General features: G+C 39.9%; 38 protein-coding genes and 2 long non-coding RNA genes across 55 annotated transcripts; 16 read left to right on the plus strand and 24 right to left on the minus strand.

Moving 5' to 3' along the window:
- The first annotated feature begins 21,305 nt into the window (after window positions 1–21,305).
- Window positions 21,306–22,490, plus strand: LOC135617112 (protein PHOSPHATE-INDUCED 1 homolog). The gene has a single exon (XM_065117041.1). The coding sequence runs from the start codon at window positions 21,383–21,385 to the stop codon at window positions 22,319–22,321; it is 939 nt and encodes a 312-aa protein (XP_064973113.1). The 5' UTR covers window positions 21,306–21,382; the 3' UTR covers window positions 22,322–22,490.
- A 395-nt stretch (window positions 22,491–22,885) lies between these two features.
- Window positions 22,886–24,274, minus strand: LOC103991515 (protein PHOSPHATE-INDUCED 1 homolog). The gene has a single exon (XM_009411002.3). It carries the CDS (start codon window positions 23,961–23,963, stop codon window positions 23,013–23,015), a length of 951 nt encoding a protein of 316 aa, XP_009409277.2. The 5' UTR covers window positions 23,964–24,274; the 3' UTR covers window positions 22,886–23,012.
- Window positions 24,275–25,423: 1,149 nt separating this feature from the next.
- Window positions 25,424–26,616, plus strand: LOC135617111 (protein PHOSPHATE-INDUCED 1-like). Its single transcript, XM_065117040.1, has one exon. It carries the CDS (start codon window positions 25,476–25,478, stop codon window positions 26,418–26,420), a length of 945 nt encoding a protein of 314 aa, XP_064973112.1. The 5' UTR covers window positions 25,424–25,475; the 3' UTR covers window positions 26,421–26,616.
- A 513-nt stretch (window positions 26,617–27,129) lies between these two features.
- LOC135617114 (uncharacterized) lies at window positions 27,130–32,526 on the minus strand. 2 transcript variants are annotated; one of them, XM_065117042.1, is made up of 4 exons: window positions 31,985–32,521; window positions 31,481–31,902; window positions 30,030–30,140; window positions 27,130–27,709 (listed from the first exon to the last, which is right to left on the minus strand). In XM_065117042.1, the coding sequence occupies exons 1-4, from the start codon at window positions 32,190–32,192 to the stop codon at window positions 27,518–27,520; spliced, it is 933 nt and encodes a 310-aa protein (XP_064973114.1). In that variant the 5' UTR covers window positions 32,193–32,521; the 3' UTR covers window positions 27,130–27,517. The 2 variants fall into 2 exon arrangements, with proteins under 2 accessions (XP_064973114.1, XP_064973115.1); XM_065117043.1 differs by lacking the exon at window positions 27,130–27,709 and adding an exon at window positions 29,097–29,306 and having other exon boundaries at window positions 31,985–32,526.
- Window positions 32,527–42,649: 10,123 nt separating this feature from the next.
- On the plus strand, window positions 42,650–51,037 carry LOC135617115 (LRR receptor-like serine/threonine-protein kinase IOS1). 2 transcript variants are annotated; one of them, XM_065117044.1, is made up of 13 exons: window positions 42,650–43,016; window positions 43,237–43,789; window positions 44,816–45,339; window positions 45,719–45,854; window positions 45,987–46,058; window positions 46,394–46,465; window positions 46,544–46,624; window positions 46,715–46,878; window positions 47,315–47,595; window positions 47,730–47,856; window positions 48,955–49,023; window positions 49,094–49,286; window positions 50,433–51,037. In XM_065117044.1, the coding sequence occupies exons 1-13, from the start codon at window positions 42,953–42,955 to the stop codon at window positions 50,860–50,862; spliced, it is 2,766 nt and encodes a 921-aa protein (XP_064973116.1). In that variant the 5' UTR covers window positions 42,650–42,952; the 3' UTR covers window positions 50,863–51,037. The 2 variants fall into 2 exon arrangements, with proteins under 2 accessions (XP_064973116.1, XP_064973117.1); XM_065117045.1 differs by lacking the exon at window positions 46,394–46,465.
- A 2,104-nt stretch (window positions 51,038–53,141) lies between these two features.
- Window positions 53,142–57,031, plus strand: LOC135617116 (phospho-2-dehydro-3-deoxyheptonate aldolase 2, chloroplastic-like). The gene is made up of 5 exons (XM_065117047.1): window positions 53,142–53,756; window positions 53,874–54,151; window positions 54,782–55,058; window positions 55,415–55,660; window positions 56,542–57,031. Exons 1-5 carry the CDS (start codon window positions 53,238–53,240, stop codon window positions 56,821–56,823), a joined length of 1,602 nt encoding a protein of 533 aa, XP_064973119.1. The 5' UTR covers window positions 53,142–53,237; the 3' UTR covers window positions 56,824–57,031.
- A 9,506-nt stretch (window positions 57,032–66,537) lies between these two features.
- LOC103991519 (uncharacterized) lies at window positions 66,538–72,221 on the minus strand. Of its 3 annotated transcripts, XM_009411007.3 has the most exons (9): window positions 71,613–72,217; window positions 70,453–70,659; window positions 70,035–70,277; window positions 69,114–69,180; window positions 68,847–69,029; window positions 68,645–68,733; window positions 68,092–68,265; window positions 67,885–68,021; window positions 66,538–67,077 (listed from the first exon to the last, which is right to left on the minus strand). In XM_009411007.3, exons 1-9 carry the CDS (start codon window positions 72,135–72,137, stop codon window positions 66,867–66,869), a joined length of 1,836 nt encoding a protein of 611 aa, XP_009409282.2. In that variant the 5' UTR covers window positions 72,138–72,217; the 3' UTR covers window positions 66,538–66,866. The 3 variants fall into 3 exon arrangements, 2 of the variants coding, with proteins under 2 accessions (XP_009409282.2, XP_064973120.1); XM_065117048.1 differs by lacking the exon at window positions 66,538–67,077 and having other exon boundaries at window positions 68,092–68,133; window positions 68,641–68,733; window positions 71,613–72,221; XR_010488618.1 differs by lacking the exon at window positions 66,538–67,077 and having other exon boundaries at window positions 67,914–68,021; window positions 68,641–68,733; window positions 71,613–72,221.
- A 6,415-nt stretch (window positions 72,222–78,636) lies between these two features.
- LOC135583419 (homeobox-leucine zipper protein HOX4-like) lies at window positions 78,637–80,544 on the minus strand. Of its 2 annotated transcripts, none has more exons than XM_065117050.1 (3): window positions 79,832–80,544; window positions 79,353–79,711; window positions 78,637–79,265 (listed from the first exon to the last, which is right to left on the minus strand). In XM_065117050.1, the coding sequence occupies exons 1-3, from the start codon at window positions 79,875–79,877 to the stop codon at window positions 78,849–78,851; spliced, it is 822 nt and encodes a 273-aa protein (XP_064973122.1). In that variant the 5' UTR covers window positions 79,878–80,544; the 3' UTR covers window positions 78,637–78,848. The 2 variants fall into 2 exon arrangements, with proteins under 2 accessions (XP_064973122.1, XP_064973121.1); XM_065117049.1 differs by having other exon boundaries at window positions 79,353–79,717; window positions 79,832–80,537.
- Window positions 80,545–89,517: 8,973 nt separating this feature from the next.
- LOC135617117 (probable bifunctional riboflavin biosynthesis protein RIBA 1, chloroplastic) lies at window positions 89,518–95,096 on the plus strand. Its single transcript, XM_065117051.1, has 8 exons — window positions 89,518–89,611; window positions 89,757–89,865; window positions 90,430–90,796; window positions 90,906–91,127; window positions 91,741–92,063; window positions 93,187–93,316; window positions 93,542–93,838; window positions 94,637–95,096. Exons 2-8 carry the CDS (start codon window positions 89,816–89,818, stop codon window positions 94,883–94,885), a joined length of 1,638 nt encoding a protein of 545 aa, XP_064973123.1. The 5' UTR covers window positions 89,518–89,611; window positions 89,757–89,815; the 3' UTR covers window positions 94,886–95,096.
- Window positions 95,097–95,506: 410 nt separating this feature from the next.
- Window positions 95,507–112,012, minus strand: LOC135617118 (uncharacterized). Its single transcript, XM_065117052.1, has 16 exons — window positions 111,863–112,012; window positions 111,466–111,514; window positions 109,559–109,652; window positions 108,207–108,385; window positions 105,111–105,161; window positions 104,223–104,279; window positions 103,299–103,419; window positions 100,863–100,929; window positions 100,716–100,757; window positions 99,029–99,134; window positions 98,094–98,204; window positions 96,599–96,670; window positions 96,415–96,516; window positions 96,217–96,263; window positions 96,091–96,118; window positions 95,507–95,892 (listed from the first exon to the last, which is right to left on the minus strand). Exons 2-16 carry the CDS (start codon window positions 111,481–111,483, stop codon window positions 95,800–95,802), a joined length of 1,188 nt encoding a protein of 395 aa, XP_064973124.1. The 5' UTR covers window positions 111,484–111,514; window positions 111,863–112,012; the 3' UTR covers window positions 95,507–95,799.
- Window positions 112,013–114,291: 2,279 nt separating this feature from the next.
- On the minus strand, window positions 114,292–117,697 carry LOC103991524 (disease resistance protein RGA2-like). Its single transcript, XM_018828514.2, has one exon. It carries the CDS (start codon window positions 117,582–117,584, stop codon window positions 114,405–114,407), a length of 3,180 nt encoding a protein of 1,059 aa, XP_018684059.2. The 5' UTR covers window positions 117,585–117,697; the 3' UTR covers window positions 114,292–114,404.
- Window positions 117,698–119,175: 1,478 nt separating this feature from the next.
- LOC103991525 (uncharacterized) lies at window positions 119,176–120,605 on the minus strand. 2 transcript variants are annotated; one of them, XM_009411012.3, is made up of 5 exons: window positions 120,438–120,605; window positions 120,263–120,334; window positions 120,119–120,189; window positions 119,802–119,995; window positions 119,176–119,461 (listed from the first exon to the last, which is right to left on the minus strand). In XM_009411012.3, exons 1-5 carry the CDS (start codon window positions 120,485–120,487, stop codon window positions 119,327–119,329), a joined length of 522 nt encoding a protein of 173 aa, XP_009409287.2. In that variant the 5' UTR covers window positions 120,488–120,605; the 3' UTR covers window positions 119,176–119,326. The 2 variants fall into 2 exon arrangements, with proteins under 2 accessions (XP_009409287.2, XP_064973127.1); XM_065117055.1 differs by having other exon boundaries at window positions 119,176–119,458; window positions 120,438–120,598.
- Window positions 120,606–121,660: 1,055 nt separating this feature from the next.
- Window positions 121,661–123,815, minus strand: LOC103991526 (transcription factor bHLH94). Its single transcript, XM_009411015.3, has 3 exons — window positions 122,879–123,815; window positions 122,152–122,559; window positions 121,661–122,046 (listed from the first exon to the last, which is right to left on the minus strand). The coding sequence occupies exons 1-3, from the start codon at window positions 123,347–123,349 to the stop codon at window positions 121,942–121,944; spliced, it is 984 nt and encodes a 327-aa protein (XP_009409290.2). The 5' UTR covers window positions 123,350–123,815; the 3' UTR covers window positions 121,661–121,941.
- Window positions 123,816–125,564: 1,749 nt separating this feature from the next.
- On the plus strand, window positions 125,565–127,190 carry LOC135617120 (E3 ubiquitin-protein ligase ATL31-like). Its single transcript, XM_065117053.1, has one exon. The coding sequence runs from the start codon at window positions 125,858–125,860 to the stop codon at window positions 127,109–127,111; it is 1,254 nt and encodes a 417-aa protein (XP_064973125.1). The 5' UTR covers window positions 125,565–125,857; the 3' UTR covers window positions 127,112–127,190.
- A 1,151-nt stretch (window positions 127,191–128,341) lies between these two features.
- LOC135617122 (uncharacterized) lies at window positions 128,342–132,716 on the plus strand. Its single transcript, XR_010488619.1, has 3 exons — window positions 128,342–128,551; window positions 131,111–131,412; window positions 132,588–132,716. It is a non-coding gene; the product is annotated as an uncharacterized LOC135617122 (long non-coding RNA).
- Window positions 130,877–137,406, minus strand: LOC103991528 (protein DETOXIFICATION 27). Its single transcript, XM_009411017.3, has 8 exons — window positions 136,932–137,406; window positions 135,416–135,957; window positions 134,539–134,625; window positions 133,837–133,893; window positions 132,631–132,869; window positions 132,250–132,368; window positions 131,265–131,351; window positions 130,877–131,175 (listed from the first exon to the last, which is right to left on the minus strand). Exons 1-8 carry the CDS (start codon window positions 137,169–137,171, stop codon window positions 131,107–131,109), a joined length of 1,440 nt encoding a protein of 479 aa, XP_009409292.2. The 5' UTR covers window positions 137,172–137,406; the 3' UTR covers window positions 130,877–131,106.
- A 1,193-nt stretch (window positions 137,407–138,599) lies between these two features.
- Window positions 138,600–142,197, plus strand: LOC135617121 (pentatricopeptide repeat-containing protein At5g27460-like). The gene is made up of 2 exons (XM_065117056.1): window positions 138,600–138,955; window positions 140,049–142,197. The coding sequence occupies exons 1-2, from the start codon at window positions 138,620–138,622 to the stop codon at window positions 141,321–141,323; spliced, it is 1,611 nt and encodes a 536-aa protein (XP_064973128.1). The 5' UTR covers window positions 138,600–138,619; the 3' UTR covers window positions 141,324–142,197.
- Window positions 142,198–143,674: 1,477 nt separating this feature from the next.
- Window positions 143,675–147,261, minus strand: LOC103991529 (uncharacterized). The gene is made up of 6 exons (XM_009411019.3): window positions 146,929–147,261; window positions 146,726–146,824; window positions 146,565–146,606; window positions 146,272–146,401; window positions 144,537–144,638; window positions 143,675–144,029 (listed from the first exon to the last, which is right to left on the minus strand). Exons 1-6 carry the CDS (start codon window positions 147,163–147,165, stop codon window positions 143,923–143,925), a joined length of 717 nt encoding a protein of 238 aa, XP_009409294.2. The 5' UTR covers window positions 147,166–147,261; the 3' UTR covers window positions 143,675–143,922.
- Window positions 147,262–154,641: 7,380 nt separating this feature from the next.
- Window positions 154,642–157,414, minus strand: LOC135616110 (cyclin-D4-1-like). Its single transcript, XM_065115287.1, has 6 exons — window positions 156,933–157,414; window positions 156,346–156,432; window positions 156,123–156,221; window positions 155,838–156,039; window positions 155,641–155,762; window positions 154,642–155,545 (listed from the first exon to the last, which is right to left on the minus strand). The coding sequence occupies exons 1-6, from the start codon at window positions 157,242–157,244 to the stop codon at window positions 155,321–155,323; spliced, it is 1,047 nt and encodes a 348-aa protein (XP_064971359.1). The 5' UTR covers window positions 157,245–157,414; the 3' UTR covers window positions 154,642–155,320.
- Window positions 157,415–163,516: 6,102 nt separating this feature from the next.
- LOC135617123 (uncharacterized) lies at window positions 163,517–166,673 on the plus strand. The gene is made up of 5 exons (XM_065117057.1): window positions 163,517–163,752; window positions 163,890–164,485; window positions 165,981–166,085; window positions 166,172–166,243; window positions 166,328–166,673. The coding sequence occupies exons 1-5, from the start codon at window positions 163,608–163,610 to the stop codon at window positions 166,397–166,399; spliced, it is 990 nt and encodes a 329-aa protein (XP_064973129.1). The 5' UTR covers window positions 163,517–163,607; the 3' UTR covers window positions 166,400–166,673.
- A 121-nt stretch (window positions 166,674–166,794) lies between these two features.
- Window positions 166,795–172,267, minus strand: LOC135617126 (uncharacterized). 2 transcript variants are annotated; one of them, XR_010488620.1, is made up of 6 exons: window positions 172,027–172,267; window positions 169,737–169,814; window positions 169,315–169,387; window positions 168,046–168,119; window positions 167,122–167,294; window positions 166,795–167,025 (listed from the first exon to the last, which is right to left on the minus strand). XR_010488620.1 is itself a non-coding variant. In XM_065117060.1 (5 exons), exons 1-5 carry the CDS (start codon window positions 172,135–172,137, stop codon window positions 167,223–167,225), a joined length of 408 nt encoding a protein of 135 aa, XP_064973132.1. In that variant the 5' UTR covers window positions 172,138–172,267; the 3' UTR covers window positions 167,038–167,222. The 2 variants fall into 2 exon arrangements, 1 of the variants encoding a protein (XP_064973132.1); XM_065117060.1 differs by lacking the exon at window positions 166,795–167,025 and having other exon boundaries at window positions 167,038–167,294.
- A 235-nt stretch (window positions 172,268–172,502) lies between these two features.
- Window positions 172,503–174,300, minus strand: LOC135617124 (mitochondrial uncoupling protein 5-like). The gene has a single exon (XM_065117058.1). The coding sequence runs from the start codon at window positions 173,912–173,914 to the stop codon at window positions 172,943–172,945; it is 972 nt and encodes a 323-aa protein (XP_064973130.1). The 5' UTR covers window positions 173,915–174,300; the 3' UTR covers window positions 172,503–172,942.
- A 2,478-nt stretch (window positions 174,301–176,778) lies between these two features.
- On the plus strand, window positions 176,779–180,591 carry LOC135617127 (THO complex subunit 7A-like). 2 transcript variants are annotated; one of them, XM_065117062.1, is made up of 3 exons: window positions 176,779–177,018; window positions 179,050–179,671; window positions 180,273–180,591. In XM_065117062.1, the coding sequence occupies exons 2-3, from the start codon at window positions 179,078–179,080 to the stop codon at window positions 180,405–180,407; spliced, it is 729 nt and encodes a 242-aa protein (XP_064973134.1). In that variant the 5' UTR covers window positions 176,779–177,018; window positions 179,050–179,077; the 3' UTR covers window positions 180,408–180,591. The 2 variants fall into 2 exon arrangements, with proteins under 2 accessions (XP_064973134.1, XP_064973133.1); XM_065117061.1 differs by having other exon boundaries at window positions 179,057–179,671.
- Window positions 180,592–181,842: 1,251 nt separating this feature from the next.
- LOC103991535 (protein MIZU-KUSSEI 1) lies at window positions 181,843–182,774 on the minus strand. The gene has a single exon (XM_009411025.3). It carries the CDS (start codon window positions 182,650–182,652, stop codon window positions 181,987–181,989), a length of 666 nt encoding a protein of 221 aa, XP_009409300.1. The 5' UTR covers window positions 182,653–182,774; the 3' UTR covers window positions 181,843–181,986.
- Window positions 182,775–184,480: 1,706 nt separating this feature from the next.
- LOC135617128 (phosphoglycerate mutase-like protein 4) lies at window positions 184,481–188,179 on the minus strand. The gene is made up of 6 exons (XM_065117064.1): window positions 187,877–188,179; window positions 187,185–187,235; window positions 187,000–187,110; window positions 186,013–186,144; window positions 185,543–185,618; window positions 184,481–184,968 (listed from the first exon to the last, which is right to left on the minus strand). The coding sequence occupies exons 1-6, from the start codon at window positions 187,964–187,966 to the stop codon at window positions 184,745–184,747; spliced, it is 684 nt and encodes a 227-aa protein (XP_064973136.1). The 5' UTR covers window positions 187,967–188,179; the 3' UTR covers window positions 184,481–184,744.
- Window positions 188,180–190,473: 2,294 nt separating this feature from the next.
- LOC135617129 (uncharacterized) lies at window positions 190,474–194,958 on the minus strand. 3 transcript variants are annotated; one of them, XM_065117066.1, is made up of 11 exons: window positions 194,608–194,954; window positions 194,332–194,456; window positions 193,709–193,822; window positions 193,501–193,617; window positions 192,809–193,291; window positions 192,345–192,706; window positions 192,166–192,265; window positions 191,755–191,814; window positions 191,539–191,622; window positions 191,344–191,460; window positions 190,474–190,884 (listed from the first exon to the last, which is right to left on the minus strand). In XM_065117066.1, exons 2-11 carry the CDS (start codon window positions 194,392–194,394, stop codon window positions 190,558–190,560), a joined length of 1,827 nt encoding a protein of 608 aa, XP_064973138.1. In that variant the 5' UTR covers window positions 194,395–194,456; window positions 194,608–194,954; the 3' UTR covers window positions 190,474–190,557. The 3 variants fall into 3 exon arrangements, with proteins under 3 accessions (XP_064973138.1, XP_064973137.1, XP_064973139.1); XM_065117065.1 differs by having other exon boundaries at window positions 194,332–194,954; XM_065117067.1 differs by lacking the exons at window positions 191,344–191,460; window positions 191,539–191,622 and having other exon boundaries at window positions 194,332–194,958.
- A 1,664-nt stretch (window positions 194,959–196,622) lies between these two features.
- LOC135617132 (uncharacterized) lies at window positions 196,623–197,357 on the plus strand. The gene is made up of 3 exons (XR_010488622.1): window positions 196,623–196,769; window positions 196,856–196,927; window positions 197,012–197,357. It is a non-coding gene; the product is annotated as an uncharacterized LOC135617132 (long non-coding RNA).
- Window positions 197,358–197,478: 121 nt separating this feature from the next.
- Window positions 197,479–202,944, minus strand: LOC135617130 (uncharacterized). Of its 2 annotated transcripts, XR_010488621.1 has the most exons (6): window positions 202,711–202,944; window positions 200,421–200,498; window positions 199,999–200,071; window positions 198,730–198,803; window positions 197,806–197,978; window positions 197,479–197,709 (listed from the first exon to the last, which is right to left on the minus strand). XR_010488621.1 is itself a non-coding variant. In XM_065117069.1 (5 exons), exons 1-5 carry the CDS (start codon window positions 202,819–202,821, stop codon window positions 197,907–197,909), a joined length of 408 nt encoding a protein of 135 aa, XP_064973141.1. In that variant the 5' UTR covers window positions 202,822–202,944; the 3' UTR covers window positions 197,722–197,906. The 2 variants fall into 2 exon arrangements, 1 of the variants encoding a protein (XP_064973141.1); XM_065117069.1 differs by lacking the exon at window positions 197,479–197,709 and having other exon boundaries at window positions 197,722–197,978.
- Window positions 202,945–203,186: 242 nt separating this feature from the next.
- LOC103991853 (mitochondrial uncoupling protein 5) lies at window positions 203,187–204,984 on the minus strand. The gene has a single exon (XM_065117068.1). The coding sequence runs from the start codon at window positions 204,596–204,598 to the stop codon at window positions 203,627–203,629; it is 972 nt and encodes a 323-aa protein (XP_064973140.1). The 5' UTR covers window positions 204,599–204,984; the 3' UTR covers window positions 203,187–203,626.
- Window positions 204,985–207,466: 2,482 nt separating this feature from the next.
- LOC135617133 (THO complex subunit 7A-like) lies at window positions 207,467–211,275 on the plus strand. 2 transcript variants are annotated; one of them, XM_065117071.1, is made up of 3 exons: window positions 207,467–207,702; window positions 209,734–210,355; window positions 210,957–211,275. In XM_065117071.1, the coding sequence occupies exons 2-3, from the start codon at window positions 209,762–209,764 to the stop codon at window positions 211,089–211,091; spliced, it is 729 nt and encodes a 242-aa protein (XP_064973143.1). In that variant the 5' UTR covers window positions 207,467–207,702; window positions 209,734–209,761; the 3' UTR covers window positions 211,092–211,275. The 2 variants fall into 2 exon arrangements, with proteins under 2 accessions (XP_064973143.1, XP_064973142.1); XM_065117070.1 differs by having other exon boundaries at window positions 209,741–210,355.
- Window positions 211,276–212,526: 1,251 nt separating this feature from the next.
- On the minus strand, window positions 212,527–213,459 carry LOC135617135 (protein MIZU-KUSSEI 1-like). Its single transcript, XM_065117074.1, has one exon. It carries the CDS (start codon window positions 213,334–213,336, stop codon window positions 212,671–212,673), a length of 666 nt encoding a protein of 221 aa, XP_064973146.1. The 5' UTR covers window positions 213,337–213,459; the 3' UTR covers window positions 212,527–212,670.
- Window positions 213,460–215,164: 1,705 nt separating this feature from the next.
- LOC135617134 (phosphoglycerate mutase-like protein 4) lies at window positions 215,165–218,865 on the minus strand. Its single transcript, XM_065117072.1, has 6 exons — window positions 218,561–218,865; window positions 217,869–217,919; window positions 217,684–217,794; window positions 216,697–216,828; window positions 216,227–216,302; window positions 215,165–215,652 (listed from the first exon to the last, which is right to left on the minus strand). Exons 1-6 carry the CDS (start codon window positions 218,648–218,650, stop codon window positions 215,429–215,431), a joined length of 684 nt encoding a protein of 227 aa, XP_064973144.1. The 5' UTR covers window positions 218,651–218,865; the 3' UTR covers window positions 215,165–215,428.
- Window positions 218,866–221,157: 2,292 nt separating this feature from the next.
- On the minus strand, window positions 221,158–225,642 carry LOC135617136 (uncharacterized). Of its 3 annotated transcripts, XM_065117076.1 has the most exons (11): window positions 225,292–225,638; window positions 225,016–225,140; window positions 224,393–224,506; window positions 224,185–224,301; window positions 223,493–223,975; window positions 223,029–223,390; window positions 222,850–222,949; window positions 222,439–222,498; window positions 222,223–222,306; window positions 222,028–222,144; window positions 221,158–221,568 (listed from the first exon to the last, which is right to left on the minus strand). In XM_065117076.1, exons 2-11 carry the CDS (start codon window positions 225,076–225,078, stop codon window positions 221,242–221,244), a joined length of 1,827 nt encoding a protein of 608 aa, XP_064973148.1. In that variant the 5' UTR covers window positions 225,079–225,140; window positions 225,292–225,638; the 3' UTR covers window positions 221,158–221,241. The 3 variants fall into 3 exon arrangements, with proteins under 3 accessions (XP_064973148.1, XP_064973147.1, XP_064973149.1); XM_065117075.1 differs by having other exon boundaries at window positions 225,016–225,638; XM_065117077.1 differs by lacking the exons at window positions 222,028–222,144; window positions 222,223–222,306 and having other exon boundaries at window positions 225,016–225,642.
- Window positions 225,643–233,743: 8,101 nt separating this feature from the next.
- On the minus strand, window positions 233,744–235,959 carry LOC135616173 (patatin-like protein 2). Its single transcript, XM_065115358.1, has 7 exons — window positions 235,825–235,959; window positions 235,551–235,732; window positions 235,280–235,466; window positions 234,727–234,891; window positions 234,343–234,645; window positions 234,078–234,256; window positions 233,744–233,981 (listed from the first exon to the last, which is right to left on the minus strand). The coding sequence occupies exons 1-7, from the start codon at window positions 235,957–235,959 to the stop codon at window positions 233,831–233,833; spliced, it is 1,302 nt and encodes a 433-aa protein (XP_064971430.1). The 3' UTR covers window positions 233,744–233,830.
- A 2,931-nt stretch (window positions 235,960–238,890) lies between these two features.
- On the minus strand, window positions 238,891–240,272 carry LOC103991538 (probable carboxylesterase 13). The gene has a single exon (XM_009411027.3). It carries the CDS (start codon window positions 240,072–240,074, stop codon window positions 239,112–239,114), a length of 963 nt encoding a protein of 320 aa, XP_009409302.2. The 5' UTR covers window positions 240,075–240,272; the 3' UTR covers window positions 238,891–239,111.
- A 176-nt stretch (window positions 240,273–240,448) lies between these two features.
- On the minus strand, window positions 240,449–241,514 carry LOC108953339 (probable carboxylesterase 12). Its single transcript, XM_018828758.2, has one exon. It carries the CDS (start codon window positions 241,502–241,504, stop codon window positions 240,902–240,904), a length of 603 nt encoding a protein of 200 aa, XP_018684303.2. The 5' UTR covers window positions 241,505–241,514; the 3' UTR covers window positions 240,449–240,901.
- A 2,320-nt stretch (window positions 241,515–243,834) lies between these two features.
- LOC135616112 (cyclin-dependent kinase inhibitor 1-like) lies at window positions 243,835–246,160 on the plus strand. The gene is made up of 6 exons (XM_065115290.1): window positions 243,835–244,390; window positions 244,580–244,641; window positions 244,724–245,371; window positions 245,467–245,519; window positions 245,606–245,755; window positions 245,839–246,160. Exons 3-6 carry the CDS (start codon window positions 245,024–245,026, stop codon window positions 245,906–245,908), a joined length of 621 nt encoding a protein of 206 aa, XP_064971362.1. The 5' UTR covers window positions 243,835–244,390; window positions 244,580–244,641; window positions 244,724–245,023; the 3' UTR covers window positions 245,909–246,160.
- A 2,675-nt stretch (window positions 246,161–248,835) lies between these two features.
- On the plus strand, window positions 248,836–255,116 carry LOC135617137 (uncharacterized). 2 transcript variants are annotated; one of them, XM_065117078.1, is made up of 7 exons: window positions 248,837–249,228; window positions 250,871–250,928; window positions 251,168–251,248; window positions 251,388–251,423; window positions 252,431–252,667; window positions 252,777–252,915; window positions 254,392–255,116. In XM_065117078.1, the coding sequence occupies exons 1-7, from the start codon at window positions 249,044–249,046 to the stop codon at window positions 254,868–254,870; spliced, it is 1,215 nt and encodes a 404-aa protein (XP_064973150.1). In that variant the 5' UTR covers window positions 248,837–249,043; the 3' UTR covers window positions 254,871–255,116. The 2 variants fall into 2 exon arrangements, with proteins under 2 accessions (XP_064973151.1, XP_064973150.1); XM_065117079.1 differs by lacking the exon at window positions 252,431–252,667 and having other exon boundaries at window positions 248,836–249,228.
- Window positions 255,117–256,888: 1,772 nt separating this feature from the next.
- Window positions 256,889–267,528, plus strand: LOC103991541 (probable protein phosphatase 2C 12). Its single transcript, XM_009411032.3, has 10 exons — window positions 256,889–257,022; window positions 257,168–257,499; window positions 259,751–259,922; window positions 261,186–261,339; window positions 261,417–261,480; window positions 262,265–262,372; window positions 265,373–265,498; window positions 265,575–265,813; window positions 266,623–266,828; window positions 266,913–267,528. Exons 2-10 carry the CDS (start codon window positions 257,305–257,307, stop codon window positions 266,945–266,947), a joined length of 1,299 nt encoding a protein of 432 aa, XP_009409307.2. The 5' UTR covers window positions 256,889–257,022; window positions 257,168–257,304; the 3' UTR covers window positions 266,948–267,528.
- A 3,631-nt stretch (window positions 267,529–271,159) lies between these two features.
- On the plus strand, window positions 271,160–271,978 carry LOC103991855 (BRI1 kinase inhibitor 1-like). The gene has a single exon (XM_009411395.2). The coding sequence runs from the start codon at window positions 271,160–271,162 to the stop codon at window positions 271,976–271,978; it is 819 nt and encodes a 272-aa protein (XP_009409670.2).
- The last annotated feature ends 5,236 nt before the right edge of the window (window positions 271,979–277,214 follow it).

The following is a 277,214-nucleotide window of genomic DNA, read 5'->3' on the forward strand; positions in this document are numbered from 1 at the left end:
AGTCACTCTGCCTTAGAAGTTTATGATGACGTCCGAATCATTCATCAGTAATGTTATGGTAAATAATTTTTTTAGCCGTGGCCTCGGGGCTGACGCGGTTTGTTCGGGGGTCCGAATGGCGGGGATCTTGCACGGCGTGCCTCGGGTCCTTCTGGTGGCCGACCGCGGTGATCTGGATGTCCCGTCAGGGGGAGAGCTCTGCCGCAGCGTCGGGGAAGAGGCAACCTCGTCTCGCACCTGCACACTGGTCGGGTCGGAAGCTCGGCTCGACCCCTCCGACGATCAAGTTAGCGATGTGGAGAGGATGGTGGAAGAGGGTGTGCTTCGGTCTCCGTTCTTCCCAATTCGTTTAGAACTCTGGGATATTTGTAGTTGGGTTTGATGTTACCTGATGTGCCTGTTTGTAGGGGTAGGGCCGTACCTCTGATGGCGTCTGACATTACCGCTGGAGTAGCGTAGAGAATCGTACTGTCGCAGGGTATGGGCGAGCCTCGGTCGACGTCTTTCATTACCGCTGGAGTAGCGTAGAGAACCGTACTGCCGCAGGGTATGGGTGAGCCTCGGTCGACGTCTTTCTCTACGCGCAGGGTCAGACGGTGGAGTCGTTGACCGGGAGCGGGTGACATAGGCGCATGTCAAATCGGCGTTAATGCCCACTTCCTTGGGCAGTGAGTCGTCTAAGTATGGCTGATGTCGTGGCGTATTGCGTCAAATTTGTTTTTACCCCTATCATACTCCCCCCCCCGAAAGGAGCTATGCGTCGATTTTTGCGCGCGGGGGTTCGATGCATGGCTTCTTACTTCAGGTGGGCTGGTCACGCGGTCCTGAGGGGCACGACGCAGGCGGGCTGACTGCGTGGGCACGTCTCGAGCAACATGGGGCCGAGGTGCACAACTTAGTCGGGAAGCCGAGCAGAGATCGGGATTTCGGACAGCGCGCGACCGAGGAGCACGGCACAGGCGGGCAGACCACGCAGGTGTGGTCTCGGGCAACGTGTGACTGAGGAGCACGATGCAAGCAGGCAGGCCGCGCAGGTGTGGTCTCGGGTAACGCGCAGCCGAGGAGCATGGCGCAGGCAGACTGACGGCGCAGGCGTGGTTCTAGGTAGCATGTGGCTGAGGGGCTCGACTCAGTCAGGCAGGCCGAGCAGGGTTGGACTCGGGGGTCATGGAGTCGACGAGGGCCGAGGAGCACAACGCAAGCGGGCTGACCGTGCAGGTGTGGTCTCGGGTGGCGTGCAGTCGAGGGTCGAGGAGCACAACGCAGGCGGGCCGGCCGCACAGGTGTGGTCTCGGATGGCATGCAGCCGAGGACCGAGGAGCACAACGCAGGCGGGCTGGCTGCGCAGGTGTGGTCTCGGATGGCGTGCAGCCGAGGGCCGAGGAGCACAACGCAGGCGGGCTGGTCGCGCAGGTGTGGTCTCGGGTGGCGTGCAACCGAGGGTCGAGGAGCACAACACAAGCGGGCCGGTCGCGCAGGTGTGGTCTCGGATGGCGTGCAGCCGAGGGCCGAGGAGCACAATGCAGGCGGGCTGGCCACGCAGGTGTGGTCCTGCTTTGCTTTAAATTTGGCGACGACAGGGATCAAAAAAGCTACCGCATTTAATTTTATTTCCTGAAAGGGGGAGTTGGCCGCGCATCTTCGGGCGTCGGGATCGAGGCGTCCGGCTGCTGCCGCTTCAATTAGGTTGCCACGTTAGGCCTTCATTAAGGCGGAGCGCCTTTTGGTGTCTTCCGATGCGACGTGACGGTTATGCACGTGCGCGGGTAGGCTGTCGCCCGCTCTTGGGAGGCGAAGGGACGTTGGCGGGATATCCCCTTTAAATAGCGGACGCCAGACTTCACCTCTATCTTTCGCTGCTGTGTTTCCTCCTTCGAGTTCTGCTGTCGCTTCCCCAGTCCTCTTCCTGGCCTTTTGCGTGGTTTTTTTCCTCTTTCTAAGGTCAGTTGAGATGTCGCCCTCTTCTTCCCCTTCTTCCCCTCCATCTTCCTCTCCTTCTTCTCTTGTCCTCAGAGCTGGGGAGGGAAATCCCCTTGCGTCCCCCGTTGAGTCGTCTGACGGGGAAGCGGCAAGAGCCCTCGAGGCTTTGATGTGGCCGCATGATATCGACTCCACCGTGAGTGGGTCTTCGCTGGAGGGACTCCGGGAGCGCTACAACATCCCGGAGGACCATATCCTCAGTGCCCTTGAGCCGGGACAACGGGCATACGACCCAGTCCCAAAGGGTTTCGCCTTGACCCTAGATGCTCTGGAGGCGGGTTTGCGTTTTCCTTTTCATCCCCTCATTGTGTCTTGCCTTTCTCTCTGGCGGATTTCGCCATCTCAGGTGGCGCCAAACTCTTGGCGTTACCTAGTGGCATTCCTGGGGGAATGCCACTATGCCCATATCACCCCCACCCTTAACCTCTTTCTTTCCTGTTATCGCCTTTGCAAGGGTTCAGGGGGTTATTTCTTATCGGCTCGGACGGGTTTTCGTGTCGGGGGTGCCCCTTCCAGTAACAAAGGATGGAAGGGGAGGTTTTTTTATATTAGCCGCGCACAGGACTGGGGCTTCGAGGTTTGTTGGTCCGCGAGGGCGATCGACAACACCACCCCCTGTTTGGGCGAATCAGAGCGCCAAGCTCAGGGGAGGCTCAGAGAAATTCTCCCCAGGTCGCAGGCCATCCGGACCATGACTGAGCAATGGCTGGTCGAGGCGGGCCTTAGCCCGATGCATCTGGGTACGTTAGTGTCGTTCGGTTCGGGTGTTTGCGTGGTTGATTTCGGGTACTAACATTTTCCGTCTCTTGCAGAAATGGTGAACCTCCGGTCGCTTCGGGGGGATCAGGCGTCGCAACCCCCTCCCCCAGCTTCGCCGGCCGAACCGCAACCCCCCTCTCCCAGCTTCGTTGGTCGAACCGCAACCCCCTCTTCCAGCTCCGCCGGCCGTCCCGCAACCCGGCTCGGAGGACGCCCCGTTGGAGGTCGAGGATGGGCGCCCTTCGAAGAAGGCGAAGACAACCCCGTCGAGGGGGCCTGAGGCGGGCTCCTGTCGCGGCGGGGTTGGACCTAATCGGCGGACGGCTAGGAAGGGTCCACGCCCCGTCTCCATACGCGACCTATGCCGACTTCCAGCCGAAGACGGGGAGTCGTACCTGACGCGGCTGGCGAGCGAGATCCCGCTCGGTGAGTCCAGCAAGCCCCTGGTCGCCCGCTGGGAGGGCTTGTCCCGTGGGGATAGGGTGTGGGCCGGAGGGGATCCCTCCGCAGCGTTCCTCCGAGGCGCGCTCCATCCCGACATGGCTCGAGACTTGTATGTCCTGCCCTCGGAGGCGCTGCTCAACAAGTCCGCCCAGTCGCTGATCTGGGTAAGTATGTCTCTGCTTTTTGGGTTCGCTTCTCCGACGCCGACCTTCTTGACCCGTTTCTCCTTATGCAGGACCTCCACTATGTGACGGCCCTGATGGACAGGGTGCGTGACGCCGGCCGGGTTATTGGGGCCTCGTCAACCGTAATGCCGAGCTTCACCGCCAGGTCGCGGAGGTTCGAGCAGGGGCCGGTCCGGAGGCCGTGGTGGTCGCCGAAAAGCGCACAGCAGATTTTGAGGCGGAGGCGGCGCACCTCCAGTCGGAGCTTGAGGCCTCCAAGAGGGCGAACGAGGAGCTCCAAAAAATAATGAGGGTTGAGCAAACCGAACTCCGCCTGGTGAAGATGGAGGCGAGCGCCCTCAGCAAAAAACTGGAGGAGGCGAAGGCCGAAGCAAGGATGGCCTCGGAGGCCCTGGCGGAGGAGGCCCGCCTTCGACCCGCAAAAGACAAGGAGCTCCTCGAGGCATACAAGAGGTCAGAGGGGTTCGAACTCGGGCTAACGCGGACGGGGCGGGTGTCCTTCGAATATGGATACCGAATCGCCACGTCCCGTTTCCGCGCTCGTCACCCTAGTCTTAAGGTGGAGGAGGACCCCTTTACTCCTCACCCCGAGGACCAGGGGGTAGACATGCCCGACGAAGTCACCTTCGATGACCACCTGGAGGTCCCCTAACAATAGGGAAGGGTCTTGTATTTTGTTTTGCTAGTTGGTTTTTGTAAGTCTGAGTCTTGTAAGTTGGCTTGCTTTTCAAGTAAAAGAAGACCTTTTTCTTCTCTTGTCTATTGCCTTCTCCTTCTTTTCCTGGGCAAAAAGCTTCTTCCCCCTCGGACGAAAAAAACTTCTTTGGGCAAAGAACTTCTTCCTCTTCGGACAAAAAACTTCTTCTTCCGAAAAGGTTTCTTCGTTTCAGACAAAAAACTTCTTAAGGTTCCAGACATTCTAGGTTCTCGGTAAGGGAGAACTGTTCGTTGTCGTGAGCCGGTAAGTACCCGGTCGGACTACCTCGACGACCTGATAAGGTCCCTCCCACTTGGGGGCCAGCTTCGCCCTTGCTCGGGTCGGGTTGCTGACCTCGGCCCTTCGTAGGACCAGGTCGCCTAACTTAATCGGTCGGGGTCGTACCTTTCTATTGTAGACCCTTGCGACGGCTCTCTTGTAAGAGAGGGCTTTCAGGTGTGCGTCAGCGCGTCGCTCCTCGAGCACATCGAGGCTGGCATGAAGTCCCTCGTTCGAGATTTCCTCATCATAGCTCCTTGTCCGAAGGGTGGCAATAGCTACCTCGGATGGCAGGACGGCTTCGGTTCGGAACGTCAGGCTGTACGAGGACTCTCCAATCGCGGTCTTGGGAGTGGTGCGCAGTGACCAGAGGACGCTAGGGAGTTCGTCCGTCCAGGCTGATCGGGCTCCTGACACTCTTTTTTTGAGCCCATCCAAGATGGAACTATTGGTTACCTCCGCTAGCCCATTCGTTTGAGGGTGGGCCATCGAGCTGAACCTTAGCTGAATGTCATGGCTGGCACAGAACTCCCGGAACCTTCTACCGATGAACTGAGGTTCGTTATCCGTAATAATGGTTTTGGGCAAACCGAACTGAGTCACTAGGTTCCTCCACACGAACTTCTCCATTTGATGCTCCGTGATCGCCGCCAACGGCTCGGCCTCGACCCACTTTTGTGAAATAATCTACTCCCACAATGACATACTTCCGCTGTCCCGAAGCTGGTGGGAAAGGTCCAAGCAGGTCCAAACCCCACTGCGCGAACGGCCATGCAAAATCGATGGGGCTGAGCGGGACCGCGGGCTGCCGGGGTGTGCGGGCGTGTTCTTGGCACGAACCGCACCGTTGCACATAAGCCTTCGCGTCCCGGCACATGGTCGGCCAGTAGTAACCTTGGCGAAGTATTTTGTGTGCCAAGGTTCGCCCACCGATGTGTTCCCCGCAGACTCCCTCATGGATCTCGGCCAGAACCGTCTGGGCCTCGTCGGGCTCCAAGCACCGTAGGAGGGGGTATGTGAAGGACTGCTTATAGAGCCGCCCACTCACCTCGGTGTACCATGCGTGTGTACGACGCAGGCGCCGAGCCGCAACCTCGTCGGGAGGAAGGGTCCCGTCCCGCTTGAAACGTAGCAGCTCTTGTACCCATGTGATCGGCGCACTGCTTGGGGTCGTAGCTGCTACTTCGATGGCGCGGGCAGGGAGCTCCTCGACCTCCGGCCGTGCTTCGGGGGTTCGCTTTGACGCCAACTTAGCTAGCGCGTCGGCTCGCTCGTTCTCTTCCCTTGGAACATTAGATAACGTAAAACGAGGGAATTTGGCAGCCAGGTCCCTTACCCGTGCCAGGTACTTCGCCATGGTTGGGTCCTGAGCTTCGTATTTGCCGCTGAGCTGCTTGACAACAAGCTGCGAGTCGGTGAGGACGTGTATGGCAGCCACCTGCATCTTGAGGGCCAACTTGAGTCTTTCTAGGAGCGCCTCGTATTCCGCTTCGTTGTTAGTGCCTTTAAACCCGAAGCGGAGGGAGCGCTCAAACGAGCGTCCGTCGGGGGCGAGCAGAACCAGCCCCGCGCCGGCGCCCTTCGAGTTGGCCGAGCCGTCCACGTGCAGTGTCCAAGCCTCGGGAGGCTGCTCGAGATCCCTGTCTGCCATCTGAGTTAACTCTGCGATGAAGTCAGCCACAGCCTGGGCTTTGATGGCGGTCCTGGGCATGTATCTTATATCGTGTTCGCCGAGCTCCACCGCCCATTTAAGGAGTCGCCCTGCAACATCAAATTTAGATAAGACTTGCCGAAGAGGTTGGTCGGTGATGACCTCCACCGGGTGGGCCTAGAAATAGGGGCCAACTTCTGAGCTGACAGCACCAGGGCGAGTGCGAGTTTCTCTATCGGTGGGTAATGTTCCTCGGGCCTGCTCAGGACGTGGCTGACGTAGTAGATCGGAAGTTGTTCGCCGAAGCTTTCCTTGACCAGGACGGAAGTGACTGCGTGCGGGGAGGCCGCTAAGTAGAGGCCCAGCTTCTCCCCGGGAAAAACAGAGGCAAGTCGGGGGAGGCTGGCCAGGTGCTGCTTTATCTGTTTGAAAGCTTCTTTGCACTCTATTGTCCATTGGAAGCTTTTCGGGTTCTTGAGCGCCCTGAAGAAGGGGAGGCAACGATCGCCCAACCGGGCGAGGAAGCGAGACATGGCGACAAGCCTTCCATTAAGCCGTTGTAGGTCTTTAATCATCCGAGGCGATTGCATGTCGTTGATTGCCTGAACCTTCTCCGGGTTGGCGTCAATTCCTCTTTCATGTATGATGAACCCGAGGAATTTTCCAGAGGTGACGCCGAAAGCGCACTTTGTGGGGTTAAGTCGCATGTCGAACTTGCGTAGTGTGGCGAACGCCTCGGTTAGGTCGGCAATGTGTGTTCCGGCCTCTTGGCTTTTCACAATCATGTCGTCCGCGTAAACTTTCATGTGTCCTCCCGATCTGATGGGCGAACATCTTGTTCATCGTTCTCTGGTATGTAGCGCCAGCATTTTTCAACCTGAACGGCATGACCTTATAGAAGTATACCCCTTGATCGATGAGGAAGGTCGTATGCTCTCTGTCTTCGGGCGCCATCCTGATCTGGTTGTATCCTGAAAAGGCGTCCATAAAAGAGAGGTGTGCGTGTCCGACCGTTGCGTCGACCAGCTGGTCGACCTTCGGGAGGGGGTAGCAGTCTTTCGGGTATGCATTGTTGAGATTGGTATAATCAACGCACATCCTCCAACTTCCATTGTGTTTTTTCACGAGGACTACATTGGATAGCAATTGTGGATATCTGGCTTCTTCTATGAAGCCTGCTGCTAAAAGTCGGCCCACCTCTTCTTGTATGCCGCGTTGTCGGTCAGGGGCCTGCCTGCTAGTCATAGGTGCCCAGCAAGCCAATCACGTGAGTGATGGCACGTGTGACTTGATACAGAATATTTTTGCTTATTATATTTTGGCGTATATCACTTTATAACTATTGCATATGTGCATATATATATATTGTGATGTCCTTGGATTTGTGCAATGGGAATCAGATCGTGATGAGATCATGATAATGAGATCGATTCACCTTTAAACACATATCCTAAATAATCCCGGTCATAGGTTACTCGAGAGTGACATCGTGATAACCGGATAGACTGGTGTGTTGTATACCCGTCCATATGATGGATGCAGCTGGTCTCATAGCTGCTCGTGTAGGGACACTAGGGATACAGTACAGGTGCTCATTGGAGAATGAGTTCACTGATTGATCCGCTTACGGAATGCTGGATGGTTGATGATGCCTTATTGTCAGATAGCGATTCCGTAGTCCTAGTGGTGTATCTGGTCCTTAGACTTGAGACACCAAGGATGTCCTGTATGAGTGCTCCACTCTTTGATACCAGACTTATAGGTTTGGCTGTCCCAGATCTAGTACAGTTGGTCATTGGGAGTGGTAGTCGACCTTACGAGGGCTATTGAGTGTCGATAGAGGATCATCCACTCTCGGCGTCATGAGAGGAATATCCCATGTGTTCTTGCTCAGACAAATCCCTGGCCAGGGTCATTCGGGTTGAGAGAGAAAGAGTTCTCCGGGAGAATCCGATTAGAGCGAGACTCGAGTAAAAACCGTATGGGTCTAACAACACCATGCTCGATATACGGTCTCTGGGATATTAGATGGATGAGGGACTATAGGTACACGGTAACTGAGGACAGACAGGTCCAATGGATTGGATTCCCTTGTATCGTCTGGCGACTACGGCGTAGTGGCTTAGTACATCCGTAGTCGATGAGTCAAGTGAATTATTCGGCGTACGACCAGCTCGATATTGGGCCTAGAGGGTCACACACATATGGTAGGTATTGCAATGAGTAGAGGTTCTGATATGAGATATTCGACGGAGCCCTTGTCTTATTGGATGCAGATCCAATACCCACTAGGGGAGGACCCATTAGGGTTTGACAGGGGACCTCTATAAATAGGAGGGATTCAGAGCCTCATAGGCTAGAGCCTTTGCTTGCCTTTCCTATTCTCCTCTTCCTCTCCACCTCAGAGCAGGCCTGAAGTCTTGAGGAGCATCGTCGCAACCCTGCTGTGTGGATCACCGCTAGAGAGGAGGACGCTTGACCTCCTTCACCCTCTCCTAAGGATCTGCAAGGAAACAGGGATATACGATCTCCCTAGGTAACACAATCTACTATATACGCAGTTTTATGTTTCGCGGATTTTTCGCACCAATCTTCGCACGACGACGAACATCTTTTTGGGAATCGGGGATTTTGTTTTCTTGTTCTTCCGCTGCGCATGTGATGTCGCCCCCAAGATTTCCCAACAGTGGTATCAGAGCCAGGTTGTTCGTGCGAATGATTGGTTTTGAACTGCGTGTGTTGTGTTTAGGAAGAATATTGACGTCAAAATCGTTGACGCAAAAGCAAGAAAGGGCAGCAACAGTTGCTGCCCTCGATCTGCGTGCGTGAAGCGCAGCCGAAGGCGGGCAGCACAGGGGCTGCGTCTGCAGCAGCCGGCCGGCGACCTGCTTGCAGCAGGCTTGCTGCCGGCGGGGCTGGCATCCCACGGGCAGAGGCGCCGCAAGGAAGCGGCGCCTGTCGCCGCAGGGCAACGACGCCTGCCGCCGCTGCTCCCGCGGGCGAAACCCCCCCCCCCCACAGGGGCTGCCGCCCGGCGGGACAGCACCGCCTGCGGAGGCAGCGGCGCCCGAAGGGGGCGCCCACCCGCAGCGGTGTCGCCGCCAACGAACGTGCCGCCTGCAGGCGAGGGCAGCGCCCTCGCCCCGCTGCACAGGCTGCCGCCGGCAGGGTGGCGGCGGCGGCAGTAGCGAAAGGGGGAAAGGACATTAGGGTTTTCTGGGCAAAAGACAGTTTTGCCCCTCGAAATTTGAGAAATTCCAGTTTCTGTCTTTTGTCCAAATTACGAAAATACCCCTATAAATTCAGAAATTCCCTACATGTCCCTGATTTCAGAAAATATTAATTAATTAAAAGGTTTAGTTGATTATTATTTTTATTATTATCTAGTAGTCCTACATGATGATGATTATTTATACATGTGATGTATGATGTGTGGACGAATGATCATGGACCGTGTGATGTGTGTACTTGTGATTATTATTATTGAGATCTGCGAGCCTCCATTATATTTCTCGTTTATTGTCGGGCCTGCGTGCCTATAATTAAGTTGTAATCACATGAGGAGGCGCAGCGGGAGCGTGGATACGATAGCGGGACCCACGAGAAGGACGATCGCGATGCATGAAGATGCATCAAGATGTCGACGGAACCGACGAGGATGAGATGGACGATCACAGGGCATGGAGATGCACCGTTGCACACATAGATCTTGATGTGAGTAATTAGGCCTACTGGCTCGGGCCTAATCACATTAGGTTGTGGTCCATGATCATCTGGTGTAATTGATTATACACATACTAGATAAGTATATATATTTGCATGCGATGTAGATATATATTAAATATGTATATGTGTGACATGTCATATTAGGAGACCAAATATTAGAAACATCTCTCGATAATATTAAGTCGGTAAACGTGAGGCAATTAGATTGACCCACGTGGCCTTCCATCGTTATGAGTAGGAACCGATTCCCGGTGTAGGTTGAGTTGGTCGAGTCCCTCGAGACTCACCTATATCGCGATTCACTATCTTGCTTACGACATAGAGATGTCACCGGTGACCTGAGGGCATGGTATACTTGGTCGAGTCTCTCGAGGGTATATCATCAAATCAGACTCATCTTGTAACGAAGGTGTTGACTTAACCGAGCATCATGGTTGGTCGAGTCCCTCGAGGCCATGGTGATTCAGAGGCCGAATAGGACGGGAATCACAAAAAGTTGTGATTGGTAAGAGTTGCCTACCTTTTAGGCTTAGTGTGATTGGTCGAGTCCCTCGAGGTTACACTAAGACACTGATTGGATCCTGATCCCCACTAAAAGTCTGCCGGAGACTTCCGTTTCACGTGCTGAAGGTGTCGCATGACTCATTAGTAAAATAGTGGGAGTATATTAAGATATAAGTCCATATCTTGATGGTTTATTTCTTGTAAAATATGCATGTTATTCATTTCTGCTGCATCTTTATTTTCAGAAAATGTCGCTTTTAAATCCCTTACGTGGCATACTTGATGTTAACCGCCTCACTGGTCCAAATTATACGGATTGGCTCCGTAACTTGAGAATTGTTCTCACAGCGGAGAAAATCGTGTACGTCCTTGATACAGTGATGCCTACGCCCGAAGAAGGGGCAAGCGAGGATGAGATCGCTCTCTACGTGAAGTACATTGATGACTCCACTCTTGCTCAGTGCTATATGTTGGGCTCTATGACTCCTGAGTTACAGAGACAACATGAAAAGATGGATGTCAGATCCATTCTCCTACATGTCCGTAAATTGTTTGAGGAACAGGGAAGGACTCAGCGATATGAGATATCCAAGAGTCTCTTCCGCGCTAGGATGACTGAGGGGACACCGGTTTAGAACCATGTTCTAAATATGGTTGAGTGGATAGAGAAACTCATAGGTCTAGGAATGGTCCTAGAGGATAACTTATGTGTGGACATTGTGCTTCAGTCCCTACCAGATTCCTTTTCACAGTTCATAATTAATTTTAATATGAACAAGCTTGAGTTGACTCTCCCAGAGCTCCTCAATATGTTGAGGGAGGCAGAGAGTACTATTAAGAAAGAGAAGCCAGTTCTCTACAATGGTGAGACCAAAAAGAAAAGGAAAGCAGAAAGGTCCCTTAAGAAGGGAAAGGGCAAGAGCAGACCAGGTAAAACAAAGGTTGCTAAGAAAGACCCAGTAAAGGACAAAGGCCAATGCTTCCACTGTGGTAAAGATGGGTACTGGAAGAGGAACTGCAAAGAGTACCTTGCAGAAAGGGCGAAATAGAAGCTTGGAGAAGCTTCAAGTACATTCATGATCAATCTCCAATTGTTAGATTTTTGTGATAGTGCATTGGTATTGGATACCAGTATTGCTTATCACATCTATAATTTATTGTAAATTCTAGCAAAGCCAAGGGGAGATTGACGAGAGGAATATTGCATAAAGGTTTGTTTATGCAAGACACTACTCCATATATCATGAATGTATGTGTCCAAGAGGAAATGAGATGAGGTGAACAGTGTATACCTATGGCATTGTAGGCTAGGTCATATCCATGAGGGAATGATTCAAAAGTTGCTAAATGATGGATATCTAGATTCATTTGACTATGTGTCATATACAACTTGCGAGCCTTGCATTTGTGGAAAATTGACCAACTCTCCATTTAGTGGAACTGGAGAGAGAGCCACTGAGTTGTTGGAACTCATACATAGTGATGTATGTGGACCCATGTCAACTCATGCCATTGGTGGTTGCTCCTACTTCATTACCTTTACTGATGATTTCTTAATATATGGATATGTGTACTTAATGAAGTACAAGTCCGAGGCCTTTGAGAAATTCAGAGAATATAAGAATGAGGTGGAGAGCCAGACTGGAAAGAGTATCAAAACTCTTCGATCAGATCGAGGAGGTGAGTACTTAAGTACAGAGTTTACTCAGTTCCTCAAGGACCATGGGATATTATCCCAATGGACACCTCCTTATACACCTCCGCTTAATGGTGTCTTTGGAAGGAGGAATCGTACGCTATTAGATATGGTACGGTCCATGATGAGTTTCGCTGACCTACCCATCTCATTCTGGGGATATGCCCTAGAAACCGCAGCTTACCTTCTGAACAGAGTTCCAACTAAGTCGGTAGTGTCTACACCATATGAGATATGGAAAGAGAAGAAGCCTGACCTTAAGGTTGTTAAGATTTGGGGCTGCCCTACCCACGTTAAAAGACATAACCCCGATAAGTTAGAATCAAGGACAGAGCGATGCAAATTTGTGGGATACCCCAAGGAAACTTGTGGGTATTATTTCTATCATCTCAAGGACCAAAAGGTCTTTGTAGCTAAGAGAGCAGTGTTCCTTGAGAAGGAACACATTCTTGGCGGAGATGGTGGGAGAATGATAGAGTTGAGTGAGGTTGGAGAACCAAGCTCAAGCACCACTCTACAGCCCGAGTCTGTTCAAGTACCTAATACACAAGTTTCAACTTTACGCAGGTCTGATAGAGTATCCCATCCTCCTGAGAGATATGTGGGACATATTAGAGGAGAGGATGTCGAGGATATTGATCCTCAAACCTACGAGGAGGCTATTATGAGTATAGACTCCGGGAAGTGGCAAGAAGCCATGAATTCTGAGATGGATTCTATGTACTCCAATAAGGTTTGGAACCTAGTTGATGCGCCCGAAGGTATTGTACCCATCGGTTGCAAGTGGATCTTTAAGAAAAAGATCGGAGTAGATGGAAAGGTAGAGACCTATAAAGCAAGGCTAGTGGCTAAGGGGTATCGTCAAAGGCAAGGTGTTGACTACGACGAAACCTTCTCACCCGTAGCAATGCTAAAATCTATCAGAATTCTATTGGCTATTGCAGCACACTATGATTATGAGATCTGACAGATGGATGTGAAAACTGCATTCCTCAATGGGAACCTCGAGGAGGAGGTGTATATGATGCAACCTGAGGGATTCGTGTCCAAGAACTGCCCAGATAAGGTGTGTAGGTTGCTTAGATCCATTTATGGACTAAAGCAAGCTTCCCGAAGTTGGAACATAAGATTTGATGAGGCAATCAGATCTTATGACTTCGTTAAGAACGAAGAAGAGCCTTGTGTGTACAGGAAGGTAAGTGGGAGCGCTATCACCTTTTTGGTGTTATATGTGGATGACATCCTCATCATTGGGAATGACGTAGGAATGCTATCCATAGTGAAGACTTGGTTATCTAGACACTTCTCCATGAAGGACTTAGGGGAAGCATCCTATATCTTGAGGATTAGAATCTATAAAAATAGATCCAAAAGGATGCTTGGCTTGTCCCAGTCCATGTACATAAAAACCATTGTCAAAAGGTTTGGCATGGAAAATTCCAAAAGAGGTCTCATACCGATGAGACATCGGATATCGCTTTCTACGAGTATGTCCCCAAAGACTCCAGAAGAAAGGGCAAACATGAATATGATACCTTATGCCTCAGCAATATGGTCTATCATGTATGTCATGCTATGTACTAGACCTGATATAGCGCATGCTCTGAGTGTCACGAGCAGGTATCAGGCAGATCCAGGCTTGGAGCACTGGAAAGCAGTAAAGTGTAGCCTTAAGTACTTGAGAAGGACTAAGGATCTTTTACTAGTATATGGAGGTAATAGCCTTAAGGTTGAAGGCTATACTGACTCAAGTTTTTAGTCTGATGTCGATGATAGCAAGTCGATTTCAGGGTATGTGTACACCTTGAATGGAGGAGCAGTGTGCTGGAAGAGTTCCAAGCAAGATATCACTGGTGACTCAACCATAAAGGCGGAGTACATTGCTACATTAGATATAGCAAAGGAGGGAGTCTGGGTGAAGAAGTTCATCATAGATTTGGGAGTCGTGCCGGGTAGCGAGGAGCCGATCTCCTTATATTGCGACAACAACGGGGCGATTACTCAAATAATGGAACCCGGGTCTCATCAGAAGTGTTCTGAGGAGGTTCCAACTTATCAGAGAGATCGTAACCCGAGGAGATGTAGCAGTGGAAAGAGTTACATCCGAAGATAATATTGCAGATCCACTGACAAAGCCGTTGTCTCATTTTGTCTTTGAGCGTCACAGGGGTCTGATGGGGATCAGACACATAGGTGATTGGCTTTAGGTCAAGTGGGAGATTGCTAGTCATGGACCACAACCTAATATGATTAGGCCCGAGCCAGTAGGCCTAATCACTCACATCAAGATCTATGTGTGCAACGGTGCATCTCCATGCCCTGTGATCATCCATCTCGTCCTCGTCGGTTCCGTTGACATCTTGATGCATCTCCATGCATCACGATCGTCCGTCTCGTGGGTCCCGCTATCGCATCCACGCTCCCGCTGCGCCTCCTCATGTGATTACAACTTAATCATAGGCACGCAGGCCCGACAATAATCGAGAAATATAATGGAGGTTCGCAGACCTCAATAATAATAATCACAAGTACACACATCACACGGTCCATGATCATCCGTCCACACATCATACATCACATGTATAAATAATCATCATCATGTAGGACTACTAGATAAAAAAAAATAATAATAATCAACTAAACCTTTTAATTAATTAATATTTTCTGAAATCAGGGATATGTAGGGAATTTCTCAATTCCTAAGGGTATTTTCATAATTTGGACAAAAGACAGAAACTAGAATTTCTCAAATTCCGAGGGGCAAAACTGTCTTTTTCCCAAAAACCCTAATTCCCTCTTTCTGCTGCCGCTGCCGCCGCCGCCACCCTGCTGGCGGCGGCCTGTGCGGCGGGGCGAGGGCGCTGCCCTCGCCTGCAGGCGGCACGCTCGCTGGCGGCGCTGCCGCTGCAGGTGGGCTCGCCTTTCGGGCGTCGCTACCTCCGCAGGCGGTGCTGTCCCGCCGGGCGGCCGCCCCTGTGGGGGGGTTTCGCCCGCGGGAGCAGCGGCGGCAGGCGTCGCGCGTCGCTGCCCTGCGGCGCCTCTGCCCGTGGGTTGCCAGCCCCGCCGGCAGCAAGCCTGCTGCAAGCAGACCGTCGGCCGGCTGCTGCAGGCACAGCGCTTGCGCATGCGCCGGCGCTGTTCTGCCTGGCTGCGACTGCGGCGCCGCTGCAGGTGGCTGCAGGCATGCAGATCGAGGGCAGCAACTGTTGCTGCCCTTCCTCGCTTTTGCGTCAACGATTTTGACGTCAAAATTCTTCCTAAACACAACACACGCAGTTCAAAACCAATCATTCGCACGAACAACCTGGCTCTGATACCACTGTTGGGAAATCATTGGGGAGCGACATCATATGCGCAGCAGAAGAACAAGAAAACAAAATCCCCGATTCCCAAAAAGATATTCGTCGTCGTGCGAAGATTGGTGCGCAAAAATCCGCAAAACATAAAACTGCGTATAGAGATTGTGTTACCTAGGGAGATCGTATATCCCTGTTTCCTTGCAGATCCTTAGGAGAGGGTGAAGGAGGTCAAGCGTCCTCCTCTCTAGCGGTGATCCACACAGCAGGGTTGCGACGACGCTCCTCAAGACTCCAGGCCTACTCTGAGGTGGAGAGGGAGAGGAGAATAGGAAAGGCAAGCAAAGACTCTAGCCTATGAGGCTGTGAATCCCTCCTATTTATAGAGATCCCGTGTCAAACCCTAATGGGTCCTTCCCTAGTGGGTATTGGATCTGCATCCAATAAGACAAGGGCTCCGTCGGATATCTCATATCCGAACCTCTACTCATCGCAATGCCTACCATATGTGTGTGACCCTCTAGGCCCAATATCGAGCTGGCCGTGAGTCATACCTGTCAGAACTCCTTCTAACTCAGTGAATTATTATCTCTGTAATAATTCACTCGACTCATCGACTACGGACGTACTAGGCCACTACGCCGTAGTCCCCAGACGATACAGGGGAATCCAATCCATTGGACATGTCTGTCCTCAGTTACCATGTACCTATAATCCCTCATCCATCTAATATCCCAGAGACCGTTTATCGAGCATGGTGTTGTCAGACCTATACGGTTTCTACTCGAGTCTCGCTCTAATCGGATTCTCCCGGAGAACTCTTTCTCTCTCAATCCGAATGACCCTGGCCAGGGATTTGTCTGAGCAAGAACACATGGGATATTCCTCTCATGACGCCGAGAGTGGATGATCCTCTATTGACACTCAATAGCCCTCGTAAGGTCGACTACCACTCCCAATGACCAACTGTACTAGATCTGGGAGCAGCCAAACCTATAAGTCTAGTATCAAAGAGTGGAGCACTCATACAGGACATCCTTGGTGTCTCAAGTCTAAGGACCAGATACACCACTAGGACTACGGAATCGCTGTCTGACAATAAGGCATCATCAACCATCCAGCATTCCGTAAGCGGATCAATCAATGAACTCATTCTCCAATGAACACCTGTACTGTATCCCTAGTGTCCCTACACGAGCAGCTATGAGACCAGCTGCATCCATCATATGGACGGGTATACAGCACACCAGTCTATCCGGTTATCACGATGTCCCTCTCGAGTAACCTATGACCGGGATTATTTAGGATATGTGTTTAAAGGTGAATCGATCTCATTATCGTGATCTCATCACGATCCGATTCCCATTGCACAAATCCAAGGACATCACAATATATATATATGCATTTATGCAATAGTTATAAAGTGATATACGCCAAAATATAATAAGCAAAAAGATTCTGTATCAAGTCACACGTGCCATCACTCACGTGATTGGCTTGCTGGGCACCTATGACTAGCACAATCTTCGCACGACGACGAACATCTTTTTGGGAATCGGGGATTTTGTTTTCTTGTTCTTCCGCTGCGCATGTGATGTCGCCCCCAAGATTTCCCAACACTGTCGCCTGGGTTTTTGCTTCACCGGGCGAGCGTTAGGTGGGATGTTGAGATGATGCTGTGCGACCCCTGGATCGACACCCGTCATGTCAGATGGGGACCAGGCGAAGACGTCGGTATTTTCCCGTAGGAGACCGACGAGTTGCTCTCGTTCCCGCTCGGGCAGTTCCGAGCCGACCTTGACGGTCTGGTCTGGCCGAGCTTCTTGCAGTGGTATGTCAACGGTGGATCCCCTCGGCTGGGGATGGGGGGCCAGTTTTTTTGTTTCCCGCGGATCCTCCGGCGGTGGTTCGATCCTGGCCCTCTTGTGTAATGAGACAGCGGTCAGGTAGCAGTGCCTGGACTCTCGGGGGCTTCCCGTAACTTCCCCAACCCCAGCGTGAGTCGGGAACTTGATGGTTTGGTAGTAGGTTGAGACGACGGCTCTGACTTTGTTGAGGGTCAGCCGGCCAAGTATGGCGTTGTAAGCAGTGGGAAGGTCAACCACCAGAAAAGTGGTTATCACCGTCTTCGACCTTGGCGGGGCCCCTAGGGTTAAGGGCAGAGTGATAGCTCCCAGGGGCAATATTGAATCTCTTGTGAATCCGGTGAGCGCTGAGCACATCGGCTTCATATTCTCCCTAGCCAAGCCGAGCTTCTGGAAGGCGTCGAAGTAAAGTATGTCGGTCGAGCTCCCAGTGTCGACCATGATCCTTCTCACATGCGCATTGGCTACCCTGGCCGATATCACGAGAGCGTCGTCGTGCTCGGGTTGCTCGGATACTTCGGTCGGGAAAGTAATCTCGGGCTCGGGCCCGTGTCCGGGGGCTTCGTCAGAGGCGGCTCGGGCGTACGCCTTTCTTCCCGACATGGAGCCCCCCCCCCCCCCCCCCCCCCCCCGATGCGGGACCGCCAGCTATTACGTCGATGTATCGCTCGATGGGGCCTTCCGGGCGTGGTGACAACTCTCTGTCCGACCGGAGGTACTGGCCGAGATGCCCTCTGCGAATGAGCTCCTCAATTTGCCTTTTCAATTCACGGCATTGTTCAGTGTCGTGTCCATGCTGCCGATGGAAGCGGCAATATTTTGAACGGTCCGCGAGCTCTCACGGGTTCCTCATCGGGTGAGGATCCTTGAGTAGCCCCTTCCCCTTCTCATGGAGAAATATTTCTTTTCAGGACGAATTCAAGGCGGGGAGAGGAGGCCTTGGGTCGGATCTGTCCAACTTACGCCGGGACGCGGTGGGTTGCTGCTGTCGGGGCGGCTCCGACTTGACCTTTTTATGCTCCTCCCGCTTCCCAGCCATCCATGTCTCCGCGGCGATGAACTGGCTAGCGCGCTGAAGCATCTCGGGGACCGCGGCGGGGGGCCGCTCCACGAGAGACCAAAAGAACCTGGAAGGCCGCAGGCCTGTCATGAATGCCTGCATCAACAGAGAGGGGTGAGCGTCCGACAGTCCCCGAATTTGTGTCGTAAAACGGTTCACAAAATGGGAGAGGGGCTCGTCCTCCCTTTGGTTGAGTCCGAGGAGCAACGCCACGGACGACTTTGGTCGAGCGTAAGCCAGGAAGTTAAGCTCGAAATCCTTGGCAAGTTGATCGAAGGAGGCAACGGTCCTGGCCTTCAGACCGCTGTACCACGCGCGGGCTGGCCCCCTTAGGGTTGTTGGGAATGCCCTGCACATCAAGGCGTCAGAAGTCCCGTATAGTGCCATTTGGGCGCGAAAAGCGGCCACGTGGTCTGCTGGGTCAGCGGCGCCGTCATACGCATCTAGCGAGGGGAGGCGGAAGTGTGGCGGGATCGCTTGATCTTGTATCTCGGGGGTGAATGGAGATCCTTGCTGTCCGTCTGCCCCAAGCTCTCCCTTTGACTTACGAACTTCTTGTTGTACTTCGTCGAGTCGTTGACTGATGAGGCGCAACTGAGCTCGCAGGGCATTTGTTGAGTCGGCAGATGGAGCCTCGGGCTCGGGGCGGCTCGTCGTGTCTTCGGCCTCCCGGCTCCCGGGCTAGGCTATTGGGTTTCGAGGCGAGGTGGGGAGCTCGGGAAGTAGCACGTGAGTCCGGGCGGGGGCCTCCTGATGCCGCGAAGGCCGGGTCGCATGTGGGGGGGTCCGCTGGGAGACGATCGGGATGATAGCCTGCACCATGCCCGTAAGGGCTCGGACTTGATGAGCGAGGTCGTGAAAGGCCTCGGATGATACCGGCGACGGGCCGACGGGTGCGCCGTCGGGAGGTGATAAGCCCGGGTCGTTGAACAACCGCCAGTAACGTTCTGACGTTGCGGCGGGGTGTTCGTCATGGGATTCATCCTGCGGGGGATGTTTCGTCGGGGTGGTGATCGTGGGCAGCCCGACGACTGCGGGTTCGCCAAAGTGGATTCGCTGGTCGCTCGACATTCGGACGGGGGCCCTCCTTCTAGCGCCAATCTGTTATGGTAAATAACTTTTTTAGCCGTGGCCTCGGGGCCGACGCGGCTTGTTCGGGGGTTCGAATGGCGAGGATCTTGCGCGGCATGCCTCGGGTCCTTCTGGTGGCCGACCGCGGTGATATGGATGTCCCGTCAGGGGGAGAGCTCTGTCGCAGCGTCGGGGAAGAGGCAACCTCGTCTCGCACCTACACACTGGTCGGGTCGGAAGCTCGGCCCGACCCCTCCGACGATCAAGTTAGCGATGTGGAGAGGATGGTGGAAGAGGGTGTGCTTCTGTCTCCGTTCTTCCCCATTCGTTTAGAACTCTGGGTATTTGTAGTTGGGTTTGATGTTACCTGATGTGCCTGTTTGCAGGGGTAGGGCCGTACCTCTGATGGCGTCTGACATTACCGTTGGAGTAGCGTAGAGAACCGTACTGCCGCAGGGTATGGGCGAGCCTCGGTCGACGTCTTTCTCTGCGTGTGGGGTCAGACGGTGGAGTCGTTGACCGGGAGCGGGTGACGTAGGCGCATGTCAAATCGGCGTTAATGCCCACTTCCTTGGGCAGTGAGTCGTCTAAGTATGGCTGATGTCGTGGCGTATTGCGTCAAATTTGTTTTTACCCCTATCATGTGCTAAGTTTGATCTCGGTTCTTGCTATGATCTAAACATCACACAAAAGTGAACTCTGTTCTCGCTAAAGATCCAACACAGAGAAGTCCCATTTGAACAAGCTCAAGCCGATACCCAGACTGATAGCAACAGGATAACCAGATCTCTGTGTTCGACGATCTCGTTGAATTGCTACAGAAAAAAGGATTTAGTGACCGTGGATGATATCAAAATTGCACACGTACATCTCTCGACGACAACAATCATACATGTTTTAATGTTCAGGTCAATGCCTACTACTAAAAAGACCACCATTACAGCCAATTCTTAAGGATCAAGATGCTTGCATTGTCCCCATGCTCCCTACCGAGACAACCAATAGGCTCTCGAAGACACACGAGACACGGCGCAGCCTAACAAAGGCCAATAGGTCTTCGAGGGAGGCATCTTTGGTTCCTCACTTATCACTCGATTATCACATACGGACAACTCAGCTCAGCTAATCTTTCAGCGTTTCTGATGAGATCTTGTCGGCCTCTGTGGCCATAAACAAGTGAAGTTTAATGGTGGGAGTAGCAGACAAGCTCGATTAGTAGCCACCGGGAGTTGTTTTTGGGATCATAGCTATATAGCTAAGTTAATGCAAATCCGACACTGTAAAGAGACGCATCTGCGCAATATTACTCTTCTTCCTTGAAGTCATCGCCTACCGTTCGTGCACCTAATCGTCGAGGGTCCGAGATGCATTACCCTGTGGCGATGGCCTGTGACACGCTGTTGCCTCACAGAAGGCCACTCAGCTCCTCGGAGCCAACCTCATATCATCTGCTTAACCATCGCAAACAAACAAACGATCTGTGGACGACAGCAGTGGTAATCGACGATTCAATTGCTTGGTCATCGAGTTTTCCAGTGGGGAAAGAACAGTCCGTGGCCCATTAGCAGATGTTTGCTGTAGCTTAACCAATGTTCGGCGAGAAGCGGCGCCGAGGCTCGTGCCCGCCTCGCAGGCAACAGCTGGCTCGCGCCCGCTGCCTCTTCTTCCAACCCCAACGCGCTCATCGCCCAAGACCAATGCGAGCAACACCAGCCTGTCCTCGCCTTCCAACTCCACTCACGATCCCCACCTATGCTTTTTATTTCCCTCCCGCCTTTACACGCCTCGAGAGACGGGACACGCTTTCCCTTCCCTGCCCTTCCCCTCCGCTGGCTTTTAGCTTCCGCGGTTCAATTTCAAACGTTCTGGTGAGGGTATCTTGGGCATTTACTTATGCTCTGCGTTGCAACGTTACAGCTGGGAACAATGCATCTAGGCCAGCTGTCTCTCAAGAGACTGTACCCGTGCACGCCCCCATCACCACCCTCGTCATTGGTCCCAAGGCATCCGATGTGGGCCCACAGATCTTGTCTCTTACTTCCTGTCGCTTCTCTCTATATAAGCCACCCGTCGCTGCTCTCTCAACTCACACGGTCGCCTCTCTCTCTCCTTCTCAAAGAGGAAAGCAGTGCACCCACTGAAGCTTCTTGACCTTCACCTTCTCCATCGATGGCTGTCGCTACTGCTACAACCGCACTAGTGTTCGCATTACTAGCCTCGGTTGTGTTTCGAGGTTCCTACGGCGGCAGAACTCTCAGTGCTTTGGTGGAGGAACAGCCCCTCGCCATGACGTACCACAAGGGAGCTCTGCTCGCCGGCAACGTCTCCGTCAATCTCATCTTTTATGGCAAGTTCGCCGCCTCCCAAAGAGCCATCATCTCCGATTTCGTCACTTCTCTCTCGCCCCTCCCCCACCAGAAGGACTCCCTGGAGCCCTCCGTGGCCACCTGGTGGAAGACCCTCGCCAAATATTATGCTGCGTCGAGGACATCGTTCCCTAAGCTTGGCCTCGGCAAGCAGGTCGTCGACGAGAAGTACTCCCTCGGCAGGTCCCTCCGCGACACCGACCTCGCGAAACTGGCCGCCAGGGGGGCGCCGCGGGACGCCGTGAACGTGGTGCTCACGGCCGGGGACGTTTCTGTGGAGGGATTCTGCATGAGCCGGTGCGGCACCCACGGGGCGTCCCGACGGTCCCGCGCCGGCCGGTCCGCCTACGTCTGGGTGGGCAACTCGGCGACGCAGTGCCCCGGCCAGTGCGCCTGGCCCTTCCACCAGCCGATGTACGGGCCTCAGGCGCCGCCGCTGGTGGCTCCCAACGGAGACGTTGGTGTCGACGGAATGATCATCAACCTGGCAGGGCTTCTGGCCGGCACGGCGACCAACCCGTTCGGTAACGGGTACTTCCAGGGGCCGAAGGAAGCGCCGCTTGAGGCGGCGACGGCGTGCCCGGGGGTCTACGGGAAGGGGGCTTATCCGGGCTACGCGGGGTACCTGCTAGTGGACCCCGTGACGGGGGCCAGCTACAACGCTCACGGGGCACGCGGCAGGAAGTACCTTCTCCCCGCCCTCTTTGACCCGTCCACCTCATCCTGCTCCACCTTGGTGTAGTTGTGGGTGGCCTCAGAGAGAGGGAAGTGTTGGTGCTGGAACATTAATCTCGACGCATTCTCCATACAACAACGAGATTATGATGAAGAAAGGAGGACACATAGTGACTTAGCTTTATAGTTTGTAATAATTCTTTCATTTGTTCAATGAAATCTTTAGTAATTTATAATTTTTCAGTGTAAGATGATGATTCATGTCGCATTGACGTTGGAAATTAGACACTCAGACATCAACCATTTAGATCAACAGTTCGACCATTTTACATATCCTCCATCCACAAATAATACATTGTAATAATAGAGGAGGAAGAACGATAGCGAAAATATATATTTTCCATGATGGCAGGATGCATTGCATTATGCCATATTTATTAAGGGTCAAAACAGGAGTTTTCTACTTTATTAAAGGATTAACTTTTTCAAGTTATAGATAATAAATCTAATGTTAAAGCAACTTAATCACGATTTTGTTGATATTAAATCGAAGATGTTGAAGAAATCTGTGACAAAATCCTTGTCTGTCCAATTGAGTCACCACCCAAAATCCTATATTGGAAGTCCTAAGTAAATAGAACAAGGTATATATATATATATAATTATAATTACAACAACACAAGTGTTATGTCACAAAACTTCATTCGCGTTATATACATAGATTTATGCAGATGGATGTGGTTATCATCGTCCCATAGTTAAACCAGCGTAGAGCAGGTGGACGTTGACGGGTCAAACAGCGCTGGGACCAGAAACTTCCTCCCGAGGACCCCATGGGCGTTGTAACTGGCCCCCGTCGCGGGGTCCATCAGAAGGTCCCCAGCGTAGCCCGGATAGGCCCCCTTCGCGTACACGCCGGGGCACGCCGTCGCCGCCTCCAGCGCCGCCTCCCTCGGTCCCTGGAAGAAGCCGTCCCCGAACGGGTTGGTGGCGGCGCCGGCCAGCATGCTCGCCAGGTTGATCACCATGCCGTCGACCCCGACGTCGCCGTTGGGCGCCACCAGCGGTGGCGTCTGCGGCCCGTACAAGGGCTGGTGGAAGGGCCAGGCGCACTGGCCGGGGCACTGCGTCGCCGAGTTGCCCACCCAGATGTAGGCGAACCGGCCGCTGGCCCTGGACCGGGGCGACGCCCCGTGGGAGCCGCACCGGCTCATACAGAACTTCCCAACCGCCACGTCCTCCGCGGTGAGCACCACGTTGATGGCGTCTCGCGGCGCCCCCCTGGCGGCCAGCTTCGCAAGGTCGGAGTCGCGGAGGGACCTGCCGAGGGAGTACGTCTCGTCGAGGACCTGCTTGCCGAGGCGAAGCCTAGGCAACGGCGTCCTCGACGTGGCGTAGTACTTGGCGAGGGTCTTCCACCAGGTGGCCACCGACGGCTCGACGTACTGCTTCCGGCGGGGGAGGGGGGAGAGGGAGGCGACGAAGTCGGAGATGATGGCTCTTTGGTAAGCTGTGAATTTGCCGTAAAAGACGAGGTTAACGGAGACATTGCCAGTGAGTAGAGCACCCTTGTGGTAGGTCATGGCGAGTGGCTGTTCCTCCACCAAGGCACTGAGAGTTCTGCCACCAAAGGAGCGCTGGAACAGAGACGCAGCGAAGAGAAGTGTAAGAAGAACAAAACCATGAGTGCCGAGGGAAGAAGAACCCATTGCAGCTCTCAGTGTTTACAGAAGAAACCAGAAGAGAAGGAAAGGTGTGAGTGATGGGTATGTACTACGAACCCAATGATGGGGTTCTTATACCAAGTAGGCAGAGTCACGGTTCCTGAATGGTAGCATAAAAAATGAGCAGTTGTGGGAAGGTGACGCGAAGACTGGGAGTCAAGCGTAAAGGAGGCGCAACCAGGGGCTTGACGCGGACCATGCGTCGGGGTTTAGCTGGACTACGTGTGTCATCCATTTTGACGTACATACCACATAAAGTGCGCGCCGAGTGAGCTCGCCTTGGAGGGCATTTCCGTCACTCGGCAATTTGGAGAAACGGTGTGCCTCCGGTCCACGAGAAATAGAGAGGAAGAAAGGCGAGCACAAAGCTCGAAGGAGAGAACGAGAGAGTTCGAAACCAAACGAAAGAAGGAAAGGGGGAGAGCAGCACACAGGCAGGGAGAGCCTTATCTCTTCGTTGCACGGACTGGAATGGTATGTCCAGTCCCTGTCATGGCGATCTCGTGATGGGAATCTAGTGACAGCTGCACGGCCGCACGTGACACCTGTCGCCAGCTCTTCCCTTCCCCCTCCTCTCGTCCCCCCATTACAGAAAACCAAAGAACGAGAGAGAGAGAGAGAGAGAGAGAGAGAGAGGTTTCTAAGTGTCGCCTGGGCTCCTCCTAGCAGACAAAAGCAGACATTTGTCGAGTGCTGACCTTTTATTTCTTTGCACGCGTCGCTTCTGGACGACTGCAGCATCTTCTCGGACAGCTGCAACAAGGGATTAAAATGTTACTTAGCTCGGTTGAGTAAAGCTGTCACGTTGAATAATGCATGGGAATATCAATGGCGGGGCAGCGTGTCTAGTGGAGGCTGTAAACATGGTGTATTAACAACGCACAATGTTCTTTAGTGAGGCTACAATTATTGGTGCACATCATACTTAATGGCCATGGCATCAACTAGTGTGGGCTGACAGCTTTCTTATTTAATCCACCCTCTATATATGTAGCTACCCCCTATCTTAGTCCTAGGTACCTATGCCAAGTATGGCCATCTTTATATACTATTATTGCGTGTCATCGTTATCCATTCATCGTCCCCAAGAGAACAAGCATCATGTTGGACCACCGAGCCTTTTGAAGAGAGGATGCTATGGCTTGGTTCATTCATCTATCTCACTCGTACCTGATGGGAACCTTCCGCCATCACATGCAAATCTTAGCCACCCACCATAAATCGGCGGCGCAATCTACGTGACCGGCCTCCCCCTTTCAATTCCCTTTATAAGATTCCTCAGCTTTTAAAAACCTGTTTACTGCTGCAAGCAGGCTCTGTGGATAGCAACAGGAGAGTTATATGCATGTCTCCCAGGTGTCCCATTCAAAAAATATTGCAGGAAGCTGAGATGAAGCTTCCTTGTGAGCGTGGAGCTGGTCTCTTTAACCTATATAAATATGGTCCTTCTCTTGTGACCTCCACTCATCATCAACAAGTACTCTCATCTTCTTCGGTATGGCTTCTTTCCTAGTCTCTAAAACCACCGTTCTGCTACTGGTTCTGGTGAGCCTGGCACAAGTCAACATGGGCTCCAGAGTACTGTCGAGCTTGGTTGAACAGCCATCGGAACTCCTCACGTACCACAATGGTGCAGTGCTCCAAGGCGACATCGCCATCTCCATCATGTGGTACGGGGCATTCACCCCAACCCAGAAGTCCATCATCTCCGACTTTCTACTCTCCCTTACACCGAGCTCCCAAACTCGACTGCAGCCACTGACTCCTTCCGTCCCACAGTGGTGGGAGACCATCGACAAAGTTTACCTGGCCAAAGCCGGAAAGAAGACGAAGACGACCAACATTGTGTTGGCCGAACAAGTCTCGGACGAGGAGTGCTCCCTCGGGAAGTCCCTCAAGACGTCCCAGATCCCGGAGTTGGCCGCCAGGGCCGGTCCGAAGAAGGGTGGAATCGCGCTCGTGTTCACCGCCCAGGACGTGGCGGTCGAGGGCTTCTGCATGAGCCGCTGCGGCCTGCACGGTTCCGACCGGAACACCGGGTCCACCTACATCTGGGTGGGCAACTCGGCGGAGCAGTGCCCGGGCCGGTGCGCGTGGCCCTTCCACCAGCCCATGTACGGGCCACAGACGCCGCCGCTGGTGGCGCCCAACGGCGACGTCGGAGTCGACGGCATGGTGATCAACCTGGCGACCCTGGTGGCCGGCACCGTCACCAACCCGTTCGGCGACGGATTCTTTCAGGGGGCGAGGGAGGCGCCACTGGAGGTGGCGACGGCGTGCCCGGGGGTGTACGGGAAGGGAGCCTACCCGGGCTACGCCGGCGACCTGCTCGTGGACGCCACCACCGGGGCCAGCTACAACGCGAACGGCGTCCGCGGGAGAAAGTACCTGGTGCCGGCGCTGTTTGATCCGTCGACGTCAACCTGCTCCACGCTGGTTTAGGAGGCTGATGACTACGTGTACTTAGAATAATGTGATTCTTTGATTCATTTACTGTTCCTACTGCTTTCAGTGGCGCTGTCGTGCCGACCTCTTAAAACTCTCCTTCAATTCCGACACCGCCATTGTTTTCATCTCATGTATGCAGCTGCTTGCCGGTCTCCCACCCCGCAATGGAACCATATTAACTTAATCTTCATCAATCTTCTATAAGAATAGGAATAATTGTGAACCATAATAGATAATTAAAATCATTGAATTTGGGCAGAATGACATAATTAAAGGCCATGAAAACTTGTATCAGCATGTTATTGACACAAGTGACATCAAGAACAGCTGTTTAAATAATCAGGATGGAAAGAAGAGTGTTTTCTATTGTTATGCATATTTTTTCAAGAAACATAACAAAAGTAGTGCAAGCAAGGCCTAAATGTTATGCTTTATAAGCTAACAAACACAGATAATGGATTAAGACTCAAAAGAATCAGAATATTTTCTTCAGAAAGATTCAGACATCATTTAAAAATATCCTTACCATGTCATATCTTACCGAAATAGTAAATTTATATGAAGCTATTGAAGGAGCACATGAAAGAATGATGTAATGTCTTGGCAAATATCACAAGTAGGAAAAGATGGAATGCAGAATGTCACATAACTTGCGACATTTTATGTCTGTGCCAAACCTAAGGCTGAATGATACTTTTGTGCCTTGAAACAATCGACGTAATATTTTCACTACATTAATACAAAAAAAGAACACATTGCATTTTTCTTTTGAGTCACTTGTTCAAGCAGGTTTAATTCTGTACAATCTAACTTGGGACGTCCCGCCTCAGAAAAAGAGGATTCACAAATTTCACAACCGTAACATATGCATAATTGCTGATCTCAAGCAAAATGATAACCCTTTAACTTTACGCCTCGGATTTTAACACTGGAATTCGCATAAATGTGATATAGATCAAGATACTTCTGTTGATATTTGACCAAGTATTGGTTCAAATCTTTGCAAGAAATCATTTTAAACTTTTCCAATGTCATGTTAAAAAAAATGTCTACCTGAAGCCTTGACATAAGAAAATCTCAGTGACTGGTACTTAGGCCCTCATTTGTGTGTCCCCAACATGTTTTTCTGATTCCAACTCTAGCTCTTTTGCTTCTTTCCTTTCAGGAACTGAGCTATTAGTTCCAGCTCTATCTTGTTCAAGCACAAAATCTTTCTTGCTATCTAATAATCTCCCGGCCTTCCCAATCGCAAGGATCAACTCAAGCTGCTTTTGTTGTTGTTCCTACATATAAAAGAGCTTAACATGAAAACACGTTGGAGCAAGACCAAAGTTTCTCTTACATTAGATATCCAATCATAAAGAAGTCACCAACTTATCCAGCCAAAAATTTTAGAAATTTGATTTTACATGCAATTGTTACAGCACAGGACAAGTTCCCATCTGTTTATCCATTTATTCAGGGCTTACCCAGCTAAGCTTTAAAATGAGGATTATCTACCAGGAAGACCCAGTGATCTAGGATTGCGAGAGAAACAGACCTATCAAATGCAAATAGCTTCATGTAAATACGTGAAATAATGTGTATGAGACAATGACCTTGACCCAGTTCTGTTTTTGATGTTCTTAATATGATAAGATGTGACTTGGTCTGTTTTAGATGTCCTTAATGATGTAGGAAATGCAGCAACACAAGGTGAACTCTCTAAAATGAGAAAGAAAAGAAGACTAGAAAACCAAATTTGATGCTGGTCTAATACATGACATTTGGTGTTCATGAATGATGACCATCAAACCTTATGCAAACTATCAGAAGTCAGTCAAACCTATAATTATCTTCGTGCTACATTCTCTCACGAAATTCCTAGACTCATCCAACGCTATATAACTCTTCCCTCCTTCCTAGTGCTCCCATAAGTAGCGAGCCGCTGGTTAGCAGGGACAAATATATTTTTTGTCATACATTGCCATCTAATTCTATTTGGTTTCCTGTATGAATTCCTGAGGTAGCACTAGTCTTGAGCTTTCTATAGCTTGCTCATCCATCGAGATTTGATTTGTTCTTTGAGTACATAACTACCACAGCATCTCATCTTTGTCACAATTATTTCATGTCCGTAACTGTCTATATTTGAAAAATTATGTCTTAGGAGACAATTAGGCTCAGTGCAGCCACCTCAGTGAATTAAATGTTCATGTCACAAAGTATTCAAGAACACACATTGGATTCATCCACAGCTTTGAAATAGGATAAATGAAGGTGGTTTTAAGTTTTGACCCTCAAGAAGACCTCTTTCTCCATGCTAGCGACCAGGTACACGAGTTACAATTCATTGTCTACCATCATAGAACCAACTCACACGACCAACATAAGACGTTGCTGTGATTTTATTAGAACAAACACATTTCAGTGAACCTTATCATTGTAATCTAAAGACAGGAAGCATAAATAGTGTTTTCTCCACTACTTCAATTATAAAATATAAGAACTGCATTTTAACAACAATTCACCACCTTTACATATAAGCATTGACATCAATTCTCAACTTATTTTCTATTTTTTTTTTCTTTTTCTTTTGATGAACATTATTGAGGCTGATTCGCAGACTAAATCATAATAAAAGAGCATACTTCACAAAATTGGCATTGGGATCGACTAGGAATGCTATGATAGAGATTGACAAGATCAGCTGGATCAGATTAAGGGGACTGGGATCGAACAACCAAACAAAACTACTTGCATACAGAATTACAGGCCAAAAAAGCAACTCATCCTGCAATACTACTTCCAGCATTTACAATTGGACTGCAATTACATTTGCAGCATAAATTAGATGTGAGTGACTAAACAGCCCCTTCTAGTAAGAGATGCCAGTTCCATCTGAATCCACCAAAATGTTTGAAAAAGATTGTAAGTCACAAAGCAAAATATTTGATACCTTGTGATATGGTCAAATTGAATATCTGGACATACTGAAGACATCTCAAGGAGCAAAAATGGTGATAAATTGAAGATATCATAGAAGACCAAAAATGCCAAAAGATGACCGCTAGAAAGCATGCATTTGCAGTTTCACATTATGATATACTTGGATAAGCACAATAATACCATATTCAGTGCATATATGGCGACATTTGTGAATATCTGCGATTCTTACAAGTCATTGTTATTTCTTTCTTTCTTTTCTTCTTTATGATGGAACAAGTTATTACTCTTAATCTATAGCATAAAGTCAAAATGCATTAACTCACATCAAATATAATAACCATGAGACCGCGATGACACTTTTATGTTATATAATTACCAGAAAAAGGCACAATGGTTGGATGTCCTTGTTGGCTACAGGAAAGAGAAATTATGCAAATAGCACAATACCAAAACTGAAAGAAATTTATAATTGGGAGGATTTACCGGATTTTTTTTCTCGAAAAATGGAAAATTAACAGACATCTGGTTCATACTTCAAAATTTAACAAAAGTTGGCTTATTAAGTAATCAATGTTAAAGTAATGCTCAAGGTCATGAGTGCCATGTAAATGGCTGCTGTAAATCCAACAGCACAACATACTAGTAAATTATTAGTCTTGTAAAAAGAAGACTTACCTGCATTGCCAACAAGACTTTCTGAATTTCACCAAGCTCCTTCTCAAGAATATCCTCTTGCATTGCTAGTGCTCGAGTAGCCTCTGAGTTCTTTTGTGCCAAAGCTGCAGTCTGCAGCACACCACTTACACTTCAACACATATATAACAAAATGACAGGATTACTATAGAGAAAACAAGAATATGCTGAACTTCCAATAAATTCGGCTATTAGATGAAAATGATAGCTGATGAACTTATAATTAGAAAACTTTGAAGCTAATGATTTGAGATAGTGAAAAATATATAGATGAAGAAAACTTTTAATAACTTAAAAAAGGTTACGATATAGTTTATATAGATTTACTACGATGGGTTTTAGAAAAGAAAAGGCTGTTCAAAAATTATTTTGATGGAAAAAAATAAAATACTTGATAGAATAGTAGTATTAGGACCTTATAAAATGTAGCTAACGAATATCCTATAACCACAGGGTTACAGTAAGGATCAAATTTAAGTTCTTATATTTTCACATTCATAACAGACAAACTTACTAGTCATGTCTATGCTAGACTTTGTCGTATATATATTGTTTGTTAGTGATAGTCTAGTAGGAATTAATTTTAAGCTTGAGTCCTAAAGACAAAATGTTCAAAGCTGAAGGGTTTAGACTAGGGAAGACTAATATCTAAAACATGAGATACTATTTTAGTAATACTAGAAGATTTGAATGTAAAGTTAAGACCGTTGGATAAGAAATTGCTGAGTAAAATTTTTTGGTATCTTAACTCTATTATTCAAGAAAAGAAGAGATTGAACTGAAATCAAGTTGTCTAAAGTAAGAGGGATATCAAGAGTTCTATGCAACTGTTTTATGGCTCTTAGTTTGAAAAGAAGAGTTCATAAGACAATTTTAATGCCAACTGTCCTTTACGGATTGACATATAAGGCAATTATGAAACATGTAGAAAAATATACTATAGCTAAGATGAGGATGTTGATATTGGTATTGAGATTAGTAATCAAAGTATACACTAAGAAATATTTTTGTTTGTGAACAATTAGAAATACCTCAGCAGAACCTAAAGTAAGATACAGCTAGTCAAAATTGCATGGACATGTTTAAAGAAGACATTTATATGTCATAGTTAGACAAGATAAGCCTATAAGGATTAATTATACAAGGAGAGTTAGAGAGGCTTCAGAAAATTTTACCAGCAGCAATAAAATATATTTGACTGCTTTTAATTTAACTAGGACATTAGCTCAATGTAAAGATCAACGGTGAAAAAATATCCATAAAAACTGATCCAAATAGTTAGGACATTACAACTTGTTGCTGTTATTGTATGACAAACTAATAATGTCAGGAGTTCAACAAATAAGAAAAAAACTCCGGACCTCAGGAAAAAAAAAAAGAAAAGAATACAAGAAAAATGGGAAGTGCAGCTGAAATCCGAATACGATTATTACCTCAGCAATTGGCTCCTTCAAGGCCTTCCTAGTGACCCTAAACCTAATCCCTAACTTCTCAAGCTGTTTGGACAGCACCCTAATTATTGTGGCTGAGCTCCGTAGCTCCTCCTCCATCTTTTCAATCCTCCTAATCAAATCAGCACCAGTACCGATGTCATTCAACATACAGATCTGCCTCCAACGAATCAAGCTTCCAACTGCCACCGCCCCAACCAATAAGAAGTATTGATAGACAAAGACTTTGTTACTCAGGTATATCTGGAATTGCTTGGATGCACCTGGAAGGACGGAACCTACGAGACATCCGATCGAAAATATAACAGAAGGTGCAATGCAGAGAACTTCAGTAACCAAAAGAATCTGATCCAAGATCAGATGATTCCGAACATCTCTAGACGGACTCCGACTAAAATCTTCACCTGTAAAAGATCAAATCTTTAAGCTTTCTCCGTTTTTTTTTTGGGCAGGGAAACAGCTGGGACCAAAAAATTTCTGTAGTACCAGACAAGGACGCCCCAGTTCGCCACGGGGATGCCCCTGCTCCCGCAACAGTTGCCCCGTAGAGTGGCAACGAGTGCCTGGCCAGCAAGAAAGATGTCGGAGAAGTGGGATAAGAAGCGAACTTTACTCGATGGGCAAAATAAACTCGATGGTAACGAAGCGCGGGCGATGGGCTTGGACGGCAAGCGGCGGCGGCACCGATCGTCATCACTTGCGGCAGAGATTTCGATCGATTGCGCTGCCTTCAGATTTGGCGAGAGTCCCGACGGGCAGGCATCGAATCGGAGGAGGCAATGGAAGCTAAGCTAGGGTTTCGGTGAGGATGGGGTGATGGGGAGGAGCAAACCGGGGGTGGAAGCGAAGATAAATCCTCTTCCGTAAGATTCCAACCTGAGTTCTTGAGCGAGCTGACGGATGCCACAGCGTCCGTTCCACGATCCAACAGGTCGGTTGGCTTTAGCTCAAGATTGATCTCAGTGTTTGTTTAATCACCAGTGGATCAAATCATAGAGCAACACATTGTGGACACGAAGCCTGGAAATAACGTCTTCAATGCGACGCTAAATGACTCGTTGACTTGTTTGCTCGATAAGCTTTTTGTAAGTCGCGTACGGGTTTGGTAGCGGATTAAATCTTTTCCCAATACGTCTTAACTGGGTTTCGGATAGATTGCAGTGTAAAAGAAAATAAATCCGAATCCGATTTGGATTCGGATTCAGATACTAGTTAGTTAAAGGGCACAATACATTGAGGATTTCATACATCAACCAGCAGTACAAATATCAGGTTATTTTATAACATCAAAAATATTATAATATTTCAAAAGCATATTTTGATCTTTCTAATACTTTCTAGTCAATTCACATTTTTTTTTGATCTTTTATTATATCTATTTCTGACGACATGAATTGACCAGAAACCATTAATTGAAGTTATGGAAAGCTAAATCATGATGATTAAACACCAACTGAAAGCAAATTCTGGCAATACCACTTTGAAGCATCTGTCGATCACAGAAAGATTCACTTCACCTCTCTGGCTATTAAACATTAGAGAAACAACTCAGGTGGCCTCCTTGGAAGTAACTGGAAACAAGGTATTGAAAAACTCAATCCAACAGAGGTAATGAGAAATCTGAGTTCTGTAGAAGTCTCACAAGAAATCTCTCAGCCTATTTCTTGAAAAAAAGGCTAATCCTATGCCATTATCCTGCATGATTGGAAGAATGAGATTGACCAGCAATGCATACTGAGATTAACACCTTCAAATCTGACTCATCACTTCAGTCAGTTAAAGAAATGGCACTCTTGAACCATTTCCCTGACAGAAAACTGAAGAAAACATGAGAAGAGACAGAAGCTATTTCAGTCAAGCAACGTGAAAATGCAATACATCTTTATCAATCACCTATTGACCCGCAGCTTTGGAGAAAAAGGCAAATAGATGCTTCATGGTGTGTGGTTTGAATAAGCCAGGTGCCATCACCGGGGCAGATGAAGGGAACTCAGCTCACCACTCCTTGCTTCTTTCCTTCTGTATGTATTTAGTAAACTGTGTGTGTTTAGTTTTAGGCTTATCTTACCCAGGGCTGTTCCTCAAGGCAAAAAAGTGAATTTTTGCTGTTGATCTTGACCTTCTCTGACTCCAAGGAATTGATTGAACCAAGAGGCTAGCTTGCCTCGATTCATCTCTCTCCTATAATTAACTATAGGCACTCAGGACAACCAATCATACTCCTGAATGTGTGACGAGAGGTTCACATTAACGATGAGAGCCATAGTATACAGCTATTAGAGGCTTATATAGTGTAGAGAAATCCGTGACGATATCACGCGGAAGAATATAAAACAAAAATATCAAATTTGTCAATATGTGTTCGTCATCGTGCGTAGATTAATACGCAAAACTCATGACACAAAAAATCACGTGTGAGATAGTTGTGTTACCTAGGGAGATGGTATATCCCTAAATCCATGCAGATATGTAGAAGTGGATAAAGGAGGTCAAACGTCCTCCTCTCTAGCGATGATCCACACAACAAGACTGTAATGACGCTCCTCAAATCTCCAGACCTACTATCTAAGGAGGAGAAGAGGAGAGGAGAATAGGAGGTGGCAACTTCGAAGCCCTAGCTATGGGCCTTTAGTTCCCTCCTATTTATAGAGGCCCCCAGTTAACCCTAATGGATCCTACCCTATTGGGTATTGGATCTTCATTCAATTACCCAAGCCTCTTAGATTAGTGGGTCTCTACCCAATAATCTCTTATTGGATCTCATCCATTGGATCCAATAATTCAGGAGCTTATTGGATATCCAATAAGATATTGGCTCCAACGGATATCCCATATTCGAACCTATACTCGTCGCAACACCTACCATATGTGTGTGACTCTTTAGACCCAATATCGAGATGACTGTGAGTCATATCTATCAGAACTCTTTTTGGCTCAGTGAATTATTATCTCCATAATAATTCACTCGACTCATCGACTATGAATGTACTAGGCCACTACGCCGCATTCCCCATACGATACAAGGGAATCCAATCCTTTGGACCTATCTGTCCTCAGTTATCGTGTACCTATAGTCCCTCAACCATCTAATATCCCACAAACCATATATCGGGCATAATACTATCAGGCCCATACGGTCTCGCTCTAATCGAATTCTCCCGGAGAACTATTTCTCTCTCAATCCGAACGACCTTGGCTAAGGATTTGTCTAAACATGAACACACAAGATATTTCTCTCATGATACCGAGAGTGGATGATCTTTTACTGACACTCGATAGCTCTCGTAAGATTAACTACCACTCTCAATTACCGACTGTACTATATTTGGAACTTCCAAACCTAAAAGTTTGGTATCAAAAAGTGGAGTACTCAAGTTTGGTATCAAAAAGTGGAGTACTCATATAGGATATCCTTGGTGTCTCAAGTCTAAGAATCAGATACACTACTGGGACTATGAAATCGTTGTTTGACAATAAGGCATCATTAACCATCTAATATTTCGTGAGCGGATCAATTAGTAAACTCATTCTCCAATAAGCACCTACACTGTATCCTTAGTGTCCCCACACAAGCAATTATGAGACCAGTTGCCTCCATCATATGGACGAGTATACAACACACCAGTTTATTTGGTTATCTCTGTTAGGATCGAGTCAGCACTAAGAGGAGGAGGAGGAGGAGGGGTGGGGTGGGGTGGGGGGGGAGTTGAATTAGTGCAACGATAATATTACGTTGAGTCGGAAATCTTCGTACGATAAAATCATTTCGACAATGTTTAACTTGAAAGCGTACGTAAGTGTAGTGAATAAATAAGTAAAGCAGTTTGCAACGAAAGTAAAGAAGTTAACGTAAATGCAAATCGAGTTTTATAGTGGTTCGATCGTCGTGATCTACATCCACTCTCGAATCCTCTTCCGTCGAGGCCACCGGCATCTACTAATGATCTTCCTTCAATGGACAAAGATTAACTACACTTTTACACTCTTTCTCCATTTCACGGGTTTAGGAGACAACCCATACAAGCCTCTCTTTCTTAGACCTCACTTCTCCCTTTAGACGAACTTCTAAATACTAGGATGAAATGATCATGAATCCTAAGAGAGTTTCCTAATTTTTCTCAAGTATTCTTTCCCCCTTTTTCAACTCAATTTCGTGCTCAATTCTTGCTATCCCATGCAGGAATAGTTGGGATATTTATAAACCCAAATGACTTCAAAATTAGAGCAAAAAAAGGTCTCATCTCGGGTTTCCCGGGTCCTGGCGGTACCACCGCCCAGTCTAGCTGTACCACCACATAACATAGTTTGGAAGACTAAGTCCGTGCAGTATCACCGCCCAGATTGGTGGTACCACCACCTGACATTGGGCGGTACTACCGCTTGACACAGTCTTGGAGATTGTGCCTCGGTGACTAAGCCACTAGCGGTGCCACCGCTTGACCCAACTTTTGGGTCACTGAATGGGCCTTTCTCTTGGCCCAAAACATCCCCAATTCGAGCCTAATTGGCCCCTAATTGAGTTGCCATTGTTTCATCCCAATGTCGACTCAATTAGACCTAAACTAACTTGATCTAGACAATTATTACAAAGCATTAATCACATGTTGTCTGGCATGTCATTGGTTCATCGACGCTTCGTCTAATCCTTCGGCGCATCGTCCTCCTTTGCGGCCTCTTGCTTAATCGACATGTTGACCTCCGCAACTCTGATCTCCTTGGTGCAATATCTGCTCTTCTAGGCTCGATACCCGAACTTATGGCACGAAGCCTTCTATCGACACATTGACCGATCCTCTGGCTCGACGTCCAATCTTCTAACATGTTCAACTCTGGCCCAACATTGATTCTTCTTGCTTTAATTGTCTTTCCTGATCGAAGCTAGTCCTGCGTCACTCAAAACGTAGATTAGATCACAAACACATCAATTGATTTCATCATCAAAATCCAAGATTCAACAATCTCGATGTCCCTCTCGAGTAACCTATGACCAGGATTATTTAGGGTATACGTTTAATGGCGAATCGGTCTTATTATCATGATCTCATCACGATCCGATTCCCATTGCATAAATCCACGGACATCACAGTATATATGCATATATGTAACAAGCAATATAAAGTAATAAAAATGTCAAAAATATAATAAGCAAAAAGAATGTGTATCATGTCACACGTGCCATGACATGCATGCTAGGGCTCGTGCGCGGGCCCAACGACGGTAGGCGTCACCCTTGTGCGCTGGCGCAATGCTCGCGTGCAGGCAGTAACCATGCTTATGGCCCTGCTTGCGGGTGCCATTGCAGGTAGTCGTACCTGCGCGTATAGTGCCCGTACGCAGGTGGCTGTTGTTGCAGCAGCCCGTCGGTCGAGAGCCTGCACGTAGATGGCAGCATTGCCATCTGCGAGGGTAGCAATTGGCCTACACATAGATGGCAGCATTGCCATCTGCGAGGGCAGCAACAATTGCTGCCCTTTCTTGCTATTGTGTTAACGATTTTGACGTCAAAAGCTTATCCAAAACACAACACATGCAGTTCAAAACCAATCTATCATACGAACAACCTGACTCTGATACCAATGTTGGAAATCTAGGGCGTCATCACATGCGTAGCGGAAGAACATAAAATAAAAACCCCAAATTTCCCAATATGTGTTCGGTGTCGTGAGTAGATTGGTGCGCAAAACCCGCGACATAGAAAACCATGTGTGAGATAATTATGTTACATATGAAGATTGTATATCCCTAAATCCATGTAGATCTGTAAGAGTGGATGAAGGAGGTCAAGCGTCCTCCTTTCTAGCGGTGATCCACATAGTAGGGCTGCAATGACGCTCCTCAAATCTCTAGGCATGCTATTTGACGAGGAGAAGGGGAGAGGAGAATAGGAGGTAGTAACTTCGAAGCCACAGCCTATGGGCCTTTAGTTCCCCCATATTTATAGAGGCCCCCAGTTAACCCTAATGGATCCTGCCCTATTGGGTATTGGATCTCCATCTAATTACTCAAGCCTCTTAGATTAGTGGGTCTCTACCCAATAATCTCTTATTGGATCTCATCCATTGGATCCAATAATTCAGGAGCTTATTGGATATCCAATAAGATAAGGACTCCAGCGGATATCCCATATTCGAACCTCTACTCGTCGCAACACCTATCGTATGTGTGTGACCCTCTAGGCCTAATATCGAGCTGACCGTGAGTCATATATATCAGAACTCCTTCTAGCTTAGTGAATTATTATCTTCATAATAATTCACTCAACTCATCGACTACGAACGTACTAGGCTACTACGCCGTAGTCCCCAAACGATACAGGGGAATCTAATCCTTTGGACATATCTATCCTCAATTACTGTATATCTATAGTCCCTTAACCATAGACCATATATCAGACATGGTGCTGCTAGGCCCATACGGTTTCTCCTCGAGTCTCGCTCTAATAAGATTCTCCCGGAGAACTTTCTCTTTCAATCCGAATGGCCTTGGCCAAGGATTCGTATGAGCAAGAACACACGGGATGTTCCTCTCATGATACCGAGAGTGGATGATCCTCTATCGACACTCAATAGCCCTCGTAAGGTTGGTTACTACTCCCAATTACCGGCTGTACTAGATTTGGAACTTCAAAACCTATAAGTCCGGTATCAAAGAGTGGAGTACTAATACAGAACATTCTTGGTATCTCAAGTCTAAAGACCAGATACACTACTAGGACTACGCAATTGCTGTTTGACATTAAGGCATCATTAACCATCTAATATTTCGTGAGCGGATCAATCAGTAAACTCATTCTCCAATGAGCACCTGCACTGTATCCTTAGTGTTTCCACACGAGCAGCTATGAGACCAACTGCCTCCATCATATGGACGGGTATACAGTACACCAGTCTATTCGGTTATCTCGATGTCCCTATCAAGTAACATATGACTAGGATTATTTAGGGTTTGTGTTTAAAAGCGAATCGGTTTTATTATCATGATCTCATCACGATCCGATTCTCATTGCATAAATCCACGGACATCACAATATATATGCATATATTTAACAAGTAATATAAAGTGATAAAAATATCAAAATATAATAAGTAAAAACAATGGGTATCATGTCACACGTGCCATTACTCACGTGATTGACTTACAGGGCACCTATAACTAGCATGTAGAACTTTGCCTTCCACATAATGGATCATGTCATGGATGTAGTTACTATGGTATAAGACCCTCATCATCTTGTCATGCTTATCTCGATGTTCCTATCAAGTAACCTATGATCAGGATTATTTAGGGTCTGTGTTTAAAAGCGAATCGGTTTTATTATCATGATCACGGACATCACAATATATATGCATATATTTAACAAGTAATATAAAATGATAAAAATATCAAAATATAATAAGTAAAAAAAATACGTATCATATCACACGTGTCATCACTCACGTGATTACTTACAGGACACCTATAACTAGCATGTAGAACTTTGCCTTCCATATAATGGATCATGTCATAGATGTAGTTACTCTGGTATAAGACCCTCATCATCTTGCCATGCTTAGCTCCTAAAAAATAGCCAAGGCAAATTTTTTGCATGACCTGCCTACCTACACTTATTCTGACTCTTTGAACGCTAGAATCAGATTGACCAAGATGTTTAGTCATAGAATAGGTCAGAATTTTTTGATCCCCTATAATCCCTACATCAACTTACAGAGTTTTTGTCCTCTGGAAGCAACTTTAAAATCGTTGATCTGAACTGAATTATGGGTGAATAATACTGATAGGTTCCTTAGAATCTTCATATTCCTTGCTTAATAGTGAAACCATTTAAATTACCATGCATTTATATGTGCTCACCCATGCATAACTTGAAAATTCCATCAGTTGGGTTCTTACAAGAGTGATTGGGCATAATTTATTATTCTTTCACCACTTTTTCTTTAAGCAAAAATAAGTATGGAAAAATGGGAAGGAACGAGAAAGGTTCCTCATCAGAGTTGCATTATAGTCCTAAATTTATTATTTGCATTAGATTCATTTAGTAGAAAATTACCTATGCTTTAACATATTTGATGACTTCTGGTGTCAAAGTTATCAAAGGTCTCTTGAAGCCTAGGTGCGAGGCATGAGGCAGGATGTGTGCCTCATTGGAGGAAGACACCTTTAGAATGACAATACCCAATGGTACGTAATTCATTACAATGTAAATTTCAGCACATTCACTCAAACGGTAGTGTATTTTATTAGTTGCAAATAGCATGAACATGAAGATGAGATTCATATCCATGAAAAGAAAGGTTAGTGCAACAGTTAAATAGCAAAAACAAAACAAGCAGCAATACTACTAATGCAGTATAAGGAACAAAACTACCGATAAATCAGTTATGTTTCTGATAGCAACACTTGATATACTTGTAACAACAATTCAAAGCATGAAACATCTGATAACTAACGTACTATTGTTGTGAACATCTTTTACCACAGACCAGTCTCGATTGACAAGCTGGTGTTCAATTTAATGATAGTAGACAATAAAATTTGAGCTGAAAATGTACATAAAGATGAAGCTCACAAATGGTGTTCTGTTCCCCTTATTTTTAACTAACTTATTCCTCCTTTAGCAGTATCTTTATGTGTTCCATAACTTTTTTTTCTGGTGAATACATTAATAAAGGGGGGTTACTGTCCTTTTTCCAAACCTTAGCCAAGGATCCTCAAAATTCACCAGTATGATGATTCCACCTTCCTATTACTTGCAAGTATGACACTCAAAACCAAGGCAAACAAGACACTAACAAAACAAGAGTCAAAATTTTTGCAATAAATAATTGTGTATGCTATTAATTTGCGCATACTAAAAGTTAACAGGCTAGCATTGTTAAAGGAAAAAGATTCTACGAGTGACCTCAGTGAACATATCAAATCTCTCAGCTTAAACAACAAAAGAATTCTATACTCAATCCCCTGTTCTATCTGCAGGTTGGTCTAAAAGAAAGGAAAATGATAAAAAATAGAAACTTTTTAAAGGGCTTACACAAATAAAAAGAGGGAGAGCCATAACAATCGATCATTATCCAAAATCAGCAATCGTTAATAGACTGATAAAAGAACGAGGAAAAGGGCGTGAGGCTGCATAACCTTTCATGGTGTCCTATAAAGCCTGATGCTTCTTGGCCGAAGAGAGCGCCGGCAATCATCTCCAAGAGGCACCGGTGAGGCTCCATCAGCGATTCGGCCCTCGTCGTCTCCATCTCGAGAGCTTTCCTCCCGAAGTAATTAATGCTCGGGGTGTTGCTCATCTCGTCCTCCTCGTGGTGGTGTATCATCCTTCTCGTCGGTGGATGACACGGCAGGAGGCGTTGGCGAGGGCCGGACCGAGACGGAGAGGGCCCCCACTCCCTGCGGTCCATCCGGTTAAAGAGGGGTGCCGGTCTTGGAGGGCTCGATTTGGTTTTTTAATTAGACCGTCCCGGTTTGATTTGTCTGTATTGGACCGGTCCGATTTCAATTGTGTAACAGGTCAACCGCGTCAACGGTGGCTGTCGTCGAGGGACACTGCAGGCCGAAGCATGCTTTTCCACTGGTGCTACGACCCCATGCGATGATGACCGTCTTTATTCCACGTTGTTTTCTCTTTGAGACTGGACAAAATCAAAGCTAAACTTCATTCTTTTGGATTACCAAGCATTCCATAAATCCCGCGTAACCAATCTGAATCCACACTAAAAACGAGCCTATGAGGTTGGTAATAGTTCTCTCTCTCTCTCTCTCTCTCTCTCTCTCTCTCTCGGGACACTACAGGCCGAAGCATGCTTTTCCACTAGTGCTATGACCCCATGCGATGATGACTGTCTTTATTCCACGTTGTTTTCCTTGAGACGGACAAAATCTAAGCTAAACTTCATTCTTTCGGATTACCAAGCATTCCATAAATCCTTCGTAACCAATCTGAATCCACACTAAAGGCGAGCCTATGAGGTTGGTAATGACTCTCTCTCTCTCTCTCTCTCTCTCTCAAGGGACACTACAGGTCGAAGCATGCTTTTCCACTAGTGCTACGACCCCATACGATGATGACTGTCTTTATTCCACGTTGTTTTCCTTGAGACAGACAAAATCCATGCTAAACTTCATTCTTTCGGATTACCAGGCATTCCATAAATCCCTCGTAACCAATCTGAATCCACACTAAAGGCGAGCCTATGAGGTTGGTAATGGCTCTCTCTCTCTCTCTCTCTCTCTCAAGGGACACTACAGGCCGAAGCATGCTTTTCCACTAGTGCTACGACCCCATGCGATGATGACTGTCTTTATTCCACGTTGTTTTCCTTAAGACGGACAAAATCTAAGCTAAACTTCATTTTTTCGGATTACCAAGCATTCCATAAATCCCTCATAACCAATCTGAATCCACACTAAAGGCGAGCCTATGAGGTTGGTAATGGTTCTCTCTCTCTCTCTCTCTCTCAAGGGACACTACAGGCCGAAGCATGCTTTTCCACTAGTGCTACGACCCCATGCGATGATGACTGTCTTTATTCCACGTTGTTTTCCTTGAAACGAATAAAACCAAGCTAAACTTCATTCTTTCAGATTACCAAGCATTCCATAAATCCCTCGTAACCAATCTGAATCCACACTAAAGGCGAGCCTATGAGGTTGATAATGGCTCTTTCTCTCTCTCTCAAGGGACACTACAGGCCGAAGCATGCTTTTCCACTAGTGCTACGACCCCATGCGATGATGACTGTCTTTATTTCACGTTGTTTTCCTTGAGACGGACAAAATCCATGCTAAACTTCATTCTTTCGGATTACCAAGCATTCCATAAATCCCTCGTAATCAATCTGAATCCATACTAAAGGCGAGCCTATGAGGTTGGTAATCTCTCTCTCTCTCTCTCTCTCTATATATATATATATATATATATATATATATATATATAGGTCTGAAAGAAAAGTCAGTGGCCACTTGTGGCTCCACAAGATAGGGTTTGTCTTTCTTGTTGGCAGTAGCGATTCTGTTCAATGGCTGCCTGGTATTATTCTTGTTCTGTCCCTTTCTTTACTTTTGTTCTGTCCCTTTCTTTACATTCTTGTTCTGTCACTTGTTATGTATGTTTGGAACTGCAGAAAATGTGCTACTACACCATCAGTATGCAGTAAGTCAATCAATATTGGGATGGTTGAATTTTCAACGTTTGCTAAGCATTTTTTCCAAACAACCATACAGTATCCTTGCGAACAATTTGGGACATCCTAAAGGATACTGATGGTGTACTGCGGGATTGCTTGTTCTCTTCTTCTCTTTCTCTTCTTTATGATTCTTTCATCTCTTTTAACAGATCTTGATTAATCATCCCATGGCTTCTTAAAAAGATATTCGAAGTGGTTTTTGGTTACTTGTGAGCTATTTTATGATTCTTATCTTTTAAAGCGAGCTGGATCACCAAGAGAGACGATGAGATACTTCTTGTTACTGGTTTTATTGACATCATCAGCAATTCTAGTTGATTGTCGGCGTGGTATGCTTGCTGCCAATTTTCTTCTCTTCCTTATTTTTCGTATATATTATGAAATAACAGTTATTAGTGTGCAAGGATATTCTTTTGGATCAGTGGAGTTATATTGATATCACTGTACTACGACTGTCATATCTTTTGGTACTTGATGAAATGAACATGGTGTGTCCTCTGCCTTTCAAAAGCTTAATCCAATAATTTGCCATCATTTGGTTTGATGCAGAAGTGAGCATTGATTGTGGATTTTCTGGTGATGAAGCATACTATGACGACAGGACGCTCAAAATCTATGCTCCTGATGCAGAGTACATAGACACTGGTGCAAACCATGAAATTGATGGATCCTATGGCACAGTTCAGCCAGAGCAGGCTCAAAACCTTCGTAGTTTTCCTGATGGTGTTCGTAATTGTTATACCATAAATGATGTGACTCAAGGTGACAAGTACCTCATAAGAGCTTCCTTTCTGTATGGAGACTATGATGGTGGTCAACAGATGAGAGATGGCCGCAGTCTCACATTTGATCTCTATTTTGGTGTTAATTTTTGGCAAACAATGAACATTACTGTTGCATCTCAGCTTTACATTTCAGAGATAATAACCTTGGCATCCTCTGATTACTTTTCGATATGTCTGGTAAAAAGTGGTGATGGCATCCCGTTCATATCTGCTCTGGAGTTGAGGCAGCTCGACAGTGAACTTTACAAAGATGTGAATCAATCAGTCTCCTTACGATTATCGGAAAGGAAGAGCATGGGATTGGATCAAACTATCAGGTAAAAGTTAATTTCTTGTTGTTGTCTACTTGTAACTTCAAACCAGTTGTCACATTCATGCATGAGGAATATCATGGCCTAAGTTGTTGGGAACTTTTCTCAGGTGATCAAGCCGTAGGCAGTAATTATCCTGTAATAATTTGTTCATGCCTTTACTAACTATTTTACCCATGCCATTTCTGTTGGTTTTTAAAGAAGCCTAAGCTCAAATTCAAGCTCGATACTACATACATGCCGTAAATAGATAATTGCTTAAGTCACCACCTCCTTGAGGAATCACACCCAGAACCTCTTCAAGATGAACAGGCAAAACCAACCACTACACCAAGGCCTGATTGGTTATTAGATTCGACGATTGATATCTAGCTTATAGTGAACATGTTCAGTTGATGCCAGAAGTAGACAAATAATATGATTGGTTATTGGATTTTAGTGTTGTCGTATTCCTTGGTCAACATGTTTAGTTGATTCCAGAGATAGATGACTAATCTTGAGCATCATTTTAAATTATATCGTGCCTATTCTTGGTTTATATCATATACCATAGATGTCAAGGTGAAGTTATTGAAGAAAGCAGATTAGGTTATTGGGTTATTAGGATCAATTGTGACATCTATTTCTGTCTCGTTTGATGTTGATTCTGTTTTTTAGGAAGATTTTTACTTCCGAAATACACTCTCTTTTACACTTTAAAATAAAAAGTTTAAGATGTACTTCCAAATTTCTCCAACTGTGAAATTGGACTATGATAAAGTCTTGCCACATCTACTGTTTTAGATTATGCTGCAACATTCCTAGAGGAATCATATGTCTCTTACATTGCAAACTGGAAAAAAGATTCTTTTTTTTTTAATTCTATACTCATAAGGGTTTTGAAACATGTTAAGAAACTTATGCTTTTATCACTAAGGATTATGTTCTATTGTTGAAAGATAGATGCATATATGCTTCCTGAAAGTTCTAGAAAACTATCCAAAATAATCTGTGGGTTTTTGACTAGTTTATCTTTAAATGTTTGGATAATAGATTTCCAGACGATATCTATGATCGCATTTGGCAGCCAGGGTACACATCTTGTGTAGCAACATCCTACTGTCGTGATGTCAGGCAAAATCCGACTGTGTTAACCACTACTGCCATGGTTGAGCTTGGTTCTGATGATGCTTATAAGGTGCCGTCGGCAATCATGCAGTCGGCTGCTGTTTCATCAGATAACAACACTCTGATACTTAACCTAAGCAATGGAGATGATGTGGTCATGGCTCCCATGTTTTATGTCTACTTGCACTTTGCTGAACTACGAGCTCCCAAAGGCAATGAGAGCAGTATATTTCAATTGAGAGTGCCCGGCAGCCGACCCAGTTTGATCAACATCTCCCTAGAATACTTGGTGGCACGCCACATCCAATGCGTTTATCAGGCTAATTCAGATCCAAGCACTTTTTATTTGAATCTGACCAGGGTGCCAGGCTCCTTACCCCCATTGCTCAATGCCATGGAAGCTTATTACTATGTCAATCTCACAACAATTTCAACTGATCAGGGAGATGGTATGTACACCTCCTAATTTCTTATTTGACATGATAATCAGAATGGACATAAAACTAGCAAAAGACTTCTGGTTAGGATGGTCCAATTTTTCTCAAAATCAGCTGATCTGCTTGATTATGGCCAATTTCTGATATATATCCAAATTTCCAGGGAATGTTGGTTTACCATTTGCCGATCACAATTTGGATCTAAATTTTTAATTTTGGACACAATTATACAAACAAAAAGAAATGTGTGGCTTGTTGGAAACCTATTTCGTTTATATATAGGCACACTTCTGTATTATAGTGTTACACAGACGTTGGCTTTAACGTTTGATACAATATTTTTCTTGTTTAAAGTGACCATGATTATTTTTTCTGAACAACAAAACAATAGTTGATGCTATGATGACGATAAAGAGGTTGTTGTATCACACCGAGTGGCAAGGTGATCCATGCGTTCCTGTGCAATTTGCTTGGAATGAAATCAAATGCTCTTTCCCTATCTCCACACCCCCAAGGGTCACCTCCTTGTAAGTATCTCTTTCACATGGACAATAAAGAACCTAGAAGAGGAATTTAGTCAATGTTCTTTGAGCAACAGGCACTAGTGGTTCACAGAAATTGCTGGCCAAAAATAGTTACACTATCCAATAATTTTGCAGAGACCTTTTTAATTGGGGACTTAAAGGTGATATCCCAGCTGCTATTGGCAACCTATCAGCCATCACATATTTGTAAGTATCGAGAATTATGCAATCAATAGACCTATATATATACCTTTAATTTTCATATTTGTTTGAGCATGCAATCTATATCCATTATGCTTTGACATGAGTGTAATGATGTGATTAACATCATTAAGATTCACATTTGGTTCTATGAATGATGGGATGTTTGTCCCCAGATTCTGTACTAGGGAGGAGTTGAAACCATAAAGCAATACTAATTTTATTTACCTCTATTGGTCTCGGGGACTTTTTGAGCGATATTATTCCCTATTTTCTCACAAATTAAATATTTTTTATACATAAGAATTCTATTTCAGTATTTCTTACACTTTTTATCTCAGGAACTTATCAAGTAATATCTTCACTGGGCCTATTCCTCCATTTCTTGCAAATTTGAACTCACTTCAAACTCTGTAAGAGTTTCCACAAACTCAATTGCCTACTGCTTAACTAATGAATCAGTTGTTTGCTTGATGGTTCTTTTATTGCAGGGATTTATCAGGCAACCAGCTTCATGGTTCGGTGCCAATTGTTTTATGCAACAGACAAGCAAATGGCTCACTCCAGTTGAGGTATCTTTCTCAATTTTCAGTCCATCTTCCAATACCCTAAATCTTTCTCAGTTTATTTATGAAGAAATAATCTAACATTTGGTATGTCAGATTGGAGGACAACCCATGTTATTTTCAGGGTATATGTGTTTGCAAGAGAAAGCAAAAGCACAGTATTCATGTCCTTGCTATTTCCATCGTTGTAGCAGCAGTCACAGTGATAGTTCTGCTGTCAGTATTCTTCCTTAGAGGAAAAAGAGGAAAAAAGGAACCATGTAAGTATGCTCCTCTTGCTCTGCTAATCCACCAAATTGTCATTATCCTGCTTCCAAACTACAAAAATGCTTTGTTCACTTGCACTTGCAAACAGAGGGTCGATCACCCATCCTCTTTATCTGGTGAAAGATCCTTTTAACGACAATTAACCCATCCCCCTTTGATGTGCCATGGTTAATCCTTCCGAAATTCCTAATCTTCAAACCTCACTAGTGCACCATCTGCCTCTGTAGGAATATTACTTGAGCATTCGATGATTGAGAACCTAGAAAGATTTCTCCAAGGTTGGTGTCATTCATGCACTAGCATATCAGCATAGTGTTTCATTGTATCTTGTAAAATATTGGCAGCAATGGCAGCCTAGTTATGTCTTAAAGTTTTTCTTAACCTCTTTGCCTGTTTAGACTGTTCATCATGATCATGTGTTTTATTCAGCAAAGCGACAACCGAAATGGAGGGACACCATAGGCAGTTCCTTCCACACTGAGAGCCATCATTTCACATACCAAGATCTGAGGACCATCACCAACAACTTTGAGCGGGTCATTGGCAAAGGAGGCTTTGGGACTGTCTACTATGGTCGTTTGCATGATGGCACAGAGGTTGCGGTGAAGATGCAGAAACGATTTCTTGCAATCGAGGAAGGGATCACTGAGGACTTTATGACAGAAGAACTTGGTTCTGATTCCCATGGGATAAAGGAGTTCCAGGTTGAGGTAGGCTATTAACACTATACAGCGACTTAATGAGGATTTTTAACTAGTAAATTATCAATACTGAAAGGAGATCATTAGCAAGTAAATTATCTTTCTGTAACATCAGTATTATTTGTATCTTCTTTGATTTGTAGGCTCAACTCTTATCAAGGGTGCATCATAGAAACTTGGTGGCTCTGATTGGTTATTGTAAGGATGGTCATTCCCTCGGACTTGTTTTTGAATATGCAGCTCAAGGAAGTCTCAAAGACCATCTATCAGGTGCTAAAGATCTAATAACATTTTCTATTCTATTTCTATAAGACTTTGGACTATATCAAATATGCCATTCTTCATAGAGGCTCACCATGCAATCATTTCTCCTAATAGAGTGTAAATTTTTTAAATCCTGTTTACCATGGAAGCATTCATTTCTACTGGAGTATTGACTACTAAATTCTATCTCATTTATAAGCTTGAAGTTTTAAGTGAAATGATACCGATTAATATTTACCATGATATCATAATGTGAGATCCTAAGTTTTGAGTCTCCATTCTGTCTCATTTTTTTTGAGTCAAGTAGGACTAAATTATTTCATCAGCCCATGCATCAATGGAGTACTTGAATATATATAAATATATATATATATACACATACATATATATATATATATATATATATATATATATATACATATATATATATATATATATACATACATACATACATACATATATATAAATATATATATACATACATACATATACATATACATATACATATACATACATACATACATACATACATACATATATATATATATATACATACATATATATATACATATATATATATGTTTGTATGCAGACTAGTAGTCTCCTTGCATCATGAGTTTTACTCTAGGTATAAAACCTTATTTCATTTCACTTAACTTGGTACTATATCTTTATCCAACTCAACCTAAGAAAAAGATCCGAAGAACCTCATAAGTTTTTGTCTTCGAAAATTTTAGAAACTAACTCTGATTTAGGAATAAAACCATTGTTAAACATTTTGTTTAAGTTTTACGCAATGATTTTTTTAATGAGAAATTAGATATAAAATGTTTAAAATACACTAATGAGGGGACCTTCTTTGATTGGAAAAAACTCTGCATTAGGAAGAAAAAAATTGTTGTAAAGTTCTACCAAACCTTCTTTGCCTGAAATGGTACATTAGAGAGAAGAGTGATAGTATCTTCTTTGCCAGAAACAATATATACATAATTGAAAAGTGATGCGTAGTGTTGTACAAAGTTAGTGAAATATTGTATATTTGGACTTCCTTCATGTGTGCTTGAACTTCATAAACTCATCAAGTGTTTTGCATCACTCTTGCAGATAAAAATAATACTGGCAGAGTCTTGAGTTGGAGAGAACGACTTCGTATTGCTGTTGATGCTGCACAAGGTTACACACAAACAACAGCTTAAATTATTTGACGAAGTTCTTAGAATCTAATAAACAATATAATGAGCAGGGCTAGAGTATCTACACAAGGGATGTAAGCCACCAATAATTCATAGAGATGTGAAGACCAGCAACATCCTCTTATCTCACAACTTTGAGGCCAAGATTGCAGATTTTGGACTGTCAAAGGCTTTCTTGACTGACGCTCAAACTCATGTGTCCACCCAAGCTATCGTCGGAACACCTGGATATGTAGACCCTGAGTACGTATTTGTCTTCATCCCAAAGGCTTAAATCATCCAAAACACTTCCTCCCTAGGCAGCTACGTAACATCTCATTTTCCTTGCAGCTTATGTAGGTTGGGATTAAGGTAGAGTTATATTTTGGTCCCTATTATGTCAGCCACTTAGTGTACAACTTATGCATGATACATTGCACTCACATTGAGAGGAAGCAAGAAATTGTCAAAAAGAAGAGAAAGGTCATGTACCTAAGAAGAGAGAGAGAGAGAGAGAGAGAGTATTAACTAGAAGAAGAAATTTTAGCAGCATAATTTCATCTTGACCAAATTAAGGAGTAGAATTAACTACAATTTATCATGAGGGTTTAATTTAATGTACAGCTTCATAATTTTCCTTCTTTAAAACAGGAAGCGAAAAAATTTAATAAGAGATAGACATACTGCAATTCCCAAGACATACCAAATTATGACATTTTCTGATATATCTACAACTGAAAATTATTATATGATCTCATCTAGTAGATTTTCACATCATCTTACTGTTATTTATCTTCAGATATTGTAAACGAGAATTCCATTCGAGAATTCGATACTGGCACATGCATTTTATACTTGATTAGGCTTATGTTCTCATCGACAAGGTGTTCATATCATCTTAGAGCTACACTTATATAAAGATACAGTAAATGCGCATGTCATTTCTAAGATGAGAATATGTTGGACTTGAAAACTAAATCATTCATTTTCTGATATATATATCTATCTGCAATCGATAAGACCTATGATCTCATTCAGGAGGTGCTCACATCATCTTGGAGCAATAGTAAAGATGTTATAAATGAGCATGTCATTACATGATGTAAATTGCACTAAGATTAGGAACTATATATGTAACCGATGAGGGTTGCGATGTCATCCAGGAAATGCTCAAATAATTTATAGAAATACTTATTACAGATGTTGTAAATAAGCATAGCATACTAAGATGAAAACTATGCTGGAATTAACAACTAACATATGCATGTTCTGCTATATGTCTGCAATTGATAAGTATTGTGATGACATCTAGAAGGTACTTAAATTGCTTGAGAGTCATACATCTCTAAAGAGATTTAAAATAAGCATGCATTATGTAGCAATCAGAAATTAATACATTACTCCTCTCAGCTATCACAGCACATATCGGCTAACGGAAAAAAGCGATGTGTATAGCTTTGGGATTGTTCTTCTAGAGTTAGTCACAGGTCTCCCGGCTGTGCTAAAGTTTCTGGAAACCGGTCACATTCTTCAGTGGGTTCGTCAAGGCCTTGCTCAAGGGACCGTAGCTGATGTTGTTGATCCAAGACTACAACAACAATGTGGCATGTACTCTGTCAGAAGGGTCGTTGATTTAGCACTTCATTGCACTGCTCTAAACAGCAATGAGAGGCCCACCATGACTGAAGTGGTGATGCAATTGAAAGAGAGTCTGCAACTAGAAATTGTTGGTGAAAGCAGCACGAGGCCGTATGGTGGAGACGTCGATGTTAATCAAAGTGGCACAACTGCATCAACCAGCATCAACTTAACTGAGTTGAGTAACCCCAGCGCAAGATAGTAAGCATCAACGTCGATGTTAAAGTTCCTTTGGCTTTTTTCTTTTCCTCTCTCTCTCTCTCTCTCTCTCTATTGTGTCTAGATTAATCTTCTGAAAATGAAAATATTGTAATTATGACAACACTGATATCCAATGAATGCCAATGAAATACCATATCAAGTGTAATTATTAGATATCTTAGTGAGTTCCTATCCTGTGCAAAAGTTCATTGTATTGTGGTTCATGATGCAATTTTTGGTTGATTGACTTACGATGGATGAGGATGGATCAATGGGTCATTCTAATAAGTTCCATGATGTCCTTTTTTTGTGTTTTGGTGGATGGGAACGAACCAGTGACTCTCATCCATCTACGAGTATTGAAGAAATGCAAATGTGATTAAAGAAGATAGACTTAAGTTGAGTGGGTGAAACATTGTTCGTCTGGGTCGGTAGGACTTTGGAAATCTGATTGGCATCAGGTAACCTCACTGGTGCTTAGCATTGTCTATGCCTGGAGCTATTGGTTTGAATTATTTTTCTACCATGTTAGAGTGGAAGGAAGCAAAAAGAATCTTATATTTTATTATATTATATGATGTGTATATCAAATCAATTTCATAAATTGAAGGATAAGGGGTATCAAAATTTTCTTGTATGATAGAAATAAGGGGAAAATATGATTTTTTTTTATGATGTCATGACTATATCAGAAAATATAAGATCCCTTTTACATAATTTTATGAATCCTCACCTCACTTGTAAAACTTTCCAACCCTTGTATAGTCAAAAAGAAGATTATAATCTTCTGAACAAGTATTAATTATAATTAGCTTGCCCTACTACTAGTGCCTCTTGAAAAAGTAGAACAATTTCAAGAAATCCTGTTACTCTTAGTATGTTAAGTGAAATTAATTTTTGGACTCATGAATGCTATGCTTGCAGGTGTTGAGAAGGTACAAACTCTGCCGTATGGAATAATGCTTGGTAGGACATATATACTATGATTGGTTCATATTTATGTACGGGCAGATGCCACCTGCACTCCAATTGTGCAGCTACCATGTGCTGCCCATTTCCCACCGAGCATTCTCTCTCTGAAGAGTCACATTTCTAATGATTTGGGTAGTCGCATCACGAGAACGATTGCAGGGTTTTCTCTGTTTTTATGCCAAAAGAAACCAAGAGAGAGAGAGAGAGAGAGAGAGAGAGAGAATTCACATTCTATCATGCGAACTTCGTGCTTTTTAAGTGTTTGCCTTTTTGTTCATCGCCGACATGCTTTTCGCTTTCCATCAATTGTTGGAGATATTGGAACTAATTGGCCAATATGCTTTTGTTTGTGTGCCTCTCAAATATATTATATATTCCAATATGAGACATATTCGTGTAATAATAGTATAATAATCATTAGGATGTCTCTGGAGAAATTATAATTTACATCCGAGTCTCCTTATTAAATATTACTTGCATTGTGATTCGTGCGTCGGATCCCATCGTTCATCAACACCGGGCCCCATCACTACCATCACGACACCACCTGTTTCACGATGGAAACGTGGCCTAACTAGACGCCAAGATGGAAGGCCCCGCTGTCTACCACGACGGTGTTCGGTCAATCCGCACGTGGACTGCGCGTGTCCTCACCTACCGCAACTTCGCGAGGTCGGATCCGTTGGTTTACCTTCTACGAACGGACCTGTTCGCGACTTGCGTACGGTGCGTCATGATACGAACTCGTGGGGCCCTTCGCACCATTTCGAAGTCGTCTTTCATGAATCGAGTGCGTACATTAATGCCGTGTGAAACGTTAGGTTTCTTATTTATTTATTCATTTTGGTGGACGAGGGTTAGGTTTCTGAGAAGGGGGTAAATTCGTCATATCAAGTTGAACGCAACGCTTTTCTCACTCGCTGCTACGCTACCCGAATAAAATTTCTGCCCACGAAACCGCGGGTGACGTGGGACCCAATTATGTTTCCAATCATAATGTAGGTGTGAAAGATCGTCTCGCAAACAAAACTGTCAATTAAACAGCAACGTTTTCCGTACCCCTAATAATGTTTTAATTTGAGCTACCCTTATGGTTGTTGGAGCAGAAGAGTGGGGCCCCTATGCTACCTCTCAGTGCCTATGGGTTTAGCGGAAGGTAGGTAGAAAAAGTATTTATGTCTGCTTTTCTTTTTTAATTAAATAATAATAATTTCCGATGTGTTCTACCGCAATGCCCCTTCTGCATCTCATCTACCCCCTTACACCAACCCCGCACCTTGTGCGCTATAAATGAAACCCTCACCGTTCTCTCTTCTTAGGAAGAGTTTCTCTGGCTTAGAGCTCTTCTCTTTGAAAGCCCTTTAGGCATACTGTTCCCAGAAGCGACAGAGAAGAGTTCCAGAGATGGCCCTCGCCAGCGGCTCTTCCCTCCTCCCCCGCCATCATCCGCTCCCCTGTTCGTCCTCGGCCGGCGGCCAGGCTTACCTCCCATCCCTTGTTCGCGCCGGCCAGAGAAGGGCCCCTTCCCGCCCCATTTCCGCCGTACACGCTGCGGAACCCGCCAAGAACCCGGTCAAGACCAAGGAACCGGCGCCGGTGACGGAGACGAAGCCGGGGAAATGGTCGGTGGACAGTTGGAAGGCCAAGAAGGCTATCCAGCTGCCGGAGTATCCCGACAAGGCTGAGCTGGAGTCGGTTCTGCGGACGATCGAGAACTTCCCGCCGATCGTGTTCGCCGGAGAGGCCCGCCACCTAGAGGAGCGCCTCGCCGACGCTGCCCTCGGCAAGGCGTTCCTCCTCCAGGGGGGCGATTGCGCCGAGAGCTTCAAGGAGTTCAATGCCAACAACATCCGGGACACCTTCCGGATCCTCCTCCAGATGGGCGCCGTCCTCATGTTCGGTGGTCAGTTGCCTGTCGTCAAGGTACCGTTGATCGAAAAAAAAAAAAACCATGGGATCTAGATCGCTTGCGATCTCGCCAGATCTGGAGTCTGGATTGGTGATCTTAATTTGGAGTTTTGTTTTGATTGGTTTCTATAGGTGGGGAGAATGGCGGGACAATTCGCGAAGCCGAGGTCGGAGCCGTTCGAGGAGAAGGACGGGGTGAAGCTGCCCAGCTACAGAGGGGACAACATCAACGGCGACGCGTTCAACGAGAAGTCGAGGGTTCCCGACCCGCAGAGAATGATCCGGGCATACTGCCAGGCGGCGGCGACGCTCAATCTGCTCCGGGCGTTCGCCACCGGTGGCTACGCCGCCATGCAGCGCGTCACACAGTGGAACCTCGATTTCACTGAGCACAGCGAACAGGGAGACAGGTAGGCGAATATCAAACCCCTGCCGCCGTTACATCATTCTGTTGAAAAGATTCAATTTTTCAATGATGTATGATCATCTTTTTCCCCGAACAATTGCATCTTTCAGTTTATATCTGCTTTTTTCCTTGTCTCGTAGTTCTAATCTTTTTAAAGGACCAAAATTACCTAAACTTTTTTTAATTTGAACTTTTGGCAAATTGTAACAAAAGAACTCAGGATTTTTTTTGTCTATCATACAAAATTTCTTTTCATTTCTTCCACAAAAATTTGAATGACGAGACTGTCTATATGTAACTATTAATTTTTGCTATGTTTTTCTTTGTTATAAAGCATGATCTAATAATCATTTTAATGTAGCCTTGTACTTCCTGTTTCCCTAGTATACCTTGCAGATCTTTTTGGAAATTCTACAAAAGAGTTTCTCATGTCAAATTGTTCGACCGACATGGATTTACGAATGCCCTCATCTTTCTTTGTCAATCCTTATAACGACTTTTGGAAGAAGTTATTGGATCAGTCTACTGATTGGCCTATTATATAGCTTACATCGGCTCTGCTTGCTCTGAGCCTCACTATGTCGTCTGATTGGAGCTGATGTTGCCATGTTGTTCGTTGTTGTGCCACTAACAGGTATCAGGAACTGGCTCACCGGGTGGATGAGGCCCTTGGGTTCATGGCTGCAGCTGGGCTCACTATGGACCATCCTATCATGACAACCACTGAGTTTTGGACCTCCCATGAGTGCCTGCTTCTCCCCTATGAGCAGTCCCTCACCCGTGAGGACTCCACCTCTGGTCTCTACTATGACTGCTCTGCTCACTTCCTCTGGGTCGGTGAGCGTACACGCCAACTCGATGGTGCCCATGTCGAGTTTCTCCGTGGCATTGCCAACCCTCTTGGGATCAAGGTAGGAACAATAATCATTATAGATGGGGAATTCATACTCTCTGCTATCTAACATATGAATGATAACCGGACATAACATTCATATGTTATAAAGATAAATTCCATGATCTTGTGTGGTAACTTGGATGTTATGTTGTCAACAAAGTTCACAAAAATTTTCTGATAATGCTAAAAAATTAAAAGGCAAGGATAATGAGAACAGTTGTTGTTAGAACATTTGTTTTCGTTTCACTTGTGAATCATCAAGACTTTAATTCTTTTGTGAGATCTTTTCACCTTTCATATTTTCTAGGTTATGCAACATGCAGGATTTCTTTTACAGATTTAACTCAATGATCAATTGTTTAATTGTTGTAGGTAAGTGACAAGATGGACCCTAAGGAGCTTGTGAAGCTGGTTGAGATCTTGAACCCTCAGAACAAGCCGGGGAGGATCACTGTGATAGCAAGGATGGGGGCAGATAAAATGAGAGTGAAACTCCCTCATCTGATTCGGGCGGTCCGGGGGGCTGGACAGATTGTAACCTGGGTCAGTGACCCCATGCACGGGAACACCATCAAGGCCCCTTGTGGTCTCAAGACTCGACCTTTCGATTCAATTCTGGTATATTCACATGATCTACTTCTATGCCTTTTCCACTTATGATGCCAATTTCTTAACTAAGAATGTTCCTATGGTCCATTGACTACACATAAACATCGTATGAACCAAAATCTTTCAAGACAGATTGAACATAATAGATGAAAATCAGTAGTTTTACCATGTCCATCATCCCATATGTCCACCACTGTGAATCATGCTAGGAATCAGTTGACCAGATGGCATATAGCTTGTCGAGGGCTAACAAACGGTCATCAAATGCATTTGTTTGTTGTCTAAAATTAATTATTCTTTTTTAGCTTAGGAAACTGTTCTGTTTTTATAGGGTTTGATGAACAGGTTATATATGTGGTTGGATCGTGGCAAGGCAATAATTGGTGACTATCATTTCATGTTTTGTGTTGGATATTGATTGATTTGGTTATATGTGTGGCCGTGTTGATTGGTGAACCAACTTACTTAATATAAAAATGTCTAGTCTGGTCCACAAGTCATAATTTATTGTGATGTATACAGTGAGAGTCTGATATTATTTTCAACGGCTAGCTGCTATTTGTATGTATCAATATAATATAGCTTATAACTGTATGTATCAACAGCTAGCCACTAATTATGGTGACTATTGTTTCATGTTTTGTGTTGGATATTGACTGATTTGGCTATATTTGTCGCCGTGTTGGTTGGTTAACCAACTTAATTAATATAAAAATGTCTAGTCTGGTCCACAAGTCATAATTTATTGTGATGTCTACAGTGAGGGTCTGATATTATTTTCAACAGCTTGCCACTATTTGTATGTATCAATATATTATAGCTTATAACTGCATTCTTTTAGATACTAATTGCTTCCAATAGCATTAACTGAAGTTTTACCCATTTATCAGGCTGAGGTTCGGGCATTCTTTGATGTCCATGAGCAAGAAGGAAGCCACCCTGGAGGTGTGCACCTGGAGATGACCGGGCAGAACGTGACTGAATGCATTGGTGGATCACGGAATGTCACCTTCGACGACTTGTCTTCGCGCTACCACACTCATTGTGACCCTAGGCTGAATGCCTCTCAGTCTCTTGAACTTGCCTTCATCATCGCTGAGCGACTAAGAAAGAGAAGGATTGCGTCAAGGCCCCTTAACCAGGTCAGCTCCTTGCCCACCCTGGGTCTTTGAAGAAGAGTAGCGTGTACAAAAATGTTAAGAGGTCTAGCAATCCTTCTTTTGCCTGGATGTGTTGCTCTGGGTGGATGGATATGAGCTTCTAAATTATGTTATCTGGTGCTTTTTCTTTCTAATAATGGTGGAACTTATGTACCCCTAAGATAATTGTTTGTTTTTGGCGTGAGAGTTTAAGAATAAAATGCAAAGTTCTTTTTTGGCATTCGGAATGGAGATGGATAGTTGAGAGTATCGAGTGGTGGAAGAAAGTCCTCAATTCAGTTCTTACTAGTCATGCAACTATCACATGAGACATCGTTGGGAAATTATCCTGCATCCATCATCTTTTGGTTGATAGATGTTTTCTGCATCGTTCGTGAACCTAAAGTTAACAATCTTTTATGAGGATGGAACATAGTTTAGCATCAAAACAGGCTCTGATTACATGATCATCAAAACCCTGTTTAGGATCATCTTATTGGTGTTCAAGAACCATATAAAATCCATGATAACACTAAGGTAAAACTAATAAACACTTGTCTTCTGGTATATTACAGAGGTGGCACAAGGCGCAGATAATTAATTAGGTTTGGTCAACAACGTTTAGCATCATTGATTCGGGCTTGGCTGCTCCATGATTGGTGTGCTTGAACCTTCACAAGCTCAGCTTCACCATGGGCTTAATGCCCAAGAACAATAGTAAGATCACGAGATCAACCCATTATCAAATCCGAGCTCTCGGATAGTCATCTACGATAATAATATACTCATCAGATCTTTAAACGTCTGCATCTTTCAAACATGACACATAAGAACTCCCATGTAATAATAAAAAAAATGTAAGTTGAAAGTAGAGGCTCCAGAAAATAAAAGTTCGAAAAGTAAAGGAATCAGAGAAAGATCTCTCTATCGAAGAAGTCAAACTTAAGAATATGTTCTTGCGAGAGATCAACAGTAGGGACTTGGAGAAACGTTATGAGGAATGATCCTTTGCACGCAGAAGTGGAGACAAGAGTGCTTAGAAATGAGTTTGAGTTAGCCACGGAAGCATAAGAGAATAGCAAGATAACCATAGATGATTTAGCATTTGCCATCGAAGAACTGAGGGCGGAAACCAATGAGGTTAATGAAAGACTCACAGAAACCCAATATGAGCTTAAAAAAACAAAAAGCATAAGCTGAAAGCTTGCAGTCTTTATTAAAGATCAAGAGGAAAAGTTTCAAGCTGTAATACCCTACTAATTTAAGTTAGCCATGAAAGCAGAAGATAAGAGCAAGATAGTCATAGATGGTTTAGCATTTGCCCTCAAAAAACTGAGGGCGGAAACCAACCAGGTTAATGGAAGACTCACAATAACTCATTGGAAGCTTAAAAAAAGAAGCAGAAGTTGATAGCTTAAAGTCTTTACTAAAGATCACAGACGAAAATTTTCAAGCTGTAACACCCTACGCTTAGTTGAAGTTAGCCATTAAAGTAAAAGAGAAGAGCAAGATAGCCATGGATGATTTAGCATTTGCCCTCAAAAAATTAAGAGCAGAAACCAACCAGCTTAATAGAGGACTCACGGCAACCCAATCTGAGCTTAGGAAAAAAAAAGGAGCAGAAGCTGAAAGCTTCGAGTCTTTATTAAAGATCACAGAGGAAAAGTTTCAAGTTGTAACAACCTACTTCTAGTTTAAGTTAGCCATGGAAGCAGAAGAGAAGAGCAAGATAGCCATGGATGGTTTAGCATTTGCCCTCAAAGAACTGAAAGCAAAAACCAACCAGATTAATAGAAGACTCACTGCAACCCAATCTGAGCGTAAAAACACAATAGTAGAAGCTGGAAGTTTAAAGTCTAATAAAATCATAGAGAAAAAGTTTCAAGATGTAAAGCCCTATTCCTAGTTTCACATATATCCTATATGTTTGACTAAAATAGAATATCATCTTTCAGTTTAATTACTACTATTAATATGTAAAATATGTAATAGAGTTTTTTCTACCTAATAATTTTAACACTTATACAAAATTATAACATCAAATCTAAAATAAAAACAAACACATGTAACATGTCTAAAATTTATATATATATAAATACTTATAAGTCATCATTTATATTTATGTTAGCATAGGCTCGTACTTGCTCACTTCTCTGCCAATCACTTTGGGTAGAGTATTAGTAATCTTACATATAAAATAAGATTTATAATGAATAATCATTTAAAAATATAAGTCTATAGATTTATTTAAGTGAGTATATATGATGTCATGTATATAATATTTTAAAATTATATATATATGATATTTAATGATAAATGCTTCATCTTATAATTTTTTAACAAATATATGTAGTGCCCGAATCTTATGCACATTGAATTATAACTAGCATACCAATAAAAATAAAAATAATATATATATGTTACCTTCACTTATTTATATGATTTATAATATTTATGCTTCATAAATATGATAAATAATATGCTCATATTTTTAGCTTTTAAAGTTAAAATACTTATTTTTTAAAGTATATTATTCATAATATTCTATGGAATGTTATTGAGTATGTATATATATCATTATCTACTTTAAGCATATTTTGTAGCAAAAAGGTATAGTCCTTCGACATAACAAGCCAAAGTGTGCTAATAGACTTGAATATAAGATGTAATTAAAAGATTAGTGTTACTGGTTACTGGTTATGGACCCTTATTTGAATTGATTGAAGTTTGAGATTGAACTAGGGAAGAGAAAAAATTTTCAAGTTAATGAAGGGTAATCATATTTCGGAATAAATTATGTACACTAGAGAAGCCTATCATAAAACAAAATATTTTAATAGAGGCATAATCATATTTATACTCCATATACCCTAGAACAATCAAGATGTTTCGGATATGAAAGAGCACTATTAGTGATTAAGAACGAAGAGAGATGTCATCCAATTTATTGAAAAGTGTCGCACCTATCAATAAATCAAAATAAAATATCAGAGGTCACCAGATATCTTAAATTCATTATAAATACCCTAATGAAAATGGAAAGAAACCAGTTTTAATTTTGTCGTAGGTTTGCCTAAGACCAAGGAGGGACATGATGAAATTTGAGTCATTGTAGATAGATTAATTAAGACAGCTCATTTTTTACCAATTCATGCTAACTATTCTTATCATATGGAGACTCCATATTCATATTAGGATCTTGGAAGTCTTCATAAGAAACTAATGATAAAGATACCTTTTAACACTATTTTTCATCCTTAAACAAATGATTAATAAAAAAATTATTTAGATATTAGAAAATATACTAAGAGCTTATGTTATGGAATTTAAGATATTATAGAGCAAATATTTATCTTTAATAGTGTTTGTTTATAATAACAATTACTAAGTAACCATTAGGATAGCACCATTTAAAATACTATACAATAGAAAGTGCATATCACTTATTCATTGCGATTAGATGAGTGAAAAAAATATTTGGAGCCAAATTTAATGAGAAAAACATTAGAAGTAATAAAAAAAATTTACCAAAGGATGAAGGCAACACAAAACAAGCAAAAATATTATATTGATAATAGGATATTTTAAAGATATATGTGATATAATATTCTTAAAGGTGGCATCAATGAAAGAAATTATAAAATTTGGGAAGAAAGGCAAGTTAAGTCCTTGATATATAGAACCATATGAAATTATTGATAAGGTTAATGATGTGATATATAAACTAGTCTTATCTCCTACGTTAGCAAGGGTGCATAATGTATTCTATGTATAAATATTGGGAAAGTATATTTTAGTTCCTTCTCATATCCTAAATGAATAACTAATAGGATTGGATGAAAATTTTGATATATGAGGAATAGACTATACAAATTCTTGATATAAAGGAGAAAGAATTTAAAGACCAATTTAGTTAAAGTGCTATGGAAGAATCACATAATGGAGGAAGCAAGTTAAAATAGAGAATGAGAGAAATATTCGGAGCTATTCAAGTAAGAAAATTTAAAGACAATTTTTTTATTATGAGAGAAGGATTGTAATGCTCAAGTTTCATACACATTGAATTACAATTCGCATGTCAATAGAAATAAAAATAATATGTATATACCATCATTTAGTTATATGATTTGTGATATCTATACTTCATAAATATAATAAATGATGCATTCATATTTTCAGCTTTTAAAGTTAAAAGAACATACTTTTCAAAATATAGTATTTATAATTATCTATGAAATATTAGTTGAGCATACATAAGTATCATTATATACTTTAAGTATATTTTACAATAAGAATGTATGGTCCTTCGATTGAATAAGCTGAAGTATATTAGCAAACTTGAATATGAAGTTAAGATATGATCATATATATATATATATATATATATATATATATATATATATATATATATATATATATATATATATATATATATATATATTAGTGACTATGTTTGAATTTTAATCGGTCTTAAGTAAATCTCAAGGCTTAAATGAGTTTAACAATGATTAAAATATAAAAGTTTAAGTTTTAATCATTATGTATATGGAGGATTACGCATGGATAGAGTAATAAAAAATTAAATAAAAATATAAATTATAGAGGAGTGTCATACTAAAGATGTTGAGATACATAACTGAAATTAAATGATGAGTTTAGACAAAAATATCATTTTTGTCCAACCAAATTAGACTCAATTGAAGTTGCTATATCTTATAATTATATTATTAAAAAGGTATAAAATAAAGTCTAATGGTATTGAACCGTAGACCTAATGGTAACCTCTTAAACACATCTCCTTTATCTTGGCTTCATCCTTTTATCAACCTAATAACCCATGACCCTTTCTCTTTTTTTTAATCATTCTCTTATATTTTCTCATCAAAGTTAAGAAACTCTATGTATAAAGAAGGTTGAGGTACGAAAAACTTAATTCTTCTCACCTGTGATTTTGATTTTATAGATTATATACTAATATTTTTAGCTACTTTTGGGTAATCTAGACTTTAAATTATTATTTAATTTTTAGATATGTTTTGTATGAATCTCTTATGGTTCTAAAACCTTTGGTATGACTTTAATATGAGATTGATTTGAAAGTTATGAGTATCTTAATTTGAGGTAATTAAAGTCTCTTATTTTTTAGAAAGAGTACTATTCGACCCTCTTAGATATATGATTAGGCTTTATCCTTTTAATATATTTTAAAATATTTCATTAAAGATATGTAAGATTTGGAATTGAATTAATATCACCTCTATAACTAAGATATGAGATTTATAAATTTAGATTATCCTAACATAGTTTCAACAAAACATAATATATGTGGATAGTTGAATTTAGAGGATAATTTAGTCCCCAAATGATTCTATTTTAAGCTAAAAATTAGTATGTACTTAGTTTTTATGTGTCTTATATTTTTTTATTAAATTTTATGATAATTCAATATCATTTAATTAGCTAAAATAATGAAGTAAATTTCTTCGCAAATAGTTTGAACAATACTAACTAGTTTATTTGATTATAGAAAGAATTATTAAAAAATAGTCCATGGAATTTAAATAAATTTTTTTGTGTTGATTATAATATATTTTATTAGGGATTTTATCAAAAAAATTATGAATTATTATAAATCAATAATTCAAGGTGTAGGATTCTTAATAAGGCATCTCATATCCCTATACTCCTAATTTGATAGGTATACTACTCCATAACATACTCGATCATTAAAGAATATAATTTTTTACTAACACCTTTATTTTTTGAGTTAAATAAGATAAATACAGGTTTAATTCATTGTAAAAGAATGATAATATAAATTATTATATTCATAATGTATTTTCAAAAGTATGTTTTGAATGATATGATTGTTATAAACTAGGCATGAGCTAAATATGAATATACATATTTTGTAAGCATACAAATATATAAATTATGATAAAAATATTATATATATATATATGACATATAATAAATGTGAATATATATGTATATATATATATATTATAAGCATAAAAATATATAAATTTTAATAAAAATATATTATATGCATGCATACACTATGGGAGTAAACAGATATATTACGATGTGTAATACATGTGTTGTGATGTATGGTATGGAAGCGCATGTATGTATTATGAATTACGGTGTGAGAGTATACGTATATATATTATAACATATAGTATGAGACTGTACGTATATATTATGATGATGTGTAATATGAGAATGCACATATATGTTGTAATATGGGGTATAGAAGTTTATAAATTTGTTATGTTTCCTATATATACATATAAGCATTTTGAATTATTTTGACATAGAATTTTATTTTTTTCTTTTGCATATACTATGGTATAAGGTTATGCTTACTAGAAAAGTAATATGATGAGGTATTTATCATTAAAAGTCTTATGTCAATGATATTAAAATAAACCTAAATAAAATTATAAAGGCTTATACTTATCGAGTGATTACTCGTCATAGACCCTATTTTACAGGTACAAATATTAGTATCCCACCTAAGTGATTGGATCGGAAAGTAAACATGTGCGAGCTTATGCTATTGTGTAAGTTTGTCTATGTGTAACTTTTGAATATATTGTGTAAGTGTTTTTCCTTTTAGTTAGAGGTTATAATCATGTACATATATCAAAATCATTGTACACAAGGGCACAATAAATTGATAAAATTTTACATCAAAATAGCTCAAAATGCTTATATGCACATGTAAAAATTATAACACATTTATGGATTTCTACATCACATATAATAACATATATATACATTCTCATGTCGAATGTCATCATTATACATGTACTTTCACATGGTACATCATAGCATATATTCATGTACTCTCATACTACATGTCATAAAAAATATATACACTTCACATCTCACGTCATATGTATATAATATATTTTTTATCATAATTTATATATTTTTATGTTTATGTAATATATACATTAACATTGAGCTTATGCTTAGCTCATGACAATCAAACCATTCAAAATATGCTTTTCAAAATATATTATAAATATGATAATTTATATGACTATTATTGTATAGTGAATTAAACTTATACATATCCAATTTAACTTAAAAATGAATATACTAATAAAAGATCATATTTATAATGATTGTGTTAAGGAGTGATAAACCTATCAAATTGGGAGTATAACATCATATGCTTTAATTTAGAACCCTACCTCTTGAATTACTAATTTATAATAATTCATATAAATAATTTATAAAAAAATTAATGAAATCTCTTATAAAATAGACTATATTCAACCTAAAAATACATATAAATTTTACTATCAATTTTTTAATAATTCACTTTATAATCAAATATACTAGTTAGTATCAATTAAACCATAATATAATTCAATGAAATAATTTTTCTTTACTATTCTCGCTAACCAAATAATCTTGAATCGTTATGAAATTTTATAAAAAAAAAAATAAATACACACTAAATTTTAATTTAAAATAAAATCATTTTGAGGCTAAACTATAATCCCAAATTAACTATCAACACCTATTCTATTATACTAAAACTAGGTTAAGCCTATTTGAACTTATAAACCTTAAGTCTAAGTTTTATATAATTAAAAGGAAACCTTTTAAAACATATCAAAAGAACATAAGCTAATTTATATTCTTAAGAGAGTCAATTTAGTTTTAATAAAGCTATTTCTTAGAAAATAAGAGATTGAGATACTCATAATTCTATGTACCAATCTCAAATTAAAGTCATACCAAAAGTTTTAGAATCACAAGAGATTCATATAAAATAAATTTAAAAACTTAAAGATTAATTTGAAGTTTAAGTTACTTAAGAGTAACTGAAAACATTAGTCTATAATCTATAAAACTAAAATCCTAGATAAAGCAAGGAAAAAATTAAGTTTTTCTTACCTTAATTTTCCTTACAACTAAGATCCTTAGCCTTGAACGAAGAAAGGGTTGAGATATGAGAGAAAAAAAGATAAAAATTAAGGAATTTGTTTACTCATAAAAAAGATAAGGTTTAAAGTAAATAAGAGCTGATTTTGGTGAGTTGCTCAAGAGGTAGTTAAAAGGTAGGTTTAATCCCATTCGATCTCCTCTCAAGTTTTGCTTTTTCTTTCTTAACATTATTCTATTGTTATAATAACCCAATTTGAATCTAATTTGGCTTGATAAGAATGATATGTTTTAATAAATATTTTTAGTATAATACTCTTATTTAATTTTTTATTATTTTATCCATACTTGAGTAATTTATTATCCTCCATATATATGATGTTTAAAATTGAAACTTTTTTTTTATTTTTAATCATGGTAAAATTCATTTAAGCATTGTTTATTGATTACCATAACCTTATACTCGGATTCGCTAGAATACTTAAACTTTTTACACCGAAGAATCGTATTTCTTTACTGTAAAATATGTCTAAAGTAGAAATTAAAGTTTACATATGTTCAACCAATATTTGGTACAATAAATATTATTTTTGAAATCATATATATTAATCTTAAAAGTTGAAAACTTGTGATTCCATGAGACTCAGACACTACATAACCAACATCAAAAGAATTTGAAGTATGGAGTTTCAGCTCCAGGAATCTGGTTTCTGGATGGAATGAGAAAGAGAACCGCTTCGTGGATAGTATTAACATACCTGAAGAGGAGATTCCCAATACAAAAACAGAGAACGATAAGTTGTTGGAATCACAAAGAGCAGCCACGGAAGAGAATGCTAAAGGACATGCTAAAACAAGCCGTGAATGAAGTAAGCATTGTCGAAGAATCCTAGAGATTGCCAGGAAAGAGACCGCTCAGCTAAAGGATCTGTTTTCTGATTAGGAAAATTACTTGCAGAGATTAAAGCAAGACCATGAAGGCCTCAAAGTCAGTGAAGCTGCGGCCACTGGCAGTGTGAGGGTGTCGAAGAGATTTCTTGCCGCAACATCAACACTGGACTCGAGCAAAGTTGAGAATGAATCGATCTCTGATAGTATTGTCAGTGAAGCCGGTAAAGTGGTAACAAAGTTTTCTTTGGAACGTTGGAGTGGACGAAGGCATTCAATAGGAGAACCAGGAAAGTTAAAGGGACCCTCACCGGAGGGTCATCGCATATCTGCATCGCTTAGTAACATGTCTGAGATAAGGGCTGCTTCCTCCATTGTTGCAGGCGATGAGGAGACAGTTAAATTCTGGTGGTTCTGATCACATAGATGATGCAGCTTGTTTAGGTGACTTTGAACCTGACACATAGATGCTGTGAAAAGAAGAAGAAGCAAAAGAGAATTATTCGGAGATTTGGAGATATGCTGAGAGGAAAAAGCTTTCACAAGCAGAATTCATCATCTGCAGGTCTCCAATAATGTAAACTTATTATGTCCTTGTGGCATTGTCCCATAAAAGAAACAACAGCACTGCCAGTACTCGTGCTCTAGAAACTTACGTTTGTAATTGATACATCGAGCAGCAGAAATGAGCAGTTCTACAGTCGATGTGCAGCCCAAAACTATCTTCACCAAATTTTGATGCAGTTAGTGACACGGTCAAGAACAATTCACAACTATAATTATTTGGATGATATGAGAGGAGATCCATACCAGTTCTTGGGATAAGTGGCAATCCGGAAGAACAAGTTCAAAGAGCAAATTGATTTCGACAACAAATACCACAGTATCAGCCATTCAGGAACAATTGTCGAAGCATGTACAGATCATTATATTAGGTGATCACAAATGAATCACTTTAGTAGATGAAAAATCAACTCTTCATGGATCACTAGTTATACAATACAAAGAACTCTCGACCGTATGCAATGTTATAAGACAATAACAAGTGGGATGTTACACTGCCAAGAATGCTGACACATGCCAAACTATCTTACAACCTCTCTAAAGGTATCTAAAATGACCTGCAACCTCATACATTTCCAGAAATTTTCTGGTTGATCCACTCAAATATGTAGTCTACATAGGAGTTTGTGATCCCGCGTATCAACACAAAATAATCAACAAATGGTTGGGTGCTGTCTACTATGGTTTTATCTACAGAAAATTATACATTATTCTTCTAGTTATCTGCTCAGAAGAGAATCCCTGATGGAATCTCGAAATTGGAAAAGGTTCGAGACACCTAATCTTTCTGCGAGGTGATGGATATAGATCTGTGTTACAGCAGACTCTGGAGAGAGGGACTCAGGAAGGTTAGGAAGGCATTCAGGTAGATGGCCAGCACTGTCCCCAGAAGAACAAAAGAGAGAAATCACAGCTCGGCAGAATATAAACCTGATCAGAAAATGAAAAGAGACCAAGATAAAATCTCCGCTAATAATCAAATCCAGAGGAGCAATAGCAATACAAAAAATTATAATAAATATCACTATTTCTATGCACAATAGCAATAGTATTCTATAATGATGCATTTTAATAAATCTCCTTGTCCATTTCTTTCAAGCCAGGATCATTACAATTTTCTAAATTTTATGATGCAAGTGATCAACTGTGATATGGCTGAATCCTCACAAATTGTACTCTGTGCCATGCAACTACCAATCCCCTCCAGTTGTGCATGTTTCAAACTTTAAAGCCATTGGTCAAATGACAAAAAGAAGGTTGTCTTCTACAACTTTAGTGCTCCACATATTAAACGACCATATGAACAAAAGTATAGACAGAAGTTCTGCAACATACCCATCAAGAAAAATCATGCAGCAGCAAATTGATGATAGTGATATCTGATAGCGTTATGTTATCTAATAATGTTATGTCATTGTTAATTATAATTTCATGTCCTATCTTTCTTCGTTGCCATCACAGCTCAGGAGTAGCTGGTTAACAATTTAACAAGAAGGAAGATTACATTATATCACATATAACTCCACTATACCAGACGTTTATGTTTTACTCTAGTTAACAAGAATATTTTACATCACATTTAACAGCCCCACTAAATCAGAAAGACACATTTTGCTACCTCAATTATTGTTCTCTTTGGTGGCAAAAGATTGTTAATTATTCAAATGTTGCTAGTAAGAGGTTCTTTATATCATGAACAATGAAAAAGCTTGACAAAAATATATTAAAAACAATTACCTTAGAATCAGTCGTCGTAGAAATGGATCACTTAAGACTTGAGCCCAAACCTGATCAAGAGAATAAGATGTACAGAGTGCAACTTCCCATTCAGCTAAAGCAGAAGAAAGCAGGCTCTCAGCATTGCTGTATGCATCCTGAAAATACGTATAAATACATTAGACTTGCTTCAAATGATGTACATCAAAAAGTGTCAAGGCAACTTACGTCTTCCACATCAGAAGAAAGGCCTACTAACTGGTAAAAGGCCTGTAATGGGGCAGTTAGGAAATAAGTAAACTGGCTTCCACTAGATGTCAGACCAGTATCAGATACTGATAACAGTTTCTCATGTGAAAGAAGCAATGCAGATGTTTCTCCTCTTTCTGCACCATGTATAGTCTACAAATTTGATAACAAGCATAAACAAGAGATGAGCCAGGAATAACATGAATGAATGATGACCTACTAAAAAATATATTCTTTACCAAATTAGTAGGACTAGGCTTGTGTCTAAAAAGATGAGTGACCCTATACACGAGACTCCCGCTAATGCAGGATTTTGAAATGGTCAATGTACATAGCCCTAAACTTGCAAGCAAGGATGCTGTTTTCATGAATTGAACCTTGATACCCAGCAATCTGGATATTATGGCATTAAGGTTTGCTCTCACTTAAATTCCAAGGAATCACAAAGTAAAACAAAAAATCTTATTTCTGCTTGTGTTCATTATGATGCATTAATGATTAGAAAGTCCAGAACAAGTTATAACAAACCTGCCTTGAATGCTTGGCTATTTTCGCTGTCAATAATAAGGAAAAGTGGCTTTCTTGTAAATGGAACCAAATCTTCAGGATAGAGGTTTGAACCTGATATTAGAAAACACAGTTAAAAGCATACCCTGACACAAGAAAGAGGAACTTCTAATGCAAAGTTCCAATAATAGCGACTAAAATTTAATCTGATGTACAACAGAAAACACCTCCAGTTCCTTGAGAACCTAGGCATACATAACTCCTTAAATTTGTATTTGAATTTAGTGTATCAGCAGCAGCAGGTTGAGACAGTGAGCTGTTCTTTTTCCGAGAAGCATGATTTGCTTTTGAGGAATTTGACGACTTTCCATGAAAATCTTTTTGAGAAGCAACACTACAGTCTGTCTTTCCTGCATATATTTCACTTGAGATAAGATGGAATGGTCTAAGCACATGACATATAGTTAATATAATACCAGCAGCACAAACGAGACCTGAAGCTGATATATAGACTAGCAAAATGCTGTCTGAAGACAATTCTTCACATATTGTAGCAGTTACCTGCAAATAAATCATATAAGCCACCAAAAAATTGGTCAGAATATGGAAGTACAGCATGATGTACACATATACCTAGCAGATACACACCAAGGATGTTATTAACTTATTTTATTTTAAAACTCAACAAATTAGCGAGCCTGCGATAACAGCCAGACTACTAATTTAACCCCCTCCATTCTTCTCCCTATCTTCATATAGAATATCCATCCATGCATATAAATCATATTTGTGTTCTGATTTAATTGACACTCTAGTTGTTCAACTATTGTAAGACGTACAAGGATAATTGGCTTTCTTTAGAGAATTTAACTGGAAAGGTTCCTGTATCACTCATTGGGTACTAGAGGTACCAGTCCTTTGCAATTGTAAATGCACACAAAGTTTTAATAGAATGGTTGCACATGCAACAATATAAAATAGTTACTGATCTTTCCTAAATATCCTGCAAACAGAGCACCAGATCCAGACCTTAGTTTTAGAAATGAACTACATTGTTATTATTGAGTTCTAATCAGTAATGCCAGATCCAGCAATGCTTTTTAGCTCTGGTTTCACATCCACTAGTGATAGATTGAGTAGCAATCCCATTCATTGGCTTCTTTTAAGGTCTAGATTCAATCCAATATTATTGTAAGTTTGTAACATGAATACCCATAAAATGAAACACCAAGCAATCTGAAGCGATTGTTTTAGGTCATACAAACAGTAATAACCAGAGTTGATGACATTTGCAATAGCCTTAACCTGAAAATAGAACAACTGACTTCCCGAAGCAATTGTTCTGATATAAAAATGAATGCATTAAAGATGGAATGGAAAAAACAATTAAAACTGGTAGCACCCTTAATACTCACCGCAAGCAAATGTGAGACGGAAGGGTGATAAATAACTGCTTTCCGTGGGTTTGGAGGCAAATCTGGATCCATCAGATCAGCAGCAAGATTTATATCAATCAATCCAGATGTTCCACTCTGATCACTAAAAGCACCATTTTCACACGATTCTTTTTTAGGAAGTTGATAGGAGGATCCACTGGGTTCCCATTCCAAACATTGTAGCATTCTGAAAGTGTCCAGAGTAAGTTCTGCAAGCTTAATCTGAAAGCATGGACAAGGAATTTTAAACTTTGTAAGTATCAATGCTCTATAATTAGATCCAAAAATAGTTTGCACTTTCCTCTAATGTAAGATGTAAGTATCTAATGATCCAAGTAGGTAAGTTATTGACGAGCGAACACTTGTTCACTCTGCTGAATCATAAACACCAACAAACCTCATTTCGGCAATAGCTTGTGAGCAAAGCGTCTTGCAGTCTCAACACTCTATTTGCATGAAATCTTGCAATATGCGGCACCGAAGATGGATGGGCATCAAACATGACATTGTATCTCAAAGGCCTGGAAATTTTTGAAGATGCATCAGCTTTCAGAAACCTGGATATTTCTTGTGCCACTTGCTTCCATTCTTTAAAGTTTGTCGCCTGGGAAGTAAAAAGGACACAAATATGAGAAAAACACATAAAAGGAAAGTGAATTATATCACTTAATAAACAAAAAGAATGACTCAAATCTCATTGATATAGCTAATATTATGTATATAGCTTAAATATTCAACAGAAGGTACATTTTTGGTACATAAAAAAGTTTAAAATATTATAAATGCATAAATGACATATGTACAATTTCTCTTATTAAATAAACTTCAAAGAAAATAAAGCTGTCAAAAATCTACCATTTGGAAGAAAGAGAACTTTAAAGGAGTTTGGCACCAGGAACATGTGACTTCTTTAAGAAAATGAGTTTGTCAAATTCATTGGCATCAAGTTTGTCGCCAGACCATTTCTCTAGCATGTAAAGCTTAAGCATGCACTGTAAGAATCATGGATGATTTATGCATAAACATTCAGCCGAGTCGACAACCAAATGGCCATGTGCTCGTCAGGTTGACCTATATCAAGGCTTTTGGTTTCAAATTTCAGAACAGAGAGGTAATGAAGGGAATAGAATACTAGGCTGGAACTATTTCTCCCTGCCTCGAAATATGACGAACCACCTGACGAGAACGAAGATGCTTCAAGAATTAATTGAAAAATGCATGAAAAAGAACTTTTCCATCTCGAAAACAAAATCAAACACTATTTGGAAAAGCACCACGAAGAGGCAATTATCAGAGAGAGAGAGAGAGAGAGAGGAGACAGAGGCAACGAATTATGAGCTGATGTCTTGGATTAAATGAAAAATTCAGCGTAAGTAATTGGCTGTTTCTCTAGAAACAGTAAAGACTGTATAAATGCTAAACCATTTATTACTGGTCTATCAGAAAAAGGAAAGAAGGTTTTTGTATATCTATAAACTACAAAATTGGAAGCAAAATTCAAAAGAGATACTATATAGAAAACAGAAGGAACATCACAAGAACCAATCTTTTAAATACCGGGAAGGCGGCCTTTGACTCCTCCACCAGAGCCCTAAACCGGTCGGCGAGCTGCCTGACCTCATCAGTCCGATTCAACAGCAACGCCACGATAAGGAACCGCACGTAGAACCTCAGCTCCTTGTACCTTAGCTTGAGATCGGGCGCCGAAGCCGCCCTCGCCGCCTCGAAGTACCCTCTGCTCACGATCGCCTCGTAGAAGACGTAGGCCTCTAGGAGGAATCGGACCTCGCTGGTCCGCTGATACTGGCCGTAGTAGAGCTGCCCAATCCGGGAGGCGATGTCGCCGATCTCCCATCGACGGAGGCCACCGGCGAGCAACTCGTGACGGCGCTGCTGCTGGAACTGCCAGAGTCGGGTATAGGCCTTGAAGGCCTTGCGGCAGTGAAGGACGTGTAGGGGCCCGCGGGCCCAGGGAGGCAGGTCGCGGACGCGGGCGAACTTCCGGTCCGCGGCATGCACCAGCGACCGGAACTGGGCGAGGTCATCCGAGGCCACGGCGCCTCTGTCGTCCTCCTCAGCCATGGCGGTGGCTCGGGCGCGGCGAAGCAACAGTAGTAGAAGGAGAAGAAGGCGTTCTCGTGCAGTCTTTTTTAGAGGCGTTATAAAAGAGAGGTGTCATAAAAAGACGGGAGATGACGGAAAAGAAATCCGGTTACGGTGCCCCGCGGTTCACGTCAAGGAAGGATGAATACTTACTTTCATGTGGAACCTTGCTATTGGGGACCACTGCTTCCTCCACTTGCTTTTAGAGTAGCATTGCTTTCGTAAGCCTCTTTATATTGTGTTCGTTGAATAGAGTTGCGAGTCTTCCGCTGAACCCCCAAAAAACATTTCTCACCTGTTTATCTCGCCAGTCTCTTCTACCAACTTCGTTGGAGTGTGGATAAAACCGTGGGACCCTTCCAATTCCGAAGCCGGTAACCACAAGGGTACAAAGAGATTGGTGGGAAAAGTAATGTTCTTTATTCAATCGGAAGCTTTGCGTGCTTCCTTTACTTTAATGGCGGATTAGAGTACCTACTCCTCAGAAAGAGCAACTTCGTGTTAATATTTTAATGGATGCTTGCATCCAAGTAACGGATCCCAAAACTATTCCAAAATTGAAATCATAGAATTCAGCTCATGGAATAAGTGATAATTACCATGCAAGTGCAATCATTAGAGTTCCGCTCTTGATTAAGTGCATAATATTGTAACCTACTTTTAATGTTATTGAGGGGGAAATCATTTATGAATCGATATATTAATAAACAAAAATATAAAAGCATATACTTTGAAGATTCGATTAGAGCATACAATGTTATAAATCGATGACGTAAATTCTGATTAATGTCACAATTCGCGTTGATGATTGCCCGATAAAGTGTCACATCATCATTTATTATGATGAAGAGATTTATATAATCCACCTCATATAACTGACACTTCAATCGGACGAATGACACAAACAATTGTAACGAAGTTTACAATGGATTTGTCTGTTGACCTATAAACAATGATGGAAAAAAAAATTCAAATCAAAAGTTTTTATCTTTCCTCTTCCAATTTTAGTATGGTCAAGAAATCAGTATATTTAAATATTTAAAATTAGGGATTCTATAAATTAGAAAGGATATTATTTAATTTTTTTTTTTTTGAGAAATCGTCTAACATAAAATATTTAAAATATTGCTGATATTTTCTTTAGGTTAAGAAAAAAACAAAGAGTAGGTGGAGAATGGCGATGGGTTGTAAGGTGGCAAGGCACGTGGGCGGTGGGATGAAGCGCTTGCAGAGTTGATGACACCTCCGTTGGAGTCTGTGATGATTTGGATTCTCCCTTGTCTTTATTTTATCTATTATTTTATTTTATTTGGTTTTTCCTTTGACTTTGGTCGCTGTCTCATGCCTCCTCTCTTTTTGTTCCCCCCGTGGGGCCCGAGGAGTTCATGTGAGACATCGGCCTCGGCGGGTGCGAAACACCCGTACACCTTTCCACGTGGACTTGCCGTGCTTAGTTTCTTCTGATGTCGCCGAGGGAGCCACGTAGCGTGGGGCAGGGAGAGACGTGGCCGCGCAGTTATCGGGTCGGATCTGTCGGGACCCGTAACCGAGTCCGATGGCGCAACGTAGGACCCAATAATTGACATGTCATCCGTAACTACCACACACCATGTACCAAATACATTAGATTTGTGTGCCACATTTTCCAATAGTGAGTTAAAATCGGGACACACAGCAGAGATCACGTCCATTTAACCGTTCCTATCAACGATGCACTTGTCTCAATTTGGTCTATCCGTCTCATCAATGTGGATGTCAATCTCAAAGCAACGCCCCATCCTTATGAATCGTCGACGGAACCTTTTCCAGATCAAGCGTCTCAAGCAACCACCCGAACTTTGATATGAATCATCAATAAATCGGTGGTTGGAGAGTATCTGTTATATCTCGTTGGGTCAACCTCGACATCAAGGTCAATGTCGATGGACTCGTGTCGTTGACCACAACGCCCAACTACTCTCAACTTATTTCCTTCATGCTTCCGACACGGACCAAAGTAGGTCTTCTTGCTTAGTCAAGAAACGCTGTTATAAGTCAATCTCACATCACAAACCTTACGATGATTCAGCATGATCATTTTGGCCGGTCCAAAAGTAAAAGCCGCGTTGGCACGAGCTTGACTCGTGCCCCTTAATGCCACTGGTCAAAGTAGCTGCCGAAGGTCAACAGACACGGGGCAAATATTCAAACCGTAGGTCAGCTGACATCAGGATGGATATGTATTCCCAGGAAGTCAACTCGAATGTTAAAGCTTTTTAATGTAGATATACTTACTTTAACATTCATCCAAATACTCACATCGATCACTTATAACCGTGATTAATATGAGCTACTTTGAATTGTTTTTAAAAAATATAGAATAATATTTTTACATTATAATAAAATTCGAAGGATATAAATATTAATCATAATGTTTTCAGAGGGGTATACGTGTGTTTGTGTGAATTAATCCCTCAAAACCAAATAGATAAAGTGATGGAGGGTCTGCCATATGATGAGGATCCGACGGCAGTGATGAAGGGAATAGAACAACTGACAGCTTTCACACCTGCCCCTGTTCTCCGGTTGACTTGGCATTTCTGCTACGTGGCCGACGACGACGAAGACAGCCAAACACCATACGCCAAAAGCCACGTCTTCGTCGCATCCGTCGAACATCTTCTCGGGTGGCTTCTTAAGTGGTTCCAGCGGACCAACACAAACGCCATCATCACGGAGTCTCTCTCCAGGCTCGATCATGATCGAGTGGGTGTGTGATTGCTGTGCTTCTTATACAGCCCAGAATGACGCGACGCCATGGTTTGGCTTGGAAAAAGGATTGGTGGGTCAGTGGAGTTAGTGGAAGGCACTGGGGTTGGAGAAGGTCTCTCCCACAAACGAAGCCAAAAGCAGACATGGCCAACCTAAAGGAGATGGGGGAGATGGTGGCACTTTGAGACCTTCATGTCTCTTTAACCTTTTTGCAGGTCAAAGAGAAGTGATGAAAGATGTTACAGCAGTTCAACCATTCATACTATATTATCATTTATTTTTTCTCCTCCTCCACCTGAATTCAATGAAAAGAAGAACTTTCGTGGGTTCATAACTTCAATGATACTCAAGGGGACACAGAGATGTCAACGACGATGTCAGTGGTGTTGTGGTGGCCACGACGATGGTGGTGGCAACCAACAAGGTGTATGAGTGTGATGGAGAGTACCGATTGCTTCTTCATGTCATCTTTTCTTTCTTCCCTCCTTTGTCTCGGTAATTTTATAATCATATCCTGTTCTTTTGCTCGTTGGTCCTTCTTCTCCATCGACGGTCATTATGCCACCTGTTTTCCGCATGGGAGGTTGATCGCTGCTGCTGCTTAAGTTCATGATTGGCGTGACAACCTAATTCCCGGCACCATCTCTCTCTTCATTAATTCTCATCTCCAGTAATCGTGAGGTCAACTCTCCCTCACCTTGTTATTGTTGGGTAGAAGAGCCCAGGTGAAGAATTAGCCCAATGCATTGCCTCTTATAATCTATCTAACTCTGTTCGATCATCGCGACAGTAAACATCATGATGTGAGCAAACATCACCCGTACTAACATCGATCGATAAAAGTTTATTCACGTGATTGTCAATTGAATCTCAAAATGATAAATAAAGCCATTTTAATTCTTCTATTATTTGTTTGATTTTTTTCTTCCTCCGTCTGGATCAACAACATCCTTAATCGGACTCTTTTTTTATCGAAATAAAGAGAAAGATTCCCACTGAACGCAAGTCTGGAGAGGGTCTTAGTTCCTCTATATATTCAATATAAAATTAGTTCCTTAGTATGGTACTTTGAAAACTAATTTTTAGTCTATTATCAAGCAAGCTGTAGTTGTTTTATCTATAATAAATTTCAAACTCTCTACATTCACAGCTTCTTCTGATAACAAATTTGAATGGTTAGACCCCATTTCACCATTGCAATCTCATGATTACCAGTGCAGTTTTTGACCTGACTCCCTGCAGCAAGCAAATTGCAATTATGAAAACTATAGCAATCCAATTTGAAAATCTTTAGCAGACCCATCAAGTTTCTCATTTTATATAAGATGAATAATGGACACACTTCACATCACCTGTTTCATGACTTGCATCATTTCATTGATTATTTATAGGAAAACATTAGAAAAGAATTGTTAGAACTAAAATCTAAAGTATTTTTGGAACACTTCACTGTTGATTTACAAAAATCTGGCGCAAGTTCAGCTCCTTGAGATTAATAGAGTAGATTCTTCATAGTTTGCTAGCTACTTCATGGTCAGATGATGTTTTTTCTACAGAATTAAGTTCAGAAAGTTTTTGGTTTGGTAAATTCGTGGAGAAGGTGCATGTCTAATCACATCCATAGATCTTGTCTGTCTTAACGATCTAAGGGGATTGAAATCAGGTCAATTGTTGTTTGATTAAGATGAATGATTGACTCTGCTGGGACCCTGTCGGGGACTCCATTTTGACAAGAACGGGAAGCTCCTCATAGCTAATTGGGAATCACTATCATGTTTCGGCTGCAGGGAGTATCCATTTCTCCTGTCATTATATGTTTGTACCTTTTCTAAAGCAATTAGAAGACGAATTTGAAAGCTTTGAGGTACACTGGAATGATGCCAAAAGCCATGCATTATTACATAAGCTGCAATCTACATGCTCAATCTTGCTCTTGGATGCAATAGGCAAAACCACAGTGCGTTCCCTGAGACACCATGATTTCATCAAAGCAGGCATGCACAAGAAGAAGCAGAAGAAGGCAACTGAGACGTGGCCCGGGGAGGGAGGCGCTTGGCGGAGACGAGGAGCTGTGCTACGTACGATGGCTCTCCTGTCCCATCCTCGCCGTGCGTGTCCCGTTGCTTTCCGCCAGCTTTCCCCCGCTTGTTAATATGCCAAGGGGATCCCACCCTGCTTTGTTCTCTCCCCTTGGTACGACGGGTGACGGTCTCGTGTCCATCGGCGATGTTTGGAGTCGGACAAGGTAATCGGCGAAAGCCAACGACGCGTCCTTTGTGAGGGGAGGGCCCGGCCATGACCTGAGACAGTCCACCTACCGCGGACCAGAAAGCTCTTCTCTCTCATAAGAGCTGCTCGTAGGGGCGTCGGTGAGCCCGGCCGTCGTTGTCGTTGCTCTCTTGGCGTTGGTTGCGTGGCGCAAGACTAATAGATTGTAGCATATCGGGGTGGGGTGTTGGTGGTTCTCTTCCACGAAAGCCATCGCTTTCTCTCTCCCTATTCTCGCTGCCTGTTGCTGACTTTTCTTTTCTCTTAAAGGATCATGTTTCCATGGCACAGAACTTACTGAGGAATTATTGCAGGGCGGATTTCAATCAAGTTGGATTTGCATAAATCTTACGATTCTACAAAGATGTTGGTTCACTAGTAGAACGTCTGTTTGTGTCAAGTCCAGTGTTCCCAATATCTATGAATGGTGGACTTGTGGGGTTGGTTCTTTTAGCTAGAAGAGGAGATTTGAGACAAGGGATCCTTCTCTCTGTATCGTGCATCAGAAGACGGGTTGAATTGACAGCTGAAAGGAATCTTGATTTCAGCCGAAAAAGCAATCAGTGAGTAGTATTTAATATCTGCCAAACAAGTGGGATACAACTGCAGTTACCAAGGAAGGATCTGTGGCTATTTTACATCAAATAAGAATCTGATTGGTGCAATGGGTCCATAAGAGTGTCAGTCGAAACAAACATTACTTCGGATCATGAGATTACCAAAGTAAAATCATCAAAATTGGATCTTTAATGAGCCTTACTGTCACCCAGGACCTCGAAGATCGAGAGAAAAGCTCGTAAATTAGTGTGGTCCGAGTACTGTACACCAAAGCAATGTCTTGTTCTACGGCTGGCCACTCGAAATTGACTTCTGACACAGGACAAATTTTGAGAAATAAAAATGTTTTGTCACCGAAAAGTAAGACACGATTCTAAACTTGCATTCTGATGTTAAGAATGTGAAAACATACGGAAGAACTTGGGAGATTTGAAACAAGGGTTGTTTTGTCAGGCCAAGTTTTCTTCGAAGACTGACCCTCAGAAGAGGGAGCTGCTTGAAGCATGAAATCCTATTAATTTTGTTCCTTAAGAACATGTGTTTGATTGTTTTTGAGCTGTAGATGGATGAAGTGACTTGTTTTGAGCCTGATATGTAAGCATTTTCTATGCAGTTCATGTACACCAATTCAATTTGCAGCCCATGAGGATTTTCTCTTAGTATTGTATATTTTAGAAATCATTAAAGTATCTTTTTGTGGATTTTGTAATGGATACTCAGTGAGAGACCAAAGTAAATAAACTCATTTAGTTGCATAAATAAATGAGACTATCTATAGTATTTATCATACTGATCCAAGATGATTTAATCATGTAGCCCAAAGTAAAATGTGACATCTAACTTATTCTTCACGTAGTAGCAAATATGTCAATAGACTAACTCACAGATGGCTAAATTTCGATTAGAAAGTAAAAAGATTGCTCGCTTAATTTTTATTCAGATAGAAATAGATCAAACTCTTCTCTTCTTTTGGGTTCTAACAATCGCCTCCCTCTCTCTTTCTTCGGTAGAACATTAGGAAACCTTGCATAGATGTTCTATATACAAACATTTTTCCATTAAACTCCCACCATTTCAATCTTATTATCATCCCCGTCCACCGTCGTCGCCACCTCAGGTCCAGTAGTACCAACTGGGGGATGGAGTTTGGTCGTAAGAGAAGAAGCTACTGCCGCATGGCTCGTCCCCGCCAAGAAGCTCTTCCGTCTTCATGACATGGTTCTGATGATTAAGTCCTCCAACTGTTTTCATCGTCCTCGAGTCCAGGTTCAGCAGAGGTGGCGGAGAATCCGGGAAGGACGAGGAGCTTCCATGTCCGATGCCTGCCGCTGGCAGGATGTTGGAGACCGACGCCGACGACGACCGCCCTCGGGGGCTGTCCTGGTCGTTCAGCAGGACGGCGCTCGAGTCGCTGTCCGAAGACCCGTCCTTGGCCAGCGGCTCCTCCGGGGCCGCGGCCTTTTCCTCGGCCTTGGAGGTCATCGCTTCCTCCTTGTCGGAGGCGGTCAACTTGGTCTTCAGCTCCTTGATCTGCGCCACCATCAACATCATCAGAGAATTCAACCGATCGTTAGTTTGCTTGTAAGTGCTTAAAGATCCTCTGATCGGCCAGCTCACCTCTGCAATCAAGGACTCGTTGTCACGGCGGAGGGCGTCGTAGTCGAGGCGGAGCGCGTCGTAGCTGGCCTTGAGGGCGGCGTAGTCGTGCTCCAGCTGCTTGGTTTTCCACCGGGCGCGGCGGTTCTGGAACCAGACGGCGACCTGCCGGGGCTGGAGCACGAGCTCCTGCGCCAACCTCACCTTCCGCTCCGGCTCCAATTTGTTGTCCACCTCAAAGTTCTTCTCCAGCGCTCTCACCTGCTCTACGCTCAGCCGGCGCTTCTTTGCCCCCCGCGCCCCGCCGTTGCACATCTCCTCCTGCTCCACGCCGTCGTCGTCCTCCAGCCCGTCCATGAACGACTGGAACATGCCCCGCTCTTCTCCTAGATCAATTCCACATCAGAAACAAGAAAACCAAGATGAACTTACATCTACAAGCAAGCACGCTTCCAGGTCCCACAACAAAGAATTGCGATCAGAAGAAACATGTCAAGTACCAGCGGGCATCGACGGATGATCCGAGTAACTGAGCGACCTCTTCATACTCGCTCACCGGTTGACGGTTCACACGAAATTCTAGTCCTCAAGAAGCAAACACAATCACTTCACACTATTCACCTTGCGTTTGCGTTCTAAGGGAAGCGGGGAGGTAAGATTACACACAGCAGCAGCGGTGGGAGCAGCCGTGTGAAGAACCGACAAAGAGCAGAGGAGGGGGAGAAGGGTCTCTTCCATATCCCCTCTTCTTTCTCCTTCTGGTCCATCTCCTCTCCTTCAGAGCCCATCAGTGGAGATGCATCTCCCTGAGGTCTGAACTAATGGAAGTTGTCATAGATCAACCGGAGAGGAAGGAGTGGCAGGGAAGAGAGAGAGGAGATGAAGTTGACAGGGATAGCTGAGGAAGGTGGCAGAACAGAAAGCAATAGATTCCCTGCCACCATAAATAGAAGAGTAGCAACAAGGGGTCTGACGGATGACTTGCGCTAGAGCTGAAAACAAAAATGAAATGAGCCGCGAAACGAAACGAGGCTCAAATGCATATTCCCTTTCTTTTTCTCTTCCCCCATCTCTTGCCTGCTGCTGCATCCAAGAAACCATGGCATGGGTCAGCTAGCTTTTTCGCTTGACCTGCTTGTCATGAAAAAAAGCCTCTACTGTTAATCTTCGCAAAATGGTACTCTTTATGATCTTAAAACGTCATTTCCGCACGAACTTGCTGTGAATGATAATGGCATTCCAAGTCTCTTGCGTTTCTTCTTTGGGCGTGTCGATGAAGGCTTAAAGCCAGCCACTGCGGTAATCCCCTCATCACCGTCGTCGAAGCAGCAGCACGCGCAGAGCATCTCGCATTGAATTCGGTCTTTACGCCACTGGGTCCCGCCCCTCACCTAACATGGGCCATCGAGGTGGATTCGTGCCTCTTCCTGATTGGGAAACACGCCTATCATCACCCATGCCGCCTCTTATCTTCTTCGCTCGGCCCCCATGCCGTGCACAGAGATAAGGAGGCCGGGCGAGGTGCATGCATGGCTACCTCCAAAGACTCCAACTCAATCATTGTCCATCGACTTATTGTACCGTCCAGCGGTGCAGAAGAGGCTCCCAAGTCCTCACGGAGGTGAAATGGGAATGCATGCATGTGAATGTAATGTTGCATTAGAACTGAGAGACATGCAAACATCGAAGGTTTTTGAGTGTCATGGAGCAGACAAATGGTAATGGCCACATCGGCCCTATCTTTTGTTGGCCACTGATGTGGTGACACTTCCTTTCTGATCCTATCCGCCTGCGATGACTTTGGATCTTCAAAAGGAGAAGTGAAAACGAAAGGAATAAAACTGTCTAAGCTTTTACTCCTTTCTCCTTTCACAAAAGATGAGTCAAAACACACAAGTAGAATACATGTTTCAGTCAGCAATAAATATTCACCAAAACAGAGGCCAGCATAGTCATCATCTGGCAATGGTATAAGTCAATATCATCTGATGAGTTGTCGACATTGTCAACTATACATCGCTGAGAACTATATGAGCTATGAGTTAAAGAAACACTTGTAACACTACGAAGGTTGTCTATTTTGAGAACCGTAAGATTTCCTCTACTCAAATTAGAATAATCAAGCTGACTTAGAAATCTAGCCAATTCATTAATTCCCATGAAGATTGGGATGCCGTCAGCGTATCGAAGAAGCAGAAGCAGAAGCAGTCAGCAGTTTTGGTTGGACGGTGGAAATTGTGATTAATTAAGAAAATTGTTTTATTATTTATTTATAATGTTAATATTCTGAAGGATAACGACATTGTGATGTCAAAATGTGCGGGAACAGAAAGAAAGAATATTTCTAGTGACATATTATTGATCTAATATCAAATCAAATAGAAAAAAAAATTATATTCAACTTTTAAAAAAAATACTTACATGATCTTGAATTATTTTTTGACTTGAAATGAATACTTAGACTTAGATGTATTGTATATGTCATCTATTTGTAGATATAGAATAATAATTTAAATCAAGAGACTCTTTTCTCTAAAATTTTATCTAATCAACAGCCACCCATGGCTGATGAGGTAGATTCATCTGGTCGGAGACTAGCCAATTATGTAGAGATGGCCAAGTTCTTCAAACTGTAGTTTGTAGAACACAATAATACGCCAAAGTTCATCATTTTATTGCCCCACCAGCTTTATCTATACTTCTTTTTCATAGCCCTACAAACTCTATCTATAGTTCCTTTTTCGGGACGGACAATCAATCTGACATAAGTATCTCTAACTAGCCACAATCATCGAAGATCAAAATTTAAAATTTTCAAAAGATAATATTTTTAATCTTAATCTTAATAGTCCCTATTTACTATGAAGATCTTTAAACAATTATTTTGAAAAAGATTTGATAAAAATATATATGATATTATCTTTACTCTTGATCTCCATAATATATATGATAAATATATGTATTTGATAAAAATATAATATTTTTAATCTTTACTCTTGATCTTCATAATCTCAATGACTCCTTGAAACACTTGTTTTGGATAAGATGATGTTTAATTTCAATATGCTTAATTATTACATGACAAATTAGATTTGTGACCAATGTTAAGACACTTTGATTATCATATTATAAAATAATTAATTTATTAAGTTTATAATAAATATCATTGATTAAATGTATTAATCATATACATTCTTGAGCAGTAAGTGAGAAAATCTTATAATTTACTTTGGTTGTAAAAATAAAGGATCTCATGATGTTTTTTATTACATCATGAGATATAAATAATATCATATAAAAACAGATAGTTAAAATTGGATCCACAATTATTTAAATCACCTCCCACATCTTGATAAAATTCAAGATGTACATGTGATTTTCTTGGAGATTACATAAAATGACTTATAAGACTAATTGACAATGTAATATTTGATCATATAATTATTAAGTAGATAAAAATATCAATAAGAGCACAAAAGGATTAAGGGTTAGAAAGAACCTTGCCATTATTACAACGTAACTTTATATTGGCATCAAGTGGAGTAGAAACCTTTTTACTTTTGTTAATTTCAAACATTTCAATAATTTTTTTTACATAACTTGTTTGAGAGATAAATATATATTCTTTTGTATTCAAGACCAAGAAAAATATTAAGTTTCTCCAAGACTTTCATAAGATATTCATATCATCTATATATAGACAAATGATAATTTGTATGCTTGTTTACTTTTTAATAAACAAGTTAGAATTTGAATAATAAAAAAAATATAAGCATTGATTAATTTTTCCATACCAGCTTTGAGAGCTTGTTTTAACCCATAGAGAATCTTTTTGAGCTTATAAATATAATTTAGTTTGAAAATAGAAATGTACCCAAGTGGTTATTTCACGTAAATATTCTTGTTAATTTCACCATATAAGTTAGTTTTCTTCAAATTAAGTTATCAAAGCTTCTATTTAAGATTAGCTACTAAAATAATTACCATCATAGCAGATGTCACCTTGGTCATAGGATTAAAGGTTTTCTCAAAATCTTCTTCATAGTTTTTAGAAAACCCCTTGCAACAAGTCTTACGATCTATACTTTCATCTAACTTATGTTTCATCTTATTGACGTATTTGCAAGTAATTAGGTTTACATTTGTAGGCTTTGGCACAAGATCTTAAATTTTATTTTTATGAAAAGCTTTTATTTCTTCATTCATGGCATTCTCCCACTCCTTAACACCTTTGTCTTTAAGAAAGTAGGTTTAAGATTATCAATTTGTTCAGAAAAGAAATAGCAATACATGCTTACATTGTCTTCATCTCTATAACGTATTGGTTTGAGAATTATTTTTTCTTATTTTCTCAATATTGAAAATTTTTTTTATGAAGATTATTATTTGATAAAAAAATAATAGAAGTAGATACATATGAGAAAGAAGATGAGCTAAAATTCATAAAAGCACTGGATAATAAAAGAAACTCAACCATAGTTTTGATCATATATTACTTTCACTGTTATGATTGATATTTTTCAAAACAAAATTACTTACGAAAGATAAAAAAAAAACTTTATCAAGCACAACATCTCAAGTTACCACATACCTATATGTCTGTGGATCCATATTTTTTAGCATTTTTTTTCTTTTTATTGTAGCCAATAAAAATGTATTTCTTAACTTAACATCAAGCTTGCTTCTCTTTATATCTATGAAAGAGAACTAAATACTCTAAAATATTTAATATTTAATTTTTTTAATCAAAATAAACTCATATAGAGACTATATATTGATTGGATTAAAAGAAGTTCGATTAATAATATAAATGCACATATCATATCTTCTACCTTTAAGCTTTGGATAAATTCTTTACATAAAACCAATATTTATAAGTCTTCACGAGATATCAAATCTTTTATTTTTTTTCATATCATTTTGTTATGGCATATTTGTCTTTATGAGTTTCATTTTGATGTTATGCTCTTCGCAAAAGGAAAAGTACATATTAGAAGTGAACTTCCTACCATTATCAATACGTAATTTCTTTTTTTTTTTTTAAGAACACTTTCAACTGTTAACTGGAACCTTTGAAGTTTTAAATTTTTTTTTTATTTTTAATTTACAAAGTAGACCCAAGTAAATCTTGTAAATCATCAATAAAGAGATATATATAACAAGAATTTGAATAAGATAGAGTTTGAGCATAGCCCATTAGAGCACGATGAATAAGCTATGAGAAAAACTTACACCTTGAAAGTGATATATTAAAAGATTGTTTATATGCTTTGCCATATTGATAACCTTCACAACCTTTATTATTACCAAAAGTTAGTAAGATTGAAAAGTCTATTAATTAGACTTTTTCATATTATGATCTTTAATTTAAAAAAAATTATAGGATCAAATCTACTAGATTGATGTATAATCATTTATACTCATCCTATCAATATAAGGGTTAGATGCTAATTATATATATAAATCTTTAACAATTTTACTAGTATATACTATATCTGTATTTAATTCTTTAATATTGTAAAGAAACTTAACTTCATTAGGATTAAAAAGAACATAATCTCTAACATTAACTATAAAGATTTTTCTTCATATTTGGAATATAATATACACTCTTCAATGTAATAGGATTATTATTTTTAATATTATGATGATGTCTTTCTTCTCCACTTGGTGAATAGTGTGTATTAGTAGCATGATAATTATATTGTTACCTTCATATTATCAAAAATTGATAAAGTTTATATCATCACATCCTGAATCAACTAACTTATCATACTTAAAATTGATAGATGTCATAGCCTTGGTAGTTTTAGTTATAAAATATTTATCTCAATTTTTATATGTAACATTGAAATAATCTTCTTTATTTATAATATTTTCTTCTTTGATCTTAATATGATAATTTTTCTTGATGTGACCTAACTTGTCATGTCTATAACCTTTAATTTTTCTTTTGATTTATATCATTGTTCGAAGAAGACTCTAGCTTGCTGTTAATATATTTATTTTTTTATTATATTTATCATTATATTTTTTATTTATAAAAAAGGTTATCTCCATCTCTCATTTGAAACAAAAACTCCCTTGATGATCTAAGCATTTCTGAAAAGCAAAAAAATATTTCAACTTTATTAAGGGTGGTTATTGAACTCATCCTTGAATAATTGTAAGATATTTTTTTGAAGACCATAAATAATATAATATTTCATTAAGTATATCTAGATTTAAGAATGATATATCTAAATATAAATTTTTAATATTAAAAAATAACTAAAATTTTGATAGATCACCTTAGATTAAAAAATAACTAAAAAATATAAATTTTTAATATTAAAAAATAACTAAAAATTCAAACTAAACTATATTCTTTTTATTGATCAAGGCATCAAGAATGATTCAAATCTCTAAGCCTGATTTGCAACCAGTGTTTAAAGAGATTATGAGAAATATATCTCTTTAATATAAATTCAGTTTTTGTATTTAATATCCTCTATTTCTTTATGATGTCTCTATCTATAGCATCTATTGTATTGTCATCAACTACATCACATATATCTTCCCCTATGAGATAAGACTTTAAATAAGTCTTTCAAATATTGAAGTTAGACTTATTAAAAAGTTTCAGTACCAAATTTACCAACTCAACTATTGTAATCTCCAATAGAACAAGATTATCTTCTTTATCAAAGTGATCTTGAAATACAGATTATCACTTGTGTAATTTTGATATCAGAGAAAGATCACATGTAAATACAATCCTTTCTCAAATTATAATAACAAGGGATTACCATATGAAACTAAATAAGAAAGGAAGAAACTAAAACAAAAGTAAAAAAAAAAATTAGTTTAAACTTCTAAAAGAATGTTGTTGAACTACTATTTCACTTTGAGCCTTATAGTCTAAACACTTAGATTTAGATAAATTTATAAATATAGATATCATTAGGTGTAGAATAATAATTTAAACTAAAAGGTCTTTATCTTTAGAATTTTATCTAATTTATTTATTTAACAAAATAAAAAAATTTAAATTTAAATCTTTCAAAAAATAATACTTTAATATTTTTAAATATTAATAGCTAATTCCACGTTTAAGAAGTTATGTCTTCATATTAAAAAGAAAAAAAGACATGGATTGATCCATGCACATTTAATTAACATAAGAAACCTGCCCTGGTCACATCTAGAGAAGGATCAAGTAGATCAAATCTTTATGTTTCCTTACCTTAGTGATTTTTAATTAGGAACATTAATAATTAATGACAAGCACAGCTATCAGATCAGAACCATTGCAGCCATTTCAGAAGCTTGCTTCAACCCTCAGTACAAGTTCTAATTAAATGCTCATGTCTTCTCTTTTTTTCCAAGCCAAAGAAGTTTATCATAGCATGTGACTGAGATTTCCCGTGTCTCTTTCTGCAAATATTGTGTTGAAGAGAGTTGAATCACTAGAGCAAGCTTTCCTACATGTTCTATCTCATACTTATTTCACATGTTGCACTTCAGAAGAAGTAGAAGTGAGAGGAATTGGATGACAGGATCATCTTGTGAAGTGTCTGTATCAAGGGTGACCACTAAAAAATTCATGTTGACTTCCAAGATCAGATAGGTGGAGTCTAATTAAAGGCCACACTATGCATGAGTCATTGTGCTCAGTTTCCAGCATATTATATCATACGATGTTATATTATAATTCATGCATAGCATGCGCTTCATTTAATTATATAGTTATACCACTTATTTAAATATTTTATGGTGGTCATCAAACCCAAGAACTGCAACCACAGGTGCAGCATCTCAAGGTGTTTGCATCTGTGCCTCGACACTCGCATGCATCTCCATGATCTACTTCCAGTGGAGCAGACTCTGTCTCATACGGGGTACCTATTCTTCTAAAGCTTTCCATTGGCCAAGTGAGACGTGATTAGAATCTACTAGTTGATCTCCGACCCACCCACAGTGTTTGTCCCTCAAAATGTTCTTTCTCTACAGCATCTAAATCTGTTCATCACTGCTGCTACCATGCAGCAGTTCCTATATTGTAGCAGACCCACACCAGTTCACAATTTCCCCATGCCCTTAAAGTGAATTCATCAACACCAGATAATTTACCTATTATCTTGATAAATCTTAATTATCTTTCCAAAATATCCATTATAATCCTGTAAACAAACTTGATTGACCTCACACGTCTGATCTAGAACTAAATCTCGAGTGTCACAAGGCTAACCATATGGCTGAGTTCATGAAGATGAAGAGTGTTGCATAAGCACTTGTAGTCATGACAAAGGATCATCGATTGTTTTCTTGGTAGCTTTAAACTTAAATCTTATATACTCGGTTCTTACTATAATAGTATAAAACACTTAATGTTTATTTCCATTACTGAAGCTTGACATTGAACTCGACAAAATTCTCATCGATCAATGATCATTATGGAAGTTCATCTAAATACTACCGTGAATTCATTCATCGATTCAGGAGATCCTACAACTAATCTAAAAGAAATGTGTTCATGAAAGAGAAGAATCGAGAGGAAAGTAATGCACACTCCTTTCATGTCCATACGTTTCCAAGGTGGGCAACCAACGGGACCAAAGTTCACATGTACCGGCCACCCACAAGCGATCATTCACAGTCGAGCTTTGGAGCCACGTACAAAAGCTTTCTCCCAAGGTCCAAAGCCATGGCTCTTTTCTGCTCACCTATTGATGGACCCCATGGGACCACCCTACATAGCTAGTGGACTCCTGCACAATAGGAAGAGCCAGGCAAAGTAGAACGGAGAGGAAAGAAAGGAAAGGTGGGGATGTCAAATGGTGTTCCCAGTAATAGACTGGAAGATAAAAGAAGACGTCCACATTTGGTGTTTTCTTTCTTATCTCTCTTGGACTGGAAGATAAAAGTTCCATCTAGCTATGTCTTCTTACACGCACAATTTCCTTGGAAAAGAAGATATTACTTTCCTCGAACTATAAGGTTCTTCTGTAGCCTAGAAACTTTTGGCACTTAAGAACACAGTCCACACCAATTTATCACGACACACACACAAACTTCTTGCAGTAAGAACTCCACTTTCTTCACTATTACTTTGGTTTTCTTCATTAATTTGCAGCAGACAATTCACTGCACAGTGCATGAGAGAGTGTCCAGAGACATGCTAGGCAGGAATATGAAGTAAATTAAGCATCAGGAGTCAAAAACAGAAAAGAAAAAGACCAAGTTAAAATCGACAACATTGTGCATGCAGTGTGACCAACCAAGTGTGGTTGGACCAATATTTTCCCATATGCTCTCAAAATCACCAACTAGGGAAGACCATGTGACTCATTATCACCATGGCAATAACCAAATCAAGGGTCATTAGCATTCATTCTTGTCAAAGACATGATGAATAAGAGAGTTGTATGAATATAATATTGTTGTTTTCGTCAGGATCCTCGTTTCTGATGAGATGATTCAGGAACACTATGGTGTGGGCAGATTGTTCACCAGCCACTGCAATCTGCACTCATAAACTAAGCTTTATTTTTTTATTCTTTTATTTTAATTGCCCACAGAAGATTTCTATCTTTTGGTTATGTTTTTTATGAATTCAAAAAATAAAAAAAAAGATTTCTATGAATTCATTCTATCATTAGCAGATATTCTTGTAGTAGAAGACTTCTAGAATGCATTTCTGACTTAAAAATATTTTTTTTTTTTTGCCTTTCTCATATGTAATTTTATAATTATTTTTTACATATTCTTTATGGCTTGACAGTTATTATTATTATTATTTTGAAAACTTAATAATTTATTTAAGAAATTAAAAAAAAAACCTATCGCGTGGAAATGGAACCTTTTATTTTAGTGCAGATCATGATCCGGCGATACTGCAACAAGTGTTAAATCATCCGAAAGATCATGATCCGAATCACACTGTGGTGGATTGCTACCACATCGTACATATCAAATACGTTTCCGCAATATCGGTCTTATGTGTCGGGCCCACCATCAGATAAGGTGACCCCCACAAACGTGGTCGAACGCACCGTGTTGTTAAGCCAGGAAAGGTTCGCGGGGCCCACTGATGCAACCTCTATGAGCTGCGATAGGTAATAATATATTAGGTAGAGGTAACGCGTGGGCCGTATGGACGGACGCTATATATACGTTATGAACTCTGCCATTTTCGAACCCCGTGAAAGTTGCCGCCCTCTCTTACGAGCCGTGGGTTCTCGATCGCCACCGCTTCGCCTCCGGTTCTGCGATTGAGCCAGAGAGGCTAGGTGTACTTGGTAGGGATTCTTGTGATTGATGTATTTGGAAGCGTCCAAGATGGTTAGGTCTTTGATTTTTGGCGGTTTTGGTTCTGAGGTTTGATGGATGTTTGAAAGATATTGAACGGATTGTGGAGCTGAACGTTTAGATTTGGTTTTGCAGGAGGAGGAACGGGACAAACGCTTTAGGGAGCCGCTGGTCAAACGAGGTGACACTCGGGAATGGCTTCTGTCGCTTCTTCTTCTTCTGTCCTTGTCTTCTTTCGTCCACGGTAAGATCTGCTCCCGTCTCTCTCCGTCTCCCTCTCACATTTTCTCTTTTTATGTTTATTGTTGCATTTAATTCAAGAATCTTGTGAATTAGCAAGAAATCCCATGTTAATATCCTTTTTTGAACTTGTGGAGGGTTGTGTATGAAATTTGGTGACTATATTTAGTTATGCGTAATGATTTCTGTATTTTTGTGACCTATTAGAAGCTTAATTTATTATGTCATCCAAGATATTCTTGCATTGTGAAGTTTTAAGGCATACATCTTGCATTGTTGAGGCCAATTTCCGTTGATACAAACAAACAGCGGAACAAGCATGAGAAAATGGCAAAAATAAGGTAGCTTGTAGCTTGTAGCATATACAGTCTAAGTGCCAAATCAGTTAAACCCATTGGTACCGGAAAACAAAGGGTCATTTGAATTCTTATCTTGTTATTCTTTTTTTTTTTTTTGAAATGCATGCATGGACTCTCAACTTTTTTGATAGAACTCATGAAGCAAAACTGTGAGAAATTGTCCCCAGTGGTTCGCTGATTCATTATTTTCTTGTCCTCACCATAAACAGGGTGCATTGTATTTCAAGAGGATCCAGCTCTTTCAAAGAGTTTAGAGGGTTTTACTATAGTGAATTTGCAGTAAATCAAAGGACTTCAAATGGTTTCAGGAAAGCTGCATGCTTTGCTTTAAATGCAGCTGTACAAAGATCTAGTGAGGGCAACATGCTGCCAAGACAAAGTACCATTATTGAACAGGGTTGTTTAACTGCTAATGCCATGCTTCGAGGAGACGCAAGTGCCCATGGAACAATTGCTTCTGATATGACTCCAGCTGTTGATGAATTTTCAATTGGAAATGGTGAACTTGATTTAGATTGTCCTACTGAAGGGTTCTCCCCTATTTCAGAGGCCATCGAGGACATCCGTCAAGGCAAGGTTTGTCTTTATGATCATATTGTTGATCAAATATATTGTTTTCTTTCAATTTGGCTCCAGCTATTTGTTCTCCTTATGATTTATGGCTTATGTTTGTTTCTTTTTGCAGTTTGTGATTGTTGTCGATGATGAAAGCAGAGAAAATGAAGGAGATCTTATAATGGCTGCACCTTTGGTAACACCAGAGGCCATGGCTTTTATAGTCAAGCATGGGACTGGAATTGTATGTGTGAGCATGAAAACAGAAGACCTTGAGAGATTAGAGCTTCCTCTTATGGTTTCAAATAAAGAAAATGAGGAGAAGTTGTGCACTGCATTCACTGTCTCTGTGGTATGTTATTTTTTTCATTTGATGGTTGATGGTGCTTTTTATTAATAAGGATGAAATGCAGGTACTCATAGAAACTAATTATTCACTTAAGCCTGCTACAGTGACATCCTTTTGTATATCATTACCTTCAATGTTAGTATCCTTTTAGAACTGATGACAGGAATGATTATAGACTGCCTCTGACTTTTATATTCAATTTAAGGAGTCAGATCTTCCTCTCCTTTTACATCTTGGGAAACACATTTCATGGCTTTTGAAGTTTCAACTATTCTATTCTCTCTCTCTTTTTACTCTCAGGTTGCATAATCAATACATCTGTCTAGTTGTCTTCTAGTTTTATTTAATGATTCCGAGGTGTATTTTTCTACTCTGTCAAGTAATTGGTTGTACTATCTCCATTAACAAGGGTTGTGTAGGTAAAAGTGTCTGATTTAAGTTTCTTAATCTGGGGTTGGTGAGTAGGTTATATTCACCTTTAAAGATGCTAATGCCTGCAGACAACTACTTTTGATTTGCTTATAATAATTGATTCTTGAGTTATAAGTTCCAATTATTCATTATCATGCTTCGGTTTGTTACAATTTTACATTCTGGTGGAACTTGTTATTTTTAGGATGCTAAAGAAGGTACAACCACTGGTGTCTCTGCTAGAGATAGGGCAAAGACGGTTAAGATGCTTGCATCAGCTGATTCAAATCCTGAAGACTTTAATCGTCCTGGCCATATTTTTCCATTGAAATACAGGGAGGGTGGTGTCCTAAGAAGAGCTGGGCATACAGAAGCATCAGTTGATCTGGCTATGCTGGCTGAGTTACCCCCTGTTGGAGTTCTGTGTGAGATCGTTGATGAAGATGGTTCCATGGCTCGGTTACCAAAGCTACGTGAATTTGCAAAGAAAGAGAATTTAAAGATAATCTCAATTGCAGATTTGATTAGGTACGCTATCTTTTTGTCACTTGCAAGCTGTCATCATTATCACCATTGGCGTTGAACTTTGCTGGAACATAGCAACAATAAAGATTAATGCATTGCATATTAGGTCCATGTTGGTAATGAACGGACACCTTGCAGGCAAAATGTTACTGATCCATGCTGCCTATTATGAGCTATCATGGCCTAATGTGCATGGAAGCAAACCCTGGTTACCAAAGTAGTTGTCCATTGAGCAGCATAAACATGTATGATCTTTACATGTCTCTAGCTGATGTTTTCTTTAATCTAAAATTTCAAAGTATTTTTAGTTAGGAATACTTTCCATAAGAAGTATCAGAAAACAGCTTTGAGCATTTATTGGAAATTCTTCTGTTAAATAATATCTCTAGCATCAGCTGTTTTTTTTAATTGCATATTAATGGATTATATTGAAGACTAAAATGCTTCTTGCCCTGTCTTGCTGTTTATTCACTAAATAATATATATTCTGCAGTTCCATCTTAGTAAATGCTAGGTCATTTGCTGAGTAAACAGCTGCTTTTGATGTGTGTCATGTTCTAGTGCTGTTTGTCATGACACACATCAATGGAGTTGTGAGGCTGGGATCTCGGGGAGAAACAACTGATATTTTAGCAGGTAAATTAATGCCTCATATAGCAAAGGAATCGTCGTATGCTCCAGAGGATAGATTATTACGAGCCATACTTGGAATTCAGGTATCCACTGTAAAAGAAACTTATCTAAAAGTATCTATAGGTAGAAGAGGTTGCCTTAATATTGGAGGTGAAATGGATTAACATTAGAAGTTGGAATCTCATTCTTGATTACTCAAGAATGATCATAACTCCTACAGATATATTTCATTTGATGTTGGAACCCTCCATCTTTATAACTGAAAAATATTGTATACTTTAGTCAATAAAACTCTTTTTTGACTTATACCGAGTGGAGTATTAGGAACAATAATTGGACATACGTTGTCATGCTGGATTCATATTAACTGTTGATGATCTATGTGCCATGAATGTAGGTGCTTCAACAACCCTTTTTCAGTTTGTCATCTTTTCTTCTTTTAATTAAAACCTGTGATAAATTTTAGTATTCTGACCATGGGATAATATGACAGATATAGGAGGAAAAGAGACAAGTTGGTCGAACGTGCTTCTGTTGCACGTTTACCCTTGAAGTGGGGCTCTGTTCAGGCCTATTGCTATCGATCTCTGCTTGATGGAATGGAGCATATTGCTATGGTGAAAGTAAGCATCCTTAATAATATAATCTTAGCACCAGTTGTATTTGTTCTTATTGCTGCTTTGTGAAACATCAGAATGGAATACATTTGGAGCTGAACCTTTAAGTCCAAATAACACTGAACTGTCATCCTCTTATCATTATAGTGCTCATGTTTAGCTGCTTGTGCAAACTTACTAATATTTCCTATATTAATTGACATGTAAGCACTAGATTTTCAATTTAAACAGGGAGATATTGGAGATGGCCAAGATATCCTTGTAAGGGTGCATTCTGAGTGCCTTACTGGTGACATATTTGGATCAGCTAGATGTGACTGTGGCAATCAGCTTGAACTGGCCATGGCAATGATTGAAAAAGCTGGCAGAGGTGTGCTGGTATACCTTCGTGGGCATGAAGGAAGGGGCATTGGCCTTGGTCACAAGCTTCGTGCATACAACTTGCAGGATGATGGGCGTGACACTGTGGAAGCCAATGAGGAGTTACATTTGCCTGTAGATTCACGGGAATATGGCATTGGTGCACTGGTAAGACAGAAAATAGGCTAAGCTTTTTTATCGTGAAAACGTAGTAGTTTCATTTTATGCCCTCTAGATTACTAAGTTACCACATAAGGACTTGTTCTACACTTTTGAAATCTATTCAACCTCTTGATTGTTATAGTTTCATATCTCTATGTCGAGCAATTTCACTATCTCATCAGTATTGTTATAGTATTTTTCACTTTGCCACATATATGGTGGTGCAAATCAGCATGGGGGAGTTCTGCTGATTTGCATGGGCAATGTGCCAGCCGGCACATCTCCGTTGGATTCTCTCATACCATAATAGTGCTGTATCTGTCAAGTGACAGCATGGCCGGCATGTGGATTCCTTGCATTTATATTTTCTTACACTAAAAAAGATGTGTCTTTGTTGCTTGAATTTATGAGTCCCTTTAAACTTTTAGTGTCAACTATATGCCATGTCTTTTGCCTTTTTTTTTTTTTTCTTTTTTGAAGTATTGCATACACCTGATTTGCTTACTAATATCCAGTGCCCTCGGGCATTCCTTATCTTTTACCTATACAATGATGTTAGTTTTAGCTGTATGACTAAAACCTAATGTTTTGTGTTAATTCTTTCTAGTTGTTCTGTAAATCTCTATAGCAGTTTTGTGGTAGAACCATATACATTTGAAATGGATGTTTCCCTGAGACCTGATTATGTTGACGACGATATATTGTTGAGCTCTCACATTGATTTCCATGCGGACTTACTATCTATTGATCTCTTGTTCTATGGCTTTCGACTAGTGCTTTCCAAAAATTCATTCCTTTCTACAGATATTACGAGACCTAGGTGTTCGAACAATGATACTGATGACAAACAATCCTGCCAAGTATGGTGGGCTCAGTGGCTATGGATTCAGCATCTCTGGGAGGGTTCCCTTGCTAACTCCAATTACTAAAGAGAACAGAAGATATTTGGAGACCAAAAGAGAGAAGATGGGGCATATATATGGATATGAATTCAATGGTCAGCTCAGTAATTTCATCGAAAGTAAACGAACAAACGAGTTCCATATAACATAGTGTTTTGTGTTCCTTATTATTTTTTTGCCATATTATGTTTGGCAATATGTTAGAGCATTTTGTCATTGATTGTTATTCATAACATATGTTTTCTGGTATTAGTATGCAACGGATTCGTCGTTTGGGATGTAATCATCCTTTCTAGAACATTTTTGGTGTACCAAGTATCATAATATCTCATATGATAGCTCGAATCATGTATATGCCCATGCAAAACTTCAAAATCATATGGGTTCTTACACGAAAACTTTTGGTCGCGACGGACTGTCTAATCAATCAGTATTGTCTTATTTTGTAAATATAAATTAGTCCTTGTCAAAGCTAGCAATTGGTCTAAGAGTGCGTAAAAATGTAGTTTTTAATGATTGAGAGGTGTGCATATATGACATTTGTATTATTACTACGATAAAGTATGTCTTGTGACATTTGCAAAGGTGCAACAGAATTTTCTCCCTTGGATTATCTTTCTTTGCTGCTCTAAAAGAATTTATGTTCTTAGAGAAAGAAGCATGGTGAAGGTAATTTTAACTAACTGGTAAGGTTCTCTCTTTATCAATATGCAAAATACTGAAATCAAATATCACCTTCTCTTGGATCCAAAAGAAACACAAACTCAGAATCTGGGAACCAACAAAACCATAGATTAATTTCTCAAAAGGTGTTACAATATAAAGTTGATTTTGACTTAGCAACGATGCCAAGCGTTGGGCTATCGATGGCCCCTGGAACAATATGCACACAACTTCCTGGTTGTGCTTTTGTTTTCCTACTCGAGCAGCATACTTATACAAAACTGATACTGCAGCCTAAAGAATCTTGGTGTGAGAGAAATAATGGAGATTAATGAATGTCTAATCTGTGTAAGAAACTAATCTCATCAGTCGGGCCTTGTATTATACTTTTGGCTAATCATGTCATGAAGTTATGGGAGCACAGCAGGTAGAGATGTCAACACCTGCAACCTCCATTGCATTGCATACCCACTCTGGGACATTACCTTTCGGAAACTGTAAAAAACAAAAAAAGAAGCAAGTTAGTGCCAAACCGCCTAAAGCAAGATCGTAGATATTACGCATGATTCATAATTTTTTTGTCATTGCCTTTTGATTGAGAGAAGTTTAATGAGGAATTTAAACACCACAAGACAAGGAAAAAAGAGGGTTGATGGAGTATGTTTCATAGTGGAAGTAGGAAAAAGAACAGACCTGTGCACGTAAAAAACCTCGTACAAACCTGAAGAAGCGAGTATAAAAAAAAAAGGCAATTAAATCACAATGCTGTTTTATGTAAATATATATGACACTCCATTGGGAAAAAGAATTACAACATACTCTGGAAATTGGCCCTCCACTAATGATGTGTGAAGATCCTTACTAAGCTACAGGAGGAGCATATTACCAGATATTAGTTGCAGGAAACTGATGTCAAAGAAGTACATGGACATAAACATTGTAATCTTGTCACATGCAATGATATATTTATATATGATCAGAAACATATCTCAGCTTCGAGACAAGCAGTGTCTTTACCCTCATCATATATGACAAATTATGATAGGACACCAGCTGGGAGCCCATTGCATCTTTTGTGACAAGACAATGTAAGTAAGCTCGTGTATAATTTCTACAGACCTGCAAAGAACAGTATCTGGTCAATTCCACGGTGTAATAGTTTTTGACATTATTCATCAAGGAAGGTCAGATGGAGCCTTACCATGCATGTACATGTTGAATCAATAGGTCGTTCATCGTTGGCCATGGCTTGGTTTTTCAACCTCAAGACCCCCTACATAAGGAAGAAACAAAAGCACAATCAGCTCCTTCATAAGACAAAAAGTAAAAGATGATGGAATATTGCAATTTGCAAAATATCACACTGAGATACATAAAAAATAATTGCCAAAGTGATCTAGATGAACATGCTCCTGGTTAAAGATTTTTTGACAACATGGTAACTGGATCATCTGACCAGAGCTAATCCATATATTTTGGCTTCTGAGATAGCAAGGAAACACAAAACTACATTGACAGTGGCTTCTGAGATAGCAAGGAAACACAAAACTACATTGACAGTGGCAGAAAAGTATGATCGCAACAATTACAAATGGAACACACAATGAGCTTGGACTAAAGGATAGCTTCATTTGACTAGATGCCACAGCTCATCCACATACCTTTCCAATTCAGTTGATCAATGTACAATACATCACACTATAGTGTGTATTTATTTACCCATCCTACCCTCTAAATAAGAAAAGGCAGCACATTTTCAGGATGCTCCTGCCAATGTGGAAATTTAGAGAAGGCCAATGCAAGAAACCTTGTCACTACAAACAGAGAGATTGATTTCATGAGCAGAATCCTGGTCACCGAAGTTACAAAGCAACCTTTCCATGGCACCACGGCTTGCTCTTTAGGAATTCTTAGTCCAGATATTTAGATTTGTGTCAATGGAACTATGCATGCATTGTTGTTTCATTCAGATTCATGTGGTAGAATATACGACTTAAACAAATGAATATGGCAAATGGAGAACAACAGACAAAAAATCAGTACCCTGAACAAAGTGAGCAATGCCCGATGTCTTGAATGAAATTTCCTAATTCCTATATGTTTGGTCCTTTCTAAGGAAATCAATTTTGCATAGACCAGTCCATACCGACGGGTGTCTACTGGTCCATGCATGAACTAGTATGCAGACCGTCCTATTTCGGACGTTCCGGTCTAGTTTTTAGTTTAAGCATTGTTTTCTTTTCTTTTAAATGACCCCTCGCCTGATGCTCTAGGGTTCGTGGCTCCTCACGAGCATCTTCTCTCTATTGCCCGCGTGCTAGCTGCCTGCACATCCGACAGTTGCCGCCAGCCATCCACCTTGTTTCCGATACATCTCCTCTCCTCTTCTTTCTCTTCTTCTTTCTCTTCCTTCATCCTACCCCCAGTAGACTGAAACCATGGTATGTTCTGGCATATCATAGGTCGATACACTGAAATGGACCAGACTCATACCGGACTGGCCATGGAACAGCTCTGATTCGGTAACTAAAATTGAAAACCTTGTTCCCAGCTTCTACTCTATTTATCTGATCTTTGAATCTTAAAGCAATTTTAGAACATAATATTAAAAAAATTCTAGTGTATGAGATTTTTGGCATGCTTGTGAGATAATAACCAATATTTACATGAATTGTAAAAAAATTTAGCAGGCTAACCTCAGGAACAAGAGCTGTGCCAAAACGAGCAGTTCGTGTAGGATAAACACAGTCATACATGTCTGCACCTAAAGCACTGCAAACTACAATATCAAGTGGATAGCCAACACCCTGTGAATTATTTTCATGCCGAGGAGTAAAATATATAAGCATACAGATCTTAACTAATCGAAATGCATACAGACACATATCAAACATATGCAAATACAAAAAATAAATTACAGATCTTAATATATTTGAGCCTGCAGAGGTACTCTTATCAAGTATGTAGATAGAGATGTCCATACACGTAATCTATGTTTCATGTGTATGTGGGGGGATGGATCCAATTTAGATCATCAAATACGAGATCCAATAAATGGACATCTAAATTGGTGATTAACTGTACAAATTGAGCACGCAGAGGTATTCTTATCAAGTATGGAGAAAGAGATGTCCATACACGTAATCTATGTTTCATGTGTGTGGGGGGGGATGGATCCAACTTAGATCATCAAATATGAGATCCAATAAATGGGCATCTAAATTGGTGATTAACTGTACAAATTGATCTATATCCTCCAAAATTCCAGATTTCACCAACTGAAAACACCTTAGGCATCAAGTCACTGAAAAAAGTGTGGTGCTTTAAACTAATTATTTAAATATATGACAAAATACCCGGAATACTGATCATGATATAAGCATCTTAATCTTCAACATGTTTGGTATCATTATATAGCCTTCAAATTTATGATGATTTGGTGACTATAAAAGGAGCTTCCAGAATTTGCCAGTCTTGTTCGTTCTAGAAGCTAAAGATCACTCCAAACAGTTCATATCAACAATCTATATTTCAGTTTCATTGAACCTTGTGTTTAAGAATTCATCCACGAACCCATATGCACAAAGCTGATCTTTATTGAAAGTGAGAAAATTTGATTTAAAAGCTATACCATCACATATCGGGGTTTATCTTCTGGTAATGCAGCAGTGCACTGTGCAACAACACGCCAAAAAGAATCTTTATCTTCACCGCCTGCAAGACCACCAATAGCATAGCTGTCACAGTAGGAAGCAAGATTAGCTGTTTGTTGTCAAATGGCTAATCTTCTACATATAGAAATATAGGTTGTTGTATGATAAATAGAAGAATGAACCAATTTCAAGCCAGGTATGTACGACAAAAGGCCCAGATATCCAACACCAAAATCTTTACTAACATGGGATTGTTGTATTTTCTGAGACTGAACTTGGACATGCTTGGGTTTGTTTCTAGAAACTCGGAAAAACCTAAGTTTGAAAAACACAACCAAACTCAAACTCTTGACAAGTTCAAGTGTCAGGTCATATACCTAAAAGTCTAAAACTACCCCAATACACTATCCTTTCCCCTTTCATTACAATATTATTTCTTTCTTAGGAAACTTTGTCACACTGCACCTCTCACTCTCGAAAAGCTTGTTCTCTCCTCTCTTGCAAGCTTTGCAACAAAATTTGTGCTTCAACCAAACTACAAACCGATTTGAGAGCTAAACCGTGTCTCTTTCTAGTTAGTTCTATGGATTGACAATTATGATAAATTGGTCATACTGGGCAATAGGCAATATCTATGATAGCACATCCTAACTAGGGCACAGACCACATGTATTGATGCTATAGCATTCAAGAACCATAAAGTTTTCTTGCATGACACAAGTAAAATATTCAAATTGATTCAGTGGCTTAAAGTTAGTTTTAAGGCTTCTTGAAAGATATGTTATAAACCAAGGTTTATTATATATTGGCTAAATTGCTAAAGGTTTACCAAGTTAAATATTTGCTAAATCCAAAGGTTAGCTAAACCAAAATTTTAAATGCCAATTGCACTGATTTGTACCTGTGAGGTACTGATCAGTCCAGTTAAGTACCAGTTTCAAAATTTATAGCTTGATACCAGTACACATACTGCCCAGTTATAATTTTTTATTATTTGATCCTGGATGGTATGGGTCAGTGTATTGCCTGTCATACTGATCCAACAAGTCATGGAATTTGGTATCCGACCAGTACTAAACCTTGGGCTGAGCTCTCTATGTTAGTAGCTAGCATTAAAATGCTAAATTGTGATTAGGTTGGGAAATCTAGGGGCGAGATGTAAATTTTAATAAAGCAAGATACAAACTGAAATACCACAAAAAAAAGTGTTTGAAGTGAGAATTCCTCTTAAGTGAATGATTGCCTCAATTGAGACCCACATAAATTTAAGACTACACATTGAGAAGAATCCAAGGAGATGATCTGAAGATGGAGCATTCTAAGAATTTCAACTTCTCCAAATTTTCACAATGATTCAGAAACTTTCAATTAAAGAGTGAACAAGTATAGTAAATTAGTTATAAAGCAAAAAAATAGTCAAGTCATAACAACTTAAGAAGCAAGGCATGGAAAAAAATGAACTCTGTTGTTTCAAACTTTCAGAACTATGGTATATGTAAAGAGTTTCAAATTTCCACATCTCTAGCTAACAAGACTGTCCTGATTCAAATTAGTGAAACACAACAATTCATGTTGCAGCTATTTGGGGTTATCTTAAGTTAATTTAAAGATTAAACACAGTAATAACAATCAGCAAGAACTTAACATGGATGATGTTCAGCCTACCCTGGTAAATTGCGATCCACCAAACCTCTGACACATATATCTCTGGAAATACAAGCTTATTAGTATTGATTTAACTCTACAAGATACAAAAAGGACATACATTAAATTTGGTTGCATGCCATCTTTCAAATGCACTATACAGCTCACCTCAGAACTGGATCTAATCCTCCTTGAACAATTCCAAATAAGTTCTGTGCATCAGGTCTCTTATGAGCTGTTGTTAAATGTACCCAACATATCACAGTAAAAAAATAACAAATTTACTATTAAAAAAAGAATTATCACAAAAACTTGTGTTATGCTTTTAACCAAAAATAAGTTTACTTGGTCCAAATGCACGAATACATGAATACGTATAGCAAAATATACATGAGAAATACATAAGAGATCATCAATTTGTGTAACTTATTTATGATATACTGAGATCAACAATATGTATGATCATTAAAATCTTAAAGTCTCCTGCTCTTCACTATTTTGTTTAATAAAAAGACAAGCTTTGTGTCCCAGTCAAAGAATAAACACGAGGAATTCAGGAGAACCAGTACAGCAACCAAAGAATTAGTATCTTCAACAGATAATATTGCAAGTCAGCTACAGGTACATACAATGTGATGATAGTTACACAAATCCTATGATTTGCTGAATGTAGTATGACCATTGTCCAACCAAAGATACTATTTGATTGGGAAGTACCAACTGACCTATGATCGAACCGATGGTGTGCTCTAGTGAAAAAAGAAATGTTATAATGAAATTAATGATTACAAAATAATACAAAAGCATTATTTTGTTGCAGTGACTTCACATAATCTGTTTCATGCATGATAGTTTTATATTTCAAAAAAGCAACATTTTGTTTGCATATTAAAAGTGTTGTGAACAAAAATTTGTCGATAATAGATGGCTAAATTCTTCTACAAGTTATGAATGATGCAGTTTCTCCAACTTCTTTAAGCCTGCATTTGGTACTTCAAAAAAAGTTGAACAAGTAATGCGAAAGCAAATTTTTCTTGGTGCAGTGACTTCACATACTGTCTTTTGCATAACAGTGTGTTTAAAAAGTTTCTTGTTTCTAAAACAACTTGATGTGTCTTGTTTGAGTGCTAAAAGTGTGAAAGATTGACAATAATATATTATATGTATTGGTCCGAGCATGCACCAGGATGTGAAATGGGCTGGTTTTATCTGTTCTTTCTTTAATGGGTCTCTTATTCCTTTGAAGGCCATGATGCCTTTAGGGCTTGTGTTTTGCAAGCCATCTCCCTCTCCATGTCACCCTCTCATCATCTGCCGCCACCCATCCACCCGCCTCTTCTCTAGTAGTACTTCTCCTCCTCCTTTCTCCCTTCCTTCTTCCTTCTCCTTTCTTCTTCCCTTTTCCTTCCCACCCTCCCAAATCAAACAGTATTGTGGTACATGCCAGGATTCCATGTGTCGCAATGCCAGCATGGACTGTACCGACACTGGTGCAGTCAATGACCAGTATGGGTCCAGTACCCAAGATTGCATTCAATGGTTTTAGATGTTTATAATAAAGCAGAGATCTAAAGCTAGAACATTTCAACAATAAGAGCAAGTAAATTGCTTGCTCACTCTTCTCCTATAGTTTATTCTTTTTCTTTCTTTTTGTGAAAGTATGGTGAATTTTACCTTTAAACATCATACAAATTCTAGTACATACCTTGCACTAGTGATGTTCTGAACAGGGTTTATTCAATAATTGTTGTCCAATTAATCTCACTAAAAGGTTCATTTAAAAAACAACTATACTGCCTCCTGCATGTTTGCAATAAATGGAAATAGGCTTTTAAATGAAAAATGGATGGGAATTGCATGTTTGCTTATACCCTCATTCTATTTAGCTAAAGATTTCTGCATTTATGCTAACTTATCATGTTCATGTGATTTATGATCTTATGCTAACTTATACCCTCATTCTTTCAATAAATCCCTTCAAACAAATTATAATTTATGATCTTACTGCCTCTTATTACACTTGCTGTGGATGTAATCAAGTTTTTTATCTTTTGTTATTATATCACGATCATATAGACCAACTTCGTTTGACCATTAGCTGTCATCTTTCATGTGTTATATGAACAAAATCAAAGCAATTAATACATCAATTTTTGTATGTTAGGTTTCTGTTATTATTTAACAATAACAAATGTTTGTGAAGCTATCAAGCATGCACTATATCCTTACTGCAAAGCACTTTACTAATATTGAACTATATTATTTTCTATCTTTTTTCTTCCAATTTAATTTTCTGTTACTTTTCATATAATATAGACCTAATCAAGTGTATATTTACAAATTATACCAAGCTTATGTAATTAGCAACAAATTTACACATAATTTTGCGTAAACATAGTGATAGTAGATGCCAATCTTGATGTTCTCCATTCTTTCTGTGTTTGTTACCTATGATTTTGCAAGGGCTAGGTGTTAGTTAATACTTCTGTTAAATACCACTACATATTAGTTCAATACATTACAAACGGCGAACATTGCTTTGATCCGTCCCTTCAAACATAATAACATATTCAAAAAATAAATCATCTTGTAAGTTGAGCATACCAGCTATACATCTATCTATCCAACGAAGGGTACGGTACATAGCTTCTTCAATGCGCGGACCAGTAATGGTTGTCTTCACAACATCATCTAGTGCCATGATAATATCAGCTCCAATCTTATTCTGCAATTTTTTTTGCAAAGTATAACATATGATATATAGTCATATACACATATAAAGAAGTCATTAAATTAATAGGGTAGAAAGAATTAAGTATTCATGGACATGAACAGGCAAAGGTTATGAAGGGAACAATAACTGATTAATCACTCTTGCATTTTGTAAGATTGCCAAAGAGTTGAACGACCATTATTGGCAACCTTACATGCCGAGCAGCAACACTTGGTAATGATAACAGTAACCCTAACAATTTGTTGTTTAGTTACACATTCTCTCAAAAGAAACCTGTGAATCACCACCACCACTATCTCAAAAGAAACAAAGTATGGACACAAAAAATATATCTATCATCCTTTGCTAGACTCAAAACCTGCTTGCATCATAAAATCCAAATGAACCAACCCTTCAAACCAAGAAAAAGGAGCAAAAATTCAAGGAAAACTATAACCTAAAACTCAGGACTTGATCCAAGGTTGGGTTAACTATAAAATGTGCACAAATTGCTGGAACAATTGTTTACCACTCCAGCCCAACAATCCCAAAGTGACACCCATAAATGCCACCCAGTTGCTGAATTAAGTTATCAATCAAATGGAATTAATTAAATAAAACTTGGGTTACAAGTTACAACATTTATACTCAATCAAAAGGACAGTAGGGGGTATTCAATTTGTATAAGATCATTGATAAGCCTGTCAGTGCAAACAATCAAATAAGAAAAAATGGAATATAAATATTAAAAGTGATGCCACTTGTAGGACTAAAGCACAAAACAAAAGTTTAGCTACATGCTAAGGTTTACCTACTTGTATTTGTATCGACTCTTCAGGTGTTAGAAGCATAGGCTTTCCGTCAACAGGAGACTGACATAGAGAAGCAATGGAAAACCATGTGATTTCAAAGAGAAATATAAAGCAGTTGAAAAAAAAAAGATAAAAAAAATAACTATGTTAATATTTATAACAATGATTATATATTTACTAAAGCCCATCTGGTACAGGAATTTGAAATTATGAGATTTCTGTAAAAGTTCCAAGTAGGAGTTTTTTCAAGTTACAAACAAGGATTGAATTGTGTTCAATAGTGGAATTCTAAGCATGCATAGGCACCTTTAGGATTAAAATCCTGAGACTAAGAGGGTGAAATATTGAGTTTTTGGCTCAAATCAAATCCCCACACCAGACAGTTTCAGAATTCAAATTGATTTGGGGTTAAGATATTCTGGCGATGGAACTTCTTAGGCAGGAGTTAGACGTGTTCAGCTAAAAACTCTATCAAACCCTCACACCAACAGAGTTTCAGAATTTAAATCAATTTGAGGGTAAAATATTCTGAGGATGGAACTTCTTAGGCAGGAGTTAGAGGTGTTTGGCTAGAAACCTAGGGATTATAGGAAATACCTATGAGATAAACATACAAAACGGGCCCATATGTCTTAAAACTGTAGAAACAGAGCAACAAAAGAAGCCTGTCCAACTCTTTAATAAAGATTTGAGTGCACAATAAGTACCACTGCGTCACTTTTTTATGCATTTTTCATAATAACTTACAATTTTTATATGCTTAATAATTACAATTTCTGTGATGCATTAATCATTACAATATTCTTATGCTGGAACAGTAATCACTATCTGGATAAACAATGCATCACAAGAATCAATAATATGATTTATTAAATGAATTTCAATTCTTACCTGAAATGTCACGCCCTGCTCAGTAATGTCAGCCAAATGCAACAAGGAAACCTGCAAAAGCAGTACAAGTAATTTGGTCAAATTTCAAATCTAAAAAATAATTAGCAATCAAGACCATGTTATCTTGTAAAACTAAAACCAAACTGCTTTCTATCACAAAGATATTTATCTAATAAGCACTAATCAAGTCGAGTAAATTCTTCAATACAATATAATACCAATTCTACTGGAGAAAAATATACAATAATAGACAAGTATACACGATGATGAATCGAGCCAAAGACATGACATGTTGTGGCACATGCATAATACAGAGAGATAAACTGGATATAGAACAACTTTCAATAACCCTTCTGTTTAAATTAGGATTAGCCTAATTGTTGTCTAAAGAAAAAAGACTCAACCTTCATTAGTCACCATATTGAGCACTGTATCAATCAAGACTTCCATTAAGCTCTTGAATACTAAGGTACACAACTAAAGAGGCCACAGGTTATCAATTAAATTTAATCCATAAGATAAAAGTATCCTAAGCTTCCTATCCTTGGTCCATTGGGTCATGTGACACTTGCACAGGCACATGCAAATGCTATGTTAAACTACCAGACATTAATCCAGCAGGTGTCAGATTGGACAGACAAACATGTTAGGGATATATGCATAGAACACGTTATGTAAGGATACTCGGCACTAAGCCCAGTTTTGAATCGAACCAAGACATAATTCCCAGTTTGATCCTGATCAGACTGGTAAATTCCAATTGGCTTGGCCCAGTCAGACTGCTTTTTAATCATTGACTGCAACTTCAATATCTAGTAGATAGACAACTTTAACCAAACGTTTGATCTTTTTGTTTATATAGCAACTAAAGTGAATCAGTGTTAGGAACTACAAATCTCTTTAAGATAACAGATCAATCCTTTAGATTCGTTCTTTTGCTACTGAAATATCAGTGCTTATATACATAATGCTGGCCATCATTTACTATTATATTTATCGGCTTCTCAAAATTTACAATGGAGAAATTCAAATGAATTTCAAGAAACCTCATTCTAGAAAATATGCTATATTCTTGATTAATCAAGTGAAAAAGAAAAGGATTTTATAAGGAACAAAAAGTCTTCAAAATAACTCACAAGATACAACAAAAAAAGCATCTAATAGTGGAATTCAATGTACTTCTTCTGGTTCATTAGCACTAACTAACCGGTCTTATTAAAAGTTAAGTTCTTTAGTCTCTTTACAAAAACTCACAAAGAAGAATTGGTTTTTATTTAGCAAAAATTAACTATATTTAGGTTGTTCAGTAGTCATAATACAAAACAAAATTTTGGAAGAGGATATCCTCCAACAATAGTAGTATAGAGGATGCTAGTCATAGATGCCCTGCAAGCCAATCACGTGAGTGATGACACGTGTGACATGATACACATTCTTTTTATTTATTATATTATTTATCATTTTATCACTCTATATTGCTTGTTGCATATACGCATACATATATTGTGATGTCCATAGATCTGTGCAATAAGAATCGGATCATAATGAAATAACGATAATGAGACCGATTCACCTTTAAACACAAACTACTCAAAAAGGGCATTGAGATAACCAGATAGATTGGTGTGTTGTATACCCGTCCATATGATGGAGGCAATTGGTCTCATAGCTACTCGTGTGGGGATACTAGGGCTACAGTGCAGGTGCTCATTGGAAAATAAGTTCACTGATTGATCCGCTCATGGAATGCTAGATGGTTAATGATACCTCATTGTTAGACAGTGATTTTGTTGTCCCAGTGGTGTACCTGGTCCTTAGACTTAAGACACCAAGGATGTCCTGTATGGGGACTCCACTCTTTGATATCAGACTTATATGTTTGGAAGTTTCAGATCTAGCACGATCGGTCATCGGGAGTGACAATCAACCTTACGAGGGCTATTGAGTATCGATAGAGGATCATCCGCTCTTGGTGTCATGAGAAAAACATCTCATGTGTTCTTGCTCAAACAAATCCCTGGTCAGCGTCATTTGGATTGAAAGAGAATGAGTTATCCGGAAAAATCCGATTAGAGCGAAACTCGAATAGAAATCGTATGGGTCTGACAGCACCATGCTCGGTATACGGTCTCTGGGATATTAGATGGATGAGGGACTATAGATACATGGTAACTGAGAACAAACAGGTCCAAAGGATTGGATTCTCCTGTATCGTCTGAGGGCTACAACGCAGTGGCTTAATACGTCCGCAGTCGATGAGTCAAATGAATTATTATGAAGATAATAATTTACTGAGCCAGAAGGAGTTCTGACAAGAATGACTCACAGCCAGCTCGATATTAGGCCTAGAGAGTCACACACATATGGTAGGCATTGCGACGAGTAGAGGTTCAGATATGAGATATCCGCTGGAACTCCTATCTTATTAGATATCCAAGAAGCCCATGAATTATTGGATCTTATGGATGAGATCCAATAAAAGCCAATGAAATATTATTGGATAGAGATCCACTAATCTAAGAGGCTTTGGTAGTCGGATGAAGATCCAATACCCAATAGGGCAGGATCCATTATGGTTAAGTAGGCATTAGACCTCTATAAATAGGAGGGAACCAAAGACCCATAGGCTAGAGGCTTCTTGATTGTCACCTCCTATTCACCTCTTCCCTTCTTCTTAGATAGTAGATATGAAGATTTGAGCAGCGATTTGAGGAAAGTCGTTGCAGCCCTGCTGTGTGGATCACCGCTAGAGAGGACGCTTGACCTCATTCATCCTCTCCTACAGATCTATAGGGATTCAGGGATATACGATCTCCCTAGGTAAAACACATCTATCTCACACGTAGATTTAAGTTTCGCGGGTTTCACCAATCTTCACATAACGATGAACACCTTTTTAAGAAATTTATGTTTTTATTTTATGTTTTTCCGTTACGCATATGATATCACCCCTAGATTTCCCTACAGAGGAAACATATAAGTGTAACATTATACAAAAAAACATAAATAAATGAAATAAAAAGTGATGCAATAACTGATCCAAAGAACCAAATAGGGCATTTTAATATGTGAATATTGTTCCAGGAGATTGACAACCATTTGAAAACCACCCGAGTCAGTAAGAAGTGCTCTTTTCCAGTTCATGAATTTGTGAAGACCGCCCAAGTCATCGATCAACTCAGCACCAGGACGAAGAGCAAGGTGATAGGTATTTCCAAGTATGATTTGGCAGCCAATTTCCTCCAGCTGGTTATTAGTCAAACCCTTTATTGTACCTGCCAAACAAACAATAAAAGAGTTAGATGTATGATAGGAATCACAAAGAATTGCACATACCACACCACCATAACAGTGGCATGAGGCTCAATCTAATGATGCACCCTATGCAGTGCTCAGGGCTTGTCATAAAGTCAACATACACCCAATGGAATACAATTTCAGGTCATTAACAAGACACCACCCTGTGATGTTATACTACAGTAGGAATGCTGACTGTTATGCTTTAGTAGCACAAGATCAAACCACATTAATTTTAAGTGAATAAACTTGCAGAGTTAAGAGTCAATTTTATTTTTAAAAGCTATTTGGGTATCAAGCGTGATATATTTTTGCATTCATCGCACATTTAAGTCATAAATTTAAAACAATCTGTGTGACTTTTCTTAAATTCAGTCAACCATGATATACGAGACAGCCATGCTACATGAATTGACATAAGTGTATATAATTTATAGTTTTATACATTGTCATTCTTAAGTATACACATAAATGATAATTACCCCATCCTTTTCCTAAAAGAAAAAAGAGTAAATCATGCATTAAATATTTTTTTCATTTTAACTGTCTGATAGAATGTGCGACTACATTCTTATCTGTTAACTTGTATTTTTTTCTAGTATTTTCTGTTAAAGAGTAGCTGGAGGTTTCCACATTTCTAGGAAAGTTAAAGGATTCTACTACTGTGGAGTGGTTGCAAAATTCCTCATTATTAGGAGTGTTCCTAAGGTAAGAATAAAATGAGACAGAAACTTGTCCATCACCAGAAATATGCAGCAAGGTTCCATATGATAACTTCATTCACTCCGTTACCACACCAGCTTATGGAGCATGCACCCCAATAAACAGAATCTATTACAAATTTAGCAGAAATAAGATATCACAATGCAGTTGCATAAAAAGCACATAAAAGAGTATATGTCATTACAAGAACACTGTCATAAAATCAAAAAAATCATAACTGAACCTGGATGGTATTTCTTCATAATGTCATTACAACTTAAACAATTTGTACAATAAAACACTCTGAAGTAGAAAAAAAAAGTGAGCTACTTCATATAGAGCTGGAAAATGAGTATATGTTTAGAGCATCTACCATAAATTACAAATAGTGTTGCCGAAAAAGGATTTCCAATTTAAAATACAATGTCGCAGAATTGTGAAAATCATACCTTGAGTGCCAACAGGCATAAAAAGTGGTGTTTGACAAATAAAGTGAGGGAGTGTTAATCGTGCTGCACGAGCTCGGTTAAATTTTCCTAGCACCTGGAAATATAGAAGATTTGGTGAAGGAAAAATACAGATAGCGAGGTAAAACTTGTAGGCAGCCCTAAACTCATTCACTAAAAAACAATAGGAAGGTGATAGAAGAGAATGTGTAATAAGTGCTTTGAAGAAGTCTGTGTTGATACTATTTATCTAGTGATGGTTGGTTAAACCAAGTTCTATCAACTTCAAACTTTTCCTGTCCACAAATAGTTATAAACATAACTTCTTCCTAGTAAAATGTCACTAAGAAGAAAAAAACATTCCAGCACATAATTAATGTGGATTTATCCTGTTAAACCTACTACCACCAAGACGACAGTTAGAACTTCACCTGTCAGCTATAAAGACCACCAAAGGGTTGCAGAAATGAAAGAACAGGATGCCTGTAGTTCAGTTTTGTTTAAATTTGGCTTAGTGCTACTCTTAACATGCCCATCAGCCCTAGTTAAGCTACTCCTGACCCATAATCGATTGGTTAAATGGTCAACAAACAACCCAAAAAAGTCAGATCTGGTTCTATTCAACCTATTATTCTCAGATGAAAGGACAACATAACCTGACCTATTCCTTCCCTAGTTTAGGGTCACCTAGAACTACCTTTTTTAATCAATGAGTTAATTATTGCACAACTAAAAATTTTAGAATTTGAGTTTCACATTTGACCTTGAGGCCATCCCAATTAACAAGCCAGTTAGGTATGTGGATAAGCCAATAGCAAAGTTTTGTGAAAAATTAATTTAAAATTAGTTCTAAAGTTAACAAAATTGTAAAAAAAATTATACTAAAATTTTTTAAAAAATCCCTAATATTTTAAATTTTAGTTTCTAGGTTCTAAATATTTGTTTAGAATTATCTTTTACCAAAACGACATCAAATTTATAAAAAAAACTATTTTAAATTTTAAGAATATATGAAAATTTCCTTTATTTTAATAAAAAATTTAGTTGATTTTATCTCACTGATTTATAAAAAAAATTCAGTTAATTTTAAGAATATATAAAAATTTGGTTGATTTTATCTCACTGATTTAATTCAAATTATATGATAGGTCCTAATGTTATCACCCTTGGTTGATTTTGATCCTGTTCCAATTTTACAAACAAGTTAATTTTAAAGTCTACTATGTTTAGCAAGGAATAATAAAAAAAATTTATTATTAAGCATTAGATTTGACATAACATTATTTCCATGATGGATTAGTGTTTAACAAACCTGTTTAAGCACTTATAAGCATATTATGACACATAAAATTTTATATCCTTTCCAATAACTAACGTAAAATTTTAAAGTCTACATTTTATGGTGCTTCACAACATAGTTTCCCTGGTGGAAAAGCCGACCAATACCTACTCTTGTATAATATTTTTTTTATTTTTCATCAAACATTTTTTTTTAGTTTCAATCGTTTCCAGGAACTCAGTCCTACAATATAGGGTCTGCATCAATTCACATATTTCTTATCGTTAACCTGAGAAGGGTCCTTTCAGAAGAAGAAAATGTATTTATTTCAGAACTTTGCTGCTCCTGGGGATTTTTTGCTACACCTATGGACAATGAAGCAGCAGAAGTTGATCACGTTTAGTTCAGTATTCAAGGATCTTCATCAATAAAAGAATAAAATATGTAAATAACAATTATTTATAACCTATAATCATCAATAAGATTATTAAGAGGAGATTCGAACTCGCTCAATAAATTCATCTAGACCAATAGAGTAATATTACGCCCCAGTCACTTATCCATGTTAAAAAGAGGATAGCGGTAGAAGACCATAATGGAACAAAATGTAACACCGAAATCGACCGATTACCTCAAATTTAAGCGCCATCTTCAAGAAAATACACACAAATGGCTTCACTCTGCAAGCAGAAACCCACGTAGTTAGTTGTAAAGATGCATCCAGCGGAGAAGCTTGTAGTTTCGTATAAAACAAAACACAAACGGAAAATCGCATAAAGATATCTCTGCGCGTGTCCATGGAGAGGGACAAGAAAATAATACAAATAACCCCAACAACCCATAGTCAAAACAGAAGCAAATGAAACATGATATTAACATCATGAACGCCACAACAGTGACCAAAAAAGGCAAGAAACCTGAAGTCAAAAAGAAAAGAAGCATCTTTGCAACATTTTCTTGAAATTCTATCGAGGTGCCAAGCATCTGATGCAAGTTGAAGAGAGGATGGATGGAGAAGGGATCCAAACCTAGCGTGAAATCACAGCCCTTATTGTCGAAGAGGAAGTAGGAAGCGGGGACGCCCTGAACAACTCCCACTCTCTCGCTCTCCCCTTTCGCGGTGAGGCTTCGAAAGCTCTCGCGGCGGCTAAAGCCGAGGATGAACGATGGCGTTCGAGGTCGAGACAACGGCTCCATTATGTTTAGCGCGAGGAGGATGGACTGATCTTGGCCGTTCCAAGGGTACTCCCACTGACACCCTTGGTTTTGAGATGAACGGTTCTGATTGTTTAAACCGAAGACTCGTGGTGGGTCCCACCAAGTGGTGCCGACAGGTCGTCGACCAATGGGTTCGCGATGCATTGTTCATGCGTTTGCTTGGATTATCTTGTGAAAGGGTTTATATATCTATTTTTTGTAAGGTTTGAAAATAGTATATTTGTCCGTATAATTCTTATTAAAGAATGTACATCAATCTTTCAGATACACCCTTCCTTTTAATATTCATCCAAAGCTTTCATTATTAGTTAAGAAAAAATATTCTGAACATAAAATCTAAAAAAGATTTTTAAAATTGTTTATCATCATATCTGGCCTGTAAAGGGTATTAATGTCGCTTGAACAATCAACCAAGTATCTAGCGAAAAAAACAATGCAGCAAGATGCATTGCAAAGAGAGTATAAGTGAACATAAAGACTTGCATCTAACAACGACGACAACCGAGCAATCATTGACCAACATATGCTATGTGATAATCCCAGCTGCAAAGGGCAAAAAAGAGTAGGGAGGATAGAATTTTATGAGGTAATTGTTTTCATGACTTCTGAACTCCGTCAAGATCACCCTGACCATGGTTCTTTTCAATATCTCGAGAAATATGATTTTTCATGGTGCAATAGATTCCTTTTGCTGTTCATTCTATGAGCCTTTTGTTTCCTTCAATATAGTTCATGACTAGAAAGGGGAGCTATATCCACTTTTTTTTCTGCAAAGACACAAAGACAATGTGTAAATGAATATATACAGATCTAACAAATTTCGTAATGATGAGCATAGGGCAAGAAAATTGTTGTAATCCATGAGCAACGTTAATTTTAGACCTTAAAGAGAAGGCAGCTAATTTTGGAGAAGTTTCATGAATTAGGCCAAAGCTGAAAATTCTAAGCAGAAAAGACAGTAAATTCCTTAAGAACCATGAACAAGAACTCCAAAGATGACATACGCTATTAATAGCAAAAACAGAATGAACCAGATGAATGTTAAAAGAATGTCAATGATTAAGCAGCCACATGATTTCAAATCATTCTTTACAGAAAATAAGATAGAATCAAAGGCTCCTGAGACATGGTAACCTGGCTGATGAATGAAGTATGCCAATCTATGTACCTAAGAAGCTGTCGGATGAAGGTACTTAAATGATAAAACATGGAATAAGATCCTAACACAGCCTTTAACCTATAATTTCTAGTCATCCTAACATTTTACTGAATTAGATCAGCCAGTAGGTGCAGTTTGGGGGAAATTCCATTGTGCTTTGTTAGCTATGAGGGAAACTGAGACATGATAGGCAAGCAAAGTCAAATGGTGACACTCATTATTTGCTCCATATTTTCATGGTGATCCAAAACATATTCTTATTAGCATTGAAGTATTGTTTCAACAAACAAAATAACATATTATGACAAAAGCTCCACTAAGTTGTTAGATCACCACAGACAGGGAACAAAATCCTGTTAATGCTGGATATGTTAATTGTTAATTCAATGCTATGTCAATCAAAAGCATCTGCAGTGTCCTCAATGAGGAAATGATTTGTCTAGTTGTGGTTCCAATGTTAAACAAGGGATTTCAAATCACAGCAGTGAAGTGTTTGTGCTGTCTTATGATAAAAAATATATATAGTGGACAAAACAGCTACTTACAACACACAAGCAATCATGAAGATGTTGCTGATGATATGGATCAAACAGTCATATGATTCTTTCAAGCAGGTTAGATCTTTCTTTACCTAAGTTCAAACAGACCTTCTAGTTTTACTTTCCAATAACTTGCAGTATTAAATTGTCATATAGAGCCACTTTAGCTAAACAAAATAACCAAAATAAACATTATATTGCAATTCACTCGTGCTTTATGAACCAGATGACATTAAATAATTTAAGATAACATGATAAAACTTAATTTGTAGCAACCTGCTATCTACATTGGTTGCTTTCTATAAAGAAATAAATGATGCACTTGCTTTTCCTTGCAAAAGATTCAGGAGTTTTTTTTTTTTGTTGAAATTAATGAAGAGAGAAATTTTCTACCTGAGAGTGAGAGCAAAATTTATGTAGCATTTTGAAATGGATTTGTTTCTTGATGTGATACTGAAAAATAGGATCATGGAAACTAACAGAAGTGGAGATTATACATCAGAGAAGGGAAACAAAGGTGGTTTTTGCATGAGGCACTCACAGAAGCATACTAAAGCTAGCTGGACAGGATGCAGCTTTCCAGTAACAACTCTAAGCTTGGTGGTGGTGGTCATTGTAGATAACAGGTTGATCTCTGAACTATCTGCGTAGCATTCATGTTGATTCGATGGTAATGCAAGGAATATGTGCAATCTTATGCCAATCCTCGCCTGTCTCTCTCTGACAACGGCCCTCTAACTGGGAACATCCCCTGATTTTGAGATTCTGCAACGGCAGGTACTGAATCCACTCTGGCAAAGCAGTCAAACTATGGCTTGCCTCTATTTCCAGATGGCAGAGGGAGGTGAAGAGAGAAGGAGGCTGCTGATCCCTTCCTTCACCAAGAGATTTCAAGTTACTGTTATTTATCAGTTTAAGTGATTGAAAAGATGGGATGTGATGCTGCATCAAACTCTCTGGCATACAAGTCAGTCCATCACAACTCCCAATTCTTAACAGCTCTAGAACAGTAAGGTTTTGCAGTCCATCAAATGCAGATGGCGATGCTACGTAACCACCAAAGTCCAATGACCGTAGCTTGGACAATCCCTGTAGGCTCCTCGCTGATAATAGATTCTCGCAATCCTCAATAACTAATGACTCAACTGAAGGTGGAAAGCATGGTTCTACTTCCAACTTTGGGCAGCCCCTTGCAGTCAACATTTTAAGACAAGGAAATAGCATCCTCGCATCAGTTGTTTCATTTGTCGGACTTGTAGACCATTTCTCCATATCTGGCATATCAGATATCTCAAGTTGAACTAAGGAGGGGAATGTGCTGCCATTTCCGTACAACTCAATGCCAATTCTCTTCACACCAGTAAGCTTAATCAAGCTTAGTTCCTTTAGAGATGGCAATAATCCAAGCGGTGGAAGGCATTCACATTTTTCAAAATCTTCCAACTTGATTTTCACCAGATAAGGAAAAAAGGAGGACGATGGTTCTGTGTGATCCATCAACCAACCTGGGAACCTGATTCCTGGAAAAGTTTTCATAGTCAACACTCTTAGATTAGAACAAGGCTTAAGTTTCTCAAGTACATCATCTGCCGATAAGGATGCCGCTCTCCCATTAAATTTTACCATCCAACTCAACTTCAAAGATTGCAAGCTCGTCTTTGTGAATAAGTTTGCTTTCAGAGCTTCCATTGGATCATTCACATTATTGAGATTCTTGATCTTGAGCCGGCCTCTTATCAAGTTTAGTTGGTCAAGCTCATTGATCCTACGCCCATCCTCCATGCCAACAATGAACATTGGCAGAGTTTGCAGGTTGCTCAATTGTCCCATACCAAGCGGCATGTGAATCAAGCTGCTGCATCCTGAGATGTCAAGATGTCGGAGGTTAATCATGTGCCTCATGCTTGCAGGAAGCTTCTGAAGATGGTAGCAATCTTGCAGGTTCAATGTCTGCAAGTTGTAAAGCCTAACAATGTGATTAGGTAATATTTTAATTCTGGTACTTGACAGGTCAAGGTACCTCAGATGTTTTAATTTGCTTATTCTACCAGGCCATACTTGAATTTTACTCCCACCAAGACCTAGTGCCCGTAGATTAGGTTGAGTTGATATCATATATGAGACAAAGTCCATACAGTTCTTATCATCTACATAAGCAAACCACTGTTTTCTTAATAATATGAATGATCTTAATTTTTTCATTTGATATGTAAGCTCAGAAGCCATTGGTAGCTTCTTCCGATAATCATAGACTAATAATGAGTAGTGACTACTGTTGGGGACAATACTTTTCTTACCCACTTCAATGACTGAAGACTCAACTTTTGTAACACTACATGCAAGATCATGCACTAAATCATGCATCTTACACTTAACTATGTTGTCGTACTCATCCTTCTCTGTCACCTCAAAAAGGGATCTCCAAACCAAATCATTGAAGTATTGGTTACCAACTGCTTCAGCAAGCATTGAACAATCATTTTTTTCAATGAATCCTTCAGCATTCCATAATTGAATTAAATTCATTCTCTCAATTTCATAGTCTTTTGGAAATATTGAACAATAAGCGAAGCATGATTTCAAATAAGATGGTAAATGATTGTAACTCAACATTAGAGCAGGTAATACTCCATTTTCATCTTCGGGCAATCTCCACAATTCACTTTCACTGATAGCTAACCACTGGTCGACTTCCTTTTTCTTGCTTCCCATCAGACTTCCAATAGTCTTTGCTGCTAGAGGCAATCCCCCACACTTTTCAACGATCTGCTTTCCTATTTCCACGAATCTAGGTTTCTCTTCTTCCCTAACCAACCTAAATGCCCTCTGCTCGAACAAGAGCCAGCAATGTTCAAAAGATAATATTGGCATTTTGTGCAGCGTGACTGTCCCCATGATTCTGGCAACTGTTTCACTTCGTGTTGTGGTAATTATTTTGCTTCCTTGCTTACCACATCTAAGCAAAACCTTCAGATCTTCCCAAATCATTTCGTTCTCATTCCACACATCATCTAGCACAAGTAAGTACCTCTTCCAACTCAGTAATGCTTGAAGTTGAAGCTTTAAGGCTTGCAAATCACTGCAATTTCTTGGAGATCTGACAATAGACCTTATAATTTCAATGATACTAAAATTTTCAGATACATAAACCCAAAATCTACCATCAAATTGTGCCATTACCCTCTCATCATTGTACACTAACTGCGCAAGCGTCGTCTTTCCAATTCCCCCCAGTCCGACTATGGGAAGAATCGATAAATCCTTCTCATTGTCGACTTCAAGCAGAAAGTTTATTACCTTCTCTTTATCATTGTCTCTTCCGTATACCTCAGATTCGACAACAGCAGAACAAGTTTCCCTTTCATTAGCCCCGTGAGACACAGATCCCTCGTTCAAGTTGAATCTATTCCTCTCATCTGCGATTTCATCCAACCTCGCCCTTGCATCCTTTATCCTGTGAACCATCTTGTGTCGAAGCAGCATCGGATTTTTAGAAGAAAGGAAATCGCGTACCGTTCGACAGATGCGACTCCGGTCTTGCGCCCTTCGCCGGAGCGCTTCGGTCAGCAGGTCGTCCACCACATCGTCGGCATCGAGGGCGGCGTCCTTGAGCTTGGTCAACCAGCCTCGCAAGGCTTTGTTGGTGATGGGTTGCTGCTCGGCGTCGTCGAGCACGTTCAGGATCGTCTCCAGCACGCTCTGCAGCCTCCTCGCGTCGGCCTGGACGCTTCTGCACAGCCCCCATTCCTCGAAGAGCTCAGCGCCCAGCTTGTTAACCACTACGCCGATGAATGGAGAGGCGACGAGCGAGGCCACTGCGATCCCGGCTACCATCGTCGAACAAAGACTGGGAGGACACCGCAAAGCTCAAAGCTAAAACCTTGTTGTCTCCTGAGGCTACCGGACGCAAATAAATGTTCGACCAAATGACGGAGGAGACTTTTCGCTTGGACTTTAAGCAACGACGTCACCAGGAGGAGATACAAGTAGGGTAATTTATGACGAAGAAGCAAGAGACTGTCCGAGTCAACCCCAACGCCAAACCACTCCGTCCTTTTCTTTTCTTTCTGTATAAGGTAATGTTTTTACATCTTTCATGACAAATGACAAATATATAACATAGAAAAGGCACATTCTTTTTAAAAAAATCTTAAACTTTCTTCTTCTTTTTTTATAGGGTACCCCTTGAATTACTATTTTGTAATCTTCTTTTTATTATTTATAATATTTTTTAATATTTTTAAATTATATATTTGTAAATGAACTCAAATAACCTCTTTTCATTTTTTTTTTTTTTTCCTCTGAGCGCAACGTTGACAAGGAGCACGTGGAGGAGTGTTAGCGTCGGCGATGCGCGCAACATCGATAGGGAGCATAAGGTTATGGAGAAAAAAAAAAGATAAAAACAATAATATTATGGTTATAAATAGTAAAAAAATTATTATTTTATAAAAAAAATTATCAATAATATGAGAGTTATCAATAATAGAAAGGGACTCTAAATAATCAACTTTTTTTTGATATAATATAGCATTCCTTATTTTTTTAAAAATAATATTACTTCTGACCTTTCTCTTGTTACCCTACCACCTGTCACCTCTATCCTCACTACCCCACGATTGTCCTCATTTGCCTTTACCCTCGTGTGGTGCTCCCTTGTTTGCCCTCGCTATGATAGCCTCTACAATAATGACCTCCACAATGACATTCCTTCCCTAATTTTCTTTAATAAAAGCACAAAAGTTATCATAATAGGACAAAGGGAGGGAGGTCCCCATTACGCTATGAAATCCATGGGCATCCACTGTACGATATATGTGATAACCTTGCTACTCCCTCATTTTTCCTAATCCTATTGCATAATCTTCAATTATCGACGACAACATTTGTGACCTCGATAGTATTGTTATATAATTTTATAAGAAATAAAAGTATCATTGTGAAGGAGAGTCGAATGAGGACAAAAGTGACGAGGCATCGCGGTAGAGCGGAGATGATAAGGCCTCGCAATAGCTCGTCACAATAGGGTGGAAATTAAGGATAATTTCATCTTTTGAAAAATAAGAATATTTTGTGAAATAAATATAAAAGAGAGTACTTTATAGGAAAAAAAGTAAAATTTTAGAGTTTTCTTTTTTAGGAATTTGCTTGCATAGAAAACATATTCTATTGTATTCTTAACTATACATATTTAAATTTGCATTTATATTCATTCTCTCAATCAATTTTATACACCACCAGTCAATATATTTTAGACTAATTCAACTCATCATCAGCTTAATTCAGCCTGGCTATATCAGGCTTGGAAAAATCCCAAACCATTGGTGAATCATATGGCACAGGTGCAGCATACGCGATCTGGCATTTGGCTGGGGGAATTCTTCCACATTATTATTAGAATTGATGCAAAATTCCTGCCACAGACTTGAGAAAAATAGATAGCTTATTTATCAGCATGAGGAGTTTGTGAACAGAAACTTAATATTATGTACAGAAAGCATAGGAACTATGATGATTGCACAAAGGAGTACTTTGAACATTCAATGTTCATGAAGATTTTTCAAACAGATAGCTCTTCATGTGGCTTTTGGCTGATCCACACCTGAATTGATCGGGGTCTCCTGTTCTTGGATTTCTTTCTCTATCTCTTCTCCTTTCTCGATGATGGGCTCAACCATTGTGTCCACCTCTTCCTTTACATGATCAACCTGCTTTGGCCAGGGAAATAGAAGGCATAATTGCCATCAGCATCATTCATCAAAACATTAAGAACTCCACTCTTTTAACTCTGTAGTCTATGTAAAATATGATATATCATCTTCCTGAGTGATAGAAAACCGAAACCCATATGATTGAAGTCAATGGTAAAGAACATGATCATGCAGATCTACAACTTAGCATAAATCTTCAACATTATCCTGTTACTATTTTCTCTTTCACATTCATATTGTCAACTAAAATACATAGCAGTGACCTCATTAAATCTGAACAGATACAAACAAATAAGAGTGATGTTCATTTGGGAAAGAATGAATTATGATCGCATAGTACCTTATGAATGAAGGCTTCAGCTTCTTCTGCAGCCTTCTCAACTTCTTCACAGATCTGTTCGACCTGCACGGCCTTGTCCTTGAGACGTCCACCGTCTGGGAGTTCATCGACAACATCGGAAGCTATCTTCTCAGTCACCTCAGCGATCTTCTCCACAGCTTCTGCAGCACTCTCAGCAGCCTTCTCTACGGCATCTAGAACACAGAATCCCTAATCTCCGAATTAACGATGCTAGTACAAACAGTGAAGGAAGGAAACATGGCTAAGATGTACTCTTATGAATCTAACTACTTGGATTCATTGTATGGTTTGAGCACCTTCTCTCCTTAAAATTCTCCTGTACAGGGGCACAGCAATGCCTACAACTGAGCCCAACACCCATCTAGTCCTTTAAGAATAATCACAAGAACCTCATGAGATTGTTGCAAACAAGGGAGTGCAAGTCGAAACTTGTCGCTTACCACGCTGAGATGCTGGTTAAAGGAGTTCGAGAATCAGATGATCCAGCGACATCGACATCAGTGTTCGTGCCTCTACGTTAATCATATTGCAACCATAAATATCGACTGAAAGAAGAAAAGAAGAAGAAAACACAAAAGATGCCAAGTAGTTTCTACGGAACATCATCTGATATACTTAGTTTCCACTTCAATCCATTCTTCGGTTTCGGTGCTGGAAGTCTGCATTGCTGGTTTCTCTATGAACTGATCAAGATCGGTGGGAGGTTTTGGATCATGGGGCTTTGTAGGTTAAGCCTTGTTGTTTGCTCCTCCGCTCGGATTGACCTCATCGAATGAGCCTTCGATCAATCAACATAGACAAGGTTTCGAGTCTGTAGGGCCCATATCTGTCGGTGGGCTTACTTTTGGGTTCCGGCACTCGAGTACGTGTGACATTTCTCATCGGGAAACGCATGAGGTCAAGTGACTTATTGTCCATAGCGTAGGACGAGAAAATGGCTCAGCTGTTTCCTTCTGACAAGAGATCACTTGTACTAGAATATCATTGGATCAAAACATGGGACCCATAGAGGTGTATTTGATTTGAACCAATGGACCGGCGTGTTCGATGTACAACCTGCCTATACAGATACAGTGTACTGGAAACACACCCAGCCACTCTGAACGTGCGTTGCGTGAGCAAACTAGCTACCCAGTCATGAAGCTGCACACACTCGGACGGGATACAGGTCAAATGACACAACTAGCTCGTTGAAACAGTGGGTCCCGAAATCAGTTCGTGCACTTAGAAGTGATGACAGTGGTGGGAGTAGTATTGTGTCTTTGGATCAACGCACGAACTACGTCCAGTGTGAACGCTAGACAACATCGTCAAACACCCAATAATGCAAGAACAATGAAGATTGATGGGGAGCACCAAACACCAAATAGGCTTGCTTACCAGTGACCCACCAACACGTGGACTCTTTGTTTCTCTCTTTCTTTTTATTTCTTAGATTTGATCACGATATTAGTAATTTAACTACATCAATTAATACTAAATACATAATTTTAGGCTATTAAGCGTCGTGATACATCCTACTTTAAGAATATATTTTTCCGCATAGATTTACTTACTGAAACAGCATATACTTTTTTTGTGCGTAGATATTCTAATATGTACACATTTGTTTTAAAGGGTCGCGGATCAACATCCTCGAAGCCTATGTTTTCTTTTATTTTCTCGCGCATGCAATATGGTACAGATAAAAATGAATCAATGAACGCCATGAAGGATGACACCTTGTAGGACAGAAGAAGTGGGAATAAGCAGTCGCACAACTCTAAGAGCCCCCTATCGTTCTGCATTCCTCCTTTTAGGTTCCTTTTTTGGGCTCACAGGAACCCAACACTGTCCTCTGCCATCAACACGCCATGATAGCTTCCAATAAAATACAACTAGTTTCTTACAAGGTGACGTAAATTTCGTCCTCCTTGGGTGTGCACTCTTACCTTGAAGAAAGCTCTTAGAACAGGTACAGGAGGAGTCTTCTTCTTGGATTTAGCTCATAGAAAGCTCACAGCTTACAAGCCTTATAATGGTCCTCACCAAGTTTTTGAGGAAACAAAGCTGAGTTTGGACTAAGGGCATTTCAGCAACCAGAAAACAGGATATTAGACGAGATTATGAGAGGCCATCATCACACAGTACAATCAAAGGCAGCATCCTGCTGAATCTTCGCAACCATTTGGTGGACTGCTGTTGCAATCTCATCCGCCGATGTCAATAGGCATTCATCTTCCACCTATACCAATCAACAACAAAAATAGCACAGAGTTCATCATCAGTTGGCAACTCATGATTCCGAAGGAAATAGCAGGGAGTGAAAGGGACCTAGGCCTCGCTGTACCTTGAGGCTGAAAGAGTAGAGGACCATGTCAGCAATGGTGGTGACGTTGAGGTGGAGAGTTGTCAGGTGGAGGCTTTGCAACCCCACCACCATGTTCTGTAGCTGCTTGGGCCGCCGCGTCGAGAGGACCTTGAGGTTGGCATGGGTCTCCACCATGGTCACCTCTACCTCTGCTACTACAGGCGAGTGGTTCTCCACTGCAGGTTCACCGGCGCTGTCATCGGCGGCAGACTTTGCGCAACAAGGGGAGTTCGATGAGTATTGTGGGAAGGAGAAGAAATCAGCGAAGGGGGAGGGGGAGGAACTGGATCGCTGCTTGACCCTCTTGTGAGCTTCGAGAGAGTGGACGAACTTCTCGAGTTGCTTGACGAAATCTATCGCGCCTCCAACTATTGACGCTTGATCACCCTGTTCGTGTCGAAATCAACATGATTTCAGAGTTGATGAGCGTAGTTCTAAAAAATAATCATCAGAAATGGAATTGGCATTGAATCTGAAAGCATGTGGAACGAGACTGCTCGTCTTTTTGTTCACTGTTGCAAGACAGATTCTTTGCCATCAGACAAACCAAAGAACACAATTTACCACCGGTTGTCCTTGCCATAAGAACTATTGGATCGAACTGAAAACTAGCAGCAGAGGATTAAGTGCAACCTACGATGGAAGTAGTTCGTGATGCTTTAAGGTACAGAAGCCAGAAGAAGTAGAAGGGTTAAGGGAAACGGACCCTCTGAACATAAGAAGCTGGCATGAGTGACCGCAGCACAGCAAGGTACTCGTTTATCTGCTTCCTCCGGTTGCGCTCGACGGCGATGTGGGCCATCCTCTGATTCTCCACCTCCTCCTGGTTCTTGAAGCTCTTCAACCGCCGCTTCTTTCTCCGGCGTGCTGCCAATCCTGGGCTAACGTTGAAGGCGTCTTCGGTGCCCGTCTCCGGTGATGAGGAATTCACATGGCCATCAGCAGAAGCTTGCACGATGGAGGAGCTCGAGGTGTCCCACGTCCCACGCGTTTCATCCTCCACCTTCCTTTCTTGCTGCAGTCCCCTCCCACCTTGATCGCCAGCACTACCACATACCTTCCCGGCCTCTGCTACACCACCAAAGTCATAGCGCCAAACCTCCCCTCCCTTCTTGTGCAACTCCCTCACGTCGCAACCAAAGAGGTCTTGCGGGAACACCACGGCTTCTAGTGCCATCTTTCTGCTGCCACGGCACTATCTATCGGTACAGAATTGAACGAAACCTTAGACAGAAGCACGGCGAGGCCAAACTAAGGTCGGGGGAGGGGCGCTTTAAAGGCCTCGGTGGAAACAAGAACACAGCCCAAGGTTGCCAGTTGAGGTCAAGAAAGGAATGCACAGCATCGAGTAACGAGGGACACCGTCGTTAGCTGGGTTTAGCTAAAATTAAAATTCAAAAAGCTGCAACTCCAAAAGTGGATGAGATCAGTCGCTTCTATTTTAATTTGGGAAGAAATAATAGTTTGGTTCGTAGTGAGGGAAGAAGAGAGGACAACAGGCTTCAGAGGCTCTTTCGGGCAGTGAGGCCAGTCCAGGCTGCATCTGTTGGTGCGGAGTGCGATCAGGAGAAGAGTCATGTGGCCACCGTCTCAACTTGGAGATGACAGCGCAGGAGCCCCTTCTCTCAAATTCTTATGCAAGGTCCTTTTCCCCTGGACGATTCCTTCCTTTCTCGGGTCATAGATATCTGCAAAGCTGCATGACATGACCCGTTGGTCTTTCTTCCATGCTCAGTCAGTCAGACTACTACATCTTTGAAAAGGAACCACAACACGAAGGTAAGGTCTCGAAGGAACAATAAAATATGAAAGTTTCCTCTGTATGTATTTTAACATCATAAAGTTACTGATTCCAGCTTTTTGGTGTCAGCTTGTTGTTTTCAGCAACGTAGATAAAATCTAAGCTTATCGAGCCTGTTCTTGGTTACTCTGAGCTTTCAGTTCTCAGAATGAGTAGCTGCAATTTGCATATTTGTTTAGCTTTCATATTTCGTTTCTTTTGTTTCCAGCGTATCATCTTCTATGGAATGGCCTCTAAACTTGAGTTGCCAGTGACAGGAACAAACCGGCAGCTTGCCTTAGACGGAGTATACCTGTTCAGAGTTGCAAGTTGGAGTTGATGGCCTGTATCGATCCTCGTTTGCATGTTTATAGCGATAACTTTCTTTCTTTAAGCGATATGCAAGATCCAGGACCGGACTAAAGAAATGGGAGGGCTCGCAAGCGGGCTGCCTCCTCTGTCCTCACCTCTCTCTCCTGCAAAGAATTCACCATGGCGGAGAAGTGCAACATAGATGCTTATTCTGATCACAACCTTTACGCCAATCACGAGTGCGATCATTTCTTTAAGCAATTCCTTCCGACAAGATTCCCGTCACGCAGCTGCACCAGATGGCGTATTACGTGGTCTTTTCTTGGGTGAAGCCGGTAATCATTCAAAGTTTGGTCGTTCAGCTCCACTGCTTGCATTAACAATGGCAGAAAAGTTTAAGATCTTGGCTGTGACAGCAATTAACTATATACAAGGACATAATGTATACGACAATGAGGCTTAGTTATGTGGGTAGATCCTTGTATTCGTATAAACTTTCCTCTGGCCTACGCTTTGCTGAGAGAGAATTCATGGCAGCAGGTTCAGTGGCTACACTGTGATCTCAATCTTCTACCTTCCTCTCCGCTTTGCTTCTTCTCGTGCTCAAAAATTTGGTTGCCACTCTCTCCGGTCCAAGTGTCGATCTAAACTACGCGAAATTATGCGGAGAGAAATCACACGTTTCCAGCATCTATGTTATGAGGTCTGGTCAGCTGCCTTCTCATTTTCCCATCTCACGCCCAAACGTCTGATCTAATGGGGTCTTATCGATCATAATGTTCCACCAACCTCGATCGATCATGTCACCTCACGACATGAAGAGGTGGGACAGCAACCCAACAACTTTTAGATTGCTTGCGCTGCCGCCTCGACTTGCCCAGCCTTCAGCTCTTACTGCTTTGATCGACTTGCCCGATCCCAAACACGCATAGATACTATATTCTATTATTTAAATAATTAATTTAAAAATAAGACTTAAATTTACAAATATAGCCAATATAAAAATGACAGGAGATCGACTTTCTTTTTGAATTTTCGTATTTGTCCAACCAAGTTAAACTGATACATCCATCTTATCGGATTCGTATCCGTTTGGTCCCGTCGATGGCGGCTCGTTTCGGAACCGCCCATCTTCGCCGTCGTTCGTCGTCGTATCAATGAGATACGCTAGCCAAATTCATCACCCAGAGCATCCCTCGCTGATCAACCATGCGCACGATTTTTAATTCTCGACTCCCCCTCATCACATCCGTCCATTCCCAACACCAGCGGGTTCACGTGGAAGGTTTAGGCCGGAGAATCTAATTCCAGTCAATTCAAACATGTTGTCGCACGTGGGGCTTCTCCGATGCGCAGAGGTGCTGAGCCCCACATCATGATCAAATGATCACGCGAGTAAGTGTGGCGTTCGTTATCAGTGGGAGAGTGTCGCTGGACACAACTGAAACCCAAGGAGTCGTAGCGGAGAGGAAGTCTACACTGACCGCTGAGGCTTCCTTCCTCCTTCCCTCCCGCCTCCCCTTCATCGTCTCCTTATAATCGCCTCCTGCTTCACCGACACAACCGTATCTCGCTCCTCGTACTGCGTCCTCGATGGCCACGAATCGTTGTCGCCGTCCGATCGACGGGCCGTCCATCGCGGTCGTCCTTTCCGTGCTCCCGCTGCTCCTCGCACCCTGGTGCGTCCACGCCCAGCCGTCGCCGCCCTCCGGCCGCGGAAACAACAGCAGCAATAGCTTCTACAATTATGACGCCAAGTTTAACCCCGCGATGTCCATCGTTATCATCGGCATGATCAGTGTTTTCTTCTGCCTTGGGTTCTTGGCCATTTACATCCGATCCTGCACCGGCGACGGAGGGGACCTCGGCGCGTCCTCCCCCCATTGGGCAGGCGGCGGCTTGGCTCGGTCTCGCCGGCAGCAGGGGCTTAAACCCGAGGTGCTGCAGACGTTCCCGACGCTTATCTACGCGGAGGTGAAGGGGCTGAAGGCAGGGAAGGGCGCGCTGGAGTGTGCGGTATGCCTCAGCGAGTTCGAGGACGACGAGGAGCTCCGCCTCCTCCCCCGCTGCAGCCACGTCTTCCATACGGACTGCATCGACGCCTGGCTCGCTTCCCACGTCACCTGCCCGGTCTGTCGCGCCAACCTCGCCGAGCAAACCACCGACGGCGGTCTCGACCCGCCGTTTGTTGCCGTCCCAACGGCGGGCATTCATCCCGAGTCCGCTGCCCTGCCACAGAATCATGTTGCAATCCCTGTGGACCCTGCAGCTGCGGAGGAGGAGGAGCGGGAGGCGGCCAAGGAACTAGCGCGAATTGGAAGCCGGAAGCGGGAGGCTCGGTCGCGATCCGGGCGTCGGTCGCCGAAGTTCCCACGATCTCATTCGACCGGGCATTCCGTGGTCCGGTCGGTGGAGGACGTGGACCGGTACACCCTCCGGTTGCCGGAGCACATAAGGAAGGAGATCTTCGCCGCCCGGAAGTTCCACCGTTCAGCAAGCTGCGTCGCGTCCCCAATCGCCGGGGAGGGAAGCTCAAGGAGCGGGCACGGTGGCGGCGGCGGCGGCGGGGGCGGGGAGGGAAGTAGCCGCGGATGGTGGAGCTTCCGCCCTCGGAAGTCGGACCGGTGGCCACCGTTCTTCTTACGGACGCTGTCGGTGAAGGTCCCGGCGTGGGTGACGGGGACGAAAGGGGAGGGCGAGTGCTCAGTGCAGAAGGGGGAAGCGGAGGGCTCAGTCAAGAGAAGGGTCGCGGCCGTGAGGACGTCCTTGGAATGCCTCGGAGGCGGTGGCGGCGGAGGACGAGACGATGACGAATCCCCGACCAGCTCCCTGACTCGGCAAGTTTGACCGTGTCGAGCTGTTCATATTCTTGCTTGTTGACTTGGTTCCAGTTTTCACTTTATATAAATACATAAAATTGCATACATGAGATTAGCGTGGTTTACTAAGAGAAATTGTACATAAATCCTATCTTATTCTTATGCAGGTGACATACTATTGTGCAGGTTTGGACCTCCTTGTGTTCTACGAATGCACTATTAAAACTCATCTCTCAGACTATGTTAAACAAGTAGAGAAACATTGTATGACATCTTTCCGATTTATCAATATCGTAGCAACATACTTTGTTTCCTCACGGTGAATGAAACGGCGTTGATCTTCGCAAAGCATAAACCGGAGCGTGGTCAACGCGTTGAAATCTTAGTGCTTCTAAGTTAAACCAGCGACGTATATATGCTGAGTAATCCTACGTGTGATCTTACCTGCAGCACAAAGTCGATGAATGCTTTCGTCACAAACCCTATAATAAAAAAAAAATAAATAAATAAATAATTTGAACCATTAAAATAAAATAAAAAATAATGAACATACATGAATAAGTCAAAAGTTTGAACTCTTATGGGATTAAGAGTGTAGTCTTATATCATACAGAATTAAAAAAAGGGGATCAGATTTGATCCAAAATCTAAAGTCAACCTCTCCAATCTAATATTGCCCTGCAGACAAGTGGGTTTATATGGATAATATAATAAAATCCTAAGGCGTATTACTTGCTCGATAAATAAATAGCAATTTCGTGCACCGTGCGTTCTTGTTGATGCGTAGAAGCAACGTTAAATGGCTCTTTTGTTTACCCTGTCAACGTTTATTAACTATAAGAATAACATGAAAGAGGAAGTAATGATGGGGACGAAGATCATGATAACATCATCCTTTTAAGGGAAAAAAAAGATGCTATATGGAAATAAATAAAAATGGGATGCTAACTGAGAATTTGTAAAAAATAAAGAGCTTATTATTTTGGGAATTTACCCTTTTTTACTATTAATACTAAGTAATTATATCAAATCTTCTAATTAAACTTTGTCATCTCAACTGCAAAATTATTTATTTGGTGCATCGATCTCTAATTATGTTGATGAATACAATTCAAGATCAATACAGGTTCAGACCAGATTCGGAATTGGATTTCGCAATCAGGTGCGTGCATTGCGATTCTTTTCGGTCAAAAGCTCAGATTCATTTTCTATGTCAACCTCGCGATCCTACCCAAACACTTCAAGTAAAGGTATCGATCGTATCGCACGCTATACTTTGGCTTATTGTCATCTTCGAGGGCGGGCTACAGCTATCCGTCACCCAGCTTGTCGACGTAATCTGCTATAACAATGCAGCGAAGAATCCCGTAGCATGAAATGCCGGCTGTGCTCGGCATTCTCGTGTCGAACAATGGACTAAAGCACCGTGCAGCTCGTTCTCGTGAAACGGCTGCATTCCGCTGCCATCGTAAGTCTCTTGCCGCTGATCAAACGAACTGTCCTCTTTGTTGCAGATTTAGATTAATGAATGCTGTTTCATAAACGATTCCTAGAGATTGTTATCAAAATCGCATAGCAGATAGGGTTCGACTGCAGTTTATTGGTTTTGCCTTTTCGTAAACTCCGCTACATGCCGTTCTGTTGCCTTTTTATTTTGCGTTAAATATGTTTGTTATTATGCCTCTATAAGCATATAGCTTCCTTGTTTGTCCCATGCTCTAGAAATCAAAGCTTGCCAAACACAGGTTTGAAAGAGGACAAACCAAATCTTGGACGAGTTACTGGAACAATTTTTGGAACTGGTGAAATTGCTTGAGTGAGTGTAAAATGTTCAAGCCCATCTTAGCGGTTTAATTTCCCCTGGTGTACCCAAATGCAGGCTAGTACGAAAATTCTTGGTATTTGTTTCTTTGCGGCTGCACTCTGCATCCTATAGGATGGCAATTGGATCTTATGGAATTCTTACCCATTACGAGAATAACTAACCAAACAGGCTCGTATGAGTAAGAGTTCCCCAAGTGCCTCCTTGCATTGCTTATCCTATCCTGGGAGTCTCGTTATATCAGTACTTAGGACGGACCCATTGTCCAAATTCATGGGCAACCAAGTTGTCTAAAGTAAAAAAGGTCAATAGAATGCTTAATCCAACCTTGAATCATGGGAAAAAGGAACATTGTCATCATTTAAGAAGCGAGGAAAACTTCTGCATTGATCAGGTTTTACATATGCTCATGCAATTGTTATAAGTTCTCCAAGTTGGCTGTAATTTAGATGGTATCACCTAACTACGTGACTGTAATCATATGCTGTGTCATCTCTTCGGTCTTCACAAAAGTAGTTCATGGGTTATAGAGGCAGCAGTTAAATGACATCTGCATCTTAGGTCTCTGATCTTGTATATTGCTAGTTAGGTAAACCATGTCTCAATGGTCATAAACAATAAATATGGAGATATGATTTTCTAAGATTAACTTATTCTACATTAGGAAATACTTGTGTAGAAATCATGTATGGAGTTCCTTGAGATCTGACCTAGGTTGTCCATCTGAGGAAGATATTCCCTTTCACGAGATTGGTCATGGTCTCCATTCCTCTGGGGTGCAGTTACATATTTCTGTGCTAGTGATGCAAATAAAAAAAAAGAAGAAGTAAGAATTAAAAAAAAAAGGATAGAGAAGCACTACACAATGTTCATGCTTTACTTTATATTAGTTGTTCTGCTTGACTCTAGCCCAAACTATTACGTGATGCTTTTCTCAAAATTGTATTCCAAAGGACTTTCTGTTAGGTGCTTTGTTCAACCTTAGCCCAAACCACCACATGATGCTATTCTCAAATCTGTATAAAAAACAGCTCTATTCGACCCTCTGTAGCCCAGACCAACACATGATGCTTTCTCAAGTATGTATAGGAGCACTAGGAGGAGTTGGTATTTGGTATATAGGTTGAAAACTTTTGCACCATCTAAATATATAAGCTATATCAGTTTTTCTCAGAGGGTAATATTTATTCCGCAATGATATACACTCAAATTATTTAAATATACTAGTGCATGCATGTTCATCTGCCAAGGGATGGAAATTAAGATTTTCACTAAAACTGGAGGGTGGAACTTTGCTTCATTTATAAATAATAAAATATGGTTTTGTGCCAATTAGAGTTTTTCATTACAAAATCAAACAGGTGGCTGATTTATCAACATTCAATCCATTATTTTCTTCCATTACTTTCCAAAGTCATTATTTTATCATGGATCTTTGTAAGTACATCGAAAATTTTCTCTGAACAATACTTTTACAGTGACACTGTGTTGCTTTCTTTTGTCTTTGTAATGACAAGAAGCTAGAAAAATCACATCTTGAGGTTAAATAAATTAAAGTATATGAATGGGAATAGAGAGGGAAGAAATGGCTGATTTTATTTATAGCTCAGATTTAAAAGACAAGATTCCATCTTCTTCCTAGATAACTAGAAAGAAGGATGTCAATCAGGTAATTAATCATAAGAAATTTTTCGTAAGAAATATCACCAATTAACAGGGCAGGAGGTCTGCTACAATTATATAATCTCCAGTACTGTTGATACTATTACATCACATTCTTTTATTAAGAAGGTGAGAGACATCCTATAACAGCAAGTTTTATGTTGTTGGATCCATGTATTAGCGGTCTGACATAATTTCCATGACAGAAGAGTAAAGAAATTGCAATATTCCTTTTTTAGAAGAGGAATTACAATTGAGTAAGAATATATTAGAATGGAGATGTAAAGTTTGATAATTATGGAGCAATACTCAGAAATCAGAATAGTGGATTATTGCCAATAGCTGTCCATTGCAATACTTACAAATCCATGGAGTTTAATATGCAAGAATTCATTGGCTAATCATATAATGATCTCCTTATTTCTAGATGTTTCTTTTCTTACCACTTGTTGCATTTTTATAAAGTAAATATAATTTTCTCCAAGGATAACTGGCAATCATAGTTGACTTTAACGTTTGCCTGATCAATTTTGTGCTGTTCAGGAATTTGTACGTATATCGTCGGCTGCAACTGACCATTTCTTTACACGGTCCCTTGCTATCAGTGCCTGGAAAATAGATGGTCTACATGAAATGCCTCTGAAACAATAAAGACAACTCAAAATGTATGGCGGACGATTTAGATGGCTGGTCTTACCTCTTTATCCCAGTCACATCGAATGGTCAAAATGGCCAATATCAATGTCTGAATGCCTGTTCCACCAATCATTCCAGCCCAAATGCCCTGTTATAAGAAAGTTTAGTTGGATATGACTTAAGATAATATAAGGCCACAAGAGAAAATTGTGAGTATTTAACATGATTTCCTAATTTAATAGTTCTCACATTGGATAGGAATTGACTCTCTTTGTGTCAAAATTTTCTTTTGTGTAGTTGTTCCTATGGCATCTTAGTGACATCGATATCCACTATTACCACTATTTGTCAGACATGAAGTTTTTCTTGATTATATTGTCATTTTATCATAGACATCACTGACCATGATTTATGTTTGTTCATGTTAGCCTTCTCAGATTCGCTCAAAAGATTGCCTGAACTGGTCAGTTTGAAAGATTAACTGATCCATACATATAAGAATCCTAAAATAGTATAATAAGAAGACATGCATGAATCATTCAACAAAAGTTCCCATTATTAATCTAACCTAGTATAATATTAACCAAAATCTTTTAATCAGAAAACAAATAACCAACCCAAGCTAAAGGCCCTGAAGAAATTTGGAGCAAGATTTTTCCCTTAGTTCAAACATATAACTGCCATGCTTCTAAAAAAATGTACAGAAATCAATTAAGAACTGAATATTCTGCACTCATTTGTGCTCTGATTTTCTGTTTAAGATGCTTATATAAAGTGAAAAATAACACTTAATGGTGCATGTAATTTTTATTTTTATTTAGTGATTATGATATTTTGTTTTCTCTTGAGAAACATGATTTACTAATCTACTGCATGGAATGGATTATCCACCTATGCAGATCATATTTTACATCTCGCATTTTTTTAAGGAAATATATGTATGTTACTGATTGTTACTCTCTCTTTGTTGTCCATCATCTTACCCTCATGACAAAGCTAGTTGTCTTACATAGCAACCAATAAAAGTAAAGAATAGTGAAGCATACCAGAATGCCAAGTTCAAAAATCCACCCTAGAATCAATCCAAAAGGGATGCCAATGAAGTAGTATGTTCCAATATTCACAAATGCCACCAATGCTTGCCACCCTGACCCAACAGCAACACCTTAAGAAAGATTCTCATACAATTAGCAATCCATGAGCACGGCTGGAGGTAATGATTGGGTATTTTATTTACTAATCATGCGTTAAAGGTTCATTATTTTTTTTTAAAATGAGCTCAAAATTGAACCAGATCTCCTTACTTTATTTCTCTTTTTTGTTTTTGTAACTATTATCAAACAGTAAATTAGTATGCTAATTTCATTCCTTTTATTTTTTTCAGGTAATCTTAGATGCAAGAATTACATGGCAGAGGATCTGCTCACCAGAAAGAACTGGTTGGACACTGTTGAGAAGAATGCTGAATGCCAATAGGATACATAGCCTGTTAACAACCTCCTGAATGACTTGACTTGTTGAAAAGATAAGAGAAATTTTGTCATGAAAACCGATGATTAGAGACCAGAAGACAAGGCCAACAGTTGTAGATGTTGCCACAGAGACAATGGTAGCAAATCTTGCGCCTTTTCCATTGCCTGCTCCAAGCTCATTAGCAACCCGGACTCTTCGTTCTCACCCAAAAGTAAGCATCAGTGAATTACGTGAAATCAGTTTATATGTACTACTCTTGCTTCAAAATGACCAAATGCTACTTAGCAGGAGGGAGTAAATAAGAGTTCAGATCCAATATAAATTAATGAAGGGACAAAACTGATTCGTTAAAACACCTTGGATGCAACTTTCAAACCTAGAGTTGTCTAGTATGATATTAATGCTTGTAACTAGATATTCGGCACTTAATACTCGTGTGCTGTCATTTGAACTTATGACTCTTGACATTATACCCTGTAGAATCTGCAACAAGCAAATCTGAAGCATGTGATACTAGGAAAAGATTGTGCAATAATGTTATTGCTTTATCTAGGTTCTAGCGTATGTTGAGTTGAGGAATCTCATCTATGTTGATAGCAAGCATTTATTTGTAAAGATTGCAACTCTAGTGATCATTGACAAATACATTTACCTTAGCTGACAAGGCACAGAGGAAGAGAAAATCTGGCATAAGTGAAAAATGAACTATACCACTGCCACATGGCTAGTTAGAATCCATATTTACTTGTTTGACTGAATGTAATCTATCAACATTAGCAACTTTAAGTCCTATAATATAGTCCTTAGCTTCGAGTGGTGGAACTCCTACTATGCGGAATATATGATCCACCTGGAGGGCAACTGAAAGACATGCTCTGTGCTGTAGTGGGGGATGTGATCATGTGAGTACACTTGTCTAAAAGCCTCAAGTCTGCAGAAGATTGTTACTGTCATGTTGGATAGATTGTTAACCCAAATGCTGTAATTAATCTAGCAGTTCAATGCATATGTGAGAGAAGATGATCCAAAGCACACATGGATTCTGTAAATGAGGTTCATGACTTAGGTGATAGGAGACTATGGATTTAATCCCTTGAAACTTTAGAAGGATGATGACCTAAAGCTGGAGGAGGTAGACTAAGTGATAACAAACAACATACCCTGTGCCAGCAAAGAAGGCCAATGGAATCATCATCTCCCAGGAGTTTATATTCATGCTGTACAACCAGAAAAAGCTTGTTCAGATATATAGACTCAACTCATCTTGCCACCAGTATAATTATATTCATGTTGCCTCATACTTATATCTGAATCAGAAAACATATTGGTTGAAATCACAACATGGTGAAAAGACTAAAACTGGTTTTCAAAATAATATATATAAATAACCTTTCAGAGTTTGAAAATAACATATTTGTCCTAATAAATTTTGATGTGACACCCTTCTCATATGCATCTTCCAAATATTATGATCCTTTGCATAAATCCTTCCAATTAAAATTCATAAAAAATTAATCACTGCCAAGTATAACTAGTTTGAACTTAAAAATATATATAAATATGTAAAGTGCTCCTACTGTATCTGTAATCAAACTAAAGAGTATCAATGTCATGTAGAGTTTTAATTAAACTGATAAAGATTAACCACAATAATATGTATACAAGTTTTTATAATTTGTAGGGATGTACATGCTAAACTTATATTTAGTGGGACATATATTATTGTATGTTTGTCCATTTATTGGATGACAGGGCATTTTAATTTATTACTGTGGTGGCATTAAACTCATGTTGTGTGTTTTATATAGTATTCCATTGACCCACTCAAAAGGTGATTGTAATACAGAGTTCATGCTTCTCACCAGACAGAGAGAGCATCCACAGCTATTTCAGCATTCTTTAGATTACCTGCCAGTAGAACAAGTATCCTGTAATACCAGTTCTCCAAGCTGCTCAACAAGAAATAATATAAATGTTGAGATAATAGAATATAATAAGGTCATCAAAAGTTAACAATTACTGCTGTAGGCTTAACTGAAACAGTGTCATCTTTCTTCAGCTTGATTTGAAAATATGGCATTTGAAACATGTAGTTTTGGGCATGCTCTAATTAGTGTCAGTCGCATTAATTATGGATGACTAAGAAATAACATCAATACACAAATGCATAAATGAATGTACTGATGGGTAGAAGGTTCTTCTCGAGAAAAAAAAAAGTGAATATAAAGCTTTTGGAATCAATTTGAGAACAATTAAGAGCAAGTCAATAGTGATAGCAATAATATTATCTTGATGATGCCACTCTTTTCCTCTTCAAACGTTATTAAAAGCTTAAAGCAATGCTTCTCCAAATTTATTTCCTAGCTTGAAACCCATCTCTGTAATACTTCTCTCGTGTGGTACTTTGCTTTTAGTGAAAGTCATTGATTTGTCTTTTATTATTTGAATTTAATTTGTAGAATAAGACTTGTATGGTTTTTTGTTTTGTTTTGTTTTGGTTTAGGGCGTTGTAAATCCGAGCATAGAGGGACCAAAAACAAAGGCTATCAAGGAGAAGTAGATAACACAAGCTGAGAGATTATATATGTATGTCTCATTGATTCAACTATGATCCTCCAACCTAATGCAAATTCCATATATTTGTTTATGCAAGCAGGCACTGTGCACGGTGAGTTCGAGTCATGAATGGGAAAGGAAGAGAAAGAGCATACAAGAGATGGGTAAACAAAGTGGAAATACCAGAGCATGACACCGGATGAGACCGACAGCTTCAGAAACCCCCACAGCTCGGCGAATGCTTCAAAGGAGAAGCCCTTCCAAGTACGAGGACAACCCCCGCAAACAACGTACCCGAACTGACCCACCACCGCCACCCACCAAGAGAAGTCGAGCGTGAGCGTGGCGACGGTGAGCCCCAGCTTCAGCTTCTCCAGGAGCAACCAGCTGACGAGGACGTGGACAAGGAGGGCGAGGACGGTGAAGGCGGCGTTGATGGAGTTCTTCAGCTGGCACTGGAGGAACCTCTGCAGCGGGAACAGGAAGACGAAGGAGAAATGCATGGGCAGCAGCCACAGCGAGAGGTATCCGGCCTGCTCTGCTATCTCCCGCGGCTGCCCCAGCAACTCCAGCAACGGGGTGGCGTACAAGTACAAGGGGAGGAGGAGGATGGCGCAGACGAAGAGCACGACCCAGGATCGTTGCATGTACACACCCAGCATGTGGTACCGCTTGGCCCCGAAAGCTTGCCCGCACAGCGTCTCCATGGCACTCGCCATGCCAAGCTGCGCGGGGAGGGACCATGTTAAACATCCTCGATATGAAAGCAAGCATGCAGGTACGTGTCTACGTGTGTAAGTATGCACATATACCGCGGCACAACTTATCGACGGGTTTGATGTAAAATTGTGGAATAGGTTGGGAAAATGGATGAATTTTATATGATGAATAGGGAAATTTTTTTAAATTATATACTCAATTTATGCGATGAGATCAATTACTCAAATCCTAAATTGATTCAATTGATTGAGTTGCGGAGTCAACTGACCGAATATGCAATAAGTCGTAAGAGATGATGATGCGCCGAAGAATCGGACGAAGCATCGAGGAACCAATGATATGCCGAACAATTTGGTTAATTGTTTAGGATTAATTGCCTCGATCGAAATTTTATTTTACATGTGTAGGATTAACTATGATGGAAAACTAATGTAAGCTTAATCTTGGATCAGTATAATTGAAATATCTTCCGAGTGAAAGACTTTATGAGAGAGTCTACTAATCGATCGATCAGTAGTATGAATATGAGATCGATCCGTGAAGATCACGTAGCACAAGTGAAAAACAAAAGATAGATGATCATTGAAGAGAAGTAAGGGAAACGATCTCACCGGAGTGTTAATTTGATATCACATAAAATTTTGCTCGAGACGAGAGTTTCTCGGATATCATATAAAATTGAGGAATATGTAATGAAAAAAAAGCATAAATTTTATTTATCAAAATACGAGATAGATTTTTTTTAATCATGCACTCAAATCATATAATCAGATCAATTATTTAAATACTACATTAATCAGATTGATTGAATATTCCTACGTTGATCTTCTATCATTTGCTCCCATAAATTTTATGGCAATCAAAAGATTATTTTGTGGTTTTCATATGCATCGTTGTCGTCGATGGCCAACTCCGGCGAAACTACTAGTGTTTCTTTCCCTTCTTTTCCGAAGGACGTGAGAGAGATGAGGGTGCATACCATAAAGCCGAACGCAAACGACGCCACCACAGTGGTGGCGATGGAGAAGGACGCCAGCTCGAGATCACCGACGTGCCCTGCGTACGCCTGTGTGATCACGCACATTCCATACAAGGCGAGCCTTCCGATCATCGCCGGCCCCACCACCGCCCACAGCTTCTTCGACTCCTCCCACACTCTCCTCGCTAACCCCGTCCCACCATTTGTCAGCAGAGGGACGCTCTCCTCTTGGACCTCCATGTCTCATCTTCCTCCGCCGGTTCCACCGTCCTGTTTATAGACGAGCTTGGAGCCCCTTCAGCGAGAGCTTTGACTTCTTTCACCCACCCTGTACTATCAAACTTGGTTCTAACCTAACCGGAGGCCATGGTAGGTAACTATTGAGATTAGTACTTGCAGAGGCTTCATGAAGATTACCAATCTCGTTGCGTCCCAGAAGATATAGTCCGGGGAGAACCCAAATCAACGCAGTTGTCGTCTATCCGTGGCTCGTCTCGGGAGTCTTATCGGTGGCTGTTCACACACATGGTTCCATGTACCTTACCACATGCAAGTCCGCTTCAGACAACTTTCTTTTCAGTGATTGAGAGAAAAGGTTAATCTTGGCTTCGTTGTTGCAGAAACAAAGATACGGTGCCATCCAGCTTACCGTATCTGATAAAACATGAGCCAACCAGAAGTCAGAGATGGCATTACTCTGAGTTGGTTCAGCTTTCATTATCATATGATAAAAAGAGAGACTTGTCATATGTACTTGCATTACATCACCAAGGAGACAAAAGATACATATCCTTAACATCTTGATTGTATATGTTCCTCTAAACATATTGCTCTAATTAGATTAATTATCACCATTAGTGCATGCACTGCTTCTAATTGGACAATGTCAACATTTTCCATATGCCCAAAGCCTTTGTCATTAGGAAGGAACTTTTGGGACGCAACAATACTGTCATCAGCTGTCACTTTCCTGTGAAGGATCATCCAAACTGCTCATTGTGATCGACGTTTGACTTGTTGTGGGCGTGAACAACGTGACCTCAGTGAGAACGATAAAATATTATTACAAGTAAAATAAGCATTTCAAGGAAGCACTAATTGGCATAGTTTTTTAAATAAAAAATTGTAAATATGATGTTGAGAGCATCGAATTAATGCTAATTTTGTCTTCTTTCTAAAAAAAAAAATCATATTTTGTGTTACTCTAATAATGGGGTGGTTAGATGATTCAGCATCATTAATAACAATTTATAGAGATTAGTGTTTAGATAGACTAGTTATGGATTACCTTATGTAATTAGTTACTTTTAGTATTTCAAACCTTATATTTTCAAAAATTATATTAAGATCCCTATAATTATAATTATGAAAATAAAATATTTAATTTTATCTTTTATCATATTGTTGATTATACTAACGAAAATACCGCACCGGTAAATCTTATGATATTTTTATCAATAAAATCGATAACAAGAAAAGAAACCGGATTAAATATTTTATTTTTATAAATATAAAAATTATATTATATTTTTTGGATTAGAATGCTAAACATAACTAATAAGATAATATGTAATTTGTCTAGTTTAAACCGGCGAGGCACGGACCGGATGTCGACTGGACCGGACCTCGCAATAAAAACCGGCCCGCGGATCAGCCCGAGTTGGGGCGCCTCTCTCGATCAAGGGGACATGGCCGCCGCTTCCCTCTTCGCCGCCCTGCTCCGGCGATGTTGCTCGAGAAACCCTAGCGCTCCCAGCCTCCGGACCTCACCGTTTGCCTTACTCGAAAGCTCTCGGTCCTTCTCCTCGGGTCCTCCGACGAGCGAAGTCTTGGCCGTCGAAGAGGGGACTGCCGCCTCCGAGGACAATCTCCGGAGCCGAATCTTTCGGCTCCGATTGCCTAAGCGGAGCGCGACGGACGCCCTAGACAGATGGTCCGGAGAGGGGCGCACGGTGACGGCGTCGGGGCTCCGCCAGATCACCAAGGACCTCATGAGGTTGCAGCGCTACAAGCACGCCCTCGAGGTAGGACTCTGATCCAACTTTTCGTGTTTATCCAAACCTCGAATTTCTCTGTGGGTTGAATCATGGAGGTGGAAGATAAAAGAAAAGTTGGGATTTTTAGGACCCGAGAAGACGGCATTGCGAGGGATGCTGATGTAGCATCCATCAGTTGATGTAATTTTCTTCTCTACCATCTTTCCTGGACTTATGTTCGGATTTTTTTCTTGCTGAACCTAACTAAAAGATAAGCCAGTGAGAGTCGATAACTTATGATTTCCTCATCATTTTACATGCCGGTCTGGACAATAAGCAAATGTTAAATGAAATATTGAAATCTATAAGACTGATCTCACAGAAAATGACTAGCAGAAATTATATATGCATAAGTGCTTCCTATCTCATGCTTGAATGGTTGAAGGAAGCTGGGGAAGTTGTTGATGACTGGAGGCAAGCTACAGCCCAGGAGTTTGACATCCTCTGATTGCAATAGGCTATTTGAGGTATCAGAAAAAGGCTGGATTGGCCAATAAAGCAGATAAGTTCCATGAGCTGATGGTTCACAAGGGTTATGAACTTACAAGTTGCTTTTTGCTAAGTATATTCAGTAAACTGTAGAGAGTAAGATGGTGCTTGTCAGAATTCCATTTTGTCCAGAAACCTGGAAAAAGGACATACTCAACTTCACATTTCGCTTGTTGTTTTTGTGCCTTAGAGAATTATGATAGGTTAAATATTAAGTATATTAACTTTACGGAATAACCTTATTCAGCTTATGAGTTTTATCTTCCTTTTAAATATCATCTTATATTTTTCAGTGTAATTTTCTTCTCTGCCATCTCTACTGGATTTCTGTTCTAATCTTTATCTTAATAAGATTAAGATGCATTGCTTGTTTGCTTGTTTAGTCTGGAATATGATGATGCCACTTAGTGAATAACTACATTCGCCTGTTTTCAATTTCCTGCACTTACACTCAGGTTTTCATTGATATGCATTTTCCCTATCATACTTCTTTGTTGTTTAATGCATGTATTAGAATTATGCACAGTTTTCTCTAGTATTCTGGTTTCAGGCAGATCTTATTTAGTTTTCTTTGTGTCCCCTGAACATGCAGATTATAACATGGATGGATTCAAATGACCCTTTCCAATTATCATCCTCAGATCATGCACGCAGACTTGATTTGATAATTAAAGTCCACACTATAGCTGAAGCTGAAACTTATTTCAAGAAGCTAACTACCAGTGCTTCAAAGAAGGCTGCAGCTTTTCCTCTTCTACATTACTATGTGAAAGCAAGAGACTTGCAGAAAGCTGAGTCCCTAATGTCTATGCTGCAGAATTGTGGGTTGGCCGTGGATACTCACCCTTTTAATGAGATGATGAAGTTGTACATGGCCACTGATAAGTTCAAATCAGTTACTCATGTAATCCAGTACATGCTACGCTCCAAAATATCTCTTAATGTTCTTTCGTACACCCTTTGGATGAATGCATGTGGTAAGTTGTCTGGTATTGCTTCTGCGGAAATGGTTCTGATGAAAATGATAAATGACAAGAATGTTGAGGTTGGTTGGAGCACATACTCAACTTTGGCCAATATTTACACAAATTCTGGATACATTGACAAAGCATATGATGCACTCAGAGTTGCTGAGGAAAAGCTTTCTGTGACAAAGCGTCTTGCCTATTATTTTATCATGACTAACTATTCTGCTCTGAGTGACAGGGATGGGGTTTTGAGATTGTGGGAGTCCAGTAAAAAGGTACCTGGTAGAATAACTTGTGCAAACTACATGTGTGTGATATTATGTTTGGTGAAAGTTGGTGACATTCGAGAAGCTGAGAGAATCTTTAGGACATGGGAATCAGAATGCAGAAATTATGATGTCAGGGTTTCCAATGTTCTTCTAGGAGCTTATATGAGGAATGGATGGATGCATAAAGCTGAGTCATTGCATCTTCATACTTTGGAGAAAGGTGCCCGCCCAAATTACAAGACATGGGAGATTCTGATGGAGGGATGGGTGAATAACAGGCAGATGGATAGAGCTGTGGAAGCCATGAAGAAAGGTTTCTCTATGTTAAAAGATTGTCAATGGAGGCCTCCAGCTGCAATCTTGATGTCCATTGCAGAGTATTTCGAGGAGCACGGCAGTGTTGATGAGGCAAAAACATTTGTCAAGGTTCTTCGAGGTTTGGGCTTAATGGATTTACCCTTGTACAAGTTGTTTCTCAGAACACACATAAAAGCTGGGCGAGTTGTTCCAAATATTCTTAGGATGATGGGACAAGGTCAAATAGACCTGGATGAGGAAACTCTATCACTTATTCAACGGATGAGCAATATCAGCAGCACTGTGGATGATGATTTTCTTTGTCAGAATTGACAATTTATTGAAATTAGGCGTGCTATAATTTCAAGATGCATCCTAAGAAATAGGATCCTTGTTCGTGATGAAAGCATCATCTACTTTTTTAAGTGAAACAGGAAGTGAAATCTCAAAGTTATTTCTCAGACCAGTTGCTGTTTTGATGCCCTATTCAAAAGCATAGTTCTTTGCAGTGAACTCTAGCAGTTACACTAGAGATTATTGCAGTTTTGATGCACTATTCAAAAGCATAGTTCTTTCCATGTAACCTTCCTAATACTAGAATGCAGCGAAAGGGTGACAGATGCTTTTAAGCAGATTGAGCTGATAGCAAAAGGGTTCAGGAAGTCATTGATCCGAACACTGATTCTAAGGCAAGTATTGTTAATTAACTAAATTGTTGTCATACGTGGCAAACAATAGGATCCAGCCGAAGGCAATATCTGCAAGCTAATCATCTTTCATCCAAAAATTTCACCAAATTTTTTTTAAGGCCATCATGAAGCTCCTTTATTGCCTTGAATTGTTTCTGCTGTCCGAGAATACATTAACTCTTGCTTGCAAGCATATGGCGGTTGAGGTCCTGATGAAGTACATAATCATGGAATCTTCTCTTGTGGACGTTTTGCATTGGAAATAGGTGATGCCCTTCTGAGTATGGATTTCTTGGCAAGAGAAAGTGATTCTCCTAGTTGCCTTGTTGAAATACTACTATATGATACTGAATGTGGATTGTTGCCGCTACCATCTTGTGTATATAGCAGGATATTGCACTTCTGTCAGATTTTAGGAATCAATAGTGCATTTGTTGCTCGACTCCTCTCATGATGTTTTGATTCTCTCACTGTTGTTCCAAATTACATATGGTGATATATGATGCGTTTGGAAGTCACTTCTGCATCACTTTTGATTCTTTCAATGCACATTTCAAATGTGTTAGTAAGTCCTTTTTGAATCGCATTTGACCTGGATGTTACATTGTAAATGTTCAAATACTGATGCTATCTCAAGGTGACATGAACATTTTAACATTTATGGGATGCTAATATAATTTTTCAGATTCTCAAAGTACCATATGATATTTTCTAAAATCATAAAATTGTCGATATGAGTTAGTGAGAAATTAACATGACTTATGTCTTCTACAACATATAATTTTATTTATTTTTAAAATTATTTTTATTTATTTATATGATTATATTATTTATTTATGTCATATAATTTTTTAAAGATTACTTACATTTATCTATTATATTTTTTATTAAAAATAAAAATTATTTATTTATTTTTGAATAAATATTAAAAATATTAGAAGGATAAATTTGTTACATAATATTCAATGAAGTTTAGAAATACAATTTTGTCAAATACAACTTATCTCAATACATATTTAAGATGTAATTTTCATTTATTACTTATCAAATACAAAGTATTTTATAATTGTACTTTCTCTTAAGTACTCGTCAGTATAATTGTATTTTTTCTTAAGTACTCGTGTATAAAAGAGAACAGAGGATCTAGGATAAGTAATTAGGAGAGTCATTTACATCAAAATCATATTGTAAGAAATTTTATCATAGTTAGATTTTTTTTATTGATCGTTAATCATAATCTAATTATATCTATAATATATTTTATCTAATTAGATAAGATCATATACTTAAAAAAAAAAAAACCCGATGTTGTGTTGATAGTTCAAGTGGTTGAATGTTCTAATAGTTTGTAACAGACCCAATTTCATTCACAACAGGAAGCCAATGGATTGCCATAGTTAAATACAATGTTTTAAATCTCGATTTGATACCGTTTCAGTAATTGGTTGGATTTGATACTATGCTGCTATACTTTTTTAGTATGGTATAGATGGAACCGAGATGTATGGTCTGATACCGATCTTTGGTTCGATTGGTAAATAACTGATCCATACATCCATCTAACTGTGATTTCTACAAAACAACAGACAACATTCAGATCCTCAACAGATGCATTCAATTGAGTTGACAGATGGAAAGTTGCTAAAACTGAAGTCCTTCGTGCCATGCTCAAACAATGTAACTCAAACCCAAATGCCAGTGATACTTGGTTTCCATAGAAATGCTTAAAAGGCTATATTATCCGTGGTAGAATGCTAATATTTCCTGGTATTGCTCCATACAGATTCATTACCGTATAGAGACTTCAATAAATTCCCAAACTCATGGCAGACACTCCAGGATCAAGTTATCATGAATGTTCGAGCTTAAGATCTCTCTCTTTTGTTAGCTTGTAACCATAGGTGATTTTTTCTGTCACCTATAATAAGAGAGCTTAAATATTTCGGAGCTGCACATGGATACCTGTAACTCAAAACTATAATAGTCATGAGGAAATGGAGCCAAACAGTCATGTATATAGATAGGCCAAAGGAAGATGCTTCCGACTTGCATGATTCTTTAGACCATGAATTTGCAAAAGTAAAAACAAAATTCTTAGATCTCAACACACGTCTACAAAATGAAATCTGATAAGTACAAAGTATCAGATTATTGGACTTCAGTATGGTATTATCCTGTTTCAAATAATAACTTTGTCATCAGCTGTCACCATCTTCAGCAATTTGAACTTCAACAATAGTGAATTAACTCAAATGCACTTCCTCATGCTTATCAGTACATGGTGCATCACGGGGCAGATCATTTTCAATCTTCTGCAGAAAATCACGCATTGTCTCCAGACTTTTATCATCTGCAAAACCAAAAGCCAGACTTTTCAAGTTTAAAAGAAACTTTTTGTCTCTGATGGAAAGCTCAGAAAATCTGGATTAGAATTGATAAGCTCTTTGTGAAACATATCTACGATGTAAGTTACAATTCAACTAAATCACAGTTTCAGTTTCCCATTATTCACTGGATGAGGCTATATCAGTGGAGGACAGATAAAATTGTTCCCTGGATGAGACTATGTTAGTCAGGTGTCTCCCATCCAAAAGAACAGGTCAGGATCCGAGAGACATGCCCAACCAATAGGATAATGCAACATTAGACTATGCTATACTCAAGTTTGATATTGTTGCATTTCAGTTAAGTCAATTGAGTCACAGACTAAATCTGTGAAAAACTAATATAGAAGGCTGTAAATATATACCCCTTTGATGGAGCAAGAAATCAGAACGATCAAGGTGATCCATTAAAAAGTCAACTAAAACAGTAAAAAGTGGGCAGTGAAAGCAGAAATGAACATGAATAAACTCACCAAGCCTAGGGACAGTGTGGCCCTTGGGATGCCGGATGACATATGGATTTATAAAGGACTCTAATAGTGCTTCACCATGTTTTTTTAAGAAGTCCATGTCACCTGCAAACAAAAAGGAAAAAAGTTCCAGGTCAGCATTCTCTACACATAGAGGCCTTTCAAGTTCACTTCTGAAGGACATAGTAACTGAGATTCACTCCAATGTACATGAAATACATGCCATTGCTCTCATAAAAAGAAACATGCTTCATAATGCTACTAGAATTATGTATTTTTTAACTTTATTCTTAGATAACAGACACACAAAACAAGTTGTTTCTCATATATGGGACTAGAAAGAACAAGTTATCCATTCACATGATCCTAGGTTTTCGTTAGATGATCAAATGCAAAAAAGAATAACTTGTGTAATGAGTAGAGACTAGCTAACTGGAGCTGAACCTTTATATCTACTTAATTAAGTTATATGATTAATTGCAAATTAAAGTATATATATCTGGTAATAAATATCGCTTAGAAAAGTTAATCAAAGTCCTTTGTGCAGTTTCTCATCCTTTCATGTCCTTCCTCCATTCTGGTTTTATGCTAATGCGTTGTCTGATCAAATGACAACAAGAAGAATTAACATAAACTAAGCCAAGATACTGTTCTGAACATAGCACATGTGCATTATCTACCAATTCCACAAATGAATTAAAACCTGACGAGACAGTTACACATCATTTTTCATTGAATTTTGCTTGTGAATAACAAACATAACAATTTTTGTGCTTGAGCTACCACTAAGATCAATCACATAAAGCCATGTGAAAAAAAAAAAAAAATCTTATGCACTAGTCTATTTTCCTCTCTGTCCTAAAGTAAGAAAATGTACTATGGTACTAGCAAGCAGATCCAGTGGTTATTTAAACATCAGCTTGCAGATAGCACGTCGATCATCGGCATATTAGATTTCAATATAATAGGAGTTAATGCCACCAGCCAAACATGAAAGAGAAGGTAAGAAACCTTACAATGGTAAGGCAATATAGGCATCCTAAGATAAAGCTAATTGCCTCCAGATTCAGCACTCATACTGTTCCTAAAACTGCCTTTCTTATTTACAGCATCATATCATATCATAAGGTGACAATATTAAAGATAACATTCACTCTATCATAAATAGAAGAATCGAACTAAATTGTCTCTACTCAATTTCCTTCTATTGCGTGTGAGCTCAATAGCTAAGTGGATTAAGCAAAAGAAAGAAGAGCATCTTTCACCAGCAAAATTTGTTCACATCTGAGCTAGTTAAATACATATATTAAGCGCATCAATTAAAGTGAGACTTCAAAATATTATTTTTTAAAAAAATTAAAAATGATTTCTCTTTTCTTACTCGTTGACCTCTATGATAAATGGCCGGGGGTTTACCACGGATGTGAACAATTGACCTACAATGTCACACTGCGTGCATCACCCATGGTCGTACCCCCAAAGGGAACCATTGCCCACCATGAGTTGAACAGGACTGGACCCCTTTGGACCCCGTATGGAGTCAATGACAGCCGAAACAAGGATCCTTTTTCCTACCGTCAACGACTTACCCACTTGCCGACCACCGGCTCATTGTAGACAAACACGGAAACCACGTGGGACACACGTGGGTCCATTGCTGCTCACACTACTAATGCAGCTAGTTCACACGGGGAAGCTGCAAAGACCCCGGATAGTGTTGTTGAGGCCAGAGTTGTACCTAAAAAGTGGAGCGACGTGCAATCGACAGCAGACGCATACGCCTTCTCGGCCACCGCCGGCGATTGGAACTTCGCCCCTCCAATTATAATCAGATGCTTCACCTTCGGTACCCTCGTCAAGGCCGACCCCTATCAGTTAATCATTAAAATTCAATACATTAATTACACGAACCTGAGATTATATATATTGCTCCTAACAATTTTTCTTGGTAATTTAATCGACACAATTTGTATAACATTTTCATTAAGCAATCGACGAATAGGAAAAGCATTTCTCATATTGAAAACGTACCCTCGCTTGAAGACCCACGAGTGCCGCCGAGAGAATCGCACCCTAATCGTCACAAATCCACTATTCGATTAAAATACGTCCAATCCAACTCTCATTCTCTCTCTATATATTCGTGTATATACTCTAAGAATAAAGGATCGAATTGAATTAGGAGATTTTACTTGAGAGAAGCCCATGAGGCCATCGAACGGTCCGTGCTCGATCATGAGGTCTTCGATGTAGGCGAAGCATTTATCCAAGTTCCTGTACTCCAAAAAATCCTATTTTTTTTGTGCACAACGAATTTAAATAAATCAAAGACATTAATTAGGCGAAAGTTAAGGGAATGAAATTGAGAATTGGGGAAGGGGGAATGGAGTAGTACTTTATCGAATTGGAACCACTCGTAATAGGGAGGAGGGAATATGCCTTCGACGTCCGACTTGCCCTCGGCGGGAAAGGGCGCGTCGGGGAAGACGAGGTCCAATCGACCGATTACCTCCTCCGGCCACTTCCCCACCACCTGCGACCGCATGATCGCGCCGCTGGTGCGGAAGCCATGGAGGCACAGGAACCTCGGCCTCCGATGGTTGGAGTCGATCGCGGCCCCGAGGCTCCCCATCGCTGACTCTCGCTCGCTCGCTCCTTCGCGCGTCGCTTGCTTGCTCCGTTAAAACAGGAGGCGCGCACAAAAAGGCCTTGTGATGCTCCGGTTGGACCGAGGAAGGGGTGTTTAACGATGCGCTCCGGTTGTGATGCGCCGCGGAGTATTTATCATGTGCTAGTAGTCTAAAGAGCATCCGAAGTCTCTCCGGGCAAGGCGATGGGTACAGTTTAAGTTCTGGTAGTTCCGCGGGATACCGCTAAAATCACGCACGAGGACGATGGGCCGGCGAAAGCGGGTAAGAGGCGCGTCGTGACGTCACGGATGCAGTAGACTGGTCTAAGACAAATACTCTTGTTCTTCTACCTGTCAACTCACCCGCTCGACCACCTTCATTGGGACTGGTTGAACGCTCGGGCAGATGTGGGACCCACACTTAGGCAATCAAATACGCCGGTCGGCGGGTGCGAGGCGCGAAGTGCAATTTGTTGTCCGAGAATGCTTCATCTCACGACTTACATGACGAGCAGACAATGTGGCCAAGAACGAAGCGACCACCGACCACCCCAAGCAAAGTCGGGAAGGGATTCGTCCGTTGACCGTTTGCCGACTTAATCGCCTTATTGTTCGTCTGATTTGATTAAATTATAATTATAATTGTTATTTTTTTTATTCAATCAAGTAGACGGCTTATTTGCAGGATTTATATGTTTAGGATAATTTACTTGCGACTTCTTTAGTTTCTCAATAAAGAGTGTTTCTAATTTTATTTTTTATTGAAGAGTAATCATTTTTTTATTCCAATATTGTTCCTATAAAGTGAATGGTTCATTTTTGCCACCTTCTCAATTCAGTTCAATTCATTCTATTTTCTCTATAAATGGATCGATAATTTTTTGTAAGGACCAATTTAGTTTTTGAAGATTAAAATAAAGATTTCTGAAGAAGGCTAACGGTGGTAAAAGACGAAAAAAAGAAGAAATTTTCTAGATAAATCGTCATTTTTCTTATTTAATTTCTTGTTTTATATTATTACTCCTTTTGCTCCAAAATTATCCAGAAAAAGATGCTGAATTTTTTTCCCTCTCCCTATAAAGTTGATTCCAACGTAAAAATTCAAATCCTTTTATTCACGCATATATAGCATTCTACGATAACTATTGTTACTTGGAACCTACCACATTGTATTAGATGAAACAATCTCATAATATTTTCAATTTGTTCTAAAAAACACTACCACATTGTATTAGATGAGACAATCTCATAATATCTTCAATTTGTTTTAAAAAAACTCCATGCCACATGTTTCAAGATGAGAAGCACGATCACCTCCAAGTTAAGGAGGAAAGACCTTTATCAAGAGTAGTAAGTGGGGTTTGTGTAATAATAAGTAATCTTAGGGTTTGACTAGTATTTTTATTATTTTAAATAATAAAAAAATTAATTAATAATGTAAGGATAATATTGAAAAAAAAGGGGTTAGGGTTTTAGCCCATCTCTATTTTTCTTCTTTCATGTTAGATACGTAAAGCTGTCATCGTACCAACAATGGCTCACTCTAGTCGAGATAAAGAATCCTATATTTAAAGATGAAGTGGGCAACCAACGATGTGTCACAGACTTAGCTGGTTTTGTCTAAGTCGTGTGGCATCCTTGTGTGTCCGTCTGTAAATATCAGCCTCCCCGAAACCTCTCATGGTTCTTTAAAACCTATAAAAGAGAAAATGAGATAGAGAAAGCGCCTCACTCGGATCCACAAGCAAACATTTCAGGAAACACTTTATAAACAAATGCAAATTATACACAGACTTTACAAGCTCTGAACGGTTGCATAACAAATGGTCAAAATGATCCACTACAGACCGAGTATCTCTTACAAGTGTCCACATGGCATAATCTTTATTTACAAGTTTATAACGACCACCAAACCCAACTAAAATGGGGTTGTTAAGCCTTCGATCGTCCCTCTATATGTTGTACAAAGCATGAAGAAACCAAAAGATACGAACATATATAAGCATTACATCAAACATCCTGTTTAGAAGTTTATCTGTATGATAAGATTCATCATTTTTCTCATATTTAGATTTTATTATTGATATTATCAAAATATAGATTTGACATCTATAGTATTAACTTATAGCAGATAAGATTTTTTCAATTGCATAAAGAAATCTAGTTGCTTTGTTGAGAGAAATCATCTCTCCTATATAAATAACGAGAACATATCAATCAACTTTAAGTAAAAAATACGAAGGATATACCAAAGAGTTGTCTATGACTTTTGTTGTTAAGGCACTCATCGTTATAAAATTACTTGATTTAAAAATAAAAAAATGAGAAAGTAATTTCTATTAAATAAGCAACGAAGGATGATCAAACCAATGATATCATATATCAATTGGAGCTGTAATTGAAAAGTGAATAATGGGCTAGATTATTTGCAGAGTTAATGATCATTCATAAATGTTGTCTCTAAGATATCTGATCAAATTCTTGACCAGAAAATAATCAAGAAAAAATTTAATTGAAGTAGAAATTCATAATCCATCTTAGAAAAGAAAATTTTGGAGTCGCCAGCATCTTATTTTTTATAGAGGATTTTACACATAATCAAAGATCGCAGTAGCATTTGTGAAATACCTCAAGATAATTGAGACGTTTCTACAAGCCAACAAGAAGATGCATGGACACGTACACCATCGTTAGCGGTGAAAATTCTGTCGCTTGCTCTACCTAAGTATCTTGCAGGAGAGACAGCTTGGCAGCGATGCCACAAACTCCCTTTCCCTTCCCCTCCCCTCCGGTAAACAGTAGATATTTCTGCATCAGTTTGCCGCTGCCTTGGAGGGATGCTTGTGTAGTTGCTTCCCCTTTGACTTGCATGTGGTAGAAAAGAACTTGCTTCCCCTTTGACTTGAGTTCTCGGTAGTAAATATTGACAGATTTTTAGCGGTCTTTCGAATGCTTCGAGTACTCTAAACTGCTTTGACTTGTCCAATTCTATTAAATAAACCGATTCTTTTATGTAATATAGTTTAGAACAACCTGTGAGTTGCTTCCTTGATGCATGATCTTGAAGTTAATGCAGGTGGTCTGCAATACCACGCACAACAGCCGAACAAGATTCTTTCTTTTCCGCAAGCGAGCATGGTTCTCCAATAGTTCAGTTTAGGGAACTCTCGTTCTGTATTCAACAAGAATATTGCTTTTCACCGCTGTCTAATCTCTCTCTCTTCATCTTTTTCCCACATTATTTCTCTGGTTTATGTTTTATTAGTTGTAACATATGCTTAATTTTCACAGCCCGTAGCATAACAACAATCTCCTCATGCATCCAATTATTCTAGCTTGGAATTCCTTATACTGTGCGACCTTATCTTAATTAGTAATTAAGCAAACGATGATGTATATATATAATTAATTAATTAATTAATTAATTGGTTAGTTAAAGATCTAAGGGTGGTAAACCTTCAAATCAACGAAGGGATGATGTTTAAGTCCACTCAGACGGAGACAATGAGGTAGTATGAGCAATATTCATCAATAGCCTTATAGGGGGAATTATAGAGAAAAATTTTATTAGATGATTTTCTAGGATAATGTGGTCTCATCATATGATAGATTAATATTAGATAGTAAACCTGTGACGTGACATGTGAGATGGTATTTAAGTCAAGCAAAGATATTATCTACAGTGAGGTTTAATCTCCTTGGATTTAGTATGTATTTATTCTATCTTAAAAAAGTATGTGACATATGATATATCTATAAAAATAATAATAATATGTGAATATGAGGACATAATGTATATGATAAGTTAGAGTTTTTCTTTGTTCTTACAATTATTGATTTGATTGCATGAAATGCATATGCATTTTTTTTTATCCTTTTCACACATGTTATTATTATTATTATTATTATTATTATTATTATTATTATTATATTTATGGTATGAATAGTTATAATGAGTTTAAATCCTTGTTTATCCAGGGAGGCTTGTTTATTTACTGTATATTTTATTTAAATACTCACCTCACTCTCTTATTTCCATCAGTAATTCATTAGAAGATATATGATTGATCTAATAGGATAGGATATACATCTAGCACTTGATGTGTCAAGAATAATTATATGATAAAGTTCTATTGAAATTAATTATTTTTAAATAAAAATATGACTTTGGATATATGAAATAGTTAGGTGATACTCATGTAATGTAATAAGCATTTATCTTTTTATTAAGTTAATCTTTTAAATACAAAGTTTGTTGTTTTATGCATAGATACAGTGCTTATTAGTTTTCACTTGCTTGCCACTGATTTAGATTAATTATAAATAAATAAATTATAGTCAAACTTAACTAATCTAACTTGTCACCATCCGATGGATTATCACATCTCGGATTTCGAGACGTGACAGTTTGTGTGACCTCAGATTAAGCAAGGTTTAATCAATGGCATTTCTTTCGTGATTGACTCCGGAATTGACTTTTTGCAGTATCCTTCTGAACACTTTCTTGTATGCCTTCATCTACCTTCAACCATAAGAAAGCATGAACCGCTTCTGCTTACATGAAGTACACATGGACATCACGTAATGATTTGCCGTATTTTGCTCTGTCTACGTTAACACCTCTTCCAAAAGCTTAAACTTCCTAGCCCTGCATCTAAAGGCTTGGTTTTGTTTCCTCGAGCTCGGTAAGGGCAAGTCCAATCTCGATGTCTTAGTTAAAGCCGGCAGCGGCAACCTCTCGTGCGCACGCGTTTGCTGTTTCTTCACAGGCTTGTTGAGAACCTTCTTGAGGTGCTGTGAAGTTGCACCTCCATGCAGCTTTACTGTCAGACCTCGCCCGGTGCTATTAGTGGAGAAAGAGAGAGACCGGTCTTGATCCATGGTGGACTCTCGCGCAGAAGACTTGACTCCATCGTCACTCAAGCACCAGTTGCATGTGCTGTATCTCTCGAACTTTGGGTAGACACTGCTGCAGTATCTGAAAGGAAAAAGGATCAAGAAAACATCAAGCTTCTCCGTCGTCATGGGGAGACCAAAGTATAAGATGAATCCACATTTCGTGTGTATGGGTGCTTGTGGTGCATGATACTGAAATGAGCTATATCGATAATCAAAACACGACACTCTTCTTACCTGTGTTGAAGCCTAAAATTGCAGACTTTGCACCGAAAAAGCTCTTCGGAGATCCCGACATCACCACACATGCAGCACGCAAGTGACGCAGGCGGTGAAGAAGAAGCAGGACTTCCGTTCCTTCCCATTATACTTTTCTTCTCTTCTTACTGATCGGAATTAGAAGGCAAACACTAAAAGGATGAAGACAACAGTGTGTGGAAGAAACTCCGACAACTTTGGATGGAAGTTGGGGAAGATGACAGTCTTTATAGTGTGCACAGGCTTCCGTATGGAAAGGAATGAGAGAAGAGGGCGACATGAGAACGAAGACAAGGAATGTGGACTCGTTGAAGGAATGTGGTTGGAACTTTCTCTATTCCTTTAACGTGCAAGTCACTACAATGGATTGAACGCAAGACCGGGAGAAGTCGGTGTTCCGAGGAAGGAAACCAGGAAAGACCGCGTATGCCACGTCGGTTGTAGTATCGGTCAACGAAGATACGCTACGAAGTCAGTATCCTATCCCCGTGGGGTCTACTTAAGAGCGGAGTAGGACACACGGCGAATTAGGGGGATTGGCCTGTGACTCCGATGCTACAGCGAAGCATCAATCGAGACAGTCCACGCATCTCAAAGCGTGCACGTGGAGGCACGTCGTAATTTGAGATCCGTGCTTGGAGTAGCGGACGGCCGGATTTCCATTTTGCTCCATACGTATATTGACCATGTCTGATTCTAACAAACGTATTGTGTTTCTTCGCGAGTAAAATGTTTATATTAATACATAAAATATTGTTATTTTCTGTTGGGATCGGTTTGAATCAATCATAGTCATCATATCGAAATCTTAACAGTGCCTCTGTTCGATTTTTTGGGGGGCGGTTCTCATCGGTCAGTGGTCACAATAACTCCGCGTGGTCGACGTGGCTGACCTGCAAACATTAACTGTGGCATCATCACCTTCATGATAAAATCTGGACCGGTTGGAGCTGCACATTTATTCCGAATGCAATCACTGAGTGTTCATCGTAAATGCTGGGGCTTCATGGCCGAGGCATCCTACACTGCTCTGGTCCCTGCACCAGATCATAGATACTTGGGCGGCATCAACTGTTTGTCTTATTTCGACATGGGGAGATGGCCTGATGGGTGGTCATCGAAATCGATATTGTTTATAGCTATCTTCTTGTTATTGATGTCAAAGAAAACAGGCATTCAGAGAAAGGAGCTGCTCTTGTCCTTGCAGACTGGTCCTATAGGCTTGTGGTCTTCTTAATCCAGCTCAAGCTGTTTTGATATGATGTCTGTCCATGGAAGGTCTTCTAGCACTCGAGATATGCACTAGATCAGTAGATTACTTAGTTTTAGAACAGAATGACTATCCAGCATTTATGTATCAGTTTCCAGTAGCTTGCTGCACTGATAACACTTCAGTACAAGACAATTTCTTCTGATTAGTATAACTCCAACAAAGAACATATAGGAAATAAAAAAGAGAAAGAAGGGTAGATTGGAAGTGTTTAGTTCCTTCCCAGTTCGCACCATCATCATCTTGGTTAATTAGTGACAGTAAAAAGCTAGTTTTCTCAACTACATTCAGCACTCTTCTTGTGAATGTCATATACCAACTGGTTAACCAGAGTTTTGTTGTTCATGGCCCTGGCTATTTTCTAGAGATAACCTGCAGAACTTGTGTCCACGAGCAAGTCCTTCAATGGAGCTGCCATTGAGATGTCAGATTAAATCATCCTAGTGAGTTTCCCATAGCTGGATTCGCCTCTGAGGTTCCTCAGAGAAATTAGTCTGTAGGATTCTGAACATATTATTTGCTTCCACTTTCCCTACTTCAGTAGTGCACATGAAACTTATACTCAGCTAATTTACCTCTGGAGCATGAAAAGTTGCCAATGGTAAAGATCAATCATAGCATATGAAAGAGACTGGTAATCACTTCCTGATGGTACAGTACATCAGAAAAGCCACCCTCTCAAAAAATAAGCCATACAACCTCTGCAGCTTCTCACCAAAGGCTGAAACATAAATGGGAGTGGTGGCAGACCAGTCTACTTGATTTCTGTGAAATCATCGTCGAAGAGGACACCTAAATCATAACAGTGTCACAAGAGAATAGTGGCTCGAGATTTTAAGCTCGTCCATCTACTGTAGAGCATCATAATGCATTCAACAAGATGTGGCTTGTGTTGAAGATAAAGTACACGATGACCATAGTGCTCCTACATACCTACGTAAATATGTGCACAGATGATCTCATTCATCCTTTCCGATAAATATATATTTTTGCACTAGAAATGGAAATGTACACGAGTTTAACTTACAACACTCTCAGTAGATCTGAGTCTGCACTAATAGGAGCTGATTACAAATGACAGAGATGCTTTGACAGAGTGAGGCCCAAAGAAAACAGACCAGCAGGGAATAATTCTGTCATCCTTTGGAATTGTCCCAAGATCTTAAACAAGAAACTGAAACTTCCAAGATGCTTCCTCCACAACTATGTATTAAATATTAGATTCTCTTCTGATTGAAAGCTTTCTATGTTGTCTCCATAAGGCTCTTTTCCAGCACTGGGAAGCAACTTCCAGAGTCCAATTTGACAAATAGTCAAACAAAAAAGATGGCAGACACAAGAAATGCAATATAACATTCATCAGTTCAATGTCAGTGACCATAAACCTGTTGTTTAGGAAACCACTTCTCTCCTCAATTATTGGGTGGTCAGTTTGATCACAAAGACAACCATTTTCATAATGTTTCCCATGAAAGAAAATTGACAAATACCTTAAGGTAGGTAGCTGGATCATAGTCTCCTCTGAGTTCATATTGACATCTGAAGTCTGATGATTGGCATAAATAACTGGTAGCACTACCTTTCCTCTTATTTGTGTTTCTGGTGAGTCATGCATGGCATCTTTTTCCTTTTCAAGGTCATGACTATCTTAAAACTCCCACTTAAGATGCCAGATTGTTAGTGTGATGGTAGCAGAACCTGACAAGCAGATAAGGAGTGGACACCAAGCTTCCTTCATTGCCTGCTCGGTTTCCTCCTCTTAGTAGCTGAAGAATTATGATGACTTGTTGCATGTGACTCGACAGTCAAATCATCATCCTTAAAGCTCAAGCATACAGCACTTGACACACCAATTGAGCTTGGTGGCACAGAGGAAAATGATATGTTATCATTTCTTAGTGGTCTGGATCTCATCAATTCCATGTCCTTGATCACTTCACAGCATCTCAAGACTTTCTCCTGCAAGCCACAGTTCACCAAATTAAAAGCTCTCGTACATGAAAGCAGCTTCTCAGATGAAAGATACAAGGAAGTAATACTGGAAGCATGTAAACCTTGGCTACTTGGAGGCAACAAGACACCGCCTTCTCAACATCCACGGGTTGTCTCTCTCCTGAAACCAACAGCGTAATGGCTGCGGCAATTTCTGATGGTCTGAATGCTAAGAAATCAGCCCCTGCATCCCAAAAGCCTCAGCTTCAGCCATACAAATACCTTCTTTGGTAACAGATGCATCGATCAGGAATTCTACCTCTAACTGTGCTCAAAATGAGTTCCATCGATCGAGAGACCACCGTTTTAGTTGGCGCATTGCCACCGCTAAATTTATGGAGGAAGAAATCGATGAAAGAGAAAGGAGTCAGAGCTTGCATCCTCCATTTAAGGGTGCTCAGAACCAGGAGCTCCATTCTCTGGATAGTCTTGGCCTCAAACACATAGTTTGCCTCACCTACCTGTGGAAGAAAATACAGAGAAGTTCATAAAAGATTCAAAGAAATATGTTGAAGAACTCTTCTACTTTTTAAGTCTTATCTACCTGAAAATCCAAGGACAAAGGGACTTCGGTTTCCTCCATTTTAGCAGCCAATGATAAGCAGGTCACAGATAATAACTGTGTCATCCAAGCCTTGCCTTTCTATAATTAAAGCCAGAACAAGCGGAAGCAGATTCATTAGATGGCATCAAATGGCCTCACAATAAAAGCAGTCTGTACAATGCGTGCAGTCTTATCTAACCAAGGAAGATTAGATTGTTCTTACGGGTAGCTCATAGTTGGAGAGGAACCGATCCAAGTAATTTACAGCTAAATAGGCACTCAGTGGTCCAAAATTGTAGTGCGCATGAACCTGTTCAATGCATCGCAAATGCCATTAACCAGAATGGAGAGCACACAATTCAGATGGAAGAACAGGAACACAGAGCACAAGAAAGATCAACATCACCATCGCTAGAAAAAAAGGTCATGCAGAACCAAAAGAAAATCTATCACAGGACCAAACTATTGAAGTCATGCGCATAACCAAAATCGAAGGCAGACGAGGGAAAATGGAGATAACGAGCCAAAAGATCGCATTAGATATCAGAGCAAAAATAAAACATGAAAGATCTAAACACAATGCAAATCCAAAGCCCACTTGAATAATCATGGACCGACAGAAAAATGCACAGAACGTTATCATGGCAACGATGCAACAAAGCAAAACGAGTCCACAGCCAACAAAAAGCAAAAAAAGCAAATATTATGTTGATGTGAAACATCAAAAGGCAGCAGCATTTGGGTATACCATCTAAGGAGGTTATGATTCTGAAAAGAAGGAAACTTGAGACCACAGAAACAAGAAGCCACCTTCAAAATCCGATCAATGGTATCTGTCCTTATGGACGAGTCCAATGCCCCAGACCGCAACCTCTCAGCGTAGTCCTCCCTCGGCATATGCTCGGATTCCCTCTCGACCAAAGAGGCCAAGCACTCATCCGATTGCGGTGGTATATCCGTGAGGGGATCCCCATAAAAATTGCGCCTTTTATATTCGGAAAGCAAACTAATCCTGAGCTCCTCTTCACAGTCACCATCATCTTCATCATCAAAGCCTAGGACGCAACTGTTGTCCTCAGCGCAGAGGAGGGCAGAGGAGGCATGGTCACAGCTTGGAACCATTGAGATATCAAAAGCGAAAGACAAAGGCAGCGGTAAAGATCGAAGCTTTCCTATAGAGAGAAGGTCCTTGAACTCCCTCCTCCCTCCTCATTCAAATGTTGCTCCTTTTCACCGAGAAAACGAGTTCAAATTTAGTAACAGTATCGGGAGAAGAAGCGGAGGAGGCGAGGTGGGAGAATGTAGGCACTTCTGCATAGAGACGAGGCAAGGTTAAAGCTTTATAAGCCAGTGGGTGAGGAGAGAGAAATGTCATAAAAACAATAGATAGATAAGGTGGATCATGGAGGGAGATAGTGAAAATAAAAATGGTGTCTGGCTGTAGGTGTTCTTTTTGGTTGTAGGATTTTGGGTTCTGTGAGATATCTAACGTTTTAGGGAGAAGAATGATGTTGATTATTAGTGTATTACAGTGATGTAATAATATATTGAAGGGAGAATTTGGTTGTGCACGATATGTTTGGATACAATCCATCAGGTTACAGAACAAAAGCGGTCACAAACATCTGTTCCGAAATGAATTCCCAACAAAGCGAGAACAGTTCTGACTTCTAAGGTGCAGAACGATCAGATTACCTCAAAATACAATACATCCCCATGCTTGAAGACAGAGAGATAAAGCACTTGATAATGTTTCTGAAGTATATATACGTCTCTCTCATGAATACTAAAGTGAATATAGAGGTAGGTCGGTGGTAAATCTACCGGAATCTGGAAATGTTAGATTTGGCAGAACAGCTCTATCTACATGTCTTTAGATGTGCGCATTTTTAGCACATAAGCAAGGCATGAAGGCGGTCAAGATGCTTGCTTAGATGGATAAGAGTGAAAGGGACGTTCCCTTTTGTTTGGGGTCTTTCAAGGTGAGTTGAAGGGGTGTTCATGGAGAGAGACGTGGAGGGAATCGATCACTGATGGGAGCTGGGATCTGGTCTCTCTGTTCACTGGTCTTCCTCCCTTCCCTGGGAGTCGCGCCGCCTCCTCGCTTTGGCAGATGACCAGCTTCTACTGCCGTTTTACTCGGCGAGAACAAGTCTTGCTCAAGGTTGGGCTTTTCCCGTTCTCAATGCCGTTCCGGATGCATAACCCTCGGCCTTTTACTTGGACAAATCTGTAAGCAACACATTGTTCTTGTGTTGACCATGTTCTTCTCCTTGGAGGAGGACCACACTCTTTGACGTCGTAATGCAAGCTCCCGTCGCAAGGATTAGATCAGAATAGCTTTGTTGTCTTTAAGCAACATTAAACCCATGCGTAACAGCGAGAGACCGAATGCTGTGGTACCACTGCCACCATTTGTGTGCCGTGGTTGAAGGTTGCTTCCCCTTTCGAGTTCGCTGTCCAAGGTGGAAGTACTCCAGATGAGGAGAGATCAAGCTGGCACTGCCATAAGTGTTCATGTTTCCTCTCTTTGGCACTATGTTCTTGTAGCTGAGATGCCATTACTTCAACAGAAGCCGAGGCATTGTGCAGTTCATGTGCCGTCGTTCAAATCATTGCCTTCATTCTTCTCTGGGAATTGAGACTTCATTCTTCTGCAAAAATCAAGGCATTGGTTGTACAATCCATATCGAGCTGTTCAAACCTTGTATTGGCATTCTAAAATAGCTGGTACTGTTCTGTTATTTATGTCCAAGGAAAGCTTAAATGACTTGTGGAGATTGCATGTTTCAGCTACATGATTCATGGGAGTGAGCTTGTGTTTGATATTTGATATTATGTACATTATTTTTCTTAGAACATATATATGATATGATGCACAATGCCCAACTCTGGATTTGTTTTCTGACACCAAAAACACTGCTGCTCCAGCAGTTTATGCATTTATCATCTAAGCATCAGTGACATATAATAATGTGCTTAGAATGAAACAGATCATGCATTCTCAATGACACTAGATTGGTCATGATTATTCCCTTTGGTCTGACTGGGGACAAACTGATGAGAAGCACTTTGCTCAAATGAAGAGAATCCTTGGAGATCATTTTTGTTTTTCCAATATATTCATTTTTTGATGTGCACAAACTATCAGATGAAATGGACACTACAATGCCAGGGGGAAAACAAATAGCCACAGGGATGTGTCTACATTTTTTGTGTCTTCTTCCAAAGATACAAGTGGTCCATCGAACATGATGGTGAAGATCAACCGAGGATTTGCTAGATCATCAGCAATTCCAAGAGCCAAAAGCCAATATTAACATGAACCGATCTTTGATTCGTGGTCCATCTCTCTATATCAACCTTTAGCTTGTGGTCCATCTCTTTGCGCTGCGCCTCCCAGCTCTCTCTCATCACTCTCCATGTCAGTGCTCCCATCGAACAGGCTTCATCTGTAAGTTCCAGGAGGGGTGAGACTATTAATTAGGGTCGTTCGTGAAACCATATGTGAATCGCTGTCGTGGAACTCCGGCCAATCTTCTGCTGCTTTTTACCTTGTTTGACTCTGGAGAATCTGACATCACCATGTATGTATGCATGTAAACAGGTATTTAGCAGTGCACGACAGGTATTAAGCTTTGTTTCTTGCCTCTTTTTTTCTTTTGTCATTAATCGATTGATGTGCATAACATGCATCTATGAGCTTCCAACTCGTTGGAAATCAGGTCAGAGTGCAATCCATCCACTCTCAGGTAATCTTCTGATCGGAAAAAGGAAGTAATGATCAAAATGAAGATGAAACGGTGTAAGCTGAAAGAAGTGATCTGATGAGCAATGATCAAAACGAAGAGATGAGATGATCCGATGGAGCTCGGTAGCTGACCTCTCATTATCCTTTTCTCCTTATTGCAATATCTGTATGTTTTCTCCTTCAGAGCACCAAACCAAACTGCACCCACCGAGTAAGTCATTTTCAGCATCAGCTTTATATACTGGATGTTGATGCCACCGAGATGGGTGACTCCTCAAGAACACCAGCATCAACAGTTTTGTTCTTTTGTATCCATCTCGTTTCTTGGGGAAAGCAAAAGACAGTTTCCTACTGGAGTTCGAACAACGAGCTCTCATGCATGGCCCAAATTGAATCATGGGTCATTTTCTGTACCTCCTTTGTTTGATCTGGATCTGATCTCAATAATTTTTCACGAGCCAGATAGGTTCAAAACCGAGCTCAGTCCTGTTCCATTACATGACATGGTATCAATCAGTGGCCGCACACAGAGCAATCCAAAAAGGAGGTAAAAATGAGGCACACACATTTCTTTTCTTCTTCTTCTTCTTCTTCTTCTTCTTCTTCTACTTCTTCTTCTTTTTCCTTTTGATCCGAGTTCATGTAGGTGACTTCTGCGCAGTGCGACGTTTGATGAGCTAAAGGTCCCCAAATCTTCTGAGCTTTGATTCAGCTCACTGGAGATACTCCGAAATTATTATTTTCGGTCCCCTCTTCCATTATTATTCAGCCAAACACTTTCAGTTTGTCACAATTTCTTGAGAATGGACCACTTATCGGTATATCTTATACCTTCTCTAAATCATGCCATTTCACTTTGGACTGCAAGAACTAATCACCCACCAATTACCTCAGGTGTTCTCTTTATTAACTAGCTGGATTTAGGTGTTTCAGCTGGGATCGATGAGAAAGAAATGTGCTAACTACATCAAATAACATGATTGTTTCTTCAGCTGTCCTTTCGCAAACATAATACAACTTATTTGAAGAATCAACAAGTAAGCAGCAAATTTCAAAGTTATGGCCCTGAAATCATCACAAGTGATGCTGCCAATCTGTGACTCCTCACAAGTATGATGGAGGAGATAAACTATCACATGTACGAGATCTTTGACCTGCAAGTTTGCCACCTCTCCCCCTCTCATAGATTATTGTATTTATATCATCATGTTGGTGTCTTGCTCATTTAAGTTCAACAGGGAGATTGTGTCAAGTAAAAACTTGCTCATTATAGAGATGAACAAACAAGCAATCAATTCATACAAGTTCTAAGGCTTTTTAATGAACCAAAGGGTCCCCTTTTTTCAACTAGCAGTGAGTTGGGTCTCACTGGTATCATCCGTGAGAAAATTCATGTGAAAGATTCTTACAATTACAGCTAGGAGGCTTGCAGGCTTTCTTGATGGAGATGTGCCCCTCTATTTCCTGTAGAATCCATCTTTTTCTTCCTTGGCATTCTTTTTGGAGTCTCTTTTAATGACCCAAATTCCAATTTGGTCAGAGGCGGGGAAGGCTTTAACCATGCCTGTAGCATATGGCCAGACTTCCATAAGCACTCTCCTCTCTCTCTCTCTCTCTCTCTCTCTCTCTCTCTCTCTCTACTGTCTTCTGACCTTTGGTCCTGATTGCTGGTGGGCAGGAGTTACTCAATTTGCCCCCCTTCTTAAGGACTTTCTTTGGTCGGTCCAAGAACTGTGCTTTGTCCCATGCTAAGACTGCTTTAATCCGTGTGTGTGTGTGTGCAGTTAATGGAACATAGCTGCATTCTTTTCAGTATCAGTAAGGGTAGAAGACAACCATTTTATTGGCTGGACATCTCTCTCTACCCCATATCCAACTTGTCTACAGATTACTTCAACCAAGACATGAAGACGAGGTCAACATAACAATACAGCGTCGGTTGCTGTCCTCCTTCCCCTTGCTAGATTCTCCCTCTTTGTTCTCTTATCCTCTTGCATGATCAACCATGTCCTGGCATGTTTCCTTTTATCATTTTGCTGTCTCCTTTTTCATTCTACTACTCATCGATCAAAGGAATCCAAGTGCATCAATTTTAATGATTCGATCAAATTAAACTACAATACCTGTGCAACTCTTCGGGACCAACATGCGCATGAACAGGAGGAATCATTCAATCCAATCCAATCAGCAGGATGGCTTGTCTGTATTCTCTTGGAACATCCACACACATGCAAGCTATACGTAGATATCATCCAGGTTCCAAGGTCAACAGTGTCATATGGATACTTGATAGATCTCCATGTCCAGTCCAGGATTTGACATCGTACTTGTGTCATGAGCATCCGTGGCCGATACATATCCACACTGTTGAAGAGTCAACGAGTTCATCGATTTGCCTCGTCGCTGTAGACTTTCTTCTGGTTCGTCCAAGGCGAACTGTTTCTTTGTTTCAGTACAAGATTGATTTGATTTGATCCCTCCCTCGGTGTTGCTGCTGCTGAAGCGCAGCTGTGGCTTTCTTTTCTCCATCACTAGACATAAAAGACACCATTTTATTGGTTTCACCTCCTTCCTTTCTTATTTTTCTGCATGTAATTTTGTCGTAGCAATAGAAAGAAACCCCAAACTGCGCCATTCCGTGGGCTAATGTTAACCCAAGATTCGAAGTTGTGCGGCCTAATCCAAATAGAAACTGGGCTTCGACCGGCGCTACATTATCGTGCCGACCCCCACGTATAATGCAATCCTCCATACATAGGAAATATTAATATTAAGAAATTAACTTAGAATTGGTTCCTCAAAACAAATATGGAATCCAGAGTTTTTATTTTTAAATAAATATTATAAATCAAAATTTTATTTTTATGATGCTTTAATAATTATATTATTTTTCTAAGAATAAAGTAAAGAGCTTTTGTTTACAGATTTGAGATTTTTTTTTTCGACGAAAACGACATTCAAATATAGAATTCTATGATAAATTTTTAAGATCTTTACTAGTTAAATTAGCTGACACCTTTATATTTAAAAATATCGATCGTTCATATTTTTTTATTTTACTTTATATAATTTTATCCTTTTTAACCATAATTTAGGTTTAATACCATGATACTATTTGACCACATGTCTTTTAGTATTATTGATTGAATATATAACGATCGAAATATTATTTTTTTTTATCTTTTTTTTGTTTTTGAGTTATTTTTTTAAATATATCATGTTACACTTTATATTTTTGCCATTAAATTTTCACCTTTTTCATATTTATAATAATTTCAATATAAGATAAATAAAAATAAATTCTCATATATATCTTAAATTTGTTGAATGACTTACAAAATAAAACCCAGTATACAAATACATATTTCTTTGTACTGAGGGTATCCATATTTTTATTTTGTTCTTTATTGGAAAGATGTTTAAATCATTATTAAGGTTTGCACTATTTATCACAATTAACAATAACTTATTTACGATATTCTAATGATATTTTTATAAATAATTAAATATATTATTTACTTTTTACTTATGTATGTATGTGTGTATGTATGTATGTATGTATATACACACAAAACAGGCAGTAAGTGTTAGTAGAGCAAATAAGAATACACATCCCACATTAAATGCCAACGTTTTCGTCATGCTGATGTACGCCGCCCTTTTTGCCCTCAGATAACTGAACTGCAGCAAAATCGCCGCTCGCAGCGCCGCCCATACACACGCCTCTCTGCGAAATGGAGCTCTCCGCGCCTCCCCGCAGCCTCCCTTCCCTCCTCCGCCGCCCCTTCGTCCCCACCATCTCCCCTCTCCTTCTCCTTTCGTCTCGCCGGCTCCCCAACAAGTCTCTCCTCGCCTCCCTCTCCCCCAAATCGGTTCCTGGTACTTTGCACAGCTTTTGCTGCTTTTTGACTTGTTTTCCCACTTCTTTAGGGGTCATTTTCTTATCCGGTGATGATTTGATCTATTTGACGAGGAGTTGAAACGCGAGGGACTCGTTTTTCTGGTTCTTGATGCAGGGTTGAATCGCTCCATTGGTCGCCCGCTGCGGGCCACAACCTCGGGCGAGGAGGCCTCCACGACCGTCGTAGCCGATTATGACACACCGAAGCGGGTCGTAGGACCTTCCGTTTTGGTGAATTCGTCTTCTGCTGAGGAAGACGTCCCCGATGAAGGTGGCGAACACATTTCTGAGGCTTCGGATGATCTGTTACCTAAGCTCAATCTCAAGGTGCTATCTTCGCCCTCAGCCTCGGACGAGGAGACCTCCACGACCGTCGTCGCCGATGATGACACACCGAAGCCGGTCGTAGGACCTTCCTCTTTAATGAATTCGTCTTCTGCTGAGGAAGACGTCCCCGATGAAGGTGGCGAACAAATTTCTGAGGTTGCGGATGATCTGTTATCCAAGCTCAATCTCAAGGTGCTATCTTCACCCTCAGCCTCGGACGAAGAGACCTCCACGACCGTCGTAGCCGATGATGACACACCGAAGCTGGTCGTAGGACCTTCCTTTTTAATGAATTCGTCTTCTGCTGAGGAAGACGTCCCCGATGAAGGTGGCGAACAAATTTCTGAGGTTGCGGATGATCTGTTATCTAAGCTCAATCTCAAGGTGCTATCTTCACCCTCAGGTTCATGTGTACTTTAACTGTGTCACGATGTTTGATTGTGTATTAAGGAGTACTGCCTAGGCTATGTCAGTTTTGGGCGTATAATCTAGTATTTGAAATTAGTCTTATGTTATTGATTTTAGCTTGAATCTGATAACAATAAGGATTGCAAGATGTTTCTGAAGCATGATGAATTCCCATTTATCTGTTGTCGAGTTGTGGTAGAATAGCCATACTCTAAATCCTCTAGTCTTATATCAAGGTTGCAGCCCTGGTTGTGAAGAAGCTAAAATTTGCCCATTTGTCGGAATTTTCATGTCAGTAGAATCCTCAGGTCCACGTCACGAGTTTGCCACCTCACCAAAATGTAGATCAGGGTTGCAGCCCCATTCTTTTACTAAATTTGTATGTTTTGTTTCCAGTCCAGCAATGTGAGCCTTTCTGAACATGTTTTTTTTTTTCTTTTCATGTATGTATATGTGTGTGTGTGTGCGCGCACGTGAGCGCATATGTGCATATGTACATACAACAAACCACTTTTGTTCTTAAGTTGAATTGGCATTGTGCATTACATGATATGGAATCCTGATAGCTTTGAATTGTTTATAGCAATGAATGAGAATTTGATTTAGGCATCTTTCTGTTGCTTAAGAATCTGGAAAACATTTGAAGTACTCAGTGAAAGTGCCATTTCATCTTGTTACACTTGTAGGAAATTTTAGTCAACATTGTATCGTACTCCAACTAATGGGTGGTTTTATGCCAATCCTGTCATTCTAGCATGATCTACAACCAAAAAACTTATATTATGTGTACATTTGTACTATTGTAAAACCTCAATTTCATAAAGGGATATTTAAATTATGTACCATGGGGTGTATTAACCAAGTATTCGTTTTATTTTGCACGATTGTTTAGGCAATGAAAGAAGGTTTTGTGTGCTGTAGATATATTTCTTAGCTGTGCTGCAGTGGATTTAATATTATGACTTTTCAAAGTTTCTTTTCTTGTGTCAGAAGTGAAGTACCTTTGTAGTGTATACAATATGTTTTATTTTCATTCTCACTAAATTATCTTCTCTGTCTATGGCAAACAAGTTTGGTTTATGCTTGTGTTTTTGTGGTTAATTTAATGAATAGCAATTAGGTACACGATCGGTAGGACTAAAGAGCACTTTGAAGTCAAATTGCAGAGAAATGCCTATGAACTATTTGAATAAGAATGTCTACTTTACAATCATGTGACTGAAAGCAAGAAATACTTGGGATTCCTTCTCCTTTGTTATATTAATTTTAAATATCAGAAAAAGAGAATAATTAAGTGACTGAATTCACAACATCAATCTAATCTTTGATCTCAAATTCTCTTGCAAGATAATTTTTTTTAGTTTGGTCACCCTGGTGAAATATTTCTCAACATTGTGTCATTAATCCTCGACTGTCTCGGACTGTTTGTCGCTCACCACTTATCAGTCAGAGTATTGCTTATGATGTGCAGATGGACCTCGAAGACACTTATACGATCCTATTTTATGGAGCTGGTACTCTTGTCACATTGTTGATTCTATCAGCTATTATTTCCTCCATTGATTCCGTCCCTTTGGTATGCTTTCCTACCTGAATCGCTGAAACATGGTTTACGTAGTCTTAGTCGTCATTTATATTTATCCGCACCATTTCATGGAACAGTTTTCCAAAGTGATGGAAGTTTTTGGCCTTGGGTTCACAGTCTGGTTCAGCTTTCGGTATCTGATCTATAAGGTGATTTAGTTCCTTTTACCAAAGAGCTTTTCCGCAAGACTTGTGCTTTGTGTTATAAGCATCGTTTTTATGATCGATTTGCAGGAAAATAGGGATGAGTTAGTCTCAAAGCTTGATGATCTCAAGCAGAAGATAGTAGGGCCGAGTGATAACTGAGTACTTGGGGTAGTCGACGCCGAATGCAAGATCAGCATAGTGTGGAGTCAGGTATACCTAAATAGTTTAGTGACATGTTTTGCAGTGGTTTACCGAAGTGGATATATCCATATTTCTCTCTCTTCGTGATGAGCCTTTAAACTCTGAATGTGGCAATGGTGGCGTGAATCAGACGGTCTGTAATATCCAATTTGGAGATGTTTGACCGGAAACTATTTGGCAACCAGTTGACTAGAATTTGTTACTATAATATCTCATGCTGTGATTGAGTGTTTGTTCTCCCTGTGTATTGAAGATCGAGCAGCCTGTGTTTAATTTCTTAGGATGCACATGAATCACGGTTTTTCTTGTTTTCTGACAGTGAAAGAGAATTTGTGGCTTGTGGTCAGCAGCCGTGTTCATCGATTTTCCACTAAAATTAGATCCCAGAAGTTGGCATCTTATTCGACTCCTCCTACATAATCCATCACGAGATGTATATGTTTATGCCCCCTTTCTTATATACCTTTTAAACAAAGCATCGAATATGATTCGGACGTAGGAAGGGCAGCGGCTTGCGAGCACAGAGCTTTGTTGGTCGAATGCTTGGTTTCTTGATTGGTCCCAACCTGCCCAAACAATCAAGTCTGCATGCCAAGGACACAAAAGTCTGTTTGTCATCAGCCTTCAGCAACAACTGAGACGACACTGAAAATTTTACATGCATCTTATCGTATGCTTGCCGTTTTATATGATCCACTTGAGAAATGTACCGCACTTGGTCGAGAAATCACATGATAAGTCTCTTATCTTCTCCAGTATTGTTCCACCGCTTGCAGTTGATTCACCATATTGGATATCTAATGCCAAGGCCATTGCATGTTAATATCAGGCCCTTGTATCGGTTCAGGTATTCCTGAAATTTTACAACATATATTGTGATGCCGGAAATGAAGAGAACCAAAACATTGAAATTTGAGACTACACAAGCATATAAAAATTACACGACCGGAACGATGTGTTTCATGGAGATTTGACAATTATAGACTTGACCAAAATATGATTTTAACCTCTCACAAGGAATTAGCAAAGCCAATTTCCATCCTTCTCTATGATAGTTCTTTATGAAAAAGTTTTACTGACGCCCTCTCCCACTTTTTATTTATTTATTTATTGTTGGATTAGACTACTTGGAACATTTGGAGAGGAACTGGGAATTGAAATCAACATACCAGAAACTTACAGTAGTATGGTGAGATCAGGCTAACAATCTGCCAATATAAGTTTAATACACTAGTTCTATCCAACTACAAGTTTAGCTGCAAAAGATTTATATCTATAGGCCTCCAAAATGGAAGACCAGATTAAATGGAGACAATATATTGAAAATGGAGACATGCTCTAACTAGCTAAAAGCTATATGCTGAGTTCTGTCCTGCAATCTTTTGGGTCACTTCCAACTAATTTGCTAGCAAATGAGGTCAAGCCAGAAAAGTCAGCTTGAATTTAACGTATGTTGCAAAGGTAAGAAGCTACCCATTACACTATTTTAACTTGAAGTTCTTATCTATCTAATTGGGAAAAATTTTGGTGTAACCAAAAATGCCATGCAATATGCATCATCAACATCTAAAACAGGCAAATAAAAGGTGGGCAGATATGCTTACAATAGCATTATAGTCTTGGACTACACAGACTCCCTTCTCATCATACTCTCGCCTTTTGACAGGATCACTTAAAACTGTTAAAATAATGCATTTTGTTCAGAAACAGTGATCAGGCGTAATAATGATAAAAATAGTAATGAAGAGAGTGAGATCAATGCTTAGCAGGACGCATTCTGTCCTCAGAATTTTAAACGGGCCAGATAATTAGATAGCATCTCTTTGCTAGTTGATCATTCATCAACCTATACTCGATTATTAGCAATTAGTGCAAACGAGATGATTCTTGAGATAAATAACTCCAGTACAAAGAATCGATCTCATGCATGATAGGGAAACTCTGAAAATCATTCAACATGACAAATTGATTGACAAGGCACAATATGTGCGGAGTGTCTATAAGTTAATGCATAGTTCATTACTGCCAACAAAGAGAATTTTTTGCGTACTTCATGAGAGTCAACGAAGAGAATTTATTGACTACTTCATCACAGTCAACAAAAAGAAGCAATAGTTACTTATTATATAAAAAAGTAAGTTGATAGCTAAGATTAATTGTGAAACTTAGCTAATAAAATTACAACTACTTAATGCAAATAAATCTGAAAGATGCATAAGAGATGAAGGATGCCATCATTGAACCACAGAAACATTTATTTCCAGATTGAGAATGAATTAGCATTATTTAAATATGATAATAGATATCATTACTTGAAGGTGTTTAGCTAGTTTAGCTGGTAAAGACTTCGACAATTTATTGCAATGTCCTAGATTTATATCCCACCTTTGCCACTAATCCTTTGCCAAAAAAGAAAAAAAAATCATTATTTAAAAGATCTTTAAGATAATACATCGAGAAGAAGTATGTGCTTATAATCTTAGAAAAGTTTCTATTGGTCAGCCCTTACGTCACTAGATCGGGGCACATTTATCATGTTTATGAATTTTTATAATTTTTTAATCAACGAAGAGGACAAGCTGTGCATCTAACAAACAGGAAGTGTGAAAGAAAGCGAAATTTTTTAGAGTATTCTGATGGAAAATACTGCAAGAATTCATGGATGTTGCAGAAAAGTGCATCAAATTTAGGTACAGAATTTTGCAACATGCTATCAGCATCAAAGTAATTGAGGTCAACAAAAATCATCGTTAATCCACTTACAGGAAGATCTAAGTTATTGGTTACAGATTTAAGCTCCTGCAACCAGGAAATGACCTTCAAATTTTCCTAGACCAGATAAGATGTACTTTCATTGATGGTTGAACACATACCTTTGTATGCCTCGTTAATTTCTTGAAATCTTGAAGTAGCACTTTCCTCCTTTTTCTTATCAGGATGCCATTTCTAGCAAAGAAAAAAAAGTAAGAAACTTTCTGCTGTAATTAGACAATTCATATATGAATTCACTATTCTCCATGACATCTAAAACGTGTTTCCACAGTAAAAAATAGAGATGCACCAAATAACCTTTATGACATTGCTACCAAATAAGCTTCATAAAAGAATGCAAAGAAAAAAGATTGTTACCCAAAAGGTTTTACAATCCAGTTCTTTTTTATTTTTACTTTTAACCAAGGCCAAGAAATGACCACTGGGTCTTTATCTAACACAAGGTCATGCTTAAATAACAGAATGCTAAATTTACATGCTCAACGTCCATAGGAAGTCAAAAGATCTATTAGATATTACAAACCAATGCCAGATGAATATAGTTGGAACGGATTATTTCTTCAGTAGCATCATAATCAACTTCCAGTATCTTGTAGTAATCCTAGACATGAAGAAACAACATCAATGTTAGTACAAGAAATTAATAATGGGCATACTTATGTCAATTTATTGAAGACAAAAGCAAGTCTTGACAAATAATAGTAATAATACTAAAAGAAAAAAAATAAATAAAATAAACATTCAAGAACTTCTTAGCATATAAGACATCCTACAGTAGATACTCCTATTCAAGAATATCACTAATCACAAAAGATTATGATTCACAAGGAACAATGACACAGATAACAAAGTGACATCAAATTAGAGAAAATTCTTATGGTGCATAAATAAAAATAAACATTTGAGAACTTCTTCGTATATAAGATGTCCTATGGTTGATACACCTATTCTGGCACATCACTAGTCACTTAAAATATTATAATTGTTTTCTGTACCAAACAAAAAGGTCATAATACTATGGTCTTGCATAGATTCTGATGTGCTGAGCAATAAACAATTAAAAATGCTTGATGAGCAACGTGTACAGATATATACATATATTTAACAATTATGGACATTTTGCCCATGAAATTTACATAATTTATCAAAAATCAAAGATTTCGCCATAATGGAATGGGAACATTTGTACTTGGCTCGTCAGACCAATCCACTCCGACCTCAAAAAGGGGAGCAGGCATAAAAGATTTGTTCGAACTCCAGTCCAGAAAAACTCTTTTGTTTGGTTAAATAGCCAGCATAATTTACATATTGAAATTGGATGTACAAGGTCTAAGTATTACAAGTTTTGAAGCCTATTTAAAGTTTCATTTCAGTCGACTGGCGACGTATTGCTCCATATCCTGAAGGGGACATTCTTAAGTGTATGCATTTAACAACCTCTCTATTTTCTTTTTCTTCTTCAATCTACCAGGTTACGCTTTCCCCTCTATCTGTTCAGAAAATTTCCCATGATTCAGCATCAAACCAGATACCACATCCATTAGTTGAAAAACCAAGAATTTTCTGGTAAAGACCTACAGAAAGTGAAAGCATTCCATGAAAGACTGAAAAAGGGGTACTAGATGTGTCAAAGAAAGATAGATATACTCTAGAAGCTTCAGGAAACATCACAGGCTACCTGCGCTAAGGTATCAGTCATGCCAAACAGAATAGGAATTGTGGCCAAAAGTTTAGGGAAAAGAAAAAGGAAATGAAGAAAGAAATCCTCATGAACGATAACTAAAACAATCACTGGGCATTTTGCGATTCTGAGCACGACCAGAACCTGTTGCAACTTCTCAACTTGAGATATGGGTGAGTATTAAATAAAGTTGGGCATATCTTTATCTAAAAAAGGAGTTCAACCAGAACATTGATGAGTAAATATTGGCATAATTTACATTCTACAGCATCAAACAACAAAAATAATAGTAATATAAACACATTTTGCACTGCCACTGCAGCCTAAACTTGCTAGATTCAAAAGCTACATTTCAATAAGAGCTACCATTCACGGCAGTATATTTCAGATTTGGGGCAAACTACAACAATGGTAATAGAAACACATTTTTTTCCACCAATTTCATGTATTAAACAATCGCTGAATAAGCTACATTTTTTTCATGTATTAAACACATTCAAAAGCTACACTTCAATAAGCCTAAACCGCAATCGATTTCATGTATTAGCACGACTATTCAATAAGAGCTACCATTCACCTGCAGTATATTTCAGATTTGGGGCAAACTAAAATAATGGTAATAGAAACACATTTTTTTTCCTCCAATTTCATGTATTAAACAATCGCCTAATAAGCTACATTTTTTTCATGTATTAAACACATTCAAAAGCTACACTTCATTAAGCCTAAACAGCAATCGATTTCATGTATTAGGACGACTGTTCAATAAGAGCTACCATTCACCGGCATATATTCAGATTTGGGGCGAACTAAAATAATGGTAATAGAAACGCATTTTTTTCCTCCAATTTCACATCATAAACAATCGCTGAAGCAAATACTTACTACTTTTATGGAAAAAAATATATATATCTTTCCCCCAGTGAAGTAGGCAGATGAACCATTTACCTCTAAACAAAACCCTAGAAGATCCCAAATCTCCCAGAAAGTAGCCTAGAACAAACAATATACCAAAAAAAGGGTCCCAAATGTCTATCAACCAAAGAATCGACCGCGAGTTAACACGATGGCTTGATTTCTAACCAACAAATCCCATAAATGACAACGGAGGAGGAGGTAGATTTAGGGTCACCTTTGGCTTGGACAGGAGGGAGAAGAAATCGAAATCGACCGGAGATTCTCGCTGCTCCTCTTCCTCCGCTTCTTCTTCTTCTTCTTCTCGGAATTCTTCGTCCCACCACATTCTCTATGGTGGCGTGGCGGTTTCGGATTCCAGGAGGCGGAAGGCGAGGAACACGGCCGCGTCGGAGAGGGGAAATTTGGTGACTGCGTGAGCCCAGAGTTAGCCACGCACACCAACAACGGCTGCGTCGAGCTTGCCTGTCATGGATGGGTGAGGGAACACGCTTCCCTCTCACCAAACATGGGGCCTACACACCACTTAGCTTGTATGTCTTAGTCAAACCACCAAACACAGACTGGTCTTCTGCGATTGCAAACTCGTTCTGCATTATTAATGAACAAAAGAGGTTCTTTTTATAAGGGACATTCCTTACGTTAAAAAACAATGCTTATTTCTGTGGTTTATCGGCATAAATTATTGAGACGTAAGTAACATTTTTAATGCATTCACTGCTTTTAATGCCACATTTCGGATCCCAACGACGGTCCCACCACCACTTGCTGTTTAACCAATCGTTCCAGTCCACGAATGCTACGTCCACTACGAGTTTGGCTTTGCTACCTCCACGAAACCATCGGATATAGACACAACGCGTGCAGTCGCACCAATTCAAATGTGGTGCGACCAAAGTGTTGGGCTTCCGTTGGAAGCATCTCTTCTATGTACGTCATTTCTTTTCTTGTTTAACCATTTCTTTATGGGAACATCCTACGGATATTAAGGAACACACACAATTTTGTAGTATTCGTACGGAGCTGTAAATAAGACGTGGAATAATCTGTCTAATTGTCGTCGTCATCATCAGAGCCGTTCATGGAAGTAATTGTGGCGTATCGGTCGGGCGTTTGAGACCAGCGAGTGGCGGTCAGACGTCCTTGAGCAGCTTGCGCACCTGCTCGAGCGTGACGAAGAGGACGACGGTGAAGGGGCCCTGACGGGACACGGTGGGCACAAAACCCTTGTACAGCGCCATGGGTCCCTCCGCCCGCACCGTCTTGAGGGCGCAGTCCACCGCCCCGGCGTAGGGTACCGCCGCCCCTTTATCCACCTTCATGTTCATCACCCGTGTCTTCACGACGTCTACAGGGTTCGACGCCGCCGACGCCACCAGCCCCGCCGCGAAGCTTGCCGCCACGTGCGTCCCCAGCCCGTCGGCCCCTGCCCCGCGCCGCCGAAGGATCGCTTCCTTCGCCTGGTCGTACGTCGCCAGCTGCGACGCTGTCACGATCATCGCCCGGTTCACCGTCAGCGACGACCCCCGCCACAGGCTCCCCACTCCTTCCTGCCGGACCATCCGCCCGATGGCGTCGAGCACGCTCCGGTAGTTCCGGCGCTCCGCTGGTGGGAGCCGCCCATCGGCCTGCATCCGGACCATCGCCACGTCGGCGGGGTTGCCGACCGCGGCGCCGATGCCCCCGGCGATGAGGCCAGCGGCAACCTTGCGGTGGAGCGGGATGGACCCGCCGTCACCGGGCGCGGACCAGCGCTTCTTCAGCATGTCGTAGAGGCCCATGCGCGTGGTGGAGTAGAGGGTCTGTCGGAGGAGGGTGGCCGAGACCCCGGAGAAGAGCCCCGCGGGACCCTCAGCACGGAGGATCTGCGCGCCCACCGCGATCGGGCCGGGGCGCCGTGGCGGGGTCAGGGCAGGATGATGGTGGCGGAGGGTGGTCATGCCGGTGGCCCCGCGAAGAGCGACAGCGGGACGAAGGGCGGAGACCGAGGGGCTGATGGCCTCGCCTTGGAGCTGCATGCGGACCTTGATGAGGTCGAGAGGATGGGTGGAGCATCCGGCGACGATCGAGGCGATGCCTCCTTCAAGGAATCCTTTGAGGCCCATCTCTTGTTATGTGGGGAAAAATTACACCAACCAAAGAATAATTCTCAAGGTGGCTCCTTTAGGCGAAAAGGGTCGACAAAATCCCAACTTTAGGCAGAATCGAAGGGAAAGCAAGCTCCTTCCGCTCGATGTGGCAGGGAAAGGGAATTCTACGACTACAACAACAACTATTACCAGTTGGAGTTGGGGTTCATCTCACTGGAGACAAGGAGATGGGAGTGGAGGGCGAAAGCCACGGAAGAGGAGTGCGGGACGCTGGGCCGCTGAGACATATGCTGCGGTCAAGTGCGAGTTAGAGGCGAGGCGGTGGGAGGGTTATTTATAGCATTGGCAAAGCTCCCAATACCACACGAGAATAGGAGAGGACGCCGAAGGAAACAACGGTGGGGAAACGACCGGTGACCGAGAGTGGGAAGGGTTCTTAATTAAATTTGCTTTTGTGGCGAATTTTACTTTTGTTTCTAGAGAAGCCCGGCCTACGATTTGGGAATAATTGTCCCTGTTGGCATTCATGGAGGTCCGATCAAGGCCGTGTAGCGAGGATCGAGAACGGTCGTTCATGCGACGCCGTGGCCCTCCACCCACCATAGGTGGTGGCGCGACGGGTTCGTCGCCGTCCCCATCCACACGTATTTTCCATGGCGTAATTTGCTGTTCCTTTCCGACAACGTTGGGGATGCCGCTTTCGCAATGACCGTCCGCCCTTCACGCGAACGGCCGTTGCTTCGGCTATTTGGTGGGGCGCGGAAGTCCGATCGTCACCACCTCCGATGGCGGGCGGAACTTTTCTTTTAGCACAAGGCGTATGTCGACCATCTCACCTACACGATTTTTCATTGGAAATTCCCGTGGGCTCCACGAAAAGAGCGTCATTACATCCAACAAGACTGCTTCCGAGTCTTCAGTACGTGGTTTACGTGTGAGGAACGGATTACGAGGCATGTCAGTGACGGCGCGACCGTAGGAACACGGTAAGGCCGGGGAGCTCTCGGAGCACCGGAAGAGGTGGGAAGCCCGTATGGACTTCGAAACGTGGAACTCGACTGGTTGACTATGACCGTGGTAAACGATGTGATACTTGATTATTTAACCATTTAATCTTTATGTATTTATTATTATTGTACATCCAAAATCTGCTGCTGGTAATATATTAATGGATGTCTCAAGAACACCGACAAACCGTAAGCTAATATAGGTCTCTTGCAGCGTGTTTAGTTCTATATAAAATAATATTTGTTTTAATTTAATTTAATTTTTAAAATTATTAATAATTCTATAAGAGAGTTATACTTATTTTTTTATAAATTAAATTATTTATTATATATCTTTTCTAATAACTATACATATGAACTTATTTTATCATAATTATTATGATCGAATCGACACTAAAAAGGGATGAATTAGTGCGTACGTAAAAATTATATCGAATCGAAAATTTTCATACGATAAAATTATATCAATAAATGTTTAACTTTGAAAACATTCGTAAGAATATACAGCTTAAGTAACAAGAAAGTAAAGTTGTTTGTAATAAAAATAAATAACAAACAGAAATATAAACCGATTTATAATGATTACTATCGGTCTTTCTTCAATGGACGTAGACCAACTATCTTTTACAATACTTACTTTCTTCTTTTCACAGGTTTATAAGATAACATTTACATATCACTCTTTTACTATTAATCTCTCACACACCTCTCTTATAACTAATTCTAAGCACGGAAAGAACTTAAAGTTTTAGTAGAGTTTACTTAGTTTTTTCCTTATATAAATAAATATATATATATATATATATATATATATATATATATATATATATTCTTGTGAACCTATGCATTATAAACTCAAAAATCTTCTTAATTCATTCTATTTTTACATATTCTAAAATTATAAAAAAATTATCCGTTATTTTTTGATCATATATATATTCTTATTATCATAAAAACTCTTATATAAAAAAAATAAAATTATATATCGATAATTAAAGTTTTGGTAATTATGTATTTTTGAAAATAGTGTAAATATTTAAATCTTGAGTATTTTTTTCCCCAAATACAAATACACCCAAAGAACCTTATTATTACAAATGTTCACCTTGCAGAAGATGGCCAAATATATATATTATTTGTCGATTTTTTGTCAATTATAGTTTTTGTAACAGGATAATTGCTCCAATCTTGAATATTTTTTCAATCAAAACATGCCTAAAGAATCTCATATGTCAAAAGATCTTCCCTGCAAAAATACACAAAATTAGATATTATTTAGTAAAGTCTGATCAGTTAATTACAATATTTTTTAAAAAGTTAGTGTAACTATTCATTCTTAATTTTTTTTCGCAAAATATATCCAAAGAACCTTATCACATATCCCCAAATTATCAGATTCAGATATCTTTTAATAGATTTGGGTTAAATATAAGATTTCAAGAAATATGTTTCGACATATGGTTAATTTACCTGTTTTATTTTAATATTAAAAAAGTATATTATTCCTGGCATCCACCCCTTAGATTTTAATGTCAACAAGTATATTATTCCTAATGAGGCTCGCACGTAGTTATGGTCACGAGTGATGGGTGGCTTGTGTTGGCAACACATGCTTTTGCACTTCCATTCATGTGACCTCGCAAGTAGCCGCGTCAACTCGCGGGTCGATGGACCATAAGGTTCATTTTTCTGCAGTGTTTGTTATTAATGTCGCGATCTGTACCGTAGGATCGTAGGGACAAGCGATTCTACGGTCCAAATCAAGGCTACGAGCCGACCCCATTGTGGGGTCGGATGCATACCGAGGCACGAGTCGAGATCGAGTTTCCCGAGTCGACTCGAGTTTACTAGCTATAAATTACAGAGTCGTCGAAAACGATGATTTCCCGAAAGTCCGACCCGAACGGCGTGCCCTAGCGAAGCAAGCCAAGGCCCCCGCCGCCGACGAGATCCGTCAATCCGGTCATTGCCCACCGCCTTCCGGTGCTCTTGACTGGCCTTTAACGGCCAACGGCCTCCCTTGGTTATTCTTAAGTCTCTGCTGTCGTCTCTGCCTCCGTTGCCGTTGCCCCCGTCGAGATCCGGCCGTTGAAGCCCAGCCACCTCCCTCTGGTACGATCTTCTCATTCCTTCTCCCGTTCGACCACGACTCTCTCCTTTTTCTGGGATGGCCTCCCTCCGCCATCTTACTGCAGACTCCTTTCTCATCCTCACTTACCGCCCCTTCGTTTGAGGGGCGATGGTCGCTGTGAGCAATTGACCATCTGTCGCGTTAAATTGGAATTTATATTACGTTGATTATTCTTTTTCTGTATATTTGATGTTGTATGTGTTCAATTTTTGTGAATATTAAGGTTTGCCCTTTTGTTCAATTGTTCTGTGGAACGAGGGTCAAGACCCTGCTTTTGCGTTAGTTTATAGGCTTTGAGAGGGTATCATGATTATAGTTAGTGAAATAACCCCAAGAAACTGCCAAACAGCCTTCAAGAGACATTTCTTGAATGATGTTATTGGTAATGGAGTATAAGCAAAATCTTTTGGGGTGGCTTCTTATAAATGTTGGTGAGTTAAGTTGTTTCTGTCGTCTGTCTATCGTAGGGATTATATTTGATAAAGGCACGAGAGGACGGAGATTGGTAGTGCCCGACAATGAGTATGCTCGCACGAAGTTTTATGTATCAATTAATATACGTGTTTTAACGTGAAGATATTTAGTGGGTGATGAAGCACATCGTTAGGCAACCAGTGGGCCTTGTTTTATCCTTTCGGGTAATCCTAAAAGATTCTTTGAGGAGAGGAGGTTTGGGGACTTTTATTAGCTTTCCAACTCTTTAACTAATGTGGCCTCATCAATCCCCCCAGTTGAGAGACAAGGGTTTACTGGCCCTACACTTGGCTACATCTAATGTAGCACATCATTAGGATATGATGAGCCCTTGAGGTGTTGCCCATACACAAGGTGAAATTCAAAAGGCACCTCGAAGACAAGAAACTTAGAGGCTCCTGTAAGGCCTTGTCTCTTTAGCTCTCTAGATGTGGAACGTATATGACCTCCTCAGCAGATATATTGGAGTTGAATATGAATTATTATAAATTTCTGCTCAGGTATTTCAGAATGAATGTGACAAACAGTAACCTCTAGAAAAGAGTGTGGTGCTACTTAGTGGAAACAGCAAATTAGAGGACTTAGATGGACTTGATGACCTTTGGATGATACAGATAAAGCAAAATGCTTAATTATCCTCTTTCCTCTAGGATCAGTAGTTTCATGATGTTTTTGACCTTGTCGAAATCTTTGAGAATATTGACAGGTAACTCACATGACAACACTCCTTTTAATGCAATTTAAGATCACCAAGTTATTGTGTCCTTCAATGTATGGCAATTACTAGACCTAACGTCTCAAATGGAGAACAAGTTGTGTCAGGTCATAGACCAATCCACTCAAAACCATTTATCCATGGCCAAGAATGCTTTGCCACCTTAAATACATGACTTGTCATGGCCTTCTTTTTATGTGTGGTTCTCCTCTTGTTCTACATGTGTTCTCATTAGCGGATTAAACCATGCAGAGAAATGCAATTTATTTGTTTTACCACATCTCCGGTGATTAGCAAACTTGATTATGGTTCATTTTTGTGAACTGTGGTTAAAAGAGAGGGATTTTCTAAGTCTAGAAATACATTATTTTAGTTGCTTTCCATATGCATATATATAAGCAACAAAATTGAGACATGGATAATGCTATTGAACAACACCATCAATGCATTTTCCTTGCACCTTAGTCTTGTAAGAAGAACCTTTTTTTAAATCAATAATTTACCTCATGTTCTTGTAGTTGACTAAAGTTTTATAGTCTGTTTGATTTTAACGAGGCTTTGATGGTTTTTTTCCCTTTCTGTGACTACTTTTTTTAGTGCACAAGTATGGAATTGTGGACTTGTCTTAAAATACGAAGATACCATGATGCTTTGCCATTCCTATGCATATGCTTCTATTATCTTCTTTACTGATTCTTAAAATTGTTTCTCGTGTAAGGTTTTATCAGAGATTTAGGAATCATCAATGCAATTTTTTTCTCTCAAAAAATTGGTGGTTCATGTCAGCACCTTATTCTGTATATATCTAACATCTCTGTGCTAGAGTATAGGGTGGCCCTCCTTAAAAGCTGATGTTAGCAAAAGGAAGAAAGGTTGCTGGGAGAGGTGAACCGATGGCTGCTCATTATGCTTTCAATCCACATGAAGATGATGTCATAATTAAACATAGGCTTCTTACTCGCACTACAACCACCAGAGGCGAACCACCACTAAAGAAGCTGCAGAAGAAGTTCATGTCCTTTGCACATGAAATAGAGAAGGACACAGATAATCTTAATGAGTGCGAGAGACTGTACAAAGCATTCTTACAAGAAATATCTACTTTTGAGTTACCACTTCTGAAAAGCAAAGCAGTTGTCGATGCTAATCTCCGAGAGAAGGAGGGTTTCAATGAGCTGCAATTAGAAATCCAGCGGCAAATAATTCAGGCCCAAGTCGATATAGAGGATCTAAAGAAACAGCTTGAGCAGAGCAAGATCGAGAGACAACACAAGGAGGAGTGTGAGGCAATTAGAAAGTTAATTGCTTCACAGCCTCCAAGATCAGAAACACAGAAAACTATATCGGATCTTGAGAAAGAGATTGCTGCTTTGGAGGCAGAAAATACTTCCTGTGTGAGGACACTGGATCTTCGGAAGAAACAGTTCTCTCTTCTGCTGCATGTGGTGAGTGTTTGTTCCATTTTTTCCTTATTAAGTGCTGAGTTGGTTGAATCTAGTAGATGCTACAATGTCTGCTTGCTGATGGTATGTATTGTTGAGTTTCCTATAAAAGAGAAGTTAATAGTCCATAGCAACATCATGCTTGAAATTATTAATATCATCTTTAAAAAAATTCATACAGATGCTGCAAAATGACAATTAATTTTTTGAACTATTTGAAGTAATTGCATTTTTTTATGTTTGCAAAGGCAGATATCTTTAAGATCTACCTGTTCATAATATAACCTTTAGAGTCTTTGATTGTATAATCTTTGGATTGTTCTGGTACTAATTGCCTTCATAAAAAAGTGACATAGTGCATGAAACTTTCATCAATCTTTGGATTTGGGGAGGAGAGTCAAGGTATGCAGTCCTACAAATGGAAAGACTCTTTTCATGATCTTAATCCTGATCATCCAAATCGCAAAGGAGCAGCATTACTGTTGTTTTTTTTTTAAATCATGAATCAATTTAAAAAAAAAATTGAACTCTGAATATTTGAAAATTAGATTGTTTGGTGCTACTGAACTATGAAGCTCATCTTCTGAACAATGCTACTGTGCAGGTTGACGAATTGCAGAACACAATTGAGGATGAACAGAAGAACTCAGTAGAGGAGCTGCGGGCCGTCATTGAAGAGCAGAAGACTAGCATGGAGGATGGCAGTGGCATGGGTTCAGAAGCTATGGCCATTGACTAATTAGTGAGATGCTGAGTTCTTCCGTTGGTGGTCCGGTATGTATTGAGACGCTGAGTTCACAACTGATGGTGGTGTGATGCTGAGTTCTACCTTTGCACTTTGTGAAACTAAACTGCAATCTGAGAAAAGAGCTAAATGGATCAGGATGTATTCAAAACATAAGTTGAATTATCTTTTCCGAGAAGATACCAGTGAGCAATGTCAAGTATAATGTGTCACATGGAGCTCTTCAACAAAATGTGCATGAAGGCTTTGATCCCAACGGGTCTAGACTTGTTTGCACATATGTCATCGGAGAAGCATTCAGGATTTTGAAAGAGTCCGGAAGAAAATGTCAAATTTACTAAAAACTAATCTTTAGTTCATCTTAGACATTAATTTTTTTTTCCTTTAGTACAGTGTATAATTAATGAAATGTATTACCAAAACGTAGACACTTTTAGAATCAATCTTAGAGGTTAACTATTTCCTAGGACTAACTCGAGATCCAACGCAGATGGAAGCATGCGCCGCGAGCGAGCGCATGCGCGCTTCTGCCTCTGTGGTGCCGGCTCAACAATAGAAGCATCATGATGGGATCATATGATCGTGCTGTACACTGCTGTGTAATCCCTGAAAACATCATGATGGAATGTGATAATTATGCTTGCCGACAAGATGAAGTCTCTTATCCAAATCCACACCGATCGGTGTAGAAGAAGAAGAAGAGGCTGATGCCGGTATTTCCATGAACTGACGGGACCTGCCGCTTAATCTCTGAAAGCGCCAACGCCTGGGGAAGCACTTGGGCATGGTGGGTCACATCCACCGAGGAAGCAACGCACCACGATGTGAGTTGGGTCAATCATGCCTCTGCTAGTGGGCGATGGCGACTATGAAGACAGATATCTATCTATGCACATCTGCACAAACTCGAATGCCAATTATGTCGCTCTATAGTGGTGATTCTTCATACGAATTAGAGAATGACAAGTGAGAAGCGTCCCCAGGAAGAATTTTAATGCGTTTCAGCTTGATGTTGTTGAGGGGTGGGAGAGTCGAAAGATGCATTTTTTTGCTTAGTCGTCACTTTGTTGGTGGATTTCTTGCCACCAGTGGCACTGTAGCTGTGCAAAGGAGCGTGATTCCTGTTGCTACATATTATGCTGTTTATAGAAGAAATGAGAAGGTCATCCAAGCTTTTCATTCCCAATCTCAAATGGAAGTTTAACTGCGATCATAACACAATATTATTTCTCTATTTGAACACCAACATAGATAGCCCGATCAACCTGTAAGTAAGTAAATCTATTCTCCTGTCGCATCCCGGTCTGCTTCTTGCTACTCCTTTCCAATTTGGATTTCCTCTCTCTTTAAATATGGAAGAGATCGATCGTACCTGTTTCTGTTCCTCACACATTTGCAGCTATTTAAATGAGAGACGAAGAGTACAATGGAAGAGCAAAGAGTCTGGTCATGTCGGAACAGATTGCACCACAGTCCGTGATGGAGAATGAAAACCAAGTTGATTTCTACATGATACTAGTAGATCGATCTATCTACACAACATGACACGAAGCAGAGAGTTGTTGATTGGAATTCACTTCATCCTCACAAGGAAGATGCTCAACTCCGGGACGCCGGTGCCATCGGGGTTGATCATATACAACGCCTCGGAGTCCTTGGATCCGACCACCCTCTCGAACCGCGCTCTCATGTACGTCAACTCCCCGTCGGCTACGTCCTTCTCCGAGGCATAAGGCAAGACGCCGGCGCCCATGGAGACCCCCCTTAGCAGCTGCATGACGTGCCGCTCCTCGTCGGAGGCCTGCTTCTTCTTCATCGAGTAGCCCGACTTCCGCCCGTTGCAGTACACCGCCCACATGCACTCCTCGACCAGCCTCTTCTTGTGCGTCTTCGTCTCGCTCTCGAGCGCGATCTTGACGAGCCCGGAGGCCATCTCCTTGTGGAGATAGCTGGTGAGCATGGGCAGCTCGAGAAGGAAGATGGGAGCAGACGTGGGGTTTTCCTGAATGGCCAAGCTCACCCTCCCTCTCCGGTACCCGAACAGCGTGATGGTGGCCGAATTGCCGGAGAGCAATGATTTGTTAGGCCGGCCTGCGAGCGCCGCCATCTTGCAACCAGAGGTGAACGCTGTTCTCAACTTGAACATCCGAAAGATCCCCCCGCCGGCCATCTTGGCTCTGCGTTCTGTGGAGCGCCGGAGCAGTGACACAAGCCCTGGTGTCTCCAGCAATGATTGCATTTTTGCTTCAAGGAGAGGTGGTTGTAACGGAGGAAGGAAGGGATGAAGTTGTTTTCCTATAGGAAGGTGGAGACCTCAGTTAGGAGTTATATAGGGTAGAAAGAGAGAGAGGTTTGAGTGTCTTTTGGAATCCTTTTGCTTTGATCAAAGTGAGGGAAGAGGCACTTCCCAAGTAGGAGATGGTGGAAGGGACAAGGTGGAGGAGGTAGGACCGGTTGGGGTTTGTGGGAAGGAAAAGGGAAGAGAAAAAGTGATGGATGGTTGGGCATGAGCATCGTTCGATCATTATTACATGAGGTTTCCATCATGAGTAACATGCTTTTCCTTCTGATCTACATCCCAAAATAATTACTGAGGTAGTGCCTTTTTGTCTCAGCTCATGAGTCTCGAGAAAAGAACATCATGTTCTTCAAGTCTGCTCACAAGTATGGTGTGTGCAAGTTCAATGGCATTCAGTGGAAGGAAGAGGAGATCCATTTGGAGGTTTCTCCATCAAGTTTGTGGTGGTGCTCACATGAAGTTTTTGGAGAACTCTCTTTTCCATTTGCTAATGAATCAATGGCATAAAAATCCTGCATGCTATCATTCAAATGTTTTAGTGGACAGCAGCAACATGCAGGAACTGACCAATGGCCCTAAGAATTGGGAGACAAACAATCTCAAAAGTCACTTACTTCTCTAGTGCTTCAAATTGATGACCATATTAATCAGGAACAAAGACATGAGCCACAAGTGGGTGTCCCCCCAACTTGATGTCTCAGATCACTTCATCCCAGAGAAGAATTGCAGTCCCATCGGTGGGCAACTTTTCAGGACAAATGGAGGTGAAATGAACCAAATATAGTAAAGAGAACAAGGTAAGTCAGTGAGCAGAAACATTTGAAGATGCAGATCAACAATAGATTTATGAGCTTCAGCAGACATGATTCCACCTTTAAAGATTCCTTCGTCCTTTCCGTTCCTTGAACTCTGAACATGTTGCAGACAGTATCATCCGATCGATGTTTCTATAGACTGGAAAATGGTGATACTGCAGATTGTGTCGCAGCACTTGTGGCGGTCGATGTTAAGACTTTGATACTTAATCGGCCTGCCTAGAAAGCGCACATAAAATGTATTCTCAACTGTATACCCTTCAAGAATCATGTGTGTAGCCTCCTTAGATTGATCAGCCATGGCAGGGCTTTTATCTTTAAAGACACTTAAAAGCTTCCAGATTTCTGATGTGATCTGACACAAGGATTTCTAGCTGTGTATTCCATCAGCAGTGCATCTCCACTGAATCATGTCTTCCTCCACATTTAGATGCATTGAGTTGTTGAACAACCTGTAGCTCCAGATGATATCTGAAAGTGAAGGATGAACACATACTATCCTCATGGTTAACAAAGACCTGCAAGATGCATTCATACGGGCGACGGAATAGATCAAACAGATGCAGAAATGTAGATGCTAGTTTTCTGTTTTGTTGACTGGATATTTAAGTACAGAAAGTATCCCTGACATTAGCAATGCCTTTCCAAAGGCTAATCCAAGTGATTGACCTAACATCCAAGCATCACAACCTAAGGTGTTCGCACGATCTTTTGGGAACTCACAAAAAGAATCAAATTCTTTTAGAATATAATCGAAGCAATGAACCTTCCAAGAGAGCATCTAAATGACTCTTGCAGCACTGAGATACAGGAATATCAACTCAATTCTATCTTTGCTTTATCACCTTGTGCAATGAGGTTGATGTTGGGAAGAGTATGAGTTTATTTCAAGGTGCGAATTGATGACACATGGATGAGATGATACTATAAGTTAACAAAATAAAAACAGAGAATTAATGAGCATTCTCATCTATTACCATAATGGTCTCAAAAAGATGGACAGGTTGTAAGAGTAGTAAAGTGAAGAGACAACAGCACAGTGTGTTTATGCAAACAAGAACTTGCACCATACCACATGAGTTAGGTTTCTCACCACAATGACTGCTCATCTAAAAGACATCTAAAGTCAACCTTTCTACAAGGAATGGCTTAATTCATGATCTGTAACAATTTATTCAAAATGTATTTTTTTTATATATTTTTTTCAGAGAAAGATGTCATCCAGAAGTTCTATCACCTCCAAATGCATTGTTGAGCACCCCGATTTCATGAAGATGGCTTATGTCACCCCATGTTTTGATGGTCCAATTGCCACTCTCAGAAATCAGGAACACATTGACCGAGGTATTATGTATCCTCCCATCTGATGACCGTCCAGAAACTGCATGTTTGTGAAGTTCTCTCAAAACTCCACCATGGGTCAGCACAATCACTCTTTCTCCTGAGACGTCATTAACAGCGATAAGCAACTTTCCCAAAATCAAATAATCTCTAGAAAAGAAAATACTGTGGAATATATATCGTGATTTTAATATTTGAATTAAAACAATGGCCCCAACATCTGTTAGATGGTGCAACATGGTTATGCAAAAGCTGTTCTATTTGAACACATTCTGTGGAAGCATGTTTTTCCCGCTTCCACTGAATGTGCAAATTACTCATGCATCTCCCATGGAACATAAGGCTACAGAAACCATACATGGAAGCATGAATGATACACGTGACATGATGGTCGAAGTAAATAATATGTGATTGATGGTTTTTTCAGAATCTTCCAAACACAATGATGAAAATGATTTCTCAACAGCAGGTTGCTAGGCAGTCGAAAGAAATGGACCAAAAGTTACATATTTTAACATTGAAATGGCAGTTACAGATTTTAACAATGAAATGGGTTGGACTATGATCGTAAAATAGCATTTTGAAAATATTATAAAGAAATGCAAATTAGTGTCTCTAATAAGTCGTGCATTCAGAGATTAAAAGGTACAGCTTTCATGTTAAAGAAACTATACCTTGGTGCTTACTAGCTATTTTCTCCAAGCAAGAAACACATCGTTCATTAAGTTGATCGAGACTTTCTCCACCACCCTGAATATAACAAAATAACAGTAAAGAATGAGAAAATTAAAGTCATTTGTGATTTATAATAAAATAAAGAACTGAAAAGCCAAATATAATCATCAAAATCTCATTACCAGTATCATACTTCATTTTATTGATATATTATATCACTGTGATCAGTATTGCCAGACCAATTAATCAAATCTAATCTAATCCCAAACTTTTCAAATGGCCAATCCTAATTTCTATCTCAAGTTAAAACTTAAGATGATGGCATCCCTTCCAATTTTTTTTCGAATTCTATATAATGACTAATAAACAAGCAAGAACATGGCATGAAACCCTAGTAATTGAACAAGATGTAGATGACAATTATTTTAGAATGGGAGAATAATGCTTTTAGTGGCTGATGGAACCATACTGGAATTTCTCCATCTCTTTTGCCTGATAAGAAAATCTTGTAAGCTTCAGGCTTTAGCTTTGCAGCATCACGTAATGTTAAACCCTGAATGTCCCCCAGATGCCTTTCTCTCATTCCTGGATCCAGTATTACCTAAAGTACACAAGAAATCAATTGTTAAAAATAAGAATACTAAAATAATAAAGCCGAATATTGTGGTAATGATCAAAATGTTGCAGACAATCAGTAGATCTAAGTCCTCTGACTATATATAGGTTAAGAAATTTCATGCCATGTTCTACTAGTATCTATTCAACTATAATCATAAAGCCCAGCCAAGGCTCCCATGATACATTATATAATTTCCCGATAATGCATGTATTGTCAGTCCACTTCTTTGGTTCAATAAGCTTCAACTGTAAGATACTTGCTGAGTTCTAAATCTTCATAGTAGGCAGCATACTGGTTAAACTTGATACTGGCTGAAATTTAACATCATATTAACATGAGTTTGTGACAAGCCAAGAAGAGCCAACTGTCTTCAAATTTTGAGGGGTAATATATACGTTAACAGAGACAGCAGTCTTTTTCCATACACATCCCCTAGAGGAGGTATGAAAAAACTTTAGCAAGCCTATCAAAGGATAATCTACTATAAGATTTAGAAGATTAACTTTTTTGGAGAAAAATCTAACTTATGATTGCAAATGTAGCTAAAACCAGCTACAACTCTTTCCCTCAAAAAACACCAGCTAGGAAGTTACTAAAGATTTTTCTAAATTTGGAATAATCTAACATGAAGATATCTGAAGCTCTTATGTTCACCTCTCAGGTAGAAACGAAAAACCAGAGCCAGTAGTACTTTTTCTGTTTTTTTTTTTTTTTGTCTGAAAGGTTCCAAAAAAAATTCAAGTAAATTTTTAATGCATTTATGTGCGAAGTATATCGCAATACTCATTTGATAACAAGTCCAACTAGGTACAGTTGCAAGTTCAGTGTGAGACATACCTCTGGTAAGTTACAAACTTTTGCTATAATGTTTGCAGTTTCAGCAGCTCGCTTCAAGTCGGACGAGTAGATAGCTTGAAATTTAGGCTCTTTGGATAGCCGACCAGCCACCTTGCAGTAATGGATAGAGCATCCCAAAATCAAAAGCACAGGAAAAGAAATCTTCCAGTGAGAGTGTAGCTTACCACAACTGCCTGTTGTCTTCCAATTTCATTTAGTTCTGAGTCCAAATGCCCCTAATAGAAGAATTAATATCACATTTTTAGTAATCTCAATAAATTTTTCATAGGTACCACGAATAATCGGAAGGAATTTATTAAACGAAGATAAGGCAATGCATTAAATTGAACATGTACAGTCAAGGACAACTCTAGCGTGCCATCTTGTATTACTACAATGCTAGCGTGCCACAGCAAGCAATCATTGATGTAAACACTATCGCACGTTCCTAATGGATAACGAAAACATTGCCTTAACATTGTCCATTTTCCCTTTCTTTTCAAGTTCCACCAGGCTATTCAGGAATAATTTTTCACCCTAAATCAAAAGTAAGCTAGGGAGTATATAAAGTTGGAGGAAGAATTCTCAAGTATGAGTGGAAATAAATTCAGCTTTATGAACCAAAGCAAAGGAAATTACTTCCACATCCCTTTCAGAAGTCTTCCCTCAGTTTTCATAAATAAGGCCTACACATTTGAGTAATCAACTAAAAATTTACAATCCCGTATAATAACTAAACCATCTTTCCCTCGATTATCTCAAATTGACAAGAGACTAAAGGATCTATTACCGAAAGATTACAAACAGAGATATTCATATGGACCAAGCATCAAACACATGTCGATCGACGAGTTCCCGAAAGAGTGAGAAAGGATACCTGGACGATTCTCGAGGCATTCCAGCACGTCTCACCGTGGCGAATCACGACGATCTCCGCGAAGCGACCGCGGTCGGCGGTGGAGGCCATGATCGTGGAAGGACGAGAAGGACGAGAAGGGCAAGTGAATTTGCACCTCGAGGTGGTGGTGCCTCCGGAGTCGTCCACGACGCGGTGCGTCCACTCGACGCCAAACGCAACTACAATTCCTCGTTCGCCTGTGATTTGGGGGAGACTCGAGTCGACCGATCTCCGAGAAACGGGGGCGGAGGGCCGGATGGACGGCTAGAGATGGTTTCGATCACAAATCTGGAAGCAAAGCTTTTGGCGGATGCCAATTACCCCGTGGCGGACTTGACGAGAAGGTCAGGCTTAGCCACTTGCTTCCGACAACCGAGTCTTAATGAGCTCATCGATATTTGATGTCAAGTTGACAAGTTAATTCCTACCAATATAACCAGACCAATTTATGCAGGAAAATTAATGGTAAAAGTAATATTAATGATAAAAAATTAATTATTAAAAATAATAATAAAGGATAAGTGATAAAAGATAAAATTCAAGCTTAGAACCTTATAATAAACTATTAACTCAAATTATATTATGGTAGATTTTTATCTAAAACTGTTCATCTTAATTCATAATAATCTTAATAATGCAATTCATATTATTTTAGATTTGGAGGTATGTGTTTGATGTCTATTTTGGACATCATTGATTTATTCTCTAATCAGGTCCGATTCAAACTATATTATTGTGTCATCCCAATTTTAGACTCCGAACCGAATTCTATTTTTCTATTTTATTTTTGGCTATGCATAGTTGTTTCTTCCCGTTGTTGCAGAAATGTAATGTTCCTTCCCTAAGAATGGCATGAGCTAAGATGCTCACACTTTGGCTTTCTTCCACTGTTTCACCTGAATAGGGCTGGCTGTAAACCCATTCGATTGATCTGAATCTGATTTCACAATGTGACAAACAGGCTACAAAATGAACATAGAAGCATGGACAAAATGGTGATGATCCTCTTTCTCAATCCATTCCTTTTCTTCCAAACTTAAGGACAGTAATGATTCAGATCTTCTGTTTAAACCATTTTATAAAAGAAAGCAGAAAAGTGACAGAAAACTACAACTGAGCAAAGACAAACACATAAGAGCCTTCAAGCTGGGTGCTATTGCAGAACACACAAAAGCTTACAGTACTGGTCCATCCTGTTCATATAAATCCACACACACTTAACAAGCATGCAATTTCTGCCAACAACAACACAGCACAGCCATACACTTGATGTTTGCTTGGAATGTGTCTCAGTTGCATGTTTTGATCAGTGAAGTTTGGTGATCAAAGGTTCAGAACCCCATACAAGGCTTACCCAGCCTAATTTTTGAGATGCATAAGAAGATGGCTTGGTCCATTGTACTGCCCACAAGTAGCTAGAAATTGAAGCATTGTTTCAAGGCCATCTGATTTGAGGTCAAGGGAAGAGTTGTATATGCCATGTAAAACTAATCTCTTCCCCATTGGATTGTCCTATCTAACCAGGCTGTACTATTGCCATGCCCATTACACCCTGTCTCACACCTCAAATTCTTGAATCAGCTCAAAGTGGCACACTCGAGAACCCCACACTTGATTGCTCCACAATAAGGCCATAGAGATAGAAACAATTGAGTCCAAATACCAATGTTTCCCAGTTATACTCAATAAGTCAATTGATGCCTTTCTAACTGATAAAGACCTTGTATGATCTCTCAAGTGATAATGAAGTAGCAATCATATACCGGTTTGATTTTGCCAAGAGGTGAGAGAGGGAGGAGGCAAATCATGCCAGTTTTGTGTAAACTGATCACTTACCTATAATAATCAAGGCAGCTATAATTGGAAGGACCACATCTAAATAACTACATGATATATGTTTGCATTCACCAACCTAGTACTCATAACACTTTCCTCATCATCTGGTATTTAAGATGAAAAAGGAGAGCTGTTCTAACCGTTTTTGTGTTTCTAGTTTCAAATACAGGTAAGACCAGTACATGCCAATTGGTATTTCCAGATCCAGCCAAGCACATATGTTCTTCATTGTTATTTTGTTCTTAATTTATGTAATAATACCTGATCAGCACACCGGTGCCAGGTCCGATTGGCTATCATAACTAATATCAAACATGTACTAAAGGTCTTGCTTTTATTAGTTTCTCAATCTGCATGTCTAATCACCACCACAAGATTTAAATTGATTATAATGTTTAAAAAAAATGATTAATTACAAAATAACATAAAGCATTAATGTTTTTCCAAAAATGTATTTTATCACTTAAAGGTCAAATATGCCATCAAAACTTCAGTGTCATAAAATGCAATTTTAAGTACACGTTTTATGAATAAATTTGCATTATCTTAACATTTCATCTATAACTGCAATCAATAGAACATATTAGGAATGTGAACATCTTGTTAGTCGAAAGATAATTGATCTGAAACATTTCTGTCAACAAAAACTGAGCACACACATCTCAGTGTTATACTCTTTATGAGACAAATAAAGAAGCACAAATAGATTAAAACCAGTAGAAGATCAGAAAAACAACTGGTTATTTTAAAACTTTCTCTTTTATTTTTTCTTTTAAAGATGTGTACATACAATCAGACTTCAAAATTTCATGGACCACCATGTGCTATGAGGTAGGAGAGAGAGTCGTGTGCGGTGCCAAAAGGTACCTGAATTTGAATTCATATGTCAGAAATTGTATTGTCTGTGGAATGACACTTCTTCTGCCCAACTCAAGGCATTTAACTGCTTCGGTCCTCAATTCACTTGGTAGTTGTAGGCAGACCCAGGCCATTAGTGACTCCACATCCTTCGCAAAATCAAGTAGGTACCAATCGAGTAGCTTAGGAATTACCAACTTATTTGGTTTCAATATACCAATTGTCGCTTGCAAATAGTCCCTTTTGGCTGTTTCCAGTTCCTCCTCAACTTGTGCTGCTGTATATACTCTCACCTTAAGAAAGACAATCAAAAGTGTCAGTAACGTTATGGCAGCAATAGGAGGGAAATAAGTTGTTTCAGTACTAGTATAGACCTAAGGGTTAGACAGTTCTGTATCGAGGGATTTCAGTATTATTGATCTAGTGTAGATACTAGATATCTCCTCAAGGTTTTACCCTCTTTAATGTCTTTTATGATCTTAGATTAAACATGTTATGAGAAATTGTCCATATTCAGCATTGAATTACAAGTACATGGGGCCACAGAGGCCATCAAAGACAATATATACCATACAAAACTAACTAGAGTCCCTTGAGCTGTTATGCTTGTGCGAATATTGCATGGGAGATTTGACAACCACTTACCCATATTGTGAGTACGATGTCGATCTGATTTTGACTATGCTTTTGTTCATATAACACAGGTAAACATGTAAACCATACAACAACCAAGCATGAATAAGCAAACCTACAGCTGGGGAGGACCAACTTCCACATGAGAGAGCAAATGTGACAAGAGGTTCAGGCCACTCCATTCCAAAGATGCCTCGTATTATCATGGTATCGCTTTTTAGTCCTTTCGGGGAGAGCTTTATGTAAATGAAAAGGTCATTTCCTCAATTGAGTGAAAATCAAGTTTCCAAAACTTCAAAATGAGAAAGACTTACATTTTTCATGTGACAAGGCAATCTCAATATAAAATGTTCTATTGTCATAGCACTAAGTAAATGGCCACCCACATTTATAACTGCCTGAAATGAAAAGGTGAAATTTGTAGAGTTATTCACTGTGTGTAGGTAATCTACATTTTAGTTTCTTGCACATGTACTCCATCTCTAAATTTCAGAAGTAAAAGATGAAAAGGCAGTGAAGATCATACATACTTTTGGCATCATCGCAGCAATCATCTCAGGATTTTTAGGTATTCCTTGCTCCAGATATGCCTAGGATTGAATAATATTAAAAGAAAATTACAAACGAGATCTAAGTTGCAAAATTGTTGCTTGATTCAAAAATGTGTATTGGACTAAAAATATTTCCTTCAGATGCCCAAAAGGGCATTTTCTTTTGAAGGACGAACATAACAAGGAAGAAACTCTAACAAGAGAGAAAATTAATCATATTACTTGATTATGGAAAAACGTAACTCAAGCAATTTAGTGTAGTTTCAAACTATATATAGTTTGATTTGCAATTATCAGAAGCAACATTTACTGGCCTATAGTTCGATAACTTAAATATCAGAAACAGTAGATGCCCATTGGTAGACTAAAGGATTTCGGTTAGCAACTTACATTCATCATGCATGAATTATAGATGTTGATCCAGAAAGCAAGCTTCTGTTGATGTGTAAGCTCTGATATATCAACCGATTCAAGCTTTCTGAGTAAAACCCTGAAGTTCAGCAGAAAGAAATAGTAAGTACCTTAGGCAACATAAAGATCATAAACCGAAGTAAAATTATAAAGCTTACTTTAGTCTGCACTTTAGAGATGATGAAGCCATAAGAAAATTTTGACTCTTTGAGATCACTTCTACTGATCGAAAATGTTTATATGGGCCAATGTCCCTCTTGCCAAACTCAGCACAGATACCATAAGGATCTTGGGAGTCTCTCTCTCCAGAACTCTCACAAGAATCTGAACTCGAAGGAGATGTCTCCATGTCATTTTCTGTGTTCTTTGGGGAACTTATTCGTAAAAAAATGTTCATCAGGCACTTCAAGATATCCTCAGATAATTTGTTTGGAACAGTAGACTTGTCTAGCGAGGCTTCATCTGAAGCATCCCACAAGATCATTTCATCTGTATTTCTATCCTTCACCACACATTCTGCCTGGATAAATGACGATATAATGATTAACATGTACATGAGACTAACGAAATACTTTTGAAATACCTTAGTGCATGAAACTTAGAAATGGACAAAGCCATTTACCTCTGCATCAGCACGTTGGTCCTCCGATACAGTCACTTGTGTTTTCAAGACTTTCTTTACTGGAGATTGCTTTTGGTTCCTACTAAAGTTAGTGATCCATTGATTCTCTTTCCCTCGCCGATCTTCAGAAGAGTTCAAAGAAGCACTCTGCTTGTTAAGTTTCCTTTTGCCATTAGCAGACTGATTAGAGGAAGGCCCAGATAGTTCTGCATCCAAGGAGTATCTCACCGAGACTAAAGGTTTCATGGAGACTAAAGATTGACAAGTCGGCAAATCAGCAGGAAGCTTCAGTTGTTCAGTAGTTTTGGAACTTTGAGAACAGCCTCCATCCGAGTCTGTATCGGGCACAATTTCCTTGGTTTTCTTTGAGGATGAGATGAGTACAGCTTCCTGGTAAAGGCCTTGCCGAAAATTCACCAACTGTTCTTCGAGCCGAACCACCTCTTCTTCCAGCACAGCTACTTCAGCCAGAAGCTCTACCGTCTTAAGAGAAGTGAAAGAACAAAAAATAGTACTATTATTATTATTATTTGAAAAGAGGAGGCAGTACCTCATAGGTTTAGAAATAATATCAATTATAAATGACATTCTATTTTAAGGATACAAATTCGACTTTCTATAGAAGTTTAATAGACTGATTGGGCGTATGAAAACAAAACAGAAAGAAGAAAAAGAAGGAAAGAATAAATTACATGTGAAGGGAGATATGGAGGCAGCCGAGGAAGAGAACCCAAGGGTCTGGTGAAAGCCCTCTCCAAAGCTCTGTGGACATTCTCTTCGTGTCTAAGCTTCTTCCTTAGCTTATCAACCTTGGAATGAGATTGGAACAGAAGATTCAGCACAAAGGAGAGATCAAAAGTATTTGAATCAGATTACAGGTGTGAAAATAAGATTCGGTACGTCATGTTGTAAAGCTATCTTCTTTTCTCTTCTAGACTGGCATTTGTTGGATCCTTTCTTCGCACCACTAGATTTATTCCCCTGCATCTCGGCGGTCTCCTCAGTGTTCGTTTCCTTGACAAACAAAAGGTTTATAAGAAGAAGAGACAAAACCGGATTAAAGAAGAAAATGCCACTTCTTCGGATAGATTCTGCCGACTTGGATTCAAACGATATAAGAAAACAACCAGAAGAAATTGAAAGATACCCATCTCGAATCCATGTCCGAGACGATTGCATCCCATAAAGGAGTGGAATTCGCAGAGGAAAACGAAGAGCCCATTTCGAACTTGGATCTAAACCACCATTTTTGTTCCAAAAGAATCCAAAGTACAGTGGGTTTCCAAATAAAATTCTCGACAAAAACCAATCTTTTACAGAAATCTCAAAACCCCGCCTCGGAAACGCAATCAGGGACGCATCCGTAATGAATCAAACGCTTAAAAAAGACCCCATGATGGATTCAGAAAGAGCAACGAGGAACGCGGACGTCTGTCGATTCAAGCAAAGGAGCCAACAAACAAACGGCACGGGGAACCGAAAGAAAACGGAGACCCGTCTCGAAGTCAATCAAAGGAGCCTACTTTATTGTGCTTCCCGGGGGCTTTCATGGCCTGCAACGCAGTCCGGACTCTGGTATTAGTCATCGCCTCCTCAACTACCGTTCTCTTCTCCACCGCTTATATCAACCGAAACCCACCAAAGCACCCTGAATCAGAGACGCACCAGTAGAAAAGGCTGCAAACCGTAACGAGCCGACGCCACTCCCCAGAAGCAACAGAAGTATAAAAACAAACAGCCATGGCAGGGATCAGAGAGGAAGAGCGAGACAGCATACGGCATTAAAGAATGATTCAAACCTTGGGACGTGATCTTATTCCACAATGAGGGCGGGAAAATCGAGCGCTAGCAGGAAGAAGACAGGGCCAAAGGAGCCACCTTTGGACGCCACCATTAAATCGGAAAGAAGAAGAAGAAGAAGAAGAGCAGCTTCTTCTCTCGTCAAACACTTGTACTGCCAGTAACCTATGCGACGTTGAGCTGTAAACAACTGTGGAGGACGGGGAGGAGGATCGCGACACACACACTGTTGCTCTCCGGTTTCTTTAATCCAGTTCTGACGTCTTAGGCTCACGGAGATGCACCGGACCGCAAGGATCGTGCATTACAAGTGGCGGTGGAGGCGCACGGTAGCGTACCGGGGCGCAGCTAAAGCGTGGGGCCGCGCAGGTTAGGGTGGGCTTTGCCCACGCGGTCATCATTAGCTAACGTGCGGTCCCCGCAAGCTTTCTTTTTCTGTCTGTCACCAATCGAAAATGATCTTAATTTTTGCTAATCCAATTATACCTCAATTTCGTCACTAATTAACCTCCATGAATTTTGATACGTTTCCTACTACGCTTATGTTTCCTCCACAGAAAACTATTTTGCATCTTTGTTATGTTTGCGAACTTATTTTCCATTCAAAAAGGAATAATTACTAATGTGACTGAATGGAGAGGCAGAAGAACATATATCACCACCTAATAAATACATAGAAAACATAGTACACAAGAAAAGGTGCTAAAGCTACATCTTTGCCATCAAAAGGTGAACCATAAATATGGTCCAGCACAAATAAATGTTTTCTATACATGTCAATTTTGCATGAAAGATTAGCTTTTGGCAACCTTCCAACTGAGTGAATCTCGTTGTGGCCACATTTACTGCAAGGCCTAAAAGCTTGAACTCGTTATATCCTATATTTATTGCATGCCTTGCCTTACAACATTACAGTTATGCTTTTGGAGTGATATCATGTTTGTCTCTTCCAATATTCATATTACATTTTGTGTAAAACTAATCGAGAGCAATTTCTCATAATGGAGCAGAAACAGAGAGGGGAATGCCTAGGCATTTGATAGATGCTCTGTTTATGGAATTACAAGCTCTTAAACTGCTTGTTGTGATGATGAGGTGAGAGCATTGAGTGTTCCATTGACAAAGAGATGGGGATATGAACAAAGGAGACAAGCACATTAACTCTCCCTCGGTGGTAGAACTATATGTGGATGATGGACAAGAACAGTAGGCCCTGCATGGAGTTCTATTGATGGGAGGGCACGTGAAGAAGAGTTGCCTTTTGCCTGTAACCCCTGTTTCTTTGGAAAGAAGCAGAGCTGTTCTGGTCCTCGGAATGACAGGGAACGACGCATGCAACAAGAGATCTTTGCGAGGCTCAAAGTCATGAAGAGCCAAGCCATTGGAAAGGCATAAAAGAGGAAGGGAGAGAATACATAAAGAGAGAAAGATGTATGACAGGGCCACATTCCATGATATTTATGTAACTTGTGGGCATCCACACCCTAGCATTTTAATTGCATGATTTGAAGTGACTTCCTTTAACATAAACTATAATGAACGAGAGATTATTTTTAAGATCATCATCGCATTAGTCTAGTTTTGACTTATGACATGGGAATATCTCTATTGTGAAGTTGGTGTCGTAAAACTTGATCTTTATGTTATTGTTCAGGATGAAGTCAAGATGATTAATATAGAATCAAACTGTATATAAGACTCGAGATATTTGATATATTCTTAAATATTTTAATTTTTTTATTATTCATGTATATAGAGAAAAGAATAAGATCGCTAATAATTAGTCGATTATATTAGGTTAAATAGAAATATATATTTTTTAGAAATTCCTTCTCCTTTGTTATATTAATTTTAAATATCAGAAAAAGAGAATAATTAAGTGACTGAATTCACAACATCAATCTAATCTTTGATCTCAAATTCTCTTGCAAGATAATTTTTTTTAGTTTGGTCACCCTGGTGAAATATTTCTCAACATTGTGTCATTAATCCTCGACTGTCTCGGACTGTTTGTCGCTCACCACTTATCAGTCAGAGTATTGCTTATGATGTGCAGATGGACCTCGAAGACACTTATACGATCCTATTTTATGGAGCTGGTACTCTTGTCACATTGTTGATTCTATCAGCTATTATTTCCTCCATTGATTCCGTCCCTTTGGTATGCTTTCCTACCTGAATCGCTGAAACATGGTTTACGTAGTCTTAGTCGTCATTTATATTTATCCGCACCATTTCATGGAACAGTTTTCCAAAGTGATGGAAGTTTTTGGCCTTGGGTTCACAGTCTGGTTCAGCTTTCGGTATCTGATCTATAAGGTGATTTAGTTCCTTTTACCAAAGAGCTTTTCCGCAAGACTTGTGCTTTGTGTTATAAGCATCGTTTTTATGATCGATTTGCAGGAAAATAGGGATGAGTTAGTCTCAAAGCTTGATGATCTCAAGCAGAAGATAGTAGGGCCGAGTGATAACTGAGTACTTGGGGTAGTCGACGCCGAATGCAAGATCAGCATAGTGTGGAGTCAGGTATACCTAAATAGTTTAGTGACATGTTTTGCAGTGGTTTACCGAAGTGGATATATCCATATTTCTCTCTCTTCGTGATGAGCCTTTAAACTCTGAATGTGGCAATGGTGGCGTGAATCAGACGGTCTGTAATATCCAATTTGGAGATGTTTGACCGGAAACTATTTGGCAACCAGTTGACTAGAATTTGTTACTATAATATCTCATGCTGTGATTGAGTGTTTGTTCTCCCTGTGTATTGAAGATCGAGCAGCCTGTGTTTAATTTCTTAGGATGCACATGAATCACGGTTTTTCTTGTTTTCTGACAGTGAAAGAGAATTTGTGGCTTGTGGTCAGCAGCCGTGTTCATCGATTTTCCACTAAAATTAGATCCCAGAAGTTGGCATCTTATTCGACTCCTCCTACATAATCCATCACGAGATGTATATGTTTATGCCCCCTTTCTTATATACCTTTTAAACAAAGCATCGAATATGATTCGGACGTAGGAAGGGCAGCGGCTTGCGAGCACAGAGCTTTGTTGGTCGAATGCTTGGTTTCTTGATTGGTCCCAACCTGCCCAAACAATCAAGTCTGCATGCCAAGGACACAAAAGTCTGTTTGTCATCAGCCTTCAGCAACAACTGAGACGACACTGAAAATTTTACATGCATCTTATCGTATGCTTGCCGTTTTATATGATCCACTTGAGAAATGTACCGCACTTGGTCGAGAAATCACATGATAAGTCTCTTATCTTCTCCAGTATTGTTCCACCGCTTGCAGTTGATTCACCATATTGGATATCTAATGCCAAGGCCATTGCATGTTAATATCAGGCCCTTGTATCGGTTCAGGTATTCCTGAAATTTTACAACATATATTGTGATGCCGGAAATGAAGAGAACCAAAACATTGAAATTTGAGACTACACAAGCATATAAAAATTACACGACCGGAACGATGTGTTTCATGGAGATTTGACAATTATAGACTTGACCAAAATATGATTTTAACCTCTCACAAGGAATTAGCAAAGCCAATTTCCATCCTTCTCTATGATAGTTCTTTATGAAAAAGTTTTACTGACGCCCTCTCCCACTTTTTATTTATTTATTTATTGTTGGATTAGACTACTTGGAACATTTGGAGAGGAACTGGGAATTGAAATCAACATACCAGAAACTTACAGTAGTATGGTGAGATCAGGCTAACAATCTGCCAATATAAGTTTAATACACTAGTTCTATCCAACTACAAGTTTAGCTGCAAAAGATTTATATCTATAGGCCTCCAAAATGGAAGACCAGATTAAATGGAGACAATATATTGAAAATGGAGACATGCTCTAACTAGCTAAAAGCTATATGCTGAGTTCTGTCCTGCAATCTTTTGGGTCACTTCCAACTAATTTGCTAGCAAATGAGGTCAAGCCAGAAAAGTCAGCTTGAATTTAACGTATGTTGCAAAGGTAAGAAGCTACCCATTACACTATTTTAACTTGAAGTTCTTATCTATCTAATTGGGAAAAATTTTGGTGTAACCAAAAATGCCATGCAATATGCATCATCAACATCTAAAACAGGCAAATAAAAGGTGGGCAGATATGCTTACAATAGCATTATAGTCTTGGACTACACAGACTCCCTTCTCATCATACTCTCGCCTTTTGACAGGATCACTTAAAACTGTTAAAATAATGCATTTTGTTCAGAAACAGTGATCAGGCGTAATAATGATAAAAATAGTAATGAAGAGAGTGAGATCAATGCTTAGCAGGACGCATTCTGTCCTCAGAATTTTAAACGGGCCAGATAATTAGATAGCATCTCTTTGCTAGTTGATCATTCATCAACCTATACTCGATTATTAGCAATTAGTGCAAACGAGATGATTCTTGAGATAAATAACTCCAGTACAAAGAATCGATCTCATGCATGATAGGGAAACTCTGAAAATCATTCAACATGACAAATTGATTGACAAGGCACAATATGTGCGGAGTGTCTATAAGTTAATGCATAGTTCATTACTGCCAACAAAGAGAATTTTTTGCGTACTTCATGAGAGTCAACGAAGAGAATTTATTGACTACTTCATCACAGTCAACAAAAAGAAGCAATAGTTACTTATTATATAAAAAAGTAAGTTGATAGCTAAGATTAATTGTGAAACTTAGCTAATAAAATTACAACTACTTAATGCAAATAAATCTGAAAGATGCATAAGAGATGAAGGATGCCATCATTGAACCACAGAAACATTTATTTCCAGATTGAGAATGAATTAGCATTATTTAAATATGATAATAGATATCATTACTTGAAGGTGTTTAGCTAGTTTAGCTGGTAAAGACTTCGACAATTTATTGCAATGTCCTAGATTTATATCCCACCTTTGCCACTAATCCTTTGCCAAAAAAGAAAAAAAAATCATTATTTAAAAGATCTTTAAGATAATACATCGAGAAGAAGTATGTGCTTATAATCTTAGAAAAGTTTCTATTGGTCAGCCCTTACGTCACTAGATCGGGGCACATTTATCATGTTTATGAATTTTTATAATTTTTTAATCAACGAAGAGGACAAGCTGTGCATCTAACAAACAGGAAGTGTGAAAGAAAGCGAAATTTTTTAGAGTATTCTGATGGAAAATACTGCAAGAATTCATGGATGTTGCAGAAAAGTGCATCAAATTTAGGTACAGAATTTTGCAACATGCTATCAGCATCAAAGTAATTGAGGTCAACAAAAATCATCGTTAATCCACTTACAGGAAGATCTAAGTTATTGGTTACAGATTTAAGCTCCTGCAACCAGGAAATGACCTTCAAATTTTCCTAGACCAGATAAGATGTACTTTCATTGATGGTTGAACACATACCTTTGTATGCCTCGTTAATTTCTTGAAATCTTGAAGTAGCACTTTCCTCCTTTTTCTTATCAGGATGCCATTTCTAGCAAAGAAAAAAAAGTAAGAAACTTTCTGCTGTAATTAGACAATTCATATATGAATTCACTATTCTCCATGACATCTAAAACGTGTTTCCACAGTAAAAAATAGAGATGCACCAAATAACCTTTATGACATTGCTACCAAATAAGCTTCATAAAAGAATGCAAAGAAAAAAGATTGTTACCCAAAAGGTTTTACAATCCAGTTCTTTTTTATTTTTACTTTTAACCAAGGCCAAGAAATGACCACTGGGTCTTTATCTAACACAAGGTCATGCTTAAATAACAGAATGCTAAATTTACATGCTCAACGTCCATAGGAAGTCAAAAGATCTATTAGATATTACAAACCAATGCCAGATGAATATAGTTGGAACGGATTATTTCTTCAGTAGCATCATAATCAACTTCCAGTATCTTGTAGTAATCCTAGACATGAAGAAACAACATCAATGTTAGTACAAGAAATTAATAATGGGCATACTTATGTCAATTTATTGAAGACAAAAGCAAGTCTTGACAAATAATAGTAATAATACTAAAAGAAAAAAAATAAATAAAATAAACATTCAAGAACTTCTTAGCATATAAGACATCCTACAGTAGATACTCCTATTCAAGAATATCACTAATCACAAAAGATTATGATTCACAAGGAACAATGACACAGATAACAAAGTGACATCAAATTAGAGAAAATTCTTATGGTGCATAAATAAAAATAAACATTTGAGAACTTCTTCGTATATAAGATGTCCTATGGTTGATACACCTATTCTGGCACATCACTAGTCACTTAAAATATTATAATTGTTTTCTGTACCAAACAAAAAGGTCATAATACTATGGTCTTGCATAGATTCTGATGTGCTGAGCAATAAACAATTAAAAATGCTTGATGAGCAACGTGTACAGATATATACATATATTTAACAATTATGGACATTTTGCCCATGAAATTTACATAATTTATCAAAAATCAAAGATTTCGCCATAATGGAATGGGAACATTTGTACTTGGCTCGTCAGACCAATCCACTCCGACCTCAAAAAGGGGAGCAGGCATAAAAGATTTGTTCGAACTCCAGTCCAGAAAAACTCTTTTGTTTGGTTAAATAGCCAGCATAATTTACATATTGAAATTGGATGTACAAGGTCTAAGTATTACAAGTTTTGAAGCCTATTTAAAGTTTCATTTCAGTCGACTGGCGACGTATTGCTCCATATCCTGAAGGGGACATTCTTAAGTGTATGCATTTAACAACCTCTCTATTTTCTTTTTCTTCTTCAATCTACCAGGTTACGCTTTCCCCTCTATCTGTTCAGAAAATTTCCCATGATTCAGCATCAAACCAGATACCACATCCATTAGTTGAAAAACCAAGAATTTTCTGGTAAAGACCTACAGAAAGTGAAAGCATTCCATGAAAGACTGAAAAAGGGGTACTAGATGTGTCAAAGAAAGATAGATATACTCTAGAAGCTTCAGGAAACATCACAGGCTACCTGCGCTAAGGTATCAGTCATGCCAAACAGAATAGGAATTGTGGCCAAAAGTTTAGGGAAAAGAAAAAGGAAATGAAGAAAGAAATCCTCATGAACGATAACTAAAACAATCACTGGGCATTTTGCGATTCTGAGCACGACCAGAACCTGTTGCAACTTCTCAACTTGAGATATGGGTGAGTATTAAATAAAGTTGGGCATATCTTTATCTAAAAAAGGAGTTCAACCAGAACATTGATGAGTAAATATTGGCATAATTTACATTCTACAGCATCAAACAACAAAAATAATAGTAATATAAACACATTTTGCACTGCCACTGCAGCCTAAACTTGCTAGATTCAAAAGCTACATTTCAATAAGAGCTACCATTCACGGCAGTATATTTCAGATTTGGGGCAAACTACAACAATGGTAATAGAAACACATTTTTTTCCACCAATTTCATGTATTAAACAATCGCTGAATAAGCTACATTTTTTTCATGTATTAAACACATTCAAAAGCTACACTTCAATAAGCCTAAACCGCAATCGATTTCATGTATTAGCACGACTATTCAATAAGAGCTACCATTCACCTGCAGTATATTTCAGATTTGGGGCAAACTAAAATAATGGTAATAGAAACACATTTTTTTTCCTCCAATTTCATGTATTAAACAATCGCCTAATAAGCTACATTTTTTTCATGTATTAAACACATTCAAAAGCTACACTTCATTAAGCCTAAACAGCAATCGATTTCATGTATTAGGACGACTGTTCAATAAGAGCTACCATTCACCGGCATATATTCAGATTTGGGGCGAACTAAAATAATGGTAATAGAAACGCATTTTTTTCCTCCAATTTCACATCATAAACAATCGCTGAAGCAAATACTTACTACTTTTATGGAAAAAAATATATATATCTTTCCCCCAGTGAAGTAGGCAGATGAACCATTTACCTCTAAACAAAACCCTAGAAGATCCCAAATCTCCCAGAAAGTAGCCTAGAACAAACAATATACCAAAAAAAGGGTCCCAAATGTCTATCAACCAAAGAATCGACCGCGAGTTAACACGATGGCTTGATTTCTAACCAACAAATCCCATAAATGACAACGGAGGAGGAGGTAGATTTAGGGTCACCTTTGGCTTGGACAGGAGGGAGAAGAAATCGAAATCGACCGGAGATTCTCGCTGCTCCTCTTCCTCCGCTTCTTCTTCTTCTTCTTCTCGGAATTCTTCGTCCCACCACATTCTCTATGGTGGCGTGGCGGTTTCGGATTCCAGGAGGCGGAAGGCGAGGAACACGGCCGCGTCGGAGAGGGGAAATTTGGTGACTGCGTGAGCCCAGAGTTAGCCACGCACACCAACAACGGCTGCGTCGAGCTTGCCTGTCATGGATGGGTGAGGGAACACGCTTCCCTCTCACCAAACATGGGGCCTACACACCACTTAGCTTGTATGTCTTAGTCAAACCACCAAACACAGACTGGTCTTCTGCGATTGCAAACTCGTTCTGCATTATTAATGAACAAAAGAGGTTCTTTTTATAAGGGACATTCCTTACGTTAAAAAACAATGCTTATTTCTGTGGTTTATCGGCATAAATTATTGAGACGTAAGTAACATTTTTAATGCATTCACTGCTTTTAATGCCACATTTCGGATCCCAACGACGGTCCCACCACCACTTGCTGTTTAACCAATCGTTCCAGTCCACGAATGCTACGTCCACTACGAGTTTGGCTTTGCTACCTCCACGAAACCATCGGATATAGACACAACGCGTGCAGTCGCACCAATTCAAATGTGGTGCGACCAAAGTGTTGGGCTTCCGTTGGAAGCATCTCTTCTATGTACGTCATTTCTTTTCTTGTTTAACCATTTCTTTATGGGAACATCCTACGGATATTAAGGAACACACACAATTTTGTAGTATTCGTACGGAGCTGTAAATAAGACGTGGAATAATCTGTCTAATTGTCGTCGTCATCATCAGAGCCGTTCATGGAAGTAATTGTGGCGTATCGGTCGGGCGTTTGAGACCAGCGAGTGGCGGTCAGACGTCCTTGAGCAGCTTGCGCACCTGCTCGAGCGTGACGAAGAGGACGACGGTGAAGGGGCCCTGACGGGACACGGTGGGCACAAAACCCTTGTACAGCGCCATGGGTCCCTCCGCCCGCACCGTCTTGAGGGCGCAGTCCACCGCCCCGGCGTAGGGTACCGCCGCCCCTTTATCCACCTTCATGTTCATCACCCGTGTCTTCACGACGTCTACAGGGTTCGACGCCGCCGACGCCACCAGCCCCGCCGCGAAGCTTGCCGCCACGTGCGTCCCCAGCCCGTCGGCCCCTGCCCCGCGCCGCCGAAGGATCGCTTCCTTCGCCTGGTCGTACGTCGCCAGCTGCGACGCTGTCACGATCATCGCCCGGTTCACCGTCAGCGACGACCCCCGCCACAGGCTCCCCACTCCTTCCTGCCGGACCATCCGCCCGATGGCGTCGAGCACGCTCCGGTAGTTCCGGCGCTCCGCTGGTGGGAGCCGCCCATCGGCCTGCATCCGGACCATCGCCACGTCGGCGGGGTTGCCGACCGCGGCGCCGATGCCCCCGGCGATGAGGCCAGCGGCAACCTTGCGGTGGAGCGGGATGGACCCGCCGTCACCGGGCGCGGACCAGCGCTTCTTCAGCATGTCGTAGAGGCCCATGCGCGTGGTGGAGTAGAGGGTCTGTCGGAGGAGGGTGGCCGAGACCCCGGAGAAGAGCCCCGCGGGACCCTCAGCACGGAGGATCTGCGCGCCCACCGCGATCGGGCCGGGGCGCCGTGGCGGGGTCAGGGCAGGATGATGGTGGCGGAGGGTGGTCATGCCGGTGGCCCCGCGAAGAGCGACAGCGGGACGAAGGGCGGAGACCGAGGGGCTGATGGCCTCGCCTTGGAGCTGCATGCGGACCTTGATGAGGTCGAGAGGATGGGTGGAGCATCCGGCGACGATCGAGGCGATGCCTCCTTCAAGGAATCCTTTGAGGCCCATCTCTTGTTATGTGGGGAAAAATTACACCAACCAAAGAATAATTCTCAAGGTGGCTCCTTTAGGCGAAAAGGGTCGACAAAATCCCAACTTTAGGCAGAATCGAAGGGAAAGCAAGCTCCTTCCGCTCGATGTGGCAGGGAAAGGGAATTCTACGACTACAACAACAACTATTACCAGTTGGAGTTGGGGTTCATCTCACTGGAGACAAGGAGATGGGAGTGGAGGGCGAAAGCCACGGAAGAGGAGTGCGGGACGCTGGGCCGCTGAGACATATGCTGCGGTCAAGTGCGAGTTAGAGGCGAGGCGGTGGGAGGGTTATTTATAGCATTGGCAAAGCTCCCAATACCACACGAGAATAGGAGAGGACGCCGAAGGAAACAACGGTGGGGAAACGACCGGTGACCGAGAGTGGGAAGGGTTCTTAATTAAATTTGCTTTTGTGGCGAATTTTACTTTTGTTTCTAGAGAAGCCCGGCCTACGATTTGGGAATAATTGTCCCTGTTGGCATTCATGGAGGTCCGATCAAGGCCGTGTAGCGAGGATCGAGAACGGTCGTTCATGCGACGCCGTGGCCCTCCACCCACCATAGGTGGTGGCGCGACGGGTTCGTCGCCGTCCCCATCCACACGTATTTTCCATGGCGTAATTTGCTGTTCCTTTCCGACAACGTTGGGGATGCCGCTTTCGCAATGACCGTCCGCCCTTCACGCGAACGGCCGTTGCTTCGGCTATTTGGTGGGGCGCGGAAGTCCGATCGTCACCACCTCCGATGGCGGGCGGAACTTTTCTTTTAGCACAAGGCGTATGTCGACCATCTCACCTACACGATTTTTCATTGGAAATTCCCGTGGGCTCCACGAAAAGAGCGTCATTACATCCAACAAGACTGCTTCCGAGTCTTCAGTACGTGGTTTACGTGTGAGGAACGGATTACGAGGCATGTCAGTGACGGCGCGACCGTAGGAACACGGTAAGGCCGGGGAGCTCTCGGAGCACCGGAAGAGGTGGGAAGCCCGTATGGACTTCGAAACGTGGAACTCGACTGGTTGACTATGACCGTGGTAAACGATGTGATACTTGATTATTTAACCATTTAATCTTTATGTATTTATTATTATTGTACATCCAAAATCTGCTGCTGGTAATATATTAATGGATGTCTCAAGAACACCGACAAACCGTAAGCTAATATAGGTCTCTTGCAGCGTGTTTAGTTCTATATAAAATAATATTTGTTTTAATTTAATTTAATTTTTAAAATTATTAATAATTCTATAAGAGAGTTATACTTATTTTTTTATAAATTAAATTATTTATTATATATCTTTTCTAATAACTATACATATGAACTTATTTTATCATAATTATTATGATCGAATCGACACTAAAAAGGGATGAATTAGTGCGTACGTAAAAATTATATCGAATCGAAAATTTTCATACGATAAAATTATATCAATAAATGTTTAACTTTGAAAACATTCGTAAGAATATACAGCTTAAGTAACAAGAAAGTAAAGTTGTTTGTAATAAAAATAAATAACAAACAGAAATATAAACCGATTTATAATGATTACTATCGGTCTTTCTTCAATGGACGTAGACCAACTATCTTTTACAATACTTACTTTCTTCTTTTCACAGGTTTATAAGATAACATTTACATATCACTCTTTTACTATTAATCTCTCACACACCTCTCTTATAACTAATTCTAAGCACGGAAAGAACTTAAAGTTTTAGTAGAGTTTACTTAGTTTTTTCCTTATATAAATATATATATATATATATATATATATATATATATATATATATATATATTCTTGTGAACCTATGCATTATAAACTCAAAAATCTTCTTAATTCATTCTATTTTTACATATTCTAAAATTATAAAAAAATTATCCGTTATTTTTTGATCATATATATATTCTTATTATCATAAAAACTCTTATATAAAAAAAATAAAATTATATATCGATAATTAAAGTTTTGGTAATTATGTATTTTTGAAAATAGTGTAAATATTTAAATCTTGAGTATTTTTTTCCCCAAATACAAATACACCCAAAGAACCTTATTATTACAAATGTTCACCTTGCAGAAGATGGCCAAATATATATATTATTTGTCGATTTTTTGTCAATTATAGTTTTTGTAACAGGATAATTGCTCCAATCTTGAATATTTTTTCAATCAAAACATGCCTAAAGAATCTCATATGTCAAAAGATCTTCCCTGCAAAAATACACAAAATTAGATATTATTTAGTAAAGTCTGATCAGTTAATTACAATATTTTTTAAAAAGTTAGTGTAACTATTCATTCTTAATTTTTTTTCGCAAAATATATCCAAAGAACCTTATCACATATCCCCAAATTATCAGATTCAGATATCTTTTAATAGATTTGGGTTAAATATAAGATTTCAAGAAATATGTTTCGACATATGGTTAATTTACCTGTTTTATTTTAATATTAAAAAAGTATATTATTCCTGGCATCCACCCCTTAGATTTTAATGTCAACAAGTATATTATTCCTAATGAGGCTCGCACGTAGTTATGGTCACGAGTGATGGGTGGCTTGTGTTGGCAACACATGCTTTTGCACTTCCATTCATGTGACCTCGCAAGTAGCCGCGTCAACTCGCGGGTCGATGGACCATAAGGTTCATTTTTCTGCAGTGTTTGTTATTAATGTCGCGATCTGTACCGTAGGATCGTAGGGACAAGCGATTCTACGGTCCAAATCAAGGCTACGAGCCGACCCCATTGTGGGGTCGGATGCATACCGAGGCACGAGTCGAGATCGAGTTTCCCGAGTCGACTCGAGTTTACTAGCTATAAATTACAGAGTCGTCGAAAACGATGATTTCCCGAAAGTCCGACCCGAACGGCGTGCCCTAGCGAAGCAAGCCAAGGCCCCCGCCGCCGACGAGATCCGTCAATCCGGTCATTGCCCACCGCCTTCCGGTGCTCTTGACTGGCCTTTAACGGCCAACGGCCTCCCTTGGTTATTCTTAAGTCTCTGCTGTCGTCTCTGCCTCCGTTGCCGTTGCCCCCGTCGAGATCCGGCCGTTGAAGCCCAGCCACCTCCCTCTGGTACGATCTTCTCATTCCTTCTCCCGTTCGACCACGACTCTCTCCTTTTTCTGGGATGGCCTCCCTCCGCCATCTTACTGCAGACTCCTTTCTCATCCTCACTTACCGCCCCTTCGTTTGAGGGGCGATGGTCGCTGTGAGCAATTGACCATCTGTCGCGTTAAATTGGAATTTATATTACGTTGATTATTCTTTTTCTGTATATTTGATGTTGTATGTGTTCAATTTTTGTGAATATTAAGGTTTGCCCTTTTGTTCAATTGTTCTGTGGAACGAGGGTCAAGACCCTGCTTTTGCGTTAGTTTATAGGCTTTGAGAGGGTATCATGATTATAGTTAGTGAAATAACCCCAAGAAACTGCCAAACAGCCTTCAAGAGACATTTCTTGAATGATGTTATTGGTAATGGAGTATAAGCAAAATCTTTTGGGGTGGCTTCTTATAAATGTTGGTGAGTTAAGTTGTTTCTGTCGTCTGTCTATCGTAGGGATTATATTTGATAAAGGCACGAGAGGACGGAGATTGGTAGTGCCCGACAATGAGTATGCTCGCACGAAGTTTTATGTATCAATTAATATACGTGTTTTAACGTGAAGATATTTAGTGGGTGATGAAGCACATCGTTAGGCAACCAGTGGGCCTTGTTTTATCCTTTCGGGTAATCCTAAAAGATTCTTTGAGGAGAGGAGGTTTGGGGACTTTTATTAGCTTTCCAACTCTTTAACTAATGTGGCCTCATCAATCCCCCCAGTTGAGAGACAAGGGTTTACTGGCCCTACACTTGGCTACATCTAATGTAGCACATCATTAGGATATGATGAGCCCTTGAGGTGTTGCCCATACACAAGGTGAAATTCAAAAGGCACCTCGAAGACAAGAAACTTAGAGGCTCCTGTAAGGCCTTGTCTCTTTAGCTCTCTAGATGTGGAACGTATATGACCTCCTCAGCAGATATATTGGAGTTGAATATGAATTATTATAAATTTCTGCTCAGGTATTTCAGAATGAATGTGACAAACAGTAACCTCTAGAAAAGAGTGTGGTGCTACTTAGTGGAAACAGCAAATTAGAGGACTTAGATGGACTTGATGACCTTTGGATGATACAGATAAAGCAAAATGCTTAATTATCCTCTTTCCTCTAGGATCAGTAGTTTCATGATGTTTTTGACCTTGTCGAAATCTTTGAGAATATTGACAGGTAACTCACATGACAACACTCCTTTTAATGCAATTTAAGATCACCAAGTTATTGTGTCCTTCAATGTATGGCAATTACTAGACCTAACGTCTCAAATGGAGAACAAGTTGTGTCAGGTCATAGACCAATCCACTCAAAACCATTTATCCATGGCCAAGAATGCTTTGCCACCTTAAATACATGACTTGTCATGGCCTTCTTTTTATGTGTGGTTCTCCTCTTGTTCTACATGTGTTCTCATTAGCGGATTAAACCATGCAGAGAAATGCAATTTATTTGTTTTACCACATCTCCGGTGATTAGCAAACTTGATTATGGTTCATTTTTGTGAACTGTGGTTAAAAGAGAGGGATTTTCTAAGTCTAGAAATACATTATTTTAGTTGCTTTCCATATGCATATATATAAGCAACAAAATTGAGACATGGATAATGCTATTGAACAACACCATCAATGCATTTTCCTTGCACCTTAGTCTTGTAAGAAGAACCTTTTTTTAAATCAATAATTTACCTCATGTTCTTGTAGTTGACTAAAGTTTTATAGTCTGTTTGATTTTAACGAGGCTTTGATGGTTTTTTTCCCTTTCTGTGACTACTTTTTTTAGTGCACAAGTATGGAATTGTGGACTTGTCTTAAAATACGAAGATACCATGATGCTTTGCCATTCCTATGCATATGCTTCTATTATCTTCTTTACTGATTCTTAAAATTGTTTCTCGTGTAAGGTTTTATCAGAGATTTAGGAATCATCAATGCAATTTTTTTCTCTCAAAAAATTGGTGGTTCATGTCAGCACCTTATTCTGTATATATCTAACATCTCTGTGCTAGAGTATAGGGTGGCCCTCCTTAAAAGCTGATGTTAGCAAAAGGAAGAAAGGTTGCTGGGAGAGGTGAACCGATGGCTGCTCATTATGCTTTCAATCCACATGAAGATGATGTCATAATTAAACATAGGCTTCTTACTCGCACTACAACCACCAGAGGCGAACCACCACTAAAGAAGCTGCAGAAGAAGTTCATGTCCTTTGCACATGAAATAGAGAAGGACACAGATAATCTTAATGAGTGCGAGAGACTGTACAAAGCATTCTTACAAGAAATATCTACTTTTGAGTTACCACTTCTGAAAAGCAAAGCAGTTGTCGATGCTAATCTCCGAGAGAAGGAGGGTTTCAATGAGCTGCAATTAGAAATCCAGCGGCAAATAATTCAGGCCCAAGTCGATATAGAGGATCTAAAGAAACAGCTTGAGCAGAGCAAGATCGAGAGACAACACAAGGAGGAGTGTGAGGCAATTAGAAAGTTAATTGCTTCACAGCCTCCAAGATCAGAAACACAGAAAACTATATCGGATCTTGAGAAAGAGATTGCTGCTTTGGAGGCAGAAAATACTTCCTGTGTGAGGACACTGGATCTTCGGAAGAAACAGTTCTCTCTTCTGCTGCATGTGGTGAGTGTTTGTTCCATTTTTTCCTTATTAAGTGCTGAGTTGGTTGAATCTAGTAGATGCTACAATGTCTGCTTGCTGATGGTATGTATTGTTGAGTTTCCTATAAAAGAGAAGTTAATAGTCCATAGCAACATCATGCTTGAAATTATTAATATCATCTTTAAAAAAATTCATACAGATGCTGCAAAATGACAATTAATTTTTTGAACTATTTGAAGTAATTGCATTTTTTTATGTTTGCAAAGGCAGATATCTTTAAGATCTACCTGTTCATAATATAACCTTTAGAGTCTTTGATTGTATAATCTTTGGATTGTTCTGGTACTAATTGCCTTCATAAAAAAGTGACATAGTGCATGAAACTTTCATCAATCTTTGGATTTGGGGAGGAGAGTCAAGGTATGCAGTCCTACAAATGGAAAGACTCTTTTCATGATCTTAATCCTGATCATCCAAATCGCAAAGGAGCAGCATTACTGTTGTTTTTTTTTTAAATCATGAATCAATTTAAAAAAAAAATTGAACTCTGAATATTTGAAAATTAGATTGTTTGGTGCTACTGAACTATGAAGCTCATCTTCTGAACAATGCTACTGTGCAGGTTGACGAATTGCAGAACACAATTGAGGATGAACAGAAGAACTCAGTAGAGGAGCTGCGGGCCGTCATTGAAGAGCAGAAGACTAGCATGGAGGATGGCAGTGGCATGGGTTCAGAAGCTATGGCCATTGACTAATTAGTGAGATGCTGAGTTCTTCCGTTGGTGGTCCGGTATGTATTGAGACGCTGAGTTCACAACTGATGGTGGTGTGATGCTGAGTTCTACCTTTGCACTTTGTGAAACTAAACTGCAATCTGAGAAAAGAGCTAAATGGATCAGGATGTATTCAAAACATAAGTTGAATTATCTTTTCCGAGAAGATACCAGTGAGCAATGTCAAGTATAATGTGTCACATGGAGCTCTTCAACAAAATGTGCATGAAGGCTTTGATCCCAACGGGTCTAGACTTGTTTGCACATATGTCATCGGAGAAGCATTCAGGATTTTGAAAGAGTCCGGAAGAAAATGTCAAATTTACTAAAAACTAATCTTTAGTTCATCTTAGACATTAATTTTTTTTTCCTTTAGTACAGTGTATAATTAATGAAATGTATTACCAAAACGTAGACACTTTTAGAATCAATCTTAGAGGTTAACTATTTCCTAGGACTAACTCGAGATCCAACGCAGATGGAAGCATGCGCCGCGAGCGAGCGCATGCGCGCTTCTGCCTCTGTGGTGCCGGCTCAACAATAGAAGCATCATGATGGGATCATATGATCGTGCTGTACACTGCTGTGTAATCCCTGAAAACATCATGATGGAATGTGATAATTATGCTTGCCGACAAGATGAAGTCTCTTATCCAAATCCACACCGATCGGTGTAGAAGAAGAAGAAGAGGCTGATGCCGGTATTTCCATGAACTGACGGGACCTGCCGCTTAATCTCTGAAAGCGCCAACGCCTGGGGAAGCACTTGGGCATGGTGGGTCACATCCACCGAGGAAGCAACGCACCACGATGTGAGTTGGGTCAATCATGCCTCTGCTAGTGGGCGATGGCGACTATGAAGACAGATATCTATCTATGCACATCTGCACAAACTCGAATGCCAATTATGTCGCTCTATAGTGGTGATTCTTCATACGAATTAGAGAATGACAAGTGAGAAGCGTCCCCAGGAAGAATTTTAATGCGTTTCAGCTTGATGTTGTTGAGGGGTGGGAGAGTCGAAAGATGCATTTTTTTGCTTAGTCGTCACTTTGTTGGTGGATTTCTTGCCACCAGTGGCACTGTAGCTGTGCAAAGGAGCGTGATTCCTGTTGCTACATATTATGCTGTTTATAGAAGAAATGAGAAGGTCATCCAAGCTTTTCATTCCCAATCTCAAATGGAAGTTTAACTGCGATCATAACACAATATTATTTCTCTATTTGAACACCAACATAGATAGCCCGATCAACCTGTAAGTAAGTAAATCTATTCTCCTGTCGCATCCCGGTCTGCTTCTTGCTACTCCTTTCCAATTTGGATTTCCTCTCTCTTTAAATATGGAAGAGATCGATCGTACCTGTTTCTGTTCCTCACACATTTGCAGCTATTTAAATGAGAGACGAAGAGTACAATGGAAGAGCAAAGAGTCTGGTCATGTCGGAACAGATTGCACCACAGTCCGTGATGGAGAATGAAAACCAAGTTGATTTCTACATGATACTAGTAGATCGATCTATCTACACAACATGACACGAAGCAGAGAGTTGTTGATTGGAATTCACTTCATCCTCACAAGGAAGATGCTCAACTCCGGGACGCCGGTGCCATCGGGGTTGATCATATACAACGCCTCGGAGTCCTTGGATCCGACCACCCTCTCGAACCGCGCTCTCATGTACGTCAACTCCCCGTCGGCTACGTCCTTCTCCGAGGCATAAGGCAAGACGCCGGCGCCCATGGAGACCCCCCTTAGCAGCTGCATGACGTGCCGCTCCTCGTCGGAGGCCTGCTTCTTCTTCATCGAGTAGCCCGACTTCCGCCCGTTGCAGTACACCGCCCACATGCACTCCTCGACCAGCCTCTTCTTGTGCGTCTTCGTCTCGCTCTCGAGCGCGATCTTGACGAGCCCGGAGGCCATCTCCTTGTGGAGATAGCTGGTGAGCATGGGCAGCTCGAGAAGGAAGATGGGAGCAGACGTGGGGTTTTCCTGAATGGCCAAGCTCACCCTCCCTCTCCGGTACCCGAACAGCGTGATGGTGGCCGAATTGCCGGAGAGCAATGATTTGTTAGGCCGGCCTGCGAGCGCCGCCATCTTGCAACCAGAGGTGAACGCTGTTCTCAACTTGAACATCCGAAAGATCCCCCCGCCGGCCATCTTGGCTCTGCGTTCTGTGGAGCGCCGGAGCAGTGACACAAGCCCTGGTGTCTCCAGCAATGATTGCATTTTTGCTTCAAGGAGAGGTGGTTGTAACGGAGGAAGGAAGGGATGAAGTTGTTTTCCTATAGGAAGGTGGAGACCTCAGTTAGGAGTTATATAGGGTAGAAAGAGAGAGAGGTTTGAGTGTCTTTTGGAATCCTTTTGCTTTGATCAAAGTGAGGGAAGAGGCACTTCCCAAGTAGGAGATGGTGGAAGGGACAAGGTGGAGGAGGTAGGACCGGTTGGGGTTTGTGGGAAGGAAAAGGGAAGAGAAAAAGTGATGGATGGTTGGGCATGAGCATCGTTCGATCATTATTACATGAGGTTTCCATCATGAGTAACATGCTTTTCCTTCTGATCTACATCCCAAAATAATTACTGAGGTAGTGCCTTTTTGTCTCAGCTCATGAGTCTCGAGAAAAGAACATCATGTTCTTCAAGTCTGCTCACAAGTATGGTGTGTGCAAGTTCAATGGCATTCAGTGGAAGGAAGAGGAGATCCATTTGGAGGTTTCTCCATCAAGTTTGTGGTGGTGCTCACATGAAGTTTTTGGAGAACTCTCTTTTCCATTTGCTAATGAATCAATGGCATAAAAATCCTGCATGCTATCATTCAAATGTTTTAGTGGACAGCAGCAACATGCAGGAACTGACCAATGGCCCTAAGAATTGGGAGACAAACAATCTCAAAAGTCACTTACTTCTCTAGTGCTTCAAATTGATGACCATATTAATCAGGAACAAAGACATGAGCCACAAGTGGGTGTCCCCCCAACTTGATGTCTCAGATCACTTCATCCCAGAGAAGAATTGCAGTCCCATCGGTGGGCAACTTTTCAGGACAAATGGAGGTGAAATGAACCAAATATAGTAAAGAGAACAAGGTAAGTCAGTGAGCAGAAACATTTGAAGATGCAGATCAACAATAGATTTATGAGCTTCAGCAGACATGATTCCACCTTTAAAGATTCCTTCGTCCTTTCCGTTCCTTGAACTCTGAACATGTTGCAGACAGTATCATCCGATCGATGTTTCTATAGACTGGAAAATGGTGATACTGCAGATTGTGTCGCAGCACTTGTGGCGGTCGATGTTAAGACTTTGATACTTAATCGGCCTGCCTAGAAAGCGCACATAAAATGTATTCTCAACTGTATACCCTTCAAGAATCATGTGTGTAGCCTCCTTAGATTGATCAGCCATGGCAGGGCTTTTATCTTTAAAGACACTTAAAAGCTTCCAGATTTCTGATGTGATCTGACACAAGGATTTCTAGCTGTGTATTCCATCAGCAGTGCATCTCCACTGAATCATGTCTTCCTCCACATTTAGATGCATTGAGTTGTTGAACAACCTGTAGCTCCAGATGATATCTGAAAGTGAAGGATGAACACATACTATCCTCATGGTTAACAAAGACCTGCAAGATGCATTCATACGGGCGACGGAATAGATCAAACAGATGCAGAAATGTAGATGCTAGTTTTCTGTTTTGTTGACTGGATATTTAAGTACAGAAAGTATCCCTGACATTAGCAATGCCTTTCCAAAGGCTAATCCAAGTGATTGACCTAACATCCAAGCATCACAACCTAAGGTGTTCGCACGATCTTTTGGGAACTCACAAAAAGAATCAAATTCTTTTAGAATATAATCGAAGCAATGAACCTTCCAAGAGAGCATCTAAATGACTCTTGCAGCACTGAGATACAGGAATATCAACTCAATTCTATCTTTGCTTTATCACCTTGTGCAATGAGGTTGATGTTGGGAAGAGTATGAGTTTATTTCAAGGTGCGAATTGATGACACATGGATGAGATGATACTATAAGTTAACAAAATAAAAACAGAGAATTAATGAGCATTCTCATCTATTACCATAATGGTCTCAAAAAGATGGACAGGTTGTAAGAGTAGTAAAGTGAAGAGACAACAGCACAGTGTGTTTATGCAAACAAGAACTTGCACCATACCACATGAGTTAGGTTTCTCACCACAATGACTGCTCATCTAAAAGACATCTAAAGTCAACCTTTCTACAAGGAATGGCTTAATTCATGATCTGTAACAATTTATTCAAAATGTATTTTTTTTATATATTTTTTTCAGAGAAAGATGTCATCCAGAAGTTCTATCACCTCCAAATGCATTGTTGAGCACCCCGATTTCATGAAGATGGCTTATGTCACCCCATGTTTTGATGGTCCAATTGCCACTCTCAGAAATCAGGAACACATTGACCGAGGTATTATGTATCCTCCCATCTGATGACCGTCCAGAAACTGCATGTTTGTGAAGTTCTCTCAAAACTCCACCATGGGTCAGCACAATCACTCTTTCTCCTGAGACGTCATTAACAGCGATAAGCAACTTTCCCAAAATCAAATAATCTCTAGAAAAGAAAATACTGTGGAATATATATCGTGATTTTAATATTTGAATTAAAACAATGGCCCCAACATCTGTTAGATGGTGCAACATGGTTATGCAAAAGCTGTTCTATTTGAACACATTCTGTGGAAGCATGTTTTTCCCGCTTCCACTGAATGTGCAAATTACTCATGCATCTCCCATGGAACATAAGGCTACAGAAACCATACATGGAAGCATGAATGATACACGTGACATGATGGTCGAAGTAAATAATATGTGATTGATGGTTTTTTCAGAATCTTCCAAACACAATGATGAAAATGATTTCTCAACAGCAGGTTGCTAGGCAGTCGAAAGAAATGGACCAAAAGTTACATATTTTAACATTGAAATGGCAGTTACAGATTTTAACAATGAAATGGGTTGGACTATGATCGTAAAATAGCATTTTGAAAATATTATAAAGAAATGCAAATTAGTGTCTCTAATAAGTCGTGCATTCAGAGATTAAAAGGTACAGCTTTCATGTTAAAGAAACTATACCTTGGTGCTTACTAGCTATTTTCTCCAAGCAAGAAACACATCGTTCATTAAGTTGATCGAGACTTTCTCCACCACCCTGAATATAACAAAATAACAGTAAAGAATGAGAAAATTAAAGTCATTTGTGATTTATAATAAAATAAAGAACTGAAAAGCCAAATATAATCATCAAAATCTCATTACCAGTATCATACTTCATTTTATTGATATATTATATCACTGTGATCAGTATTGCCAGACCAATTAATCAAATCTAATCTAATCCCAAACTTTTCAAATGGCCAATCCTAATTTCTATCTCAAGTTAAAACTTAAGATGATGGCATCCCTTCCAATTTTTTTTCGAATTCTATATAATGACTAATAAACAAGCAAGAACATGGCATGAAACCCTAGTAATTGAACAAGATGTAGATGACAATTATTTTAGAATGGGAGAATAATGCTTTTAGTGGCTGATGGAACCATACTGGAATTTCTCCATCTCTTTTGCCTGATAAGAAAATCTTGTAAGCTTCAGGCTTTAGCTTTGCAGCATCACGTAATGTTAAACCCTGAATGTCCCCCAGATGCCTTTCTCTCATTCCTGGATCCAGTATTACCTAAAGTACACAAGAAATCAATTGTTAAAAATAAGAATACTAAAATAATAAAGCCGAATATTGTGGTAATGATCAAAATGTTGCAGACAATCAGTAGATCTAAGTCCTCTGACTATATATAGGTTAAGAAATTTCATGCCATGTTCTACTAGTATCTATTCAACTATAATCATAAAGCCCAGCCAAGGCTCCCATGATACATTATATAATTTCCCGATAATGCATGTATTGTCAGTCCACTTCTTTGGTTCAATAAGCTTCAACTGTAAGATACTTGCTGAGTTCTAAATCTTCATAGTAGGCAGCATACTGGTTAAACTTGATACTGGCTGAAATTTAACATCATATTAACATGAGTTTGTGACAAGCCAAGAAGAGCCAACTGTCTTCAAATTTTGAGGGGTAATATATACGTTAACAGAGACAGCAGTCTTTTTCCATACACATCCCCTAGAGGAGGTATGAAAAAACTTTAGCAAGCCTATCAAAGGATAATCTACTATAAGATTTAGAAGATTAACTTTTTTGGAGAAAAATCTAACTTATGATTGCAAATGTAGCTAAAACCAGCTACAACTCTTTCCCTCAAAAAACACCAGCTAGGAAGTTACTAAAGATTTTTCTAAATTTGGAATAATCTAACATGAAGATATCTGAAGCTCTTATGTTCACCTCTCAGGTAGAAACGAAAAACCAGAGCCAGTAGTACTTTTTCTGTTTTTTTTTTTTTTTGTCTGAAAGGTTCCAAAAAAAATTCAAGTAAATTTTTAATGCATTTATGTGCGAAGTATATCGCAATACTCATTTGATAACAAGTCCAACTAGGTACAGTTGCAAGTTCAGTGTGAGACATACCTCTGGTAAGTTACAAACTTTTGCTATAATGTTTGCAGTTTCAGCAGCTCGCTTCAAGTCGGACGAGTAGATAGCTTGAAATTTAGGCTCTTTGGATAGCCGACCAGCCACCTTGCAGTAATGGATAGAGCATCCCAAAATCAAAAGCACAGGAAAAGAAATCTTCCAGTGAGAGTGTAGCTTACCACAACTGCCTGTTGTCTTCCAATTTCATTTAGTTCTGAGTCCAAATGCCCCTAATAGAAGAATTAATATCACATTTTTAGTAATCTCAATAAATTTTTCATAGGTACCACGAATAATCGGAAGGAATTTATTAAACGAAGATAAGGCAATGCATTAAATTGAACATGTACAGTCAAGGACAACTCTAGCGTGCCATCTTGTATTACTACAATGCTAGCGTGCCACAGCAAGCAATCATTGATGTAAACACTATCGCACGTTCCTAATGGATAACGAAAACATTGCCTTAACATTGTCCATTTTCCCTTTCTTTTCAAGTTCCACCAGGCTATTCAGGAATAATTTTTCACCCTAAATCAAAAGTAAGCTAGGGAGTATATAAAGTTGGAGGAAGAATTCTCAAGTATGAGTGGAAATAAATTCAGCTTTATGAACCAAAGCAAAGGAAATTACTTCCACATCCCTTTCAGAAGTCTTCCCTCAGTTTTCATAAATAAGGCCTACACATTTGAGTAATCAACTAAAAATTTACAATCCCGTATAATAACTAAACCATCTTTCCCTCGATTATCTCAAATTGACAAGAGACTAAAGGATCTATTACCGAAAGATTACAAACAGAGATATTCATATGGACCAAGCATCAAACACATGTCGATCGACGAGTTCCCGAAAGAGTGAGAAAGGATACCTGGACGATTCTCGAGGCATTCCAGCACGTCTCACCGTGGCGAATCACGACGATCTCCGCGAAGCGACCGCGGTCGGCGGTGGAGGCCATGATCGTGGAAGGACGAGAAGGACGAGAAGGGCAAGTGAATTTGCACCTCGAGGTGGTGGTGCCTCCGGAGTCGTCCACGACGCGGTGCGTCCACTCGACGCCAAACGCAACTACAATTCCTCGTTCGCCTGTGATTTGGGGGAGACTCGAGTCGACCGATCTCCGAGAAACGGGGGCGGAGGGCCGGATGGACGGCTAGAGATGGTTTCGATCACAAATCTGGAAGCAAAGCTTTTGGCGGATGCCAATTACCCCGTGGCGGACTTGACGAGAAGGTCAGGCTTAGCCACTTGCTTCCGACAACCGAGTCTTAATGAGCTCATCGATATTTGATGTCAAGTTGACAAGTTAATTCCTACCAATATAACCAGACCAATTTATGCAGGAAAATTAATGGTAAAAGTAATATTAATGATAAAAAATTAATTATTAAAAATAATAATAAAGGATAAGTGATAAAAGATAAAATTCAAGCTTAGAACCTTATAATAAACTATTAACTCAAATTATATTATGGTAGATTTTTATCTAAAACTGTTCATCTTAATTCATAATAATCTTAATAATGCAATTCATATTATTTTAGATTTGGAGGTATGTGTTTGATGTCTATTTTGGACATCATTGATTTATTCTCTAATCAGGTCCGATTCAAACTATATTATTGTGTCATCCCAATTTTAGACTCCGAACCGAATTCTATTTTTCTATTTTATTTTTGGCTATGCATAGTTGTTTCTTCCCGTTGTTGCAGAAATGTAATGTTCCTTCCCTAAGAATGGCATGAGCTAAGATGCTCACACTTTGGCTTTCTTCCACTGTTTCACCTGAATAGGGCTGGCTGTAAACCCATTCGATTGATCTGAATCTGATTTCACAATGTGACAAACAGGCTACAAAATGAACATAGAAGCATGGACAAAATGGTGATGATCCTCTTTCTCAATCCATTCCTTTTCTTCCAAACTTAAGGACAGTAATGATTCAGATCTTCTGTTTAAACCATTTTATAAAAGAAAGCAGAAAAGTGACAGAAAACTACAACTGAGCAAAGACAAACACATAAGAGCCTTCAAGCTGGGTGCTATTGCAGAACACACAAAAGCTTACAGTACTGGTCCATCCTGTTCATATAAATCCACACACACTTAACAAGCATGCAATTTCTGCCAACAACAACACAGCACAGCCATACACTTGATGTTTGCTTGGAATGTGTCTCAGTTGCATGTTTTGATCAGTGAAGTTTGGTGATCAAAGGTTCAGAACCCCATACAAGGCTTACCCAGCCTAATTTTTGAGATGCATAAGAAGATGGCTTGGTCCATTGTACTGCCCACAAGTAGCTAGAAATTGAAGCATTGTTTCAAGGCCATCTGATTTGAGGTCAAGGGAAGAGTTGTATATGCCATGTAAAACTAATCTCTTCCCCATTGGATTGTCCTATCTAACCAGGCTGTACTATTGCCATGCCCATTACACCCTGTCTCACACCTCAAATTCTTGAATCAGCTCAAAGTGGCACACTCGAGAACCCCACACTTGATTGCTCCACAATAAGGCCATAGAGATAGAAACAATTGAGTCCAAATACCAATGTTTCCCAGTTATACTCAATAAGTCAATTGATGCCTTTCTAACTGATAAAGACCTTGTATGATCTCTCAAGTGATAATGAAGTAGCAATCATATACCGGTTTGATTTTGCCAAGAGGTGAGAGAGGGAGGAGGCAAATCATGCCAGTTTTGTGTAAACTGATCACTTACCTATAATAATCAAGGCAGCTATAATTGGAAGGACCACATCTAAATAACTACATGATATATGTTTGCATTCACCAACCTAGTACTCATAACACTTTCCTCATCATCTGGTATTTAAGATGAAAAAGGAGAGCTGTTCTAACCGTTTTTGTGTTTCTAGTTTCAAATACAGGTAAGACCAGTACATGCCAATTGGTATTTCCAGATCCAGCCAAGCACATATGTTCTTCATTGTTATTTTGTTCTTAATTTATGTAATAATACCTGATCAGCACACCGGTGCCAGGTCCGATTGGCTATCATAACTAATATCAAACATGTACTAAAGGTCTTGCTTTTATTAGTTTCTCAATCTGCATGTCTAATCACCACCACAAGATTTAAATTGATTATAATGTTTAAAAAAAATGATTAATTACAAAATAACATAAAGCATTAATGTTTTTCCAAAAATGTATTTTATCACTTAAAGGTCAAATATGCCATCAAAACTTCAGTGTCATAAAATGCAATTTTAAGTACACGTTTTATGAATAAATTTGCATTATCTTAACATTTCATCTATAACTGCAATCAATAGAACATATTAGGAATGTGAACATCTTGTTAGTCGAAAGATAATTGATCTGAAACATTTCTGTCAACAAAAACTGAGCACACACATCTCAGTGTTATACTCTTTATGAGACAAATAAAGAAGCACAAATAGATTAAAACCAGTAGAAGATCAGAAAAACAACTGGTTATTTTAAAACTTTCTCTTTTATTTTTTCTTTTAAAGATGTGTACATACAATCAGACTTCAAAATTTCATGGACCACCATGTGCTATGAGGTAGGAGAGAGAGTCGTGTGCGGTGCCAAAAGGTACCTGAATTTGAATTCATATGTCAGAAATTGTATTGTCTGTGGAATGACACTTCTTCTGCCCAACTCAAGGCATTTAACTGCTTCGGTCCTCAATTCACTTGGTAGTTGTAGGCAGACCCAGGCCATTAGTGACTCCACATCCTTCGCAAAATCAAGTAGGTACCAATCGAGTAGCTTAGGAATTACCAACTTATTTGGTTTCAATATACCAATTGTCGCTTGCAAATAGTCCCTTTTGGCTGTTTCCAGTTCCTCCTCAACTTGTGCTGCTGTATATACTCTCACCTTAAGAAAGACAATCAAAAGTGTCAGTAACGTTATGGCAGCAATAGGAGGGAAATAAGTTGTTTCAGTACTAGTATAGACCTAAGGGTTAGACAGTTCTGTATCGAGGGATTTCAGTATTATTGATCTAGTGTAGATACTAGATATCTCCTCAAGGTTTTACCCTCTTTAATGTCTTTTATGATCTTAGATTAAACATGTTATGAGAAATTGTCCATATTCAGCATTGAATTACAAGTACATGGGGCCACAGAGGCCATCAAAGACAATATATACCATACAAAACTAACTAGAGTCCCTTGAGCTGTTATGCTTGTGCGAATATTGCATGGGAGATTTGACAACCACTTACCCATATTGTGAGTACGATGTCGATCTGATTTTGACTATGCTTTTGTTCATATAACACAGGTAAACATGTAAACCATACAACAACCAAGCATGAATAAGCAAACCTACAGCTGGGGAGGACCAACTTCCACATGAGAGAGCAAATGTGACAAGAGGTTCAGGCCACTCCATTCCAAAGATGCCTCGTATTATCATGGTATCGCTTTTTAGTCCTTTCGGGGAGAGCTTTATGTAAATGAAAAGGTCATTTCCTCAATTGAGTGAAAATCAAGTTTCCAAAACTTCAAAATGAGAAAGACTTACATTTTTCATGTGACAAGGCAATCTCAATATAAAATGTTCTATTGTCATAGCACTAAGTAAATGGCCACCCACATTTATAACTGCCTGAAATGAAAAGGTGAAATTTGTAGAGTTATTCACTGTGTGTAGGTAATCTACATTTTAGTTTCTTGCACATGTACTCCATCTCTAAATTTCAGAAGTAAAAGATGAAAAGGCAGTGAAGATCATACATACTTTTGGCATCATCGCAGCAATCATCTCAGGATTTTTAGGTATTCCTTGCTCCAGATATGCCTAGGATTGAATAATATTAAAAGAAAATTACAAACGAGATCTAAGTTGCAAAATTGTTGCTTGATTCAAAAATGTGTATTGGACTAAAAATATTTCCTTCAGATGCCCAAAAGGGCATTTTCTTTTGAAGGACGAACATAACAAGGAAGAAACTCTAACAAGAGAGAAAATTAATCATATTACTTGATTATGGAAAAACGTAACTCAAGCAATTTAGTGTAGTTTCAAACTATATATAGTTTGATTTGCAATTATCAGAAGCAACATTTACTGGCCTATAGTTCGATAACTTAAATATCAGAAACAGTAGATGCCCATTGGTAGACTAAAGGATTTCGGTTAGCAACTTACATTCATCATGCATGAATTATAGATGTTGATCCAGAAAGCAAGCTTCTGTTGATGTGTAAGCTCTGATATATCAACCGATTCAAGCTTTCTGAGTAAAACCCTGAAGTTCAGCAGAAAGAAATAGTAAGTACCTTAGGCAACATAAAGATCATAAACCGAAGTAAAATTATAAAGCTTACTTTAGTCTGCACTTTAGAGATGATGAAGCCATAAGAAAATTTTGACTCTTTGAGATCACTTCTACTGATCGAAAATGTTTATATGGGCCAATGTCCCTCTTGCCAAACTCAGCACAGATACCATAAGGATCTTGGGAGTCTCTCTCTCCAGAACTCTCACAAGAATCTGAACTCGAAGGAGATGTCTCCATGTCATTTTCTGTGTTCTTTGGGGAACTTATTCGTAAAAAAATGTTCATCAGGCACTTCAAGATATCCTCAGATAATTTGTTTGGAACAGTAGACTTGTCTAGCGAGGCTTCATCTGAAGCATCCCACAAGATCATTTCATCTGTATTTCTATCCTTCACCACACATTCTGCCTGGATAAATGACGATATAATGATTAACATGTACATGAGACTAACGAAATACTTTTGAAATACCTTAGTGCATGAAACTTAGAAATGGACAAAGCCATTTACCTCTGCATCAGCACGTTGGTCCTCCGATACAGTCACTTGTGTTTTCAAGACTTTCTTTACTGGAGATTGCTTTTGGTTCCTACTAAAGTTAGTGATCCATTGATTCTCTTTCCCTCGCCGATCTTCAGAAGAGTTCAAAGAAGCACTCTGCTTGTTAAGTTTCCTTTTGCCATTAGCAGACTGATTAGAGGAAGGCCCAGATAGTTCTGCATCCAAGGAGTATCTCACCGAGACTAAAGGTTTCATGGAGACTAAAGATTGACAAGTCGGCAAATCAGCAGGAAGCTTCAGTTGTTCAGTAGTTTTGGAACTTTGAGAACAGCCTCCATCCGAGTCTGTATCGGGCACAATTTCCTTGGTTTTCTTTGAGGATGAGATGAGTACAGCTTCCTGGTAAAGGCCTTGCCGAAAATTCACCAACTGTTCTTCGAGCCGAACCACCTCTTCTTCCAGCACAGCTACTTCAGCCAGAAGCTCTACCGTCTTAAGAGAAGTGAAAGAACAAAAAATAGTACTATTATTATTATTATTTGAAAAGAGGAGGCAGTACCTCATAGGTTTAGAAATAATATCAATTATAAATGACATTCTATTTTAAGGATACAAATTCGACTTTCTATAGAAGTTTAATAGACTGATTGGGCGTATGAAAACAAAACAGAAAGAAGAAAAAGAAGGAAAGAATAAATTACATGTGAAGGGAGATATGGAGGCAGCCGAGGAAGAGAACCCAAGGGTCTGGTGAAAGCCCTCTCCAAAGCTCTGTGGACATTCTCTTCGTGTCTAAGCTTCTTCCTTAGCTTATCAACCTTGGAATGAGATTGGAACAGAAGATTCAGCACAAAGGAGAGATCAAAAGTATTTGAATCAGATTACAGGTGTGAAAATAAGATTCGGTACGTCATGTTGTAAAGCTATCTTCTTTTCTCTTCTAGACTGGCATTTGTTGGATCCTTTCTTCGCACCACTAGATTTATTCCCCTGCATCTCGGCGGTCTCCTCAGTGTTCGTTTCCTTGACAAACAAAAGGTTTATAAGAAGAAGAGACAAAACCGGATTAAAGAAGAAAATGCCACTTCTTCGGATAGATTCTGCCGACTTGGATTCAAACGATATAAGAAAACAACCAGAAGAAATTGAAAGATACCCATCTCGAATCCATGTCCGAGACGATTGCATCCCATAAAGGAGTGGAATTCGCAGAGGAAAACGAAGAGCCCATTTCGAACTTGGATCTAAACCACCATTTTTGTTCCAAAAGAATCCAAAGTACAGTGGGTTTCCAAATAAAATTCTCGACAAAAACCAATCTTTTACAGAAATCTCAAAACCCCGCCTCGGAAACGCAATCAGGGACGCATCCGTAATGAATCAAACGCTTAAAAAAGACCCCATGATGGATTCAGAAAGAGCAACGAGGAACGCGGACGTCTGTCGATTCAAGCAAAGGAGCCAACAAACAAACGGCACGGGGAACCGAAAGAAAACGGAGACCCGTCTCGAAGTCAATCAAAGGAGCCTACTTTATTGTGCTTCCCGGGGGCTTTCATGGCCTGCAACGCAGTCCGGACTCTGGTATTAGTCATCGCCTCCTCAACTACCGTTCTCTTCTCCACCGCTTATATCAACCGAAACCCACCAAAGCACCCTGAATCAGAGACGCACCAGTAGAAAAGGCTGCAAACCGTAACGAGCCGACGCCACTCCCCAGAAGCAACAGAAGTATAAAAACAAACAGCCATGGCAGGGATCAGAGAGGAAGAGCGAGACAGCATACGGCATTAAAGAATGATTCAAACCTTGGGACGTGATCTTATTCCACAATGAGGGCGGGAAAATCGAGCGCTAGCAGGAAGAAGACAGGGCCAAAGGAGCCACCTTTGGACGCCACCATTAAATCGGAAAGAAGAAGAAGAAGAAGAAGAGCAGCTTCTTCTCTCGTCAAACACTTGTACTGCCAGTAACCTATGCGACGTTGAGCTGTAAACAACTGTGGAGGACGGGGAGGAGGATCGCGACACACACACTGTTGCTCTCCGGTTTCTTTAATCCAGTTCTGACGTCTTAGGCTCACGGAGATGCACCGGACCGCAAGGATCGTGCATTACAAGTGGCGGTGGAGGCGCACGGTAGCGTACCGGGGCGCAGCTAAAGCGTGGGGCCGCGCAGGTTAGGGTGGGCTTTGCCCACGCGGTCATCATTAGCTAACGTGCGGTCCCCGCAAGCTTTCTTTTTCTGTCTGTCACCAATCGAAAATGATCTTAATTTTTGCTAATCCAATTATACCTCAATTTCGTCACTAATTAACCTCCATGAATTTTGATACGTTTCCTACTACGCTTATGTTTCCTCCACAGAAAACTATTTTGCATCTTTGTTATGTTTGCGAACTTATTTTCCATTCAAAAAGGAATAATTACTAATGTGACTGAATGGAGAGGCAGAAGAACATATATCACCACCTAATAAATACATAGAAAACATAGTACACAAGAAAAGGTGCTAAAGCTACATCTTTGCCATCAAAAGGTGAACCATAAATATGGTCCAGCACAAATAAATGTTTTCTATACATGTCAATTTTGCATGAAAGATTAGCTTTTGGCAACCTTCCAACTGAGTGAATCTCGTTGTGGCCACATTTACTGCAAGGCCTAAAAGCTTGAACTCGTTATATCCTATATTTATTGCATGCCTTGCCTTACAACATTACAGTTATGCTTTTGGAGTGATATCATGTTTGTCTCTTCCAATATTCATATTACATTTTGTGTAAAACTAATCGAGAGCAATTTCTCATAATGGAGCAGAAACAGAGAGGGGAATGCCTAGGCATTTGATAGATGCTCTGTTTATGGAATTACAAGCTCTTAAACTGCTTGTTGTGATGATGAGGTGAGAGCATTGAGTGTTCCATTGACAAAGAGATGGGGATATGAACAAAGGAGACAAGCACATTAACTCTCCCTCGGTGGTAGAACTATATGTGGATGATGGACAAGAACAGTAGGCCCTGCATGGAGTTCTATTGATGGGAGGGCACGTGAAGAAGAGTTGCCTTTTGCCTGTAACCCCTGTTTCTTTGGAAAGAAGCAGAGCTGTTCTGGTCCTCGGAATGACAGGGAACGACGCATGCAACAAGAGATCTTTGCGAGGCTCAAAGTCATGAAGAGCCAAGCCATTGGAAAGGCATAAAAGAGGAAGGGAGAGAATACATAAAGAGAGAAAGATGTATGACAGGGCCACATTCCATGATATTTATGTAACTTGTGGGCATCCACACCCTAGCATTTTAATTGCATGATTTGAAGTGACTTCCTTTAACATAAACTATAATGAACGAGAGATTATTTTTAAGATCATCATCGCATTAGTCTAGTTTTGACTTATGACATGGGAATATCTCTATTGTGAAGTTGGTGTCGTAAAACTTGATCTTTATGTTATTGTTCAGGATGAAGTCAAGATGATTAATATAGAATCAAACTGTATATAAGACTCGAGATATTTGATATATTCTTAAATATTTTAATTTTTTTATTATTCATGTATATAGAGAAAAGAATAAGATCGCTAATAATTAGTCGATTATATTAGGTTAAATAGAAATATATATTTTTTAGAAATGAGAGTGATCTTCTCAATTGATTATCTTTTTTTCCATCGAGATATCAATATCATTTATAAAATTAATCTATTTTAAGGATTTAGAACATAATTAGATATTCCTCGCATCTTGTCCTTCCACATAATTTATTTGTGTATTAGATATGTCCTTTATTAATTTATCAAATCAATTGAGGTATAGTTTCCTGCCATTTAAGGCCAATCATACATAATTGACTGTAACAATGACATATAAGGATGCCTGCCAAAGAAACAAAACATGATCGATTGATTGCTCTCATGACTGTGATTTATTGTCTGTGACCTAACATAGCAATTGATTCATTGACCATCTATTTATCACAAACTAATAAAAGAATATATGTAATTGATCATCTTGATGTGTCAAGCCTTGGAGTAATGGACTTTGCTGCAATAGTTTGGAATCTAATCTTATTTCATATCCAAAGTAACTCAACTATGGAAATTTAAGATATTTGCAATGAATTGGGTGATGTTATCATGTTGTTACTGTGTTTTAGAAACCTTGGCTGATACAAATATAGGAGAAAGCATAGTCTTACTTGAGCCAGAACTGAGCATTTGCTTGGACCAGTGATGCAGTGCACTCTACAGACATGAAGCTTAGAGCACTTCCTGCAGGCTGATGATGAGAGAGTTTGCACCAATCATTTGGTGTCAGCATGCAAAATGGGTGATGCATTTAATTAGGTCAACAGTCATGGAACTTGTTCAATCATCCTCCTCATTTCCTCCCACGATTTGACTTGGATTTGTGTCGATGCAGGTGTCTTGTCCTTGTCAAACTAAATGCAAGATATATTTATAATGAATCCTTATGAAGGATTAAATGGATGTCTTATATGAAATCTATAGGCTCGTGGGCCTCATGTATCATTATAAATATGAATTATAGGAATATATAATCGTTCCGAGCCATCATGATCTATATCATTCATTATTAGTAGGAGTGAGGCATACATAAACTGATAGCTGTCTCTCAAATATTCTAAGTAGTCTTATCCTATTAATTAGAGGAAATCAGATCAACAACAGTTCTCACAGCATAGTATTCATTACAATTCACAAATATAAGTAAAAAATTAAGAGAAATACCAATCAACCACAAGTCCTTCTATACATCAAACCAATTTGTAGAGCTTTTAAGGAATCGAAAATATATTTCTAAAACTAAAGATGATAAATGCTTCTTTGGCCCTCAAAAGAATAGTGACCAATAATTCACCTTAAATATATTGATCCAAAGTGTATTATCCTACCCCTTGCAGGTTACGTGCAGCCACTGCTCCCTCTTCAACAAAGCAAGCTCTGAAAGGGATCAGGGATGCAGATAGAGAGGAGATGACCAAATAATTATTGGCCCAATTCCGACACCCTGGCCGAATACCATGACTAAGAACTGAAAAGATTGGCTGGCAGGTACTTGTCCTGCAAGTGTTGTGACATGCCTTATCAAGACAGGAAGAGTAATTTAACTGGCAAAAGCATAAGGAGAGTTTAATACTAACTTGCTCAAGCTTTTTAGCTATAATTATAGCTTAATGTATGGACTTTGAACTGGTGAGTGGTTGAAAGTGCCAAGGAGTAGTATGTGAAAATGATTCTATTGTTTTGGCATCCTCTGGTTTCAGAAAGAAAGTGCCAAGGAGAAGATAATGACGCTAGCAAGTCGATCAGGACAGGTTTAGTTTACCATCAATGACTAAGTCATTTAATGGTTTTAACTGAGCTCATTCATTCGCGAGGGAGATTTCAGATTTGTCCATGAAGAAGAAAGGAAACCAAAAGAAATGCTATTGCTAAAAAGATAACACAGAGACGCTCTTAATGATGATAACTGAGGGCATATCTTGGAAGGGGGGCCGAGCTGCTATTGCTTAATATGTTACCTTATCTAGAAATAGTCCTTCAAGAACAAAAGGACCATCCCACACCAGCTAATGGATGTCGACTGGTCGAGGTTCTCCCAGAAATATGATGCGAAGTTTTGTTCATCTTTATCTGCAAGCCATTTTCTCTGCTCTTGTCGAATGATGTGGCCACAGTAGTCTGGTTTGATTCGAATCTCCAGTGCAGGCCAACAGTGGTATTGGAATAATGACGAAGACGATCGAGAATTGAGCTGCATTTTTCATCGACGATGGACGACGTGAGGGCGTGCAATGATGTCTCGGAATGGATAGAATTGTTTGCCTGCGGAGAAGCATGCGGCCATGAGTACGACCCTTACGGTAGGGCGGTGATCTCATAGATGTGTCGTCAAGCGGACGACACACCGTCCCACGCTCTCGGCCTTTTAACCCTTCACATTCTTATTCTCCCTGCGTGACAGAACTCGACCCTCGATAGGTATGATGATGATACATGGATCAGTCACCGGTGCCGCACTCCCCACGCATGGCGTTGCAGCTTGCGTCGCCTTTCCTCCTCTGTAAATTCTGAGCAAGCAAATGAAATGGCTTCAGGGCAAAGCAAGCAACAGCCGTGCATGCGTAGAAAAAGGACTCTTCATCGACGGTATCGAGTTCAGCTACAACGACAAGTCATCTCCTGCCATGAATGGGTGGGAGAGGACTCTTTTTCGCGAACCTAATTAATCCATGCCGTGTTCATCTGTGAGCTCCATGGACCGGCTTTGTAGTAAAAGGCAACTTAGGGAGAGAAAAGAGACACAATGGAAGCAATCATCCGATAGGAGAAGACCAACTTAGTTTTGTTGTGTACTTTCTACTAGAATTTCATCGAGTTGAGTACCATGTTTTCCTTCTTGGATGATTTTTCTAGAAAATATTTAGATTTTAAATTATTTTTTTCAAATAATAATATTTTTTTATTTATTTTTATATATGATTAGTGATGATGATGCATTTTGATTCTTGAATTTGCTATCAAACAATCAGAGTGGGTTTGACACACGATTTAACACACAATATTTCAAATATATTTATTGGATGAGATATTGAACCTTTAGCATATGATAAGTGAGTCCGATAAACCTTTGGTTGCTTCTCTTTAGTTTCATTATTCTTACACAAATCGATTTATTTTCTATTTGCTGATCCTCGTGCAGTGCATCTCTCGGTTACATTTATAATTTGTTCAATCATGTTAATGTGAATAAGATTAATAGTAGCATTTCAAATATTAAAAAATTATTTATATTTACTATTTATGGAGAAGGTCCTAGTAGTACATAGGTGTTAAACACGTAGAGATCGTCGACTAGTAAGTCGAAAGAACAGGTCCATAATTCCTTTTAGCTGATGAGTTAGTTAAATTGATTTACTATCGAAAATGTGAATCCCTAGGGATAGGAGCGTTGAAAGGAGGATAAATAAAATCTATAGGGAGAGGCAATTCGATAGGAGCGACAGTGATGAGTCTTGGTTTGGGAATTGAGCGGTCTCTTTGCTAGTAGTGATTGTGTCTCCGAGCTATACCAACACCATAATCAAATTTATCGTGGATATACAAGTGTTGAAATAAAAGTGGGTTTGATCGCTTTTCCAGTAGCACATTAAGTTTGCGGTACATGAAGACAATAAATAGCTAACAGGATTCTTTGGTCACATGAAGTTTGTTCTTGTTCACTTTTCCAGTAGCACATGAAGACCCAACTTATATGAGTTCTAAATATATTTGCATCGGATTTTTCGAATAATTAGCCGTATCTTATTTCACTTTCTACATGGCACGTGAATACCTTACTGCACCTTCAAGTGGGAATTGGGATCCTTAGTCTAAACATGGATGGCTTCGATGCCCTTTGTGTAGAGACTGGCTTCGCCTGCGTCTTTGAATTGCTTGCGGTCTGATCATCGACATTTCAGCTGCAATTACAGCCAAGTGAGGAAACTATTGCATTCCACCATAGGACAGAATCTAGCCATGGTCGGCTTGAAACTACAATGGGGTGGCCCCGAGTAGAGCTCAGAAAGAAAGAATTACTGTTGGATTCCGGCGAACTCTGTGAGCTCCTCATGAGAGGGAAAGTTCTTTTATTGTTCAAAGCTAATTGGAAGGCTGAGCACCATTCTTTGCTCTTCACTTTGCTAGCCTGAGTGGCACAGATCATCTTTCATTATGTTTGACCATGCATCAAATCTTATAAAGAATGGCTACACTAGATGAGGAATCGTGGGAGAGATTCTTCTATATTCTAAAAGAGTTCTATGCCATGGGACAGAGGAAGAATGGTGGTTGTCTGAACAATTATGAACTACTGCACACATTAGAAGCTATTAGCTTACTTGATTGATGGCCTATGGCCTCGTAAATTTTCAGGACTTGAAATAGATTATGTTACCTTTAGAAAGCATAAGCTCACTATATCATATACGAATTTGCTTCTCACTTCATTGACCGGAGGACTGCAGTATTGGAATTTTGTTGGTATTCTGCGGCACAAAAAACTCTGTTCATCAGAGAAGTAACTGAGGTAACATTGCCCAAATTCTAGTTTGATGATTTGGTTTATGAAGATTAATGCAACAATATTTTGATGCCTACTTTTGCTTCTCGATCTTTAAGATGAATACAATGCCAACAAAATAGAAAAGAAGGAACAGCATAGAACTTGCAATATAAAAGATTGGAACATGAAAGTTTCCTCATCTTTTTTCTTACATACATACAACCATGGATGATACTTCACCTCTCTTACTTCTCTCTCTTCTTATTCTATTTTTTTGCCACAAGGATGAATGGAGAGAAGCCAAGATCAAACTATGGAACATATCTGAAGCAAGACACTCTTATGTGCATGTAGCAGATGCCACCGGTGAACTCCTTACGGGTTTCTCTGCTGCGCTTCCGAGTCCACTCCGTTGAGCCTGTGGCCTACACCTGGGCTGTGACCAGGCGTCGAAGGTCGAACGTTTTCGGTGGTGGCCACGAGTTCACGGACCGCGATTTTGATGGAGACTGCTCTCCTGACGTCGTCGCCGACTCGACGTGCGCATCGCTTACATCCCCTGAGCTTGTACTTCTTTGCCATCGGATGCGCTTCCGCAGATAAGACCGCTCCGCTGATGGTTTCGGTGCTATCACCTACACCCTGAGGTGCACACTGCTTGCATTCTTTGGACTCGTGCTTCTTTGCCGTCGGATGCCTTCCCTCGGCCAAGAGTGCTCCACCTGTGGAGATGAGTGCAATGAGAAGAACACAAATGCACAACAGCGGCTTCATCTTGGCGATTTCAGGATGCCTTTTCTCCGATAGACGCGAGGATGGTTTGGGAAGGAAGTGACGAGTGTATGCTGGATATACATACATATATATATTGAAGTGTTTCTTTGTGCATTTCCACCACCGAAAACTCCATAACCTTCTGGTATTGCATGTTTGAGACCAAGAATAATGGCTTAAAGTGATTGATCAAAGATTAAATTACTAAATGTTCAGTCAAATAATACATATATAACTTTTTATATTTATATTTATATATATATCATCAAGCATGATTTCTTTGCTTCACTGCCGTTCTTGTTGCTATGGTATCCCCCACATATAGGGCTTTAGAATTCCTACTAATTGGATGGTTGTCATGAGCAGAATCTAAGAGGAAGCTTTCTCTATTTGCGATGATTAGCAGCCAAAGCGAAAATGCAGAGTTACCGTTCATGATACATATAGTTGCCGTCATTACTCTATTCTACGTAGGAACTTAGGTATCATAATAAAAATTGAGCCATGATATTAATCTAATGAGTCTTATGCTACAAATTAGAGTAGTCAGGGAGTGCAGATGATGATCTTGTTCCATTGCTTTGTTTGCTGTTTGCTTAATCAACCAAAAGAAGGTATAAAATAGCATCCTGTTTGCTTAATCAACCAGACATAATGTCTCTGTTTCTCAGTCTTGGGCTCAGAATAATTGAAGGATCAGTTCCATTTCATTCGAGCAGTTCTAAAAAGAAAAGAAGGAACAGAAAATGAAACCAGACCGCCATGTCTGGCGACCAGTTGCACTAAGCAAAGGAAGAAGAACAGCATCGATTCTTTGAATGTCCACCCTCCGTTAATATCGGTTTGGATTCATGGAAGCTTCTTCCCGATCAACAACTGAACTCCTTGCCGATTACTGCTAGGTTGACTGAATGAGACCGTCAAAAGCAGAGTGGCCGAATCATCTAAACTGGGAATCGGCGTACAGAAAGCCATCTATAATGCACGAGAAGAAAGAACGGTAGCAAATGAGCCATGTTCAATGGGTGTTTCCTGAGGTGGTCTGCGTGGCGATTCCACCAGTGTGTGTGAGGGTCTCCCTTTCTATTTCTCTAGCAGAAACAGAAGAAGAAGATGCTCATTAGCTTCTGTTCCTAAAATTAGCAATTGACCTTTCAATTCTTGGATTATTATCGATTACTTCGCTGTGACCATGAACACACATTCTAAAAGCTATTTGCTCGTTCAATCTACGAACGAATATAAATATATAAGCAGATTGATTCTACTCTCCTTTTTCTAATGTTGTTCCATGACTTTTGCATACTCCACTCGTGTAATGTGCTTTTGTATTCGCTCGTTGATTTCTGAAACGACTTCGATTTACAAAAGGGGGAAAACAAAATGAAGTAATCATTCTACAAATTTATTCCGGATGTATTTCCAAATTTAATTGCTGATCTATGATTCATCATGATTTCAATTATCACGATGCTAAATGTGCAGTTCTTCTACCAAAGCAATTAGGAAGAAGTTGGAATAGCTCGTGTAGTTTTTACGGCACGTATCCGATCCTTTGGAGTTACGTATTCTTGAATTCGATGGTGATTTCCACCACTGGCTGGAGATCGAAGTTTACGGAGTCGTCTCTCATCCGACAGAAGTCTCGCAAACCTACAAAGAGTTCGAGAATGCACCGATCAAATTCCATAGATTGCGTAGTATGGCTTACCAACAAAATCTCTAGAAATTTTCTGATGACTTCCCCACCTTCTGAGCGCGTCTTCGTTTGTTCCTTCTCCATTTCCCACCGGTTCGAAAACGCCCGTCTCCAAATTGACCCTTGAAACTGGCTTCTTCAGTAGCCGCTCTCCTACAGTCACAAGATCGTCAAGGTTCTCCTTTGTAGAGATGTCAGCAGATGAGACTGCCCCAGTTAAGGTGTCATCCTACACTTTGCATCAAAGACGAACATGATCATCAGTAGAGCTACATCTGTAAGCCAAGTCAGGGAATGAAGAGCTGTTGCTGGTACCTCGATGCGAAGATAATTGGACTCTGATCGAAGAGCTTTAAACACCACCGAGAGATGAATGTCAACGATGTCAGCACATGACTGCATCAACACATCGACTAAAGGAGTCGATCCACCACCAAGCAGCCAGCCGAAAACTCCCCACCGGCTTGCGCTCTTCGCACGATACTTCCCTTCGACCTTAGCTGAGCCTGTGCCTAGTGATATCAGTAGAAACTTACGGTAGTCCATGGCCTCGCGAGGGAAGTGATCTGGGTTCTTCTTGTGCACCTCCTTCGTCACCTCTCCCACAGCAACCAACGCCTGGAAGTCGAGCTTAGAGAGATCAGAACAACTAGCGTTTACAGCGTCGAAGAGCGTCAATTGAACTGACAGGAGAATTACCGGGTTGTTGGCGGCTATTCCACCATCAATGAGGTGAAACTCCCGACTACTGCTCCCTTCGGAATCCTTTGTTTCGAAGTAATGGGCTGGGAAGTACGTCGGAGCTGCGGTCGTGCCGATGCAGATGTCGGAGAGGCAGGCATCCAAACTGCTCTTACGCTTCACCTGCAACAGCTTGGGACAATATTAGATCCGTGTATTGCGTTTCTCGAAAGTGCCAATTCTGCACCATCTTCTTTCCCCCATTATCAGAGAATTTGCAGATGAAGCGGATGCCATGCACATTCGCGATGTTAAGATTTGGACTGGTAGGTAAGATTGTGGATACTACATCTCATGGGGCCATATTAAGTAAAACATCAGAGTAATTTATGTTAGTCGCAAGTTACCCATGGGATTTTGGAATGTAAGCGTCTCAGTTAGTCGCCTTTTTGGCTATCAACTGTGGATTCTATACGTAAGGCTTATAGCTGCAATAATGTCTTGTATACTATGATCATAGTTAGACTATCGAGTAGAAAAATATGATGCAGGTGAGTACGAGAGTCGATACCTCATAGCTGGAGAAGATGGTTGGGTGGAGCTGCTTAATATCGAAAGTAGGGATTATCACGTTCGTTAAGGTTTCATGCAAACGCACACCTCCAAGCTTTTCCCTAATAAGAGAGTGCAAATATGTGCCGCTGTACTTGGGTCCCCATAGAGATCGGAACATCCTTCTAACTGGAGCCAGAAATCCTCTAAACACAAAAGAAAATTAAGTTGGTGATCAGATATATTACCGTGATCATAAAAAAATTATTGTTTAAGATGCTTCCGAGTACCCAATTTGCGGGAAGATTTTTGGGCTGTGTTCGAGGTAAAAAGACTTTATGTCTTTGGCTGCAAAGAGCGGGCGATTGTTCTCGTCAGGTGCTGCTAACATCGCTGTGACGAGACCACCGGTGCTTGTTCCAGCGATCACGTCAAAATAATCTGCAATCCTTACGTCGTCACCGTCGAGTTTCTGCACCGGATAGAGTGCAAGTTTTCAGTGATCCGTGATAATAGATTAATCGTTTCTGCAGCTTGTCAACTCGCCCTCGATGCATCTCGTACCTGAAGCTCCGACTCCAAGAAGCTGAGGATGGTGGCAGGGATAACTCCTCTTATTCCGCCTCCATCTATGCTCAGAATGGTGATCAACTTCCCACACGTAGAGGCCTGCTTGACGATCGATTTTGATCTCTCCATGAAGACGTACAACGTAATGAATGAAACAGGATCGAGACGAATCAGTGATCTTTCAGGTCGATGGTTGGCTCTTTTGCATCCGGGAAGCTGACGACGAGCATTTATATAGGAGACAAAGGGAATCGATTGAGCAGTCTTCTTTTTGGAGTGCCGATCGATCTAAACTATGAGCCAATACGAATTGACTTTTCGAGCGTTTGACATGCTCTTCGATAGCCGTGTGGACGTCGACACCAAATCATCGTTCTAACATACCATATCCATATCCAGAATGAATTAGTTGACTTCCAAAGGCAATGAACTATAACAATGGTATGACTTTTCGGTGGAAGCAATTACCGGATGATAGCTGGTATGGTTGACCTTAAATCGAGTCTTCAAACGTTAAAACGATCGAGCTTCTTGACCTAGGAAGATTAGTTCGTCCTCGACACCGACATGTTTGGACGAAGGTTGTTCCAATGACAGTCATCCGACTCTCGTGGCAATGCCTTGGTATTGTTATTTCAATTAAACAACATAAATTTCATCAAAGAGATGCAGAAACTCGATAGATACATTCGCGTTAGACATGTGCTGAATCCGAAAAATGATAATGTCTTGGTTTATGACAAGTACATGATGGAGATGATGATGTCATGCAATCTGTACACAACTGCTGCTTAATGTTGACAATCCATTAGAATATATTTGATGTCGATGAGTGCATTTTCCTATTGTAAGTTTGAATCTCTCCTGTAATTTCAGATTAGAATAAGAGTCTTGGCATTGATTGAATCAAGAAACAATCAGAATTTTAGACCGCAGCAAAGATGAGAATATTATCTGCACTGGCAGTAAACAACTGTACATAGGAGAATTCGGAATTACAGGTGCGTTGACTGTTAGCTATGACTTGGCTCATCTGCAACACTGTATCTTTTTTATTCCTCGAAACATCCTCCTACGAATTGGCTTTTTGCGATCTCAACTTGCTTTTGCAGAGCCGTGTGGTCATCATCGCAAGTTCATCATTCTATTGTACCATATTGACGCCAGGAATGATTCTAATGACTTCAATGGGTGTCAAACGCATGCTGAGACTTGCAGGTGGAGGGTAATCCTGATTTGAGTTTCCTGAACAGGGGAAGATTAATTTCTGTCACTGATACAGTTGCAATCACAGTGTATCTAAATCCTAGTTGGGTTGACGCGACTCGTCAAATACCTCGATCTCTTTGCTGTCCTTCGCCAGCTAAGATTATTCAAATCAAACAACATAGATTTCATCAAAGCAACGGAAGTCAAATCCATTGAAATGTAAGATTTTTGACACGCAGAAGCTTCTGCTGTAGCTATTTTGCAAGAGCAGTCTATGAATCAATTTATCGCATGAAGAAAAGAGGATCTGAAAAGGATACCGCCATGCTTGACTGAGAAGAACACACGCTGAGAAGTGGATGATGGAGCCGATGAACTCAGAACAAAGCAATCCATACAAAGCCACTTTCCGGTTGATAAAGTAAGACAAAGTCTTGATTCAGATAATAATGTCAAGGAGTAGATTATACGTTGGGATCTCTTTTAGCACAAATCTGCATCACAATTAAAACTCCTGACGTTGCATCAAGAAGCTAAAAATGGATTCTGTATCACTGCAAAGAGAAGAAGCAAGTTCTGATATCTTATACCGGACTGTATATAGGAGAACTCGAGTGCCTGAACGTGCAGCTTCTTTGACTGGTAGCTCTGAATTTTGTTGCTTGTGTTATTGTTTTTGGGGTCATTCTACTGTGTTGTTCGACCCCTCAGACAGCAGGGCATCACATATGTGCTCTGAATTTATGGCTAGTCCGAAGGAAATGGATTGATGAATAGAAACCGGTGATAGATAATTTTCCTGGTTATATATCCTGATATCTTATGGGTTCAATTGTTAGGATTATAGCTAACAAAGTTGAAGGTGCAGTAAGGATTTTGCATTTGTGCTAGGGATATTCAAATCAAACCTAAAAACTCAAACCAGTCCAAAATTATTTCGGTCTAAATCGGTTCATCAATAATTTGATTTTAAAAACTATAAACAATTTTGATTCGAATATATATTTCTTAAATTCCGTGAACATGTTTAAACTAAACTGAACTGATTTTACAAAATTCCTTTGGGTATTTGGGTTCCATGATCATATTATTTATACAATTGCGATGTTAGTCCAATTTCAATATTACATGAGTCCCAACTTCAAAAGTTTCGTCATGTTGATCCAACTAGACCAAGATTCAATTTGATTCAATCGGTTCATTTGAATATATATATATATATATATATATATATATATATATATATATATATATATATATATATATATATTAAATTAATTGACAAACCAATTAGTATGATTAACCGATTCGATTAAGTAGATCCAAATTGATTCCGGACCTATCTTACTTTTAAAATTGAACCAAACACCAATTCACATTCTTAATAAATTCTTCAGGGTAGGCTTTGTTTATGCTCCTATTTTAATAATGATCAACACGTGAGGTTATTAAAAAGATGATGATGGCAAATCAATGATTAGCGCATTAATCCAGAAGCATCTTTCGAGGTTTAATAAGACGACAAAGTTGAAGGTGGCCCACCAATTACAAATGTTTCGCTATCATCTCAATTCATTGTAATTATTTAGATCGATGAAATTATTTGACAATGGATGATGCCACAGCCAATACGAGAAAAAAGTGCCTTACGATTGATACAATACGAGGCTCAAACCATATGCCTCCGCCGATATGGTTGTCCAATGAATGCATATCGACTTCTCAATCAAGTCGATGAACTTACACAACAATACATACAACATGAAGTATATATTCATGTGCTCTATGCATGCTATCTTCTACGGTTAAGCAATTGGGCATATGTATAATAAATACTAAATCAGTTAAATCTAGCAAATTGTTCTATATTCAAAATGCTTTCTGCTATGCAAATGTAACACACAAGCCAAACTGCAGTGGGAGAAATATAAGACAGTAATGAAGATAAAAGATGTCATCAAACTTAAAGACCTCACTTCGCACTGCGTTTACTAAAACTCCAATTTTTGTTCCGTGGATATCTCCTCAACATCGAATTTGTTCCCACGAGAGAGCAGAGTAATTATATGAACTTAGTCACGGGTTAAGAAGCTTACCAGACGGTCCAACTCCACCGCAGCCTTGTCGCAGTCGGGCTTACTGAGGAAATACACATGCTCCTCGTCCTCCGTCTCCAGCAGCTCCGCCTCCCCTTCCCACCCGCTCTCCTGCAGTTTCTCGTAGTAGGCTTTGCCTCTGTCTCTGAACCAGTCCTTCTCGGTGACGCTCACCAGCACCCGTCGGCATGGCAACGTCTTCAGGATCGCCGGATCTCCGAAAGGATCCACCCGCGGATCGTCGATTCCGAAACTCCATCCGCACACGAATCCCCACGTGGTCTCCAGCCACTGCCTGAACATGGGATCCGTCGGCTCCGATCCCACCGGCTCTTTTCCCCAGAAGTACGCGTGTATCAGCGCCAGCCCTGTGATCGGGACCGCGTTGGGCAAGGCGTCCGTCCGCGTGCGCATCAACACGTTGTGGGCGATGTTGGCCCCCGCGCTGTCCCCGGCCAGGAAGACCCGCCCGAAGTCCCCGCGCTCGGCCAGCCACGCCTCCGGGCCCCCGCTGCCCCCCGCGTGGGACGCCACCCAGTTCAAGGCCGCGTAGGAGTCGTCGTACGCCGCGGGGATCGGGTGCTCCGGGGCGCGCCGGTACTCCACCGACACAACGACGAAGTCGACGCGGGCGACGAGGTTGTTGAGGAAGCCGTCGTAGGTGGGGGAGAAGGCGGACTCGATGACGAAGGCGCCGCCATGGTAGTACACGAGGACAGGCAGCTTGCGCTTACCGGATTCGTCGGAGGAGCAGCGGATGTAGAGACGAGCAGAAAGACCGGTCTGCGGGTCGATGACCACGTCCTTGGAGGCGACGCCGGTGGCGGTATCGACTCCGGCAGGGACGACGTCGGTGCCGATGAGGCGCTCCACGTGGCCGCTCTTGTACAGGCGGAGGAAAGGTGGGAAGTCGAATACGAGCTCGGATTCGGGATCCATGAGGCAGTGAAGAGTGGGAGACGAAGAGCTCAATGGGACAGGAAAGGGGCAAGAGAGAGGGAGAGAGAGGGCCGATTGCTTGAGCGGTCGGTAAAAGGTCCTAACAAATCCATACCGTAGAGGAACATGTGGGATGAGGGAGTCGTAACCACATGGCACCTACCCATACAGCATATCGATCTGCTGAGCCAATTCTGTTTTGGGAGGACGTGCATTAATCAACATCTTAAAGGTCCTTCCTCACCCGATTAGAATGCCACACATTCTAATCGAGAGGTGGGTAAAACATGGTATGTTTGAGCGTACCTTCGAAGGCAAGCCATAGGATACGTGACGTGGGACGCAGGGAACCATGCGTTCCGGCCTGAGGGAAGAAAGGTGTGGAGTAATGACAAGTTGTTGGTCCCTTGTCGGGTCTCGTGACACGGGAAATGATTTGCTGGGACGTGGCATCCAGAGTCTTTCATTTACCCCCCCACCTTGTGCAGTAGGTGGCCTTCTCCACCGACAGTCACCAGCTCGCCGATGGCAGCAGGTGGGCTTCTTATTATAAATATTATTTTTTGGTTCAATGAAATCCGATAGTATTAATTATTTCCATTTCTTGTAAGATTACGGTCCCCTTCGACTGTGCTGCTGCATTCGGTCCGGCCCAACAGGTTGGAACCGAAACCGGTTTGACTGGGTTCGACTGGATCAGATTCGATACATGCGGTCGGGAGGATACCGGGTCGGACCGTTCAGAGCCGGCTAGGCCGGTCAATCCTGGACTATCGATATTGGGCCTCAGACCAATCGCATTATCTGGGCTCGACCAGGCTAGTAAATTAAAATCGCAGGGCCACCTGGTGCGCTATGTTGCCGCCCGTGCTGTCCCCGACCAGGAACACTCGCCCCAGGTCCCCACGCTCCGCGACCCACGCCTCCCCTGTCTCCGTCACCCACCGAACCGCCGCCAATGAGTCATCGTAGGCCGCTGGCAGCGGATGCTCCGGCGGCCGGCGGAAGTTCACTGACACCGCGAGCACGCAGGCCGCGGCCACGAGGGAGTTGAGGTAGTTGTGGTACGTCGGGGAGGCGGCCGTCTCGACGGTGAAGCTGCCGCCGTGGAAGTAGACGATGACAGGGAGCCTCTTGTCCGGGGTGCATCCCGCGAGGTCCGGTAGGTAGAGGCGAACCCAGAGGCCGGCGTCGGGGTCGAACAGGACGTCCTTGGAGGCGACGCCTGTGGCGGGGTCCGTCCCAGCGGGGAGCACTTCGGTGCCGAGGAGGCGCTCAACGCGGCCGCTCTTGTAGATGCGAAGGAAGGGGGAGAGGTCGCGCTCGACTTCGGCATCGGGATCCATTGCCCGTTGGAGCTTGAAGTCAACAATCTCGACCTTAATATCCATGCGCAGCGAGTGGTGGGATTTAGTTCCGTAAGCATTCATTTCAATGCGAGTGGAATAAGAAGAAAAAATAAAAAAAAAGTCACTATAATACATTATTTCTTTTAGCAATACTAAAAAAATATTATGACATAATATAAAAATACTATAACATGGTATTTTTGTATTATGTTATAATATTTTTTTAGTCTTGCTAAAAATACTGTAATTGAAATGATTTATCCTATAAATCGATTAGGAGAGAAAAGAATAGGCGGCTTATGGTATTTGATTCAATTTGAAAATCTCATGAAAAGTATTTCTCAAGAAACATTAAAAAAAATAGAAAAAGTTATATATATATTTTTTTTTCTTAAATTATACTTTGATATAAAAAATAAAAAATAATCTATTTTTTTCCTTAATTTTGTTAGTTTGATCGATTAGATATAATTACTTCCCCTACCCATTTGGGAAAGAGATGTAGACGCAATAGAAGGAAAGGCTAGTAATATCGATTACCTCTCTTAATCGATACCTACTTGATTAGCAAGTAAACCTTTAAATACCTTTTAATTCATTCATTTGTCCCCACCGCCAACCTTCAATCTCCCACATTTTCCATGACCCATTCATTCCCATTCCTCTTTTACATCGCGTTGGAGGTCATGGAAAGTGCAGCACTCGATCTTTCTTCCCAAAGACATGTCCCACAAACTCATCCTCGTGCCGAAAGACGATGGGCAGTACCACTTCGTCACCACCACCACCACTATCAGTACACATCTCTCAATTGATTATACATCATCATACTACAGCTCATAGACAATATTATCATCAGGTACTCACGAGAAGTTGCAAATTGATTTGATGAATCATTATACATGCCAAAGTTACCAACAAATGAAAAAAATAATTATCCATTTTCTAATTCTTGATCACTATTACTTATCATTAATCTAAAAATGACATAGTTCGCTGAGGGAGCTAAATTGGTCATATAGACAATCAATAATTTTCTATTAGCTTAGCGTTCATGAAAAAAAAATATAAGAGGAAGAATAAAATATTAGGCGATTGTCCGAAAAGATATCTTATTTTTATATTTTTCCTGCATGATATCATTTTTAAAAATTCTCAAATCATCATCCACTGTTTCAAAAAGTTTAAAAATATCCTCCAAAAATAATTCACAGTATTTTTTTTTGTTGACAAATATTTACAGTATTCTGTGTATTAATTTTTATCCACAAAATACTATATAATATTTCAAAAACATTATATAGTATTTTCGTTTCAAAAGACTATGATATCAAAAATATTATACAGTCTTTTTAAAACAAAAAAATATATAATATTTATAAAAAAAAATACTATATAGTGTTTTATGGGTAAAAATCAATTCATAAAACACTGTAAATAGTTTGTGGAAAAAAAATTGGATTTGGGCAAAAGAAAACTTTTTTAAGGAGTGTTTTTGAAACTTTTAAAATAAGAGAGGATGGTTTTGAATTTTTTTTAAATAATACTATCTAAAAAAATAAATAAATAAATATATTTTTTTTTCCGAACAAGCCAGCGTCCATATTCCTGTACGTCACTGTTATGCCTGTCCGATGTGCTGCTGCATGAGGCGGAGTAGGGACGAACACGGTGGGAAAGTAACTTCTTTTACTTGGGATAAGCCTACGAGTCACTTTTTGTCAGCCTACACCAATGCAGCTAATACATGCTCTATACCCCCACAGTGTCCTATTTCTGAACATAGGCTTTTCCTGCCTGTCTCCTCCATGTGCTACCTCCCTCAGTCTCCCTCTCACCAACCCGACGCTATTCCCCCTCTTCTCTATTCAACAAGTCCAGCGGGCGTGTCCTATCTCCTCCCCCCATCTCACTCCACAGCCATAAATCATTGGAGCCGACTCTTTGGATTCCGCGCTGCTGTCCTTTCATTAATGGCCGAGTTGTTGAAGCCGGAGAAAAGCTAGCCATTCGAAGAGAGATTTTGCGCCTCTCGGATGAGGGATTCCTTGGCTTGTTCCTCGTGGCATCGAGTGCGTCTCCTTGATTTGAGTTGGTCCATGACAAAACGCATTATATGGAATTCACATATAAAGCCATTGTCCTCTGATGATTTAACGGACGCATGTTGATCCCCATGCTGTAGCTTGTGACTCTATTACATGCTGTACAATTTTGATTAGCAACCTTTGTCTCTCTCTCTCTCTCGTACTTGACACGCTACAAGACAAGAGCGCTCTCGTTAACCTCACTTCTACCGTGGTTAAGACGCCGACACCTTAAATGCACTCTACCATGGGAACTATTCTCTTCCTGACTAACACAGGTAGCTTTGCCCCCCACCCCCCCCCCCCCCCCCCCCTTTCCGCCGTACTCTTTCCACTGTGTCAGCGCCACTACGATGACAAAAGGAAGATGAACGGAAAAAATGCGCAGCGTTAGCCCAGCCCTGCTTGGAATCTTCCACGCTCACCCTGTTCTTGGCTGTTTACTCAAATCATCCAACGCCGCTGCTCTCCCAATCGTACGGTCCAAGACGATCCCAACCTCGAGCCGGCACACCTCCACTCGCTCATCCCCTTCCCTGAACGCTCACAGATAGCCGCCCTATTCCGTACCTTCACAGCAGCAATGCTTTTGCTACCCACTTACATCTCATCCGCCGCGCCTACCTCCCCTGGCGTTGGAACCCATTTATGGCCCCACGCTGTCTCCGATTCGGCATCAGCTTATCATCGGGCGGCGACTGTGGGTGAACGCATAGCCACCACGAGTCCCGTTGGGACCTTGGATTCCTTTTGATCAGTACGCATTGATCTAAAAGAAAGAGTTTCCACGTGGGCCGTACGATGATCTGGATGGACGACGACGATGGTAATAAGCTTACGCAGAGTTCACGGTGACAATATAACGGACGTCGAACGACCAGTGAGTCATAAATATTTATCCTTAATTATAAGCTGTTATTTCCGGCTGAAATTTAAATAAACCCAAATAATAGCCAAGAAAAAGTAAGTATTAGATGTTTATATTTGTTAATCTTTTAAAAAATCAAACTGATTGTTATTCACCAGCTTACATCTCATCAGCTTCTTCTGACCATTTGATGTGAATCAGACGGACGAACTTGCGATAATCCGCATCAACGGTTCACCAGACGTAAAGGAGAATCTTGGGCGGTGAGTGGCATCACTGTGATTCAATAACAAGGATAGGAGATTTATGGTAATTGAAGCCTGACCACAGTTATTGCCAAAGCAGTTTGTCGCCAAACAAGGGTTCCGGACATAACGAACCCCTCGCACGACCGGCAGCATCCCGTTTCTGTCCCCGATCCATGTGATTTCACCGGAATCTAGAATCTGCCACCGGTTCTGCGGGTGGACCAAAGCGGGAGTCTGGTCCGACGACACGACGCCGTCGGCATGTGTCGAAATCGTGTGAACGGGATAAACGCAAAAGTAACTGCGACGCTGAGGCGGTTAGCTTGGATCAGATCCACAGTTTTTTCTCCGGTTTTAGCCTGCGCTTCTCGGTGAGAAAGGATAAAGAGGGCGAGGCATGGGGAAGTACACGAGGAAGTGCAGCAGAGGGGTCGAGAAACTCTCGGTGATGGAGGTGACCCAGGTGGTGGGGGTGAGGAGGAGGGCAAGGGTCCCCGCCGTGGCCGTCGCCGCTGACGCGGCCTCCGCCAGAAGTTCGAAGCGGAGGAAGACGGCGCCGCAGCGGACGACGGAGGTTGTGCAGACGTCGTCCTACCTCCAGCTTCGGAGCCGCCGCCTCTTCATGACATTCCGAAGACCAAGGCTGCTGGCAGCGAATTCGGCTGCCTACAGCACCGGCCCTGCTGTGGAGGGTGTCTCCCGGTGCTCGAGCAACGTTTCCGGCGACGTGGTGGTGGATGAGCAGGTGAGTCGTCGGAATCCGAAATCCCTGTTGAGATTCGAACTCGTTCGCCTTGAATTCACGTCAGTTCTTGCTTCTTCTTCCTTCCTTCGGTTCAGGAGGGCGAGGGTCTAGAGCGCTTGACGTGCAATTTTGGATCCGGAAGAGCGAGGTTTGTGCGCTTACAATTATCAAACTTCCCGCCTTTTCTTCTTCCAATGTTCTTTAGTTTAGGATTCCCTGCTTTCTCTTCGGTAGAGAGACGACCCCCTCGAGAGATGCACGACGCGAAGCGAGCGATCGGAAATCAACCACAGCAACATCGACTTCAAGAACGAAGACAGAGGTGGAGATCGAGGAGTTCTTCGCGGCGGCGGAGAGGGAGCAGGCGCAGCGCTTCGCCGCCGAGTATGCTCGTATTTCCTCTCTCTCTCTCTGTTCGTTTTCTTGAAGCTGAAACCTTCACTTTTTTGGGTTCCGCTTCGCCGCAGGTACAACTACGACGTCATCGGCGACGTTCCGTTGGACGGCCGCTTCGAGTGGGTTCGAATCCTCCGATGAAGCGAAATGGCCAAAAACCGAGAAGAAAATGACTTGTTCTTCAAATCTCTATTTGATCTGGTTTTCCTTCAGGGAGTTTGTGGTTTCTTCTAGAAGCTATGTACAAAATTGTACGTTAAACAACCGCCATTTCGTCTCTGTTCGCTGGCCATTTCTCCACCTCCTGTCCGAGTCACAGACAGAAGAGGAGGAAGGAGAATAGTCTGTTTGGTCACCCGTGTTGTACTCCTAATAAATGCTCATCTGCTCTCCCCTCTCCTTTTTCCGTCATTTGATCTCGTGCGCACGGCCAGCCTTGGTCGGCGGACGAACCGAGCCAGAAAAAGGCTTGGAGGAGGAGACAATACTGGCAGTCTATCGCTTGGGTAGCAGGGTGCTGCGTTACGTGTACAGAGTCTCCTTCCTTCCCTCGGTCTAGACAGCAGTTGCGTTTTACTGTCTGCTTTAATCTCCATCATCTATCGCACCTGAAGGAGACTTCAACTCAGATGATTTGCTGGCTAGTATTGGGGCGGCCTCGGATCCCGTGATAGGTCATCATGAAACGTGATGAGATGAGATGGAAGAATACCACACATTGCGGGGAGAGAAAGAGGGGATGGAATGTTACCAACTTCGGAAGTCGCGTGAGAAATCAGAGATTGTAATTTGAGATGCGTGATTTGTGTTACATGTGATTCGGGAGGTTGGACTTCTGGGGCTGTGTATACTTCAGGTGGTGGGGTCCCTACAGGGGTAACATTTCGCGTGGAGTACCATAGAAAGTAGAGCCTACTTCCATGTGATAACTGAGAGACTTCATTAGAATGCTGTTTAAGGCCTTGTCGAAGTCATCTTTCTTGACGTGGTAGTACAAGAGACTATGTTTACTTACGACAAGAGAATTTTATTCTCCAAAAACTCTAAAAGATTTTCCTAAAAATCCTGTTTAAAAAATATGATTAGAATTATCTAAACGTAGCTCTCAATGTCTTAAAAGAATCTCTTAACCCTATCAGAACTAAAAAGACTCGAGATCACATTACAACTAAAAATACATGACCATTGATTTGATCTAAAAAGCAACTAAAAACTGTGGACAAAATATTATTAAAAATAATAAAAAGTGAAATTCAATTGCAAAGACTTTCACCACTTTGTAATAAATCCTTACAGCTCATTGGAGCAAAATTTTACATGACAAATGATGACGTCTTTCATTAGCTAACTATCAAAATTTAATCGTCTTATAAACAATTATAGTTTATATGGATAAACAGTTAGATACTAAATGTTTCACTCTCTGTCATTCAGTTTTGTCTCGATACTTGAACTTTGTCTCTATATACTCCACGTTTTCGATTAGTTTTATGACCAAGCGTTCTTCCTTTATAAGAACAAAAGATCGATGATTTCACGAAAGTCCCATCTCTGTAGTATCATGGTGTTGTCATGCCCATGACCCTACTATCAATTTTTTCATGATCGGTAGATATATCTATTTGGCACTCCTTCAATTTCACCTCTATTTTAACTAATGCTTTGTTTTGGATAGCTAAGTTCCTTTGGACTCGTTGTCTCTTCCTCGTCCCTTTCGACCCCATGCTTCAACATCTCTGTGTTCTCCCAACAGTTTTCCTTGGTCGATAAAAAGATTGACTGCAACTCCTATGCATGGCCTTTGCCATCATGTTGTAGGGTTCTCATCAATTTTGGTCTCCTTAGCTTCCTTGGTAATAATGTTCGTTTATTCGGTCTTATACTCTAACTTGTCGGGCTCCTTTAAGCGAATATGGGCTTTGGAACAGTCCAACTCTCTAACCGCATTGATCAAACATCTGCATGATCAAGTCTCTCAATGAGACACACTACTTGCATTCGAACTTTTCCCTGGGTGGTACACAGCCCGATGACTAAAGCTTTCATCCGATGTAAAATTCTCGAGAGGTATACAACCATATTATCCTAACCCCTCCCATATATATTAACTCTCTCGTATATACTAACTCTTTACGACCCACTCTCTATATAAATCATAGCCTATCCCTCTCTCGTTAATTCTTGGGAGTAGAAATTGATGATTTTTAATTTATATTATATTTTTTACTAAATTACATTAGTTTGATCTATAAAAATTATCAATGATATAACTTGGAAATCGACCCTTGGTCCATGATCAATGATTTGATAGTTTCTGGAAGCTTGAATCCTTATCCATATTTGCATTCCGCCCGAATCCGATAGGTAGGATTCGGATGGTGTGTGATCAAAGTGGTCAACTCAACCAAATCTCTCCCCTTTAAATAATGGTGAAGAGATTTCTTGTTTTGTTTATGTTTCTAGAATGATAGAATGACGGATCTATACCAGTATATTTTATTCCCAAAATCTCAAGATAATATTGCATCACGTGTTTCAAGCAAGGTAGTCAACGATTGATTATGTTTACACATCATTCCATTGATAGAGGGAAAAATAAATGCTCTAATGGATAAAACAAGCTACGAAAGGATAAACACACAAACTCTGACCTTCTTCTTCTATTTATAACGCTACTGTTTCCCTCTGCCATTTCAAAGACACGTTTTCACCCTTTTTAAGTTTACCCCGCTGCCGTACTTGCCTTTTGATTGGACAAAGTTGTCAGGTGGGGGCTGGTTTAAAGATAAGGCCCCACCGTAGGCTGCCAGTCACATAAATAGTAGGTAGATAGACGGCTTAACCTTTTCAACCAACTGTTTAATTGCTTGAGATACTCAATCGTACTCGAATCATCAGTTATTTTCAGCCAACCTGCCTGCTTTGTGATTCGGGAGGAGTCCATGGAGCAATGTGGGGCCCATCGATGGGTCTGGATCTTCTCCCATGAAAGGTGAAGCGAATGTTCGGGTACCGAGAAAAAAGTATGATTTGTAATGGTTCTTTATCCTACGCCACCGCGGAATATGGTGTCGATGCTATCCAAATCATAAGGGAAAGCTTCCATGGCATGAACGGAAGCGAAACGAAGCGCTCATAAGGGAAAGCTTCCATGCTGTCCCTTCTGTTGTCCTCGGTTCGAGTCCTTGCACGAAGAAATTGGGGTTCTTCTTCTCGCTCGACGGGGTTGGATAGACTAGGGATTCTTGAGAGGGTTGGACCGCGGACGTTGCGGTGATGTGGGGCGAAGGAGGGCGATTCTACTGGGGGAGGGCGGAGGGAGAAGAGCAGAGGGAAGTGAAGGGCATCGTGGTGCTGTTCGCGTGGATATCCAGCCAGGAGAGCCATCTGAAGCCTTTCATCGATCTCTACTGGTCTCTCGGGTGGAGTCCCCTCGTCTGCCATGTCGACTTTCTCACGCTGTAATCGCTGACGTCTCTGGTTATTTCTTTCTTTCTAGCAAAAATTATGCACGGCATCGACTTACGTCATTTGCCTTCGTTGTCTCGGTTGTTCCAGTGCCTTTGATCTTCTACAAATTCATTTTTTCTTTATACCGAATACTTAAGGCCTATGTGCAATTGGGGTTCTAAAGTCGCGAACTATAGCATGATCATGCCGAATTCTGAATATATAGTATTCCTGCGAGCAATTCTTGAGTCGAGCATAAACGTGTTTGCTTTAATTAGGGTATATTGTATGTTTTTAAGGAGATTGATATTTTTTTGTGTGTGTATTTATCTATAGCAGAACGTATGTTGGTAGACATAGCCCAAGCTTCCTTCAAAACTTTCAATAAAGAAAATTGCCCGAGTCTTGAGTTGATTGAATTTGTTGAAAAAGAACTCTAAATATTACTGAGACAGTCTTGTGAATTATAAATACGATATTGTGACAAAGGAAACTTATTGGCTTTCAGAACTATTTTCTAGTTTGTGATAGTTATCTGCTACAGCATGTATCTGTGATTGGATATGCAATTTTAGGATCTGTTTCTTTTCCTAATTCGTGACCATCTTTTCCAATATTGTTTGTTTTCCAATGACATATATGAATGGAAATCTTATGTAAGGATGGTTTCTTATAAATAAATAAATGATCAATATATTTTGATCTATGGATTGTAATTTTCTTTATTTTATTTTTTCTTTATTTTGTTTTTTTTCCTTATTTTACTTCTTGTACCTAGGGGTTATAATCCAGAAAGATTAGAGACTGACGTAGTGAATGAATATTATTTCTATGATTATGTGCAAGTGGGTGAACTTATAGTTTTCTTTTTAATGATGCTACTCCGTTAAGACGTGCAGAAACATGAGCTTTAATTTTCTAAGTGTCAATCCTTAAGTCAGAGTTAGTCTAATTGTTCTCTTTTTTTCCCTTTATCTCACTTAATTCATCTTTTTTTATTCCACAAAAAAAAACTAAATTCTTGAAAAAAATGCTTGCAAGTACATGTATGTCTTCATCCTACATCTTAGGTATCGAAGTATCTATTCCTACATCACATTTGGTATTAGAATTCTTGTTTTATATGATACTCGTATCAGGTTACTTATCCCACATCATGCTAGTCATAAAGTTTCAACTATTTAGGGTTGTTAGAGAGGGGCCTACCACGAAACATACAGTGTCATAGTAAATTGTTTTCCTCTGCATTGATGATCTTATAATTATTGAATATCCCTTATTATGTTTTGGATCACAGCTGCCTTTTGGCAGTTTGTTTATGTTAGTCCCATGCCTTTTCTTCTTCCAGGGGTTTTTTTGTCTGGATGGTAATTGTCTCTAAACCTTGTCAAAATGATGTTAGTGTCCAAAGAATCACCGGTCCAGAAGTTAAAGAACAATAACTACTCAAGTGACAAGGTAGATCTCCAAATATCATGCGTGCCATTTTTACTTAAGCTAATATTAGAGTCTAGTAGTCTTGACCATACTCTTAGACCATGCACGTCCCTGTCCATCTCTTGCTGGTTTTTGTTCTGATATTTAACAATATTTTCTTACTGAAATGATAAATCTTCTGGAGTTTTCAGGTTCATAATTTGAAATTCTTTGCAGATTTTTCACTGACAAGGCCACTTCACTAGCTCATGGTATACTTGATGAGCTCTTGAAGGTTAGTAGTTGACTATAATGAGTTCCCAAGGGCAAGCATCCAATTATTTACTATTAGACTGTTGATTTTCCATACTTGGAGGATTAGTTGTAACCACATTTACTCAGATAAAAAGCAGGTCCATATTTTGCACCATCAGGCTGCGTCCTTGAACCTGCTTTTGCATCATATTATCTAATAATTATTTTCGTAATAAAGTGGTCTAATTTTGTCTGTACTTTGTCTTGTTGGAGTAACAGGTTATAAAGATCAGGCAGTTACCAATTGTGCTCATGAGCTTCTCTTTGGGATCAAAAGGTTGCCTCTATAAGGTTCTTCAGGTGTGTGCAGTTGTGCTGGATGTCCAACAAAATGACATCTTTGATTTATACTTCTTTGGTACACTTTTCTAATTAATGTCTGAGCTCATTAAGAATGTTTCTTCATGCTGAGACTATGGTTTATGCTCCCTTTCACCAGATTCTTGATGGAAAGTGGGAAAAAGGACTCAAACTGGTATGCTTGTGTTCTTTTAGTAAAATTTTCATTACTTGTAATGACTGCTCATAGCAAATTTCTGCATCCTTTTTTGTGATGTTCAAGCTTATAACCATTTTCTGGTTTATGTGTTTCACACTAGTTCATGATAGGCCTTAGTACTAATGACGAAAACTTTTGTGATGTCTAAGTCAAAGACTAGTTGATGTAGGGCATATGCATAGGGGAAAATAATTTTTTTCTAGGATATAAAACGTGGTAGAGAGAAAAGATGGATAAAATAGTACTCAAATTCACTTCAATTCCTAGTCATCACTTGTAGGGTCCTGGCCTCACTTCAGATGCACCTCACACATGGATGCTGGTGTCACACTATTGGGCATAAATGCTAGAATCTCATGGCTCTACGAGGCACTTCTAGGGATAATGATCTCTGTAACTTGGGAAAAAAATTCAATCATTTATGTTTAAGATTATAAACTTTTCCTTTTTAATAGACCCCAAGTACAAGAAGACAAAGAAATACAAATATCTCATAGACCAATCCTGTGGAATCTTCACTTCTATTTCTGCTTCAAAGAGATGGTTTTTCTATTAGCAATATTTTTGATTGAGGTTATTTTTAGTTCATTCCGAACTTCTTTAGTTGATAATATTTCAAGAAATAAAATTACTACAAACATAAAACAGAACTAATTGCTCCAGCATCACTAATCACCTGATACCTGTTGAATTCTTGTTGGCTGATAAAATTTTATGTTAGTATGTCAGTCTCTTTAGATGCTTTTTTTGTGAATTCGAAGTTCCCTTGATATCTAGGTCATGTTTACTTTTCTTTCCCAAATACCAGGAGCTGTTAATACACATTGCAGAATAAGAAACCAATACATTCTGTTAATTCTGCTTGTACTCTGTCAAGTTTGTTCTTTCTCATTTTTTGAAATTTATATTCCTATTTTTAGTTTTTTATTAAAAAAAACTTGTTTGAAGACAATTTTTAATAAATCTTGTTTTCTTCACTAAAGGATGAATATCAGCTCATAAGAGAGTGTATCTGTGGACAAATTTATGATTCTAGTCCTGTGGACTTCACTGCTGAATTGGCTACTCGATTTCTCCATCACACTTCTCAGAGATTGTTTAGCCCAACAAGAATAACGTCATGGATGACAAAAGTCCTGACATCTAGTCTGGATGCTGTTTTTCTAAGTAGATTTGAAGCACAGCGTGCTGAATATTGGCAGAGTTTGTACTCATCAGTTGTAATGATCTATTTCTTTATGTTCAAGTCTTTTTTACTACATCCAACTAAATTTGTTGATTTTATGTGGCATTTCCATTCACATCTTTTTGGTTTTGATATGCCTGCAGAGTATGGGCCCTTTTCTTATATTTTGTTCGGAGGATGATGACCTTGCCTCTTACCAAATAATCTTCAATTTTTCCCAACATCTGAACGAGCTTGGTGGTGATGTTAGACTTGTAAAATGGAGCAATTCCCCACATGTAGGTTAGTCCTTACCTGATTTTCTGCTTTTAATACAACATGAAGATATTCGATGGGAAATGGTTAAAGGGTCTTTTAGCTAACAAAATATCATTATTTTGCATACCTGATTTTCTGCTTTTAATACAACATGAAGATATTCGATGGGAAATGGTTAAAGGGTCTTATAGCCCACAAAATATCATTAAAGGGTCTTTCAGTCCTTTGCTTTTAATGCAACATTAAGATATTCAATGGGAAATGATTAAAGGGTCTTTTAGCTAACAATATATCATTATTTTGCATCATTGTTAGCATTTGATACCTCTGATGATAACTAGGCCCGAATCATGTGAAACAAATTATATAGTGACTAGCTGTATCAGTAAATCTGGCTTTCTATGTACTGTCACTTTCGAGGAGTGACATGGCTGCAGTCATAAATAGACTTTGATGGTGAATTCAATTAAAGGTTCTAAAATGTCATGTTCATTTGTGAAGATGAAATTCCAAACTGAAACTTACTTGTCGTATGATATGTACTTAAAAATCTTTACAGGTTTTGAATCTTTCTTTTGAGTCCACCTTGGTGTTGCATATGCATTAGGTTTTAGAGGTTTTATACATGTAAAAATATAGTTTTCCTTAAGGTAGTTCTAAAACCTTTTAGTTATTGGTTTTGCTGGGATGCTGGTTTTGATTTTAATAATATTGTTTCCGCTAATAGGAAAATTGATCTCTAATCTAGTGCTTGTCCTTTGATGAGGATTGAAGAAGTATTTGTTCCGTAAACATGTCTGTCTCAGAAACAAAGAAAGTTTGTGGAAACATATATTGGACTTGAAATTTCTGTTTGTGAACTCACTACTACCACTAGGAAACTACCATCATATGAAATCTTGAGCAGTTTTTAGTTGTATCAAGCACAATTTTAAGCTTGTGATAGATCTGGCCCTATGTGTATTTTTTTGTGGTGCTCTTGAAGGCTGTGTCGGAGCCATAGATAATAGCAGCATTTGTCAATCAAGTGCCAACACATTGCAGTTCCTGAATCATACAAGGGAAAAAATAATTGCTGGAAGCCACATGAGAAGGTTGTCCTACCAACTGTCATAAAAGATCATCCCACTTGTATGTCTTCAGACCTTTCCCACTAGCAACTGAAAATACCATATTAAAAGATGGGGTATGCCAAATTATAAGCATATCGTGGTACCAACCTTAGTGTTTGGACTCAATCCGAGCAGTACAGTGTGGCTAATGACTGCTCAAGATTGCCTTCGCAATAAATGCTACTATAGAATCATATTTAGGTCTTTCTTGGATTGTGCCTACTTGAACATATTTTGTATTGCTTCTTTGCAGAAGAAACCAGTTTTGCTATCTACAGCAGTATAACTAACATTCAAAACCTTGACTCTTTTGATATATTTGTGTTCTTTCTTTCTCTGCTGTCAAGATATTTGGATTTCTTTGTAATCTTAAGTTGTTTATCTGTAGGGCATTATAGTCATCACCAAACTGACTACCACTCTAATCTCGTTGAGTTTCTTGGGAAGGCAGCTACTGTTTTTTCTCAGAGAAGAGTATTTAATGGAGGAACAGAAAACCTCAGAAGTTCCTGTGACAGTATGTTAGAGTCCTCCTGCAGCCTTCACGACGCACTAAGCTCAAGCGAGAGCTTAAGAAGGGTGGCCATTGGACCCAATGATCATTTCTTCTCACCCAGTTCAAGCGGCAAACTTGAAGTAAAAGATGGAAGCTCTTTCCATGATGAGCAGAAGCCTAATTTGTTTACTTCACCCAGCATCAATCCCCATGGATATCTAAGCCAGGTCCTATTTGATGTGTGTGTTCCCAAGAATGTCGAGGGCTGGGACATAAAGCCAATTACCTCAAATGGGAAGCAGTCCTCCGTATCTGCCCGCCGTCGCGGTCCTTTAAATCCTATAAGATGCATCAGACGCTCAAGATTGTAGACCGTTACACGCGAACTGTAAATATAATTTGATGGAGCTGAATACAACTATCAGCTTGGCAAGGTCTTTGGCAGAGAATCCGGAATCTGATCAGGCTGCAGGTATATTGTGTCTTGCTAATCCCATTCTCCTGTTCTTTCTTTCTTGTTTTTGCCCCTTCTTTGGAGAGTGTATGTAAAAGAAACTTTCTTATGTAGGTGATCGTGTAAAGGTTTCTTTAATAGTAGTCACATAGATAAAGCAATATAGCTTGGCCAAATAGAACTGTGATGTAAATGAAAGGTCAGATTTTGTTCTCAAACATGAGAGGACTAAAGAAACCGAAGCCGATGGAAACAAAAGGAGAGGAAGAAAGAACGGAAGCATGGCTGTGCTTGCCGGCTCCACCTGCGAGTAGCCTGAGGCCACGGAAAGGCACGTAGCTGGGTCCCCCGTGCCTGCGTTTTATGGCCGTCGATGCGTGGCTGAGCGTAACGTGCGGCGTAACTTGTGCTTTCTTTTTCCTTCTTTGCCCGCTTTGGTGGGGGAGGGGGAGGCGGCGGCGGGAGAGAGTCTTGGTCAGACGAAGGTGACGTGTCACGCGCTTACTTCCACCGGCGGGGGTAATCCACGCCGCCCGGTGCGGGTTGCATTTGCCAGCCACAACTGAACTGGCGAACGCATCATCGACTCTCCCTCGTGCTTTTACTTTTGGAGGATTAGATCCAGACGAGACACATGAAGCAAGAAAGTGAGCGTAATCCAGCGCATTTCGGTAGGCATCCTTGAATTGGAGGAGAACACCAACTGTGCTCCCTTCAGCCAATCTGGACTTGGGTAAATTTACTCAAAAACGTCTATCCCTAACTCAAACAGGTAAATCCGATCAATAATGTTCTTTGTTTTTTTGGTTGCCATTGTGGTGGATGCAAGCACAAGTTACCAATTGGATGTCGTCTGCCATCTTATCCAGTCAGTCATCCTCATCGTTTTTGCTTTATTCATTTTTGTTCCCTTTCTTTCTGTCTTCCATCGCTCTTCGTTCGGTGGTTGCAGCTGTCGACAGCTGACGGCCGTATTGTCGATGCGTACACCGTACACTAAAACCATGTGCTTCTATGATTAGCTAATGATGGGTTTAGGATAACGATGGATGCATTGATGCTTGATAAATCTTTTTAGATCCTATCTAGTCAAATAATGATGGATGCATTTGAATTATGTATTGATGATTGATTTTTTTTAATAAAATAATCGTATCTAGTCAAATACTGATGATAATATTTAATCTTTTAATATTTTTATGAAATATAATATATATATATATATATTTTTAATTTATAAAAATATATGATATTATTTAAAATTAATAAGATAATTTAGTATGAAACCAACATATTTATTCTCTTTCCTAAACATATGCAGACTGAATACATCCCTCACGACATATATCAAATTTCATTATTTCTATCGGGATATCGACGGTGAGCTCTGCATCAACTTCGATGCAGATCCTGTGACTGCCCTTCTGAATACCAAGTTCAAGTCCTCCCTCCTTCGTAGCCAATATGTTGGATTCATGTCCGAAATTATTCCGATCCCCTTCAAAGAGTAATTAGTTCAAATCCTATTTCTTCTCATTCCTATCACGTAGGATTTGCTGCACCAAATATACGATGCATAAAAATAAATAACTATTTGAATTGAAGATTTTTTATACTATACGTAGTGACTTGATAATATATATATATATATATATATATATATATATATATATATATAATATGATACATGTAATAATAATATATCATAAACTTGGAAGGACTAATAATGATGACGTGGCAAGTAAACGTTGGTGATCTGTTTCGAGCTCTGTCTATTCCACTGTGGTTTGCAATCCAAAAGAGAAAGAACATCACTTTGAGTATCCCCAAGCGTGTACCTAAGCCAGCGTGGCATGTGGATCTGAGATCAACGGCTTGGATCTTCTGACTGTGTCTCCTCCGCGTCTTCCGTGTATTCAAACAGCGTTTCATGAAAACCCAGGGAAAGACGCCATCACATCACGCCCGTTCCAAAGGCCGACCACCTCTTCCGCCCCACTTTCCCTCTTCCCTCCATCATTCTTTCTCTTTCTCTCTCTCTCTCTGGAAGGAAGGCGAGGCGAGAGAAGGTAAAGTTTTCGAACGAGGACTCCCCAAATTAATCTATTCTCAGCATTTGGTTTATTCCTCGGTTTCTCTTTCCTTTTGTCTCCGATGATTCGCCGCCTCTTTGTCGTAACGATCCGGATACACCGTTGTGATATCTTCTTGCAGTTTCGCTTTTAAGTTTGGTTTCCTCTTGATTGAATCGAGCACTGGAAAGGAGAACGTGAATTGTGCCTCTAGAGAGATTGGAGGAGGATGGAGGAACTCTAGCCGGCGGTGGTGTTGGTCGTTGTGGTTCTTCGAGGATGGCGGCGAAGGCGGGGAGGTCGGTGCCGCTGGGGGTGCTGTTGATGAAGGAGCAAACGAGCGAGAAGATCGAGGATCCGGACATTCTGTATGGGCAAGCCAATCAGAGCAAGAAGGGGGAGGATTTCACACTCCTTAAGGCCGAGTGCCAGCGGGTTCCCGGGGACGGCGTCACCACTTTCTCCGTCTTCGCCGTAATCTTCTTCGCCTCTTCTTGTTTTTGGTCTCTTCCTGAATTCTTGTGCTATTTATGTAATGCGGCTTGCGGTTTTGGTTTTCTAGGGTTCAACGATATAAAAAATTGGGTCTGGCGTCTTGTTTGGTTGTTGTCCTTTGGATGATCGCGATTTGCTAGGGGAATTGCGTTTGATAAATTAGGTGAATACAAATCGACTGTGCTGATGCATACAAATCGAATTTTTGAGAGGATAAAGATCACCATTTCATTTCTTTGTCTTGTTCGGAGTGCCTTTTACCTCTTATAAATTTTGTATTTGCAGTCATCTCATTATGCTCCTTTTTTGATGATTTGAAGGCCATTTACGTTGGAATTTTATGAACTATTAGATCTTTGGATGTTGTTCTTTTTCCTCCTGCATCAAGATTTTGCTCGTAATTTGGTTTCAAAATAAAAGAAAAAAGAAATGAAATGAGAAAAAATGATTTTGTTGTGCATTTTTGCCATCTGTTCATTTCCTTTTTATATAAACACAACAAAAGAACAACACAGTGAACGATGTGGACCGCTTCACTTGAAGAAAAATTCTAGAACAAGCTATAACTGAACTTTTTTGCAGCTGTGCCATTGGTTTCGTGTTTGTATTGGAGTATGTGTTTTCTATAAATTAATATATTACTTTTGATGGTTAATTTTTCAAAATTCTGAAAGGTTGTATATACTATCTGCTTTACATTCTGAGTGAGATTTATGTCTTTGAGATTGATGAACCTTAATAAGCTAGAAAAAATCAGTGAAGACATAAAAAAAAAGAAGATGGAATACCTAACCTACTCAAACACTCACTTTTGACAAAATTTATGTTAAGTTCATTTCCCGGAACTAGTTGATTAATACTGGGTTTCTGTTCAAGATGTGTAAAATGGACATTTGATTTTCCATGATGACAAATAATATCAACATGCCAATTTCACATATTCTCATAATTCCCGACTTCTGGCTGGCCTTCTGTTTCCTTTTGCATTTAGGCCTCCTTCTCACTTGCATGATCGTGATGGTCACTATCTAGCTATGTTTTAGCTTCAATAAACAGAAATTATTGTGTGCAATGGCGACCCCTTCATAAACTGGCTTGTGCTTTATGCTGTGTTGCCCTTCCAGAATACCATATAATTCATTAGGAAGGACACAATAAGCAGCAAACTACAAGTATTGAAATTAAAGATCATATGATAATGTGTTATTTCTCTATTTTTTATAAGCAACACCAAGAGGAACTTATCGTCACGGAAAAAAATAACGATTTTACTTAAGATGCTTGAAGAAACAAGAAATGACAAAACAATGTCACAATAAAAAAATTGAAAGAGATGTCACAGTTTAAAAAGGGGATTCAGCAAAATTGAACTGCAACAAAATATTATGTGCTTTAAGCTGTAGCAATGCTAGACCAGTTCACGCATATAACTTAGCAATATTTGCAACTTTGTCACTTGCCCTTTCTGAGTCTACAAGTTGAATTCTCCGTGAACCATCGAAAATGCATGCTTTTCTGTCAAATCTCATCATATTCACTAGATTAGATGTGTCCAGAAACAAATGGCTCTGCTAGCTTAAACTCAAAAATGCATGATTTTCTGTCAAGTCTCATCATATCCACTAGATTAGATGATGTCCGGAAACAAATGGCTCTGCTAGCTTAAACTCAAACAGCACGGAACACTCGCTAAATTGTGAATATTGAATATTGGAAGAAAGTAATGATGCTACCATATTGCATCACACCTTGCACCATGAATAAGCATCCCAATCCGTGTTGATGTTTGCTTTTTGGGCATTTTGGGAGTTGATTGGAAGGGGCTACAGAAATGTGTTCGTTGAGGGGGGCAACAAACTGTCAGTAATGCTGTGGATGTTCCTCTTAAGATGGTTATATTTTATACATTATTAAGAGATGTATGCTAGAAATGTAAAATTGGAAGGTGAACCAGGAAGCTGACTCCTTAGCATAATAGACTAAGATTCTGTAAGATTCTATTATTATTTTTTTTATTTTTAGGGCACTATTCCCAATGAGATCAGGTTGTTCTGCTTGCTGATTTCATGGGGCCTCCTACAGATAATGTATTTTATGAATGAAGTTGTAATTTTCTGTTAGGGTACTATAACGGCTTCTTTCAACTAAGGATCTGGAATTTAAGAATGTTAATGACCACCTATTATGTTATTTTCTCTAATTTGCGGTGTATTTCTACTTGTTTTTGCAGTTATTTGATGGACATAATGGTTCTGCTGCTGCCATATACTCTAAAGAGAATCTCTTGAACAATATCTTAAATGCCATTCCTTCAAATCTGAATCGAGATGAGTGGCTAGCAGCATTACCAAGAGCTTTGGTTGCAGGATTCATAAAAACAGATAAAGACTTTCAAACTAAAGGTATGGTTGTAATATCATGTTGCATCTTCTATCTCTCAATTTTTTGCAAGATCAGAATTACAAATGACTCTTATTTAAACATTTACAGTGTGTATATATTTGTGTATATATATGTATATAATGTTGAGTTCTGGATTATATTTTTATAGACTGGTATATAAATATTTCGTATAATATGACCATTGTACTTATAGGGCATGTTATGTTACAGTCATTTGCATCGTGTGTTGGTAACTTGGTATCACAAAAGAATACTGTTTTGCTGTCATGGTTAAATTTCATTATCTAAAGTAAGCTGTTACTTGGAGGATAACATATTTAAGAGTTCATGTAAGCAAACGCCTAATAACCTTTGCACAAGGACTTGGCTAAGGGATAAGCCTTAGGATGCATAGGTTATGCTTGTATTGAATTCCATATATGCACATATATGATTGTGTACTAACATATCAATATGAATATTTGTTTATGAACATATCAATCATGCCTACACGTCCAACAAAACATCTATGTTGTACATTAGCGCTTGGGGTGAGAACAATGCTAGTTTTCATAGTTTCTTCATTCCCTATAGTTGTCAAACCAACAGAATTGATACATTTTCCCCACGGAACAAGTCATGGATGTGTGGCCGAAAGAAATCAATTATTTGTTGGATGGAGTTTTGAACCCCTCAACCTCTGGTAACTTGGTCTGGTATACTACCACTAGATGAACGTTATAGTTGTAAAAGTAAGGAACTTCCTATCAACGGTCAAGGCCTTTACCAACGAAGTTAACTGCTCTTGTATATACTAACTGCTGGTTTTACATCTTGATGCAGATATGACAATTAGATGGATTGCTTTATTGTTTATTTTATTAGGATCTCCTAATTATTAGAATGGGAGAAAAGAACAAGCCCTTTCTGTTCCACCTCTGTTTGTGAGAAGGGAAGAAATGAATAAGATCTTTTTTTTCATAAGTATTTTGATTTATATCGTAAAGGAATATCCTCATTCTTGTTCTCTTCTTTGATCCTTTGATAACTTTGGGTACAATGACAAGCAGAAATCCTAATTCACTGTAGAGGTTTCCCATGTGACTTTAATTAGTAGTATATTTTCCAACTGGATAGTTCTTTCATGGTAGCACTGTATTAAATAGTATCTGTTGTAGTATGTGGTGCAGGAATTGTTTCTCTCATTTATGTCAATTTCTGCAAATTTTTGTCTATTTAATCTTATAACTTAGATGAATATTGATTGTGTACTCTCTTTTCAGCTCGTTCTTCAGGAACTACTGTCACATTTGTCATAATAGATGGGTGGGTAGTAACTGTAGCATCAGTTGGTGATTCACGATGCATACTTGAATCTGCTGAAGGTTCTATATATTGTTTGTCAGCAGATCATCGGCTGGATGTTAATGAAGAAGAGTAAGTGGATTTTGTACAATAAATTAATTGCCAAGTACTTTGGTTTCGTCTATTGTTTATACTTCACTATTCCTCAGGGTTGAGCGTATAACGGCAAGTGGAGGTGAGGTTGGGAGATTAAATGTTGTTGGAGGTGCAGAGGTTTTCTTCTGAACATGTTCAAACTTATGAAATAGTCATAGCTATTAAAACCTCATTTTTGTTGATCTGTAATTTTTGATTAAAATTTAACATTATTATGTTATTTCTCTAGTTGTCATTTTTAACTTCCAACGTTCACCATTAAATTTTCTATTCTTTGAACATAAAGAAGCTGGTTGTGTAAGAGTTCATATAATTTATATTGCTTAGTCGAAGCTTCTTCTGTGAAATGGCAAATTATTAGTATTTACATTATTCCCTGTACATGTAAGTCATGGTTTAAGGTCTCAGTTTTTTTATGGTAGTTAGAGAAAAATTTTGCAAAATAAAATAGTGATTATGGTGGTAGTTAAGTTTCAGGATTTTTGTTTCTGAGAAGTTAATAATTTGAAAAATATAACTTCAGAAGAAATGATGTCTACGTTATCGCATAGGAATCAGGAATGATGTCTACCTTCTGTATGATTGATGAGTTTAGAAAAGTAAAAGTGAGAAATCAAGGCATGTAAGCTGACAAATGTAAACATTTTATTAAATACTGAAAAATAAACAAAATTGTCTTTTCTCTGTGTAAGCAGTTTAATAAATACTGTGCCCAATCCATTTAAAATTTTCTGTGTTAAGTTTAATTAATGAAATGTTCTATATGATCATACATTATGATATCTTTATCTTCTAATTCTGGTTTGCTCATAATTCTATTGAAGATCCACTTCTGTGCTAGTATTCCATCTTCCTATCTGCTACCTTATGCTCCTAATGCAGAGAACACTTGCTTTTTCAGATAGGCCCTCTTAGAGTCTGGCCAGGTGGCTTATGCTTATCAAGGTCAATTGGGGATATGGATGTTGGTGAATTTATTGTTCCAGTTCCTTATGTCAAGCAAATAAAGGTATGAGAGCAAACTTGCTTATCTGCCGGTATGTAATATTTTCTGATTTGTAGAAGTTTTTCCCACGTTTTGTGTGCTAGTAATATTGGATGTCAAATCAGATGTTTGTTTAATGTCATATGGTTAGTACATACCATGTGCTGAAGCATACTTTTCTTGACCGAGTGAATTTTCTTGACCAAGTGCCACTCCTTATCATCCATGAAAATATTGGTTTATGTGATAAAATTCTCTTTCTAAAATCATATTTAATGGGTTTTCCTTAATGTATAACTATCACTTTGGTATTTGAAATTAGTTGTATACCTTTTCTTATACCAATGTCTCTCAAGAAAAATAAAATAAAATAATGACTTGCAAATTGAAGTTTGTGTTATAGTTTAACAGCTTCAGCCAATTTTCCTGGTTTCTTCTATATTAATCTGTGTTGTTCATTTATCTAACCAGATTATTCTATAAATAACTGAAAATAGTCATAATTGATAAATTAAAAAAAATTCTTGCTAAAATTTAATTTTCAAGAAATAATTGGGTTTTATAGTAAATGATAGTGGCACCAAGGGTTGCAATACCATGTGGTACAGTACAAACAGAATTTACTGATTTAATATCTTATCTGTATGTGGATCATGTAAACCAAGCAGTATGCTTGGTACAAGACCTGTACCACCCGATAGAACAGGATCTGTATCACCTACATCAGGCCCTTCATTGGAAATTTTTTTTTGCTTTTTTGTTTTTTAGGCTTTTTTCAAAACTCGGTACAGACACTCATTATGCCAATATGGAGTGGTATGGTACTGGTCTGAACCTTCACCGGTATAATACCATTCACGAAATTGCCACCATGATTTTGTCATAATATTATGCAGGATAAAAATGAGCTCTGCAAAATTATTGTTAACTTTTAGTGTTAACCCTTACAAATGCATGCATTGCATTTGTAAGTCCTAGAATTTAGCAATAGAATTCTACCTTTTCCAATGTTAAATACAAGGAACAAAATTGAAAAACAAACAGCTCTAGGTACTTAATAATGTGGCATACAGCATCCTCACTTAGTACATGGTTTCTTGAAAGAACTATTGTCATGAAGGCATAACTTAATCATCATGGTGGCAGAAGATCCAAACAGCAAATTTGCTTTTTATTCATGGGCAATGAATGCTTAATCTATCTCAACTTTAAAATTTGAGATCAATAATAGAGGAATGATATAAATATAAAACAAGTTAAGAGTTTTAAGCTTTAGAAAATTTTGATTAAAATGCAGTTGTAGTGTTTAACAATCATGCTTTTGCTACATTCAATACGATTTGGTGTATAAGACATTGAATACTGATTTTGATCTTGCAATCAGCTGATTGACTGAAGTCAATCCTTTGGCACAAATTAAGGAAGTATTCTAGTATTAATTGTTTCTTAGTCAAGATAAAGAAACTCATGTACTACAATTTATGGAAGTCTACAAAGATTATGCCGACTTGACTTAAACATTAATTTTTCATTGGCCTAGATACTTTATGATGTAATAGGCCTATCTGCCAGTCATGTTCTTATGTAAATGCACTTGTCAAAAACGAAAAATTATTGGGATCATCTATCTTTTAATATACAATAATATCAGTTGTATTAAATATATTATCTTTTTTCTGGATGACACAAAATATAAACTTCATTATGTTGTCCCAACATATTTGATTCTTGTATTTCACAATTTTGGCCCCACTCTTTGTCCTGGAAAGTAACCTTTGATAGTCTATTTTGTTAGAGTACTCTGTTGTTGTTAGGCAATATCATAAATTTAAAAGTTCAAAATCTTATTAATAATTCACTTACCATTTTATATAATGTTGTTTTCATCAATGTTACCATTTAGGGCAAACTAATTATATGGACATATTTTGGGTCCGAAACTTCCTGGAAGTGTTTGCTCTAAAAATTTTCTGTGGTTAATAAGCTGATTGGTGTTTTGGCATCATTTATCAAAATCTGGTATCATGTATTAGCAATTTGAATGAAGCCAAATGGACTTGGACTTTCTGTTGTCCTGGCTTCTTAAATTATTTTTACTAAGGTTTTGGCATAAAGCCATAGAGTATTTTGATGGACTTAATTTAGTTGCAACAGGTAGAGTAATCTAGCCTCAAAAGGACAATCTGCATGATTTGCAGATTCTATTCTATTTGTGTTGCAATCTCAAAAGAGGAGATGACGTTTCACATAAAATTTATATGAAGATGCATGCCTTGATTTTTTACTATCTTGGTAAATCTCGAAATTTCAAAGGAGTTTGGCATAAATATAATAGAAAAATTGAAAGACGGGAGAACTTTCATTCATCAATTTTCCAACTTAAGTATTGCCATTAAAGCCATATTTGCTGCAATTAAATGACTACAGTTAACTTACCCATTAAAATTAACACCATTTTTCCAAATCAAGAGTGATAGGACTAGTATGACTTGACTCCTAGTCTGATAAAAATTGTCACACATGCTTTACACTGAGTGCATTTTGGTTTACTTGCAGACCATATTTGTGTTATCTGCATGTCTTTATGCACTGTGTCACCTTAGAGTCTGTTGCAGAATATTCAACTTATCTGTGTTACTAAGATGGGTTCATGAATGAAGTCTACTAGTGGCATTAAATTCTACTGAGATCATTGTTGCTTTTCGTTTGCTTAATGATTAAAGATTCACATGTTTTTTCCCATGGTTGTATCATTGCTATCTATTTAGTTTTTTTCTTTTGGGAAAAAAAAAGGTGTTGTGGTATACTGATCACATTGTACTAGTGTGATTACTTCATATTACATTATGTAACATGCAATAATAAGTATACCAACACTATTCCACAAAAGATACCATATGAAATCCATAAGTATTAATTATGTAAATGAGATTTAATTCCTTGTTTTTGCTAATTTTTATTACTGAAATATTTGCAAAATTTTTGAGAAAATATTATTAAAATATATTTTCACAATTATTGCAGGTATCGAGTACTGGAGGTCGGCTTATCATCTCAAGTGATGGTGTCTGGGATGCTTTGACTTTTGAAATGGTTTGCAATGGCTGTCGTGGCCTATCAGCAGATGCTGCTGCAAGCCAAATTGTTAAGGTATTACATCCTATTGGGTTCCTATGTCTAAATTGAGATGCATATTTTTCCTCGTGTTTTATTTCTACATTTCCAGGATGCTGTGCACGGCAAAGGACTACGAGATGATACTACCTGCATTGTTGTCGATATGTTACCACCTGAAAAGTTAACCCCTACTGTACCACCACCAAAGAAGCAAGGAATGGGGGTGTTCAAAAATATGTTCCGTAGAAAGTCTTCTGAGTCATCTTTGCATTCAGATAGGGACTGCTTACCAGAGTCAGATCTAGTGGAAGAAATCTTTGAGGAAGGATCTGCATCACTGGCGCAAAGGTCAGAATCTTCTTTGAGCTATTTTTGAAGATTTACTTCTTTTGATGTGTTGGTGACAATTGATGCTTGAATCTTTTTTTGTCTATGGCTGTTGTGATTGTCAATATAATATGATATTATACAAACACAATCCACAATGAAGACATGAGAGAGAGAGAGAGAGTTTAACTAAAAAGTTTCGCCTCCAGTTCAGTGCAATGCATGTGACCTTGACGCCACAAACTAGAAAGACAAACAGAAAATGTCTAATATTGGTTAAAACAACTTGTTGGATTGGTTTAATACTTGTATATTATATGCTATTACCATGTACCATCCAGTATCACTGATAAAAAAAAAAATAAAGAAGTATACGACCAATGTTGAACTATATATGATATTTAAAACTTCTATTTTCTCTATTCATCTCTCCATCTTTTTCTCTCTCTTTCTCTTTCACTTTGTCCTCCCTGGTGTCACTGATGTCTCCTCTTCCCTGTTGCATCACTGTCATGCACCTCACTATCAGTATGTGTCATCACCACCTTTACTCCTCTTCCACCTTCTATTCTTAGTTCCTACATCCTCTCCTCCACCTCTTCTTACTCTTGCCTGGAAACAAAGGGAGAATTAAAAAGCAAGTCATGCATTGTGAGTGGTATCTGCATATGAAACGGCGCATTCAGATTTTTGCATTTTCATTAGTATGAGCATGCATTCAGACTTTGCAATACACCTGTGGAAGAACAACTACAAGATGTTTGATGCTCTGTCATTAGTTATCCATTTCTTTGGACACGGTGGTAAAATTCTTGTTTTGTGAATTGCAGGCTAGAGGCTGACTATCCCATCCGCAACATGTTCAAACTTTTTGTCTGTGCAGTTTGCCAAGTGGAGATGAAACCTGGTGAAGGAATTTCTGTCCATGCTGATGATTCATCAGAACCTGGTAAGTTGCGACCATGGGATGGTCCTTTCCTTTGCCAGAGTTGCCAAGAAAAAAAGGATGCAATGGAAGGGAAAAAAACTTCAACAGGTAATACCTATTGATGATAATTTCCAGCTCTTTTTAGATTTGCACTAGATTGACTCTTTTAACCCTCTATTTTAATATGTCCAGATTCCATATCCAGAAAGAGCTCCGGAAGTGAGTAGTCATTGTCCTTGTTAGTGTTAATATGTAACATAGCTCAAGCTTTTGTGCATGTTCTGGCAATGGGAAGATGCTGGGATGCCTGTCTTTGGGAAAAGGTTTAATGTGAAAGGATCACAGCACCTTCGTGAGGGATTTCATATGAATGGATGTTCACATTCTCTCCCAAGGAGGTTGAAACTGGGCTTTAAATTGTAGAGCTGCCTGTCTTCCAGTGAGCACTGTATTGATGGCCATTTGAAGATCATGGGAAGCAATACGGGGTTCATCATTGTTGTTACTCTGGTCATAGATGTTCCGATTGAATTCAATTATTTTCCTACCATGTATTTGAGTCATCATAAGAAGGTAAGAGTACCGTATATAGCATCCGATATGTCATCATAGTGCCTTGGGGAATTTTTTCGAATTTCCAACCATACACTAGGCAAGGGTCAAAGCCTCTTGCCAATTAGTTCATCTGATATATGGATTTCTTGATTTTTTTCCCTTCATTAGAAATTTAGGATTTTGTGGAAGCTGGCTCTGAAGTCCAAGTCCCTGAATTTGGCTAAATTCATTCAATTCATGATCTTTGGAATTCTCTTTTTGGATGTCTATTTTAAATTCATAACTCTACGTGCTATATACATATTGTGGTCAGAGGCTGCCATTTTCGTTGGCTAGTGGAAAACCGAGGTTTATTTGTATGTATGCTTGCATCTAGTGATGTACCTGAAATGAATCGAACATCTGCAAGTAAACTTTTTCTGCTAGAGATGAACATGCAGGTCGCCCACCTTATGCAAACCAAACATTTCCTACAATTTATTTTTCTTATGAACACAATTTCCTCCCTTTTGTACCCAGAAATTTTTTGTTTTAGTTCAGATGCCATTCGGAGACTAGTAAGATGTTATGATAGAGATAAATATGTTTTCATTAGTATTAATAGAGAAAATGATGATTAGAAACAGCAGGAAAGTAACTCGATTACTTTTAATGATATGGGAAGAATGATCACTTAGAAATTGTAATGGAGAGCCAACTATGGGTTTTCTTTCTTGAAATATATGTGAATATCTGATGAATAATCATCAGCATATGAGTAACCCTTATAATGTTCAAAATCATCAATAGAGGATACTAACCATCATCATTGAGTCTATTTCAGTATGGAATACATCACAGGATATTAATCATCATCATCAGAGTCTATTTCAATACGAACACATCAGAGATCCTTCTTTAAAGCAAGACAGACCCTCTAGAATCACTTACCTCTCACAATAATAAGTGTCATCTTGCTCGTTAAAATATTTGCAACCAAGAAAAATAATGCCCATCATTACATCTATCATAATCATGATTCCATGATTATCAAAATTTAGTTTGATCCATATAAGGATTGGTCTTTTTCATTTAAAATGGTAAAGGGAAAGCCTAACATTTTTTTTTAATTCTATCGATTTCATCATTGAATGCAAGTAATAGTTAATTTAACTTTTGAAACTCTAATTAATATTAATATCACCTCTTATAATAATTAAATTATTACGAGTATCTAAGGTTATATTAAATGTTAAAGGGTAAATTTACTATATCAAAACTTTACAAAGATAAATATGTAAAACCATATTCATCGTAAACTAGTATAGAAGATCGATGCATGGAATGTCCTAATCAATATTTGTCTCCATGTCAGATATATGACTTCACATTGGAGTGAAACAATATTTGTCCTAATCAATAATGATAAGATTTCAATCGTCCCGAGATTGTCCTATTTCAAATGATTTATTTGGTTTCCCGTTGAGGGAAAAGATTTTTAAATTCTTTCCTCCTCTTTTTTTCAACTCATTTCAATTTCTCAATCTCTTCAACTCTCTTAATTTTTTTTATTCACATCTCTCTCTTATTTTTACATTTTTACTTTTTATACTGTAAGCAAATCTATGATTTATGATTTGAATCAAATTTGAAAAGTTAATTTAGAAAAAGTAAGAGGTAGAACATTCTAATCAAGAGGTATATATTTTTGGTTAGAATGTAATGGAACGAGTCGGATAACATTGAGTTAGACTGCTGTGAGAACTAGAGATACCCAACCATCACAATCGTTTGCTCAGCGTGCAAAAGTAAAGATAAGCAGTAGCATTAATCATATCATTGAAAAAAAAATCAAGTCGAGTGATGAGATACCCCACTCAGTCTAGAGACATAACAAGAACATGGATAGTAGTGTCTCGATCGATAATGGTGATGATGCCAGGAAGTCAATGGTCTAATATACATAATTCGAAGGTGCATATATCTTCAAACAATATTTTACATATATCACCTAAGATTTAGATAATAAAATTCGACGAAATACTAGTCAAATTTATGTATAGAATGAGAAGAAAATAGTAGTGAATCTATTTGAGTATTTGCGATAGAGCGATTTAGACATAAAGCTTATTGTATTCACAACAATTATATTATACAGAATCTTATGACCAATAAAGGTACGATGAAAGTTAGTCGGTCTTTTACAAGTAGTAGTATGATGATTGATCTTATGGTGTATAATAATATATCGATAGTAAAAGTAGAAATTTTGACAATTTTCATGATTTGCACCAATAAATGTGACGATCATCCTTACTTTAGAAGCCACCCTAAACATATGTGGTTCATAACAATCAAATTATGATCATTACTATATTGATGCTTCAATAATATATGATGTATTAGTATATTATGTCATGAGATTAATTTTAAAATTAGATTCGACAAATATATCAAATTGATATACATATATAAATAAGATCGAGCACCTCGATCCATTTGCTATGGAGTCACGTTATTCTTTTTGGTGATAAAATCAGGTATATCCATCAGTTAATTATTTATCATTTGAATTTTAAAATTTAAATTATTAAAAAAATAATCTAATAATTTAAATTATTTTTATAGATAATTTAATATTAATAGAAGGATGATCGATGATGTACTACAAAGCTACTCCTGAAGGCTCAAAAAAAATGTGTTACTATTCTTTCCTAACTTAGATTATTTTTACTAAATTATACTAAACTTATATTTGTTTCTAATTTAAAAAAAATAATCTATTTTTATTTTTTTTTAAAAATTATAGTTATTTTTAATAATTTTACCATATCATCATCGTATTGATATATGATAAATCAATTTGCCTCGATATATGCTGTACATCGATCGGTACAGATAATAAGATAACCTCGTATAAAACTCTATTATTTTATCATAAAAGATGGGCTCCTTGGCGTTTGACTGTGTGCTCCATCCTCCATGATTAGCAGAAAAAAATAAGAGCCCGCGATAAGCTTTTCTCGAGAAATATTATTATTATTCCTTTCTAAGTCGGGATGTGCACAATAACTTTATATCAAAGCGATATGATCCCTTTTAAGCTACATAGTGTTCACTAATTATAAAGATAGATGCACGATATATATACATTCATAAGTCAACAATGCAAGCTTACCACTCAAATAAATCCGCATGTTATGTAATTCTTCAATTCCATATCTCTTTAACCCTACTCAAGCGAGTACAATGATCGATCCTCCTTACATTGCCCAAATCACCATGGCTACACAAATAATCCCTACGTAGTGTCCTACACAAATAATCGATGTACAAAGGCTGCCGCCATGATCTGTGTTATAATGCTGCCTGCTCCGATGAGATCCAACAACTACTACTTCACCTTTTCAGCATTTGATCGAGTGCTGCGACGGAAACAGTCTGTGGCAGATTTTGCAGTGGGGAATATACGAAGTAGCTGACCATTTTGATTCATCTCCAATTGCTGACACCAATCCCAATCTGTCTCGTTTGCTCCAATGTGTTAGATAATGCGACTTGGCCAATTGCCAACCTTATTCAACAACGAAAGACTAGTGGTGTGATGGTTTTTGCTCTTGTGCTACTAATCATCGCTGCATTGGCGAAGGCCCACCGCACCGTGCGACGTTGGTTTGAGATCTGTTCTTTCCTTTCCTCTAACCTTATAGTATTTGAGTCTTACCGTTGACTATAGGACCAGCTCTCGATATCAGGTTGATTGGAGAGCGTTGACTCACTGCTGTATAGCTTCTGCTGTGCTTAGCAGAGAAGAAGCTGTACCTATAGCAGCTGTTCTACCTGTGTGTGAGGGGGAAACGACGACAACAGATACTCTCCAGCTTCCCTCGGAGCAGATTTGGCTCATGGCGACGCAGAAGCTTCAGGACAAGGAACTGAAAGAAGACAACGACATTGGAGCTCCTTCACCTCCACCTCCATCCTCGGAGACTTCTCCTGCTCATGAGTTCTCCTTCTCAAGCTCCCTCCAACCTTCTTTTACTTCCATACCAAATCATAAAACCCTCATATACAACAAGAACACAGCAACAATACTCAACTTGCCCTCCGCCGGCGACATATTCTCCCACGGACACCAACTTCACCTCCACCCACCGTCACAACCGTCCGTTGCAGCTCCCTGCTCCCGTAACGTCTTCGCCGGAAGCTTCAGCCGTCCTCTGGAGCATACCAGAAGTGGTCTAAGCCTCGATCGTCATCTCATCGATCATCGTGATAGTGCCCGTGAGAACGAAGAGAGTATAAAAAACAAGACCTTCTCCTTCTTTTTCCGACACAGGAAGTGGCGGAAGGAGGGCGACAGCGGAGACAAGGAAGAGGTTAAGAAGAAGAAAAAGAAAGGGTTCGACATGAGCTGCTGGATAGCAAAGAAGTACTCAAGCACGATGGAGATCTTCTTCGGGGAGAAGCATGAGCTCCTTCGGTGGCCATACCGCAAAAAAAGGGATGGATGGTGGAAGAAGAAGGGACAGCTATCGGCGCCGACCTCCATGAGGACATCTCCCTCCAACAGCGGCCGCCTCTCGGCGACGACATTGACGTTCGCTTCCTCGGCTGACAGTGCAGTGGAAGAAATCCACAGTGGGATTCAGGCTGCTATTGCTCACTGTAAGAGTTCTAATACCAACAAAGATGAGAAATGTAAATGCTATCATGTGAAATGAACCGTACGGCGTACCGAAGGAATCGCATAAGTCGGCCGGCATTAAGTTCTCTTTGAGTTCCTTCTTTTTGTTTCCTTTTGGTTTTTTGGGGGTGGGAAGGGAAGGGAAGGGTTGTGGGTGTTGCAGAATTGTATATAAGCTATTTGTAATGAAAAACCTTCTTTGATCTATAAATTTATTCCCATCCATTAGTATCAAATTTCTATTTTCAGCGTTCTATCGGAGGTTATCAGAGAGAACCTTAAGAGCGTTGACTATGACGATTTGACTAATAGTGTAAGCTCGTGTGCGTGTGTCAGAAATTTTGTAATGATTATTCTGAAATTGAAATTCAATTTAAATTTTCAACTGTTATGAGTTAAACTTAATACATATAATTTGATTATGAGACTGCTTTCTCTTCATCTTACATGCATCAATATTTTGTAATTATTTTTTTCATTCATATATGGGCATAAGATCTTTTCCTTATTTTTAAATCATGAGTTTGTATTTTTTTTATATTATGGGACGGTTCACTCATCGTATGACATACTCATCTTCACTCACTCACTCACTATACGTTTCTTTTGAATTAATCTTTTTTTAAAATTTTGTAATGACTAGTTCTCATCATGGTTGAATACCAATTCAAGTCAAAAACTTAAGTTTCTAGATTATAGGTCAAATCTAAAATATATAATTTGATTTTTCTAATTATTAGTGCGATACGAGATTATCCTCAATAATTTTTTTTCATATCATAAATATGAATATTTCTAACAACATGCACATGTTTAGACTATCAAGATTTACATGTGTACTAAAAGTCAATCAGAGATTGAGTATTTGTGGAAGGTGCTGTCATCTTATTTTAAAGAGTTTAATGCCAAGTCAAACTATGAAAAAATATAAAATAAATAAATATCTAATACCACCTTAGAATCTACACTCAATATATCTCTTTGTTTTGTAAGTGCAACATCATATTACATTCATATGATTAAAATTAAAATTAATTTATAAGGCTATAGTGAATATACTACTATTAATTTCAGTTTAAATCTTTTAACTCAGTGATTCAAGCTCAATAAAATAAGTAACCCAAGAGACTCAAGTAAAAAAGATTATCTATAGATGAAATTAGATGACTCATCATGATATAAAGTTATTATTAAACTACATCTCATAGACACTATAATAGAATTTGATTTTAACAATAATATCAAATCCTTAAGTGGAAAAGCTTCTTAATTTAGGCTCAATGAAGTTAACAAATTAGTTATATAATAGAAATTTAAATATATATGTCAAATATCTCTTATTCTGCTAATTTATCTCTTATTCTACTAAATATTTTATATTTCTTGAATACTTCGGTCTACCTTGTAAGTTATATATATATATATAGATGCACACGCGAGTTGATTGCGGTTGGGTTCGAACTTATATTTGACTGTGGGTGTATATCAAACAGGTTCTTATAGCAAGAGTGAGTAGAGCCCAGATGCCAATTTAGGTTACGGTGACTTAACAGTTCGTCAGATTTGGATTTGACTTCAAGTCTAGCCAAATGGGTTGGTGTCTTATCAAAGTTGTCGGATCCATCTCGAATCCCATTTCAGATTTTCTGAACCCAATGTAAACCATAAAACTGGACCACTTTCGGACCATCATGCAATCACATGGCATAAAGCAGATGGTCAAAGCATGCCATCTCCAGATGTTCTCGATTTGGAGTAGTCTTCCCCAATATTTTATGTCAGTCGTTGACAATTGGGAAATGATGCTCAGCATATATATATATATATATATATATATATATATATATATATATATATATATATATAATTGGTGCTACTTGCCCGGAATAAAACGTAGCCCCGCAATCTCGGCCACAAAATCCACAAGGTTGTCCATCTCGTCCTCGTCGACGAAACCATTTCGATTGATGTCAGCATTCCGGACTCCACGTCTGCCAGCAAGATAGTTGCGCAGCCATTTATTGTGTTTATAGATGCTTGCGGCATGGATGACCTGTCGCAGCTCTTGGCGGCTTATGCGTCCATCCTTGTCGATGTCGAACTGCTTCAGCCATTCCTTCAGTTCCTCCCTGCTTTTTACCGTGTGGAAGGAGGGAGGAACTGTGTGGGGGGGGTGGTATTGTCAGTGATATTGCGACGGGCATAGTGCTGTGTGGTGGGAGACGGGGAGTTGCTAGAATGATGCACCGCTGGTTCAAGTTAGGGTAATTTATAGGCCAAGAGACTTGACGCCTTGTTCCTCGAACACCAAGGACACCTGTTAGTTGGGTGAGTTGGACTCCCACCAGTGGCTGGAAAAGCTACAGCAAAGCTTTAACCATTGTAAAGAATACACCGTCAAGCTGCAGGAAAGAGAAGCATCCATGCGCTGCAAACATTGGGAGAAAAGATTATGAGGCAGCAGTCATTCTTTCATCCAATGCAGGAAAAGGAAGAATATATAGAAAAAGAAGAAGAATACTATGATGGTAGTCACTATTAACCACAAAGTGGGCAAGAAAGCTGAATTCCCCAAGAACTGGAGAGGACGAGATGCTGATGAGGAGGAATCACGAACCATGCATCTGATCTGAGGATGTAATTGCATGGTTAAAAGTGTCCACCATCGACCCTCCTCCACAATAGGGGGCTTTATTATTTCTTGTGTTATCTCTGTCTTTTATCCCAAAATTATAGAGCTCCTCTAAAATATTTGAATAACGAACTTCTCAGGCAAGAATTTTTCTAGCTACATAAAGTTTTTTTTTTGGCCATTGTGAGATAGTTCTTGAGATTGAATCCGCTTTAATAGCTATTTGATGAGGAATGCGGCATATGTTGATGTGGCTCAGTGGTGGGAGTCAAATGGCAATAATTAGATGCCATGGGCCCATATATTCCCCCACAACCTTCTCTTATTATGATGCACAATGATGATTCCCTCTGTCACATAATATTTTTGTCCTGATACGTTGGTGGTCAAGCTAAGAAGTCAGTCCACAAATGCCAAATGATGATAACATGGGGCCACATATCTCTCTAAATTCTTCTTTTTGGATAATGCAATATATATTCTTCTCGTCGCTTTATGCAATTATGCCTTCTTCTTGAGATGTTGGTGGCCAAGCTTTGCAGTCCATATTGTGCCTTGGTGTACTCGATCTATTCTTTGGCAGGTGATTCCTTGTGTAACGTCATCAACTTTATGACATCATGTCTTCTCCCTAACCCTTCCATGTATCTAGAAGAGGTGAAACGTAAAGCATATCATCTGGTACTAGTTATCAGACGTGTTGGGTTCTATTCATGTGATTTTACAAAGGGAAAGCTGGTCTAACTTGCATTTTCTTTGGTTTCCTTCTTAATATAAGAATTACAATAAATGTTAGATTGTCTTATCTTATTTAGTTAACTAAGATATATTATAAATATGATTAATTTTTAATTATTATTATCGATAAATAAAAAAAGTATAATTATGATATGATTCATTATGAGATGATTTTGTTGGGAGAAAATTTTCTAATTACTCATCGTATATCCTTTGTTCTTTCCTATAAAATTATAGAACCTCGTAGGCACTCAACACATAACATAATACGATGATACATAATATTATTGAGATATTATAGATTTTCACTCATCATTCTTAATTATATGAATTAGTTAACGAGATATTATAAATATTTTCTCATCTCTCCTTATCCAGAATTCACTACTCATAGCAGTCCTAAGAATAATATAAAGAGAAAAAAAAATGAATCTAGTTTTCCTTACAAATCAACATCATTAGAGTTTTCGGATCCAACAATTGTGTACCCATAGATTGGATAAAAGCTTTTTGAATGATAATGAAAAGTATGTATCGAATATATCTACTATTATTTGATTTTAAAATTTGACATTAAAGTTTTTTATATAACAGTAGCATAAGGATGATTTTTTTATGCTTACTATTTTATTTATGATAAGTGAATGATTTGTTTGTATTATCGATTTACTTTTTTATTTAGTATGTTCTATTGTTTACTTGTGAACGATGTGAGGTTCTTCATTAATAATTTACTATTGACGATAATATTATTGAGGGTGATGGTATCCGGTGCTTGCCAACCCAGTCATGGGCAATGATTACGTATCCAATGTAAACACTGTGGGGTGCGACAATCGTACGGTGGCTGCATAATACTGCTATGTGTAGCGAGTATGATGGTTGTATAGTGACACTATCTATGGTGGTTGTGGCAGTTGTGTAGTACTGCTACGTGTGGCGACAACAACAGCACCACTATAACAGTACTTGTTTGTCATAGTTGGCATTGAAGGCCATGGTTCTTAGTAGTTGCACGGTAGGACGTGCTATACAATCAAGCATCGTAACGATCGTGGGTTCGTAGAACGACATGTGTGCACAACTGCATGGTGGCTCTTGATCAACGCCACACATATCGTCGCTAAGGTATTCTACCAATGTGCATTGTGACAACAGTCGTGAGGTGGCTGGCATTAGGGTTTTCTTATTAAAATTATAGTTTTACCCTTGTAAATTCATTTAATTCTATTTTATATCCTTTTAACAATTCTACCATTCATAAATTAAATATCTCCATTATAATCTCATAGAAGTGTTAGGATCAAGAGTCAGCACTAAGAAGGGGGTTGAATTATTGCAGTAGTAAATTCACGCCTTCAAATGCTTTGTTTCGATAAAATCGGTTTCAGACGTAAAACTATTTGGTAAATATCTTAACTTAAAACATGTTCGTAAATGAATTGAGGGCAATAAACACTTAAAGAGGTTTGTAGTAAGGTAATAGCAAGAATAAAATACAAACCAGAGAACACGACAGTTTTAGAGTGGTTCGGTTAACGTGACCTATATTCACTTTCGGTTTTCTCCTTCGACGAGGTCATTGGCGTCCACTAGAGGCATTCCTTCAATAGGCGAAGGCCAATCACCTTTTACACCTCTCTTCTCTTTTTACCGGGTTTAGAAGATAACCCTTACAAACACTCACCCTCCTCTTACATAAATCTAAGTATAACCTAGATGAGGGAATTCACTTATAATCACAATAGCATTTTCTCACTTTTAATCTCTCTGTGCTTGTGTGTTTTAACTAGGGATGAGAGGGGTATTTATAGGCTTCAAGTTGATTCAAACTTGGAGCCTAAAACTTTCCCATCCCGGGTTCCCCGGGCACAAGCGATACCACCGCCTGCGTTGGGCGGTT

This window comes from Musa acuminata, chromosome BXJ2-7 (genome assembly GCF_036884655.1).
Source record: "Musa acuminata AAA Group cultivar baxijiao chromosome BXJ2-7, Cavendish_Baxijiao_AAA, whole genome shotgun sequence".
NCBI classification, from domain to species: Eukaryota; Viridiplantae; Streptophyta; class Magnoliopsida; order Zingiberales; family Musaceae; genus Musa; species Musa acuminata.

Bases quoted from the DNA above. Each gene is read 5' to 3' on its own strand.
- LOC135617121 (XM_065117056.1), top strand. From the start codon at position 138,620: ATGGCCGCCGCTTCCCTCTTCGCCGCCCTGCTCCGGCGATGTTGCTCG. The intron at 138,956-140,048 runs GTAGGACTCTGA...CTGAACATGCAG, and splicing joins GCTACAAGCACGCCCTCGAG to ATTATAACATGGATGGATTC.
- LOC135617112 (XM_065117041.1), top strand. From the start codon at position 21,383: ATGGCTGTCGCTACTGCTACAACCGCACTAGTGTTCGCATTACTAGCC.
- LOC135617117 (XM_065117051.1), top strand. From the start codon at position 89,816: ATGGCTTCTGTCGCTTCTTCTTCTTCTGTCCTTGTCTTCTTTCGTCCA. The intron at 89,866-90,429 runs GTAAGATCTGCT...CACCATAAACAG, and splicing joins CTTGTCTTCTTTCGTCCACG to GGTGCATTGTATTTCAAGAG. The intron at 92,064-93,186 runs GTACGCTATCTT...ATAATATGACAG, and splicing joins TCAATTGCAGATTTGATTAG to ATATAGGAGGAAAAGAGACA.
- LOC135617123 (XM_065117057.1), top strand. From the start codon at position 163,608: ATGGAGCTCTCCGCGCCTCCCCGCAGCCTCCCTTCCCTCCTCCGCCGC. The intron at 166,086-166,171 runs GTATGCTTTCCT...TTCATGGAACAG, and splicing joins CCATTGATTCCGTCCCTTTG to TTTTCCAAAGTGATGGAAGT. The intron at 166,244-166,327 runs GTGATTTAGTTC...ATCGATTTGCAG, and splicing joins TTCGGTATCTGATCTATAAG to GAAAATAGGGATGAGTTAGT.
- LOC135617115 (XM_065117044.1), top strand. From the start codon at position 42,953: ATGAGATACTTCTTGTTACTGGTTTTATTGACATCATCAGCAATTCTA. The intron at 46,466-46,543 runs GTAAGAGTTTCC...CTTTTATTGCAG, and splicing joins TTGAACTCACTTCAAACTCT to GGATTTATCAGGCAACCAGC. The intron at 47,596-47,729 runs GTAGGCTATTAA...TTTGATTTGTAG, and splicing joins TAAAGGAGTTCCAGGTTGAG to GCTCAACTCTTATCAAGGGT.
- LOC103991529 (XM_009411019.3), bottom strand. From the start codon at position 147,165: ATGGGGAGCCTCGGGGCCGCGATCGACTCCAACCATCGGAGGCCGAGG. The intron at 146,607-146,725 runs GTAAAATCTCCT...TGTGACGATTAG, and splicing joins GCCTCATGGGCTTCTCTCAA to GGTGCGATTCTCTCGGCGGC. The intron at 144,030-144,536 runs GTGAGTTTATTC...TTGGTTTTGCAG, and splicing joins CCACACTGTCCCTAGGCTTG to ATGATAAAAGTCTGGAGACA.
- LOC103991855 (XM_009411395.2), top strand. From the start codon at position 271,160: ATGGCGACGCAGAAGCTTCAGGACAAGGAACTGAAAGAAGACAACGAC.
- LOC135617118 (XM_065117052.1), bottom strand. The intron at 104,280-105,110 runs GTAAGAATTGAA...TCTCTATGTCAG, and splicing joins AGCAGGGCGTGACATTTCAG to TCTCCTGTTGACGGAAAGCC. The intron at 100,930-103,298 runs GTATGCTCAACT...ATTTAACAACAG, and splicing joins GATAGATAGATGTATAGCTG to CTCATAAGAGACCTGATGCA.
- LOC135617116 (XM_065117047.1), top strand. From the start codon at position 53,238: ATGGCCCTCGCCAGCGGCTCTTCCCTCCTCCCCCGCCATCATCCGCTC. The intron at 53,757-53,873 runs GTACCGTTGATC...TGGTTTCTATAG, and splicing joins GTCAGTTGCCTGTCGTCAAG to GTGGGGAGAATGGCGGGACA. The intron at 55,661-56,541 runs GTATATTCACAT...CCCATTTATCAG, and splicing joins GACCTTTCGATTCAATTCTG to GCTGAGGTTCGGGCATTCTT.
- LOC135617133 (XM_065117071.1), top strand. From the start codon at position 209,762: ATGTTAGCAAAAGGAAGAAAGGTTGCTGGGAGAGGTGAACCGATGGCT. The intron at 210,356-210,956 runs GTGAGTGTTTGT...GCTACTGTGCAG, and splicing joins TCTCTCTTCTGCTGCATGTG to GTTGACGAATTGCAGAACAC.
- LOC135617111 (XM_065117040.1), top strand. From the start codon at position 25,476: ATGGCTTCTTTCCTAGTCTCTAAAACCACCGTTCTGCTACTGGTTCTG.
- LOC135617124 (XM_065117058.1), bottom strand. From the start codon at position 173,914: ATGGGCCTCAAAGGATTCCTTGAAGGAGGCATCGCCTCGATCGTCGCC.
- LOC103991525 (XM_009411012.3), bottom strand. From the start codon at position 120,487: ATGCAGACTTCCAGCACCGAAACCGAAGAATGGATTGAAGTGGAAACT. The intron at 119,996-120,118 runs GTGCTCAAACCA...TCTGTGTTCTAG, and splicing joins GAGAATTTTAAGGAGAGAAG to ATGCCGTAGAGAAGGCTGCT. The intron at 119,462-119,801 runs GTACTATGCGAT...CCCTGGCCAAAG, and splicing joins CTGAAGCCTTCATTCATAAG to CAGGTTGATCATGTAAAGGA.
- LOC103991528 (XM_009411017.3), bottom strand. From the start codon at position 137,171: ATGGAGGTCCAAGAGGAGAGCGTCCCTCTGCTGACAAATGGTGGGACG. The intron at 133,894-134,538 runs GTGAGAAGCATG...CTGGTTGTACAG, and splicing joins GTGGATGCTCTCTCTGTCTG to CATGAATATAAACTCCTGGG. The intron at 132,870-133,836 runs GTATGTTGTTTG...GTGAGAACGAAG, and splicing joins GCCTTCTTTGCTGGCACAGG to AGTCCGGGTTGCTAATGAGC.
- LOC103991519 (XM_009411007.3), bottom strand. From the start codon at position 72,137: ATGGCTGAGGAGGACGACAGAGGCGCCGTGGCCTCGGATGACCTCGCC. The intron at 68,266-68,644 runs GCAGGTTTGTTA...TCAAATTTGTAG, and splicing joins AAAATAGCCAAGCATTCAAG to ACTATACATGGTGCAGAAAG. The intron at 67,078-67,884 runs GTAATTGTTTTT...TTTTCTGATCAG, and splicing joins CTACGACGACTGATTCTAAG to GTTTATATTCTGCCGAGCTG.
- LOC135617130 (XM_065117069.1), bottom strand. From the start codon at position 202,821: ATGTGGTGGGACGAAGAATTCCGAGAAGAAGAAGAAGAAGAAGCGGAG. The intron at 198,804-199,998 runs GTATGTGTTCAA...TTATTTTAACAG, and splicing joins AATTAACGAGGCATACAAAG to TTTTAAGTGATCCTGTCAAA. The intron at 197,979-198,729 runs GTAAGCATATCT...GTAAAATTTCAG, and splicing joins TCCAAGACTATAATGCTATT to GAATACCTGAACCGATACAA.
- LOC135617126 (XM_065117060.1), bottom strand. From the start codon at position 172,137: ATGTGGTGGGACGAAGAATTCCGAGAAGAAGAAGAAGAAGAAGCGGAG. The intron at 169,815-172,026 runs GTGACCCTAAAT...CTTCATGTCTAG, and splicing joins CCCTCCTGTCCAAGCCAAAG to GATTACTACAAGATACTGGA. The intron at 168,120-169,314 runs GTATGTGTTCAA...TTATTTTAACAG, and splicing joins AATTAACGAGGCATACAAAG to TTTTAAGTGATCCTGTCAAA.
- LOC135583419 (XM_065117049.1), bottom strand. From the start codon at position 79,877: ATGAAGAGGTCGCTCAGTTACTCGGATCATCCGTCGATGCCCGCTG. The intron at 79,718-79,831 runs GTACTTGACATG...GAATTGATCTAG, and splicing joins TCATCCGTCGATGCCCGCTG to GAGAAGAGCGGGGCATGTTC. The intron at 79,266-79,352 runs GTGAGCTGGCCG...ATGGTGGCGCAG, and splicing joins ACGAGTCCTTGATTGCAGAG to ATCAAGGAGCTGAAGACCAA.
- LOC103991524 (XM_018828514.2), bottom strand. From the start codon at position 117,584: ATGGTAGCCGGGATCGCAGTGGCCTCGCTCGTCGCCTCTCCATTCATC.
- LOC135616110 (XM_065115287.1), bottom strand. From the start codon at position 157,244: ATGGTTCCAAGCTGTGACCATGCCTCCTCTGCCCTCCTCTGCGCTGAG. The intron at 156,040-156,122 runs GTAGATAAGACT...TTTCTTCCACAG, and splicing joins CTTTGTCCTTGGATTTTCAG to GTAGGTGAGGCAAACTATGT. The intron at 155,546-155,640 runs GTTTACATGCTT...TGTGGCTTGCAG, and splicing joins GTTGCCTCCAAGTAGCCAAG to GAGAAAGTCTTGAGATGCTG.
- LOC103991541 (XM_009411032.3), top strand. From the start codon at position 257,305: ATGGCGGCGAAGGCGGGGAGGTCGGTGCCGCTGGGGGTGCTGTTGATG. The intron at 257,500-259,750 runs GTAATCTTCTTC...TTGTTTTTGCAG, and splicing joins CCACTTTCTCCGTCTTCGCC to TTATTTGATGGACATAATGG. The intron at 262,373-265,372 runs GTATGAGAGCAA...CAATTATTGCAG, and splicing joins CTTATGTCAAGCAAATAAAG to GTATCGAGTACTGGAGGTCG.
- LOC135617127 (XM_065117062.1), top strand. From the start codon at position 179,078: ATGTTAGCAAAAGGAAGAAAGGTTGCTGGGAGAGGTGAACCGATGGCT. The intron at 179,672-180,272 runs GTGAGTGTTTGT...GCTACTGTGCAG, and splicing joins TCTCTCTTCTGCTGCATGTG to GTTGACGAATTGCAGAACAC.
- LOC135616112 (XM_065115290.1), top strand. From the start codon at position 245,024: ATGGGGAAGTACACGAGGAAGTGCAGCAGAGGGGTCGAGAAACTCTCG. The intron at 245,372-245,466 runs GTGAGTCGTCGG...CCTTCGGTTCAG, and splicing joins ACGTGGTGGTGGATGAGCAG to GAGGGCGAGGGTCTAGAGCG. The intron at 245,520-245,605 runs GTTTGTGCGCTT...TCTCTTCGGTAG, and splicing joins TTTGGATCCGGAAGAGCGAG to AGAGACGACCCCCTCGAGAG.
- LOC103991535 (XM_009411025.3), bottom strand. From the start codon at position 182,652: ATGCAATCATTGCTGGAGACACCAGGGCTTGTGTCACTGCTCCGGCGC.
- LOC135617114 (XM_065117042.1), bottom strand. From the start codon at position 32,192: ATGACGATCGGTGCCGCCGCCGCTTGCCGTCCAAGCCCATCGCCCGCG. The intron at 31,903-31,984 runs GTACTACAGAAA...GATCTTTTACAG, and splicing joins AACTGGGGCGTCCTTGTCTG to GTGAAGATTTTAGTCGGAGT. The intron at 27,710-30,029 runs GTAAGTCTTCTT...TTTTATATGTAG, and splicing joins AAGTCTTGTTGGCAATGCAG to GAACAACAACAAAAGCAGCT.
- LOC135617129 (XM_065117066.1), bottom strand. From the start codon at position 194,394: ATGACTAATACCAGAGTCCGGACTGCGTTGCAGGCCATGAAAGCCCCC. The intron at 191,623-191,754 runs GTATGTATGATC...TTTTCATTTCAG, and splicing joins TTGCTGCGATGATGCCAAAA to GCAGTTATAAATGTGGGTGG. The intron at 191,461-191,538 runs GTAAGTCTTTCT...ATTTACATAAAG, and splicing joins TGCCTTGTCACATGAAAAAT to CTCTCCCCGAAAGGACTAAA.
- LOC108953339 (XM_018828758.2), bottom strand. From the start codon at position 241,504: ATGAATGCTTACGGAACTAAATCCCACCACTCGCTGCGCATGGATATT.
- LOC103991538 (XM_009411027.3), bottom strand. From the start codon at position 240,074: ATGGATCCCGAATCCGAGCTCGTATTCGACTTCCCACCTTTCCTCCGC.
- LOC103991526 (XM_009411015.3), bottom strand. From the start codon at position 123,349: ATGGCACTAGAAGCCGTGGTGTTCCCGCAAGACCTCTTTGGTTGCGAC. The intron at 122,560-122,878 runs GTCCGTTTCCCT...CGACACGAACAG, and splicing joins CAGCTTCTTATGTTCAGAGG to GGTGATCAAGCGTCAATAGT. The intron at 122,047-122,151 runs GTACAGCGAGGC...TGATTGGTATAG, and splicing joins TCTACTCTTTCAGCCTCAAG to GTGGAAGATGAATGCCTATT.
- LOC135617120 (XM_065117053.1), top strand. From the start codon at position 125,858: ATGGCCACGAATCGTTGTCGCCGTCCGATCGACGGGCCGTCCATCGCG.
- LOC135616173 (XM_065115358.1), bottom strand. From the start codon at position 235,959: ATGGAGAGATCAAAATCGATCGTCAAGCAGGCCTCTACGTGTGGGAAG. The intron at 234,257-234,342 runs GTACCAGCAACA...TGCAAAGTGTAG, and splicing joins CCAATTATCTTCGCATCGAG to GATGACACCTTAACTGGGGC. The intron at 233,982-234,077 runs GTGGGGAAGTCA...AACTCTTTGTAG, and splicing joins AACGAAGACGCGCTCAGAAG to GTTTGCGAGACTTCTGTCGG.
- LOC135617137 (XM_065117078.1), top strand. From the start codon at position 249,044: ATGTGGGGCGAAGGAGGGCGATTCTACTGGGGGAGGGCGGAGGGAGAA. The intron at 251,424-252,430 runs GTATGCTTGTGT...TCTTCACTAAAG, and splicing joins GGGAAAAAGGACTCAAACTG to GATGAATATCAGCTCATAAG. The intron at 252,668-252,776 runs GTAATGATCTAT...ATATGCCTGCAG, and splicing joins AGAGTTTGTACTCATCAGTT to AGTATGGGCCCTTTTCTTAT.
- LOC135617134 (XM_065117072.1), bottom strand. From the start codon at position 218,650: ATGGCCTCCACCGCCGACCGCGGTCGCTTCGCGGAGATCGTCGTGATT. The intron at 216,829-217,683 runs GTATGTCTCACA...TGTGTACTTTAG, and splicing joins AAGTTTGTAACTTACCAGAG to GTAATACTGGATCCAGGAAT. The intron at 216,303-216,696 runs GTATGGTTCCAT...TGTTATATTCAG, and splicing joins AAAGAGATGGAGAAATTCCA to GGTGGTGGAGAAAGTCTCGA.
- LOC103991515 (XM_009411002.3), bottom strand. From the start codon at position 23,963: ATGGGTTCTTCTTCCCTCGGCACTCATGGTTTTGTTCTTCTTACACTT.
- LOC135617135 (XM_065117074.1), bottom strand. From the start codon at position 213,336: ATGCAATCATTGCTGGAGACACCAGGGCTTGTGTCACTGCTCCGGCGC.
- LOC103991853 (XM_065117068.1), bottom strand. From the start codon at position 204,598: ATGGGCCTCAAAGGATTCCTTGAAGGAGGCATCGCCTCGATCGTCGCC.
- LOC135617136 (XM_065117076.1), bottom strand. From the start codon at position 225,078: ATGACTAATACCAGAGTCCGGACTGCGTTGCAGGCCATGAAAGCCCCC. The intron at 223,976-224,184 runs GTAATTTATTCT...ACTTCTCTTAAG, and splicing joins CTCCATATCTCCCTTCACAT to ACGGTAGAGCTTCTGGCTGA. The intron at 222,950-223,028 runs GTAAGCTTTATA...GCTGAACTTCAG, and splicing joins TCTCTAAAGTGCAGACTAAA to GGTTTTACTCAGAAAGCTTG.
- LOC135617128 (XM_065117064.1), bottom strand. From the start codon at position 187,966: ATGGCCTCCACCGCCGACCGCGGTCGCTTCGCGGAGATCGTCGTGATT. The intron at 187,111-187,184 runs GTAAGCTACACT...CATTACTGCAAG, and splicing joins GAAGACAACAGGCAGTTGTG to GTGGCTGGTCGGCTATCCAA. The intron at 186,145-186,999 runs GTATGTCTCACA...TGTGTACTTTAG, and splicing joins AAGTTTGTAACTTACCAGAG to GTAATACTGGATCCAGGAAT.